This window comes from Prionailurus viverrinus, chromosome A2 (assembly GCF_022837055.1).
Source record: "Prionailurus viverrinus isolate Anna chromosome A2, UM_Priviv_1.0, whole genome shotgun sequence".
Taxonomy (NCBI): Eukaryota; Metazoa; Chordata; class Mammalia; order Carnivora; family Felidae; genus Prionailurus; species Prionailurus viverrinus.
In genome coordinates, this window is record NC_062562.1 from 155,742,004 (window position 1) to 156,030,361 (window position 288,358).

Consider the following 288,358-nt stretch of genomic DNA (forward strand, 5'->3'; position numbering starts at 1 on the left):
ACATTATATATGTTATATACTGTATTACAGTAAAGCTAGAGGAAAAAAAAGGCAGAAAATACATTTATAGTACTGTACTGTCTTTATCAAAAAGAATCATGTATAAGTGAACCATTATAGTTCAAACCCATGTTCAGGGGGGCAGCTGTACAGCTTATGGGAAAATAAAGTAGGAGAAGGTACCAAAGCGTGACGTACATGTGAGCGATGGCTATATAGTTAGAGAAAGCTTATGGCTTAACTATGGGTCAGGCACTGTGGCAAACACTTTGCACATGTTAAGTCCACATTTTATAGACGAGGACATTGAACTATAGATTGGTAACTTGCCCAAGCTCACACAATTGAGAGCTGAGGTTCAGATCCTGGCTCGCCAGCCTGGCTCTAGGCCGAGTCAGCTTGTGAGAGTACAGCATTGTGTAAGCCTTTTTGATCATGACCTACTCGCTAATTTTACACGGTGGCCTGGAATATATGCTCGTGTGTATAATCCAAAAGTTTTATGACACAGTACTTACCTGTGATACACACTACTTTCTCTTATTCTAAAATGGTTAACCGAGCCAGGTTCTACCACCCATGAGGGGGACTCCATTTGAAAAACTGGCACAGTGCTTCATGAATTCAGTCTGGGGTCAAACTTGCTGGGTCTGACTCATTGCTTTACCATTTACTTGATGTGACTTTGGGTGCATTCCTTATTTGATCTCTTCTTCAACTTCCACATTTGTAAAAGGGATTAGATTAAATGTGTTAGCACACGAAGCCTCTAGAACCACATCTGCTGTGAAGGAAATAATCTCTAAATGTAAGCAACTGTTATTTCTAGACCACTGGGTCCAAGCCAAGTTTATGGTGACGCTTGAATCCCAGTCCAATTTTATAGGAAAGCCTCAAACTTTCCTGTAACTCGTCAAACATTCCCGTATATGCATACTCCGAGTGTTAGGGTATGGCCTGCTAGATGGAGGGAAAAGATGGACCTTCACAAAAGGAAAGGCAGGTGGTGAAGAAATGACTGATGGCAACAGAGAGCGTCAAATTTTAACACAAATTTATAACGTTTCCCATGGAACCCTGAATACAAACACCACAAGGGAGGTACTGTGTGAGGACCCCTGGTTGTACGCATGTTACGGGAAGGTACAGAAGTCCTCTGGGTCCTGTGTGCCCCTAAAACTGTTCTGTGTGAGGTCGACCTGGCTGTCCGCCGCTGCCACCTCCTAGAAAGCACCAGTGGGTCCACAGCGTATGGTGCGGGGAAACAGGAACTGCCCATCCCAGCAGCCAGGCCTCCGCCTCTTGTCACGTACCTGAGCAGGGGCTTGACCGACTGGCAAAGACAGCAGGGGCAAGTGCAGTATGCCTGGCACAACATCCACTTCTTGCTACAAACTCACTGTCACGGAGTGAACACCCATTTCTGTCCAAATTTTGTTACAGCTATTAAACCATAACAAAATCGTACACACACACATACATGTAGAAAATGGCGCATGCTGCTGATGTTGAAAACAAAAGTCCGGAGTCTTGGCTGTGTCATCCTTGGGGATTCCTATGGAGTATCTGACAATGAGGGGACCTGGACCAGAATATCTTTTTTTTGTTGTTTATTTTGAGGAGGAGTGGGGGAGGGGCAGAGAGAAGAGAATCTCAAGCAGGCTCTGCACTGTCAGCACAGAGCCTGATGCTGGGCTTGAACTCATGAACTGAGATCATGACCTGAGCCAAAAGCAAGAATTGGATGCTCAAGCAACTGAGCCACCCAGGCGCCCCTGGACCAGAATTATCTTTAGGAGCTCCTTCTGCACTGGCATTTATCAGCCTAGGAGTATTACATAATCCAGACAGCAGGTCCAGTTATCACAGCCCCTGATAAAGTCTCAAAACTGGTGTGGTAGAGTGCTTTGTGATAGAATTTTATCACAATAATGAAAGCGTTCACGTTCTAGACTAAGTTTTAAGGAAAATTTCTAGTAGAGTAATATGTTCTTAAAACATAAGCCCCCAATCACTTTGTTGTAATCCTCTATGAAGTTTACTTTAAAATGAGTTTCTAAAAAAAAGTTTCGGGGCACCTGGGTGGATCAGTCGGTTGAGTGTCCGACTTCGGCTCAGGTCATGATCTCACAGTTCGTGAGTTCAAGCCCCGCATCGGGCTCTGTGCTGACAGCTCAGAGCCTGGAGCCTGCTTCGGATTCTATGTCTCCCTCTCTCTCTGCCCCTAAACCCACTCACATTCTGTCTCTGTCTCTCTCAAAAATAAATAAACATTAAAAAAGCAATTAAAAAAAAAAGTTTCTATAATATCTGTATTACAGAACTTTCTTTTTTTAAGATGAGAAAGCTATAGTTCAGAGAAAATAGTGGTCTCTGCAGAATTTTATGATTAGCTGGAGGGGCATGAAAAACAAACCAGGTTCCTCAAATAAGGTACCAACCTGAAGATATTTCTGTTCCTTCACATTATTCTCAGACATAGGGTTTCCAGGTGAAGTTTTAAAATGGTTGACTTCTCTTCTGGAAACTGCCCAGTTATCTGACATCACCTGAAGTTATTCTAGGAGTCATTCAGACTTCAGGTCGTGAAATCATGCACAAAATGAACTGTTTGGGGTAACTAGCATTTTTAAAAAACACAAGTGCATAGTTTCAAATACATGTCTATGAGTACATTCTGTGTTCCTAGGCAAAATGTTCTGGAAGTTGTGTCAGAAAAATTGGAAACCTATACAATTCAAGGGGAACTTCTCCATACTGATTCCTTCAATGACTCAGTTACTGCACACACTTCAGCTGAGCCACTGGAGGGCAGCAGTCAGCTCACAGCACCGTAACATACTTGAGGGTCACCACCAACACCAACACTGGACAAAAGGCTGTCCCCACCACCCTAGTGCAGTCGGTACAATGTACCAGGCATTCATCGCGACTACTTACTTTAAAAATATTTTTCATACAAGTAACTTCTACTCACCAAGCAGGGATTGACATGTATGAAACAAAACGCACACCTCCGGGTCTCCGCATTGCCTGGAAGTACTGTCAAGACCCCAACTACTTACGTTACTGGATGGGATAGTGCTAGAAAAAGAGTCTTGATAAAGACTTCTCCATGCAGTCAATCTTTATTATAGCAGTATTCGCATATTCACATCAAGTACATAGAACTTTTTGCCTTTTATATAATACAGAGTTTTTAAATAACTTTACACAGAAATAAATCTCTTCAATCTGAATTTCAGCTATTTTTTTTTTTAATTCTCCATGCTTTCTATCCAAACTGAACAATATTTTCCATTGTACAAATTTACATGAGAAAAACTCCAAAGTACAAATGAAGGGACCTGAGCAGGAAAGAACCAAAGTATCAAGGAGTGGGTATGGGGAAGATTAAAAAAAAAAAAAAAAAAAAAAAAAAATTCAAGCAAACACTGAGGATTGAGGGACAAGAGGGAGACATTATCCATTTGACTGAAAATAAATGTCTTTTTTATGAATTGAAAAATAAGCTTTAAAAATAGTTACTCCATTGTAATTTTTGCAAAGCAGGTATAAAGAGGTCTGTGGACAATTTAAAAGTCCCCATTTTTTTTCACTGGGCACACCCCAGACTCCATGAGAACCTTTTCAATGCTTGAGTGGAACCGAAGTGAACTAAAGCCAAACAAACCTTTGGCAGCAAGAGAGAGAGGAATGTGTGTGTGAATCGCCGTAAGGTCTGGAGTGGTAAACCAGGAGCCATTAATTCACTGCAGTTAAAACACGAAGGATTTCCCTTTCCTCTCCTTTCTAGAAGAATTGTCCTCAAACCAAGAAGTGAATGACAACGGGGTGATTTCCTTTTTCCTGGTTTAAACCAAAGAGCAATCCTAAGTACTGAACTAGAATTCAAAGGGACGTATGTTGAGGAATGGTCAAATTCAGTCCCCTCATCAGCTGTACGCTCCTAAGAAAGCTACTGCTGAGTGAGGAAAGGGTCAGCGTGTACAACTAACAAATGAGAACACCACAAAAATACAGCACTGTGATAGAGTCCTTCAAATCAGGCAATATCACGAAGGCCAAATCAAGAACATAACCTGTGGCGTGGCCATAGGAAGAACAGAGGACCCAATGAATGCATTTCCAAATGGAGGGAAATACAGCACATACACATACACACACACACACGCACGCATACGCACTCCTGTATGTAAACTATTAGAACATGAAGATAAATAAGACATAAAGGTTAGCCACTTATGTTGGTAATTAACATGAATAAAAAGGCATTATATGTTTACATAGCCGGTTTTAATCAGCTATGGAACATACACAAATGTTAGTAGGAAGGAATAATTTCTTTTAAAAAACTGTTCACAGCTTAGAATAAAAAGCACACTTATTGCACTCTTACGTTTTATTTCAGGTAATTATAGTTTATTTCCCACCATCACATCAATTTTTCCCTAGCCCCCAACTTACTCCCACACCCTCCCACCTCCCATTTTGGTCCATGTTCTCTACATCTGTGCCTACTCCGTGAGCTTTGCTGCTTATGCTAGTCTCAAGTTTCTTCCACCAAACTCCAAGTGGGTTAAAAAAGGCTTAACACACAAATGCAACACAGAATCATTTTCAACACAAAACTGGTACTGAAGCAACTTTTAACCCCATCTCGGCCCCTGTAAGCAGAAGCCCTCTGCTTCTCTTCGGTGAATTTCCCGCCCAGTTCCCCAGACTGATGACAGCCGGCTGCTCGTGGCGGACCATGTGCCCAGCCTGCCAGAGCAGCAGATGCTTGCCCAAGTCCTGTGTTTGGGACTAACACGAACAAACATTTCGGCTGCTTTCCAAGAGTACTTTGATCTATAGAATCCTTAAAACACAAACCCATCACACACACACACACACACACACACACACACACACACACACGGATACACTGGCTGTGTCCCCATGCACTACAATTAGAACAGAATTCTGTTAAATAAAATTATACATTTTAATAAAATTAAACATTTTAATAAAACTAATTTAGTAATTAACAAAACTAAATGAACAGTTGGGTAGAAGGGGTCAAAGGATAAAAAAATTAAATAAAAAAGGATTAAAAAATTAACAGCTGAAGTTGTGGATGTTGAAATTAAAGATCTACCTAATCACTTTTTTGAGGTGAGGACGAACAATCCCGATGCGTGTTAAAATAAAGCACTGCTGCCTTACTTTAAGACTGTGGGACTTAACGTTTCTGTCCTCCTCTACCTTAAAAATCCTGATAGAAACCATCAGTTACCCTTTCCGCCACTGGCAAAATTTAGGAGTCAATTTCAATTTCACTATCTTTACCCAAACAGAAGTGAAAATAAGTTATCTGAAAACAACAAAACAAAGCTTACTCTCTAGTGTGCTGATTAAACAAAATCTTCCCAGTATTTTCAATTTTATCAGAGCTAGCAATACACTGGCCACTTCCCTCTCCTCTGGTCAATGTACACATCAGGCAGAGATCCTACTGCACTCCTTGGGGCTCAACGGCCCATGGGCATCATAGTACATACGTACCAGAGTACAACAGCCTATGGGCATTTACAACCTAGTAAAACATCTAGAGAACCTGCTGGAGACAGTACAGTGCCTTTCCTGGGGGTGGCAAGAAATGAAAACAAGACACAAAATGCACACCATGGAGTGTGTCCAGTTCACAGCCATCGGCCACGTCCCCAACTGGTCCAATGCCCCCTCCAAGAGGGGCCCCCCGTGGCACCCCGAACAGCATGACCAGGACAGCCCCACTTAATTTGCAAACAAGTCCTGGGAGGCCAGTTTACATTTTAAACTCTGAAAAATCCCTGTTCAGGTTGGCAGTACTCTGGAAAGTGATAAAATCAAATTCCGTCCTCTACGTTACTAGCATCCTCCTTCTCACTCTTGAGAAGGGACTGCTGCCCAGCATATATTATTTCCAACCCCAAACGACAGCAACTCCTTAAAATGTCTGTCAAACGTTTCTGTTATATAAAAGTTCCATGCTTTGAAGAACCTATTGGAGTAGAAAAAGTTTCTCTAGAAATGTCACTGAACTATAATTTTCAACCTACTTGCTCTATGTGATAAATATATCTGACTCTACTAGGGATTACGTGCTTTAAAAAAATAATTTTGTTCACCGAAAATTTACCTGTGTGTTTTCTCATTTTTTAAATGTGATTTCGGCTATAAACCCGTGAGTGCACTGATCTTTGCGGTCTACGTTGCGCTCTACAAAATATTGACACAGCTGAGTTAGACCAGAGTGGCTGCTCTCTTCACATATCACTGATTTCTGCTAAAATTTTAGCTTTTTTATTGCATCGTGAAGGCACAGTAAAGATCATTTGGCAAATTGTCAAGGTATTTTTCTAGAGCCTCATCTACACCGTTTCAGTGTATGATCCCTAAGCTATCTGCTGTCATACTCACAGTAAACTTTCCATGTCTGGTTACTGGTTTTTGTTTTTGTTTTTGTTTTTTTATATAGCCTTAATGGTGGGAATCTGCTAGTCCCAAGGTGCTGATATTCTAGTGCTAACGATGCCAACTCAGACAAAGAAGAGGATCAGGGGGCATCATTCCACCCTCTTCGCTGGGCAGTCTCTCTACAGGAGGATCTGTGCATGTGATGAAGCTGCGGCTAACTCTTTATGAAGATGTACTGTCTTGCCAAGCCTACTGAAAATTAAGTGTATCACTGTTAGTGAACCGTCACCGTAACTATCTAATTTCATGCAACTGACTTAAGGTTAAGATTCTGAAGCGTACCCCTAAACAGATTCTGGCACCACCTGCAATAATAATCAGAAACTCTGAGCTACATTTTTCAGCATTACTGCTGAAATGCATAATGCCCTTTAGGACAAAATGAGAGTGCTCAAATACAAGTACACATAAAAGTTAAAATCTTAAATCATCTTCATGTTCTAGAGCTCCCGACTTTTCATATTTTAAAATAAATAACTATTCATTACCTCATTCTAAGGAGGTAGTTTTTTGAAGAGGTCACCTGAACCCTGCAATGTGCTTCAAACTAAAGCTAGACGGGGTCCACACAAGGCTGGGGAGTGAGTGCACAGGAGGGGCAGTGGGGGCCTGGGAGGGGATCCAGCAGCCCCAGCACTGCCTGGTGACTCAAAGAGAACATCGTGTGCTAAGAGAGCTGGGACTGCACCAAAGGAGAATCTAGGAAGTATTTACAGAGTTTCTGCTTGACAGTGTTGAAGCCTTGATTACCTCTTTAGAACTACATAATATGCTCTTTCTCTTCCAACACCAACATAAATGTAACATACATGCTTTACATGGCGTTTTATCTTCTAGGACGCTCCAGTACATCCTACAAGATCGTAAGTGCAATCAGGGACTGGATGTTCAGGAACCAGAATTTGACAGCTGGACAGAATCTTCTTTTAAGGTGCATATAAATACAAATGGTCACACTGGATTTTCTATTCACAAATCCCTTTTCTAAGTTTTTTGGTCAATGTTATTTCAGTGGCAAAAGTCTAAACTCTACACTCTAGTTTGATGACAAAAAAGTCCATCAAGAATACTACATATTTTGAAACAATCTTTTATGTTTGCTCTCAAATTTTTCAGAAGGCTTCACTTTTCCTTACCCAAAATAAAATACACTATAGAAGGCACCGCAGCCACTTTACGGAAAAGACAGGTTAACTACAACCTTACAAGACAGTCAGTGAAGCAGCCACACACTATCTGTACAAAATTATTCATAAAGTGCTTTGCACAAACAAGGAGTTCTTCCTTGTATCTTCTTAGGAGCTCAACAAGTCTATCTGTAGTCTAAGCATCAAAAAGTAAGAGGAAACCCCTTTATCATGTCATTTGTAAACTAGAGATGGAAAAAAGGGAACAGAAATATTAAAATTTTATTTTTACTTTTTAAGGGCGCTATAAAAATCTCCCAAGAACACCCTGAGCCTGGCTTCTGGGCACAGCTTCATCTGAGATCAAGTCTGTTTCCTCTTTTCAAGCGAGACAGCAACCTATTCTAAATAGGATGGAAAGACAAACGTGTATCACCTTGAATTTTATTTTGAAGATTCCAATGCTAAGCTTCCTCCATCACTAGTGCTGTGCTGGCTCCTGCCACCGGAGAGTCATGCGGCCAGGCCTCCTCCGGCGGGCTCTACCTGCTCAGCAGGACAGGCCTACTTTTCCAGCCCAGCTCTCTCCAATCTTGGCAAAGGGAACACACCAACCAGCTTAAGAGCATGGATGGGGACATATTTAAAAAGAAAAATAAACAATGCTTTTAGAAGAGAGGCAAAATTATGCACACAAGATGCTGTTCAGATCAACAAGAATCTTTGCCATTTCTGAATTCTGTAAGATATTGCTCTGCTCATGTAGGACTTAAGATAAACGCATTGCTTTTCAAACTCATCAATAACTCCAGGATACTTCCCATTTTACTAGGACAACCTTCTACCAGTCTGTGGAGTTTTCAGTAGGCCTTCCCCTGAATACAGGTATTTTAGCAAAAAGCATCGAATGGCAGTGAGCTTAACAGGCTGAAAGATAGATAGTGGAGTGAGTTACAATTTGAAATGTTTAAATACCAATTTCTAATTCCCTGATTTATTTCATAGGTCCTAATTTCCGTAAGGTCCTTGGCTTCATAGCTTGGTTGTGCTAAGTATGTCTGATTTGATTTACATTCCTAAATGCTGACAAGAGATTCTAGGCTGGATTTGTCATTAATTTGCCATTAATAAATATATCCAGAGTTACTTTCTTTGTTACTACTGCAATTATACCACCGTTTAGTAAAGGCCAAAGGAAGCTACGAGTAGATTATATTTTCCACTTATGCAAAGACAAAAGATGAGGTTCTTGGTACTACAGCAGCCCTTTCTATAATAACAACTGCTGTTAGGCCTCATGCATTCTCCCCTCAGTCCCAATACACCTAAAATTGCTCTATTCTCTACTAAGGGAACTCAGCTGCCAAATTACCCGACCTTTTGAAGACCAGGCTTGGGAAAAAAGGAAGAAGGAGAATGAATGGAGACACCACCATTTTTATTCTCGGTTGCATATTCCAGATAAAGACTGGAAAGAGGGCGGAGGATGTAGTGTAGGCATAAGTTGGAGGAAAACATGAGATATTAGCAAAGATGTTAGTGTGGATCCAGCAAGTACCATTAATTTAAAAATTATAAATATCTGTCATTACGCTAAGACTCCCCATATTTAGGTAGAGAAAAGGATAACGATCTTTCTTTAAAAGTTGTTTCTATAACAAAAATACAATTTTCCAGGAATATAATTCTGGCGGGAAGTATTATTTTATTCCGATTCAATTAAATCTGAAAATTATTTTCTTTTTAATAAAAATATAATAGAAGAAACTCAGAAATTAAAACTTGTACCTTACATTTAAATTACATAAATGTCTCACATTCAAAACCGTTATCAAGCAGTTTTGTAGGCTTTTAATTAGATAGATACCGCCATGGCATTTGTGCCCTGGACCAAGTAGCCACACAAGTACTTGATGACTGGAAGAGCTTAGGAGGAAGATATCAACTGTATTTTCCTGAGAATGTGCTACATTGTGGAGGAAAAAAAAAAATCCCCAACACTTGTCTTCATTGCTGGACCCAGTGAGAAAAGAAGGCAATGTGTGCCAGCACGTCCCAGCCTGCGCGGTTAGGCAGACACCCTCAGTGAGCAAGGAAACAAAGGCCAGAAACCCAGTAGGTCAGGAAAAAGATGCAGCATCCCCTTTTCCTCTACACCAACACGGATCTCGTCCTCACCTCTCGTTCTCCATTTAAATAAAACAGCTTCACTTGATAAAAATGCGTCAAAGACTGGACATGCACCACACAGAAAGGCCATGCTGCATTTTTGTTCCATCCCTCAGAAATGAACGGTGGTGGCTAGGGGAAAGAGCTCCGCGACAAAATCCCAGAACAGGAAAGAGAACGATGCTTGGCGATTGCAAACTGCCCCGTCAGGTGACCAGCCACACGCGGATCTGGCGGTTAGAAGGGCAGAGCCGATCGGCAGGCTCTCCACAGCCAATCTCCCAAGCTGTAGCAGCAGCTCCTTTCCATCATGCCTGACCACCAAAAGGTCAGAACTCAGGCTCTCTCCTCTTCCTTCCTGGGAGTGGACAGACTTGTATGCACGTGGTATTTGTGTTGAAGAAGAAACACTGGCAGCAGAGAATTCTGGTTCCTAAAACATTCTTCCCTCTTTTGTTGGATGGGAAATTCCATTCTGTTCCACACCAGCTTATGCATTGAAAATTCTGTATCTTTAAAAAAAGAGTTGAGGAACAGAAGAACTGTGTTTTGATGTTAACAAATTGTACGAACACAAGACTTAAGAAATAAGAGTAGATGTTGCCATGATGGTGTGGCTACTTGAAGGCTGCAAATTCTCCTGTAGAGGGAGGACAAGAGCTAATTTTAAAAAAGTTATCTCAAATAACCTAGAGACCCAGAAAAGCCTCACTGAAAGGTGACTAGCTATCTATTACAAATCTAGCATCATCATAACTAATTTAAAAGCAAAAATGGCTGAAACCCATAAAAGAAGATAATTTACAGTATAGAGAGTAGGGTTCAGTTACATCAATTACATATCAAGTCTGCAAGTAACTTCCCAGCGGGGATGTACATGTTATGGTTCTAGTCACGCTGAAAAGCGCTGCAACGAACAAAATTTCTCAGAAACTGATTGTAAAATAGTAAGTCTGATTTGTTGAATACTTTGCCCCCCAATTATCAACTCATTTCCACTTTTATAATGCCACTATTAGATTAGAAAGGAAGAAACAAGAATTCTCCCCATTTGGAAAAAGATAAAATTAAGAGGTCAGCTGATTTGTCCACATGACACATTTGATTGAAGGAAAGAAAATCTAGACTGTCCATTTTCTAGTTCATTTCCTTTTAAACTACCAAAATATTACACATAGGCACGTGTGACTGAACATTACTGTCAGCACAAGGAATTCTTTAAACCACAAAGTCCCTTTGAGGTCCTATATTCCGTTAGCTTACCAACTTTGAGGGTTCATGCCATTATTTTTCATCTATCGTTTTGTTCATAGCTTCTACTTGTAACTAGAGGCTGGTTCTTCTTATTATATAGACTGTAGTTAATTTTGGGGGGTTGGTTAATAACCGACAACTCTCGGAATTTAGCCAGCCTTAACATCGTTTCTCAGTAGTAACAGCTTGTGTGATGAGGATCCAAGCAATCACTCACATGAATACGCTATTTAATCTAGGAATAACCTATCCATCTTCTAATTGCTGTTAGATTCCAACTGGTTACTAGAGAACACTGGTATATCCCAACAGACTGCTAATGACTGGATGGCAGAACCCTCAGACTGTAGGCTAGTAATATTAGTCGATTAGACTAATACGAGACTGTTTGAATACCTGTTATATGCCAGGTGCATCAGTGAATACTTTACATACATTTGCATCTGAGCCTCACAATAATTATAAGGCAGGTGCTGTTCCTTCTCTTAGTTTGTAGAGAAGCAAGCTGGGGGTTTAGTTAAGTAGTTTGCCTGCTATCTCACAGCTAGAAAATGGCAGAGTTAAAATGCAAGTCTGGTGGAGGAGAAGAGTCTTCACTATTAACACACCCCTAAACAATTTTCAATAATTAATCATTTGTTTTCCCATTCTGAATATTATTACTAATTGGACTGCACATAGTGAAACTGTCTTTCTATCTAAGGATTCCTTTCACCAAGGAAGTAACCATGGCATTGTGAGTCAAAAGGTCAAGGAAGGGTAAAAGAATTATTACTTCATATTTAAAGTTAAAAAGATTAGGGAGTATGGCACTAGTGAAAAAATTAGCCAAATTACTAAGACTCTGGGGAGCCAAATATAGCATAACCACAGGAAGCTGTTAATAGCGACTCTAGAAATGTATAAACATTCACACTACCTTTGCTGATAGCTTGAGTGCATTATGGTTTTAAGGTTGCTATTTTTTCCAGTATTTTAATACATTTCTTCAAAGCGATTTCCAACATTCTAATTAGTAATCACTGTATCTGGCAGAATCTAAATCTCATCGAAGGAAGCCAATGTGAAAATAGGATTTACTTAGAAATTTTTATTTAAAAAAATGGCTAAATTTTAATCTATTAAGTGAGAGAGTATCAAAAGTGACAAAATTCTAAGTTAAATCTTATATACTGCATTAAAAAATAACTTGAAAAAATCTTGAGATGTTGTCCATTAATTATGATTAGGCACTCCACTTTGTTGAAGTGTTTTACTCTACAAACTTAAAAATGTGAGCCTTGAAAAAAAAAAAAATCACAAAACAACCGCCCAAGGACAAACTCTTACCAACAAACTGCAAATCATACGCCAGTAAAGGAAACAGTTAAGATCATTCTACCACTGTCTGCTGCTTCTAAAGGAATGCACTTCTTTACATCAACAGACTTCAGGTCCAGGAAAAAAAAAAAAAAAGACAAAAAGAACTCAAGAGTTTAGGGACCAATAAAACTCTTTCTATATATGACCCTGAAATCATGGAGAAATTTAAGAAAAATTGGGGGTAAGAGGCAATGGATCTGCTTTTGGGAAAAAAAAGCATATTCCTTCTTGTGTATCTGGAAATCTCTATTATCCCATCCCCTATCCTATTTTATTTGAGGTAATAACAATTATTTGAAGTGAAACACCCAGAATACTATGTGGCTTTTTGAAATCTTGGCTTATTAACTTAACTGTTGCCTGAAAAATCAGAGGCCAAAATGAAACTTTTTTTTCATCTCTTTTCTGGCTAAGAATAACCTAAGTTCTATTTTCCATGTGACTTTAGTTAAGATTAGGGGAGAGAACACTTGGGAAAGCCCTGTGATTTTAGATACTCTAAACATCAAGATTTGTTTATTTGAAAGCTAAGGATTTTATTAACTAGTTTTAAGATATTATGAAATAATTATCTTTTAGTCCAGAATTGAATGTATTTCAGAGGCTCTCATACATATAATTTGATGTATACTTCTTAAAGACAAAATATGCTATGAAAAATCTAGTATGTTATTTTGCACACAACTTGATCACTGCTTTAGATGTGGGGACAGTCATCTGAAACTAAAGCAAGTCCCATTCTTTCTCTGTGGTGACCTTTAAGGAAGTTTCAAAAGTATAACATTCTGGCACGGACACACTGGACTTGTTAAATTCTTAAGAGAAATTATCACAGGAGAGAGGAAGTATTTAATAAAATAAAAAGTGCTATAGAAATACTCAATAATTCTCAATTTAACAGACTGTAACTGATAAAATGTTTTAGCCATAAAGTACCCGTTTCATAATATTAAGCAACAAAGGCAGTTCATTTCCTTACATCGAGAGAGACTCACTTGAGTCAGAGGCCATTTAAGTTGCTGTGTTACATGGTCTCTATTTAAAGAGAATGATTTTTTAAGAAATATTTGTAATGTTTATTAATTTTTGAGAGAGAGAGAGAGATAGAGAGCAAGCAGGGGAGGGGCAGAGAGAGAGGGAGACACAGAATCCGAAGCAGGCTCCAGGCTCTGAGCCGTCAGCACAGAACCCAATGTGGGGCTCGAACCCACAAACTGTGAGAGCATGACGTGAGCTGAAGTGGGACCTTTAGCCAACTGAGCCACCCAGGCGCCCCCAAGAGGATGATTGTAACTAATGCTTTAGTATGTAAATGCCTAGTACAATATTAATGTCTGAAAATAAACAACCTAAAGTATTTGATTAAATGCTGTGATCCCTCAACTACTTAAAAATCAAGATGAAAAATCTTAGTCCTCACCACTTGACTAGTAAAATGCCTAACATGTAAAACAAATTTTATAAAAAGGCTGTCTGCTGAAAAAGGAAATCAACTTTAATAAAAATATCTGAGGGTTCAGGTTTTAAGAAAAAGAGCAGGTCATAAGAGAACGAATGTCCTTCTGTTTCAATTACCTAGTCAGAGAGGTGGACTCCACATATGGTTAGAAAAACGGTATTTTTCTTTATTTGGAGAAAGCATCTACAATACAGCATAAAAGAACAGAAAAGGAGACTACCATATGTCATTCTAATGCTCCCTACTCCTCTGCATCCACGCTTTCTAAACATCTCGCTCTGCCAGATTTTTCATGTTCTTCCACGACACGTCCAGGGGGCCGAGTTTGAAGACAAGAGAGCTATCAGGTGACCCTTTGGAGGCACAATGGAGAGTGTGAGACAGCGCTATGGCTGGAAGAGCTCAGCAATGCCCTCTGGCAGAGGAGACTGAATGGAGTCAAAGGCAGACAGTGGGGTTGCTGGGTAGTTTTCAGTGAAGGGGGTAGTCAGGGGAAAAAACGGTGAGCAAAGAAAAGAAAATATGAGTGAAGCAAGTATAGTGAAGAACTATAGAAAGAACTGTATCAATATAAAGATCATTTGACTCCTGTGCCTTAAAGTGCTTTCCAAAGCTTTGAGCATTGAGCATTCCACAGACCAATGTAAAAACTTTATCAGCTACATGCTTGCTATTCAATTTGTGATAAATAAAACCCCATTTAGTAATTACTACTAATCACATCTTTAAAATAATTTTTTTTAATGTTTATTCATTATTTTTGAGAGAGAGCGAGAGCGAGCGAGCAGGGGAGGGGCAGAGAGAGGAAGACACAGATTCTGAAGCAGGCTCCAGGCTCTGAGCTGTCAGCACAGAACCCAACGTGATCATGACCTGAGCCGAAGTCGGACGCTTAACCAACTGAGCCACCCAGGCGCCCCACTACTAATCACATCTTTAATGTCACTAGAGGATTTGGAAATCCCACACTTTAATGTTTTCCAACATGCTCTATTCTTTTATGCCTTTCTCCTTTTTATTTTTGAAAACATGAGAAATGTTCTTTTCCACTACTCTTGCCTAAATTGAAAGGCATGAATCCATTTTGAATAAGATGAATGGTATTACTTGTCTTAAACTGCCCAAATAAGGGGCCAAAGGTATGCCATGCTTCTCACTGGGTAGTTTTCCTGGACGAAATTTCATCCATTCAAATTAGAAAGTTATTTTATTTTAATTATTTATTTTGAGAGAGAGAGCGAGAGAGCACAAGTAGGGAAGGGGCAGAGAGAGGGGGGGAGAGAATCCCAAACAGGTTCCACACCGTCAGTGCAGAGCCTGACATGGGGCTCAAACTCCCGAACCGTGAGATCATGACCTGAGCCGAAATCAAGAGTCTGATGCTTAACTGACTGAGCTACTGAGGCGTCCCAAGAAGTATTTTAAAAACTTATTTGTGGTACCTAAAAACTAAAATATCATTAAAGTCTTCCCAATTTTCTTCTTTATTGGCTTCAAAGGGTGGTATTTACGCAGATGTTGTCTGTGTGCCTGCATAACCCTGAACTGTCCGTTATATTTAAAAATCATCACAGTTCCAAACCGAATAAATGAAAATGTATTTAAGAGGCTGGCTTTTGGCACTGACTCACAAGTAGAGATGGTCATCTCTTTGATAAGACGCCAGCAATACTGCCTCTTCCACTTTTGATTCCAGTAAGATTTTGGTTCACAATAAGAATATTAATGACTGCCACAATACAGCCATTTTTTACCTATGAAAATGTTAAGTATTAGCTCTAACAAATACTTCGTACCATGGGATTAAAAAAAGAATAGCATTCATTCATAAGAAGAAGAACCTTTCTGGGCACAGAACATATGGAACACAAATTTTATGAGACACATGGATAAGGGGATTGTTAAAATAGGCATCATGAGAGGGAAGTATAATCTGAAGTAACAATATTTAAGAAGTCTGTGACCTTGCTGTTTAGCAACTAAAGACATCTAAACAAACAAACCCAAAACTTTCACAGAATTCTGTTAAGCTTTTTTGGGGGAGGAGGAGGCAATGCATTTGTAAGGAAATTCACCTTCCATGTGTATATGACACCTTTAGTAATGAGGAAATACTACTTAAAAGGAACCTCAATTTATAACATTTGTCCACTAAAAATCCAAGCTTCAACCATAGTACTCATGTCAGACATCCACTCCTCAGCAATGTCTTTGGTTACCGGCACCCATAATTTATAAAAAGAAATTCAGTCTATTGCTAAGGTGTATAAAGGACATCCATATTTTCCAAGTTATAATAAAAAGTAGTTATAGAAAAAATACTAAGAATAAAAATAACTTATTCAACTCTCGTGGCTTCCTAAATGAGATCTGTTCGGACTGCCTTGCCTCACACAGGCGTTAAAACCTGTCATCCCCTTTCTACCTGCAAGCCCATACACGGGGGCAGTACTGCTCTTGCGAGTCCCTAAGGGACATGTGATAGCTCATAACAAAAGGTGCAGGAGAAAAGTTTAATTGAAGTTTAATAATTAGGATAAGCCAGTAAACAAAACCAATCTGTAACAGGAAGTAAAGCCTCCAGAAGAGGTACTGCAAATGTTCAGCAATGTCTGTGCATTTTGAAAACCCTTGGATATTGAAAATCCAAAGCTAAGTATACATTTTAGATCAGGAAATAATTATATCTAGTCTTTAAAAACATACACATTCTTTGGTTCATCTTTTTTTTAAAAAAGAAGATGCTATCCAACTTAGTACAGAAGCACGCACATTTCCACCTCCTTGGCCCCGGCCCCCTGCACTCGCGCACTCATCTAACTTATCTCAGTGGACGGGAAACGCACCATATCCCCCTGCCTGGATGGGTGTTTTTGGAGAAGCACAAGCATAGAGACTAAAATCCTCTGTCTGGAAGCCAGCCCGATTCAAGGAGGGTTCTGATGCACTGCGGTGAATTTTTGGCAATGAGCGGGCCAGCAGCTCAATAGAGGCAAGAATCTAAAAAAGGGGAAAAAAAAAAAGAAAAAAAGAAAAAAAGAAAAAAAGTAGAATGAAAATCTAGGTGGTGTTAATCTTTAATATCCGCATCATACTTAACAAGAAAGCACCTGAAATCTTACACTGTTTTGAGTATTATCCTAAACGCTTAAGAAATTGGTATTTTTTTTCCTTACAAAGAAAAGATTATTACCAAACTCCATTGGCTTTAATCTCTGTAAAATAAATGGGGAAAGTAACCTATAGTTAGCTTTTTATTTACATTTTAGATTATTTGCCAGCCTTGGAACAGTAAATAATACAAAATTTTAAACCAATTATATACCTATCCCACAGACCACAGTCCCTTTTGGGAAGAAGAAGGAGCATAAATCAGTAAAGCACTATATGGCTTCACAAACAGAATCATCAGAGCAACTCATTCTTTAAGAAACTCAGTAATAGGAAACGTCTTACACATACATGATTAAAAGGAGGGTCTCAATGACCCAGACTGCTAGTGGCACAGGAGTGAGAAGTGACAGGTGACAATCCAAGAGTGAAGGAGAAGACAGGAAAACAACAAATAGACACCAATCCACAAAATGTAGAAACTCAGCATATTTTAAGGTACAAAGAAACAGGTTATGACTTTGAAGGCATACAGTATAATAACAGATGTTCATAATCATGAGACATATGTGTAAAAGGCTTGGCACAATGCCTAGAATATATAGTAAGTACTCAATAAAACTTTAGCAGCCATCACTATTATTTTTCTGAGCCACCAAAACTTTTTTAAAAGTTAAACTATAATCTGTATAATGATTAGTATAAGGCAAAGAAGCAATGTTACAAAACATTTTAAATTACAAGCATAACACACAAATAAAAATTCAAATAATACAGAAAAAGTATAAGTCCTACCTTCCAGGGGTAACCACTGTTAAAGAGTCTATACTTTCTTCTGGACCTTTCCTATGCATAAACATGCACATATGAAAACAGAGCCCATCCCCACCCTCATCACCATTTAAAGTGGTTATCATTCTATACATATTTTTCTGCATTGCTTTCTTTTTTTCCCCCTCCCTAACATCCATGCCATCTAGAGAGCTACCTTGATTTTTAATTTTTCCTAATGGTAAGCATTTTTGTCTATATCTGAACACTTGTGGAAGCAGGCTCTGTAGTATACCTTTTCAGGAGTGGAATTATCAGAGCACAAAGTATATATATTTTAAGTTTATGAATTCTAGCAAGTCCTTTCAAAAGGCCAAACCAATTTACATTCCCAACAACACTGTTAAAAAATTTACAAGGAAGGCTCTTCCTTACTTCCCAACATCGTTCCCAATGCTGGATATTGTCAATCTGAGAGAGAAAATCAAAATGTATTTCACCGTTACTCTACATTTTACTGACCGCCCCAGAACTTTTAACATCCTAAGTTCATTCGCCATTTGTATTTCCTTATGATTCACCAGTTCGTATCCTTTGCTCATTTTCTAGTATCTTTTACTTACTGATTTGTAGGAGGCCTTTATATAATACCAGTATTTATACTTTATTATATACATGCTACAATTATTTTTCTATGTTTACCTTTCAATATTATTTTTATTATACAGAAGTATAAAAACTTTATTGTAGTCAGACATGCTCATGTTTTCCTTTATAATTTCTGGATTTTGTCTCTTGCTTATAAGGAAAGCCTTTTATCTCAAGGTTATAAAAAATGACTTCCTATTTTAAGGTTTTGTTTTCTACATATAAATCTTTAGCCATTTAAAATTTATGTTTTTGTATAGTGTGAAGAGATCCTGTAATGAAAAATTAAAAACAGTACTTAAGGTAGCCTTCAATAATCTGAAAAACTCAGATATGCATTTCATTTTCTGATATCATGCAAGGAATAAAATGTTACTTATATTTAGAAATATGAACATTTTGAAAGAAAAAAAAGAAATATGAACATTTTGTCCCTTTTAATACCACTCAGAAAGTGGGTCGGTCGCCTGGCTGGCTCAGTTGGTAGAGCATGCAACTTGATCTTGGGGTTGTTAAGTTCGAGCTCCATGTTGGGTGTAGAGATTACTTAAAAAAAGAAAATCTTAAAAAAAAGTGGTCCTATGGATATAATTTGCATTATTAATGTGCACCAAGCAGGTTAAACAGGAAGCTCTGGCACCTGGAATATGAAATGAGAACGTGGTACGGGGGGCCTGCTGACAATGGCCAACAGCACTGGTCCTTTTACTTTGATATCTTCAACCAGTGGTTTTCCGGGTTAAAAAAAAAAAAAACTCTTCCTCAAAATAGTAACTTAGAATTCCAATACGTAAAACCTAGATCTACCCACGCTGAGGCAGCCCCTGAGAGATTTGTTCAAATTATAAATTCTATCTTTAATTCTTTATTTAAAAAAAAATTTTTTTTTTTTTTTTAAATTTTAAGTAGGCTCCACGCCCAATGTGGGGCTTGAACTAATGACCCTGAGATCAAGAGTCGCACGTTCCACCGAGACAGCCAGGTGCCCTGGTCTTTAATTCTTTTTTTTTTTTTTTTTAATGTCTGTTTATTTTTGAGAGGGAGACAGAGTGTGAGTGGGGAAGGAGCAGAGAGAGAGGGAGGGAGACACAGAATCCAAAGCAGGCTTCAGGCTCTGAGCTGTCAGCACAGAGCCCAACGTGGGGCCTGAACCCACAAATTGCAAGATCATGATCCAAGCTGAAGTTGGGCACTCAACCAACTGAGTCACTCAGGTGCCCTGGGTCTTTAATTCTTTAGATGGGCATAAAAGATCCACTAGCTCCTGTAACAGTGACTTCTGTCTAAGAGACCCAGCTAGCGCTGTGCATTCAAGGGCAGAAGGTTCACAAAAGACCAACTCCGTGATTACAGTAGCTAGATAATTAAGGAAGTTAGCACTTCCCACTTGCAAACTGTATTGATTTATCAAGACCTATTTATGTGGTGCTATCAGGAACTTCCTAAGCATCATAAAAAACTCAATTTATATTATAATACCTAAACTTTCTAAGTTTGTTCAGGTACTTAGTTTCAGTTCATGAAGCTTAATGAAAGATTATGAACTTCAGGGCTGTAGCCTTATAACATGAAGAGACAAAAGTGATAGTCATTTTCCAAGAATCAGAGAAAGGCAGACAGTACCAACAGCTGCCTTTTCTTTTTGCTCCAGGTGGAAACGTTCCTCCAAAAGACCCGGTATGTAGGGAAGCTTGGAATGTGTTTATCTTACCAGGAAGAATTAAAGCAGTTCTCAAAGTGCAGTCTGTGGGAAAACTATTTTCGTAGTAACACTAAGGTATTATCTGCCTTTTTCACTGTCATTACTTTGCAAAAGTCAGTGGCGCTTTCAGAAGCTACACGGTGGAAGGTACTGCAGCATAATGGATGCAGAGAATCCACATGTCTTCTTTTTGTAGAGATTTGCAAAAAAGGTAAAACAATGCCACTCGTCTAATTTTGTTGGTGGGGAAAATGTAGTTCTTTTTAATTTCATAAAAATGTTATTTAGCATGTAATGGTTTTATTACGCTTAAATAAACTTATCAACATTTTTAAAACTTAGTTTTAATTTCTAAAATGGCAATTACTATTTATATAAACAAAAGCTCTTTGGGGGGCCTTCAATAATTTTTAAGTGTGTGAGACCAAAAATTTTTGTTTGAAAACTGCTAGACCAAAGTCAAGTCTTTCTGAATATTCTGTCCTGGGATTCCAGGTTTCTAGATGTACCACTGTTCAACCTTTATAAAATCATCTCTGTGCAATTACTTCTCTGCTGCCTGCACACGATCACAAGACATCCAAATCCATAAAACACAAAACTGTGTGCCCCTGAAAGTATTTAAAAATCTGCATCTGAGTATTAGTCTGTCCTCTTAGGTAACATCAAGCTTCTTCTTACTTGGGGAAACAGTGGCCTCTCATCTCTTTTCTTTTTTAGGCACTCTGCCATCAATCTCTTCATGGCTTTCGGACAGTTACTTCGTACCTTACTGAGATCTGGAGAAAGATATCCTCGTCCCACCATAAAAATTATCTGGGGAGGAATAAAAAAAAAAACAAATCAAACAACTTCACTTATAAATTGAAAAATACTCCAACACTGAGAATTCAACAAGCTGCACATTTATGTGTACTTTTCTGCGTGTACATTTTCCCTTAATAAAAAGTTAAGAAACACAACGCTAGTAATCTGATTCTCACACATCTTATCGTGGGGACCCGACACTGCACGGGCCGCCAACTGAAAACATCATGTCCCATGGACTGTTGTAAAGGTCTCCTAATCGCTCCCCAGGTCTCTGGTCTCTCCTTCCCCAATCCATTTCCCACTGCCAGGGTAATCAATCATGAGACACAGGTCAGGCTGTGCCTCTTTTCTACTTAAGTATTTTACTGAGTACTTGTTGGGCATCATACTGAGTCCTTTATATATATGTAGCTGGAACTAAAAATGTTAACCTTTTTAGCAGTTGTTTTGGCATCTGCGTTTTAAATTTGTTTGCTGAGGAAATGGGTGATATGGGGCATTTAGTTATGTAGATATGAGAATCACAGCCTCCTCCAAAGAAAAGAAGGTAAACCATCTGGGAACTGAGGTTTTCTGTTTAATAAAGTAAAAAGGCTTGTCTTCCCTGGGTGCAGAGATTTATAATTTTTCCAATTTCTTAACTTTCTAATTTTCAGCTCTTTTGATAATGGGCAGAGACAGACATCAGAAGTCTTGGAGAGAGGGGGGGTTTGATCTTAGAGGGAACAGTTCCAACGGACAGCCTAGTGGCTAGGTGGACAGCCAGCAAGAGATCCCTTGTTACAGGCCGGAGCTTATAAACTTTAGAACAGTCGAGCCTGGTCTCTTAACTTGCTCTTAGTCCCTGTTCAGTGCTGTAAGAACCGGTGCTGACCCAAGAGCAGATGTGCTCGAGGACCACGCGGTGCAAGTGTGCAGCTACCCTTCCATCTCCCCTGGCAGAACTGCCCTACTCCCGCTTTGTAAAAACCATACCTTTTTTACCCACATGAAATTTAACGATAGTACACATTGCACCAAGGTGTAAAACTGCTGGGGTACCAAAGGGACACTATTGGTACTTAACAGGGCTTTCATGAATGGGTAACAAATACCTTTGCAAGACAGCTAGTTTCCAAATCTTTGCTCTCAGTAAAATTAACTGAACCGTCAGCTGATTACAAAACTCAGTGACAAGCTATTATGCAATTTTTTGGTACATTATAGACATGAGTTTTAACTGAGTGATATGGTGTACGGTAAAGAATTTATCTTGCCCAGTAAAAGGGATGGCCTTTGCCTTTGGCTCCTAGGAGATAATCCCTAAAAGTTTGGAATGTCCTGCCTGATGAGAGTATTTCTGTTTACTTACCTGGGGGCTTACAGAAGGGACTTTGAGTCATATAGTACCAGTTTGACTTCCAGAGGGCTTGAGAACTAAGGCCAGCCACAGAGGTAGTCAACCATATCTACCTGACAGAGCCCCAGTGATAACTCTGGACTTAAGAGAGTCTCTGTGGTTGGCAGTGTTCTGCTGTCGGGAGAATTCAGTGCGGTCCACAGTTACACTGGGAGAAGACAACTGTGACCTCCACATGTGGAACTCTCCTGGATTCTGCCCTATGTGCCTCTTCCCTTGGCTGATTTTAATCTGTATCCTGCTGTTGCACTAAACCATAACTGTAAGCATTAACAACCTACAGCGAGTTCTCAAACTTAATGAGCAACTGAGTCTGAGTGTGGTCTTGGGGACCAGTGAACTGTGCATGTGGGTACAACAAATTCCTGACTTTCCCATCTTTGTATCTACCTGAACAATACTGCTCAGTGCTTAATTCTTTCTCATTTCAGCAAAAGCCTATTTATCCACAAATACATGAATGAACTGAAGAGAAAAGCCCCATATGTTCATTAAGACACACATTTCCAATAAAATTTTACCTTCTTTATTTCTATATACCAAAATTTACATTATTTTCATCAGTTATATATTAATACTCATTAATAGAAGCATAGTTCAGAATTTAAAAAATTAACCTTCAAAGACTAAAGTCACAGGAAAGATTTTTGTAATTCTAAATTTAAATACATATTTTTTGTTGCAGAGATGTTATTTGAATGATCAATAAAAGGCTTGAAAGTATAAAAGTATGTTTATTTTTTTATTTTTTTATTTTTTAAATTTTTTTTTTTCAACGTTTATTTATTTTTGGGACAGAGAGAGAAAGAGCATGAACGGGGGAGGGGCAGAGAGAGAGGGAGACACAGAATCGGAAACAGGCTCCAGGCTCTGAGCCATCAGCCCAGAGCCTGACGCGGGGCTCGAACTCCCGGACCGCGAGATCGTGACCTGGCTGAAGTCGGACGCTTAACCGACTGCGCCACCCAGGCGCCCCTAAAAGTATGTTTAAAAAAGAGCCATATCAAACTTTGAAAAAATATAATACAAAGGAAATCACATTCTTTGCAATTACTTAAACTTAAAGGGAAGACTCTCCAGGATATAATTCATGTACAGAAGATTTAAGTGGCACATAAAAGATAAAATCAGCAGTTCAATTTGAAATTCTGGAACTGACTGGTTATTTCCATTCTCAATCCACATTCAGCATTCCTGGCACCTCCACCCCTTGATTCATGCCTCTGTATTACTGGAGCACAATGTCTACTCATTCTCATCACCCCCTCCCCTTGCACTGCTTCAACAGATTGGTTAACTCCACCAAAAGCATGGCCTGTGTATTATTCATCTTTGTATTCCTTTATATCCCATAGTGCTTTGCATATAGGCCTTGAAAATTTCTTATTGAAATAATTTGTGTGTATTCATCATTTTGTATCTCTTGAGAGCTTGTGCTTGGAACCTAGCCACCAGGCTCTAACAAAGTCCACACTTTCTAGAAGACGTCCCCATAGAAAGGTCCATGTCGACAAGAACTAAAGCCCTTGGCCCTTCACCCTGACCAAGCTTCCAGCAGACAGCTAGCACCACACCTTGTCAGAGGTATGAATGAGCCATTTTGGAAGTGGATCCTTTAACACCCAAATGAATGTACCCTAGGCAACACAATGTGACACAGACATAAATCTTCCTCACTGAAAGCAGTCCAAACTGCAGATTCATAATTTGCTTAAGCCACTATGTTTTGGGTAGTTTGTTATACACCAACAGTAACTGAAATAACAGACTTAAATAACAGTACTTAAAATAACAGATAAAAATTAGTTGTTATTTTCTTCTAAGATGACACAGTACTTCTACTCCAAGAAAAGAAAACCATGAGGACAGAGAGTCAATACATGTAGCCTAAATGAGTGCATTATTAATCCCAACTCAGTAGAAAAGCTCACTGGAAGAGGAAAGAGCAGGGTGATTAGAGAGCAAAATGGAAGGATAAAGAGGGGGAAAAAAATGACAGCAATTTCTTAGATTTCAGCACTAGAGTAAGGAAAGCAAAAGGCATGCTATACGATGGCCATCCCTTAAAGCGCTAAGAGAACTGCTCTAGGAAAGAATCTGATCTTTACAACCAGAATGAATTCTTTAGTGCAATTTCTTATTTTTATAACTGAAAAAAAAAAGACACCTGAAGAGGTAAAGTGACCAGGTCATGAGTCCAAGGTCGGCTATTACACTGAGTTTCTTAACCAGAGTCCTGCTTTAAATTTACAGGCAAAACCTGCCACCCGAGACTATGTGGGGAAGAGTACACAGGAACAGTTCCTACAGTGCGTAGTAAAGAAGGAGATGTCCTATCTCCCATGAGAAAGAAGAATATTCCTAAATTTTCAAACAGAAGTCCAATCTGAGAGCCATGGTGATGAAAGTTCGAGAGAAAAAGAAAAATCAAATCAAGGGGACAGACGGAGCAATAGCTGGGGTTACGTCACTGAAGATGACTAGAATTGGCTATTCCCAAAAGGGACTTCCATGGAAAGTGCCATTTGAAGAAAGCAGACAAGAAGTAATGAAATAGAATAGGGGTAAGGGATAGTGCATATATCATTCTTTGACCCCCTTTTTCTTTCTTTCTTTAAAAGTTTATTTATTTATTTTGAGGTGGGGGGCAGAGAGAGACAGACAGACAGAGAATATCCCAAGGAAGCTCCCTGCTGTCAGCAAAGAGCCCCAAGTGGGGCTCGATCTCACAAACTGCGAGATCATGACCTGAGCCAAGATCAAGAGTCAGACACTTAACTGACTGAGCCACCCAGGCGCCCTCCTTTTTCTTTATCAAATATTCAACCTGGTTTCAGACTGGCAAATTCCAGAAGGTTCTTACTACCAGACAGAATTAACCAGTAAAGGCCTTACCCTTCTGTTGGTCACTCACTTACTTCTCTTATGGAGAGTAAGCCCTTGCCACATCATTTATTATACTCCTGTGGAAGACAAAGCACCTAAAATGCCAAGAAGTGGATGAGTGCAAAACTCTGGGTTGCTTTTTATCCATATTTTGGAGATAATAATACCCATTTCCATAATGTATTATTTTATTAAAACAGAAGTATTCACTGGATTTCATCCAGATCTTAGATTCATACATTTTTATTTGTGGTCTCTATGATAAATCAACTAAAACTAAAGTTCCCTTGTAAAGTTCCCTTTTCCCTTGTAGAAAAGTAATATGCAAAGGAAAAGTGAACATGGCACAGGGTATTATGTCTTATGGTTGAATGAATAGGACTGTAGGAGGCAGGGCACAGGAAGTGTGCAAATTAGAACCAACCTTGCTACTCAGATTGCCATCATCCAATCAATCATCTCAGTGATCTAGAATCTGTCACAAGTCCAATGAGTGCAATGGGTCAACTACGCTCCTTCGCTAGTAGTTTGGTCTATCTTGAATCTATGCTTCATGCAGGGCTTAAAATGTCAGGTAATTAGGAATCAGGTCACAGATTTTTTTTAACACTCAAAGGTAGTATTCAACGTTCAAAAGCTACGTAGTAGTTAGAAAGACCAAACAGCAACTAACCAATTAGCTCTGTGCTGACCTTGGTAGAAACAGTCATTTAAATCACTTTTTTCATCTACATAGAATCCAGAGCACTCTGGGTAAGGGGCCATCTGGTCACTCAGCAAGTATTCACAAAGTACAGGACAACTGAGACTACTTCTCTGAAATCACATACTAGCTGAAGTTCTTAGAGAGAAAGATACTCAGAGTTATTACCAAAAAGATGGAGAGTTGAACTGATGACCAACACACATACACACACACTACTTACATGAAGTTAACACATTTATAAATTAAAAACTATCATTTCATTAGATTGAGAGCTTATGATAAAACACATACCACATTCACACTGTTGGATTTTTTTTTATTCTTTGGAATGGGGATTCTCAACTTCGGTATGTATAAAAATCACCTGGCAAACTTATTAAAAATGCAAGTGCTTGGACTTCACTCCATGGAATCAGAATCTGCTCTAGTATCTCTATTTTTAAACAAATTACCCAGGTAATTCTTCTTCTTCTTTTCAATGTTTATTTACTTATTTTGAGAGAGAGAGAGAGGTGGAGGGGGGAGGGGAAGAGAATCCCAAGTAGCTCCAAGCTGTCAGTGCAGAGCCCAATGTGGGGCTCAATCTCATGAACTGTGAGATCATGACTTGAGCTGAAACCAAGAGTTGGGTATTTAATCAACTGAAATACCCAGGAGCCCTTACTCAAGTAATGCTGATGCAAACCACAGTACAAAGTATAAATATTATTTATAGTTTATATGGTCAACTATTGTTTTGTTTTTATTTTTTATTTTTTTAAAGGTTTATTTATTTTTGAGAGAGAGAGAGAGAGACAGAGCACGAGTGGGGGAGGGGCACAGAGAGAGGAAGACACAGAATCTGAAGCAGGCTCCAGGCTCTGAGTTGTCAGCACAGAGCCCGACGTGGGGCTTGAACTCACGGACCGTGAGATCATGACCTGAGCTAAAGTCGAACGCTTAACTGACTGAGCCCCTGTTTTTTAATATATTAATGGTGGAATTGCTGCAATCTCTCTCTCTCTCTCTACACACACACACACACACACACACACACACACACACACACACACACACTTTTTTACATACCGAGGTATACAAGATAATTTTAGTAAAGACAATTTCATTTTCTTGGTTAGTGTCAAAGTCCTGGTGAATTTCATGTGGCTGGGACAGAAAAGGCAAAGAGCTGCCTGAAGCTAAGTTGGGTACTGGGGGCAGGGGGGAGGTAAAGGACAGAGAACAGGAACTTAGGAAGAAATAAGTACAAAAATTTCCTATTAGAATTCTCCTTCTAGAAAAATGGAAAGCATGAAATAAGTCTTTCCATTTACCTAGTTAACAAAAGGGAGAAACCGTACTAATTTCACAAGAATCCGATATGAAGAACAGCACAGCCAGGCTGCTTAGCACAAGCCGTGACGGAACAGAGAGGCGGCATAAAGCCCAGTCGCTGCAGCGGCAGCGCCTCCTTCTAGCCGAGCTCGGTCAAGAGATGTGACCAACACCCACTGCTGCAGCTCTAGCTTCTAGTCAGAACATCAGGAGCTATACTCCATTACAACACTTAGCACTGAGCTTTCAAGGAGAGGCCTTACACACAGCTACTATTGCTGAGAATATACCAAAGGTTTCCAAAACTGGTAACAAAGATCAAGATATCTATTTTTCACGCCTACCCGGACTCAACGCTTCTTTTCTTGCAACAAACTGGAGTCTTTTTTTTTAATTAAAAAAATTTTTTTATTTAATTTTGAGAGAGACAGAGAGACAGAGAGAGAGAGAGAGAGAGAGAGAGAGACAGAGAGAGAGAGAGAGAGAAAGAAGGTGCACAATCAGGGAAGGGGCAGAGAGAGAGAGGAGGAGACACAGAATCTGAAGCAGGCAGGCTCCAGACTCCAAGCTGTCAGCACAGAGCCGGTTGCAGGGGTTGAACTCACAAACCTCCAGATCATGACCTGAGCCGAAGTCGGACACTTAACCGACTGAGCCACACAGTTGCTTCCAAACTGGACTCTTCATACATATAGTAAAATAAACCCCAAGAGATGGTAAAGATTTACCTGGTCCCTGTTGTTGATGTTTGAATAAGGTAACTGTCCAGTCATCAATTCATATAGAACAATCCCAAATGCATATACATCTGACTGAAAGCTATATGGGTTTTTATCTTGCATTCGAATTACTTCTGGTGCCTGTCAGAACACAAAAAGACAAATATTCTTGTTTACTCTTCAACTTCAACTGAATAGACTGAAAAGCAGATTAAAATTCCCAGAACAATGCTTTTGTCATTAAATAATTCATCTAATATGCAATCAATTCTCTTATTAATGGGCAAAGAAGTAGAACTGATCAAGAAGAAAAATGCTTGGTAAACTCTGAAAGAGGTGGTATTACCCGAGATTCCATGTGCATTACTAAGATTTTATAATTTTATCAGCCATCCTCTTTCAGCACAAAATCCTGTCATTGCTATTTGAATCCTTCCCAGGACTAGTCCTATCAAGAATCAGTTCCCATTTCCCATTCTTGATTCAGTAAAGAAATATTAGATCTGTGTTCATGTTTGGGAGTAGCACAACCACTATGGTAACTGCCTTAGAATTTTGGTTTTCCCCCTTGGTACAATGGTTTTCCTCGTCTCAGGGCACCTTAGAGAATACTGGTAGAACTCCTGCCTCCAAAAGCATTGTCAACATGCCATGGATGCTTTATTAACAAAAGCAAGAGACAGCAGGTTGACTTAGAAGATGGTATAAAGAATCTTGGCTGCTTGCTTCTTGGGAAAAGCTATAGACCAAAGCATATTTGCTACATTTTTACACATTTCACTCACTGTACTCTAATACTTAATTTCTTCTTGGCTGTTTACATAAAATACAACAGATGGTCAGTTAAATATTAGCTTAAAGGAATTACTTCACCTTGCATCTTCTGTTCTGTTTCATTTGGAAGAATTGTCTCATTAGAGAAATTGCAGAGTATAAATAAAAACTCTTGTGAAAGCGTTACTTTGATACCAAAACCTGGACTGACTGCAAAAATGGCTGGAAGACCTGGAACAAGATTCCTGGTCACAGGTCAGGGTAAGGCCAGTCAGACTCTCTCAAAAGGCAGGCAATGACATTCAGCCTCACCCGAAAATCACAATCACCTGTATAGACTTTAACCTCTCAATGTCCAGACTACAATCTAGAACAGAATCTGGGGAGGGGATCCAAGCGCTGTTGTTTTTTTAAGTTCCCCAGATGATTTTAATGTCTAACCAAGGTTGAGAACCACTGATAGATGTACGGAGGCCCTGATGGAAGGATGGGGGCGTACAAGAAGACTGTCTACTTACTTTGGTCAAACATCTTACTGCTTTTAGTAATATAGTACAAAATAAACCACATACAACTGTGCTATAGTGAACAAGCCAGAATACTGAGAGGCTGGTTATGATAGACACAATCTGAAAAGCCAGAACACAGTTTTGAGAGGAAGAGAGTAATAAATCAGTTGAGGAACTAAATGTCTTTTTAAAATTTAGTTTTACCTCACTGTTGTTGGTAGATGGCTTGATGTAAAGTTGTATGTCATCTATTTACAAGAAACGCATAATCAATCCTCAATTAATTTAGTGATTTAAGATCCTCAATTAATTTAATGATTTAATTTGTAAAAATTTTCACAAAGGTGTCTTTCCCCTCTAAGATAAATAAAACAAGGTTGAGAAGACTATTGTAAATAGTTCAGAGAATTACATAACCTTAGTCCTGACCCAACTCTTCTCTCTTGTCTACGGATGTTCCATATTTGTTTCTGAAGGCACTATCAACCCAAAAGGATTTATTCAATAATTAAGTGTACTATTGGCTACTCTCGTATTAGAACTCAGCTTGATGGAACAAAGGATGAACCAATCTACCTATACATCAACAAAAAAGAAATTAGAAGAAAATGTAACACTTTATGTATAATAATCTACTAACTGTATAAAACTATGGTTTTTGAAAAAAGGACAAACCTGGAGATTTAACTGAGCCTCTCTTCCACACTAGTTAAGATCAACACACCTTTAAAACATGTATTAATTGTTTCTTTTTAATATTAGGTTTTATAATTTCAGTACTTAATATCTGCCAGCCCACCCCTTCCTAGGATACACTGCCATCTTGTAACAAGGTGTATGACTTAAAGGTGCGTGAGATCCAGTTTACAATTATTAATTAGCCTCTGGTTTATAATGATTTATTAAACAATTAGAATAATCAAAGTCACAAACCTAGCTAGCTCTAATTACTGAATCTTAGACACAGAAAAGGTATTAGAAATCCACTAGTTCAACCAACATTAAAAACTGAGAGACGTGGTGGAGGTTAACAAACATGCAGGCTAAGAGTCAGAGCACTTAAGTACCAATCTCCTAATTCTAAGTCCAGTGAGCTCCTTCCACTTGCTACTTTGCCTTAACTGCAGTTATTATTACAAGAAATCACAGCCGAATTGAACCCTAAGTTTTCCTCACTGATTCAGACATCTATCTTGGAATTCCCTTCCTGGAGACTGCTATGGATAGTTCGGGGAATATACGCAAATGTGGCTTCAAGAGCCCTTGCAGCTTTTCTGTTTCCAGCATCGTGTCCCAAAGTCTTTGTGCAGATTCAATTATTTAAACCTTCAAATTGCACTAATGGTTTGGGGACATCCTATATTCAGCTGAGAGCAGCGGTTCTCAAACTTTTTTGTCTCAGGCCTCTTTTAGTCTTGAAAATTACTGAAGATCCCAAGGGCATACACAGGTATTTATCATTTTTAAAACTAACAGGGAAACTGTTAAAATATTTAGTAATTCCATAAATAATAAAACAACAAACATTAGATGTTAACACAGATGACCCATGTTTAATGAAAAGTGTATTTTCAAAACCAAAAACAGTTCAGCGAGAACAGTACTGCAATTCTCTTTGGTTTAACAGAGTCAGCTACAGACACATATTTGTTGCTGCATTCAATCTGTTGTGATGTGTCATTTCTGGCTGAAGAACATGAAACCAAATGTGGCTTTACACAGGGATGACCTTGAAGACCTCCAAAAGGGTCTCAGAGTCCCTTTTAAGAACGGCTAGCTTAGAGGTTGATTCCTATGCCTGCCCTTTTCAGAGCCTGCAGAAAGTAACTGAAGTTTTCATTCCCTTTTTTCCAACAAAGCAGAAATAGGAATAAAGCAAGAGCTATGCAGGGCAGCACATGGCTGACAGTGTTAAAAATCTACCTTTTTTTTTTTTTTTTTTTTTTTTGTCTTTCCTCTCCCAGCTGCCCCATAATTATAGGTTCTTTCTAGTCTAACGGAAGTACTTGCCAATTTAGGCTTAAATAAGATTGTGAAACAGCCTCTCTCTCAAAAAAGAGGAGTTCTCTTAGCAAAACCTTAATAACTGTTGCAGATCATACCTGCTTAAATGGCATACTTGTTTTTTTCTTTTTGCAACAGGGTACACAGAACATTTTGAACACAAGATATTTTAGAGAGCCAATTCTGGGTAAAATTTAAACAGTTTATAAAATACATACTTTTTGTTTGAAATGTACTGAAACTGGTATCATAATACTTTTTATAAAGATAAAGAAAAAGGTTAAAATCTATTTACATAAAAAATAAGATCAACATTGATTTTTGTGAATACTGGGCATTATGAAACCTTCAATGATTTTCTAGTAGTTCAGCAGCATCGCAGGGTCCACAAATTTCATTAATGGAGAAACAGCCTCAATTCTTACCATCCACAAAATGGATCCAGACAACTGTTCAAACTGATGGGACCCACTCCATCGAGATTTCACTGTGGCTAGACCAAAATCACCTATTTTTACTGTGAGGTCTTCATGAAGAAAAATATCTGAGGTGTAGTAAGTAAAGGAAAACAATAGATCTCATTTTCCTATCAAAGTAAGCATTATGAAAATTTTAGGCAAGAGATCTAATTTCTATAAGCCTGTAATATGATTTTCTTTCCTTGGTAATAATGATATTCCTTTAAAAAGTACAGTTCTTCCTATTTCCTCTTAAAGTTGACAAATATGTTTTAAAAAATAATTAGTTCTGTTTGGCCTATGTGACCTGCTTTTAAGATTTTTGGGGCTTGAAATGTGGCAGGGTGAGGTGAGATGCTTTCCTGAGTTTATGGGAAATCGTGAAAACTTTCCCATTAGATTTCAGTAACACAGATCCATTCTTTTGGCATTGCTGACAAAGACACAAAGGTTCTTCACTGGAATGAAGTTTAGTTGGCGGACAGGGTCTTGAGCTGGGTTTATGGAGGAAGAAGGAAAAATATGTCTTTCTCACCTCCTTGTTACGTAAGTTACAACTTTCAGTTACATCTGCACCACTGGGGGGCAGCGTCAGAGCACTGACAGAAATGAGCGGGCAGCTGCACAACTCTCTGTTTTATGGAGCTGACAGAATGGAAGCACGCAATCAAAAGAGGACTACTGTTAGAAAGACTTGATAGATTTTTTTGATAATGTTCAAAAGTTCAGAAACCAAAAGCAGGTGGTAGTATCCTGCTTCAGTATGCTCTCATGCAAACCCGTTTATTAATTCTCTTTACAATATATTGAACTTAGCATGAAAATTGTTTTTACATAATGTGAAGACAAAATGCAGAAGAAAAAGTCAGGATGTTTTCAAACTTCGCAGACAAATTTCAGGAAGGATACTATTACTCTTGAGGTCTCTGTGGATGATTGACTTGGCGTGTAAGTAACTGAAAAACAAAACATCATTTCAACCTGAGTAGGGGTAAAGACTCTGGCCTCCAAATCTATAGAACATATTTAGGGGTGTAAATAAAGACTTATTCAAAATTATGATACAACTGCAAACTATACATTATGATAACCTCTTTACATAAGAATATTAAAATAAACGGTCAATGAATTTAGGATTATAGGAACATATTACTATTACGGTACAGCCAAAACCCTGTATTGTGTTAAAAGACTTTGCTTTATCTTTTACTATTTACCAATACAAACCTTTCACTCCAGCCAAGCCTATTTATCCGTGTCTTTTCAACAGACATTGATATTTAATCCCACCTCTGTGATCAATGCTCCCCTCCCAAACCCATCCCCAAATGAACTTTCATTCTATTCTCCCCCATTCATTCCTATCCTTTAAGACTGAAACGCTCCCTCTAACTTCTGAATGAAGCTTTCCCATGATTAACTCAAGTGAAAGTGATCTTTCAGTGTTCACTTGTGTAGTAATTATTTAACAGCTTGATTCATGTATTTTTCCCTCTGTGCCTTTGGTTTTCTTTTCAGAATGTAAATTCCACCAGAATATGAAGATTTGATTGATAAAACCATTTTAAATGTAGTAGTATACATTACTAAAATACCTTCTTTTTTTTTTTTTTTTTGAAGATTTTATTTTTAAGTAATCTCCACACCCAACATGGGGCTTGAACTCATAACCCTGAGATTAAGAGCCGCATGCTCCACCAACTGAACCAGCCAGGCATCCCTAAAATACCTTCTTAAAAATACAGAGGAGCTTTACCAGACATGTTAATCTTAAATTAGCTACTAACGGCCACAGTAAATAATCCTATTGTTGATTAGTTTAAAATAGCATATAATAAGAGAAAATTAAGTAATACAGAATAAATTTTCAAAACAGACAAAAATAGTGAGGAGGAAACCTGCTATATAACGTCCACAGTGAGTCTATTTTAAAGTCGATGATAAATTTAAATTATCTGTTACCCCTAAAAACTGCTTGAGTTCACTGAGGGAAAGGGCTCTGCCTACTTTACTTCTGTTTAATCTCCAGGGCCTAGCACAGTGCCTGGCATATGGTAAGTATTCAACATGTCTGTTGAGTCAACTACAATGAAATGCATATAATATTCTAGTCAAAGTTATTTCTCTTTATTTGATACTACAGAGAAAAGATACAGGAGACTTCTGAAATTTGACAATGACCATTAGGAAACAAATTGTGCTTTAAAATGACACTTTAAAGTCTAAATGGTATAATCAAAATTATGTAATAAACAGTTAAAAATGGAAGATTTACAATGATTAAGCTTTATATATGCTTTTACATCTTCATTTAAACTTCCTCATTCTCCCAGAGATCAAGATTTTGAAACTTTCCTCTCAGACAACATTTTCATTTCAAACTACTGTTTATACAAAGTAACCCCTTCTCTTCCAATTCCTCTCTCATATCAGTTTATTTCCTGCATAGATTACTGCATTGTAAAGTTGTCTTGTGGGGCGCCTGGGTGGCGCAGTCGGTTCAGCGTCCGACTTCAGCCAGGTCACGATCTCGCGGTCCGTGAGTTCGAGCCCCGCGTCAGGCTCTGGGCTGATGGCTCGGAGCCTGGAGCCTGTTTCCGATTCTGAGTCTCCCTCTCTCTCTGCCCCTCCCCCGTTCATGCTCTGTCTCTCTCTGTCCCAAAAATAAATAAACGTTGAAAAAAAATTAAAAAAAAAAAATAAAGTTGTCTTGTCATGACTTCTTAAACTCAATCTCACTATATCACCCGCTCTCTCTTATGTTGAAGGAAAACATGATGTCATTTATGGGTCTCATTTGCTTAAAAAGTTCTGCAGTGACAGAGAGAGGTACAGATGGAGAAAAAGGGGCCTCAATCAAATGCTTTTTCAAGATGGGGAGACCATGTCTCCTCTTCAGAAAGAAAGGGGAACAAATGGTGATGGTGCTCAGTGGCGGAGCTTGGTGCTTTGGTCAGAGATCTGGTATTTAATGCACAGAAAAAGTGTTGGTCTTTGAAAAGAGATTGTTTTCTTTGAAATTAAACACAACAAATGGGTGGTAGAAATGAACTATATGGCAGCATGATTAAGTTATAAGAAGATAAAGGTGTTCCTGATGTTGTCAGTTTTTTCAACGAATCTGATACAAAGAAATATAGCAAGAATAAAGTAAATAGAAATGTAACCAGAGGGTTGAGGGGAGAAAAAAATTCTGACTGGGAAAGTACTAGATAATTAACAAGATATAAATACAAGTGCTGAGCTAGTGATATAACCCTAGTAGAAGGTGGACAATATAAATCTAACACAGGCCAAAGTCATATACAGCTGCAACCTGAAATAGCACTCCCTTATCCTTGGGTAATCCTTTACTGGTTGAGGGTAGGGAAGGGAACAAGAATAAATTAACTTTACTATAGATTATACAGAAGTCTATCCATTATTTAAAGCAGTCAAATTGGACTCCCTTCTTAACTTTTCAAAGATGTTAAAGAGAACCTTATAGGTTTATAACAGTAGCAAGAAAGAAAAAACATGCTATAAACTAAATGAGTATCACATCTTCTTGATAGGTTTCCCTTGGGAGTTTCCTTCCTTGAAGCAAAAGTATCCACCTACAGAATCATTTAATCTGAAAGCTGGGCAAATCACCTAGTAAAATTTGTTCTCTATGCTACTTCTTTCAAGCTATTATCCAAGATTCAGGTTTTTAACATTCTTTTAAGAGCTTAATATGATGCCTCAAGAGTAAATACAATACTCTAGATTTGATCCGATCAACACAAACTAGAGCGACTCTCATCTTAATTTTCTCCTTGAACATAAGACCTGAAACCATAAAACTCCTAGGGAAAACAAAATAGGTAGCAAGGTCCTTGACATCAGTCTTGATAATCATTTTTTTTTTTTTTTTGATTTGACACCAAAAACAAAGGCAACAAAAGCAAAAATAAACAACTGGGACTACGTCAAACGAAAAAGCTTCTGCACAGCAAACGGCACAGACCACCAACAAAATGAAAAGGCAACCTACCAAATGGGAGAAAATATTTGCAAGTCATATATCTAATAAGGGAATATCCAAAAAATATAAAGAACTTGTAGAACTCAATAGCAAAAATCCCAAAATGATTAAAAAACAGACATTTTCCCAAAGAAAACATACAGATGGCCAACAGGTACATGAAAAGGTGTCCAGCATCATTCATCATCAGGGAAATGCAAATCAAAACCACAATGAGCTATCACCTCATACCTGTTAGCATGGCTATTATCAAAAAAACAAGAAACAGCATGTAGCGACAAGAATGCAGAAAAAAGGGAACTCTTTCAAGGGTACACTGTTGAAGACAATGTAAACTGGTACAGCCACTATGGAAAACAGTATGCAAGTTCCTCAGAAAAACTTAAAAATAGGATTATCATATGATCTAGTAATCCCATTTCTGGGTATATACCTAAAAGAATTTAAACCAGGCTCTCAAAGAGACATCTGCACCCTCATGTTTACTGCAGTATTCTTCACAATAGCAAAGATACAGAAACAACTTAGTGTTCATGAGTGAATAAAGAAAATGTCACACATACACACTCACACATGAATATTATACAGCCACAAAAAAGGATATCCTGCTGTTTGCAACAACATGGATGGACCCTGAGGGCATTATCTGCAATGAAACAAGTCAGACAGGGCAATCCAAATACCATATGCTCTCACTTAGATGTGGAATCTAAAAAAACAAAACAAAATTTAATTCATCTTCATCTTCCTTATGTGGGCTAAAAAATTATATCAGCCATTATTGAGAGTATTATGGCAGCCACAGTCACTCTACAGACTTCTATTAAAATTATATTCAGTTCCAACCCTACAGGGTTGTTCTTGCATTGCTCCTACACAACAGTTTCCCCATCCTATATTTGTATGTGTATCTTTCTTTTCTGACCTTGGGTAAGATGTCTTATCTTGTAGACGTGGCCTATAATCTCAGGTGATTGAAATTTTAGTTTTCATTAAAAAATAAGTTTTAAAAGATCAGTGTGCTCTTGATGCCCTCACCTAAGTTATGTGTAAACATGCTAGTCACACTCAGGAGCAGAATGAAACAAAAATCTCCTTCAGCTTGATAGCTTCGGGGATGATGATCGTTATACACTTATGAACCTAGTCCAATTCTCCATGCATTTACATCTCTTGATCCTCTCCTCAACGCCATCATGAGAATTATCACTCAAATGCCTTGCTGAAATGCAATCACTAAGGCTACATTTGCTGTAGTATTTGCCTGATTTATCGGTGTTGCCTGTTTGTAACAGTCCCAAGTGTCTCTCACTGAAGTTCACTATTCTTTTCTTGTATTTTCAACTGTTTCTAAAACCAAAGAACTGGCTTCCAAGACATTAGCATTTGAATCCCGTTTCACCAAATGGTACACAATTTCGAAAATGTTCATTAGACTTCACGTAGCAAGCTGAATCTCTCCCCAGAAACCTACGGAGGGTGTGGCAGCTGACGGGACTAATATGCATGAGGGTGGTGACAATATTTGATCCAAACAATTTCAATTACAGTGTCCCTTCTACTTTGATGCTCTCCACTCTCCTCATAACCACACTGTGCAAAGTGAGTAAGACTGAAGGGAATGAGACTCTGCTACTCCTCTGCAGTCAACAATCATTTATACTTTAAAATAATTAAAATATCAGGCACCTGGGTGGCTCAGTCGGTTAAGCATCCAACTTTGGCTCAGGTGATGATCTCGTGTTTGTGAGTTCAAGCCCCAAGCTGGGGTCTGTGCTGACAGCTCAGAGCCTGGAGCCTGCTTCAGATTCTATGTCTCCCTCTCTCTCTGCCCCTTCCCCACTCATACTCTGTCTCTCAAAAATGAATAAATGTTAAAAAAAATTAATAAAAAAAAAAATAAAATAATTAAAATACGTAAGAAGTGAAGTTCACACCTTTTCCAGCTGTGTTGTGCTCTGAGTGGCCTAAAATCCATTTTTATGTAGTTTTTGGTTTCTATCGCACTAAAAAAAATCAAACTTATTAAGTTATAACTTGTCTACAACACAGGATGCACCCAATTTTATGTACGGTTTGAGTTTTGCCAAATATATATATATACTTGTATAATGACCAGCCACAATAAACATGAAGAATATCCATCACCCCCAAAACTTTCTTCATGTATTTCTGCAATTAATAACACCCTCTTCAGCTCAGGCAACCACTGATAATGATTTCTGTCACTAGAGATTAGTTTTGCCTTTTCTAGAACATCACATAAAAAAATCTATGGCTTCTTTTGCTCAGCATAATGATTCTAAGATTCACACGCTAGTTGCATGCAGTATTACAGAGTATGGACATACCACAACCTAACCATTTAGCCCTTGGACATTTGGGTTGTTCCTGATTTTTGACAATTATGAATAAGATACTATGAACATTCAAGTACAAGTCTCTGTTGTTGACTTATGCTTTCACTTCTTTTGGATAAATAACTAAGACTAGGATTGCTCATGTGGTTTTTTTAACTTTAAAAGAAACTGCCAAAGTGGTTGTCCCATTTAAGATCCTTACCAGCAACATGTAAGAGTTCTAGCTGCTCTGCAACCTTGCCGATAATCGGAATGGCTGGTTTTGATGGTAAGAATTCTAGTGGGTGTGTAGTGAGTGGTGTCTTGGAGTTTTAATTTACCTCCCCTAATGTCTACTGATGTTGGACATCTTTGCACATGTTCATTTGCCATTCTTATGCCTTTTAAATAAAGTACTCCAATCTTTTGCTCACTCTTTTTGTTGGATACTTTGTCTTAACTACTGAGTTGTAAGAGTTCTTGTATGGTTTAGATACAAGTCTTTTAATCAGATAATGTATGTTACAAACATTTTCTTAAAATCTGTGGCTTATCTTTTCATTTTTAACAGTGTCTTCAAAAAGCAAAGGTTTAAATTTTGATGAAGTCCGATTTATGAATTTTTTCTTGTATGATCCTTACTTTTTGTATCCTAAGAAATCTTTGTCTTTCTTTAGGCTATAAAGATTTTCCCCAATGTTTCTTCTAGAATGTCTAGATTTTCAACTTTTAGTCTTTAATCCATTTCAAGTTAATATTAATGTCTTGTGTTGCGTAAGGGTTAATAGTGTGTTTATTTGTTTATTTATTTATGGAAATCCATTTGTTCCAGCAATATTTGTTGACAGGACTACCTTTTCCACATGAATTACCTTGACATCTTGTTAAAAAAATCAACTGACCATAGACTTACGGATATATTTCTAGGCCTTCTATTCTGTTTTGTTGATTTATATGACCATTCTTATGCCAACATCACATGGCTTTGTGGCTTTATACAAAGTTCCGAAATCTGACACTAGAAGTCCTTCAACTTTGCAAAAATTGTCTTGACTATTCTAGCCATTGCATTTCCAAGTACATTTTATGATCAACTTGTTAATTTCTACAGAAAAGCCTGCTGATATTTTGACTGGGGTTAAAATGAAATCTACAGATCAATTTGGGAAGGAAGACATCTTAATAATATTAAATCTCCTAACCAATGAATATGATACTTCTATGTGTTTTTTGTTTCCTAGCTGGGACCTGCATTAGAGAGGGTATAATCCCCCTTGGAAAATCAAACCTTCTAAGTAAAACATTGGCCTAAAAATAGTAAGTGGGAATGTTTTATAAACATGGAATATCATGGTACTGATGGAATAGCAAAAACCCTATTATTCTTTTTAAAAGTTCATTTCAAACACAAGTCCAAAATCAGAAGCATATTTATTTTTTTTTTTATAAAAGCAAGGTAACTCAGTGGAGGAAAGGATAGTCATTTCAACAAATACTGCTGGGATATCCATAGGGAGAAAAAAAATCTTCAACCCTCATCTCATTCCAAACTCAAAAATCAATCTAAAGTAGATTTAAGACCTAAAACTAAAAGCAAAAACTGTAAAACTTCTATAAGAAAAAAATTTCTACCACCCTCATGTACACATACAGCCTTTTAAAGTTTTCAGGATATTTTTGCATCACTGCAAAAAAAACCACTTTTTTTTGCATCACTGCAAAAAAAAACAACACAACAAAAAAAAAACCCACTTCGTGTTTCTTTGGGAGGCAAGCAAAACAGCAATAATTGCACTTATACTAATGGGAAAACCAGGGCCAAGAAGACGTAAGCGACATAACCAGAGGGACAGAGTGGAAAGGGCATGGGTTTTGAATTCCAACTGCATCACTTACTAGCCATATGACCTTGGGTACATTTACATAATCCCTTTTAGCTTTAGATTCCTAACCTAAAAAATGGAGGTAATAATGATTACCTTGAAAGGGTTCCTTCTAAAAAAATTTTTTTTAATGTTTATCTATTTTTGAGAGAGGGAGTATCAGTGGGGGAGGGACAGAAGGAGAGAGAGACAGAGAGAGAGACAGAGAGAGAGAGTGAGAATCCAAAGCAGGCTCCATGCTGGCAGCACATAGTATGATGCGGGGCTTGAAACCAAGAACCGTGAGATCATGACCTGAGGCAAAGTAAGACACTTAACCAAGTGAGCCAGCCAGGCACCTGTGAAGGGGTTTCTTCTTTCTTTTAACACGTGTTTATTGAAAGCCCACTATGTGCTAAGCAACAACTGTTCTAAGTCTTGAAGATAAAGCGGAAAAGTCCTACCTCAAGGTGCTTACATTTTATTTTTATTTTTTATTTAAAAAAATTTTTTTTTCAACGTTTATTTATTTTTGGGACAGAGAGATACAGAGCATGAACGGGGGAGGGGCAGAGAAAGAGGGAGACACAGAATTGGAAACAGGCTCCAGGCTCTGAGCCATCAGCCCAGAGCCCGACGTGGGGCTCGAACTCACGGACCGCGAGATCATGACCTGGCTGAAGTCGGACGCGTAACCGACTGCGCCACCCAGGCGCCCCATGGTGCTTACATTTTAGTACAGAAGACGGAAAAGAAAAAAGATGTGTCAGTATTCTGTGAGTGGGGGGACAGGAAATGATGAGTTGGCAGGGGGTTGTGATTTTAGGGCAGGGAGGGCCTCTTTTCAAAGGACCTTTTGATGAAAGCCTGAAAGGAGGGGAGGGAGAGAGTCACGCAGATATGGGATAAGAGCATAGAAGGCAAAGGAACTAGCAAGGGCAAGGCCCTAAGGGAGGCATGTGCTTCCCAAATTCTAAGAGCAGCAAGAGGGCCAACTGGCTTGCAACAGAGGGAGCAAGAAGGAAGAGCAGTAAATGAATTGAGAGGTAATACGAAAGCAGAGAGATTGTGGTGGTGGTTACCTTGAGGAACTATTGTAAGGACTTTGGCTTTCTTTCTGAGTGAAATGTGAGACGCTGGGAGGCCAGAGGAGCAACATAACCTGAGTTAAGTCTCAAAAAAGACTCTGGGTGCTGAACAATAATAAACTGAAGGTAGGTAAGGGTGGAAGAAGAGCACTAAGCCAGCCAAGAGTTAATGGTGGCTTGAATCAGAGTGAACGGCAGAATAGGAGATGAGAATTTGTCAGATTCTAGGTATACGTTTTTCTTTTAATTTTTCAATGTTTACTTATTTTTAAATGTTTATTTTTGACAGAGAGAGAGCGAGCGAGTGAGTGCAACTGGGGGAGGGGCAGAGAGAGAGGGAGACACAGAATCCGAAGCAGGCTCCAGGCTCTGAGCTGTCAGCACAGAGCCCGACACGGGGCTTGAACTCACAGACCGCGAGATCATGACCTGAGCCAAAGTCAGACGCTCAACCGACTGAGCCACCCAGGCGCCCCTGTTTATTTTTGAGAGAGAGCACATGAGCAGGGAAGCACCAGAGAGAGAGGGAGACAGAGAATCCAAAACAGGCTCTGCGCTGTCAGTGCACAGCCCAACGTAGGTCTGAACCCATGAATCGTGAGATCATGACTCGAGCTGAAGTCAGACGCTCAAATGACTGAGCCCCCCAGCTGCCCCAAAAATGAAAACAGGATTTAAAAAAAAATTTTTTTTTAATGCTTATCTTTGAGAGAGAGAGAGTGTGAGCACATGTGCGAGTAGGGGAGGGGCAGAGAGAAAGGCAGACAGGAGAATCGAAGTGGGTTCTGCGCTGAGAGCCCAATGCAGGGTTTGAATTCACGAGCCATGATATCGAGACCTGAGCCAAAGCCAGACACTTAACTGACTAAGCCACCCAGGCACCCCTCTAGATATACTTTAAAGACAGAGTGAACAGGAGATAACAGGCTGGGTGTATGGCGTGCCAACAAGAGAGGAGTCAAAGATAACTACAAAATGTTGACATAAGCAGCTGACAGAACAGAGTTGCCAGTTACTAAGATGAAAGGACTGTAGGAAGAGCAGGCTTGAGGAAAAAAAGGTCAGGTCCTCAGTAGGAGACACGCTAAACATGAGATGTCCATTAGACAGTCAAGCAATGTGGAGAAGACAGCTGGATAGGACAGTTTGGAGTTTGGAGGAAGTGAGTTGGATGGTGATGGGCATATAAGTGGTAACTGAACAGTATTTTAAGCCATGAAACTGGATGAGATCACCAAGAGAATGGAGATTCCTGGAGAGTTCCAACATTCAGCGAGGTTCAAGTGTTGAGGAAGAACTAGCTACAAAGGAGAAGTAGAAGGAAAATCAGGAGAAGGGTGCTTCTCAAATTTTAATATGCATCCAAATCATTTAGGGACTTTGCTAAAATATAGTCTCTAATTCAGAAGATCTGGGGTAGCACCTAAAACTCAGCATTTCTTTTTTTAAATGTCATTTCGCGGGGCACCTGGGTGGCTCAGTCGGTTGAGCCTCCGACTTCGGCTCAGGTCATGATCTCGCGGTTCGTGAGTTCGGGCCCCGCATCGGGCTCTGTGCTGACCGCTCGGAGCCTGGAGCCTGGTTCGGATTCTGTGTCTCCCCCTCTCTCTGACCCTCGCTCGTTCATGCTCTGTCTCTGTCTCAAGAATAAATAAACACTAAAAAAATGTTTTTTAAATGTCATTTTCACTAATACTTCTTAATGTTTATTTATTTTTGAGAGACAGAGAGAGAGACAGCATGTGAGGGGCAGAGAGGGAGACAGAATCCCAAGCAGGCTCTGCTCTGTCAGCACAGAGACTCATGGTGGGGCTTGAACTCACAAACTGTGAGATCACGACCTGAGCCTAAATCAAGAATCAGATGCTTAACCGACTGAGCCACCCAGGCACCCCTAAAACTCAGCATTTCTAAAAGGCTCCCAAGTGGTACAGACGCTACTCAGACCAGATTCTGAGTAGCAAGGGGTTAAGGATGGGTTTCATCGGAGAAGGGTATGATCAACTGCAGAATATGTTTCTGACAGTACAAACAGATGGAGACTGTAAATCTAACCACTGGACCCACTAAGAAGTATTTCAGTGGAGTATTGGGACAAAATCCTGACCAGGTGGGATCCACAATAAAAGGGAAGAAGAGAAATTACAGAGTGAATATCAACAAGTCTTTTGTCAAGTTTTACTGTAAAGAATAGAAAAATGAGGTGATAACTTGAGGGGGAAGCAGAATCAAGGATGGGTTCTCCGTAACTTTTTATTAAGAAATTTTTAAGCATAAAGTTGAAAGAATAGTACAATAATCACCCTACAATCTCCACCTAGATTCAACAATTGTCAACATTCTGCCAAATGTGCATTATAAGGAAGATCTTCTAAATGAAAGAAAGTCCAGTAGAAAAGGAAAAGCTGAAGATGAATAGGGGAGATTTACTCCAAAGATGTCAGTGAGTAGGGGAAATAAGACGGGGATCTAGCATATGAAAAGGAAGGGTTGGCTTTCACTCCTAGTGATAAGGCAGAAAAATTGAGCATGAACATAGGCGGGTGGGCAGATGTGGTGGGTGCTTCTAATTTTCTCAATGAAATCACAGGCAAGGAAACCAGCTGACTGTTCTTGGAGGAGAGGTGTTGAAGGTTTGAGGATAGAGAAGGTAAGACACCCTCTAGGAGAAAGGAAGAACGAACAATCTTAAAAAAAAGTATGGCTGCTGTATTACATTAAGAGCCCACTTGAGGTGTTGAAAAGACTAAGCTGGAGAAGCAGCAACGTGTAAAGGAATATACTCTGACACCAAAGTGTCAGCGCCAGGTTACTTGATCTCTCTAAACCCTAGTTTCTTTATAAGTAAATGGGGATGATAATAGGATATACCTCACAGGGCTATTGAGGATTACATGAGGTAGCATATATAAGTACCCAGAACAAAGTCTGGCACATAGTAAGTACTTGCTAAACACATTACTGCATATATAAAAAACCAGAGAATGTAGCTGGTATAAAAAACAGAAGGAGTGGGTAAGTTACTAGTATGTAGCAGAGGTGGGGTCAAAACATAGTACTTACTGATCAAGAAAGATATTTAAAATAAGAATGAAAAAAGGTAAAACCAGTGCGAGTCCATACTTGGAACAACAACATAACTCACTGTGTATACTATTAAGTACCAAATTCTGAAAGGACACACAATACACATCAGAATATTAATGGTGATTATCTCTCGGCGGATTACTGGTGCTGATTGATGTTCACATTTCCTGGGTGTCCTCCAGTGACTATGTATTCCCTATAATAACTTTTATTTTGAAATTAAGAACTGCACCAAAGGCAATCACTGCAGCAATCACTCATATTTGTCACCATAATTAATTCTGTTAAAAATTTTCCACATTGGCCTCCCGGTTTTCACAGTTCATAAAACTTATGAAAGTAAAACACAACTATGGAGTCTTTTGTTTTAAATTAAAAGACAGAAATAATCAACGTGTTATAGATAAGACAACTGCTCTTCTCTCCCTGATAGCTGTCCCCATGCCAATCCCTTCCACCACTCTTGCAAACCACTACTCAATCTGGTGTGTGTCTGCTAATCCTTATTTTAATACTTTTGCATACTTATGTACACCTCTCTTAAAAAAAAAACCCACATATAAAAATGTTTTGTTTTTAAAATTTCAAGTGGTCTCGTGCTAATAGCTTTTCTCACCTGATACTGTATCTTAAAGCTAATGCTGATACGTAATTCATTTCTGCTGTGTATTATTCTCCTGCACAGAGGTGCCAATATTCTATTTATCCAAGTCCTCTGATGGACATTTAAATTTATAATTTTTCACTGTTATATATTTTCCTGCAATACATCTCTTCCCATATAAAACTTTTATGGAACAAAAGCTGGCATCTCTCGGGGCAGGTCAGGCCTCTCCATTTTATCAGACCTTCTGGAGCACACCAGGGGTGGCCGGTTGCATCAAGTGCCAGTAAGCAATTCCCCTCATCTTTCTCAACACGCAATTCTGTCTGAATTCAGGTATTCTGCTAATCCCAGTGGGTGAAAAATAGTACTTGTTTTAGTTTTTATTTTTCTGATTACCAGTACCCTCTTTTGTATCATTGTTCTTATCCACTGGAAAATCATGCTCACTATAATTAAATATTCTTTGATCAACTGGAATTATTTTCAGTCACTGATACACGTTCATCTCTTTTCAGCTTTAATTCATCCTTCCATCTTTTTTTTAACTAGGCTTATTATCTTTTTTTAATTTTATTTTTTTAAATTTACATCCAAATTGGTTAGCATATAGTACAACAGTGATTTCAGGAGCAGATGCCTTAGTGCCCCTCACCCATTTAGCCCATCCCCCCTCCCACAACCCCTCCAGTAACCCTGTTCGTTCTCCATATTTATGAGTCTCTTCTGTTTCGTCCCCCTCCCTGTTTTTATATTATTTTTGTTTCCCTTCCCTTATGTTTATCTGTTTTGTCTCTTAAAGTCCTCATATGAGTGAAGTCATATGATTTTTGTCTTTCTCTGACTAATTTCACTTAGCATAATCCCCTCCAGTTCCATCCATGTAGTTGCAAATGGCAAGATTTCATTCTTTTTGATTGCCGAGTAATACTCCGTTGTGCATATATATACCACATCTTCTTTATCCATCCATCCATCCACTGATGGACATTTGGGCTCTTGCCATACTTTGGCTATTGTTGAAAGTGGTGCTATAAACTTGGGGGTGCATGTGTCCCTTCGAAACAGCACACCTGTATCCCATGGGTAAATGCCTAGTAGTGCAATTGCTGGATCGTAGGGTAGTTCTATTTTTAGTTTCTTGAGGAACCTCCACACTGTTTTCCGGAGTGGCTGCACCAGCTTGCATTCCCAAAACTAGGTTTGTTTTTAAGTAAAGAGGCATACTTTTCATTATTTTTTAAAAAAGTAAATCGTGAGGATTTATCCCCAATTACTTTTAATTATCTTTATTCAGATTATAACACTTCTGTGGGTATAACAACAGACCACAACTTTCTCTTGATTTAACACCTAGTAAATTTTCTGATAAAGTTAAATGAAAAGTTATACAATAAATATTATACTGAAATTAAAAGTCCTGCAAGGAAATGGCATGACAGATTGATCATTCGTGAAATTTCTTTAGTAACAACATTTTTAAAATACCTTGGCCCTAAGGTCAATGACTGTCAGGTGAGAAGATGATAAACATACTATACTAGCCCTGATTCGGGAGGAATGAGACTCTCCTTATCTACCATTACAACAACTCTGCTCTCTTCAGGTAAACCTAAGCAATCAGAAATGATCCTTCACTGAGGAAAGGAGACAAAATCACACAGGAAAAATGTCACCCATCTGCTTATATTCTGTAATCCAATGAAGGGGACACATTTGAAAGTCCTAATGATTCATTTTCCTAATTACTAATGGTTTTATCCTATGAATGACTACAACCCCAGCACCTTGTATCCTTATTCTGCTTATACTCTCTGACTTCAAAATACATTTTGTGTGAGCAGTGGCTGACTGTATACTTTCAAATTGGGAAGGAGTTAGGGGAAAATAATACATTTCAGAAAGTATTCAGAAAAGATCAACAACATCTGGAAAACATTCAGGTGGCAGACTATTTTGAAACGGGGGCTTTGCAAAAGTACACTATTAGGTGGCTCTTTAAACAGACTATGGCCTTACAGGTTAGCTACATCTAGCTTGCTCTGTCCTTTGTGAAATGATGGTGGAGGACAGGGAAGGAGGAATCAGACGTTTAAAAGTTTAAATAAGTACAAAGCATATAATTTGTGCTGGGCTACAATAAATATCAACATTTTAACACTGCCGTTGTTGTTATTATCCAAATGTTCCTAACAAAGCCTCTATTCTTGCTTCACGAATAAAAAATCTTCTTTCATCTCTGAGGAAACTGGTAGGTATTCGGGGGAGAGAGGTGTCTCTTCTCCTTGCCTTGTGTTTGTTTGTTTATTCCTTGTTGCCTCTTTAACTCCGTTTGTTTTGGTCTCTGTCATTGGCATCCCACCCTTTACCTCTGACATTTGATGATCCAGAGACAATTTGTCTTACTCAGACTAAATGAAGCTTCAAAAAACTGTCTGGAAGGTTTGAGCATATGGATGGGCTTCTTGTTTTTTAACTTCCTTGTGTAGTGATCTAAGTGGAATCCCTGATGTCCCTACCTTTGGGTCTTTTCTCTCAGTTGATAAGATTCCTCAGAGAAGACTCTCCCATCTCCTGCCTAAAGGGGAAGGTTTGGCTGCCAGCGTTTGGCTGGGAATCTTTAAAAACAGAGTGCTGGGGAACTCTCCATTCATCCTTCCGGAAACAGTCACTCAACCCCCCTGTTTCTGACAAAATCTCCATGCCCATGTCCCCAGTCCAGATATAATTGATTTTCCTCTCTCCAGAGAATATAGAAGTCTACAGTAGGGCAGGGAGGGGGCAGTCACCCAGCGACCCAGAGCAGGACGCAGGATTTAGAGAAGATTTGCAGATACGCTCTCTCACGTATCTCCCCTCTTCTGAAGGCAGCCGGCACTGACAATTCCTGACACTTTTGAGGAACCTGTGGTGTCAGGTTGGCCATTATTTCCCCATTGCCAACTAAGGCTTTAGCTTTTTTTAGGTATATTAATTCCATTACCACTTCATCTGCTTTCTGGCTTTCAAAATGTTGTTATTGTTTCCTTCCTCTCTGTTATCTCTGTCCTTATATGTTCATGCTTAAAAAAAAAAATTCCTTGACTGTAGTTTTAGTGGCGTTTCAAAACACAGCAAAACTTTGTCACCTTAACTTGAAACCCACATCTGCCAAAGCCGTTAGAAACTAAAGATGTGTTAATACATTTAACCAGGTGCATGTTACTGTCTTATAAAGAACAGAAAGAAGAAATAGGAACTGTATCTTCTTTGGTTCATTTAAAGCTGGTAATAAACTCTTGCTAGAGGGCTTACAATTTACAGTTAAAAAAAAGTTTATTTATTTTGAGAGAGAGAGAATCTCAAGCAAGCTTTGGGCTGTCACCCCTGATATGGAGCTCGATTGAACGACCCTGGGATCGTGACCTAATCCAAAATCAAGAGTCGGATGCTCAACCAACCGAGCTACCCAGGCACCCCTAAAATTTACTATTAATACTTTTTTAGCTATTAAAATCTATGATAAATTTATAGAATGATCTGAATTCATAACTAGGTATACTCATTATATAGTCAGAGTTACCTAAAAATATAACCAAAGTGTTTTGGAATAGACAGATGCAAAGGTTTATGCTTACAGAACCCAAACTGCAAAGTGATGGGATCATATTGTGCCTCTTCACGGACTATTCTCCAGACTACAGAACTATTGCAATTTGATAATGTTCTCTCTATTGTACTTCTTGTCTTTATTGATAGTGGCATTCCACTGCCCCATCACTGTTCCTGTTTTTTTAATGTTTATTTATTTATTCTGAGAGAGAGAGAGAGAGCGAGGGAGAGAAAGACAGAGATAGAGCGCGCAGGCACGTATGCACACGAGTAGGGGAGGGACAGAGAGAGGGGGAGAAAGAGAATCCCAAGTAGGCTCTGCACCATCAGCACAATGCCTGATGCGGGACTCAAACTCACAAACCGTGAGACCATGACCTGAGCTGAAACCAAGAGTCAGATGCTTAACTGACTGAGACACCCAGATGCCCTACCCATCACTGTTTCTAAAAACAATTTTTAGTACTATTCTTTGCTGCCTCTGTTTATAGCAAAAGCATTTCCCCTTATTCTTTTGTTATTCTCTTTGACCATTTTCTCTTTCCTTGACACTTCTGTTTTGATATGCTTCTCTCTCTTCCAAAAGGTAAAACAGCAATAATATGCAGTTATGTGTAATCATTCTTTCATTTTGTGTGTGTGTATGTAACAGATATGTAGTGAGTACTTATCATAGGCCAGGCCCTGTTCTAGGCATTAGGGATAAAACAATGAATAAAATAAAGCCCCTCATCTCATACAGCTTATATTCTAGTGGGGGTGACAGACAATAAACAAATATGTCCGATACAGCTGAGTCTCAAAAACAAAAGGATAGGGATACAGAAAGTATCATCGGTGGGGTAGGAATCTTAGTTACATAAGATGATGAGTGAGAGAAGCCTTCTTTTTTTTTTTTTTTTTTTTCAACGTTTTTTATTTATTTTTGGGACAGAGCATGAACGGGGGAGGGGCAGAGAGAGAGAGGGAGACACAGAATCGGAAACAGGCTCCAGGCTCTGAGCCATCAGCCCAGAGCCCGACGCAGGGCTCGAACTCACGGACCGCGAGATCGTGACCTGGCTGAAGTCGGACGCTTAACCGACTGCGCCACCCAGGCGCCCCGAGAAGCCTTCTTTTAAAAGGTAACATTTAAACAGAGACCTAAGGGAGAAGCTCTATGGATATCTGCGGAATGAGTATCCCAAAGAGAAAAATAACCAGTACAAAGGCTGAGGAGGGAAGATGCTTGGCCTGAAGAAACAGCAAAGAGACTGGTGGGATGGGAGCAGAATAAGCTTTGTTTTCTTCTCAATGTTTACAACTTTTGCCACGGTTTACTCTTTCCAAGAGTTTAATATACCTTTCAGATTTGAACAGATTCAGATTCTAACTTATATGAAAGGCTGACACTGTTTGAAGTCTAGTGGATAAGTGGGAATGTTACTGAAGAGGTAATCATTTGCTGCAATAAGCATTCTGGCTGACCACAGGCTTGTAAACAATGTAAATTACTTAAATTACTTAGATATATTACTTAGTCTTGAGATAGGAAGGGTGATAGTTCAGTGGGAAGATTTAAGAGCCCGATCTGATTTTCAGTCCTGGTCTTACACTTACACACTAAGTGACCTTGAGTCAGAGCTCTAGGTACTGGTACTTATATACACTTTTACTCTTTTATTCTAATTTTAAAATGTAAAAGTAGCATAGTGAATATGGGGAAAGAATAATGGCTTGGGAGTCAGATTCTGAGTCAAACACCTCTGCTGCTATTTATTAAATGTGCAGCTATAGACATGACTTAAAAGCCTGAGTTTCCTGACCTTTAAAAGCAAAAAAAAAAAAAAAAAAAAAAAAAAATCTATAGCACTATAAAGATTAAATGACATAATAAAAGCCATTTGTATACTATAAAATATAAGATACATACATATTTTTAAACTACCCATAGAGCTTTTAAACTTGTATTCTACTAACTTAAAATTTTTCATCTAAGTACTTTCAAAATTCATTCTTAATTTTTACCTTTTGATTTCCTTCTTCATTTGTACTTAAGAGCTGCATGCAAAATTTATCCCTCCCAGTTGGTTCCCTATTTTGACCGATGATAAATTCTATTTAAGCAACATTTTATCTTTTAAATTACATAGCAAAATTCAACAGATATGAACAACTCAACTTGGAATCCTTAAAAAAGCATCAGAATGCAGATTTTCATTTTATTTTATTTCACTCAGATGACATTTTGTAATAAAAAATATGGGTGCATGGAGAAAATAATTTGAAAGGATAACTTAATTATTTTGTATACTTCAGTAACTGTTAAAGACTTTTTTGTAGACTTTCTTGGTTTTTTGGCCTATTTTGTTTTGTTAACCTTCAATACTAAATCATTGCATGCTAAACATAAAATTGCAGTCACGTATTTGTCATCAAATATTTGATACATGTTTTTGAAGACTATACTAAAGATATACTAGAGAGACATTTTATTTCTTAATATCATATTTTTAGCCATTAGTTAAAAGTGTTCCTATGTTACTAGACAGTAATTCAAAAGCAACCTAAAAGAATATTAGCTAAAACCTTTAAAATACCATCAGTGGTCTTCAAAAACAATTTACAAGAGATTTAACAGAATGGAACTTACTCCATGCCCTGTGCAGTCTGCCGAGCAATATCTATCAGCTTGATCATCTCGAATTTGGTCTCGATGATGTGGAGATGGTGGTATAAGCTGGAGCCCTCACACCACTGGGTGACAATAGCCAGCTGGGGCTTTGTTGAATAGCCCATGAAGAGCAGGATGTTCACATGCCGAGTTTTCCTGTAAAAGGAAGTATGTTAGTAAATAGTAAATGTCGATAAACTTCAGCAAATCTTAAAAAAGTGGACCAAAGCAGTCTGATTATCAGGAAGAACATAAGGAAGGATAAGTTTAGAAATTATTTTAGGAATTGTCTAGTGTAATATCCTACCCCTTGCAGAAAGATCTTAGGTTTTAATATACTTCACAACAGGCAACTGAAGTTGCTTAAATACCTTCAGTTGTGCAAAGCTCTTCACTGAGACTGCAGCTTCTTTTTTCACCCTTACCCCCCTTTTGAAAGTGGTTCTAGTATTAAAAAGTTCTTTGGGGTTGAGAAAAAACTATTTCCCTACAACTTCCGCCACTGGCCATCCTGTTCTGCTCTCTGGAATAAAACAAAGTCTGTACCTTCTTGAACATAATAGCCTTCTGTGGACCCAAATATACTCAGTTCTACCAACTGTTTTCCCCTTGTTACAGTTTCAGAACCCTCCTCATCTAAGTTGTCCCTGCCTGGATATTCTCTAGTTTGTTACTGTTCCTCAAGTCCCAGGGCTTGACACAATCTTTAAATGTGTTCTGATAAATTTAGAATTTTGAGAGTATTATTTCCATAAGTGGAAATAGGATTTTTCATGATCAGAACATTGTATTTCCATTAATTCACCTTAGGACTAATTTTCCTATCAGTTATACCATATAATATTGTACACCACTTAAACAATATGGTTAAAGACATAGTATACTCAAACTCTGTCTTATCCACTTTTAGTAAACCTGTAAAGCCAACAGTGGCTATCACTGGAAAATAGAAGATAAAGATAACTTCTCTGGAAAACAGTAATGCACACAGGCTCACCTGAGTACTCCTACTTCATTTTTGAAGGCCTGTAACTGCTGAGGTGTGGGTGCTGTCACATTCAACATTTTCACTGCCACATCACCTAAAAAAAAAAGTTGTCATTCCAAATGTCATTCCAATTTTTTAAACTTAAAAAAAAAAAAAAATATATATATATACATATATATATACATACATATATATATATATATATATACCTCTTGGATATTTTCACTAATTACCATGGCCTTAAATCCATACCATTATTAAATTGCAAATAAATGAGATCTTAACTTCTAAAATGTATTAATTTTCTAAAGATAAAAACTAAATGAACAATGACACTCCTATACTAGTATTTCAAAATACCACCTCCCCCCCAATAGCCAATGTTGTATTTCCCCTAGAAACGTAGTTTAACCAAGTAAGTACCCATGGTATTTTCCTGATTAATTAACAATACTAAACCAAATGCTTTTATTATCTGAATGTTAAAACAAACTATTGATGACAGGCCTAATGAAGCTTGGCTGAAATAGAAAACTGCAGAGCTTCTTTATCAGAGTAGTTAACATGGTTTTCAAATCCAAGGATCATTTGCTTTTGCTCAGGAAGATTAAAAAAATAATTTTATGTGAAACAGAATTCTTACACATCGCCAGTGGGTGTGTAAAATGGTGCAAGCACTTAAAACACTTTTGGCAGCATCTACTAAAACTGAACATATGTATATCCAGTGGTCCCACAATTCTTTCCTAAGTATATACCCAGCAAAAATGGAACATATGTTCTCCAAACAACATGTACTAAGAATATTCACAGCAGCAGCATTCGTAATAGCCCCAAACTGGACACTATTCAAATGTTCATCACACAGTAGAGATTGGAAAAGAAATCATGTTAGAGTCACACAATGAATACTATTCAGAGAATGAATGACCTATAACCACATCCAATAATACAGATGAATCTTGTACTTTTTTGCAGGTGTATTATACTTTGATATAATTATGGATTCTTCCTGATTATCGAAGTAATACAGTGCTCATAGTGAAAAACATTTTGAAAACAAAGAAAAAAAGTAAAATCTCCTATAATCATGTCACTCAGAAGTGATCATTAACACACTGATATATAAACTTATTAGGCTTTTATATGTATGCAGTGTGAATATTTACGAATACATATGGAAAAAAATCACCTAAAAAGATATATAGTAAAATGCTGACAGTCATTTAAAAAGTTTATGTTATATGTATATTTCTAGGCAGTACCATAGTATAGGATATTATACATGCTGTTCTGTAAAATTTAATATACCACACGTACCTTTCTGTATCAATAAATATAGATCTACCACACTATCTCATGTCTATATAATCACATATGAAGGTTATCAATTTATCCAGTCCTCTGTTAATGAACACGTAACTTTATTTCCATTTTCTCATTAAGTCTCTAATGAATATACTTGCACACACATCTGTTTGTTTCTGCCCAATGAGTTGTAGTTCTACAAATGGAATTGTTGGCTCAACACACATATTGACAAACTGCCCCCCAGAAAATCTGTAGCAATTTATTCTCCCTCCAGCAGTGTTACAATCACAGCTCTAAACATGGCCAATTAAAAAAACAAACAAACACAAAAACAATAAAAACCTATCTGTCCACTTGAGAGGCAAATAATGATTTGTAGCTTTTGAATTTGCAATTCTTTGATAATTAGTGAGGCTAAACATTTCTATATGCTCCCTGGTTGTTTCTTCCTTTGGTAAGTACAATTTTAATGTTTACCTGTGATTTATAACACAAATAAAACTATCAGCAAAAAGACTTCTAAAAGAAAAAAAATCTTGGGGCGTAACTCACCCGGGGAATTGTCATCTTTAAAAATTATTACTGTAATGACAGGAGTCCTCCTTGCTGTGAATTGTTTTTATTTCCCATAATTTTTGTTAACCCTTTCTTTGGAGGACTCTTTAATCTGACCTATTTGCTATGATGCTATTTGCTTAGTGATTCAAACAGTGCATATTCCCTTTGATTTTTTTAAATCACAGTTATGACACGTATCCTATTATAACTTGTATGTCACTGTATTACATACGTACCATGCCACTTTCCCTTGTAGACTGTCCCAAATGACCCGGATCCAATTCTCTGTCCCACTGTGATCTGCCCATCAGGAATCTCCCAATCATCACTTGAATCCCTTCTACCAAGTGTTTTCTTCATAAAAATAGCACAAAAGTCAAGCCAAAGCAAACAAAAAAGGAAGAGAGCAAAAATCAGTGTGTGGGAATGCTTTAAGCAAAAAACTATCAGCTTTTAAATTTACTTTGTTAAGGGAATTCTGTGTCACATACTGACATATCATACATCACCATATATCATATAATCTAAAAGGTGACATTACATTTAGCTAGCTCATAAAACAAAAGAGCTTAGAGGACAGAAGATCTCATATATTCTCACCATTCGATTCCTATCTTCTGAGGATGAAGAAGATTTCCTTTCCCGCTGAGGCCCTGGAGATTTCTGTAATGCTTTTACATTAGTGAGAGAGCCCGGCAATGAGGCAGGGGGGGTGGCAGACAAGCCTGTGGTTGATCCTAAATTAGTGAAATGAAAAATGTATCTATTAAAGGAGGATTGAGTATGTTAATTTACTGGGGGAAGAGGGTGGGGAGACATTTAGACTTCTTTTCAAAATGCAATGTATGTTTAAAGGCACATCTTTTGGAAATGATAGGACAAAAAAGGGCCTCATTTGGTGATCTGCACTGTAATTTCTTTTAGTTTTCTGGTCAATTTAATGACTTTTAAAACACCTGATTTCAGATACATACTTTGCTTATTGGTGTAGAGTCTGGAAGAAAAATAATCTTTCTAAAGTAAGAGGTCAATACTAAAACAATACTCCCAAGTCTTTGTTTGATTTAAAAAAGTAAAATCAATTTAAAAGCTTATAGAAAAAATAAACTTGTAACTATTTTATGTTACCTGAACAGCCAATCAATATAAAAACAGATGGAAACTCCCAAATGGGAACATATAATAATGGCCTTAATGTTAAAAATATCTGGCTCTATCATATTAGCCATGAGAACTTTAAAAATCCTATAGTGTTTAAGAGTTAGAAATATCGGTCAGTTCAGTGGTTCCTGGATTCCTGTTCTACCAAAGACTACTTGTTACCTGTATAACAAAGTTAATACAAACAAAGCCAAACAAGTTTCTCAAGACTTTCTGAAAAATCTCTACAGGTATAAAGTGAGAGAAAAGTTAAGTGCTGTGGCCTCCTGGCCAAGCTGCTACAAGTGGAAATATTCTATGAGTCAAGTGAGTCCAGTGGATACACTGAAAGTAGACTCAGTAGGCAGGGCTGCATACTTTTCTAAACACCGACTGAGCACAACTCCTAGATTCACCTAGCCGGTTTAGAGGGGTTCAGGGCAATGACTCCTAGTGGCGTCTGAATACAGTTAAGGAGAACTGAGATGTCCAGTAATATTTGCATATACAGAACAAAAAGACCTCGAAAGAATTTTTTCTTTTATAAGATTACTATTTGGGGGTAGGGAGAATAGCAATGTCTACCTTTAAATGTTCAAACTGTACAGAATTTTATCATTACCACATCACACATGTCATCACATGGAGAATGTACCTGATCTGATATGCAATTTTCTAAAAGGAAATGGGGCCTGGGATGCCTGTAACTAGAGCATAATCCATTTTCCACCTTCCAAGTGGTAATTTTCAACATCATAAAGCTTTAACTGCTTGCTCGGGCCTCATAGATTCTGATCTACTCAATAATGTACTGTATTACTTATTTCAGTGACACTACTCAGTACTGTAGGAATTCTAGCCCATCCTATGGATTTTATGAGAAACAGCTGGGCTGAGACAGCAAAAATCTGAACCACCACCATCACTTTCAGAGTAAATAAGAGACACTAGCAAAAGCCAGTAAATATAATTCTTTAAAAATATTTGTAGTAAGATACCTGTCTGAATTTTGAGTTAAAATGTTAAGAGACCAGTTTAACTACCAAACAGAGTGAGATGAACTGAGAGAGTGGAACCACACTGCTATAGTGCTTCTTTCATATTAGGGTGTAAGTGAGGGTAGCAATCCTCAAATTTTATGAAGTATGCTAAAAGTACCCCAAATATATTAAAAACCTTTAAGGCTCCCTACCTCTGATATAATATAAAACGTACGTGTCCTACATTAAAAAAAAGGACAGTGCTATTATAGAAAAATAAAGCCAAAAATCTGGCAAAATCTCCTAATTGGGGTTTCTGTTTTTACTTTATTAAAAACCACAAGAGTTGATCACAAATATTAATAGTCATGAAGGCTATTATGTAAATGGATTAAAATAAAAGTTATTCTGATTGAGGCACCCCCCCCCATATACATTATTTATTGCCACCCACCGAGTTTAAGAAATTATCAAGACCAAAAAGTAAGTAATAGAACAAAAAACAAGATGGATATCTTAGCTCAGAATTTTCTTGCTTTTAAAAATTTATGACAGACAGCATACAGAAAGCTTGTGGTAGTGAGTATGTGTGAGAAGCACATTCAGAGCATTCCAGCCAGGCCAAGCAGAAATTTAGTACTGAAAACTCTCACACTTACAAACACACGCTGTGAAGGTGAGGCACAAACAGTATCTGTAGTTTATATTGAGTTTGCTTTGGGTGAAAACAAGAAAGAAGAGCCCAACTACCTCTGAACACTGGGCCAGGCTCAAAATCAAACACTATTTCACTGGGGACAGAATGTAGGAGGGGACTGGGAGTCCGGGATTGGTATTTCCGAAGACCACGCATCAGCTGGTTCAAAGGGGCTGTTAGAAGAGAAAGAGAGGGGCAGGCAAACACAAGAAGACAGACACACAGAAGAAATGAAAGAAGTCATGGGAATAAATGAGTTGAAGCCTGCTTCACAAAATATTCTGGATGTCTAAAAAATCTGCTTGTTTTCATAAAATCCCAATGACTTTTTATAAAGTGACTCATAAAAAGGATAAGAAGTGCCATTTGATTTTTGGAACTAAGCAGGCAGTTTTTAAGATTAACTTAACTTTGTGATGCTAATATGATGGCAACACTTAAATGCTGGATGTACTGGGCAAAATTATCAGAAGCCACAGTTATTAAGACACATGAAAGTCAAACTGGCAGCAACATTAATTGGTGGATTCATGGAATAACAAATGGAAAACAACCACAACTTTTTAAACTACATGCTATAATGAATAGTAAGTCCAAGATACAATGCAGGGTTTTCATTGAGGCAGATTCACAGGTATAGAGAAACATAACACAAGATGACTTACACAATGTTTTTATTCAATATAAAATATCTTTAAAGTCTGGGTTTAGGTATTTTGAAGATAAAGCAGTTCACAGTGAGGAGACCGACTCTCAAAAAGGTAAACAGGTATTACAGGTCCTCTTTTTTAGAGAGAAAATACTTGAAAAAGTAAGCACTAAGGACCACCTGGAAGAAATCTTCAAGACAGTTTCAAATACCATTTCGTGGAAAACACTGTATAGGGATAAAATCTTACTTAAAAAGTAAGCAATGTTTTCTTATGTCCCCAATTTTTAGAGTGCTAGAGTGAACATCTGATGAAGCAATCTCCATTCAATTTCTCATTTACTTCTTTTATTTACTGGACTAATAAGAGGACAACATGCTTTCTTTCTATAAGGGTCCATTTTGTATAAGGTACATTCCAAACCCTTCCAGAATGCTGAAGAGGCTGACAATGTCCAACAAACGGAGATGTTGTGACAGGCAATCTAAGGGATTCTTCACAAGAATGACTTAGGAAAATCAAGTGTTAACTGACCCTAAGCTCAATCATTAAGTATGAGTGGTACTAGTTAGAGTTCCTTCCCAAAGGGAAGTTAGCACCTCTAGTTTTAGAGATAGTTAGGAATCAGTAAGGTGGGTAAGATAGTTGATGATCTGTCTTTGAGGATAACAACATTTTAAAATTGTAGATAGTACATTTAAGATTCCCTTTTATGTCTTCTCTTTTTATCTACTCATCTTATAAATCAGTTAAAATTTTACCAGAGATGAATGATAAATAATAAAGAAAACTAAAAAAAAATTGGGGGGTTTTCCCTACACATTTTTCTCTGTGTCTGTGTTTCATGAAAGAAGCAAATATAAAGGAGACAAGCAGCAAAGCAATTGCATTTTTCCCTGATTTTTTTTTTTTTAATTGAAATCACTACTTACCTCCATCACTACGAAACCCCTGGTCTCTAATCAAGTCCTACAAATAAACAGTAATGGATATTTATTCAAAGCATACGGTAAGAAAGTAATAACAACACTGAACTTTCCACTAACCATTAACAGAAAGGTTAATTCAACATAATACCTGTCATACAATTACTTCACAAAAGAATATGAAATTAGGGAACATAAGATAAACATTTTGAAGCACTTGTCAACCTAACCCCTATATTGAAGGGATTATTAGTCCTAATCAAATGTTGAAATCCCTTTCAGGCCATTCAAAACCAATGGCTACATCAATTCTTTTTTTTTAACGTTTATTTATTTTTGAGAGAGAGGGAGACACAGAATCTGAAGCAGGCTCCAGGCTCTAAGCTGTCAGCACAGAGCCCGATGCGGGGCTCGAACTCACGAACCATGAGATCATGACCTGAGCTGAAGTCAGATGCTTAACCGACTGAGCCACCCAGGTGCCCCTGGCTACATCAATCTTAAAAAAAAATTCTACTGGCACATATTAGCCATAAAATGTTCATACCCTTTGATCTTGTGATTCCACTTTTGGGAATTTTTCCTAAGAAAATAATTCAGAAGAAAAAAATGTATGCATAAAGATATTCAGTGCAGCATTATCCATCATACTAAAATATCAGAAATAATTATTTCCCTATTATAGACATATGACATTTTAGTTAAGTAAATTATGGTGCATCAGTTTAGTAAGTATTATGCAGCTACTGAAATAAGTGTGAATCTTGTATCGTGAAACATGTTTACAATATAAAAAAATATTAAATGTACACAAAATACGAATGTATTTTGATTACAATCAAAATACAGATGCGTAAGGAAACACTAGAGGGGGAGAAAAATCAAATGGCTCTAATAGGGTTTTGTTAAAGTTTGTCTTTATTATTAAAACATATCTTCCTACAACAGACAATACTGGGTGATGGGGACCGAAAAGTCTACTGGCAACGCGATGCACTTTGGATATTGATAGGTGGAACTTAGTATGTTTACCCAGTTTAAATAGGAGGGCCTGAACGGCCCCAAATGTCTCTAAACAGGCTCAAAGGCTCTTTGCAAACAGGCAGCCTTTTGTTTCTAGTCTAGAATAGATTCTTTACAAATGCATTTCCATCATGTGTAATGTATTATATAAAGCCTTTCCCATCTTCTACAGAATAACCAACAAATATACATCTGCCAACAATGTGCTAGGTGTTAGGGGCTGCATGGCTACCAGTAAATATAAAATCCTTGTGGTCTCACTAACTTTCTCTGTGTTCTTGAGGACTTGTAATCTAAGTGGAAGAAAGATGTACAAACATGGAAATGAAATGATAAAAGAATAATAACTTAAGAAAACCATAAAAGAGGTGCCAAAGTTGCTTAGTTAACTGCCAGACAAATAGTATGGGTGAAAAGACTCCTGGTGCCACACGAGTTCAAAGGATAAAGAACTGTAAGACCTCACTGTGGAAGCATTTCAAAAGAGCTAGGAGTTGGGGGTAGATAGGAATGCAGGGGTGGAAAGAAGCAGAGGACCACCTACATTTTTTTTTTTAAAGTAGGCTCCACACCCAGCTTGGAGCACAACTGCGGGGCTTGAATTCACGATCCCGAGGTCAAGACCTGAGCTGAGATCAAGAGTCTGACGCTTAAGCGACTGAGCCACCCAGGTGTCCCAGAGAGGAACTTCTAGACACAAAGAACCGCAAGACAAAGGCAAAAATGGCCACATCCCTTTCCTTTTTGCTTCACCAACCTTGTAACTCCCCACAACCAGGGATCAGCCACCTCTGGCTTTCTCCGCTCTTACTGCTAATTAACACCATAAACTTCTATTTTTCAATCTGTTCCTAAAGCTCTTTGACAATCTTTTCACTTATTCTAGGTTAAAGAGGATCTTCTAGTATCCCAATACTGGCTATTTCCAACTCTCCCTCATCTCCTGTAGCTCCTTTTGTTACTTATATCTCTTCCCTTTAGCATGATAGAGGAAACAGAAGCCTGTCCCTATATTAACAAGTATTTGCACAGTAGCGTTAGCTATAATTTCTGAATTCTTACTATGTGCATAATAAACATTTTCAAATCAACAAAAGAGGTAGATACAGCTAGCTTCAAGGTTAAGGCATTTGCCCAAGGTCATACAGCCTGTAAAGAGCTGCAGAGCGAGCTATGTCCATCTCTAATTCCTCACAGCCCCTGAGGAATATCGTTTCCACGTTTAGGAACTGGACTATATCAATTATTCCCTCTCTTGTTATTTTCAACCTCTCTCTTCACTTGCTTCTTCCCCTCAAGTTACAAACACGCTGAAGATTCTCACATTAAAAACAACTGTCCTTCAACCCTGTTTTAATCTATGGCCCTTACATTATTCCTTTAGAGCCAATCTTCTCAAAAGTGACACTTACCCCCACACCTTCATCAGCCTTGTGCTCCTCCACTGGCCCTCTAAAACAGCTCTCAGTGAAGTCAAAGTGACATTTTAATTGTTCAGTAGTCATTTTCAGTCCTTACCACATGTGAGTTTCAGTGGCAACTAACATCAACTACTTCAGCATTCTTCAATTCCCTTTCTGCCCTTTGGGGTGACACTACTCTCTCTTACTTATGTAAAGTTAGACTTGGGAAGAGGAGCCCATTAAAGGCACAGAAAAGGACAGTCTTTGCCCGAACCTCAAAATGTTAATAATATTCAGTGGGGTTGCATATTCTACCTTCTTTTCAATTTACATGTAGTCTTTGAGTAGTATCATTTACACCCATGGTTTTAATTGAGAAATATGCTAATAATTCCAAAATCTGTTATCTCTACTCAAGGTCCTTATATTCAACTGCCACTGGACTTCTAAACCAGTAAAGTCCCTCAGACAACTTAATGTCAGTATGTCCAAAATAAAAGTTACCATTTTCATTTCTATAAGACCTGTTCTTCTTCCTTTGGTATTTCCTATACTACTGAATGGAATGAATACTATTTACCCAAGCCAGAGAAGTGTGGACATTATCTTCTAGATCTCATCTCTTTCACTTCTTTCTACTACTCTACAGAACAGTAGTTAAACATAAGCAAGAAAGACCAGGTTTTACCCCATTTCAATCATTTATTAGCAATGTGATCTTGGGTAAGTTTCTTAACCTCTTCAAATAGAATTTTCTCAACAGTAAAATAAGGATAAAAATAGTACTTAATCCATGAGTGTTTATGAGGACAGACTAAGAAAATTTATGTAGGGAAGCCTGGGTAGCTCAGTCGGTTAAGCATCCGATTCTTTGTTTCAGCGCACGTCATAATCTTATGGTTCTGTGAGTTCAAGCCCTGCGTCAGGCCCTGCACTGACAGTGTGGAGCCAGCTTGGGATTCTCTGTCTCTGTCTCTCTCTCTCACTCTCTCTCTGCCCCTCCCCCACTCACACTAGCTCTGTCTCTCTCAAAATAAACAAACTTAAAAAAAGAAAAGAAAATTTATGTAAAGCACTCAGTATAGTACTTGGCATATAGTAAGCATTCATCAACAGTAGCCATTTTTGATACCATTCCTAACAATCTTGCCTTCTAAATCTCTCGTGAACTCAAAATATTCTTCCAAAATACAGAGCTGAGCACTTCCTCTCCCACTCAAAAGTTTTCCAGACTCCCTACTACCAGCAACGACAGAAACCTTAAAGACTTGACAATGCCTTTAAGTATGGACTCTACCTACCTAGTTTTGTCTTCTTTTCCCTACTCTTCTCCTGAACCAGAAACTCCTACAATGTGCATTATTAATTACATCCTAAGTAAAGGTACTACCATATTTTTTGCATGTACTATTTCCTTAACAAATGCCCTTTCTTCTTAAAACCCCCACCTAGTGAATTTAATGAACTCCTACGCATTCATCTTTTATAATGTGGCTTAAATGTTGTCCTTTCTCTGTTAACAGTGATAAACTCTACCCTGTGGCATATAGGACTATCACCCTCTTCTATAAACTACCGCTATATATTTTTGCATCTATTTATATGTCTGATTCATCCATTAGACTGTGACCTCTTTGCGATCACAGACTATGTGCTAATTCATCTTTAATTCCCAATTCTGACAGTGCCTATCCCGGAGTCAGCATTGCCAAGTATGTCAAAAACAAGTTAAAAAAAACTTATTTACTAGAATAAATGATAAATAATGATTGGATCTGAATGACTGAAATTGAATGAAAATGCTAAAGCATTTATATATTATCTTATAATCAATGGAAGTCAATGAAAGTTTTGGAACAAGGAAACAGATGATGGCAGAGGTATAAAAAAATTATTCGGACACTAACATAAAGAATGGAAATGGATAGAGAGAAACCAATGGCAGGAAATCCATTTAGGAGATTAATTAATTCAAATAAAGAAATATGGGCTCAGAGGGTGGTAGTAATGAGAACAAATTTGAGATGCATTACCAAAAGGAAAAGTTGATACCTTATGACTATTTGGTTAAAAGGAAGGAAGAAAAGTCAACATATAAAGATGATACCCCAAATATTCAAGCCTCAGAGAATAGAACAGTAACACTAAGAGGAAAAGTCTAGAGGGAAACAGTCTAAAATGATGTTAGTACTGAAAGGAAAACTGGATATAACTTTTTTTTTTAAATTATTTATTTTGGGGCACCTGGGTGGCTCAGTCGGTTAAGCATCCGACTTCAGCTCAGGACATGATCTTACACTTTGTGGGTTCGAGGCCAGTGTCGGGCTCTGTGCTGACAGCTCAGAGCCTGGAGCCTGCTTTGGATTCGGTGTCTCCCTCTCTCTCTCTGCCCCTCCCCTGTTCGTGCTCTGTCTCTCAAAAATAAACAAATGTTTAAAAAAATCGTTTAAAAAAATGTTTTTAATTTATTCTGAGAGAGGGTAGGGGCAGAGAGAGCGAAGGAGGGAGAAAGAATGCCAAGCAGGGTCCATGCCGACAGCAAGCACAGAGCCTGACAGGGGGCTTGAACTCACAAACTGTGAGATCATGACCTGAGCCAAAATCCAGAGTCAAAAGCTTAACTGGACTGAGCCACCCAGGTACCCCAAGATAGCTACGATTTTGAACACAATGAGAATAGACCTAATTTAGAAATAAGATTTGGTTTCTTATTTCACAATCTCATTATTCCCATATTTCCCTCTCCTACTATTTTCTTCCTTTGTATGCAGGCCTACCTAGACCTTATTAGTTGAGAAAAATTAATATTAGGCAAAGGCCACTTAAAATAAATCCAATAAAAATAGAGAAAAAAATCTCATAGTAAAAAGTGGGAAGGATGTCTGGAATTTGGAAGCTCATCTTGAAAAATGAAATTAAAATTTATAATAAAGATTTTCTTTTATATTTAATAAATTTTAAGTTACAATTTCAATATGCTAATTATCAGAACACAGGAATCACGTTTTTTGTTGTTCATAATACGAAAGCTATAGCACCAACTGAAATCCTCGTTTTCATATTCATCTTTTACATAGCAAGCATAACCATTTTTATAAAAATTTTAGAGGGTTTCATCAATTCCCTGAAGGGCTTCTAACAATCCTTTGATATTTAAATCATTTTCATTTGAAGAACCTATTATATTGTCATCTCTAAGGATCTTTTCTCTTCTATTGTTACCTGGACTAATTTAATTCTACTGTATCCTTATTTTTCAATGGCTTTTTGTAATTTCAGTAGTTCTCCAAAGTCATTTTTCACTATCTTTATAAAATCTTTAAATCTTTTCTTTCTTTCTTTTTTTTTTTGCCAGATTTGCAATCAATTTGCATTGTATTTTCATTGAAATGTTGGATAATGATGTATGGGGGTTGGAATGCAAACGGGTATTAGATGGGGAAGGATATCTGAGTGGGGACTAATACTAAAGTAGCCTGTTAATAAGTGAATATTTTCCTGTTAGGAAAATTTTTGCTTCTCTACTCAACTTTATATAACTAGGAAGACTCACATAAGGAACGCTTGTATAATGAGAACAACTCCTATCTTCTAACACACACACAAAACCACCTCACTAATTTTAGTACCCTGTTTATGTGGGGAAATAGTTTTTTAACTTCCGTTTTAAATATAATTAGTTTCCAAGGCAAACAAGGTTGGCAGCTTTTCTGTTTTGTTGCTTATTACAGAGATTAGGAATAACTTACACTCTTTATCTGAAAGCACAAATTCTGGGAGAAATGACACCTAATTCCAAGATCAGGACCCCCATCCCACCACAGCTCGGATAGTAAGAGCACATTATTCTCTTCTGTAACTCAATTACTGGATTATTTTGTAAATAAAGTTTTATGAGAATAAAGCCTCACCCATTTGTTTATAAGGTATTATCTCTGCTTTCACACTACAATGACAAAGTTCAACAGCTGTCATCAGAAATCATATGACCCACGAGCCTAAAATATTTACTTTAAGGAAAGTCTGTTGGGGCGCGTTGGTGGCTCAGTCGGTTGAGCGTCTGACTTCAGCTCAGGTTATGATCTCGTGGTTCACGAGTTCAGGTGTCTCACCGGTTTGAGCCCTGCATTGGGCTCTGTGCTAAAAGCTCGAAGTCTGATCCTGCTTCGGATTCTGTGTCTCCCTCTCTCTTTGCCCCCTCCCCTGCTCACACTCTGTCTCTTTCTGTCTCTCAAAAATAAATAAATGTTAAAAAAAAAAAAGAAAAGAAAAGAAAAGAAAAGAAAAGAAAAGAAAAGAAAAGTGAGTTCGAGCGCCACACTGGGCTCTGTGCTGACAGCATGGAGCCTGCTTAGATCCTCTGTCTCTATTTCTCTGCCCCTCCTCCACTTACCCTCTCTCTCAAAAATAAACATTTAAAAAAAAAGTAACGAAGGTAAAAAGTAGCTTTGCATATCTTGTACATAAAGTAATGATTAGTCCTAAAGGGTTATTTAACTTAAAACTGTACTTTTAGAAATTTAGATACAGATTTCAAATTGATCCAAATAGAAAATCTGCAATGGTACCCTTATTTCTTTACCATGAAATGGCCAAGGGATTATCTATTAAATAAATGAAGATAACACTTTTGCAGAAACAGTATCATAAGGCAACAAATCCGAACAACTCCACAATTTGGCATCAGTTAAGTATTAATACCATCAGAGAAGATGACAAGTTTTTTCTGATCACTAATTCACGAAGTCAATCACCTAATGACTGTGACACTTGAAAGATGGCACTTACTTCTGCTCTATATTATAAATGTAGCAGAAAAAGAAATATAATTGAATTTTTTTAGTTCTAATAATGCTGGATACTTACATCAATATTGACAGGTTCTATTGTATTTATATGCACATTTGGAGCTGATGAGGACCGGTCTCGCTGTCCAAATTGATTTCGATGATCTTCATCTGCTGGTCGGAAAGGCTGTGGAATTGGAATGGATTTTGAAGGAGACGGACTGGTGAGAATTTGGGGCCTGGAAAAATCAAGTCATTGAAAGATAAGATTCAGAGCAACTTTAAAGAGATAAAAACAAAAAATGGGTGATCTAAAGATTTCCTTGTTTTCGTATTCTCCAATAAAATCTTTAAAGCATTAAAAACCCAGCAGTAACGGTGTTTAAAAAACTAATATATGCCTATAATTAATACTGAAGAGCTGCTTTTGCTGAAGCAGACCCTCTAGGGACGATTAATGACAAGAACACTGATTCTTATCCAAGAACTCCAGGGAAATCTAAAAATGGCTAGAAATTACCTGTAGTTAATCAGCTAAAGAAACTCTTTAAAGTTACACAAAAATCTCTAAATACTAGAGATTGACTGAATAAAATCTATTTTTTTCTACCTTTGCCATTTCTAGATACTAAAATGGAATTTTTATGCAAAGTATTAGGAAATTATATTTTGAAAATACACCTGTGGATTCCAGGACCTGGAAGATGTATCTGTTGCTTTACACAGAGTTAAATTAAAATCTTGAACAATAGCAAAAGACCATTTGCATATCCAAAAGATGATCCTTATAGTGTCAGCCTCTCATATTTTATCATTCTTACCGTGTCCAATAATTAAGAGATGCAAGAGAACCAAGTAATAAGCATTAAAGCAAATCTTCTTTAAAATTGCTTTTGATGCATAAGAGACTGTTAAAAACTGAGAACAAACTGAGGGTTGATGGGGGGTGGGAGGGAGGAGAGGGTGGGTGATGGGTATTGAGGAGGGCACCTTTTGGGATGAGCACTGGGTGTTGTATGGAAACCAATTTGTCAATAAATTTCAGAAAAAAAAAATTATAAATAAAAATTAAAAAAAAAAATTGCTTTTGATGAAATCATCAAAATAGGTGGCAGTGATCTATTTTGTTACTGTAGATAAATAACAAATTCTACGATCTCTCATTGCGCTGAAATGAACCTCACACTCACAAAGCACACTCAAGTTTTGTGAATAGACTGTAAATACCTGTGAGTAGTCTAGGCTCCTCAGAATATCCAAGGGAGCTGGGAAGGGTAAGTATCATGTGAAAGAAAAGGTATGGCTGTCCTGATGAGCTCCATCAAGACCAATGAATGATGCAGTGCTCACAGCCTCTCTACAAAGACTGGTATCATTTCACCCCATTTATTTTATTTTTTATTTTTTTAAATGTTTGTTTATTTTTGAGACAGAGCATGAGTAGGGGAGAGGCAGAGAGAGAGGGAGACAGAGAATCCGAAGCAGGCTCCAGGCTCTGAGCTGTCGGCACAAAGTCCAATGCGGGGCTCGAACCCACATACTGCAAGATCATGACCTGAGACAAAGTCGGATGCTTAACCGACTGAGCCATCCAGGTGCCCTCATTCCACCCCATTTAATGCAAACTCTATAACTAATCATCATTTTTTATTGGTTTTTAAGACACAACCAAAATGAAAATGTGGAGGGAATAAAAAGACATTTTGTGAGGAGACAGGTTTAGGAAGGTACGGGAAGAAAAAAATAGTAGAAAAGGTTTGAAAAGCCAAAGAAGCCAAATAGTGACAAAAAGATTTTTTTTTTCCCTAAAGTTCCGAATAAAGCATTTTAACAAAATCTGAACCCCACCCATTTATTGTTTTACTCTTTGAAGTACGCTATCAAAGGTAGGGAAAGAAATTTTGAGCTTATTTGTTCAACTCAGTCCACTTATAACTGAAATAAAAATAATAAAATATTATGTAGTTTAAAGACTTGGTTATTACCCACTGAAAATTACAGGTTAAGACTGATGGACCTGGCCTTAAGAAAATTTTTATTGTCATTATTGAGCAATTTTTAATTTGTGACAGAGCTTTCTTTAATTTTGCCTTAGGCTGCCAATATATGGCTTTTGCTAAGGGATTTTGAGAACAGGTAAAAGAATGTAAAAATGACAAATGGTTTTTAAAAAAAGTTTTGGAAAGTGTACCTACTTTCAAAAAACTATAGTCTAATTTAAAGTCTCAAGGCAATTGCATACTTTAAGTTAGGACTTAAATGTAGAAAAAGCCTGAATTAACTACAGTTGTACAGGGCATTCTAATTAACCTAATATAATGGATCAATCTAATATAATTGATCTGATGCAGGCATTAAGTGACAGCAAGTCATTTTTGAAAGTTACTGAATTAAGACTATGACTGCAACATGTAGTCTATAACAAAGCAGAAACATGTATTCAAAGGGCATTGGTTCAGAAGTAGGAGAAACGAAGCAGGATGTAATCTGATAAATTTTATTATCTAAAAAAATGGATACATAAGAAAGTGACGATATCTGCCTATTCACAAAATGAGAAAGACTATATTTGGCAGCTGGTATCTAACATCACCCAGTGGAGGGCATATGGTGGTCCATGAAATCAATTTACCTAGCAATGATGCCCAGTGTATTATAATTTTGTGAGAAACTTCAAGTTATTATATCCTAATGTCATTAAACATCTGAGCCATGTCTTTTTTTTTTTTAAGTTTATTTGGAGCAAGAGAAAGAGAGCACAAATGGAGAATGGGCAAAGAGAGAGAATACCAAGCAGTCTTTGCTCTGTTAGTGCAGAGCCCCAAATGGGGCTTGATCTGACGAACTGCGAGACCGTGACCTGAGCCGAAATCAAGAGTTGGATGATTGATTAATCAACTGAGCCACCCAGGTGCCCCTGAGCCATGTGCTAATCCCATGCTTAACAAAAGCAATCTTTGGATTATAATGTGGTTTCTCAAAAATATCTTCCAACAGTGGAGTGCTGGTCCATCCAACACAAGAACTCTGGTCTATACAACAGCTATATTTCTCAAAGAAATGAATTACCTAGAATTTTGATTCAGTCTTTTCTAATTCTGGTTACTGTAAACGAGTGTATCTCTAACTCTCATCATTTCTGGGGACTGATAAAATTGAATTTCCACACTAGGACATCTTTACCCGGACCAACACAATTTATACCCAGTGAAGTATGTCGGCAGCCAGTAACTGGCTTTCTCCTAATGACACCTCTACCGATCTTGTTGCAAACCTCTTTAAAGCAGTATCAGATTAAAAATAAAAAATTTTTTACCTGTAACACCCTTCAGCAAATTACCACTTAGTTTAGATCTTATTTTCAATCTGGAATATTAAAAGTTGTGGGTCGGGGGGGGGGGGGGGGCGCCTGAGTGGCTCAGTGGGTTGAGCATCTGACTTCGGCTCAGATCATGATCTCACGGTTCACAAGTTTGAGCCCCATGTCGGGCTCTGTGCCGACGGTGCGGAGCCTTGACCTGCTTCAGATTCTGTCTCCCTCTCTCTGCCCCTCCCCTGCTCACACTCTGTCTCTCTCTCAAACATAAATAAACATTAAAAAAAAAAAAAAAGAATATTCAACGTTTTGGCGCCTGGGTGGCTCAGTTGGTTAAATGACTGACTTCAGCTCAGGTCATGATCTCACAGTTCCTGAGTTTGAATCCAGTATCAGGCTCTCTGCTGTCAGTATAGAACACACTTCGGATCCTCTGTCTCCTCCCTCTGCCTCCCCAACCCCTCTCAAAAACAAACAAACGGTTAAAAAAAAAAAAAAAAAAAAAAAAGAATATTAAAAGCTTTGAAGCAATGTGACTCCTTCTGTTCAGCAATATGTAAATTTTATTTTTTAAAGTTTATTTATTTATTTTAAGAGAGAAAGAGTACGACCAGGGGAGAAGCAGACAGAGAGAATCCCAAGCAGGCCTCATGCTGCCAGTGCAGAGCCTGATGTGGGGCTCGACCCCACAAATTGTGAGATCATGACCTGAGCCAAAACCAAGAGTTGGTCACTTAACTGACTGAGCCACCCAGGGGGCCCAGCAATATGTAAATTTTAAAATGCTGACTTTTTATACATTCACACATTCCATAACATTTTTAAAAAGCAGAAAAGGAGGTACCTCTAACTTTTAATTCAAAACTGGGCAATGTATCACTTCTCCAATATGTCTTGGTTACATCCATTATTCTATGTGCTTCATGACCACTAGAATTATTATAAAGACTATTAACATAATGCAAAGGAGCAGCAATACAGAACAGGATTGGCTTCTATCTTTTCACAGGCATACACAGACACTTGTGACATAAAAGCATCAGGGAAACAAAAGTTTGAATATCTTTTTTATCATTTGCTCAAGACCAGAAGGTACTACAGTTTAGTTATACATAAAATACTCATGGCATAAGCAAATGGTTTCTCAATTTTAAGACAGCATCCCTTCACTGAAAGGCACCTGCCCTGGATCATTACCATTATAAACCTTCAGAGAAACCAAGTTAATTTCATTATGGTGTTCTGTAACTCTGCTCATAGAACTAGGACCTGCCACTGGAAAGGCATCATGGTCTATAGAACTGTCAGGAGTAAATACCATAGCCAGAAGGTTAATTAAAAATCAAAACAAACGGGGCGCCTGGGTGGCGCAGTCGGTTAAGCGTCCGACTTCAGCCAGGTCACGATCTCGCGGCCCGTGAGTTCGAGCCCCGCGTCAGGCTCTGGGCTGATGGCTCAGAGCCTGGAGCCTGTTTCCGATTCTGTGTCTCCCTCTCTCTCTGCCCCTCCCCCGTTCATGCTCTGTCTCTCTCTGTCCCAAAAATAAATAAATGTTGAAAAAAAAAAATTAAAAAAAAAAAAATCAAAACAAACAATAACACTTAGATCTCCTAAGGAAGACACAGGTGCAAAGAACTAATGATAGAGACAGCAGGAATAAAATGACTCCACTAGAGCAGGTAACTGTTATGACCTGACTAAATAAATAAATGGTTGCATTTTCTAGTGTTTCTAAGTAGATAAAAATACAGTCCTTAATACAAATCTTTAGTAAATTTTCTAGCCTATGAAACCTCTAGAAAGGTTGGCTTTGTAAAATTACAGGTCTCTTGGGATTATCCACTTACTGTCTTCTGTCTCTAGGTAGAAAAAATAGCATTACCTTGTGAAGAGAGGAAGGAAGTAGGGTTCAAACTGACAATAAATATTTCTGATCTTAACTATCTCTGGAATATTATAAGAGAGAATGCCATGTGAGGACTTTATTTTTTTTTTAACCATATGCTCCAAATATAGCAAAATTTATTCTGCCTCAAACCCAACAGAGAAAGAGTATGCAGACATATATAAGAAATTCTCCAACAAAATACTAATATCTATTAAACTCATCATCTTTTTTCTTTTTTTTCCTACTATGAAGCTTGAATATATGATGCCTTTATATTATCTTTAAAGTCAGTTTTCTCATTTATCCTCCACAACTAACAATACTATTAATTTTTTTCCTTACACTTTGTGCATATCCATCCCTTCTCCATACAGCCCACTTCAAGTCTTTATTGCCACTCATTGTCTCCACTATGAACAGCATCTGAGTTGGCCTTCTTCACCCTAGACATTTCTCCATCAATCTATCTCTCATTGCTACGTGGTGATCCTTTCCTTAAAATCATTTTGACCAGCCAGTTCTCTGCTCAAAAACTACCTCTTTCCCCTCTTGTGTTAAGTCTTAAGCCTAAATTCTAGTCTGAATTTCAACACTCTTCACTATTTGGGTTTACACATGTTACTTATCAACTTAGATTAGCCTCTGTTCACTGTCTCTCAAATCTACCATCCCACCACCCATCATCATGCTTTTTATTCCCTGGGCTCATCCACATTCTAGAATTCATATCCCATTTCTTCACTAAATGTTCTTGACTATACTCACTATTCTCTCTTCTATGGTAAACATGGTAATATTTATGTCCTCACATCATTTAAAATATTATGTCATAAATTGCAGACTATTTTTAAATTGTTTGCCATTGTCTCATTGGTTTAATGCTGCTTTTCTAAATGGGAATCACAGACTTCTATATTTGATATTACCTAGTAAAGTGATGAGCACAAGGCAGGAACTCTAAATGATCTGCTGCTTGATTTTTTTCAAAGGTTGGTCCTGAAAGAGTCTAAGTCAGTTTTAATCCCATGTACCTTTACCGAATTCATGTGCATTTGCCTGATGTGATAAAATTGTGTACATCTGCCTGTGTGATCATTCATCTGTCTGATGTGATAAAATAAGTTACTTGGAGAAAAATCCTTGATTTAATAGTCCAAGTGTTGGAAAGGTTCATAATTAACCAAAAGATCCAAAAGAAACCAGCTCAAGTAGCATTGTTATTGAACAGCAGGAGTCAAGTCATACCCAGTAGAATCGGAGGGGGGGGCAGAAGGGGACGATCCAGACGTTAGGGCAGTCTCTGCTATGGAGGCCTCCTCCTGTGGTATTGGGTGGTGTTCAAAGAACTTGGAGACAAACAGCAAACTGTGAGGCAAAAACAAAAACAAAACAAAACAAACCTAACTTGTGCAAAACCCAGAAGCTTCACACACCAGAATACATTATAGAGTTAACAGAAATATTTGAGATCAAATTCCACTTTCAGAAATGACTGTTATATTCAATTAGTCGTTTTTTGCCTAAAGGCTTATTTATAAAAAATTATATTGCACTTTGAAAGGCAAGCTTATAATCTAGAACTAATTGTCCTATCTAGCAAATTTCTATATATTAGAGGAGAAAAATCATGCTTTATGGTTAAAGAATTAGAAGAAAATGTATCAACTGCTAAGTTAGATTACATCAAATGTACTTTAAAGTACAGAGTTGAATTCTCTTTGCTCAAGTGATCAAGCAAAGTAATAAGACCTTAACGGTAGTAGCAGCAGCAACAACAACAAAAAAGATTACAATAGACTCAGTCTAATCTATTAGAGAAACTGTGGCATAAAGCAAATAGAAGTTTTAGAAAGATACGCTGGGTACAAAGATTTTATATCTTACTTTCAAATAAACTGGGCGGGGGAGGTTGAAGGAGAGAGAGAGAGAGACCAAAAGAGAGAAAGAGAGAGAGAACACACATAATTTACAAAATAGTGATAGGATCAGAATCTCTGATCTGTGATCCAAAAATATAATGGTTAACTTAGTTTAAATCACACCACTCTCCTCCCAAAAACCATCTATCAGTGATGTCTATGGGCAAGGGAACTTTATTCATTAGAAGAGAATATAACACATAAATGAAATGTACAGCTGAATCAGAATTAAATTTGGGGGAGCAGTACTGGCTACGCTACATTGTATTCCCTAGCCACCCTTTTTTAATTCCCTGTAACTCTACTGGAAAGAAAATTCCCAGATTCTAAGATACTCTAGTTTCACATTAAGAAAAGTTAAATGTAAAATGGTAGATAGAAAAGAGACTTTTTTTTTTTTATTACTTACTCAAGTTGGTCATAATTAACACACATCAGTGGAACCTCTGTACTACAACGCTGGTGAAATTTATAACCACACGTTTGACAGCGAAAACCTTGGAAAAGCAGCTTTCGACAAAAGTCACAAAATGCTAAGGTGAAAAACGTTTTCCGTACCTGCAAAGTAAAAACATCAGAGAGCATTTTAAAAACTTGCAAGAATCTTTTTAGAAATCAACTTATTCACTCTCTTGCTTAAAATAACAAATCTTTAATATGTTCATATCATGAGAACTGCCTTACACACAAAGATATTAAAATGAAGACCAGGGGGTTCAAGGCAATAGATGAACCATATGTACTTATCTCCCACTCAATATCCAATTTAGAAAACTCAGAAGTCAAGAAGATGGAAAGTGAATAAAAGACTGGAAACTATTTTCAACCTGACTCCATGAAAGTAAAAGTAGAGATAACAAGTAGAAAGAGGGAACAGGCATGAAAGGAAGGGTGAGGACACACTGTAACAACTGTCCCACGAAAGGAGTTAAGTGATGCTTGCTGCTGCTGACAGAACAAGAAACAATGGCATTTTATTTATTTATTTATTTGTTTGTTTGTTTGTTTGTTTATTTTTACATGGTGGGGTGGGATGGTATATTATTTAAAGGGGAAGAAAAAGGTAAGGTTGTAACACTACAAATGAGCTAATTCCCTATAAAATCAGTGATCAGTAAATGATGGCCGAGGTTGATAAAGCAAGGAACTCTGGCTTAAAGTTACTACTTAGTAATAGGAAAAAAAACCCAAAACACCCAAAGAGCTTTAAAACAGAAACGGACTAGGATAAGGGATAGGAAAATCACCTAAAAGACAGTAAGAACCACTTTTAACAAATTATCAGTTAGAGGATTAGAACACCTAAATGGGTTTGTGAACATTCCTCTATGGGAAACTTAAGAACTCCATGTCAGAAGGCAAATGATCTACAACATGGGTCACATAATAAGAACTGCGTCAGGGAGGCTCTATCCTGGTAACTACTGAAGCCAGAAATTATTTTTAGAGTATTTGTTTTACATATAGAATAAGCAGAAAATATAAGAAAGATAAATACCGAAATGTTAACAGAGGCTATTTCAGAGTGGTGAAAGCATAGGTGACTCTATTTTGTCCTTTGTCTTTCCTATATACCCTTAATTCATCTCAGTGTCTCAGACAGTTTTAATCACAAACAATAGTAACAAGTATATTTTACATCATGACCCAGGACATACCTATATTCATATAACAGTATTTATCCTGACCATATATAATGTACATTAGAACTTTCTATTCCATGCAAATGCCTTTCATGAGCCAGTAAGTTTATTTCAATACCCACAGTTTACCAAACTCTTTTCAATAAACATACATTTAGCAGGATAAAAAGATATTTAAAAATAATGTCTCATCAGGAAAATGATATCTTGGCACATGATACATTCCAGCTTTTTGAGAACATTCAAATGATTTCAAGAGTGGCTCTTGTTTTCTTCACCTAAAAAGGTCTACGTATCACTTTCTAGAGAATATAAAAGGCAACTACTTGTTTTTAGCTTTGTTACTTTTCCATTTGTCTCTGGATATACAAGAAATTAGAAAACCTTTAACATTTATGTGGCCATTACTCTCCAACGTGAGGACTTTTTGTATTTCTCGCAGGATCTCAGAAGATAGAGCACAGAAAAATACGTGTTCACAGTAATTATTTTATAGTCACCTGATCCTCTTTGCTAATCTCACTCATCTGATAATCTGTTCAGTTTCATGAAGCCCTAATTTCTTTTTTCATTCATCTACTCACTTGCAGTTTTTCTTCCTGTTACTGACTTCTACTTGAAACCTACGTGTACCAGGCTGTTTGTGTATGTACAGAAGAAAAAAACACACAAGGCAAGAGGGGAGGAGGAAGGGAAGCAGAGAGGAATGGAAATGAGAAGCAAACGTGGGTACGCAGGAGTATAAATTGTGACATGCACTTGAATATGAGTATACTCTTGTCAATAAAAGTGGGCACGGGAAAGCAGATTTTCTACCTTTCCTGCCACTTCCACCCTGTCAGTTCCCAGGGATTTCTGGAACCCAGGCAAATACCAAAGGAACTGCTTTTACAATGGATTCTATGGAACCAGGAGGCATAAACAGCTATCCTCCAGTAGCCAGCAAGATCCAGCAAAGAGAAGCAAAGAGAGGAACTCTTTCCCTTTCTTAAACGGAACGCAGGCTTTCCCTCTGCCTCTACATGGCATCACAGCAACTGTTCTAAAACACAAATCCATTCCCAGGTCTCCCCTGTTTACAAGCATTCAATTTCCAATTATTTTGGAGAGAAGTCCAAGTCTTTAACATGCCTTACAAAGACTCCCACGGGCTGGACTCTTCTTACTCTAGCCCTAACTCTTGCTGCACTGTAACCACCCCCTCTCCAATTTGATTCCATACCCCCTGAACTTCTTTCAGAGCTTGTAAGTACCATGCTTTTACACTGTTCCTTCTGTTGAGAGTATTCTTCCCTCATCCACTGGGCCTTAGCTTAGATAGTTCTTCCTTTGGGAAACTTTCCTGATCCTCCAAGGCCTGGTTAGGAGTCTCTACTCTGTGCATCTACTGTACTTTATACATACACGGTAATTAAGAGTGTTTATGAAATGTTCTTATCGAATCATCTGTCTCTCTACTGTAAGGCAAGGATATTGTTTTTCTCATTCATTGTTATATCCCCAGATCAGAAACAGTGGTGGTAAGTGGAAAGTTCTCAATAAATATTTACTGGCAAGTCTCCAACTGTGTTGTGAGGATTTTTATACTCTGCAGTTTGTTTTCATTATTCTCTTGTGGCAAGGACCTTCCCGAGGCACTACTTTAACATTAGATTTTTCACCTCCTCTTAACTGATTTCTAGCTAAGAAGAATAATTAAGAAAAAGAGTAGTAATCATTGTGAAATGTAAGCTCTACTGTTTTGGGATCCTAAAAACTTAAAATTATCTTCAGATTTATCCACTCCAAATTCTACAAATTAAAAAAATAATAAATAGTAATGAACTTGCTAGGTCATCATTACAAAACTACTTGCTACATAGTAAATCTGACTGACAACATTCATCAAAAAGATGCCTTATTTATTGGGGCACCTGGGTGGTTTAGTGGGTTAAGCCTCTGACTTCAGCTCAGGTCATGATCTCGTGGTCCATGAGTTCAAGCCCCACGTTGGGCTCTGAGTTGACAGCTTAGAGCCTGGAGCCTACTTCAGATTCTGTCTCTCTCTCTCTGCCCCTTCCCTGCTCACTGTCTGTCTGTCTCTCTCTCTCTCAAAAATAAGTAAACATTTGGGGTGCTTGGGTGGCTCAGTCAGTTAAGCATCTGACTTCGGCTCTGATCATGTTCTCACGGTTTGTGAGTTCAAGCCCCACGTCAGGCTCTGTGCTTACAGCTCAGAGCCTGGAGCCTGCTTCACATCTTGTGTCTCCCTTTCTCTCTGTCCCTCCTCCACTTGTGCACTGTCACTCTCTCTCTCTCTCTCTCAAGAATAAACAAGCATAAAAAAATTTTTTAAATAAACATAAAAAAAAAGAAGTCTTATTTACTGAAGCACAAATTATTCACCACTAATGGAGCCCAGAAAGCACAAACCCCCAAGGAAATCAGCTCATCATTCATCTGCTTTAGGAGTCCAGCTGTACTGATCACCAAAGCACACGAGAGAGCACTGGATGCCCAAAGATTAGCAATAACTTTCCATCTAGAAAAATTAAACTACTGTCAAAATTCCATATATAATAGAAAGTAAGAAGTGCATTCCTGCCTTACAGATCATTCTACTCTAGGCTTCTGCCTATCCTTTAGAGGGTAAGTTCTCAAACTCTGGGCACTATACCCTCATCACTAAGGTGGACATGTCCCACATTCCAGGTCTCATGCTGGTGACACTTAGCTTAGGCTAGGTTCCAGCAAATGCAAACCCCAGATAAAGGGAGAGGTCCTCAAGAAGCGCTACTCCACTTCCATTAACTCATCCTTCAGAAACATTTACACAAGTGTATCAAGCTGTATGCAAAAATTCTGTTTAGTCCTGTACAAAATAGATTTTAAAACCCCTTATATGTCTATTAATAGAGGATGGTTAAATATGGGCTATTATGCAATCACTATAAACACAAACCTAGGTGTACTGACGTGGCAAGAGATCTATGATACACTGTTGAATTTTTTTTTTCTTTAAGGTGAAGAATATCATACAGAATATGACTCCATATTTCATTTAAGGAAAGAATGGGAAGGGAAGGAAGGAAAAAAGAGAAAGGAAAAAACTTTGGGCTCACAGGTATAAGCACACATTTGTATATACAGGAAGAGTTTAGAAGAATACAAGATAACAAATGTTTACCCTCTTATTTTCATTTTTTTACTTGATATACTTCTGTACCATTCAAATTTTCTTTTTAGTTCTTTTTTAAAAAAAAAAAATTTTTTTTTTTTGAGAGAAAGAACATGCACGCGGGGGATGGGCAGAGAGAGAGAAAGCACATCTTAAGCAGGCTCTACCTCACGACTGTGACATCATGACTGAGCTGAAATCAAGAGGTGGACGCTTAACGTACAGAGTCACCCAGGTGCCCCTTCTTTTTAGTTCCTTTTAATGAAAGTCATCTATTGCTTTTTCAAGTTAAAAAGAAAGTATATGATGAAAATAAAACTCTAGTTTAAATACGAAGTTTTTAAAGAACTGATTTTAACCTAGGTCAATTATCAATCCCTAAATTACTCATCCATATTGCATATTCCTTAAATAAAAACTCATGCACAAGAACCTGAACGTTTTTGACACTGAGAAAAAATGTACAAGTACATACAAAGTTGTGAGTTGTAAGTGGAACATTTTCCAACACTTCTACATGCAATTCCTCTCCGGTGAGCCAGGAGATATCAGTGTCCCAGCCAATTGGTTTCTTCTCTCTGAAAAGTGTAGACACAGCCTTTCTTGGTTAGCGTACCTAAAAATCTTCACATACCTCATGCTGAAGATACGAAAATTGGTTATTGAGGGGCTAGTAATGGTGAGGGAGGTTTGGCTCCCTGGTCTTCCATCGTTAGAAATTTAAATGGCAATAAATTAATTTTTAAGTTTACCCCAAATAAATGTATCACTCTTGGACAAACAGCAGGGTAAAGAGATGTACTCTTTTCTTCAAGTCAGCTCCAGAAAAGACCTACAACAGCAGAAAATTGATTGTTCCTAGGGTCCCCCCTCCAAAAAAAAAAAAAAAAAAAAAATCACAGGTACGGATTTATCTATCCATTAAAAAAAAAGTAAAAACTAAAAAAATAAAAACAGCACTCAAGGGACAACATGCCCCAAAAAGGATATTTTTTAAAAAACAGGATTCAAAATTTGGGGGGTCTTGGCACAATTTTAGACACTTTTTTGAAAGAAAAACAGTTTAATGTAAAATGTTAATTCTGATAAGCCTTTTGTGAAACTATGAATTTATATTAAAAATGGGCGTGGGGTAGAGTCCGTTATTCAAGTAAGTCACACTCTAAATGGTTCAAAAATTTTAAGAATCTCCAACTCCAAATAAAGTCATTTGATCAGAATAACAAAATACTATAATCACACAAAACTGTCTAATGTTAACTCCTCAAAAGCCTGGCAAATTTTCTCTAGGCTTTTTTTTTTTTTCCTAAACTTAAATTTTAACACCCTAGGTTTGGGTAAAGATGCTACAGAACACCCCAAAGTTCAATGTCTGAGGTTTTTTTGCCTTTTTAAACAAAATTTCACATCACATACAAACCATACCCATCCTGAATTCTGTAAACAGCACAGCACTCAGGGATTAGACCTCTCATCATCAGAGCTTTCTTTAGACTGTCCCGGACTGTAACTCCACATCTTGCAGGTACCTATAGTATCAGAAATATATAGTATGAGGTAAAAGGAATAAATTATATATTTTTTCACATCATTTCATAAAGCTCAACAGCTTACCTTTATAATACCTTTAAAATGTCATATGGATTACTATGTTAGATACAACATCATTTATAGAGCTAACTTAATATTAAAGGAAAATCATGACTCAAGTATCTATTATTCACCAACTGAAAGCAAAACTGATTTCGTTTTTTATTAAGATTACGAAATATTTTGTACATACAGAAACAGAAAGTATAACAGATTCCTATATACCCACCACTGAGAAACAAGTCAACATTAAAGCAAAATCAATTAAAAACATTTTTTTAATTTGAATATAGCTGACACACATTACCTCAGTCTCAAGTGTACAACATAGTGATTCAACTTCTCTATACATTATGCTGTGCTCACAAGTATAGCTTACTATCTCTCACCATACAACATCAGAATAGTAATATTCCCTATGTCTTTCACCCCCATGACTTACTAATTCCATCAACTGGAAGTATCTCCCCCCACTTCCCTTCACCCATTTTGCCTATCCCTCTATTCTCTGGCCCTCTGGCAGCCATCAGTGTGTTCTTTGTAGTTACCGGTCTGATTATGCTTTGTGTTTATTCCTGTTTTATTTTGTAGATTCCACATGCAAGTAAAATCATATGGTATATGTCTTTCTCGGTCTGATTTATTTCACTTAGCATAATACCCTCTTTGGCAAGAGCTCATCCTTTTTTTTTTTCAATGTTTATTTATTTTTGAGAGAGAGAAAAACAGACTGCGAGCGGTAAAGGGGCAGAGAGAGAGGGAAACACAGAATCTGAAGCTGGCTCCAGGCTCTGAGCTGTCAGCACAGAGCCTGATGCAGCGCTTGAACTCAGGGACTGCAAGCTTATGACACGAGCTGAAATCAGATGCTTAACCGACTGAGTCACCCAGGCACCTCAGCTTATCCATTTTTATGGTTTTGTAATATTCCTCTGTGTGTGTGTGTGTGTGTGTGTGTGTGTGTGTGTGTGTGTGTGTCTGCTGTGTCTATGACTTCTACTACTACGTTGAATAAAACATGTTGTTCATTCTTTCTTTCCCTTTCTTTTTTGCTTTCTTTCTTCCTTTCTTTTTTTGATAACAGCCATTCTAATGGGTGTGAGGTGGTAGCTCCTTGTAGCTTTGATTTGTATATTCCTAATGATTACTGTTGAGCATCTCTTCCCGTGTTTGTTGGCTATTTGTATATCTTCTTTGGAGAAATGTCTATTTAAGTCCTTTCCCCTTTTCTTAATCGGGTTGCTTATAGGTTTTTTGTTGTTGAGTTGTAGGAGTTTTTAAAAATACGTTCTGAATATTAACCCCTTATCATATATATGATTTGTAAATATGAAAAGAAGTTGTCTTATTCCATAAGTTGTCTTTTCACTTAGATGACTGTGTTCTGATTCACATAGTTTTGTAGGTTTTTTTTTAATTTAAATTCATGTTAGTTAACAGTGTAGTATTTGTTTCAGGAGTAGAATTTAGTGATTTATCACTTACATGTAACACCCAGTGCTCATCCCAATAAGTGCCCTCCTTAATGCCCATCACCTATCTAGCCCACCCCCCTCACCGACCTCCCCTCAACCTTCAGTTTGTTCTCTATAGTTAAGAGTCTCTTATGGTTTGCCTCCTTCTCTGTTATTTTTCCTTCCCTTCCCCTATGTTCACCTGTTTTGTTTCTTAAATTCCACACGAGTAAAATAATATTTGTCCTTCTCTGATTGACTCATTTCATATAGCCTAATAATCTAGTTCCATCCACATTGTTGCAAAATGGCAAGACTTCATTCTTTCTGAATGCCAAGTAATATTGAATTGTATATAAATACATCTTCTTTATCCATTCATCAGTTGACAGACATTTGGGCTCTTTCCATAATTTGGCTATTGTTGATATTACTGCTATAAACATTGGCCCCTTCAAATCAGCATTTTTGTATTCTTCAGCTAAAAATGTAGTAGTACAATTGCTGGGTCATAGGGTAGTTCTATTTTCAACTTTTGGAGAAACCTCCATACTATTTTCCAGAGTGGCTGCATCAAAGCTTCTGATTCATATAGTTTTTAATTTTGATATAGTCCTATTTCTCTATTTTTACATGTTGCCTGTACTTTTGGTGTCTTACCTAAAAAACTACTGCCAAGTCCAGTATTGTGAAGCTTTTCCTGTATGTTTTCTTCTATGGGGTTTTATAGTTGCAGCTCTTATGTTTATGCCTTTGATCTATTTGGAGATACTCTGCATATAGTGTAAGGTAAGGATCCAACCTCATTGTTTTGCACGTGCATATCCAGTTTTCCCAGTACCATTGTGGAAGGGTTTTTCCTCCCCGCCTCCCCCCCAGAGGGGGCCGTGGCACCCTTGTCAAAGATCCTTTGACCACATACATGATCATTTATTTCTGGACTCTTTATTTCCTTGATCTATATGTCTGATGTCTATGCCACTCAGTAGGCATGTAAAAAGTTTAAAGATCAGGAAGTGTGAGACCTCCAACTTTGCTCTTTCTCAAGAATGCTTGGTTATTCAGGATTCATTGAGCCTCCACATGAATTTCAGGATGGATTTTTCTTATGTCTGCAAAAAACACTGTTGGGATTTTAAAGGAACTGAATTAAATAAAACTGCCAAATTGTTTTCCAAGGTGACTGTACCATTATACATTGCCACCAGCAGTGTATAAAAATTTGTTATTCCACATAATAGCTGCCAATAGTCGGTATGACCACTCTTTCATTCCAGCCATTCTAGTAGGCGTGTAGTGACATCTTGTGCCTTTAGTTTGCATTCCCCCAATGACCAATGATGTTGAGTATCTTTGCATGTGTTTATTTACTGTCTACATATCTTCTTTTGTGAAGCATCTGCTCAAATCTTTTGTCTATTTTTTGAGTTGTCTGCTTTCTTACTATTGAGTTCAAAGAGCTCTTTCTAATGCTGTGGATACATGTCTTTGATCAAATAGATGTTCTGCAAAGATTAGTCTGTGTGGTTTGTCTTTTTACTCTCTTAACACTGTGTTTCAAAGAGCAATAGGTTTTTAATTTTGATGAAGTCCAGTTTATGAATATGTTCATTATGGATTTTTCTTTTGGTGTCATATTTATGCAATCATTGCCACAAATTCGAGGTCACTAAGATTTTCTCCTATGTTTTCTTCTATAAATTTGATAGTTTTAGGTTTAATTTTTACTTTTCATTCCTTCATCTGTATTCAACTTTCTAAAGTAATTTTTGAGTAGTTCCCTTAAGCAGAGCATGGGAAAGGTAAATTCCCCATCTGGAAAGGCCTTTATTAGTGAATGTACCTTCAACTCATACTTCAGCTAAGCAACTTAACAGGCACCTCTCAGCATTCTTGGTACAATATTCTATTGTCTTCTGGCTTCTCCAGCTGCTACAATCAATATTTTTTAATAATCCAATTGTAGTTTTTTATTATAGATAATTCTTTCCCTGAATCGTTTTAAAATAGTATTCTTTCATTTTGTTATGTTTAATAATTATGGACCAAAATTTACTTATACAATTCAGGGCCTGTTTTCCCCAAATCTTTAGATTCATGTGTTCCACAAACATTAGCCATCATTTCTTTGAATTCTGCTCTACTCCTTTATTTCTACTTTCACTTTCTGGAACTCCTCTCAGGCATATAATGAAACTGTTCATTTCATCTTTCATACCTCTTATCCCCTCTTTTATATTTTCTTTGACTCTCTTTCCTTGCTTTCCACAGTTTACTAATTTTCCCTCCCTTCAGTTGGATTTAATCTACTTTTAATCTCATCCATTTAGTTTTTTTTTTTTTTTAATTTTTTTTTTTTCAACGTTTTTATTTATTTTTTGGGACAGAGAGAGACAGAGCATGAACGGGGGAGGGGCAGAGAGAGAGGGAGACACAGAATAGGAAACAGGCTCCAGGCTCTGAGCCATCAGCCCAGAGCCCGACGCGGGGCTCGAACTCACGGACCGCGAGATCGTGACCTGGCTGAAGTCGGACGCTTAACCGACTGCGCCACCCAGGCGCCCCCATTTAGTTTCTTAAAACAAATATTCTAATTTTTATTTAGCATTTGACAGCTGTTCTGTAATACGCTGTAACTACTAGAGATACTGAAATTATAGTTCAAGTTGCCTTGCTACTTCATCAAATCAAATGTTCATTATTTCTTTTTTTCCTTAGTGACAACTGTTTCTTTTGAACTTTCTATTTTTCCTTTGGTATATGTTTTTGCATTTTTCCAACTCTATAATGAAAATTTTCAAACATGGAAAATGAGAATGATACAATTAACATCCAAATTCTCTCTACATAGATTCTAACATTTAATATTTATTTTCTCTGACATTTGTTTTCGATCTTATCATTTGAAACTATGTTCTAAATTGATTGATTGAGATAGAAGTCAGAATAGTGGTTACTCTGGAAAATGATGACCGAATTGCAGGGGGCTTGGGAGAACCTCTTTCCAAGCATTAGAAATGGCCTGTATCTTCATCTGCATGGCAGTTACATATGCACAAAGTTACATATACATACTCAGCTGTACACCTGAGATTTGTTTACTTTACTGTGCCTAAGTTTTATTTAAAAAAAGAAGGTGGACAAAGTTGTAGGTGTCATGACGATTTACCCCTAAATATTAAAAAATGTATTTCCTAAGAATAAAGACATTCTCCTACGTAACTACATTCCTATTATCACACATAGGAAAATTAATAACTCCATAATAACATATTTAATCAACATTCACCATTTCCCATCGCAAGAATGCCTTTGATAGCTCTTCCCCATCCTAGTCCCAAACTAGGATCACACACTGCAATTGTTTACATCTCTTTAGTTTTGTTTAGTTGTAGAATAATCCCTAATCTTTTTTATCTTCTGTGACATTGAATCCAGGCCATTTGTCTTATACAATGTCCACATTCTGAATTTATCACTTCCTCATGGCACTTAACTTTTTCTTCTATTCCTTGTGTTTCTTGTAAAATGGAAGGTGTGGAAGCTTAACATTCAATAAAATCATCTTTAGCAAGAATACTTCATAGATGGGAACTGTCATCCACTGAGTTTAAAATATTAAGACCACCTAGAAGTCCTATTTGGTTCCTTCTTAGGAATCGTGCTGTTTTTAAGTCTTCTAATGTGCTGATAGGCTCTTTCCTTGTGTATTTTATGACATGGGATTTTGAACTTGTCAGTGGGCATTATCTATATGAATTTCATGAGACCTAGATCGGCCAAAGAGGGTTTGCATTTGCTTCTACCCAGTGCCTGAGCGCTATTATCTCTCTAGGACCATTTGTTGCGTTGAAAGTTCCTGGACAGGACCCATAAGTACAAATATGAATCCCACACCATGATGAGAATAGGCCCATAATTAGGAATTCACAAGGGAAGCTTTAAACTTTATCTGGACCACTGGTGAAGACAGACAAGTTTCATTGTTATTTATGTATGCTGAGTAAGTAGATTTTCTTCTAGTTCACCCTTTTGCTGAAGATAAAGCTCCTCAAAGACTCAGCTTTATGCAAGGACCTGAGTTCCAACTACCTTTGTGACACTGGCTGAAGGCCTAGTCTTGCATCCCCACACACTGACACTCACATCTCTTTGTTGCACAAGGTGACAAATTAACCTCACTGGAGGCCACCATAGCCTCCAGGCTATAGCCTCCAAGCAACAGCCTAGTCATCAAACTTTTTCTATGAAAATCTAGCATTACTACTAATGCTGTGTGAGGGAAAAAAAACTACTTTGACTTCAGTTGTATTTGGAAATGAAAAGGTTTTTTATTAACCTCAAAAGTAACCACATGCATTTTTAAAAAGTCGCAATGCATATAGATGCATTATTTAAGGCAATGACAGTACTTGTACTCAAGGATTATAGACCATCCATAAAATTGTGCAGATTTCCATTCTTTAAATGTTACTTACAGAATACTTGTTCCAATGGTAATGCTAATGATCAACAAAAGTTACATAGACAGAGGAAAAATATCAAGCACACTAAAAATCCAACATTTGATAAGTCCAAATAGGGATTTCTCAAGGGCAAAGAACAAAGCTTACCTGACATATGTTAGACAACAAACAAGCTCAAGTCTGGAAATTCTTTTTGATTCTGAACTAGTACTTAGGCTTGAGTCTGGTTCAAGTTTGGCAGATAGGTTAAAATGTCAAATCGGACACTAAACACAATACAATTTGTTCCAGTTAAGGGACACAGACATTGGCACCAATTAATATGTCTTTTCCACTCCTTTTTGAAATGGATGCTTCCATTTGCATGACCACAGAATATGGAGTGATAACGTATTTCATTTTCAACAACTACTCTTTCTGAAAAACACAAAGAAAAAGCAATGATGATATTAAAAGTTGACTCACCACTGTCCTCTGTTTATTAGGCAGGAAGACTCTAACGATAGGTTTCTGTGGTGACTTGGGATTGCTCCGTGATACATCTGTGGGGTTTTGAAAAACTGAAAGAGATGAAGGTAGCACTGAAAGGCTAGAAGAGGAGGAAGATGTAACGGTGTCCGTTGATGCAGAGCTAGAAACAGAAAAATCAGTTCCATTCCCCAGGGATTCCAATAACTGTTGTTCTCTCTGTTGGAGGGCATCTAGCTTGCTGGTGTATTCTTCATAGGCCTATAAAATAAAGTAAACATACACTGAATCTGGACTTTTTCCTGACAGTAACAAAAGGAAATATGAAATTTAAATCTTTGATTGTAATCTCTTTATAATCTAGCTAATAGTGTTTTAAGTACAAGTTACAAAATAAGTGCTGAAAGTACTGTAAATTAATACTTCTACTTTTAAATTGATCATTTTTTTGTGTATGTGATGAGACAGTACATTGCACTGAGAAATCAACAAACATATAAATGTCTAGAATAACCCATGAATGTTAATTTTAAAATGTATTTACAATGTTCTGGTCATACTGCAATTTAAAAACAAAAATCTTTTTTAATGTTTACTTATTTTAGAGACAGAGTGCAAGCAAGGGAGGGGCAGAGAGAGAGGGAGACACAGAATCTGAAGCAGGCTCCAGGTTCTGAGCTGTCAGCTCAGAGCCCAATGCAAGGCTTGAACCCACGAACCGTGAAATCATGACCTGAGCTGAAGTCGGATGCTTAACCTACTGAGCCACCCAGGCACCCCTGGTCATATTGCAATTTAACTTCCAAACTGCATATCCAACATAAGATAAAATACTATACTATACTAAATCAAGGATAAGTACCCTCTCTATTAAAAAAAATTTTTTTTGAGGAAATTGTAGGCATATAAAGTTTCATACCTTTCTGCCCTCCAAAGAACAGAAAGAGAAGTTGAAAAGGAGATGCGGGGTTAAAAGAGATTTGCCAAAAAATAAGACTCAGGTACAGGGTCAGATCTCGCCATTACCACCAAAATCTTCTCAATAGGGCTTAGAAGTTACATAACTGCCACCTTCTTTCTGAAACAGGTATTAGTTAAAATACTTCATTCTCTTCACTATGGATCTCTGACGATCCCATCAAATACTGCTTAAAGAATAAAATTTTATTTGAAAAGGTGGTTTATGCCCTGCAGTCAAGAAATTCTGGTGCCATTATCCACTAGGGTGGAAACTTCTAGAAGTTTCATTTGATTAAAGCTATAAAGTCAAATGACCACATAAGATATCATATTCTAAAAATAACAAGAATTTTGAAAACAGAGTGATATTGAGAGTAAAGGGATGGAATAAATTGGAATATATATGTCCATGGTTCTTTAGGGCAATGGAAATCACCCTCCCCCACACTATGGTCCACCATTTCTCTCTACTATCATACATAGATGTAATACCACAAACATTTATAAAAGGCTACAAGGGAGAATCAAAGATTTTAAAACTTCTCATCACTCAAGGAGTTTATTATTGGGCTGCAGAGAAGCAGGTGGATGTATTTTAGTATGCTTAAGTGTTATACATGAGAAATAAAAGACATTCTTGATATAAGGTGAGAATGAGGTAGGATTATGTTAGCATTTAGATAGACGGAGTTAAGTGGGGGAGAAGAGAGAGCTGTGTACAGGAGAAATTCTGCAACAAATAGAGAGGTAGGAAACTTTAAGGCATAGAGGGAAAACTACAGACTAGTATAGCTGCATGCAATTCAGTATCTGGGACACAACAAGGGATCAATATATGTTTGCGGAATTAAATGAAGAATAGCAATACAGGGAAACAAGTAATGCAACTGGAAAAGTGGGTAAGGCACCAGCTTGTAGAGGGTGTCTATACCATACTATGAAGCCTGAACTTCATTCTATAAGCAAAGGAGAATGATCAAAGATAGAGGAGAATGAAGAAGAAATTTCATTTCAGTAAAGACCACTGACTGCACTTGCTATGCTGGTTGTTAAAATATAATTTTGAAGATGAAAAAAAAGGAAAAATAGTAAATTGAGCCATTGGGGTAAAGGGCATAAACTGCACCTAAAAGCCCTCTCCTGGGGTGCCTGGGCAGCTCCATCGGTTAAGTGTCCAACTTTGGCTCGGGTCATGATTTCATGGTTCGTGGGCTTGAGCCCCGCATCAGGCTTTGTGCTGACAGCTCAGAGCCTGGAGCCTGCTTCAGATTCTGTGTCTCCCTCTCTCTCTGTCCCTTCCCCGTTCTCGCTCTGTCTCTCTCTTTCAAAAGTAAATAAATATTTTAAAAAAATTTTTAAAAAGCCCTCTCCTTTATAACCTAGTAGCTACCCTACCCTGATTCTGGAAATGCTTCATAACATTTTGAGGCATTATAATCAAATCACTTCAAAATTATATGAACTGTGTTTTGTGTTAGCTTTCAGTTCCAAGAGCTAATTACTTACGGGCATCTCTTTCAATATGATCCATTTATCCAGCCTTTAATCCGTCAATTAGTATATACTGAGCATACATGTGTCTGGCACTGTTTGGGACTCAAACTAAAAAAATAAAGACTGACGCAATTCCTACCCTAGGAAGATCACATACATGCAAGTCTGGGAGATAAAAATTCCCCCTTGCATATATCAAATCTTATTTACTATCATCTGGGCAAGTACACAAAGTAAGCCTTAGGGAAATGGAATGCACTGAAACAATAAATTTTCAGAATGTTATTTCTTTATCAAAATGTTAGTCTTAATTTTTGAAAATATACTGCTCCCTCCATTGTGGATTACAAGCTATTATTTCACTGCACTTATCAATAGCTCTTTCCTTTTATTAAGTTATTCCACCTCTCTCCATCCTCACAGCTGCAATCAAGGCTCTTGCCTGCCTTTTGTCCCTGGATTGACTCATTTCATCCCACCATCCTTGATGCATTCAGTGTGGATTACTCTTTTAACATTCCTGCCATAAAGTTCTCTAAACTTATTTCTAAAGGTATTGATTTTCATTCTACCTTCAAGATCCAGGAGTTCCAAATGATGACAAGACCTCAATGTGGAGCTTCCCCTGTCCCTGAACACACCTTCTCAAGTTTCCATCTTACTACATTAATCTGCTTATGATATCAACATTAATCCCTTGAAGTTTCTTAGATTTGGGCCTTGACTGTCTTATTGCCCCTACTTTGTGGCTCACCATTTCAACAATACCACTAGTAACATCTCTGATTCTCTAATTCTTATTCTTTTACCAACTTGTTTGTCAAATACAAATCTGGAGTAAATTCTAACCACTCAATTATTCCATTCTTTCTCTCAGGTTACCATACACTGCTGGAGAAGATAGTAAGGTAGGTCAATTAGTTAAGGTCAGTTAATTAAGTCAAGAAGATAGAAGGAGGTCAATGAGTCCCATTATCAATTCGTGGAAATTAGTCCTTTAGGGTACTACCCGAAAATTTTTAACATCATATTACATTTTTCACAATACCTACACTCCAACCTTTTCTATGCTTCTCTGCCTCCTTACCTTCATCACCCAATCTTTAATTCACTCAGAAAACAGCATTACATTACCTTCAAATTTACTCTGGAGGTCAAAGCCATCAAATAAAAGCTTCCTCTTCTTTCTTTGTCTAAGCAATTCTCCATGCCTTTCCCTATCTCTCTTTTCTTTTAATTTATTTTAGAGAGAGAGTGAGAGAGCACACACGAGTGGGGGAAAGGGGCAGATGGAGAGACAAAATCTTAACCAGACTCCATGCTCAGTATGGAGCCCAATGTGGGGCTTGATCCCACGAACCCAGTATCATGACCTGCACCAAAATCAACAGTGGGATGCTCAACTGACTGAGCCACCCAGGGGCCCGCCCCATCTCTCTTCTGTTCTCAATTTAGTAATGGTATTGAATGTTTAGGGCCTCTACAGAGGCCTTGGTACACTGTTATCCTCAATTTCTCTTATATCTTCCAACTTTTCCTCTGTTTCCTTACTCAGCAAATATGGACAAGTCCTCCCACAAAAATGCACACCTCAGCCACCACCAGTATCATCAACAAAATTCTTGTGGTTCATTCTTCCAGATACTACAGATACCAGATACTTCTTCAGGATGAAGCTTTCCCAAAACCTTATTCTTTCGCATCAAAATCCTACTTATTTTTCAAAGTCCAATTCAAAGCTCTGCTTGATAAAACCCCAAAGAAGTATTCTTTCTCTTCACCTCCTTTAGACTATTATCATGTTCTTCTTTATAGGACTATGTTTTTCTCATTATGAAAAAATTTTGTGAGGATTAAATGAGATAATACAAGTAAAAGAAGTTATTACAGAGGCTACCACATAGCAAAAACCCAATAAATATTCTTACTAGCAGGAATAAGTAGTACTAGCAATTCTTGTTATGTTTATTACTGTCATCCCTGTATTACTTAGCTGAGTTCTTAATATGACTCTACTAAACTGTAAACTAGTTGAAGGCACAGATCATGTCGGATGTTTTTGAATTAAATAATACAAGGGGCACCTGGGTGGCGCAGTCGGTTAAGCGTCCGACTTCAGCCAGGTCACGATCTCGCGGTCCGTGAGTTCGAGCCCCGCGTCGGGCTCTGGGCTGATGGCTTGGAGCCTGGAGCCTGTTTCCGATTCTGTGTCTCCCTCTCTCTCTGCCCCTCCCCCGTTCATGCTCTGTCTCTCTCTGTCCCAAAAATAAATAAACGTTGAAAAAAAAATTTTTAAATAATACAAAAACACTTAATATTATTAAGATGACAACTTTCCCTAAATTGACCTACAAATTCACTACAATCCTTATCAAAATCCCAATGGCTTTTTTTTTTAAATTTTTTTTTTTCAACGTTTATTTATTTTTGGGACAGAGAGAGACAGAGCATGAACGGGGGAGGGGCAGAGAGAGAGGGAGACACAGAATCGGAAACAGGCTCCAGGCTCCAAGCCATCAGCCCAGAGCCCGACGCGGGGCTCGAACTCCCGGACCGTGAGATCGTGACCTGGCTGAAGTCGGACGCTTAACCGACTGCGCCACCCAGGCGCCCCACCAATGGCTTTTTTATAGAAATGGGCAAGCTGATGTTAAAATTCATATGGAAGTGTAATGTACTCAGAAAACCAAAATAATCTTGAACAAAGTTGGAGGCTTCACATTTCTTCATTTCAAAAATTACTATAAAGGTACAGTAATCAAGACATTGGAATAAGGATACATACATAGAACACCACAGAAGACTTGAGAATCCAGAAATAAAGCCTTACATTTACAGCCAACTGGTTTTTGACAATGGTGCTGGTACCACTGAATATCTACAAGCAGAAGAATGAAGTTGGAGTACTACCTAAGATTACAATAAAAAAGTAACTCAAAATGGATCATACACCTAAAACTAAGAGCTTAAACTACACAGTTCTTAGCAGAGGGGTGCCTGGGTAGCTCAGTTAACCACTTAACCAGTGTCTGACTTTGGCTCAGGTCATGATATTGCGGTTGGTGGGTTCAAGTCCCGCGTTGGGCTCTGTGCTGACGGCTCACAGCCTTGAGTCTGCTTCAGATTCTGTGTCTCCCTCTCTCTCTCTGTCCCTACTCCGCTCATGCTCTGTCTCTCTCAAAAATAAACATTAAAAAAAATTTTTAAATTCAAAGTTCTTAGAAGAAAACATAGGAGTAAATCATCATGAACCTAGATTAGGCAGTAATTTCTTAGGTATGACACGCTAAATCACACCAACCAAAGAAAAAAACAGATAAACTGCACTTCTCAAAATTAAAACTTTTATACTTCAAAAGACACTACTGAGGCGCCTGGGTGGCTCAGTCAGTTGAGCGGCCAACTTCGGCTCAGGTCATGATCTCACAGCCTGTGAGTTCGAGCCCCGCGTCGGGCTCTGTGCTGACAGCTCAGAGCCTGGAGCCTGTTTCGGATTCTGTGTCTCCCTCTCTCTGACCCTCCCCCGTTCATGCTCTGTCTCCCTCTGTCTCAAAAATAAATAAACGTTAAAAAAAAAAATTCAAAAGACACTACCAAAAGAATGAAAAATAAATCCCACAGAATAGGAGAAAATACTTAAAAAAAAAAAAAAATATATATATATATATATATCTCATAAGGATCTACTATCTAGAATATGCAAAGAATTCTCACAACTGAACAATAACCCAGTTTAAAATGTGGGCAAAAGATTTGAATTGGTATTTTTCCCCAAGAAGATAAACAGTTAATAAGCACATCAAAAAGATGCTTTACCATTTTTAGGTCAAAACTATAAGCATGACTGTTTAAAAAACAAGAGAGTAAGTGTTGGTAACGATGTGGAGAAATGAAAACCCTCATGCATTTCTGGTGGGAATTTAAAATGGAGCAGCTAACATTGGAAAACAGTCTGGTAGTTCCTCAAAAAGTTAAAACATAAAGTTACCATACATAGGACACAGCAATTCCATCCCAAGGCATAGAACCCAGACAAGTGAAAACGTATGTTACACAGAAACTTGCATATGAATGTTCATAATAGCTTTATTCATGATTGTCAAAAAGTGGAAACCCAAACGTCAACTGATAAATTGGCAAACAAAATTTGATATATCTACATGAGGGAATAAAAAGGAATGAACGCTACATGCTACAACATGGATGAATTTTGAAAACATTACGCCAAGTGAAAGCAGCCCGTCACAAAATGCCGTATCATGTACGATTCCATTCACACAGAGTGCCCCAAAAGGCAAATGTATAGAAATACAAAGCAGATCAGTGGTTGCCAAGGGCTTATGGGAATGACTGTTAATGAGTAAAGGGTTTCTCTTTAGGGTGATGAAAATGTTTTGGAATTAAGATAGTGGTGATGACTGCACAACTTTGTGCATATACTTAAAAAACCCCACTGAATAGCACACTTTAAAAAAGTGAATCTTACAGTATGTGAATCATTTCTCAAGTAAAAGTGGGAGGGATGTCTGGCTGGCTGGGTCAGCGGGGTGTGCAACTCCATCTCAGGGTTGTGGGTTCAAGCCCCACAATGGGTGGAGAGATTACTTAAAAATAAAATTTTGGGGAAAAATGGGAGGAAAATTATCTAAGGATCTACTTTAAAAAAAAATTTTTTTTTTCAACGTTTATTTATTTTTCGGACAGAGAGAGACAGAGCATGAACGGGGGAGGGGCAGAGAGAGAGGGAGACACAGAATCGGAAACAGGCTCCAGGCTCTGAGCCATCAGCCCAGAGCCCGACGCGGGGCTCGAACTCACGGACCGCGAGATCGTGACCTGGCTGAAGTCGGACGCTTAACCGACTGCGCCACCCAGGCGCCCCTCTAGGGATCTACTTTAAACAAATGGGAAAAAGCAGTGAAATAAACATTTTTTTATCATTAGTCCATTAAACTTATTGTTAAACTTCATTTCACAAGATACAATGAAATTTTACAGATTGCCCCAAGATGGTATCTAATGGACTGCTCTGTATTCCACAAGAAGGACCTTGCTGCTAGTATTCTTTTCACTTGTTTTAATAAAATATCTCTGCATCATCCTGGGTTCTACACAGATTAAAGACCAAAAAGGCTGTCAGTATCATAATAATGATATAGCAGTTAAGAGCAGATGCTGAATTCAGAATGTGTGGATTCAAACTTTGGCTACATTATTGACTAATTTTGTAGCATTAGCCATGTTATTATTATACTCCTCTGTGCCTTAGTTTTTTCATCTATAAAATGAAAATGAGAATAGGAAGTGTAACTCAAAGGATAGGTTGAGGATTAAATGACCGACTATCTGCTTGGAACAGTGCCTGGTAGATAGCAAATAATAAATGTCAGGAGCTACTACCGTTACCATGCCTCTGTCTGCAGGGCACTCTGGCATACATGTCAATTCTATGGTAGCTAGGACTCCGTGTGTAACACCAGTGTGTATCACCAGCACAGTGATTCCAGAAACACTATTCCTTCTCTTCTGGAATCTAATATGTCAGGTCCAAAAAGAAGAACCTACTACTAGAGAAGCAACTGGCATTTTATCTTACACACAGAAGGCATTCAAATAACTTGTTGGATGTATGGAGGGAGAAAAATTGGGTAAAAAAAAGATTTCCTGGGAAATGACTCTTCAAGGCAAACTTATCTTTTCCTCCTTTGGATGAAGATTTATGGGGCGCCTGGGTGGCTCAGGCAGTTAAGCATCGGACTTCAGCTCAGGTCATGATCTCACGGTTCATGGGTTCGAGCCCCACATCGGGCTCTGTGCTGACAGCTCAGAGCCTGGAGGAGTCTGCTTTGGATTCTGTCCCTCCCTCTCTCTCTGCCCCTCCCCCTTGTGCTCTATCTCTGTCTCTCAAAAATAAATAAATGTTAAAATAATAATAATAAATAAAAAGGGAACCAAAGACTAAAAAGCCAAATTTGAAATTCCTTAAGAGTACTATAGGTCATTTCACTGAAGTTATCATCAAGAGAATCAATATAATTTTAATTATTATTCACGTCAGTAGGAAAAAATCTAGAACAACTTAAAAGCTAGTTTTTAAATAAATTAGTATAAGGACATAAGATTTTGATGGTGACAGAACTGATTTCACCCTGTTCTGCTACAAGGAAGAGATGCGGGGATAGGTAAAGTTTTATCTTCCTGTGGAAATATCAAAAATATCAAACATAGAAAACATTATTTCCTATCTTGAAATGTTTGGAACGAAATAACTATAGCATAACTTCTAGTCGCCAATGCTCAAGCTTATCTTAAAGCCAAACTGTGAACACTGGAAAAACTTCACTTTTTAGCCTCTTACTTCAAGAAATATAAACATAGTCCCGGTGTAGGGATACATGTGACCCCATTCTGGTCAATGAGATATAAAGGACAAGACGTGTAGGGGATTTGAAGGGGAAAATTTCCTCCTTGAAAGCGCATAGGACACAAGAGAGCGTCTGTGATCCCAGCTTCCTGCTTTGAAGTGTCCTATGATGGCATACAGATCTGTGGCACTCATGACAGAAAGGCCTAAAGGACTGTAGAGATCCACCCCAGCATCTGACAACTCTGAGCTGTGGAATCAATCTTAAAATAATTTACCTCCACACTTCTTGTTACAGGAGGGGAAAATAAAACTCCTATTTGTTTGGGCAACTTGTGATTAGGTGTTTTTGTTTTTCTGTACCTAAAAGCATTTGGTATTTTTATAGCTCTCCTAGATTTATTCTCTAATTCTTATCTTTCTTCTAATACTTTCCATCTTTATTTTTATTCTGCTTTCTAGAAATTTCCTTAACTTTATCTTACAACAATTGTTTATGTATATGCACACAGACACACATACACATATGTATTTACATTTTCTGCTTACTATTTTAATTATTTTAATACCAAGAGCTCTTTCTTGTTCTCTATTAAGACTTTTGTTTCGGGGCGCCTGGGTGGCGCAGTCGGTTAAGCGTCCGACTTCAGCCAGGTCACGATCTCGCGGCCCGTGAGTTCGAGCCCCGCGTCAGGCTCTGGGCTGATGGCTCAGAGCCTGGAGCCTGTTTCCGATTCTGTGTCTCCCTCTCTCTCTGCCCCTCCCCTGTTCATGCTCTGTCTCTCTCTGTCCCAAAAATAAATAAACATTGAAAAAAAAATTAAAAAAAAAAAAAAAAAGACTTGTTTCTTTAGTACAGCCATGAAATAAGAACAGATTGTCTTCTCTTATCTCTGATGTTAATTATAGTTATTTTCAGGTTCTCATCTGTTCTGTGCACTATTTCTGAGTTGCTTTGACCATTTTTGCTATTGTTTTCCTGCTACAAGCTTTCTTCCAATATTTGGTTATTCTTAGCTGTCCATTCATATTTAAGACTTATGAGCTCTAAAGATGTCAATACTACACAAAGCAATCTATGGATTCAATGCAATCCCTACCAAAATCCACATGTGTTTCAGAAATAGCAAAATCCACCCTCAAATTCATATGAAATCTCAAAAGATAGTGAAATGCCAAAGCAATCCTTAAAAGGAAAACAAAGTTGGACATCTCATGCTTCCTGACTTTAAAATCCTTACACGGCTACAGTAATCAAACCAGTACAGTGTAAACTGGCATAAAGTTGGACTATAAATACCAACGGAAAACAAAAGAGAGCCCGCAAATAAATTCTCACATACATGGTCAAATGATTTTTGACAAGGGCATGTGTCAAAGTTTCTATTCAATGGGAAAGGACAACCTTTTCAATAAATGGGGCTGGGAAAACTGGATATACACATGCAAAAGAATGAAGTTGAACGAACCCTTAGCTTACATCATACAGAAAAATTAACTGAAAATGGATCAAGGACCTCAACGTTAGGGCTAAAACTGTAATTACAAATCTTAGAAGAAAACAGAAAAAAAAGGTTCATGACACTGGGTCTGGTAATGATTTCTTGGATGTGACACCAAAGGCACAGGCAACATGAGGAAAACAGGTAAATGAGACATCATCAAAATAAAAAAAAACTTTCGCACAAAGGATATAATCAACAGAGAGAAAAGGGAACCCATGGAATGGAAGAAAATATCTGCAAATCATTTATCTAATTAGGAATGATACTCAGAATATATAAAGAACTCCTACAACTCAACAAAAAACCAAGCCAATTAAAAAATGTGTAGAGGACTTGAACAGACATTTCTCCACAGAACAATGAATGTCCAATCAACGCATGAAAAGATGTTCAACATCATAAGTCATCAGGGAAATGCAAATCAAAACCATGAGATACCATGTCACACTCATTAGGATGGCTATCAGAAACACACACACACACACACACACACACACACACACACACACACACAGTAAGTGTTGGCAAGGATATGGAGTAACTGGAACTCCTGTATATTACTAACAGAAATGTAAAAGGCAGCTAATGTGGAAAACAGTATGTCATTTCCTTAAAAAATTAAATACACTTTCTTAAACTATTCACAAAAATAAACTCAAAATGTATGAAAGACCTAAATGTAAGACAGGAAGTCATCAAGAGCCTAGAGGAGAAAGCAGGCAAAAACCTCTTTGACCTCGGCCACAGCAACTTCTTACTCAACACGGCTCCAGAGGCAAGCAAAATAAAAGCAAAAATGAACTATTGGGACCTCATCAAAATAAAAAGCTTCTGCACAGCGAAGGAAACGATCAGCAAAACTAAAAGGCAACCGACAGAAGGGGAGAAAATATTTGCAAATGACATATCAGATAAAGGGTAGGTATCCAAAATCTATAAAGAGCTTATCAAACTCAACACCCAAAAAAACAAATAATCCAGTGAAGAAATGGGCAAGACATGAATAGACACTTCTCCTAAGAAGACGACCAGATGGCTAACAGACACATGAAAAAATGCTCAACATCACTCATCATCAGGAATGAAAACCACGATGAGATACCACCTCACACCAGTCAGAATGGCTAAAATTAACAACTCAGCCAACAGATGCTGGCAAGGATGCGGAGAAAGAGGATCTCTTTTGCACTGCTGGTGGAAATGTAAACTGGTGCAGCCACTCTGGAAAACAGTATGGAGGCTCCTCAAAATATTAAAAATAGAACTACCCTACGACCTAGCAATTGCACGAGTAGGTATTTATCCAAGGGATACAGGTGTGCTGTTTCGAGGGGCACATGCCCCCCAATGTTTCTAGCAGCGCTATCGACAATAGCCAAAGTATGGAAAGAGCCCAAAAGCCCACCAACAGATGAATGGGTAAAGAAGATGTGGTGTGTGTGTGTGTATGTGTGTGTATGTATATATATATATATATATATATATATATATATATATATACATACACACACACATATATATACATACATACACACACACACATATATGTATGTATATATATGTATGTATATGGGTGTGTGTATGTGTATATGTGTACATATATATGTGTACATACACACACACACAATGGAGTATTACTTGGGGATCAAAAAGAATGAAATCTTGCCATCTGCAACTACGTGGGTGGAACTAGAAGGGATTATGCTAGTGGATCCTGAGAAACTTAACAGAAACCCATTGGGGAGGGGAAGGGAAAAAAAAAAAGAGGTTAGAGTGGGAGAGAGCCAAAGCATAAGAGACTCTGAAAAACTGAGAACAAACTGAGGGTTGATGGGGGGTGGGAGGGAGGGGAGGGTGGGTGATGGGTATTGAGGAGGGCACCTTTTGGGATGAGCACTGGGTGTTGTATGGAAACCAATTTGACAATAAATTTCTATATTGAAAAAAAAGAAAAAAATATTTAGAAAAAATTAAAAAACTTTTATAAATAAATAAATTAATTAATTAAAAAAAAAAGAAGGGATTATGCTAGGCAACATCAGTTAGAGAAAGACAAATACCACATGACTTCACTCATATGAGGACTTTAAGATACAAAACAGATGAACATAAGGGAAGGAAAGCAAAAATAATATAAAAACAGGGAGGGGGACAAAACATAAGAGACTCTTAAACATAAAAGAACAAACAGAGGGTTGTTGGAGGGGTTGTGGGAGGGGGAATGGGCTAAATGGGTAAGGGGCATTAAGGAATCTACTCTTGAAATCATTGTTGCACTATGTGCTAACTTGGATGTAAATTAAAGAGTCATTAGTTAATTAAAAAAAATTAAATGCAGAATTACCACATAATTCAGTAATTCCACTTCTGGTATACAGTCAGAAGGAGTAAAATCAGCATTATTCGTGGTAATGAAAAGATAGAAATGACCAACCATCAATGGTATCCACTGATAGATGAATGGATAAACAAAATGTGGAAACATTATTCAGCCTTAATTAGCAAGGAAATTTTGACCCATGATGGACCTTGAAGACATTATGCTAAATGATATGAGCTGTCACAAAAGGCCAAATATTGTACAATTCCATTTGTTTGAGGTTCCTAGAGTAGTCAAATACGTAGGGACAGAAAGCAGAATGATGGGTCTCAGTGGCTAACCAACAAACTTGGTTTTTCACTGAAGAGCCTTCAAATATCAGTACCCAAAGGTCTTCCCACTGACCCTCATCAACTTTCCCCAGGGAAGAATACTGTCATCTCCAGGTAGGCTCCTCTTCATAGTTTATCCAATGTTTATGTAGGTTTATTGTTTATTGCCTGTAATTCCCTCCTCTGATAAAACTATAAGCTGCTTAAAGGCACAGTTGTGTGGTGGTTTTTTTTTTTTTTTTTTTTTTTGTGCTATATCCCCAGAGCCTAGAAAAGCATAAATGTATAAACAGGCACTTAATAAATATGTGCTGAATGAATGAATCAAAAATATGTGTGAAGAATGATGCTATTTCCTAATTATAAACTTAAACCTTAAATTACTACATGTGTGACAGTATTCTCATTTTACCAATAAGGTCAGGTATAATGAGATTAGGTAACCTATTTGCAGAAGCTAAGTCACAGCTAAGATTCAAACTTAGGGCCTATGTGACTTCAAAGTTCATCTTAATCACTATATTGTATCGCCTTCTACAGAGAAATTCTGTAATGTGTCCCTGAGAATACGAATCTACCTCCATGGGGTGCCTGGGTGGATTAGCTGGTTAAGTGTCAGACTTCAGCTCAGGTCATGATCTCGTGGTTCGTGAATTTGAGCCCCACGTCGGGCTCTGTGCGGACAGCTCAGAACCCGGAGCCTGTTTCACACTCTGTGTCTCCCTCTCTCTCTCTCTCTCTCTGCCTCTCCTCTGCTCACACTGTCTCTCTTTCTCTCTCTCTCTCAAAAATTAATAAACATTAAAAAAAATTTTTAAAAAAAGAATCTACATGCTAATGATACAATCTATGAGGTATGGTCTGCTTTATATTGTCCTAGTTAGATGTAATATGAACAGTGAAGAGCGTGAAGAATGTGAGTGTGTGGAGGGGGCACTGAATCCCCGCTATAGTCAAAAACGGTTATTGATGCAAATGTATTACGACTAAGGGTGGGGGAGAGTCTCACAAGACACAGAAATGGTTGGCAAAAACTGTTGGTTAAACTGTCTAATTCTAATTAATAAAGAATCACCATTTTCACCAGGACTCTTTGCCTCCTATGACTCCTGCACTCGTCCTCCTCAGACAGAAAAGTAAAACAGCATGGGATATTGGAAAGTATACTAACTAGTATTCAGAGGTATGAACTGTGGTCCTACTACTGGTATCTGGCAGTGTGCTCTGAGGGAAGCCATATGAAGAAGCCAACAGTTTATCAGTGGTTATTTCCAAACTTCCAAATTTATTTTAGAAATGCAAACTTACTTTCTCATGAAAATACTTGAAAGATTTAACACGTCCTTTAAGTGCAACCAGATTACTAAACTAGAAATTTAGTTTAGGAGTCTACCAATCCATGCCTAAAAATGTAAGACGTTTGAAGGCAAATGATCATTTGTAATTTATGGTTATATTTCTATATGATTAGTGATTACAGCTGGACCAGCTTTTACAGCGACAGGCAGTGTAGTGCAGCGGGAAGCAGTGTGGACCGTGAAGCCTGACTGCCTGGATCCCCTAACAGGTTGCTCGTCATGGAACCCGAGTGACTTACATCAGGAAACCAATATCAAGAAAGGTTATCTGTGATTACAACAGAAACTACTACCCCACAGGATTAAGAACAATGACTATAAATTTATGATGCTCAAGTCTTGATACAAAAGCCTCAAACACTAAAGCTAAGCAATTCTGAGCTATTTAAATATTATAAATTTTACCTATTAAGAAAGCAAACACCTGGGGCGCCTGGGTGGCTCAGTCGGTTAAGCGTCCGACTTCAGCCAGGTCACGATCTCGCGGTCCGGGAGTTCGAGCCCCGCGTCAGGCTCTGGGCTGATGGCCCGGAGCCTGGAGCCTGTTTCCGATTCTGTGTCTCCCTCTCTCTCTGCCCCTCCCCTGTTCATGCTCTGTCTCTCTCTGTCCCAAAAATAAATAAAAAATGTTGAAAAAAAAAACAAACAAAAAAAAAAGAAAGCAAACACCAATTTGGGGGGATTTGCTGGAAAAAAGATATTTCACAAGGAAAAAACATACTTCACAAAATTTGACCCCACTTTCTAACACAGTAACTAGTTTCCTAACCTCCACAGCTGAATGTTTTCTCTTTCTCTTTTTTAAATAAGTTTTTTAACAGAGTAATATTTTGAGGTTTATACATGGCTTCTCCTTTTCCAAACTACAAAATACTCTATGTTATTGTAACAAATGAAGTAAGATTAAGAAGTATAATATAATAAAGACGAAGGTAATCCACCTTCCCATATCTATTTCTCATCTTATCCCCTAGGGTAAACATTATTACTAGTACAAATGCTTTTTGTAAGTTCATGTTTTTATTTTCCAAATCACTACAGGTGCACCTGGTGGCTCAGTCGGTTGAGCATCCAATTCTCGGTTTCAGCTAGGGTCATGATCCCAGGGTCATGGGATCGAGACCTGCACGGGGCTCCGTGCTAAGTGTGAAGCCTGCTTAAGATTCTCTCTCTCTCCTTTCTCCCCCTCTGTCCCTTTCCCCCACTTGTGTTCTCTCGCTGTCTCTAAAATAACAAAAATCAAAAATCAAAAATCACTACAGATATGATACTCAAAAGCTTACCTCTAGATATATTGATGGTGGATTATGCTCCCCACCAAATTTGTCCAATAGGGCCTCTATATGTTCCTGTGTCAACTTAATCATTTGTTTGATATTCCACACCTGAAAAATAATTTAAAAGAATGTAAATAAGAATCATTTAGGATATGAATTAGAGATATTTTAAAATTTGAAATTTAGAGCTGAGACCTGTGAGACCATTTAGCATAGCAATTTTTCCCATCTTTTATTAAACACCTAAAAACTCTTTTCTACACTAGTAGTACAAATATTCTCAACTGTGAAAGATTCAAATAATACATGAGTATTCAGAATAAATGACAGGGGCGCCTGAGTGGCTCAGTAGGTTAAGCGTCCGACTTCTGCTCAGATCATGATCTCACGGTTTGTGAGTTCGAGCCCCGTGTTGGGCTCTGGGCTGACCGCTCAGAGCCTGGACCCTGCTTCAGATTCTGTGTCTCCCTGTCTCTCTGCCCTTCCCCTGCTCACACTCTGTCTCTCAAAAATTGTCTCAAAACTAAATAAACATTAAAAAAAATTAAAATAAAAAAGAATGACGAAAGTCTCTTTTCACACTTCCCCACATTCCTGGACCCTTTGCCCAAAACTCAACTGCCGTTTACAATTTGTTATACATCCTTTCCACATCTCCTTTTTATTAAAGTAAATATAATAATACATATACAAAGTATACAAATACATATAAATATTATATTTAAAAAACATTTTTAATACTTGTTTTTATCCCTGAACAACATTCCTCAAAGTTGTTTCCATATCAATACATACGTATTTTACTGTTTTTAAATGGTGGTGTTAAGGATAGAGACATTTATTTCATAATATTGTTATGACACTGCTTATCGTCAATGGTCTTCAAACTTCAAGAGCAACCTAACAGTGGATGGTCACAGATAATTTTAGGACAATTTTCAGCTCCTTGATGTTTTCGTGTACTCCTAATTGAACTGCTTGAGAACTAGTCTCCTTTCCTCCTCTCCCTTTAAAATCACCACATTGTAATTCTCCGTTCTATACAAGAAAGGCAAAATTCTTCTCCATCTCAGATCCTACTAATGTGCACTGTTCTGAGATGTATAAATTTTAAAGTACGGAGTCAACACGAGGGAAAAACCCCTTGAGAGAAAAGGGGTAGGGGTTAAAACCAAGACCTTATTTTATCAGTGAAATAAATTCTTGGCAGGGTTCCAAGCCTCATTCATTTATCCAGCTGGCCAGCCTAGAATTCACAAGTTGGGTGGTTATAGTACAGGCATATATTATGTGTTTATTTTTTAAAAAGTCATTTTTTCCTTGATGAAGAATGAGTCCAATTTATCTGAGTGGTTAGAGAATGTGCTTGCAAATTACACTGTACACTAGATACTCCATAAACTGCATGATCTAAACCTGGAATTCTAAGGTGTGACCAAAAATGAACAGCATAAATATAATACACACTAGAGATTAAGACCTTTTAAACTACCGAAAGTTATAATTTAAAAATGTGAGGTAATTAAAAAATGTACAAGGGGGTATAGATAGATGAACAAGGAGGGGGCTTCAGGACCCTTGGTTTATTTAATAATTCTCTTCCTAGAGGATATTCAGATTATTCCATTTTTCTCAACTTCAAACAATGCTTCAATGAATAGTTCTGAACTGCCTTTCTGGGCACAGGTTTAAGTTTCCCTTTTAGATATCAATGCATAGAATTCCTGAATTGAATGTTATGTGCATTTAAAAATTTAATAAATGTGTCAAATGGTTTTCCAATAGAAAAAAAGTCCCAAGTCATATTCCTACTGGAGGGTATGAGTCCATGCTTTTCCCTATAATCCCACCAACACTGGGTCTTATCAAACTTTGAAACGTTTGCCAATCTGAAGGGGGAAAGGTGATCTTGTTGTTTCAATCTGTATTTCCCAGAAAACCATTTTTCATGTTTATTGGACATTTACATTTCTTTTTGGAAAATTCCCTATCCATATTCTTTCTTTCATTCTATTTTTTTCTTGTTGATTTATAGATGTCCTATGTTCTAGATATTTTATATATTAACCTTATTCTCCTCCAAATGTTGTGGTTTTTTCATGTTTTTCACATTATGCCTCATTTGTCATACAAAGTCCTGCTACTCAAAAGTGGTCCATAGACTAGCAGCAGCATAATCTTCCAGAAGCATGTTATACATGCAAAATCTCAGAATTTGAGAAGCAATGACAGAAGTTTCCTTTTCTTTCTATTGTCAGATATCGTATTATTTCCCTTTACGACTCCTTGGCTAATTTTTCATATCCCCCAAAAAGCATTGGATGTCTTTTTTCTCTAGCTATACTTATTCTCCAGGTGATCTTATCCAATCTTGTGGCTTTATATGCCAAATATGGACTGATGAAGCCCAAATTTTAAAATCCAGCTCTGTCCTCTCAACTCCAGACTTTTTGTCCAACTGCCTACTGAACATCTCCACTAAAATAACTAATAGACATTGCAAACTTAACATGTTCAAAGATTTAACTTCTGGTCTAGCCCACAATCCCCCCCAAAACTTCTTTTTCCTATAGTCTCTTCATCTCAGAAAATGATAACCTCCCTCTATGTTGACTTCATTGACCACTCAGGCAGAAGTGCTTTATAGTCAGAATTTGATATCCTAAAATTGATTATGTTTTTCATGTCTATTAGCTGCTCTGAGATCAGAAACATGTTTTATTTATCTTTCGTTTCCCCATCACTTATCTTGGTGTCTTAGTCATAACAGGTATTCAATCAGCGCTGAAACTAAGATTCAGGCTGTCTTTAGGGGAAGAGAGGAAAAATTAGGCCTAGTTCGGGGATTCTTTCCACTTCAGTAAATAAATGAAGATGTTATTATCCAAAGCCTTTTTTGTTGTTGTTGTTTTGTTTTGTTTTTTTTAAAGCTCCATAGATAAAACTCATGTACAGTTAGGGTAAAGAACCACCCCCCAAGGAATGAGAGAGAGAAAGGAAAAAATTAGACTAGAAAAGGAAAATGAACATGAGGGAAATTACGGAACTGAGCTGAGTAAAACTGATTAGAATAAAATTTTTGTACTGGGGAGCAGAAAATGACAGGTTTGGTTAGGTAGGGCAGGGCCAGACCATGAATGTTCTGGAATAAGATTTCTTAATTCCCGAAACAAAAGTAATTTTATATCCAAAGAATGAAGAAAAATCACTATGAGCCATCACTGAAATTAGGGAAGATGAGTCTGGTAGAAAAAATTTGCTCACATTTCCCAGAAGAGTAAGAGAAAGAACTTTGATGATAATTATTAAATATAAATATATTAAAAAATAGAATAAGATATTGTAAAACTAAGAGAAGATATATAGTTTTGACCTTAAAATGCCTTCTTGGAAAAAATGAAGAAAATCTGTTTCAACAATCCTGAAAGGGAAATGAAAGAATTACAAACAGAAGCAAAAAAATTCAAGAAAGGTACTAGATTTCCTGTCCTGTTTTGATCTCTTCAGTGGACCACAGCAATTAAAATCAGGCAATCTTAGTAAACAATCGATCATTTCTAGTGACTTTACAGATGGCAAAATTCCCTCCCCCACAAAAATGAATTTTTTTAACGCCCACCTCAGAAGACGCCTATGTTAAAATATAAATTAATAAAATATAAATTCAGACCAACTGCTATGGAAGAACTGCAGGGCAGTAATGGCACAGAAAACTACAGCCACTGCCTCCCTTCCTCCCAATAAAAAGGCATCAGGTCCGGATTATTATAGGATTGGCTTCTATCACACCTTTAAAGAAAATACAGTAAGTTATTAATATGTGAAAGCATATAAAAAAGGAAAATCTTCCAAGTTCATTTCATAAAATTAGCAAAATCCAGATATCCAAACTTGACAAAGAGAATACAAAATGAAAAAAAACAAAACACACAGACACACACAAATAATCCAAGCTGTGAGATAGAAAACCTCTTAAATTCCATTTTCCCTCTCCCTTTCGGTTCCCTCTCCCTCTCTCACTCTTGTTCTTTCCCTCAAATTAATGTTAGTCATTCATCAGGAATCCAGTAAAATAATACTTAACAGGTCAAAGGAGAAAATTACACGCTAGTCTAACAGATGCCCAAACAACAAATAACTATTACCAAAGGTAAAACAAATTTATTTAAACAAATTTATTTAAAATAAATAATTCAAAAAGAGAGACATGGTCCTAAAATTTCAGAAGAATTGCTAAAAGAATCATGGCAGTGGAAGCATGAAGGCTAGACAATCAGTCAGTGGAAAAGATTCTGAAAAACTCCTCTAAAATAAAAAACAAATACAATCAGCTTGAGAAAGAAATCAAAGTTTATAAATTGCCGACCAAAATATCAAAGTTTCTATTGAGATAATTCTAGAATATCTCCAAGCTTAAAGACAACACATATAAAAGGGGAGCATGAGAAAATGATAAATCACAGTCATTAAAATAAAACCTCAGCTGAAGTAAACAGATTAGAGCTAAAGAAAGAATTAAAGAACTAGAAGAGGATTCAGAGAAAACTGGCCAAAAGGCAGAGAAAAATGAATGGAAAACAGGAAAGGCAAAGAATGGAATTAGTAAATTCAGAAGGTAAACAGACAATAGGAGACATATTTGAACAGAAGATGGGTGTAATTTTCTAAAACAATTGAAAATAAAAAATTCTCGGGGCGCCTGGGTGGCGCAGTCGGTTAAGCGTCCGACTTCAGCCAGGTCACGATCTCGCGGTCCGTGAGTTCGAGCCCCGCGTCAGGCTCTGGGCTGATGGCTCAGAGCCTGGAGCCTGTTTCCGATTCTGTGTCTCCCTCCCTCTCTGCCCCTCCCCCGTTCATGCTCTGTCTCTCTCTGTCCCAAAAATAAATAAACGTTGAAAAAAAAATTAAAAAAAAAAAAAAAATCTCAAGAGTAGCACAATGAGTCCTGTGTCCTGTCCATGACAGATAAAACTAAATCCACAACTATATAGGTCGAAGTACAAGTTCATAAAAGTTCTTAAAGTCAACCAGAGAGAAAAGAAAAATAAATTACACTGACAGCATATTTCTTAACAACAGTATAAGAAGCCAGAGGATAATGAAATGACTTCAAGAAACAAAAGAAAATAGCTAACAACCTAAAAGGAAACAGAACCCAGAATAATGTAAAAGACAGAGCAGCATGGCAGGCTGATTAACAGCCCCCAAAATATCTACACTGTAAACCCCAGAACCTATGTTACCTTATATGACAAAAAGAATTTTGCAGATGTAATTAAGTATTTTGAATTAAGGAGATTATCTTGGATGGGCCCAAAATGTTATTCCAAGCATCCTTATAAAATGGGGACATTTTATCACAGAGGATTAGGTAAGTGAAGACCTACCAGAGAGATCTGAAGATGCTACACTGCTGGCCTGGGTAGCTGAAAGAAGGGACCATGAATCAAGGAATCCAAGGAATGCAGTTCTGCAAGCTGGGAAAGGCAAGGCAATGTGTTCTAGAGGGAGAACAGTCTTTCTGACACCTCGATTGCCCTACTGTGAACCCCATTTTGGACCTCAGACCTTCAGAATTATTAAGGGAATACATTTGCGGTAAAACACCAGGTTTGTGGTAATTTGATACAGCAGCCACAGGAAACTAATACAAATGGGGAACCTGGAAACTAATAAACACAAGGGTAAATCTAAATAAGCGGACTATACAAAATAACAACAAAAACAGTGACAACAGTTGCTGGGGGCAAATGGGCAGCAGTAAAGCATTCTAAGACCCACTTATTATTCAAGAGGGATCCTGGAACATCTTCATGTGCCAGACAGATGTCAAAACAACACAGGAGCCAGCTTGAAGGGACTTCTACTAGCCAAATTTGGGAGATTTTCAGCAAAAAGAGTAAAAACTATAATTAATTACAACAGGTGGCATACATAAAAGATAAATAAATAAAAACTCACTAGTCCATAAAAGTAAGAAGTTTGTTGGGAGACACTTGCCACCACTGTAGGTGACTGTTACATCTTTAGAAAATTAAACATTAGTGGAAAAGAATTATGTATTTTATATTCTACCTTCTTGGAAAAAATTCTAGTTATTCCTATTTGATGTGGGAAGCTCTTTCTAAAAGAATGCCAGCTAATATAAAATCACTGGTTCAAGAAAGGATCACAGGAGGCTGAAGCTGTTAGGTGAAAAGCTGATGAAGAACAGAATACTCCTATAGTGTCCAAGCATTTCCACACAGATTAAAGACACAGGGAAAAACACACATCTTTATAAGGATATGTAGCTTAGAATCATTAATAGAGGGACAACCGGACAAGTACCTCTTAATGTGATACAACATAAATGACACATTATCTATCACCCATGAGGTTTACCTGCAAAACATTAATACAGAATCTAATCATTTTTTTAATTTTTTAAAGTTTATTCATTTGTGTGGGGGGGTGGGGTGGTGGTGGTGGTGGTGGAGAAAGAGACACCAGAGGACAATTGGAGGAGGGCACAGAGAGAGAGCAAGACACAGAATCTGCAGTCGGCTCCGGACTCTGAGCTGTCAGCCCAGAGCCCAATGTGGGGTTTGAACCCATGAACCATGAAATCATGACCTGAGTCAAAAGTCGGGCACTTAACTGACTGAGCCACCTGGGCACCCTCTAATCAAACTTTTACACTTAGCTTCAAGTTGAGAAGAAATATACAAGGTAAAAAAAAATAATGAAATAATCAGACATATACAGAATATGGGACATTCTATAAGACATTTATCTTTCTCTTTAAAAGTCAAAGCCATGACAATCCAAAATGTGGGACATTCCAGGACAAGTATCCTAGTCTCTTTAATAAATCATGTCATGGGAAACAAAATGGTGGGTGGTCTGTTCAAGACTCTAAGACAAGAACTATTAAAAGACAACAACTAATTCAACACATGCACACAAAGAAGATCTTAGTTTAAGGATGGAGAACAGCTATAAAAGACATTCTTAGGATAACTGTGGAAATTTAAACATGTACTACACATATGATTATGGAATTGTTAATCTCCCTAGATATAATTTTAGACAAGTGAAATAATTTTTCAGGACCTATAAATCTAGCAAAATGTTAACAATTGTTGAAGCTATGTGGTGTAAGTGATACCAATGCAAACGTTTGTTGTACTGTTACTTCAACTTCTATGTAGGATTGAGTTTTTCTCCAAACTTTTTATCTTTTTCCTTTAATTCTCCCCAACAATGCTTTTTCTCTTAAAGTCTATTTTATGATACAAACCTACCTACACCAGCATTTGCCTGATATGTCTTTTCTCATCTTTGTGTTGCCTATAAATGAACTATGCAAAGTTTTTTTTTCTTTTGCTAGCATGTTTTGTTTTAAACATATTTATCTGTTTTAATCAGAGAATTTAGTTCATTTACATTTTTGTACCTGATTTATTTCTAGTCTTATTGTGTGCTTTCTACTTACACTGCTTTTTTCTTGATTTTCTGACTTCTACGGAACTGATCAAGTTTTGTTATTGTTCCTTTTTTCCTCTATGTACCAGTCACATTCTAGGCCACAAAACATGTTTCATAAACACAGAAAACTGTTGTGATACAAACCCTATTTCTTTATCATGATGCAATTAATTTAAAAATCAATAACAAAATTCGAGTGTATTTTGAAAAATTCAACATTTACTTATTTTAAAAATCTTGGAATATTAGAAATAGTGATCTTTTAACTTAATAAAAGTATATCTACAGAAACCTGCAGCAAAATATCACAGTGAAAGGTCAGGCATAAGACAAGGGTGCCTGTTACCACTGATATTATATACAGGAGGTTATAGTATGGAAGGGTTATAGCATGGAGGGGTGCCTGGGTGGTTCAGTCGGTTGAGCATCTGACTGCAGCTCAGGTCGTGATCTTACAGTTTGTGAGTTTGAGGCCTGCATCTGGCTTGCAGCAGTCAGCCTGTAAGCAAGGTGCCCGCTTCAGATCCTCTATCCTCCTCTCTTGTGCCCACCCCCCACATTCCCACTCTCTCAAAAAATAAATACAACATTAAAACAAAAATTTTTTAAGAGTATGAAAATATAAAAACAGACATAAATAAATAATGCAAGATGGGTGGATAGAATAGTAATCCAGTGCATCAGCCAGAGCCAATTTTAAAAAGATGCCCTTCATAATAGCAACAAAAACTATAAAGAATCTAGAAAAAGATCTTTAAGATTTTAAATTTATTTTTTTTTTAATTTTTTTTTTCAACGTTTATTTATTTTTGGGACAGAGAGAGACAGAGCATGAACGGGGGAGGGGCAGAGAGAGAGGGAGACACAGAATCGGAAACAGGCTCCAGGCTCTGAGCCATCAGCCCAGAGCCCGACGCGGGGCTCGAACTCACGGACCACGAGATCGTGACCTGGCTGAAGTCGGACGCTTAACCGACTGCGCCACCCAGGCGCCCCTAAGATTTTAAATTTATTTTTAAGTAATCTCTACACTCAACATGGAGCTCGAACTCACAACCCTGAGATCAAGAGTCGCATGCTCTACTTACTGAGCCAGCCAGGCGCCCCTAGGAATAAATCTAATAAAAGATTTGCAAGATCTTTGTGAAGGGAACAAAATAATATGCAAAGGCATAAAGGAAGACTGAGAAGAGAAACTCAAATGACTCTGGAGGTTTATTTCCTCCTCTCTTTTAGTAGCCCATCAACAAGCTGACTTAGGAGGTCTGAGTTTGCTCAATGCAAGAAAAGGCTGATGACAGCCACAGGGCTCTCCGTTCTAATAAGGCCATTCCATCAACCTCAAAGTTCCAATTATTACTTAGGAGCCCCTTCTCTGGTATATTAGTTCTAGTTAGGTCTACCCTAAGTATATATCTATGTGAAGATAACAGAACTCAGGGGATTCTGTGTGCTCTGGTACTTACTGTTTTCCACTAAATCTTACTTCACATTTATGCCATGTGATGCATGTGTGTATGTGCATGTTCCACCCCTTCACTTGACAAAGACTAACATAAATGCTCTTTTATGTGAAGATTCAATATTGTAATAATCTCAAATTTTCCCCAAATTAATTCAGTGTAGTACAATAAACAAAATCCTGAGATTTTTTTTTTCCCCATGGATTTGGCAAACTGATTCTAAAATTCTTACAAAAGTACTATAAAATGATACAGTCTTTTAGCTATTTTAAATAATGAGAGTAAGACTGTTATCACTAGAGAGCAAGATTTATAAAGCAATAGGACAGCACAGCAATAAACAAAGAGAATGGATACAGTTTGTGTTGGCATTATAATTTAGTGGGGGACATCATGGACCATATAATAAATAATGCTAGGGTGCCTGGGTGGCTCAGTCAGTTAAGCAGCTGACTTCAGCTCAGGTCAGATCTCACAGTTCGTGGGTTTGAGCCTTGGATCGGGCTCTCTGCTGTCAGTTCGTAGCCTGCTTTGGATTCTGTGTCTCTTGCTCTCTGTGCCCCTCCCCTGATTGCTCGCGCGCGCATGCGCGCTCTCTCTCTCTCTCAAAAATAAACATTAAAAAAATAAATAAATAATGCTGGGGTAACTGGCTATCCTTTTGGAAAATGTCAAATAATCCAAAAGATACACGGGCAAAGGATTTATGAACAAGTAGTAGATTTAAAGAGAATTCAGACTATCCGACAGATACATGATAACATAAATGACCTCATTAGCAATCAAAGAAATGCAAATTAAAATGGGAAATCATTTCACACCCATGAGACTGGCAAAACCTTTAGGTCTAACTATGTACGGCAATAGGTGCTTTTCTATTCTACATGTGGGTATGATACAGATGCATAAGAGTAAACTGAAAATACCTAGCAAAGCTGATGGTGGGCATTATACTAACATGCAGCTATTACAACATTAACATATGTACAAGAAGTATTCATTGCAGCAATGGTTTAATAGCAAAATACTAGAACTAACTAAATACTCCCTAAGAGAAAAGGGGCAAAAAAAAAAACAAAAAAAAAAAAACAATTGTAAAATGGAATACTATATATAAGTCAAAATGAAGAACTAGAGCTACATTTATCATTGAGGATACGTCTCCAACACACAATATTGAATGAAACAACCAAGTTCTAAGATATATACAGCTTTAAAACATTCCATTGATATTGTTTATAGATATACACTCATGTCAAAAGTTTAGAAGCATGAATGGTATGATGAACACTAAATTCAGGATAATGGGTACCTCTGAAGATGAACAGAACAGGGAACAGATACAAAGGATACACTCTGATTATCTTTGATGAGCTAGAAGGTGCTTTATCTGTGTAATGTTTTGTTTAAAATATCTGAAGCAAATATGATAAAAGACATGATTCAACAACACAGGGTTATAGGTGCATGGATGATCAATGATATTATTCTCTGTACTTTTTTATATGCTTGGGAAAGGAAGGAAGGAGAGAATGAAGAAGGAAATGGAGGTTGTGAGTTGGTTAACTCCCTCCATACTAAAAGCTGCCCTTACATTTATAATTAGGGTGGCCCTAAACCTGCCTCCTCCAATCCCTGTGCCCTAGAAAAAAACAACCAATGAATACACAAAGTTCAAGAGAACCCACAATCAGACTTCCCATTGAGAACAAAGGTCTATATTTGTATAACTGCAAAGCTCTCTACCATAATCAACTTGGTCCTTTATTCATGAATATCAATCAAATACGAGGGTAAATGAAAACTTTTGTGGACATGTGAAATCTCAAAAACTCACCTCAATAGGACTCATAGGTCTGAAAACTTTCCTATCATTTGACTTAGCAATTCCACTTCTAAGAATTTTATAAATCTCCCACAAAACTGGAAAAACACAGTAGAACCCTGGTCCTAGCACTTAAAAAGATAAGTCACCAGGTAAAAAAAAAAAACATCAAATAATTTTTTTTTTAATGGCACTATCTTTATATACAACAAAACAAACACAAAACAAGAATGTTAATAAACTGGTCTAGAAAGCAAGCAAACAAGCAAGCAAGCAAGCAAGCATACCCCACCAAAAGCTATGTTTGCAAGTAAAGAGTTAAAAGATAACTAAGTGTGAGTTTAGTAAGGTAACCGAGGAGAACATGAAAACAAGAGGTCAGGAACATTAAGTAAGAAGCCACGGTAAGTAGTTTGGATTTTATTCTTAGTGCAGTGAGAATCCAAACTTTCAAAACCAGGTGTGTGCGTGTGTGTGACATAATCTGATTGATATTTTATTATTACTGACAATTACCATCCCATTTTCTAGATGAGAATATCTGTGGCACAGAGGTTGTATTTCGCTCAAAGCCACAGAACTGGCAAACAACAGAGTCAGGATTTAACTCTAGATAATGGAAATCCAGAGCATTCAATTACATGATCAAGGAGGGAAGCTGGTTATAAACTCAGGAGGAGAGAGAAGGCAGGATACATTTAGGTGTCACAGCATACTAATGAGCCGACCTCCAAGGGAGTGTAGGCAAAGACTCAACCTTAAGGCCCACCAACATTTAGAGGACTAGTAAAACAAAACAAGACAAAACAAAAACCAGAGTCCACAAAAATGGTTGAGAAGAAACAGACACTAGGGTAAGAGAAAAACTACTCAGAGAGGAAAATTCATTGGTTAAAAAGTGGGAAAAGAATAGCAGACAGAAGACACTAAGAAGGATGTGTCTTCTATATATCTGGTTATGATATTTGCATATATTTTGTATATACAGCAGGGCTGGGAGATAACAGCATGTTTGGAGGCTAAAAGGAAAATCCAAAAGAGAGGGAGAAATTGAGGATGTGGAAGAGAGACACAAACTGCAGGAAAGAAGCCCTAGAGACAGTAAAAAGAAGATGGAACCTGAGTCACAAGAAGAGAATGAGACCGCCAGGGAAGGTCTCTGATAATGAGTGAAAGGAAGGTAGAGAACACCAAGACCAACGCAGACAGGTTTGTAGATTCGGTGGTGAGATCAGAGCTGCATCTAACTTCTCAATAAAGACTTTGAGGTGAAGTCCAGAGATGAAAGCGGGAGGTGTGAGAAGTTCGCAGTGAGTGGACAGTCTTCACCGGAAGACAGAAGGAGCAGCACTGCCAGCAGCCAATGCTGAAGACAGAGATGGAAGAGAGATGGTGTGCAGTTGCTATTTTGTGAGACTCACAAAATGAAAGGGGAGAGAGACTCAAGAGTCAAGGAAATTAGTAACTGTTACAGTCATTCCTTGGTCCTGGAGTCCACGGGTTGTGAAATGAGTTTCTCTCGAGAAGGCTGAAGAAGCACAATGATCAGGGGCCAGACAGGTGTCTGGAATCTTTTTAAGGTTAAAAAAGAGGTTGAGGATTTAAGAGTTTGTTGATCATAGCTTCACAATTACTTCGTTCGAGGAGAGAGTGCGATGTTCGAGGAGAGAGTGCGATATACAAATAGGGAAGTGGTGTTCATGAAATCAATATGTGACAAATATCCTGACTTTTGAGTCAAACTTGGAAATTAATTTAAAATTATCCAAAATGGAAGTAAGAGGAAGAAAAGACTTTTTTCTGGCTGACAGCAGGTAAACCTTATCATTTCACGGATCCTGGAAAAACAAAACAGCATCAAAAATGAACTATTTTAGGGGCGCCTGGGTGGCGCAGTCGGTTAAGCGTCCGACTTCAGCTCAGGTCACGATCTCACGGTCCGTGAGTTCGAGTCCTGCGTCAAGCTCTGGGCTGATGGCTCGGAGCCTGGAGCCTGTTTCCGATTCTGTGTCTCCCTCTCTCTCTGCCCTTCCCCCGTTCATACTCTGTCTCTCTCTGTCCCAAAAAAAATAAATAAACGTTGAAAAAAAAAAAAAAGAACTATTTTAAATTGTCCATAAGATCATCCACTAAGTTTATGTAACTTTATTTTTTAATTTTTTAAAATGTTTTATTATTTATTTTTTTGAGAGAGAGACAGAACAGAGCATGAGCAGGGTAGGGGCAGAGAGAAAGGGACACACAGAATCCGAAGCAGGCTCCAGGCTCTGAGCTGTTAGCATAGAGCCCAAGAGGGGGGCTCGAACCCACGAACCACGAGATCATGACCTGAACCGAGGTCGGAGGCTTAACTGATTGAGCCACCCAGGCGCCCCTATGTAACTTTAAAAACAAGCCACCCTCAGTTCTCCAAAGCCCTGGCACACCATTCCAGAGCACGTGTCCCACGACTCTAAAATAAAAGATGTGTGGGAAACAGAAATAAATAACTGGGGTATAATGGCCTATTAGGGCTGTAAACTCAGTGAAGTTAAGATCTATAGCACACTGATCACTGCTTTATTCCTAGCACCTAACTAAGTACACTAGTATGAAGTAGGTAGTTTACCAGTCAATGAAGCAGGAGCCACCCTAGTCAAGGTATTTTTTTCCTTCTTTTTCAAATGGAGTTCCAGGACAGAATTGAACCCTAATGCACCCAGTGTGAGTCAAAGGCATTCTCTCTGATGTATCGAGAATGATGCTTATATGACTCTCAAAAGAGAGTTAAAATATGTGCTCACTAATTTAGGTATTTTTCTTTTTTATTTATATTTTAAAAAGTGTATTTATTTTAAGAGAGACAGAGACAGTGTGAGTGGGGAAGGGACACAGAAAGAGGAAGAGACAGAATCCTAAGCAGGCTCCATGCTTCCAGCACAGAGCCCGACATGGGGCTCAAACCCACAAAACCGAGAGATCATGACAGAAGGCAAAACCAAGAGTCGGATGCTCAACTGACTGAGCCACCCAAGTGCCCCAATTTTAGGTATTTTTAGTAAATTCTAAAATAAAGAATATTTTGTAAAGAGCACTTCATGGTATGTGAATGTTTTCAGAACACAATGTTCCTATATACACACTGGAAAAACATCACCTATTTCCTTTGCTTTGTGGGCTTTTCCTCTTCCAAAAAAGTATAGTCAAGTTTTCAACAATTTTCTCCATCAGTATAAGACCTCTCTAGCTTCTAATTCCATTTACCCTGTGCCATGTACTCTAATAACAAGTGGGTGATAGAAATATTAGACAGTAATTGTACCAATCTTTTATAGTGCTTACTTTGTACCAGGCATTGTTTTCACACTTTATACATATTAAACTTGTTCAATTCTCCCAACAGCTCAAGCAGTTTGGAGCTATTATTATCCTTACTTTATAGAACAGGAAACAGGTGAAAAAATAAACTTGGCCCAGGTCAGAGAGTTAATGAGTGGCAGAACGATTCTTATACACCACATGGTCTGTGTGTCTGTAAGAAGCACAGTAGTTCCCCTGATCTACCATTTCACTTTCCACAGTTTCAGTTACCTGTGGTCAACCACAGTCTGGAATCCTAGATAATCCTCCTTCTGATATATTGTTGGAAAGTCAATAGTAGCCTAATGTTACATCACGGTGCCTACATCATCATTCACCCCACTTCATCTCACATGTAGGCATTTTATCATCTCCCATCAGCACAAGGATAAGTACAGTACAATAAGATATTCGGGGGGGGGGGGGAGGAAAAAACACATTTACAAAATTTTTATTACAGTATGTTGTTATAATTGAACAATTTTTATTATTATATTGTTATATCTCTTCCTGTACCTATAAACTAAACTTTATCACAGGTATATATGCACAGGAAAAAAAACAGTATATCTAGGGTTCAGTACTACCTACAGTTCCAGGCATGCACTGGGTGTCTTGGAATGTATCCCCCAGAGAGTAGGGGTGGGGTGGGGGGTACTATTACTGAAGAAAAAAAATCATCACATATTCTAACCAAGAGCAGCTGACACTTTACACAGTCCACAATGTAACACAGGTGAGAACTTTGAGATAATCAGAATTTAAGAAAAAATGGATCAATGTAGATTCGTTCCTTCATTTAACAACTATTTAATGAGAGTCCTGTGCCAGGGTTCTAGGCATTGACAGTGCATTTAACCAAAATCCTTGACCTCACAGAAGCTGAGGAAGTCAAGCATAAAACAAAATACATATGTCAGACGGAGATAAAAAGTTATAAAGAAGGCGCACTTGGGTGGCTCAGTTGGTTGAGCATCCAACTTCAGCTTGGGTCATCATCTCACAGTCTGTGAGTCTGAGCCCCATGTCAGGCTGGCTGCTATTGGTGTGGAGCCCACTTTGGATCCTCTGTCTCACTCTCTCCGCCCCTCCCCGACTTGGGCGCACACGCGTGTACTCTCTCAAGAAAATGATAAATAATCTCTTAAAACAAAGTTATAAAGAAAAATCTAGCTGTAAAGCAGGAAGGAGGGGGGTGGCTATTAATTCTGTAAAGTAGTCAGAGTTGAAGGGCTCACTGATGAGATGATAAATGAACAGAGACCTGAGGGAGTGAAGGAGCAAACTCACCATGCAGGTATATAAAAAGAAAACCAGATGGAAAACAAATACAAGGTATTAAGATACAAGAAGAAAGGAGGTGGTAACAGGCTGGCTGCATTCATGACCCCAATTAATGGCTTCCCTGTAGGCATACCTTCTGTTTTCTAATTTGTAGTCCCTTTCCATTCTAATCCTAGGCTTCTCCTAGTGACTTGCTTTAGGCAACAGGATATTAGCAAATATGACCCAAGGAGAAGCTTAAAATGCAAACACAAGCTTCTTCTTGCTTTCCTGCACAACTGAACTTGACTGCTAATATACTTGTGCCTTGCTAAAACACATGTTTGGGCTAGCCTCCTAGAACCAAGTTGTGTCATTCAAGGCCATCCGAGACCAGATAGCCTACCTAGAACCACCAGTTTGGTTACAGAAAAATAAGAAAGCCTAGCCAAGGCGAGCTCAGTCCAGAATAGGCTGTTCACAGACTCGCAATGGTTGTTTTAAGCACTAAGCTTTGGGGTGGTTTGTTACACCATAGATAATTAATACACTGTGTTAGAAGAACAGCACAACAACATACAACAGAACATCCAAAAACTTGTACATAAGTCTTCATAGATGCATTACGCACAATAACCAAGAAGGGGAAACAATCCCAACCATTCATCAGCTAATGAATAAATAAAATGTGGTATATCCATATTCAATGGAATGTTACTTGGCAATAAAAAGAAATACTGATATATGCTAAAACATGAATAAACTTTGAAATCATACTTCGTGAAGGAAGACTGTCACAAAGGACCACATATTGCATGATTCCACTTACAGGAAATGTCCAAATTAGTGAAATCTATAGAGACAGAAATTACTGGTTGCCTGGGACTGAGGAGAATTAAGTGAATAAAGAGACTGAGGGCTGATGGCTACAGGGTGTGGGGTTTCTTTCTTGGAGTGATGAAGATATTCTAAAATTGATTTTGGTGATGATTGTTGCACAACTCTGAACCTAGGAAAAGCCAATGAATTGCACACTTTAAATGGGTAGTTTGTATGGTATGTGGACTCTATCTTAATAATGATTAAAAAAAATTTTTTTTAATGTTAATTTTTGAGAGAGACAGAGTGTGAGCGGGGGTGGTGCAGAAAGAGAGGGAGACACAGAATCCGAAGCAGGCTCCAGGCTCCGAGCTGTCAGCACAGAGCCTGACACGGGGCTTGAACCCACGAATCGTGAGATCATGACCTGAGCTGAAGTCGGACGCTCAACCGACTGAGCCACTCAGGTGCCCCAATAATGATTTTTTTTTTTTTAAAGTAACATGTTCACTCAGATTTTTTTAATAGCTGCTATACCGAAAATGAACCATAGTGGGAACAAGAGTTGATGCCAAGAACCAAGTGGGAAATGACTGCCAAATGAAATAAGATGCTGCCTTTTACCACACTGACACAGGCAAAGGTGGTAAGATTCATCAGAGCCTGGATATACTACAGAGTCAATAGGTTTGCTGATGAAATGAATGCAGGGTATGATAGAGGGGAGTCATCTTGGACTCTACAGTTTTTAACCTAAGTCAATTGAAGACGAAAGAGCCCCAAATCCAAAAGACTGCAGAAGAAATACTGGAGGTGGGACTGAGAGACACAGCATAAAGAAATAAAAAATTTCTATTTTAAATATCCTGAGAGGCCTTTAAACAGAGTAGAGAGCTGAAATAGGAGCTACATATCTTTATCTGGAATTAAATTAAGAGGTCTATGTTGGAGATATAAATTTGGAAGTTGAAAAGCAACATGTTTTTCACTCATTCTAAAAGACACCTAATTTCTTTTGCATTGTAACAGAATTTTTTTCCTTCTGGTTGATTTCTAGTTTCATAGCGTTGTGGTCAGAAAAGATGCGTGGTATAACTTCAATCTTTTCGAATTTGTTGGGACTTGTTTGGTGGCCAAAATGTGATCTATTCTGAGAATATTCTGTGTGCACCCAAAAAGATTAAGTATACCTTTGTTTAAGGATAGAATGTTCTGAGTATGTTTGTTAAACCCATCTGGTCCAGTGTGTCATTCAAAGCTTCCGTTTTCTGGCTGATTTTCTGTTTGGATGATCTGCCCATTGATGTACTCAGGATGTTAACGTCCTCTATTATTATTGTATTACTATCAATTACTTCCTTCATGTTTGTTACTAGCTGCTCTTTGTATTTGGACGCTCTCATGCTGGGTACGTAAACATTTACAATTGTTATCTTTTTGTTGGATTATCCCCTTTATTATTATGCAGTACCCCTTCTTTGTCTCTTGTTACAGTCTTGGTTTTAATGTCTATTTTGTCTAATACAAATATTGCCACCCTGGTTTTCATTTGACACCCATTTGCACGATAAATGTTTCTCCATCCCTTCAATCTGTATGTGTCTTTAGGTCTGAAATGAGTCTCTTGCAGGCAGCATATAGAAGGATCTTGTTTTTTATTCATTCTATCACCCTATGACTTTTGGTGGGAGCTTTTAGTCCATTTACATTCAAAGTAATTATTGATAGATATGTACTTATTGCCATTTTTATACTTGTTTTGTGGTTGTTTTTGTTGTTCTTCTCTTGCCCTCTTTCACAGTTTGCTGGCTTTCTTTAGTGATAACTTTAGATTCCTTTCTCTTTACTTTTTGCACATATATTACTAGTTTTTGATTTGTGATCACCATTCGGTTTATATATAACACCTTCTGCATATAGCAGTCTATATTAAATTGACGTTTGCCTAACTTTGAATCCATAATTTACTCTTCATCCTCGCCCTCCACCACCACACACACACCTTTTAGGTATATGGTGTCTTATTTTACATCCTTTTACTTTGTGAATCCCTTGACTGATTTTTTATTTTTACACATATACTTATTTTTACTGCTTTTGCATTCTTAGTGTTCTTACTCTCACTCATAGTCTTTCCTTTCTACTCAAAGAGTCCCCTTTATTGTTTCTTATAGGGCTGGTTTAGTCGTCATGACTACTTTAGCTTTTGTTGTCTGCGAAACACTCTCTCTCCTCCTATTCTGAATGAAAGCCTTACTGGGTACAGTATTCTTGGCTTCAGATTTTTTTTCCTTTCAACACTTTGAATATATCAGGCTACTCCCCTGTGCCCTGCAGAGTTTCTGCTGAAAAGTCCAGGGATACCCTTATGGTGTTTCTCTTACATGTAACTGTCTTTTCTCCTGCTGCTTTTAAAATTCTCTTTATCACTGTTTTTTGTCATTTTAATTACTATGCATCTTGGTGTGGACATCCCTGGAATGACTTTGTTGGGGGAACCTCTGTGCCCCCCTGGATCTGGATATCCATTTTTGCTCCCACATTAGATAAGTTTTCAGCATTATTTCTTCAAGTAAATTTTCTGACCCTTTTCTCTCTCTCCTTCTTCTTCTTCTGCGATCCCTATAATGTGAATGTTATTACACTTGATGGAGTAGCTCAGTTCCTTAAGTCTATCTGCATTTTGCATATTTTTTTCTCTCACCTGCTCAGCTTGATTACTTTCCATTACTCTGTTTTTTGGTCGCTAATTTGCTCCTCTGTTTCCTCTAGCTTGTTATTTATTCCATCTGGTGTATTTTTTATTTCATTGTGTTCTTCATCTCTGCCTAGTTCTTTTTTGATCTCTGTTAAGGTTCTTACTGATGTCCTCCACTCTTTTCTCAAGTCTAGTACCTTTATGATCATTACTTCAAATTCTTTATTAGGCATATTACTTATATCTGTTTTGTTTATTAGCTCTTTTGTTTTGATTTTGCCCTATTCTTTCATCTGGGACACAGTCTACTGTCTCCTCACTTCATCTAACTCTCTGTGTCTGTCTCTGTGTGTTAGAAAATCAGCTGTGTCTCCTGCTCTTGAAAGTAATGGCCTTATGAAGAAGAGATCCTCTAGTGCCCTGCAGTACAATGTCGCCCGTTCATCAGAAACTGGCACTTCAGGGGGTGTCCTATGTGTGTTGCCCAGGCCCTTTTATGCTGGCCACTTTTTTCTTCAGTTGTCGGCAGATGTTCTCTTTGCCTGCTGCGAGCAGTGTCTGAGCCCCAGCTGAGGTGGTGAGTAGTGTTAACAAGGTGTGCACTGGTGTGTGTGGAATGAGACCTGCTGTGGCTGCCGCCTCCACCAGGACCAGGGGCTGGCCAGGGCAGATATGCAAAGCATGCCAAGCAGGTAGGGGCACAATTTTAACAAGGCGCACCCGGGGCTTCTGCATGGCCCACCACCACCACCTGCCGAGACCGAGGCCCCACAAGACACGTGGGATGGAAGACATGGTGTTGGCAAGGTCTGGGGGAAGGGACCCGCAGTGCCAGGAATGAGGTAAGGGGACTGACATAAGCATGACTGAAAAGGGCAGATCCACTGAAAGCATGGGGTGGAGCCTGGTGTAAGCATGTTAAGTAGTGAATGTGGAGGCAATGCTGGTTCCCACAGGTGGCTGTGTGTTTATGCTGGGGGTGAGGGGAAGGAGATGGCGCCCACCAGCTCCTCTCTCCCTAGAGAGGTCCCTCAGTGATCTTTGCCCCTTGGGGACACACTCCAAGATGAGTAGCGTACTTTCCCTCCCAGTACGTCCTAGGTGTTTTTCGAACTGCTGCTTCTATGCTGTAAGTCTGTGGGCTCTTTGTCTTGCTATCTCTTTAAGAGCAGGGACTCAGCTTCCAATCACCCTCTAGGCTCCCGGAGAGCCAAGCCTACTGATATTAACATTTCAGGCTTTAAGTCCTGCTGGTTTTAAGAACTCATTAATTCAGCCCCTGGTTTTCAGCACCAAATATTATGGGCATTCGTCCTCCCTCTGCAGGCTCACTGATATTCTGCTTCTCTCCATTCCCTTAGCTGTCAGCTCCCCGGCCCTGTGGGTGGTCCAAGTTCATTTAGCTCCCCATTGCATCTCCACCCTTCCTACCCTCTTCAATGTGGCCTGTTCTCTACTTACAGTTGAGGAGATTGTTCTACTCCTCCTCAGGTCACTTTCTGGGTTATTGATGTTGATGTGTTATCTAGTTGTATCCCTGGCACAAGGTGAGCTTAGGGCCCTCTTACTCTTCCACTCTCCCAGCCATCTCTGCATACTGTAGACTTTCTTCTTGTAAGTTTTTATTTCAATTCCAGTTAGTTAGTTCCAGTTATTTAAATTCCAGTTAGACAGTGTAATATTAGTTTCAAGTGTACAATATAGTGATTCAACATAAACTTTTAAGATAACTTTCTTTGATTAAAAAATTAATAATTCTTTCCTCTACATACCTAAAGTATCTATTGTGATATTCAAAAAATAACATGCTCTGTGCTCACTTCAGTAGCACATATACTACTAAAAAAACAATATGCCCTTTTCTGTGAGCTACAACATGAGAATATAAATCTTTATATTAACTTTTAAGAAAATTTAAAATAGAAACAGATTTCAAAAATACCATTCAAAACTACATTTCAAAATTGTATGTTAAATCCTTAAGGAAAAAAGCAATTCTATACTGTCTCATTAATGTTACTAATTTTAGTTTATTTTTGAGAGTCTTTAACTTTTCTTAATACTAAAAAGGCCTACCTGAAGAGAATGCACAGCTCTAAGGTTCCAGATAATCTTAACACTGTAAGTCCTTACAGGCAGCTCTCTTTACTTCTGAGTCTCTGGTGAGCTCATCCTTCTGACTTGGATAACTAAAGACTTTGGCCTATTTTTCAACTGGCCTGCTCTAAGTTTCTGCTTTCCTGAACACAGCCAAAACAAAAAAAGGAGAGATAACTGCAAAGAGCATTTCTATGCCTCAGTATGAACCTGTAAGTCTCATGTCTTAGATTAATTCTCTTAACACAATATTAAAAACATCAGGAAACAATTCAAAATTACTCTGCACAAAGAACCAGGAAAGTCCCCAACCTGCATGGAAAAGACAACCAAATGATACTAACCCCAAGATGACCCAGATGTCAAAGTCATCTAACAACTGTAATAAATATGCTTCAACAAGTGATCAAAAAATATTCTTGGGGCACTTGCTGCTCAGTTGGTACAGCAAAGACTCTTGATCTCAAGGTTGTAAGTCTGAGCCCCATACTGGGTATAGAGATTACTTAAAAATAAAATCTTAAAAGAAATAAGACTAGAGAGCCTCCACACAGTGAAGACAGAAGAATCAACAGAAACTTTACAACTGAACATTTAAATAACAGAAAATTTGAAAACTCATGGTTGGATTCCACACCAGAATGAAAATAGAAGAGTCAGTGAACATGAAGATAGATCAACAGAAATTATCCAATCTTAACAGCAGAGGGGAAAAAAAGAATTGAAAATTAAAAAAACAGAACTTCAAAGTTCTGTGAGACAACAGTAAGATCTAACAGATGTGTCACTGAACTCCAAATGGAGAGGAAAGTGAAGCAAAAACAAAAACAAAAAAAATTGAAGAAATAATGGTTGAAATCTTCCCAAATTTGACAAAACGTGTAAGATTCTGAAATGATAGTAAATCCCAAAATGGATAAATACACAGAAATAAACATATACTTCATTAAATGTTGAAAACCAAGACAAATTATCTTGCAAGCAGACAAATAAAAATTACCCATAAACTATAAGAAAACAACATTTCATGGGGCGCCTGGATGGCTCAGTCGGTTAAGCCTCTAACTTCAGCTCAGGTCACAATCTTGTGGTTTGTGAGTTCAAGCCCTGTATCGTGCTCTGTGCTGACAACTCAGAGCCTGGAGCCTGCTTCAGATTCTGTGTCTCCCTCTCACTTTGCCCCTCCCCAGCTCATGCTCTGTCTCTATGTCTTTCTCAAAAATAAAATAAAACATCAACAAAAAATTTTTAAAAAACAACAACAGAAAACAACATTTCAGATGACTACAGATTTCTCATCAGAAGTAAGTAGCATAACATTTTCAAGGGCTGAAAGAAAAGAACTGACAACCTAGAATTCTATATCTGGTAAAAATATCTTTCAGGATTAAGTAAAACAAAGATATTTTCAGATAAATGAAAACTAAGAGTATTTGTTGTCAACAGACCTGCTCTATAAGAATTGCTACCAGAAATGGCAAATGTCTAGGTAAATATAATACATGGGGACACCTGTGTGGCTCAGTCAGTTAAGCGTCTGACTTCAGCTCAGGTCATGATCGCACAGTTCATGGGTTCGAGCCCCATGTCGGACTCTGCGCTGACAGCTCAGAGGCTGGAGCCTGCTTCAGATTCTGTCTCCCCCTCTCTCTGCCACTCCCCCACTCATGCTCTCTCTCATAAATAAACATTAATATATATATATACATATATATGTGGATTATATATATATATATATAAATATAAATACACGAATCGTCTAGTCTTACATTGTTTTTTTTTTTAAGTTTATTTACTTATTTTGAGAGAGAGAGAGAGAGAGACAGAGAGACAGAGAGACTCCCAAGCAGGCTTTGTGCTGTCAGCACAGAGCCTGATGTGGGGCTTGAACCCACAAAACCGTGAGATCATGACCTGAACCGAAACCAAGAGTCAGACACTTAACCGAGTGAGTCACCCAGGCACCCCGTCTTACATTCTTTAAATATGTTTAATAGTTGAAAGGAAAATTGATAACATTGCCTAATGGGGCTTTGTATGAAAACAAAGGTAACATGCAAGTTGACAGTAACAAAAGGGGGGCAGAAGGATAAAAACAGCTATATAGTGGTAACATTTCCATAATCCATCTAAGGGGATACAAAATTTATTCTAAGCAGACACTGAAAACTTTAGTATGTATATTATAATCTCCAGAGTAATCACTAAAGAAAAACTATATAAACACAGGATTACCACACTAAGGAAATTTAAAATAGAATACTAAAAAATATACACAGAATCCAAAAGAAAGCAGGAGAGGAAAAAGAATAATTAAAAACAGAGAAAACTAACATAAAACAAATTACTAAACTGGTAAACCTAGATCCAAACATATCAATAATTACATTAAATGTAAATGGGTCTACAGATACAAATTAAGAGATAATGATTGTCAGAAGAGATTACAAAATATCCAACTATATGATGTCTACAAACAACTCAGGGAGGATAAAAGGATGGGGAAATATATATATCATACAAACTATTATCAAAAGAAAGCTTGGGATGTCCACTCTCGCCACTGTTATTCAACATAGTATTGGAAGTCTTAGCCTCTGCAATCAGACAACACAAAGAAATAAAAGGCATCCAAATCGGCCAGGAGGCGGTCAAACTTTCACTCTTCACAGATGACATGATACTCTATATGGAAAACCCAAAAGATTCTACCAAAAAACTGCTAGAACTTATTCATGAATTCTACTTGCAAAGTTGCAGGATATAAAATCAATGCACAGAAATCGTTTGCATTCCTATACACCACCAATGAAGCGACAGAAAGAGAAATCAAGGGATCAACCTCATTTACAATTGCACCAAAAACCATAAAATACCTAGGAATAAATCTAACCAAAGAGGTGAAAAATCTATACACTGAAAACTATAGAAAGCTGATGAAAGAAATTGAAGAAGACATAAAGAAATGGAAAAAGATTCCATGCTCCTGGATAGGAAGAACAAATATTGTTAAAATGTTGATACTACCCAAAGCAATCTCCATATTCAATGCGATCCCTATCAAAGTAACACCAGCATTCTTCACACAGCTAGAACAAATAATCCTAAAATTTGTATGCAACCAGAAAAGACCCCGAATAGCCAAAGCAATCTTGAAAAAGAAAACCAAAGCAGGAGGCATCACAATCCTGGACTTCAAGCTATACTACAAAGCTGTAATCATCAAGACAGTATGGTACTGGCAGAACAGACACTCAGATCAAGGGAATAGAATAGAGAACCCAGAAATGGACCCACAAACATGTGGCCAACTAATCTTTGACAAAGCAGGAAAGAATATCCAATGGAATAAAGACAGTTTCTTCAGCAAGTGGTGCTGGGAAAACTGGACAGCGACATGCAGAAGAACGAACCTGGACCACTTTCTTACACCATACACAAAAATAAACTCAAAGTGGATGAAAGACCTCAATGTAAGACAGGAAGCCATCAAAATCCTTGGGGACAAAGCAGGCAAAAACCTCTTTGATCTTGCCCGCAGCAATTTCTTACTCAACACGTCTCCGGAGGCAAGGGAAGTAAAAGCAAAAATGAACTACTGGGACCTCATCAAAATAAAAAGCTTCTGCACAGCAAGGGAAACAATCAGCAAAACTAAAAGGCAACCAACAGAATGGGAGAAGATATTTGGAAATGACATATCAGATAAAGGGTTAGTATACAAAATCTACAAAGAACTTATCAAACTCAACACCCAGAAAACAAATAATCCAGTGAAGAAATGGCAAAAGACATGAATGGACACTTCTCCAAAGAAGACATCCAGATGGCCAACCAACACATGAAAAAATGCTCAACATCACTCATCATCAGGGAAATACAAATCAAAACCACAATAACATACCACCTTACACCTGTCAGAATGGCTAACAACTCAGGCAACAACAGATGTTGGCAAAGATGCGGAGAAAGAGGATCTCTTGTGCACTGTTGGTGGGAATGCAAGCTGGTACAGCCACTCTGGAAAACAGTATGGAGGTTCCTCAAAAAACTAAAAATAGAACTACCCTACGACCCAGAAATTGCAATACTAGGCATTTATCCAAGGGATAGAGGTGTGCTGTTTCAAAGGGACACATGCACCCCCATGTTTATAGCAGCACTATCAACAATAGCCAAAGTATGGAAAGAGCCCAAATGTCCATCGATGGATGAATGGATAAAGAAGATGTGGTGTATATATATACGATGGAGTATTACTCAGCAATCAAAAAGAATGAAATCTTGCCATTTACAACCACATGGATGGAACTGCAGGGTATTATGCTAAGTAAAATTAGAGAAAGACAACAATCATATGACTTCACTCATATGAGGACTTTAAGAGACAAAAGAGATGAACATAAGGGAAGGGAAACAAAAATAATATAAAAACAGGGAGGGGGAAAAACAAAAGAGACTCATAAATATGGAGAACAAACAGGATTGCTGGAGGGGTTGTGGGAGGGGGGATGGGCTAAATGGGTAAGGGGCATTAAGGAATCTACTGACATCACTGTTTCACTATATACTAATTTGGATGTAAATTTTAAAAAATAAAGTTAAATCAAAAAAAAGAAAGCTTTACTATGTTAATATCAGATAAAATAGACTACAAGGAAAAAAAAAAGGAGAAAAAGTGACACCACATAGTGATAAAAGGGTCAATTCACTAAGAGACAAGTATTCCCACTAACAAAGCCTTAAAAAACATAGGGGTGCTCGGTGGCTTAGTCAGTTAAGCATCTGACTTCAGCTCGGGTCATGATCTCACAGTCCGTGAGTTCAAGTCCTGCATCGGGCTCTGTGCTGACAGCTCAAAGCCTGGAGCCTGCTTCAGGTGCTGTGTCTCCCTCTCTCTCTGCCCCTCCTCCACCCATGCTCGCTCTCTCTCTCTCTCAAAAATAAACATTAAAAAAATTTTTTTTAAACATTAAATACTTAGAACATGAAAGGAAAACAGACAAATTCACAATTGTACTTGACTTCAACACTCCTCTTTCAGCAACAGAACTAGCAGAAAGATCAGTAAGGATATAGAAAAAAATAAACAACTTCTTCAGCCCACTGGATCAAATTATCTTAAAAACATAACACTCGACTTAACAATAGCAGAATACAAATTTTTGTTAAATGCACACAGAATATTTACCAAGATACATGATACTATCCTAAATCATAAAACAAACCTTCAAAGTTTTAAAAAATACAAACTATATCTCTAACCATAACAGAATTAAACTAGAAACATAAAGATAATCAGAAAATCTCTCCAAACACTTGGAAATAAAACAACACACTTCTTTTTTTTTTTTTTAATTTTTTTTTTTTCAACGTTTATTTATTTTTGGGACAGAGAGAGACAGAGCATGAACGGGGGAGGGGCAGAGAGAGAGGGAGACACAGAATCGGAAACAGGCTCCAGGCTCCGAGCCATCAGCCCAGAGCCTGACGCGGGGCTCGAACTCCCGGACCGCGAGATCGTGACCTGGCTGAAGTCGGACGCTTAACCGACTGCGCCACCCAGGCGCCCCAGAACAACACACTTCTTAACAATGCCTGGGTCAAAGAGAAGGCCTCAAAACCACAAAGCAACAGCCTTCAAAAGCACAGACGCAAAAATCATTAACAATATTTTGATGAACAATCCAGTAATTATAAAAAGAAGTAAAAATGAAAATGCAACATATTGAATTTGTAAATTGCAGCTAAAGTATGACTTAAAGGTGACTTTATGCCATTAAAATTATATCATTTATTAGAAAATAAAAATGGTCTCAAATTCACCTCAAGGAACTAGAGAAAAAGCAAAATAAACCCAAAGAAAAGGAAGACAGATACAGAGGAGAAATCAGTTAAATTGTAAACAGGGAAGGAAATACTTTTAACAAATTACACTGTTAAATAAGACAACAGGCTAAAAATGGAGTCCCTTGTGCTAAGCCCACATCCCCAAACCAAGACTTAATATCTGACATAACTGTAGTTTTGGTCTTTCCCAGGAATGTAACCTTACCCAGTCAGCCTGGAATACCCAGTTAGTAATTTGTAGACCCCTGCTGTCTCCCACAAAGAAAGTGACCTTGCCTGGAAAATATTAGCTCTTTGCTAGAATAGCTTCTTTGTCCTACCTCCTTCCGCCTATAAAAGTCTTCCATTGTGCATAGCTCTTTGTAGCTCCTTTCTATCTGCTAGATGCAACGCTGCCCAATTCATGAATTGTTGAATAAGGCTAATAAAATATTTATTTATTTATTTACTTAGAGAAAGTAAGCAAGCATAAGCAGGGGAGAAGGAGTTGGGGGTGGGGGATGGAGGGGAGGAGGGAGGAGGGAATCTTAAGCAGGCTCCAGGCTCAGTGTGGAATCTGACACAGGGCTTGATACCAAAACCCTGGGATCCTCACCTGAGCTGAAATCAAGAGTCGAACACTCAACCAAGCTACCCAGATGCCCTGGCTAATAAAATCTTTAAAATTTACTCAATTGGTTTTTGTTTTTTAACAAACCAAAGCTAGTTCTTTGAAAACATAAATTTATAGATCTCTAATGAGAATGAAAAAGCAAAAGGAGAAGATATAAATTACCGGCATTAGTAATGAAAGAAAAATAAACTATAGACCCTCAAAGATATTTAGACATTGATAATAAGAGAATACTATGCAAAATTCAAGATGTACATAAATTCCAAATCTTAGAAGAAGTCAACCAATTCCTCAAAAACCATACACACACACACACACACACACACACACACACACACACACACACAATATCTCCCACAAGGTGGAAGAGATCATCTTAATGTTCCTCAAACCACGAAGGAAACTAAAAAAATATTTTATAAACCTTCCTAAAAAGAAATTTCTAGATCCAAATGATTTCAGTGACAAACCCTACAAAATGTTTTAAAAAATAAAAAATGAGACTAATTCTATACAATGTTCTTTAAAAATAGGAGGAAACCTTTTCCAACTCACTTTTTGAGGCCAGCATTACCCTTATACCATCATGAAAGACCATACTAAAAAAAAAAAAAAAAATTAACTACACACCCATATCCCTTTTGAATATAGATGTAAAGTCAAAGAAATCACAAGGCATATTAGAAAATACTTTCAGATGGGGAGCCTGGGTGGCTCAGTCGGTTAAGCATCGACTTCAGCTCAGGTCATGATCTCACAGTTTGTGAGTTCGAGCCCCACATCGGGCTCTGTGCTGTCAGCTCAGAGCCTGGAGACTGCTTCGGATTCTGTGTCTCCCTCTCTCTCTGCCTTTCCCCTGCTCGCACTCTGTCTCTCTCTCTCTCTCTCAAAAATAAATAAAAAACATTTAAAAAAACTCTTAAAAAAAAAGAAAATACTTTCAGAGAAATGAAAATGAAAACATAACATATTAATAAACCTGATGGGATACAGCAAAAGCAGTGCCTCGTAGCAAATTTATATTATAAATGCCGATGCCTACCTCACATGATAGATGAAAATTAACTCAAAACGGATAAATAACCTAAACATGAGAGCTAAAACTATAAATTCTTAGAATAAAACAGGGGTAAATCTTAATGACCTTGGATTTGACAATGGATTCTTATGACACCAAAGCACAAAGGAAAAAAACTGGATTTCAACAAAATAAAAAATATTTGTGTAGAGGACATTATCCAGAAAGTAAAAAGACAATCTACAGAAGGGAAGAAGATATTTGCACATCTTGTATCTGATAAAGGTCTGGTATCCAGAAGATAGAAAGAACTCAAAAACAAAGACTACTCAATTAAAAAATGGGGAAACTACTTTAACAGATATTTCTTCAAAGATATACAAAAAAAAGCCAACAAATACATAAAAAGATGGTCAAAATCATGAATCAACAGGGAAATGCAAATCAAAATCACAATGTGTTTTCATCTCACATCTACTAGAATGGTTATTATTTAAAAGCACACACACATAAAACAACAAGTGTTGGTGAGAATATGAAGAAACTGGAACCCTCATGCACTGCTGATGGGAATGTAAAATGATGCAGCTGCTGTACCAAGTTTGCTGGTTCCTCAAAACAACAACAAAAAAACAACACAGAATTACCGTGTGACCCAGCAATTCCACTCCTAGGTATACACCTAAAATAAGTGAAAACAGGTACCCAAATACAAGTACACCAATATTCATAGCAGCACTATTCACGATAGCCAAAAGTTGTAAGTAATCCCCAAACATCCATCAATGGATGAATGGATAAACAAATTGTGGTATAGGACAATGGAATGTTATTCACCCATAAAAAGGAAAGTACAATGTAGATAATCCTGGAAAACATTATGCTAAGTGAAAGAAACCAGACACAAAAGGTCATATATTTTATGATTCTATTTGTATAAAATATTAAGAATAGATACATCCATGGTAACATAAAGCAAACTGGTGACCTTTGGAGGTTGGAAGAGAGAAGAATGGAGAAAAATTGCTTAGTTGGTACATGGTTTTATTTTAGAGTGATAAATGTATTTTGAACTAGACATCAGTGGTGGTTGTACAACATGGTGAATATACTAAATGCCACTGAATTTTTCACTTTAAAGTGGCTTATGTTATGTGTATTTCACCTCAATTTACAAAAAAAAAAAAAGGAATGGAGGACTGACACATGCGACAACATAAATGAACTTTCAAAGTATTATGTTAAGTAAATGAAGACAGACATTAAAGGGCACATATTGTATGATTCCTTTTATAGGAAATACCCAGAACAGGCAAATCTATAGACACAGAAAGAATGGTGGATGCCAGGGGACTGAAAAAGAGAGAGAACTGGATCTGACAGCTAATGGGAATAGGGGCTTTTTCTGGAGTAACAAAAATGTTCTGGACTTAGATACTGATGATGGTTACACAACCTTGTGAGTATACTAAAATCTACTGACTTGTATACTTTAGAAGGACAATTTTTATGGCATGTGAATTATATCTCACTTAAAATAACTTTAGAATGGGGGAGGGGAGAAAGCTAAGGATCAGTATTTAGAAAACTAATTATGTATTAGAACATACAGGAAATCTCAGGAATGTCAATATGTAGATACTTATAGCCTTCTTCTCTAACCATAAGATAGCCAAACTGTAAATTAAGAATAAAATTACAGCAGGGGCACCTGGCTGGTTCAGTCAATAGAGCATCTGACTCTTGATCCCAGAGTCGTGAATTCAAGGCCCGTGTTGGGTGTGGAGCCTACTTGAAAAAAAAAAAAAAGACTGAAATTATAGCTAAAAAATAAAAATCAATCAGTCAGTCAAACAAACCTATGAATCCAGGCACTGGGAAGTTTTTTAAAAACTCAACTTCCAGGGGCGCCTGAGTGGCTCTGTCAGTTGAGCGTGAGACTTTGGCTTAGGTCATGATCTCATGGCTCATGAGTTCGAGTCCTGCATTGGGCTCTGTGCTGACAGCTCAGAGCCTGAAGCCTACTTCAGATTCTGTCTCCCTCTCTCTCTGCCCATGCCCACTTGCGGGCACGCACGCTCTCTCTCTCTCTCTGTCAAATATAAACATTAAAAATAAATAAAAAACAATATAAAACAACCAAGAAAAAACATTCAACTTCCAAATACTTCCTGACTTAAAGAAAAATCCACAACTGAAAGTACAATATTCAGAACTGATTGATAATTACACACTGCATATCAACACTTATGGGAGGGAGCCAAAGCAATATTTAAAAGAGAAAATCAATAGCCTCAAATGTACTTATTAGGGGGAAAAATCAATCTGAAAATAAACTGATGTAAGATAGAACAATAATCACAACAAAAAACCCTGAGAAAAAATAAATATAGTAAGAGGAATTAAAAAAAGAGCAAACAAAAATTAAGTGCATTAAGTTAAATAAACTAAGGATTAATTAGTTGAAGAAATTAATAATATTGACCAATACCCTGAAAATCTCAAAAAGAAAATAAAATACATTAAGAATCAGAAAGGTAAAACACATGGAGATAAAGATTAAAGACACTGAGGGCAGTATTACACACAATCTCAATAAATTGAAAATTTGGTTGAAATAGACATTTATATAAAAATCTAAATTGCCAAAATCAACTCAAAAAGCTTTATAAAACCTAATTAGGACAGTAAGCCCGTAGAGAATATAAAAGGCTGTCAAAGTTCTATCCAAAAGAAATACCAGGGCGCAAAGATGACAGGTGCCATCGTAACTTCCTCCAAGGTCTGCAGGTGCCAAGCAACTGGAGTTCTCTAACTTTAGTAAACAGTTGGCACATATATTCAGGTAGTTTTGTACCAAACTCAGACTTAAATCCCTCTTTTGACTAAGGGAGTTAGTAAAATACCTGTATTCAGGTATTTCCTATCATACATACACACAATAACACAGAAAACAATAAACAGATGAACAGATTGAGATGCCACATTTATGATTATGCCAGACTGAAAACCGTCCAACAACTTTCTCTTACTACCTGATAGAAGAGGACAAGTGTCAATTTCTCTAATAATTCAAAATATTGAAAGGAAAGGTAAATTTTTTGCTTTTTCTACTATTTATCTAGTTATTATTAAAAGTTAAAGTCAAGTGGGAATGCAAGCTGGTGCAGCCACTCTGGAAACAGTATGGAGGTTCCTCAAAAAACTAAAAATAGAACTACCCTACGACCCAGCAATTGCACTACTAGGTATTTATCCAAGGGATACAGGTGTGCTGTTTCGAAGGGACACATGCACCCCCATGTTTATAGAAGCACTATCAACAATAGCCAAAGTATGGAGATATATATATAGAGAGAGAGAGCCAAAGTGTGTGTGTGTGTGTGTGTGTGTGTGTGTGTGTATACACTTTATACTATATATATATATAATATAGCCAAAGTGTGTGTATACACACACACACACACACACACACACACACACACACACACACACAATGGAGTATTACTCAGCAATCAAAAAGAATGAAATCTTACCATTTGCAACTACGTGGATGGAACTGGAGGGGATCATGCTAAGTGAAATTAGTCAGAGAAAGACAAAAATCATATGACTTCACTCATATGAGGGCTTTAAGAGACAAAACAGATGAACATAAGGGAAGGGCAACAAAAAGAATATAAAAACAGGGAGGGGGACAAAACATAAGAGACTCATAAACATGGAGAACATCTGAGGGTTACTAGAGGGGGTATGGGAGGGGGGATGGGCTAAATGGGTAAGGGGCACTAAGGAATCTACTCCTGAAATCATTGTTGCACTATATGCTAATTTGAGTGTAAATTAAAAAAAAATTAAATTAAAAAAATTAAAAAAGTTTTTAAAAAGTTAAAGTCAAGGGTGCGTGGGTGGCTCAGTTGGTTAAGCATCCAACTCTTGGCTTTGGTTGAGGTCATGATCTCATGGTTCATGAGTTCAAGCCCCACATCAGGCTCTCTGCTGTCAGCACAGAGCCTGCTTCTGATCCTCTGTTCCCCCCGTCTGCCCCTCCCACATTTGAGCTGTCTCTCTCAAAATGAATAAACTTAAAAAAAAATAAGTTAAATTCAAAAATTTTCCCTAGATCAAAAATATTCTGGGCATTGATTACATAAATGTTCTTTATTTTTTTCCAATATAAAGAATATATAATTTACATAATCAGTATAGCAAAAATATATACAATTTAAAAAGTTGACAGCAGGGTGCTTGGGTGGCTCAGTAGAGTAAGCAGCTGACTCTTGGTTTCGGCTCAGGTCATGATTTCACAGTTTATGAATTCAAGCCCCACACTGGGCTCTGTGCTGACAGTGCAGAGCCTGCTTTGGATTCTCTCTCTCCCTCTGTCTCTGCCCCTCTCCTGCTCTTTCTCTCTCAAAAAAAAAAAAAAAAAAAAAAACAACTAAAAAAGGGGGCAGCAACAGGAGGTGTCTGGGGGCTCAGTTGGTTGTGCATTCGACTCTTGATTTTTGGCTCAAGGGGTCCCAAGGGATCAAGCCCGAGCTAGGCTCCATGCTCAGCATTGAGCTTGCTTAAGATTCTCTCCCCCTCTCTCCCTCTAACTCTCACATACATGCACTCTCTCTAAAATCATCATCATCATCATCATCATCATCATCATCATCATCAAAGTCCACCAACAGTTGGCTTTATACAGACAAACTCAGAAATAACACACAGATACTACTGACAGTGGTTACATGTGAGAGATAAGACTCTGTCAGAATGGAAGTTAAAGTTGCCCTTCGGTGCATATGCTTTTGTATTTTTTTTTTTTTTTGGCAATTTTCAATAAAATACTAGCTACAAAATTTTTAAAGCCATGATGAATCAGTGCAGTCAACTCTATTAACAGTTTTTGTGGGTTTTCTTTTTGTGTTTTGCATTTCAAGACCAAGTTTTAAACTGATAAGAACAGATACTACACTTGATCTTAGCCAAAAAGCTGAGAAGCAATCAAGACCAAGTTTTAATCAGGTAATGAATTTATCTAATTAAAGCTAAGTTTAAAATATATTCAAATGTAAAGGTTAATGATAAAATCTGCTTAACTACTGAAATTTAGTTAATTAAATAAGTAAAATTTCTAAAGTAATATTCACACATCAGATAAATCTGATTCTTACAGAACATTTTGGGGTTATTTTTGGTGGGTCCAGTGTATGTCATCCTACTTTAACATTTAAGGAGAACTTTCATTCTTTTTTTAAACTTTTACTATTTTTTAAAAATTTTTATTTATTTATTTTTATTTTTGAGTGTGAGCAACCAAGCGGGGGCAGGGGGGAAGGGCGAGAGGGAAGGAGGGAGAGAGAATGAATCTTAAGCAGCGTCCATGCTCTCGGCACAGAGCCTGACACAGGGCTCCATCTCATGACCTGAGATGAAATCAAGAGTCAGATGCTCAACCAACAGAGTCACCCAGGTGCCCCTAAGGAGAATTTTCAATACTAATACACATTCACGAGTATTTTATGATCTTACACATATTTTAGAAATAAGCCACCTAGCTATGGATCACACAACAAAAAAGTAGTCCGAAACGAAGACATTTTGACATTTCTAAAGATACATCCATCAGTCTACATCTAACATTCTAAACTGGAAAGTTTTTATATTTGGCAAGCAAAACACCAATCCATTCCCATTTCGTCTACAGACTTAACAGACAGACACACAGACACACACACCCCTTGTTCCACAAAAATCAAATAAGGACATTAAAAAAAAACCAGTTTGTAATTTTCCCTTCCACCTTCACCCCAATCCTATGACTCTGAAGTAATCAATGTTAACACTTTGAGTCATACTCTTCCATATTTTTCTCTCTGCCTTTCTTCTGTTCTTTTTAAAAACAAAACCAAGATTATACTTTATATATTATTACTTGGCAACTATCATTGTTCTGGTAATTTTGTGTTCAAGTTTACTCAACCATGTATTGAGACATTCACATTCTGGTTGTTGGCACATTTTGCTGAATAATGCTGCAATACACAATAGTTATACAGTTATCCATTTGCCAGGGCTTTTATTTCTGTGGGATAGATTCCCTAAAGGGCAATTAATTGCTGGATCAAAGGATGGACACACATGCACACAGCTTTTCAAATCTGTAACAGACATTAACATGTACTTTTGCAAAAGGTTTTAGAAATTCTCAATCCTTATCAGTACCCGTATCTCAATCCTATCAGCACCTCAGCCCTATCATACCCAAACAGGTGCTGATAGGATGCTGAGAGATACTGAAAGGATTTTCCTATATTCCAGCTAGTACCTGATGTCATTTTTTTTTTTTTTGCTACCACACAGATGGAAAAACAATAATCTTGCTGTTAATACCAACTTCCTTTTCTACTACTAATGAGATTTGAGTATCTACTCAGATATTATGAAATCTGCATGTCTTCTTTTATGAATTATATAGGTTTGTATCTTTTGTCCATTTTTTTTTTAATTTTTTTTCAACATTTATTTATTTTTTGGGACAGAGAGAGACAGAGCATGAACGGGGGAGGGGCAGAGAGAAAGGGAGACACAGAATCGGAAACAGGCTCCAGGCTCTGAGCCATCAGCCCAGAGCCCGACGCGGGGCTCGAACTCCCGGACCGCGAGATCGTGACCTGGCTGAAGTCGGACGCTTAGCCGACTGCGCCACCCAGGCGCCCCTCTTTTGTCCATTTTTAATGTAGTCATTTTCTTAACAATTTGTGAGAGCTCTCTGTATAGCAGAACTGTTAATCCTGTGTTATGTGTCAGTTTTGCCATTGTATATCCATCTTTTTCTTTTATGTGCATACTATTTTCTTATAAAAACCCTAAATTTTTATGTATTCAGGTGTGTCAATCTTCTCCTTTATACTTCTTGGATTTCCTAACTTGCTTAGTTCTGCTCCATCCCCCAAATTGAAGAAAGCACTAGGGCTCTGTAGCGGCTAAAAGCATGGGCTTTGTAGTCATAATACTTTGATTTAAATCTTAATTCACCACTGGGGCACCTGAGTGGATCAGTTGGTTAAGCATCTGACTTCAACTCAGGTCATGATTTCATGGTTCGTGGGTTCGAGCCCCACATCGGGCTTTGCGCGGACAGTGTGGAGCCTGTTTGGGATTCTTGCTCTCTCCTCTCTCTCTCTGTCCCTCCCCTGCTTGTGCTTTTTCTCTCTCAAAATAATTTTTTAAAAAGAGATAATTATCTCTTAAAAAAAAATCTTAATTCACCACTAACCAGTCCTGAATACCTGGCCAAGTTTCTAAATTTCTCAACTACAAAATGGAAATGATGAGAGTACCTACTTCATAAGATAGTTAGGGGAGAAATTAAATTAATATATGTCAAAACCTTAGAGTAAAACATACAGAATTACTTAAAATGCTTGTGTTTATTATTTTAAGTTGGATCTAGGATTAACAATGGTCTTCAAAGTCTACCATGTACAAAATCACTAAAACAGCTGGTTAGAATATAGCTTGCAGAGCCTCATGCCCAGAGTTTCTGTTTCAGTAGGTCTGCAATAGGGCCTACATTTTTTTAAAAAGACATTTCCAGGTAATGCTGCTGCCACTGGTATAGGCACGTCACTTTCAGAATCACTTATTTAGAATTAAAATAATATTTTTTAATTTCTAAAAAGTTAACATTACAGTATAGGGGATCAACATCTATAGATGTTGATTTCCACTTTTAATCATGTCTCTTTAGTGTACAGATAGTGTATATGGGGGATGTATATACTTTGGTTCCATTCTTGTCTGAAAATACCTTGGCCAGATATGGGATTCTTAAACACACTTTCTTCTCTCAGTGTTGCCAATGTTGACTTATCTTCCCTTTCTGTTCTGTCTACAAGCTTATGATCATCTCTTTTCCTGATATTCAGGAATTTCAACTGGAAATGTAACTTTTGCTTGTTATTCTATCTTTCGACATACAGATTCAAGTCTTTCTACAGCTCAGAGATACAGTCTTCTATTATTTAACTAATTTTTACTTCTCTTTTTTCCTTCTAGAAATCCTTTAATTCATGTATTAGATTTCCAGAGTATGTATTCTATATTACTCACATTTTTACTCATGGATTCTGTTTCTGTGTATTTTTACTTTTTTCATTGTCAAAAACCGATTAATCACTCATGTACCCAACACTGTTCAAGGCTCTCGCCTCATAGCAGTGAACAAAATCCCCACCCTCACAGAGTATATATTCAGGCAGGAGACCAAAACAGGAAAACAAACATATCACTTAATTTCCAACAGTGACAAGTGCTTGGAGGAAAATTCAGTCTAAGTAAGGGACAGAGGGTAGGGAAGAAGCTCTTAGAAAGAGCAGTTTGCTGTTAAGAAAGGTCTCATCAAAGAGGTGATGACATTTGAACATTTGAATGAAGTGAGGAAGCTTGGAAGAATACCCTTCGGCCATAGGAAAAAATACCAGCTGCTGAAAAAAGCCCTAGGTTAGAAGGGTGCTTGGAGATTACAAAGAACAAGAAAGCCAATGTAGCTGGTGTTAAGAAAATGCTGATAGTGCAAAACAACAGTTCTCAAACTTTTTGGTCTCAGGATTGCTTTAAACTTTTTTTTTTTCAAGTTTATGTATTTATTTTTTGAGAGTGAGAGTGAGCAGAGGAGGGGCAGAGACAGAGGGAAAGAGGGAGAATCCCAAGCAGGCCCCATACTGTCAGCGCAGAGCCTGATGTGGGGCTCAAACTCATGAACCGTGAGATCATGACCTGAACCAAAACCAAGAGTCAGATGCTTAACCGATAAGCCCCACCCAGGCACCCCAGGATCGCTTTACACCCTTAACAATTATTGAGGATCTCTAAAAGCTTTGGTTATGTGGGCTATACCTATTAATATTTGCCACACTGGAAAATAAGACTGAGAAATTGTAAAAATATTAATTTAGTAGGAAATCCATCATGTAACACAAATTATTTTTAAAGTCCAAAACAAAAAAGATTTAGTGAGAAGGATGTCAGTGTTTTACATCTTTGCAATTCTTTTTAATGACTAGCTTAATAAAAGATACCTGGATTCTCATAAGACTTTGCATTAATCTGTAGCAATAAAACACATTAATGAACAACTGGAAACTCTGAAAAATTAACGTATTAGTATTTTTATAAAAAGTTTTTACAAAATATCATAATTATTTTATAAAAATAGTTTTGGCCTTGTGGATCCTCCAAAAGAGCCTCGGCGGCCTCTAACTGTCCCTGGACTACATTTTGAGAATCACTAGTTATTTTATTTTATTAATGATATTTTTAATGTTTATTTTTGAGACAGAGAGAGAGAGCAGGGGAGGGACACAGAGAGGAGAGAGAGTATCCAAAGCAGGTTCTGCGCTGACAACACAGAACACCATGTGGGGCTCGAACTCACAAACCATGACCTGAGCTGATGTTGGATGTTTAACCAACTGAGCCACCCAGGCGCCCTGAGAATCACTAGTTTAGAAGATGAAGTGACAGAGGCTGGCAAGAGTCAGATTATATAGATCTTGAAAACCATACAAAGTCTAGGTTCCATTTTAAGTGTGGTTTTGTGAGCAAAGAAATAACATAAATTACGTTTTAAGTGATCACTCCCATTGCCATGTAGAGACCACAACGTAAGGGGGCAAGACCATATATATACAGGTTATTGTTAATTGGACAGAGGAAAGTAGCTAAGACTGAAAGGGCAAGACCATATATATACAGGTTATTGTTAATTGGACAGAGGAAAGTAGCTAAGACTAAGGGGGCAAGACCATATATATACAGGTTATTGTTAATTGGACAGAGGAAAGTAGCTAAGACTGACATGGTAGCAACGAAAGCAGTGAGAAATGGTATGGTTCAAGATATATTTCAAAAGTAGTGCCAATGGAATTCACTAGAAGATTGGATCCTGGATATGAAGAAAAAAATATCTTACTCAATCTTGTAGAACAAAAATTTGGTTCTTAGCAGTGATTTCTCTTTTTCAGTTTGTCTCTGAAGTTTATGCACTTGGAAATTAGTTCAAGAGAAAATTCTCTTGGATCTATGGCTGAAATATATCATGTATCAGATTACTTTGTATCACTTCCCCTGTTATCACTCTAGTCTAAGTCATCTTCATCCTTTTCCTAGAATCTCTCATGATTTGTTCACTCAACTCACAGATGATTAGAGTAAAAAGAAAACAGGTGGTTATGGATAATGCATTATAAGTATTGTTGAGACATGAAAAAACACATGGAACTCCACTCAGAGCACATTAATCAAACATTATATCAAAATATAGGTATAGGAGAATACATTTATATGTTTTAAATTAAAATGTGGTGTTAATATTTTAATATCCTTAAAATTTTTCCAGTTAAACTATCTTCAATTAACACCCAACTGCTGGCACTGATTGCATAATATAAGCATCTACTTAAATACCAAGTGTGAACAGCAACATACTTTTCACTTGCTCTTACTACAAATGACATCTCAATTTAGTCGCCTATAAATTCAAAGATCACAGCTATCGAGATAATACACATTAATAATCTATGAAAATTCAAACCTTAAGTTGATAAAAATCTTCAAACGAGAAAGAAGTTTTATGAGATAATTACACAGGTAGTTTCTGTAAAGCTTTCTAGCTGTAAAAAGAACAGAAAGTCTACAGCCCTTTCTGTTTAAAATGTAAGCAAATTTGGGGCCCCTGGGTGGCTCAGTCAGTTGAGTGTCCGACTCTTGGTTTCGGCTCAGGTCACGACCTCACAGTTTTGAGGGGTCGAGCCCCACATTGGGCCCTCCGCTAGCAACACAGAACCTGCTCGGCATTCTCTTTTTCCCTCTGTCTCTCTGCCCCTCTCCTGCTCACACGTTATCTCTGTCTCTCTCAAAAAATAAGTAAATAAACTTAAAAATTTTTTTTGAAATGTAAGCAAGCTCTAGATCCAGACCTCTGTGTTGCTCTAGCCAACTTTTGATTTAAAAAAAAATTTTTTTTTTCATGTTTATTCATTTTTGAGAGAGAGACAGAGCGTTAGCAGGGGAGGGGCAGAGATAGAGGGAGACACAGAATCTGAAGCAGGCTCCAGGCTCTGAGCTGTCAGCAGAGCCTGACACAGGGCTTGAACTCACGGACCGTGAGATCATAACCTGAGCCGAAGTCGGACGCTTAACCGACTGAGTCACTCAGGCGCCCCCAATTTTTGTTGATTTTTAATCTCAAATAAGGAATAACAGTATTACTTTTTCTTTAATTTTTGTATTTGAGTATAGTTGACACACAATGTTACATTAGTTGCCAAGTGTACAACATAGCCATTTGACAATTTATACATTATGCTATATTCACAAGTGTAGCTACCATCTGTCACCACACTTTTTTCTTTCTTTTCAGCACAACTGAACTACCTGCTTCAAAAGAGAATATATAAAAGGATAATTTTCCTATAGCTCTCTGCCATGAAAAGCAAAGCAAAGCAGTCACTTGATCTTCCTAGCTATTTTCTTGTCATCCCTTGGCAAACATTCTGCACTGTGATCTCAAGGAGTCTACCTCTAATATAGTTAAGATTTTAACTGCTAAATTTGGAATCCACCACAAGATGCCCTACTCTGTCCTATCTTATTAGATCCCGTTTAGTCACACTTTATAACACTTCATGTTATCCCCCAGGGCAATTCTGTTTTTCTTCCAGGTTCCTTTATTTACTTCTCCAGTTAGCCATGTGGGATATTTTGAGACCTGACCTTTAAACTATAGTACACATTTTTGCAAGGTTTATAAAAATGTTTTTTAGTATTTCTAGCTATTTAACATTGTTTAAATATAGTACACATTTTTGCAAGGTTTATAAAAATGTTTTTTAGTATTTCTAGCTATTTAACATTGTTTAAATATTCAGTAAATGTGAGGCACTGTTGGGGTACCAGACATATAAAACTCTGTCCCTATCCTTACAACGTACTTGGAGTTATTTTTATTTCAACTATTCTAAGCCTACATTTTGTTTCAGTTCCCTCTTCTAAAGATGAGTAACCATGCAATGGATTATTTTGGCTTTCTCTCCTTTCCTAATAAACTATTAGATGTACTCAAATGATGATTATTTAATTATATACTAATTCACCCACAGACCTCTCTGCCCACTAACTAGAACTAAGCTCAATATGTTATGTATATAAAATTAAAAGTTACCATTTTATTGCATGTTCTGTGCCTGTCAGGTTATATACATTGGCTCATTTAATCATTACAATACAGTAATATGTATTCTATCTTACAGATGAGTGGCAAGGTTCATCAAGGTTAAGCAACTTCACACCAAGAAGGATCTGAACTCAGATCTATCTCCCACAGTAATCAGAAATAAAGATGGTATCTTCAATAAAGGCTTCAAACCAAATTCAAGAAATGAGGACCATGTACAGTAGACCTTGGCAATAAAACATTATTTAACCAACATACCCATTATATGCAAAGAAGTACAGGCTTTGGAGATATGGAGATAACCAGACTTTACTTTTTAGGTAAGAGCTTAAAATGAGACATAAGCGATCTTTTAATTCTCTAGAAGACCCCAATTTAAGTCAGGTCCCCACCACAGAGGTTCTTAAGCTTGCTAGTTTCTTTTTTTGTTTTTTAAAGATTTTATTTTTATGTAATCTCTACACCCAACATAGGACTCAAACCTGTAAATGCAAGATCCAGTCGCATGCTCCACCGACCCAGCCAGTCAGGTGCCCCTTAAGCTTCCAGGTTTCAGAATCTCTTTATAATCTTAAAAATTATTGAGGACCCCTCATAGCTCTTATTCATGCAGGTTGGAGCTTTCAATGTTTACCATATTAAAAATTATAACCAAGAAATCTGTATATTTAATTCATTTAAAAATTACACTAACCTAATTTTTATGAAAAAACAACTACATTTTCCAAAACAAAAATAATGAAAAGAGAAAGTAATATTTTTTACAGTATCATTAACATCCACCTTAACAGAAGACATCCGGATTTTCATATCATCTTCTACAATTCAATCTGCTACACTATCACACATTATATCACTGAATCCTCATGAGAGAATGAGAGTGAAAGGCAAACAATGTCTTAGTATTATTACAAAAATAGTTTTGAACTCAAGGCCCCTCCAAGGCAATCAACCCTGTACTATTTACTAAGAACCCACAGGCATCCTTTACTATTCCTTCAGAGCACTTTTCAAGATTTATAATTACATTTGTATGCACAGATTCTGTTTACAGGGTCTGTGTTGTCTCTAGACTATAGGTTCCATAGTGACACTCTATTTTTGTACATGAATATATCCACAATGTCTACACAAAGTGCCCAACACATATCTATTGAATTAACATACCATGACATAAAGAAACTACTGTGGTTAAAAGAGGGAAAATGGACAATGTGTGTCTGGACACAAAGTTGGAAGGCTTCCTCTTTGATATGGATCCTAATGTTAACTATGTAAGAGTATTCCAGCCACAGTAAACAATCATTAGTGGCATCTAGGTACAAGTTAGGTTCATAATAACTATTGTCATAGTATGGTTTAGCTACAGCATAGGTAAATAAGAGTTTAGGAGGAGATAAAGGTAATAAAGGTAGGCTAAAAAATCTTCACTGAAGTTTGTTTTTTGTTTCAGAGACAAAAGCCGAATGGTCAACATCCATGGTTTCAATCCCTTATACCACTATTTACTGGATGGGCTTGGATATGTTCATTCCAAATCTTATTCTGCTCATACTTCACAAGGCTATGATAATGGTTTTTTGAGATAATAATTTTATGTGTTAACTTGTTTACTGTCATTACTCTAAACTATTATCCTTTCTCCTTGAATTACTACTTACAAAGGTATCTTAACTGTTTTTCCCGTTTCTTTTGCCCTACTCCCACTCCTCTCTGATCCATTCTCCATAATCAGAGTGAATCCCTAAAACACAAATCTGATCACATCACTCTCCCTGCTTAAACCCTTTACTGGCTCCCCAGTGACTCAAAAATAAAACCTAAACTTCTTAGCACAGATTACAAGATCCTAAATGATTTATCCCAGCCAACCTCTTGCCTTATCAGGCACTATTTATTCTGTCTATCCCTTACTCAATAAACTCAACCACCAATGACCTTCCAGCAGGAAAGCCTTTACCCAACCTATTTTTTCTTCTTGTAAAACTCTGCCCAGTGCTTTTCCAAACAAGCACAGCTTCTCCAGATAGAAGAGATCTTTAGGTCTCGCTTCAGTGAGGCCTTTCTTGATCACTCTCCCCCAGTCTATACTAGACTCACATTCAACTCCACAGTACCTGTTATTTTTTCCTTTGGGCACATACTCACAATTCAGAATTTATGTGTGTAATGTATTTTTTTAAATAATTTGTTTAATGGACATCTCCTGATTATAGAGACCACATCTAAGCCAGCATATACAGTAATTTTTTAAAAATTGCAGTTCTTATTGTTATAAATGGCTTTTGATCTGTTTAGACATATATTTTAGATGTTTACTCTGGCAACAATGTTCAGGTTAACTAACAAGCCAGAGAGGCACTAAAGGCCAAGAGTACCATTAAAAGCATGCCACAATTATAGGCAAGAAGTAATGAGAGTCTGAACGACTGTTGATAGATTTAATATCCTCACAATAATCCTGTAAATTAGCAAGAAGGAAGCCAGAGTTGTTTTGAGAGAGCAAATAGCCATTCCAGAAGACAAAGTTTGAAGACTTTTTGTATAATAACGCAGCTGTGAGTTTAGATGACGAGAGAAGTAGGGTGCTGAGAGAAACTGTAATCCCAACTCCACAAAGTAAATCATCACAATTGTAATACCGAAGTGGGTGCAAAAGAAAGCCCTTTATTCAGTGTAATAAAGTCTGGTGGTTGGTTAAGAGAAAAGGTTCACTAAATCAGGGAATCATAAGCAACGGTAAAACCATAAAGATTTTATTTTACCTTAAAACTGTAACATGAACACTCATTCTCCAAACCTTGATGTAGGGTGAGGAATCTTCCTTTAAATAGAACCCACATCTAATCGGACAGCATATATTTTTTTAAGTTTATTATTTTGAGAGAGAGTATACACGTGTGCAAGTTGGGGAGGGGCAGAGACAAAGGGAAAGAGAATATCCCAAGCAGTCTCAGCACTATCAGCATAGAGCCCAATGCAGGGCTCGAATTCACGAACCACAGACCGTGACCTGAGCCAAAGCCAGATGCTTTAACCAACTGAGCCACCCAGGTGCCCTTGACAGCAAATATTTTTTTTAACAGGAACTATCAGTTAACCTGATGAGTTGGGTAGGTAGAAGTCAGTTAAGAGAACTTAAATTGTTTTCCCCTTTTGAGTTCTATAGTTGAAATGATGCAAACTCTACAGCAGTTAACAATGTGATGGCCAAACACATGATTTACACCTATAAAGGGCAAGCAGGAGACTCTTTATTAGGGCTATAGGCAGACATTATTTAGTCATATATTCATCTAGAAAACTAAGAAAACTTCAGATTTTTCACTTACAGATTTTTCAGATTTACTATTTACAAAGCCACCCTCACTCAGGATTAATAGACAGGTATGTCACACGTGGTTAAGAGGTATGCCAAAGCCCTGGCATTCCACACTGCAGAGCGCTTAACTAAGGGAGGAGTTCTCCCTCTTCTTTGCACATCTGTCTTACTGTGACATGCTACAGCTTAAATATACTGAGTGAAGTGAATGTATGGTTATTATCCAGCTTTACTAAATAAACCTCACAAAATAGACATGAGGCTTGAAAGGAACTCATACCAAAAAATCTCAAACCTCATACTGAAGGTAACACTACTGCTGCTAGAGAAAAAGGCAAAGCTGACACATTGCCTGCTCCTCGCACAAGCTGTTTGGCAGGCACAATACAGGATTAAAACAATGATCTAACCCAGTGGTTCTCAACCAGGGGTGATTCTGCCCCCAGGAGATACTTGGCAGTGTCTTAAGATATTCTGATTGTTAGAACTGAGGGGAGGATACCTTGGCACCTAGTGCGTAGAGACCAGGGATGCTGCTTAACGTCCTACAACGGAAAAGACAACATCCCCCTCCCCCCGCCAAGCCAAGAATTATCCAGGCCAAAATGCAGATGGTGTCCAATTTGAGAAATCCTGACCTAATCAGATCTGATAAGAAACTAGCCAGTTTTTAAGAATTATCCAGATTGTTCAAAATATAGATTTGTACCCACTATCATTAATGATGAACCTTGCCATAAGGGTGTAATGGCCTGAGATATTAGCTGCAAAGAAAACCATCACAAGTTGTTTCATTTTTGGCTTAGCTTTTAAAAATTTATTTTCGTACAGCAGTACACACGTAATTTACAAATAAAACAGACGTGCAGTGACGTTAATAAACTCAAATTTTACTGGTAAGAGTACAGAATTTTTTAAAGGCTGAAGATTCAGACAATGAAAGCTAATAGATATCAGTACACTGACATAAGCAGAGTTTATCAAAATTCTAACTTAAATTCCTAGGTAAAAGGACACAACTAAGTAAAGAAATGTTTTATTCTCTAGCACAAGCAAACTCAGAGTACTAAACAGATTCAAGATAATAATCCAGGCTGAAAAACATCAGTAGAAAGCCAGTGAAGGTGCCAAAAGGTGTAACATGAGCTATCAATTGTGGTTAACAAACTCGCAAAAAGTGTAACTGATTGTGATACAACAGTAAGTGGGGAGGCTCCAAGAGCAAGGTGGTTAAGAGCCTCTGGAGTCACAAGGTCTGTCCAAATCCCCAGATCTTCTACTTAGGCAATGTATCCCTAGGCAAGTTGCATAACTTTTCTAAACCTACTTCTTCATCTACAAAATGGGGATTACAGTATCTAATTCTTACAACTCTTGTAAAAATTTATGGTACAGAATAGTAGAGCACAAGCTTTAAAATCAGAAAGAATTTCAGCCGACACTTATTTGCTCTATAATCTTGGGCAAAGTATTTACCCTCCAAGTGTCAGTTTCTTCATCTATAAAATATCTCTTTATATTAAAGTAAATTTTATTATAGACGTATGTAGAGAAGAGTTTATAAAATATATCTACAGTTTAAAATATAACGGTAAAGTTAAGAAACAGCATTGCCAGTACCTTAAAACCTTCCCACACGTCCCTCCTCAATTCCATCCACTGTTTGCCATCCCTGGGGCAAACACATCACTCTTCACCTTTGTGATAATTATTCTTTTTTTTTTTAAATTTTTTTTAAACATTTATTTATTTTTGAGAGACAGAGAGAGCACAAGCAGGGGAGGAGCAGAGAGAGAGGGAGACACAGAATCCAAAGCAGGCTCTCGGCTCTGAGCTGCCAGCACAGAGCCTGACACGGGGCTTGAACTCGTGGACCCGAGCCGAAGTGGGCCACTCAACCAACTGAGCCACCCAGGCACCCCTGTGATAATTATTCTCTTGATTTTCCTTTAATTCTGTACTTCTGTTTGCATTCCTGAACAATATAGTTAACCCCATGTTTGGAACTTTTTATAAATAGCATCACGTTGCATTGAATTTTTTTGTGACTTATCTAATGTTTGACTAATATTAAGTTTATGGGACCACACATATTGGTGCAGGAGCTGTGAGTTTTTTTCCTGGTCCATTTAAACTAAGTTTTTATCAAACTGGTAAGAACAAATTTTAGCCATAAGACCGAGAAGCGATAAACTAAGTTTTTATTCCATAAGTGAATATACCATAATTTACCTATCTAATCCACTGCTGATGGACATTTGAATTTTTTTCTTTGTAGTTTGGAGTTAAAATAAATAATAGTGCTATGAACAGTCTTATATTCATACGCTGCCTATTCCCCATATTCACAAATTTCTCTAGGGCAATGGTTGGTTCTCAAATTATGATTCTTGGACTAGCAGCACCAACATCACCTGGGAACTTGTTAGACACACAACCTGTCAGGCTCCACCCCATTCCTACTGAATCAGAAACTTTGAGGGTGGGGCCCAGCAGTCTGTTTTAACAACCCCTCAGGGGATTTTGATGCACAATCAAGTTCGACAACCACCAGTCTAGGTTAAATGCCCAGGAGTGGTACTGCAGGTTGTACAACACACTATTATTTTCCAAAGTGGTTCTTCTAATTTATACTCCCACCAGCAGTGGAAGAGCATATCCCTCACCAATGCTGGGTGCTGTTCAAATGTTTCGTTTCTGCCAATTTAGTTTGTATAAAATGGACTCCTATGGTTTTCATTTCTATTCCTAATTGTTGATGAGGTTAATGACCTTTGCATATGTTTATTGGTCTTTTTTTTTTTTTTTTTAAACTCAAATGCCTGCTTTTTCTATTTGGTGTTCTGTCTTTGTCCTAGTGATTCATACCTGTTCTTTTTAATGTTTATTTTTGAGACAGAAAGAGAGAGAGGGCACGCATACACATGTACACAGGAATAAGCGGGGGCAGGGGCAGAAAGAAAGAGGGAGACAGAATCTGAAGCAGGCTCCAGGCTCTGAACTGTCAGCACAGAGCCGGACATGAGGCTTGAACCCACAAACCATGAGATCATGACCTGAGCCAAAGTCAGACGCTTAACCCCCAGGAGCCCCTGTGATTCATACTTCTTTACATATACACTTTGTACTAGTTGTCCATTCATTGTGATAGGTTACAAGATTAAGTTATTTGTGGCCTACATGCTGTGAACTCTCTCTCACTCTCTCCTGGATCTTTCACTCTGGAAAAAGCCAGTTGCCATTCCGTGAGGTAAGTCCTGTAAAGAGGCCCAAGTGGCTGAATTTGGAAGTGGATCTTCTGAGGCCCCTGCCACAACCCATGGGGAAGCACAAAAGGACATCTTCTCTCAGTCCAACCTTGAGATAACTACAGGCCAGGCTGACACTTGACTTCAACCTCATGAGAGACCATGAGCCAGTCACCCAGCTAAGCTGCTCTCAGATTTCTGACCCACAGAAACTGTAAAATAAATGTTTACTGTTTTCAGCTGCTAAATTTTGGGATAACTTATTACACAGCAATAGGTAACTAATACACGTACATTACAAACATCTACTATTCTGCACTTTGGTCTTTTCAGTCTCTTAAAGGGGTCTTAATAAATCGAAGTTCCTATTTTTAGTGTAGTCAAATTTATCAATTTTTTAAAAAATGTTTATTTATTTTGAGAGAGAGAAAGAGAGAGCACATGCAAGCAGGGGAGGAGCAGAGAGAATCCCACGCAGGCTCGGCACAGAGCCCAACGCAGAGCTCAATCTCATGGAGATCATGACCTAAGGGGAAATCAAGAGTTGGATGTTTAACCTACTGAGCCACCCAGGCATCCCAAATTTGTCAATTTTTATGATGTTTTCAGTCTTCAGAAATCATTCCCTGCTTTGAGCTCATAAAAGTATGCTGCTTTTTAGAAAAAGCTGAGTTTGTCTTTTTGTATTTAACCTTCAATCTACCAGGAATTGATTTCTGTGCACAGTAGGAGGGGGTTCAACTTTATTTAACAGGGTAAGCAAGGGGCCGCTGGGTGACCCAGTTGGTGAGGCATCAACTTTTGGTTTCGGCTCAGGTCATGATCTCATGGTTCATGAGAGCAAGCCCCGTTTTGGGCTCTGTGCTAACAGTACTGAACCTGCTTGGGATTCTCTCTCTCCCTCTCTCTCTCTCTGCTCCTCTCCCATGTGCATGCACTCTCTCTCAAAATAAATAAATAAACATTAAAAAAATAATATTACAGGGGCGCCTGGGTGGCTCGGTTGGTTGAATATCCGACTTTGGCTCAGGTCATGATTTCAGCTCGTGGGTTCGAGCCCTACATTCGAGCCTGCTTCACATTCTGTGTCTCCCTTTTTCTCTGCTCCTCCCCTGCTCACACTCTTTCAACAATAAATAAATGTTAAAAAAAATAATAAATAATAATAATAATAATAATACAGTAAGCAAGTGTTCCAAACAAGTGTATCCTTTCCCAACTAATTTAGCAGCATGTATTCACCCATGCACTTCCATACAGGCATATAAAATTCATTAGCAACCTCTACCTACTTAAGTTCACCTGTCATTTTGTTATTCATCTTGCCTTTTCTTTTGTAAGTTCTCCAGACACCTGACACACAGGCTAGGCCTCGAAACCTATGCGTGTGGGACCCTCAAAGTCACCCTCCCTCGCTAACTCCCCAAGGTCGCATAATTGCTTGATACATCATTCAGCAGCAGAACCTTCCTCCCTTTCTAACAAGGCTGTAATCCAATTGACATTCTTAAGGATCTATTTAAGGTAAAACCTGCCTACTTCTGGCATCCTACAGTTAAAAGAAATTAAAACTAATAAAATGTAAAGAAAAATCTTACACAACCAGGAAAAATTTTAAATATAAAAACCATGTAATAAAATTACAGTGATAAGTTTGTTGGTAGTCCTGGCACTCACCTGATATTTCATGAAGTGGTTTATTTAAAAACCTCAGATATCACCAGAAGTGAATCTGAATGTGATTTGGGTAGGAGACATGTCTCGTGTTCACTAAGGTAATAACAAGGGTCTCACATGTAGCAAGCATTCAAATTTGTTGACTGAAAAAACAGATTAAGGAAGTCTTTTCTTACTGTTCTTTAATAGTAACTTGTCAATTCTTGCCTCTTTTTACTTCCATAGAAACTGTTAATCAAGTTGTCAAGTTCCACAGAAAAACCTACAGGCATTTGGATTTAAATACATCTACTAGTCAATGTGCAAAAAACTGACATCTTTACCATACTCAGTCTTCAACTCATTCTCAGTACACAGTATGTACCTCCATTTATTAAGGTCTTCTTTTATGTGTCTAAATAAAGCGTAATTATCCTTCTTTAAAAAGGTTTGTACATCTTAAATATTTAAAATTCACTTCATCTCCTTTAGGAAATCTTTCATCCTCCCTCCCTTAAACCCATGTTGCATTATGTGCTCCTCTTCTGTGATTTCTCTGCACCTGGAGCACACTCTGCACATAGTACACTGTCCTTAATTCTTGATTTATTTGGTCCTACCACTAGACTGTAACCTCCTTGAGGACAGAGATAATCATGTCTCTATCAAAGCACCTAGCTAACACACAACCAGCACAGAGGAGTTCAGTATTTATTCTTAAACTTTAAGCCAATGAATGAATAAATGTAATCAGTGAATGTAAAGTACAAACTATTTTATAAGGAAAAGGACTACCATTTATGTGTACCTTGTATGTGTTGGGCACAATGCTACACTGAATGCTTACATGCTATATCAAATCCTAAAAGTAAATCATCCTTTTGACACATATTTTATAAAAGCCTAGTATTAGTATCACATGATGTACTAGGCATTAGAAATACTGTAGTGATAGTCCTTACTGACCGGGAGGTCAGAGTCTCATAAACCTCAGTAAGAACAGCAGCTGTCTTCATTTGTGTGGGCTGTTGTAAAAATAATACCATGTGGGTGTGTGGATGACTCAGTTGGTTAAACGTTCTACTCTTGATTTTGGCTCAGGTCATAATCTCATGGTCATGAGATGGAGCCTCATGTCAGGCTCCGCACCGGGTATAGAGCCTGCTTAAGCTTTCTCTTCCCCTCTCCATCTGTCCCTCCCCTGCTCATGCCCCTTCTCTCTCTCAAAAACAAAACAAAAAACTGGGTGGCTTACAAACAAAAGAATTTTGTCACAGTTCTGGAAACTGGCAAGTCCAAGATCAAGGTGCCAGCAGATATGGTGTCTGGACCCATTTTGTGGTTCACAGACGGTGTTTCTAGCTGTAATCTTATATGCAGGAAGGGAGGAGTTGGCTCTTTGAGGTCTCGTATAAGAGCACACAAATCCCAATCATGAGGGCTTTGCTGACTGCACAGGAAAAATAAGGAGACAGGAGAAATGAAAGATGCTCTGGGGTTTCAAGAATAAACTATAATAAGTAGAGAATATTACAAGAGGGGAAGAAGTAATTTAAAGGGAAAGAGAACTGATTCAGTTTAGGACTTGCTGACTTCGTGATGTCAGTGAGACATTAAAACATAAAATACTCAAGACACCACTGGAAATGCAGGACTGATACACTAAATCAGAGGGTAACTTGATTGTTAAGGTTACAGAGTAGCCTCGGAAAGAATACATTTAGTTGTGCAGTAAGAAATGAAAGACGGACTTTCAAGAGGTTAGGTTTAAGTGAGTACTAACACAGCCAGTGACCAGAAAGAAAAACAAATGCTCAAGGGGGTACCAGAGTCGGGGAAGGTATTTTTGGTTTTGGATAGGATGACCCGGATACAAGAGAAAGCACAGAGCAAGTAACCAGTGTCAAAGAAACGTCTAAAGGAGGGTGTATGTGCATATCAAATAGTGAGAGGGTGGGGACGTGAGATAAAAGAGACAGCTTGTCCTGTGCTTTTCCAAAGGACTAAACTAGGATGATGTTACAACTTAGAGACAAAAGTTCAAGAAGGTATATTTGAGATTCACATTATTAGATATCTTTATTAACAATAAAGATATTTAGGGAGCCTGGGTGGCCTAGTCAGTTGAGTGTCCAACTCTTCATTTTGGCTCAGGTCATGATCCCAGAGTCATGGGATTGAACCCCATGTTGAGCTCCACACTGAGCGTGGAGCCTGCTTAAGATTCTCTCTCTTTCCCTCTGCCCCTCTTCCCTATTAATTCGCTCTCTCTTTAAAAATAAAAATAATAAAGATGTTTAACAAAGGAAAAAACTGCCTTACTATTATGGATATTCAATTAAATGCTTAATCATTTGTCAGGGATGCTAAAGAACAAATTTTGTATTATATGAGAGTTAAGCCTAGGTTCCATCTGATACTAAATTCTCACCTTTCTCATATTAAGCAGTAACTTCCGTTCCCTCTCCTCCCAGCCCCTGTTAAGCTCTATTCTACTTCCTGTCTCTATGTATTTGCCTCTTCTAGATATTTTATATAATGACACAATAGTTGCCCTTTTGTGTCTGGCTTATTTCACTTAACATAAGGTTTCCACATGTTATATCATGTATCAGAACTTCTTTCCTTTTTCAAAAATTTTATTTTAGGTGGGCTCCCTGCCCAACTTGGGGCTTGAACTCACAACCCAGAGATCAAGAGGAGCATGCTCTACCGACTGAGCCAGCCAGACACCCCAGAACATCTTTCCTTTTTATGACTAATATTCCATCGTATGTATATACTACATTTTATCTATTCATCTGTCGATGGACACTTAGGATGTTTCCACCTTTTGTTTATCATAAATAATGCTGCAATGAACATCAGTGTACGAGTATCTATTCAAGTTTGTTTTCAATTCTTATGGGTATGTACACTTGGAAGAGGAATTGTTGGGTCATCTGGTAATTTTATGTTTAGATTCTTGAGAAAACTCCACTAAGAATTACATAACACAAAGTCACAATGGATACCAATTCATGCCCATTAGGATAGCTAAAATCCAAAAAAAGGAAGAAAAAGAACAATAACAAGTGTTGGCAAGGATGTGAAGAAACTGGAATCCTCATGATCGCTGGAGGGAATGTAGATGGAATACTCGTGAGAAAACAGTTTGGCAGTTATTTTGATATATGTCACTTTTGATATATGTACTTTGAAAACATAGCTTAGTGAAATAAGGTACAGAATGACAAATATTATACCATTTCACTTATTCAATGTACCTAAGAATAGGCAAATTCATAAAGACAGAAAGTAGAATAAAAATCACCAGGGGTTGGGAAAAGGAGAAAGAAGGAATTATTTTTTAATGGGTAGAGTTTTTGCAGGAGAGGTCAAAAAAATTAGGGATACAGATAGTAGTAATGGTTATGCAACATTCTGAATGTATTTAATGCCACTGAATTATACACTTAATAAATGGTTAAAACATGAATATAGTTTACCACAATGTTTAAAATTTTTTTTTTAAATGCCAAATGATTCCTTGAGCCAATAAAAATTTATTTATCAGGACCCAATGCAGAAAAGAAAATGATATATATCACATATTTAAACCAGAAAGGTATTTAATACAAGGACTAAGATGGGGGTACCTGGGCGGCTCAGCTGGCTAAGCATCAGTCTTTGGCTCAGGTCATGATTTCACGGCTTGTGGGTTCGAGCCCCTAGTCAGGCTCTGTGCTGACAGCTCAATGCCTGGAGCCTGTTTCAGATTCTGTGTCTCCCTCTCTCTCTCTCTTTGTCCCTTCCCTGCTTTATTTATTTTTCAGAGAGACTGAGCACAAGCAAGGGAGGGGTAGAAAGAAAGGGCAACACAGAATCCGAAGCAGACTCCAGGCTCTGAGCTGTCAGCACAGAGCCCGACATGGGGCTTGAACCCACAAGCCGTGAGATCATGACCTGAGCTGAAGTCAGATGTCCAACCAACTGAGCCACCCAGGCGCCCTGAAAAAAAAAAAAAAAAAAAAAATTTTTTTTTTTTGATTCTCCAAATTTTATTGCCTGTCACAAAACGTACTTGTGCAACACCATGGGAGTGTCTCAGGATCACACCGATTTGTGAGGGAGACAGGCCCTTCTTGGCCAGTTTGTAGATCTGCTCCTTCACGTCGTCGGACATCAACTTCAGCCAGGTGGGCACGCTGCGGCAGTAAGGCAGAGCCGACTGGGACTGGCCCTTCCCGGGAGCGTGTATGCGACCCATGATGGCGGCGGTAAGAAAAAACTTTTTTAAATACAAGGACTAAGATGGTTATCATTCAAAATGTGTAAGGATTAAGAATCAGGAGTAGCTACTGGAATGAGGAGATAAAGGCTACATTGCAAACCAGAGGTCTAAAAGCTACTGCCACTCCTGCCTGGAGTGGTATTAAACTGGTATTAAACACTGGAATCTCAGTCCAGACACCTCAACTGCTTCTATTCATTCAAATCCCACAACTGTGCTAACCACCCAAAGCAGCGGCAAAAACAAGTTTCCTTGTCCTCTTTGCCTTCCAAATTTTGGGAATTCATCCAGTGGAGAGAACCTAAGCTGCATCCACATTTGATGGAAGGAAGTTCAGGAAGTGCACTGTATTTCATCACTCGTAAGATTAAAACAGTGAAAACTGAGTGCATTTATTTTACAGTCAATAGCATATCATGGTTATCTGGCAATATTTTATTTTAGAAATATAAAGTAATGGTGAATCTTAGAATTCATGGCATCTTAAATTTAACAAAAAATGTTAATTTTCACTAATAAATTCTAAAAGCTCTCTAAATAAAAATATGTTTTCATATTGTCTTCTAAAAGCTTTATATTTTTGCATTTCACACCCAGACATTTAATGTAGCCAGAATTTGTGATCACTGTGAGGTTAAGGTCCAAATTAATTTTTCCAGCCATTTATTGAAAAGGGCACACTTCTCACTGATTACCCAGCATGTATCTGTCATATATTAAGTAACCTATATCTGTCATTCATCAAGTAACCCATAATTATAGACCTTCTTCTGTTCCACTGGTCCATGCATCTATCACTAGACTACTTATGACAATGTCTTAATTATTATTCTTTACAGTAAGTCTCAATAACTGGTAAAGTAAATCCTCCCCTACTGTCCTCTTTGAGAACATCTTAACTACTTCGGCCCTTTATTTGTTTTCCAGAGAATTTCAGAATCTGCTTTTTAAGTTCCACCTAAACAACAAAACCAAAAAAAAAAAAAAAAAATTAAAAAAACAACTAATGCTTTGATTGGAATTATATTAAATATCTGTAACTATAAAATACTGATAGAATTATATCTACATAATATTGAGTGTTTCAATCCATGTACATGGTATTTTGCCCCATTAGGTCTTCTTTAATTTACTTCAACAAGGCTCTTTACTCTTCATTTTACCTCATACCTCAGACCTTTACCTGGAATTTTCTGCCTGAAGTACATCCTTCATAATTTCCTTTATAAAGGACTGATGCAGTTTGTTAAACTAAACTTTTATTTTACCCTCATCCTTAAGAGTTACTTTTGCTAAGTGTAGAATTTATAAATATAAATTAGCAATTATTTTGAAAATACATATGCTGTTCTGTTGAGAAGTTAGCAGTCAGTCAATAGCTGCTCCTTTGAAAGAAATCTTTTTTTTCCTCCGGCTGATCTTAAGATTTTTCTCTTTGTATTTGGGTTTATGCCATTTCACTGATTTGCCTGGGTGCAAATTTCTTTTCACTTTTACTACTTGAAATTTACTGAGCTTCTGAAAGTCTATCAACTGGTTTCTCATTAAAACTGGAAAATGTGCAGTCAGAAATATCTTTTCAAATATTACCTCTGCATCATTCTCTCTTTCCTCTTTTTGGAGCTCTGATTAAATTTTCTTCCTCATCATGTAAGCTTCCTTCTTCCTCATCATGTAAGCTCTCTTCAATATTTTCACTGTTTTCACTCTCTAGTAGTGCAGCTGGGAAAGTTTCTCCCACCTTATCCTCCAGGTAACTAATTCTTCTTCAGTTAGGTACGATATGTTCAATCTCTCCCTTAGGTATATTTGGCATAGTTTCATTTCTGCATTTTCCGTGTGTGTATGTGTGTGTGTGTGTTCAAGTCTACTAAGTGTCATAGTCTCTTGTTCTCTGCTTGTCTTCAAATATGTCTTTCATTCTCGGGGTACCTGGGTGGCTCAGTTGGTTGAGGGTCCGACTTCGGCTCAGCTCATGATCTCAGTTCGTGAGTTCAAGCCCCACATCAGGCTCTCTGTGGACAGCTTGGAGCCTGGAGACTGCTTCAAGTTCTGTGTCTCCCTCTCTCTCTGCCCCTCCCCACTCACACTCTGTGTCTGTCTCTCAAAAACGAATAAGTATTTTTAAAAAAATTAAAAATATATATGTCTTTCATTAAGAAACAGCAATTGTTTTAAATCCATCTGATATTTGAGAATTATGTGGATCTGTTTCTTATTCACAGTGCCATTTCCAAGTAGGTTATATATTTTTTTAAAAACTTATTTTGAGGTATATGTATATAAAGCAAACTACACAGTTGTCAATTATATCTCAATAAAAAAACTACACAAATCTTAAATTATATTGCTTAAAGAATTTTACATACATATATCATGTAATTTTATGTGTGGGTGTGTATATTTTTACTATGCTTGGTTACTTGTGATAGTGTACTATTAACTGCTCTTGAAAAATTATTGGTGGCAATCCTCTTCAGAATGAAGGGCCTCTCTCCAACGATAATTTGCCTTTCCTTCTGCCAAGCCTTCTGAGTACTACCAGTCTGAAACCAGGAACTAAGATAAATGGCTTGAGGGTCCCTGGACCACCCAGGCAAGAGAAATCTAAACTGCTAATTAGTGTGAGAGCTAAAACTGTGGTCACAACTTGAAGGATTTATTTTTCTTAATTTCTTTTCTCTTCCCCTGCTCCAATCAAATCCACAATCCCCTAGATATGGGAATGGGTAGACAGTCTAGTTCTGTTTCACTCTTAACCTAATGATGGAGTCCTTGGGATATCATCTTAAAAGGGAGTTATTCTTCTTTTTGACTGTCACTTTGGAAGAACTCCAGGCTTTGACTTCGAACTTCTTCATCCCATGAAGTACCCCAAAACCAAAGCTCAAATCTGAATAGGTTGGCAATTGCCCTTAGAGCAAAAGCTACTTCATTCTCCACTTTATTTTTTGGGGTTCCTATTTTTTCCCTAGTATTTGGCCTTGTAGCTCTCTACTAGCTCTTCAGCTCTTTAATTCCTAAAAAAAATGTTGAAATATTGTTTCCAAGTTTTTAGTTGTTTTCATCAAAAGGGCTGGTCTGAAATAACTCAATCCACCATTAATGAAAACAGAAATCAATTTCCTCCTTTTATGACCACTATTTTGTAACACCCCCTGTACTATCCTAAAATTAAATTCAGAGATAGCCTAAGTGAAATTTTAAAAGTCAACAATACTCTAATTGTATTTTCAAGCATATGAAAGAAATAAATTTGTAATAATATTACAAAATGTGCAGGCAATTATTAAAATAAACATAATGAGAGTATCTGATGCTTAGATCTATATGGAGAATCACTCCAACTGTGGTGGTTACAACTGTAGACTGAAAGGAAAAGTATCTGAGTCACCCAATACTGTGCAGGTGGCACTGCTATCAATCATGTGATTTTCTGAAGTAGTGAACTCCCGATAAAGTTCTGATCAAAATTTTTAATATTCAGGGGCGCCTGGGTGGCTCAGTCAGCTGAGTGTCTAACTTTGGCTCAGGTCATGATCTCAGGGTTCATGAATTTGAGCCCCGCATCAGGTTCTCTACTGTCAGTGCAGAGCCTGCTTCAGATCCTGTCTCCCTCTCTCTCTGCCCCTCCCATGTTCTCTCTCTCTCAAAAATAAACTTAAAAAAAATTTTAACATTGCTCCGATTTATGTGGTAACTAAATTCTTGAAACTTTTGGTGTATATTAATACAATGCCTCATACCTAAAACAAAGTTAGTTTCTAAGCTCAGATTATCATTACCACTTTTTCACCTACAACGTCCAACAACAACCATTCAAAGTCATGTAGTAACTCAAACAGTTCTTAAACGTGCAGACTGTCCTGAACACTGTGAGAGGGCTGACTTTCCCTCTCCTTGCTCATTAAAGGCTAATACCACCCTCTTCCCCGACGTTTGAAAAACCAAAATACCTCCAACTATTTCAAAACTGCCCTCTGGGGAAGAAGTGCGCACACTCAGACCCACGGTCTATGGAAGACATAGAGATGTGCAACCAAGCTCCCCCTTCATGGAAGGAACTGCTGACCAGCTATGAGAACAGCCAGAAGACAGAGCTTCCAAATGTCACCTCCCTCAAAGTCTGCTTCAACTTCGGGCCACATCCAGTGACCAAGCAAGGAGGGGTACAAAGGCCCAGCCATTTAGCTCAACTCCCTCTGACAGGCAATCCTCACTCCGGAGCCCCGCGCTAAAATAAAAGGCAAGGAAGGGTTTTATGAGGCCCGCATCCCCATACAACTTCATCCTGTGCCCAGTCTTCCTTTCACGGGTGTTAATTCCTAATAAATACCGCACACTACACACTACAGTGTCTCAGTATCTACTGTCAATGAATGCAACCTTCAACAGTGACAGGAACAACACCTTACAGCTTTTGTCTCTAAATATTTAATGTTTGACCTCTTCCCATCTGAAATCCACCGTACAAACCCTTATCAATTCAATCATCCTGAAACACTGCTTTTATCATTTTAAATCCCCACTTTCGTCCCGCTGCATATAATATAAAGTTAAAAAATTTTCCATTTGTAACTATGCAGTCCTGCCTAATGTAGCCAAATTTTATTTCATGCAATTCAACTCAACTATTATCATGGTGATCCTGTTCCTTAAACAAAACTACCATATGTATTTCTAACTCTAGTTCTTTGCAAAGTCTAAACCCACCACCTATTACATCTTTTTTTCCTTCCTTCTTCCTGCCTAGGTTAAACACTAACTTCCATCAAGACCTCATTAGCCTATAATAACCTTCCATTTCTGAACTCCTCCATCATCCACTCTGGCACTTAATCACATACTGCCATGTGCATGCCCTGTTTCCTCCAACAAGAGTGTTCTCTTTTAGAAGCGTTTTTTCCCTCCAAGTGAAATCTCAAGCACAATTCCAATACAGTAACTTACAAAGTGGAGCTACTTTGGTTGAAGCGGAAATTGCCTCCCTACCCTCCACAAGCCCACTAAATCTCTTCCTTGCCGCTCCTGAACCCTCAGAAATTCCTTGAGGTAACCTCCCAGTACCCAGTTTTTCAGTCCAAAAGAGAAAAACAACAGCAACACAACAACAAAAACCCTAGCTTCACAGGATGGAAGAACTTACCGCTGCATAAATCAACGGAATCTAAAAACAAACTGGAAAGCTAAGGTTAAGAATGGAAGTAGAGAAGAAAACTGCCATGTTCCAGGTGAGTGACAACTATCTGGACTAAGATTATTGAGGAAGAATGCAGTAATTTAAGTAGCAGTAAGTATTGCTAAGCAATGAAAAATAAATATGAATCCCACACAAGCCTTGACTTTAAAAGGCTCTAGAGTGGCACTGATCAAAGTACTGGTCAGCAGCCACATGTGACTATTTAAATTTAATCAGATAAAATTTAAAATCCAACTCTTCAGTCCTACTATACGCGTTTTGAGTGCACGATAGCCACATGTGGACATACAAGACAGCAGAGAACATTTCCATCATGACAGAAAGTTTGACTGAACGACATTGGTCTGGAGGGAAGGGATGGATATCAACAAAAACTATAATATAGTAAGTCAAATGATACAAGTATACCCTGAGATACACTATGAAAGCACAAAGTAGAAGCACCTGAGCAGGCCTTGGAAAGAGGTTAAGGAATGCTTCCTGAGATAAGTGAGCTAAGTCTAAAAGGTATGGATGGGTTGAGGACAAGGGAAAGAATTCAGGCAGCAGGAAAAGAATGAGCAAAAAGACAAGTCAAACTTGGAAAATGTTTGAAAGAAAGTAACAGGACAGCAACTGCTTCACTGTACAGTATAAAAAATTAGACTACAACGATGAGGATGCTATTCTACACAGACAAAATAAATATTCAATAAAACTTCAATACAGAAAGAATGAATTCTTTTTAAAAACAACCTTAGTAACCAGACCTCTCCAAATTTAGCTTAAATTCCACAGGATAATGGCATATACTTCACGAAGAAGTAATAATTCATGTTCTATTTCACAACGATTCCATGTCTGAGTCAAAATGAGAATGACTCATATCAATTATTAAATTGCCTTCAGCAAGTTACATTTAACTTTGATCTGAGGACCTGCACCAAAAAGCCAGAAGTCACAATGCTGTTTGGACAACTGGTAAAATAATTTAATATTGCTTATCAATTTTATATTTGCCCCTTATCCATTCACCCTCATGTGTTCCCAAACAACTTTAAGACATTCACCTCTCTCCTTAATGCACCTATCCCTAAGATTCACTCTTAGCTTATAACCTTATCACATGGACCTATCAACATTTGCATTTATATACTCTGCCTTACCACCTATTACCATAGAATATCCATGCTCCTATTGAGAGCCGATCCTTCCACATATAACTAAATCTCTTTCCCTCTTGCCTCTTCAGAGGCAATGTCCCTCTCTCTCTCTCTCTCTCCTTCTCCCTCCCTCTTCCTCCTCCTCTCCCTGTCTCTCTCCAGAAACCGTTAATGATTTACTAAGGATTCATTCCTATCACCATATGTCCTTATAATTTTTTTTAATCACTAAAAAAAAATTCTTTGACCCCACTTCCCAATCACTACCTACCTATTGCCCCATTTCTCTGTTCCCCTTTATAGGAAAATTCTTCACTATCCCCACTTCTTCTATTCTCCCTTAAAATCACTCCATCAGAATATCTCCATTGGAATCTCATCTCAATGCTCTATTCTTGTCTATATCACAATAGCTCTACTTTGTTAACTCCAATGATAAATTGTTAGTCTTTATGTTTCTTGACCTAGCAGTATACACAACTGACCACTCTCTATTAAATTTTCTTCAAAAAAAATAATAAATAAAACAAAAATAAATAAAAAATAAACTTTCTTCATCTGATTTCCTACCCCACTGGTTGCTCCTTCTCAGGCTCCTCCTCTTTTCTCCAACCTTGGCTCACTGTTTTCCTATCTACACTCATTCCCTTGATGACCACATCAGTTTCATAGCTTCAAATACCATCCAAATCCCAAATTCAGGGCTGGGTAACTGCTATAATAAATACACCCAAAAGGTATAAGAACTCAAATACAATGTAAACTTATTTCTTATCCATCTAATAATACTAGGTTGTTGAACAGGTTAGCAAAGTGGTCCTTATCCATACAGTATTCAGACACCTAGGCTAATGGACAACCTACCATTTACAATATATGGCTTCCAACTTACCTTTAGGATCATCTCAGTGCAGCCAACCAGAAGGGAAAAAACAGGATGGAGGGTGTTTGTATGGACCAGACCTAGAATTAGTGTATATCACATGTGTTCATATTACATTAGCCAGAACTTAATCATATAACCACACCTAACTACAAGGGAGAAATGTCTAAGTACATACTCAAGAAGAAAGTAAGACATAGATACGGTGAACAGTCTCTGTCACTGGGCCTCACTCCCAAACTCGACTCATAACTGCATACTCAACATCTTTGACATCTAATAGGTATTTCAAACATGCCCCAAACTGAATTTTTATTTATTTATTATTTTTATTTTTAGGAGAGAGAGAGTACACGAGCAGGGGAGAAAGGGAGGAGAGAGAGAATCCCAAGCAGGCTCCATGTTCAGCACAGAGCCCGAGACCGGGCTCCATCCCATGACCCCAGGATCATGACCGGAACTGAAATCAAGAGTCGAATGCTCAACCAACTGAGCCACCGAGGCACCCCTGGGTGGCTGAATTCTTAATTTGTGCCCTCCCCTTCCCCCTTGACACCTCTCTTGCACACCTCACATTCAACCTGTCAATAAATCCTGTTGGCTCTACTTTAAAAACATCTAAAATTTGGGGCACCTGGGTGGCTCAGTCAGTTAAGCATCCAACTTCTGCTCAGGTCATGATGTCACGGTTTGTGAGTTTGAGCCTCATGTCAGGCTCTGTGTTGACAGCTCAGAGCCTGGAACCTGCTTGGGATTCTGTGTCTCCCTCTCTGTCTGCCCCTCCCCCACTCTCACACTCTGTTCTCAAAAGTGAATAAATGTTAAAAAAATTTTTTTTAATAAATAAAAATAAAAACATCTAAAATCTGATCATTTCTATATACCTTTACTGCTACCATTCTGGTCTAGACCACTGTCTAGATAATTCCAAGAGCCTCCTCTCTGGTCTCCCTACATCTACCCTTGCCTCTTTACAGTCTATTCTCTACATAGCAACCAGAACCTTTTTGTTAAAAACATGTGGCTCAGTTTTGACTGCTTAAACTTTGAATGGCTACCCATTTCACCTAAAGCAAAAATCAATGGCCTTTGGTCATGCTTCTGTTCCCACTCTTACCCCAACACCTCTTAGATTCCACCTTTTACTACTTGCCTCCCTTCTTTAAATTTAAAAAATTTCTTTAGAGATAGATCACATGGGCAAACAGTAGAGATGGGGAGAGGGAAGAGGAAAAGAGAAAGAATCTCAAGCAGGCTTCACACCTAGTGTGCAGCCCCATATGGGGTTCAATCCCACGAGCCTGGGATCACTACCTGAGCCGAAATGAAGAGTCCAACGCTCAACTGACTGCGCTACCCAGGCACCCCTCAGCTCCCTTCTTTAAGCCACTCCAGCAACTTTGACCCTCTTGCTATTTCTCGAATAGGCAAGGCACATCCTGACTCAGAACCTTTGAATTTGGTTCTTCTGTCTGAAATGCTCTTCTTTTACCTCTTGAAATCTTTGCTCAATGTCAGCCCTCTCAACTAAGGCCCTAACCTAATTTCCCTATTTGATTTTTATTTTTTTAAGATATTTATTTATTTATTTTGAGAGAGAATGCAAAACAGAGTAAGAAAGAAAGAGACAGAGAGAGAGTGAACGGGACAGGGGCAGAGAAGGAGGGAGAGAGAACCCCAAGCAGGCTCCCCACCATCAGTGCAGAGCCCAATATGGGGCTCAAACTCACAAACCATGAGATCGTGACATGAGCTGAAGCTGGACGCTTACTCAACTGAGCCATCCAGGTGCCCCTAATTTGTCTATTTTAAATTGCAACCTACCCCCCAAAATTTGCCCTGTTCTGTTTTGATTTTTCCACACAACTTATTACCTTCAAACATACTATGTAATTTTCTTTTTGTGTGTCTATCTGTCCCTCCCCCACTATATACACATACCTCTACCAGAATGTAAGCTAGATGAGGGCAGAGATCTTTGTTTTGTTTTCTAATGTACTCCTAAGCACCGAGATTACTACCCAGCATATTGTAGGCACTCAAATATTTATTTACTGAATACTTGAATAATGGCCTATGAAACGACTTACTACCAGTCATCAATGTAATTTTAAAAAGATGACAAGTAAGGTGCACCTGGGTGGCTCAGTCAGATAAGCGTCCGACTTCGGCTCAGGTCATGATCTCACAGTTCACGGGGTTGAGCCCCAAACTGGGCTCTGACAGCTCAGAGCCCTGGAGCCTGCTTCGAATTCTGTCTGTCTGTCTCTCTCTCTCTCTCTCTCTCTGCCCCTCCCCAACTTGCACCCTGTCTCTCAAAAATAAATAAGCGTTAAAAAATTTGTTTTTAGGGGCGCCTGGGTGGCTCAGTTGGTTGGGCGTCCGACTTCGGCTCAGGTCATGATCTCGCGGTCCGTGAGTTCGAGCCCCGCGTCGGGCTCTGTGCTGACAGCTCAGAGCCTGGAGCCTGTTTCAGATTCTGTGTCTCCCTCTCTCTGTCTGACCTTCCCCCATTCATGCTCTCTCTCTCTCTCGGTCTCAAAAATAAATAAACGTTAAAAAAATTTTTTTTTAAATAATAGTTTTTAAAAGAAAGAGGACAAGGAATATGGTGGACCATAGCTTTAAAAATGTTAAAACACAAGTCTTAATGCTTACCATTTTTCCAATAGTCATGAGACACAGTCTGTGTACTATCATATTAACACATTTTACCTCTTTCCTAAGACATGCTTACCAAAAAATATAAGTATTTTGTCACTGTGTGTTTCTTTAACTCAGTAGTGGTTTAAAGATAACACTGAATGTAATCAACATTGAAACAGTCCTATTAGGTCAATCAACAACCTTATATTAAGAATTGCCAGGGGCGCCTGGGTGGCTCAGTTGGTTAAGCAGCCGACTTCGGCTCAGGTCATGATCTCACGGTCCGTGAGTTCGAGCCCCGCGTTGGGCTTGTGCTGACAGCTCAGAGCCTGGGGCCTGTTTCAGATTCTGTGTCTCCCTCTCTCTGACCCTCCCCTGTTCATGCTCTGTCTCTCTCTGTCTCAAAAATAAATAAATGTTAAAAAAAAAAAAATTAAAAAAAAAAAAAAAGAATTGCCAAAAGTCTGTAACATCTAAAGCCCTGAGCTAACTGTGTCACTGAACATCCTAAAAAATGCCATAAGTATTTCTGAAAGGAAAAATCTGAATATATTTATTTTTAATCTTGAAAATGAGCAGAAAAATAACATGACTATAATTTTGTGAGGGGTTTTACATGTCCACAATCTCATTTTATTCTCATACCACTATGATCCACTTACAAGTTCAGTGGCTATCACAGGGGACGGAGGGAAAAAGCAAATGCCGCCATTGATAAGCAAGCTGCATAGGAATGGGTAGGACACAGAACAGTTGCTAGAACATTTAAACCTTTCTCTCAAAGAGTCATCCATGATAACCAATAACCAAAGTTTCCTTCATAAATATATACAGAAGCTTAAGTGTCAAACTCAAAGGCAGAAAAATCCTCTGCAACAGAGTTATCACAAAGTTACACTGAACTAAATGTTCATGCATAGTGAAACTAACTTCATATTGTGTAACTTAATATTAATATGAGAAGACACCTGCAGAAAGAAAATATGGGTGGAATATTTCAAATGTTAAAAACGTTAAAAGCGTACAAAAACTAAGGGGAAATGAACACTTTCAGTGGTTGTACAATAGGAACGTAACGACTACAATGAATTGTAACCTCTTCCCTGTCTGAAGTTCTGACACCATTCCCATGGACATACAGTTATACAATTGTGTAAAAATGCAATTTTGAGGTATTTAGGAATAATTAATAGTACTTTACCTTTTTATTTATTTTTTTTATTTTTTAAGATTTTTTTTTTTTAACGTTTATTTATTTTGGGGACAGAGAGAGACAGAGCATGAATGGGGGAGGGGCAGAGAGAGAGGGAGACACAGAGTTGGAAACAGGCTCCAGGCTCTGAGCCATCAGCCCAGAGCCCGACGCGGGGCTCGAACTCACGGACCGCAAGATGGTGACCTGGCTGAAGCCAGACGCTTAACCGACTGCGCCACCCAGGCGCCCCAGTACTTTACCTTTTTATATTAAAAAATTATAAAGGCAATAATTGTTTGGTATTGATAGGATACTTTTATGATGAATGGGAATGAAATTACCTTCATATAACATTACCAGAAATTATGCTAATAAGAACTCTAAAAATACAATACCTACATAAGACTCTTAAATTACAGGGGCACCTGGATGGCTCAGTGAGTTAAGTGTCCACCCTTGGTTCAGGTCATGATCTCACGGTTCATGAGTTCAAGCCCTGCATCAGGCTCTGTGCTGACAGGTCAGAGCCTGGAGCCTGCTTCAGAATCTGTGTCTCCTGTCTCTGCCCCTCTCCCACTCACACTCTGACTCTCTCTCTCTCTCTCTCAAAAATAAATATTAAAAAAAATTTAAGACTCTTACATTAGTAATTGTTATGTTTTTCTTCCTTTAAGTTACAGAGAGATTTCTAAGTAGATGGTATAACTTTAAAAACAGAGAAAAAGGGGGCGCCTGGGTGGCTCAGTCAGTTAAACATCTGACTCTTGGTTTAGGCTTAGATCATGATCTCATGGTTCGTGAAATTGAGCCCCGCATCGAGATCTGTACTGACTGAGCATGGAGCCTGCTTGAGATTCTTGCTCTCTCTCTTTATGTGCCGCCACCCCACTGTCTTCTCTCAAAATAAATAAACTTCTCTGGTCTCTGTCTTCTCTCAAAATAAATAAACTTTTTAAAAAGAAAATAAAAATAAAAAAATAAAACAGAGGAAAAGAGATTAGACCCAGGCTGAGAATACAAAAAATTCAGGTTCTAATAAATATTTACAATATTACTGCTGGAGCTATTAATCCCCTTTAATGTTAAAAGTCCATCTATGAGACCAAACAAATTTATTTTGCAAAATAAATGTGATAATATAGAAAATGCAGTTTAGAAATTCTAACAGAGGAACGAACAAACCTAAGCAGCATTTTTAACTATTTATTTTTGGGGTCGCCTGGGTCGCTCCAGTCAGTTAGGTGTCTGACTTTGGCTCAGGTCATGATCTCACAGTTTAGTCAGTTTCAGCTCCCAGTTGGGTTCCGTGCTGACAGACTGGAGCCTGGAGTCTACTTAGGATTCTCTATCTCCCTCTCTCTCTCTCTGCCCTTCCTCTGCCCTTGCTCTCTCTCTCTCTCTCTCTCTCTCTCTCTCTCTCTCTAAGATAAAAAAATAAACATTTTTAGAAAATAAACTATTTCTTTTAAAAAAATTTTTTTTAATGTTTATTTTTTGAAAGAGAGAGACAGACAGAGAGAGCATGAGTAGGTAAGGGGCAGAAAGAGATGGAGAATCTGAAGCAGGCTCCAGGCTCTGAGCTGTCAGCACAGAGCTGGATGCGGGTCTCGAATTTGCAAGCATTGAGATCGTGACCTGAGCCAAAGTCAGACACTTAACCAACTGAGCCACCCAGGCACCCCTTAAACTATTTCAAAATTAAAAGCATCCTAAAATTTCATTTAAGCTATTCTAAAAATAGAAAGTCTTTTTTTTTGATGTTATTAATTTAATGGTTATATATTTAAAAATATAAAATATAAAACATGAGTAGAGTATTTCTCAATGTAAACACAAAGTATCTTTTACAAAGGAAAAGCATTTTTTAAACACGCTAATTTTGAAACAACAGTTGAAAATGGTCTGCCAAAATGTTGAGCTTCTCTCTCCCTAGAAGAGCATTTTCCAAATTTGCAAGGTAGCCAAATACATCTGGAATAACACTCCTTACAATGTGAACAAAAGCCTGGGTACTATCTACCTTCCCACACAGCCCTGTACGAGTCAGGTATTCAAGACTTATGCTCTATGAACATGTTTGCTGATTTTTTGTTTAATACCTAGATGAAAAACACGACCAGAAATAGTTTATCTTGTAGGGACTTCCCCTAAGCTAAGCAATCACCAGTGTAATTAAAAAAAGATGAAGGATCATATGAGCCACAACGAGAAAGGTAGAAATATGACCAACAATCACCAAATGCTTATCCTTAGTAAAAACAATTTAATGATGCCTTGAAGATTAATAAAGGTGCTAATTCTGGAACATCACAGAACATGACATAGGTTTCAAATAGAAGAACTATTACAATGAAGATGGAGAATAACATAGTAGAAACTAATATCTTCCACCAGCTGACATTTTCAGTGACTTTTGTAGTGAATAAACATCTTAATATATTTTCACCCACACATATCTTCTTTACAGTTAATATTTTTGCAATATGGTAAAAAGGACATTATTGACTGCTTGTGCAACCCACTGAAACATCTCCTTCATTTCTTATAAAGAAATGAACTTTGAATGAAAGTTTTTCTTTACCTGCCATTTTTCATGAACCTCACCACCAAATAATTCAAGATAGGGGTGCACTAATTATAAATAGCAGTGAGTCTTTGGCTTTTGGGGGTAGAAAATACTGTTCAGAATAAGAAAATTATGGACCTTTTCCTTCTAAAAGTATAGTTAACACAGGAAATTCAAAAATCAAATTTTAAAGTTCTAAAAATCCAAAGAATTGGTTCTACCTAATTTTAAGACTTAACTATAAAGCTACAGTCATCAAGATAGTGTGATATTGGCCAAAGAAAAGACATATAGGTCAATAAAACAGAGTTCAAAACTCACATATATGATCAATTGATTTCAATAAAGATGCTAAAGTAACTTGACAGAAAAAAGTTTCTTCAACAACTATGAAACAGGACATCCATATGAAAAAGAATGAACTTTAACCTCTACTTCACAACATACACAAAAATTAACTCCAAATGGATCACAGACCTATGATGTGTAACAGGTGAAACTGTAACATTTCTAGAACAAAAACATAGGAGAAAGTATCATGATCTTAAATTAGGCAAAAATTGACTAAACAGGGGTTCCTGGGTGGCTCAGCGAGTTAAGCATCAGACTTTGGCTCAGGTCATGATCTCACGGTTTGTGAATTCGAGCCCTGCACTAACGTTGCAGAGCCGGCTTGGGATTCTCTCTCTCTCCCTCTCCCCACTCGCATGTGTGTGCACGCACTCTCTCTCTCTCTCCAAATAGATAAACTTTAAAAAAAAAAGTATTTACTGAATAGGACACAAAAAGCAGAAATCATAATAAGAAAAGATGATAAACTGAACTTCGTCAAAAATAAAACCTCTACTCTTCAAAAGACAATTAGGAAAATATAAAGAGAAGCCAGACTGGGAGGCATGTGCGAAACAGATATCTGATATAAAGGACTTGAATCCAGAATATAAATATAGCACTCTTACAACTCCACAAGAAGATAACTAAATAGAAAGATTTAAATGGGAGACTTCACTAAATATGTGGATAGTAAATAAGCACATAAACAGATATCCAACAACATTAGTTATTAGGAAAATACAAATTAAAATCACAATGAGCAACTACTATATATCTATCAGAATGGCTAAAACTAAGAAGACTGATAATACCAAATGCTGACAAGGATACAGAATAACTGGAATGCTCATTCACTGTGGGTAGCAATACAAAACGGTATGGCTAGTTTAGAAAATTTTGGCAGTTTCCTTTCTTTTGTTTTAATTCCAGTGTAGTTAACATACATTGTTGTTATTAGTTTCCAGTGTACAATATAGTGATTCAACAGTTCCATATATCACCCAGTGCTCATCAACATAAGTGTACTCTTAATCCCCTTCACCTAATTTCACCCATCCCCCTACCTCCCTCCCTCCTGATAACCATTTTATCTGTAGTTACAAGTCTATCTTTTGGTCTCTTTTTTCCCCTCCTTTGTTCATTTGTTTTATTTCTTAAATGCCACATAAGAGTGAAATCATATGGTGTTTGTCTTTGACTTATTTCATTTAGCACTATACTGTCTAGATCCATACATCATTGCAAATGGCAAGCTTTCATTCTTTTTATGGCTGAATAATGTTCCATTTTACACACACACACACACACACACACACACACACACACACACACACCACTTCTTTATCCATTCATCAGTGTATGGACACTTGGGCTGCTTCCATAATTTGGCTATTGTAAATAATATTGCAATAAACACAGGGGTGTATATATCCCTTCAAATTAGTGTTTTTATATTCTTTGGGTAAATACCAGTAGTGTGATTACTGGATCATAGGGTAGTTCTATTTTTAATTTTTTGAGAAACCTCTATACTGTTTTCCATCAGTGGCTGCACCAGTTTGCATTCCCACCAGCAGTGCACATCCTCACCAACACCTGGTTTTTCTTGAGTTTTTGGTTTTAGCCATTCTGACAGGTGTGATATGATACCTGATTGGCTTCGATTTGCATTTCCCTGATGATGAGTGACATTGAGCATCTTTTCATGTGTCTGTTGGCCATCTGGATGTCTTCTTTGGAGATATGTCTGTTCATGTCCTCTGCCCATTTTTTAATTGAATTGGTAGTTTCTTACAAAGTTAAATATATACTTACCATACAACCCATCAACCCTGCTTCTAGGTCCTTACTCAAGAAAAATGAAAACCCACGTCCACACAAAAACCTGAACCCAAATATTTATGGCAACCTTTACTGCAATTGCTGAAAACCAAAAACAACCCTACTACCCCATCAACTGGTAAATGCAGAAGTTGTGGCATATCCACACAATAGACTACTACTAAATAATAAGCAAAAACTAATTGCTGATACATACAACCTGGGTGAATCTCAGATGTATCAAACTAAATCACAGAAGCCAAATACATAAAACCACATACTTTATCATTTCATTTATATAACTTTCCGGGAAAGTATATAGTTTTCTGGGAAAATAAGACTAGAGACCAGACCAGTGTCTGCCAGGAACTGAGGGTCAGCGAAGGGGACTGAATACAGAGGAACTAGGGAGCTTTTTGAGATGATGGAAATGTTCCGTATCTTGATTGTGGCAGTGGTTACATGACTATATACATTTGTCAAAACTCATCAAACTATATAGTTAAAATGGTACATTACAGTATAGTAAACTATATCCCAATAAACCCGACATTTTTTCAAAAAGCAATGATCAACTTTCTATAGACCTCTAACCCACACCTTCATTTCAGAACTTTTAATATGATATAGTCAGTCTCCCCTAGACCAGTAATTTGAAAACTCTGGCCCATGAACTAAATCTGGGCTATCACCTATTTTAATACATCCCACAAGAATAGTTTTTACATTTTTAAATGTTGAAAAAACTTACAAGAATATTTCATGACACATGAAAATTATATGAAATTCAAATTCCATTGTCCGTAAGTTTTATTGGAACACAGGCTAATTCACTTACAGAGTCTATTAGCTGCTTTTGTGCTACAATGCCACTGTTGAATCTGTTGAGTTGTTTTGACAGAGACAGAGTAGTTAGGCCCACAGTGCATAAAATTTTACCATTTGACTTTTTACAAAAAATGTTTGCTGACCACTATCTTAGATACAAGTTGTTAAAATTTTCTACACAGATTATTACAGTTGGGAAGATTTATGCCAGTACACATCTCTAAAATTTTCACAGCCATAAAAGCCTCTTTTTCAAGGAAACCAACATGCAAAGCAGATAACTGAAGAACTTCAAGAGTTAAAGTGTACAACTAAACAGAGCCTTTTCGTAACTGCTGAAGAAGTTACACCACCCTTCAAAATGCCTGTTACAACCAATTTGTTATCAATCTAGTAAACTGATTTATGCATAGCATAAAAAAAGAGAACTGAGGGACGCCTGGGTGGCTTGACTGGATAAGCATCCGACTTCAGCTCAGGTCATGATCTCGTGGTTCCTGGGTTCAAGCCCTGTGTCAGGCTCTGTGCTGACAGCTCAGAGCCTGGATCCTACTTCGGATTCTGTGTGTGTGTGTGTGTGTGTGTGTGTGTGTGTGTCTGCCTCTCTCTCACCTGTACTCTGTCCCTCTCTTTCAAAAACAAACATTAAGAACAATTTTAAAAAAAGGAGAACTGAAAAGTACAGAAAAACAGAGTGCATCATATCTAATAAGGTTCCATTCACTATTTCTTTCACGAAGTATTTGAGTACTTCTGTGCCACATATTGTTGCAAAACGCAAAGATTAAAAAAAAACTGTACAAAACAGGGATACCTAGGTGGCTCAGTCAGTTAAGCATCTTGATTTCAGCTCAGGTCACGATCTCAGGGTTGTAAGATCAAGCCTCATGTTGGGCTCCACACTGGGCATGGATCCTGCTTGAAATTCTCTCTGTCTCCCTCTCTCTGCCCCTCCCCCACGCATTCTTTCTCTTTAAAAAAAAAAGTTTAAAAAATGTACAAAACAGACAAAAACTGCTTCTCTCCTATGTATGTATTAGGGTAACTGAAAACTTGAATTTCTTACAGTGGTAGTTTTTTAAAAATTGTCTAGTGCTCTACAGTAATTTAAAAACTACCATCCTATGGTATATTTTTCCCAAAAGTGCTGTCAGTAACTGCAGCTATATTACAAGAATGAAAATGATGTTTCATTTGATGTTACAGAGCTTCCCAAAGACATAAAGTTAATTGAGTTCAGAGTAATTTTTATACTCTGTATCAAGTACATTCCCAGGATCCCGAAAGGAATGTTAAGTTACTGGGCATCAATTTCCCTTCATATGCATAGTCTTGATAGAAGAAACAAGACTAATAGTTTTTTAAGCCCAAGAGAAAACATGGAAACCAAAATAATCTCAGAGGGTAGAGGGTAGAAAAAAAAATAATTGCTTAATGTTAGGGTGTAGGCTGTATTAAGAGTTTCTTTCTTCTACCATGCTAATTATGTATGATAGTAAATTAGGTTGGTAGCCAAAAGAAACTAAAAAATAAAAACTACCTCCCAGAACACATCAATGCCGCCAGCAAATATTTAACGAAGGAACGATACAAATGAGACTACCTTTTTGGTTCTTTTATTATCTGTAACATTATGTCTACAAAAGCAGTAGACATAATTGAGAAGTCAGTTCTCTATTGCTGATCCTGACCTCACAGAATAACCAATGTAGAACAGATGAAGGGAATGAGTAAAGGACTTAATTCAACTTCCGAGGAAGATGAAATCCAGTAAGAGCTACTGACAATAAAAGCTTATTTAAAAAAAAAAATTTAATGTTTATTTTATTCATTTCTGAGACAGAGACAGAGCATGAGCGGGGGAGGGGCAGAGAGACAGGGAGACACAGAATCTGAAGCAGGCCCCAGGCTCTGAGCTGTCCGCACAGAGCCTAATGCAGGGCCTGAACTCACGAACCGTGAGATCATGACCTGAGCCTAAGTCGGTCGCTCAACCGACTGAGCCACCCAGGTGTGCCAATAAAAGCTTATTTTAATGACAATTTGAGGCAGAAATATAGGAAGCATAGCAACATACTGCATTTCCTAGAACAAGGGAATTGTGACACAAAATGTTCACACTAAGAACTCAGCTAAATTAATACCAAGATGTCAAAGGAAATATGCACTTTTCAATTCTAAAGGAGAATACAACTTTATGATTGGGAGAAAAGGAAAAAGGAAGAATTCTAAGCAGCTGCCACATTTAACAAAGTAAGCATCAGGTCACAGAAAAGCCTAAAAAAAACAATATAGCCTGCTCCTTCCCTCTCTCCCCCACCACTCAGAGAACATAGGTTTCCAGGTGTTAGATCAGCTTCCTATTCATCCTTATCAGGAAAGCAAAGGACAGGCAACTGAAAAAAAGTCAAACCTCTCTCTAGCTTGTTATCCTAATATAATTTTTCTGGCCTATTATCCAAACAAGATTAAATCAAGTTTGCTTCGAGTTTACTACATTCAAAGATTCAAGCATCAGGAACCAACATTCCTTTCTTATCGGTTTACTGACAAATGATTCCTTTAACAGCCAGCATATGTAAGTGACTGATTATCAGATAGTTTTCTAAATAAAAGTAGATGCCTAAAGGAGGGAAGGAGAGAAAGAGTACAGAAAGGGACCACTAGAAATATTAAAGACAAAAACAGCTATCTTATAGTTATGCCTAACAGGCATGTTTTGGCCACCTTCAAAAACACCTAGACAAGTATTAGCAGCAATACCAGAACTATACAAGGACGCAGTACCCTGATGGGACTATCTCTGGTTTTTCGTGGTTTATAAATATGTGTTTTAATACAGTGAACCACATTATAAAGATTCTATCCCAGAATACTGCTTAGTCAATGCATTATTATAATTACATAGCTTAACTAAGGCAGGCAATAAGTAATCATGAAAACAATATAATTTTAATTGTAATGAATTATAAGAAGCTCCTTCTACAGAAACACTACAGAAGAACTGTTAACAAATATCATACCCTAATATAACACATTTTTCAAATAAATGTATTCATTATACTATTTAGTCACAATATCCCAATATTATACCATATAGTCATAGAAAGAAACATCAGGGAAATATAAATGGTCAGAAATAAAGGTTTAATACCACAAGTAGAAGCACATTCATTTCATAAATATTTAATAAGATCCTGTTATTTCTAGAATATTCTACCTTGAGGTCTACAAATACAAATACAGGACAAAAAAATTTGTTCACTTCCCAACATACATCAAAAACTAAAATCTACATTCTATGTTCAAGATGTTTGATAACAAGTAGTAAAAAAAATCTTTAATATCCAAAAAAAATTAGTTTTTTTTAAAAAATCATAGTATTACCTAATGAAACGTAAAACATTTTGCTACATTAAGTTTAAAATATTAAAACCACATATACTATATCATACAAGCATTAAAAAAGTTCTGGATATAACCAAAATGTTTACACTTTTATATCCTAGTGACATAATTAGATTTTTTTTTTTTTTACTTACAGCTTTGTAATTTTTCAATAACGAATGTGTTTTCCCTCTGTAGTCAGAAATTTTTTAATACACCTGAAAGCTGAAATTTCCCTCTAAGAAACTTTAAAAAAAAAAAAAACCCCTCTATTTTAATGTCAGGCAAGGGAATTCTTTAGAATGTGTCATTTTACACAAGCACAACTTTTCATTTCTTTCCATGCACTTGGCAAGTCTACCTCTTTAAGTGCACATAAGGAAGATAGTTCAATTAAAAGACCACACACGGTACATTTCGGTTTTCACTGAATTAACAATACCAACTTCAAATTTTAAAGTATTTCTTAGGGGAATTTATTCTGCCATCCATAACATTGATATCTATATTCAAAAGAGATTCACTTTCAATCATTTATTCTCCATTCAAACACCTTTTATATCAGCTCTTATAAGAAATTACAGAGATAAAACTATTCATCAGTAAACATTAAAACCTGAGTGGAGGACGCAGCACACAACACTTCTAACTAATTAAATTTAGTTACAAGAGTCAGAGGAGTATCCTTGTAGTTTTAGGAGATACCAATACGTTTTCTAATTATTGGCAATTTAAACTTAAATTCATTAGCCTAGTGATTCTCAATCATTAACACATGAGAACGGCACAGGAAGTGTGCCAAATACAGAAACTTATGGCGCTAGCTCTCACCTACAGAATCAGAATCTTCAGAGGGTTGAGCTCAAACAATCCGGCCCTTTCCAATTAGATAGCGGAGATTATACATAACAAAAGACTTCTCTATATCATTGCAAACTGTTCTACTAAGTCTTAAAGTTCTCAGTATAAACAATGTTATGGTCAGAGAATTACAATTTCATGACCCATACCCAATAATTTGTCCATTCTTCCATTCTGTAATAGTCTTCAAAGTTAGAATTCAACAAAACCACACATACACTACAGAGTAAAGGGAGCCTGGAGGCACCTGTGCCTGGTAAGACAAAGGCATATCCGATTCATGGAAAAAATAGACAGCAGATGTGACCCCTAGTATTTATCCATTAAAAACAATGTATCCTAAAAATAAATTTCCATGTCAACGGAACAAAGCTGTTTATAAATAAGAAGGAATGTGGAGGTGCAGGGAAGACAAGAGGAAGCTTCAGAGAGTTAAGAACCAAAAGTCAGGAAACAAAGCCGAATGAATGGTTAACTGGGGACAAGGAAATCAGAATAAACTAGGAAATGGAAGAAGGAAAAGAGCTACCCTTAGAATACAAGAAGTTGGTGAAAATGAACAGATGTTAGAGGAAACTGATCTGAGCAAAAATGCAAAGTAAAAATTAAGTGGAAAGTGGTGCAATTTAATGAAGAAGAAAACATATGAGAACTTTAGACCAGATGATGGCATAGAACACATCATGGGCATAGATGGATGTGGTAGAGGAGACTGAAAAACAATTATAATTGTGAACAAACTAATACTAGAGCAAGCATATGGGGTGAATTTCCAAAGTAAAGATGATGAAGCAGGAAAGAAGCATTGCATACATAGAAGAAAGAGTGAGACATTATGAGAATTGGGAAACAAAATGTAAACAGTACGGAAGGAAAGAGAACTTTGAGCAAAGTCAACAGAATTAAATCACATAATCTAATCAATAACTACAAAGCACAGTTATTATACTAATATCTCATTATCTGCAAAGTATAATAAAGTGTATTACTCTATATAATACAATACCAGATAGTAAATGGAGTAAGTTTTCCTTGAAAACCAAATGTAAATAATCTGACAAGGTGATAATAGGCTAAATAATGCAAAAAAAAAAAAAAAAAAAAAAAACAGGCTGAGAGAAGCAGAAGCCAAGCAGGAAAAAAATGAAAGGAAAAAACTGGGACAAAAAGGAGGACAACAGAAAGAAATCAATCAAATCTATTTAAAAACGGGTAGGAAAAAATAAAGAGGTATGAACGCACAATGGAAGACTAGCCAAAAAGTGCCAGTAGTTCAAGTGAAACCTGATGGAATCCTGACAGCTTCAGGATTCAGAAGGGAAGGAGCTCCAAAGCGTCCAAACGGATTTATGAAGATAATAGATAACAATGCTAGGGAGCAGTAGAATGATCCAGAGGGCCTAAACAGAACTAGGGTAAGAGAAGTGCAAAAATGGTCTTAAGTAGATACTGAGGCTACAAGGCTGGCAGGTCCGACAACCGGCAAAAGAGCGGAGCGGCCGATGGGAATGGGATGGGGGGTGGAAGGGTTACCACTCAGCGACAGAGCACAGGCAAACATAAGAACTGGGGCCCTGACACCGGGATGGAGAGGAGAGCGGAAACAGTGGGATTTAAGATTGAAAAAAGTAAAAATTAAATCAAAACCATCTGCTGGGTAAAACAGGTGAAAAGAAATCCCCAAACAAGTAGAAAAGTGGAGGCGAGGGCAGAGGCCTGAAAAGGGAGACATCAGGGAGAGTGGAGGGGAACGATGCGCCCCATCACCACCCCACCCCCCCCCCCGCCACGACCATGTAGTAATTACAATGGTAACTCAGGCTGGGGTCCCGGCCCGGCTACTAACCTACATCTATCCACCTGGATGCCGCCCCCCTTCGCCGCCTCCCCCCCACCCCAAAATAACGAAAACATCGAAGAGATGAGAGCCTGGCTACCTTCAGCCAGCCGTGACCTTCTCAGACCAACCCTGAGTCTCGCCCCCTACTGATAGCCTTCCGCTCAGCCAATGCCGCCTGAATCCCCCAGACTGAGGTGCGAGCCAGGGAAACCCCCCCCCTGGGCCACTGTGTGTGTTTACGTAGCGAGGAGCTGCATGACGGAGAGGGACACGGCGGGGATGCCCATCTCCCACCCCGCAGAACCCAAAGGAGAAGGTGGCTCAGGGCACCAGAGCCCCCACCGTCACCTCTTTCCCCCCAAAAACACCAGCCAGCCGAGCCCAGAGACCTGAGGGGTGTAGGGTGCGCCGGCACTCACCTCCTCGGGAATGGCAGGGTCCGCAGCCGAAGAGGCCGCGGCGCCGGCTTCGGGCTCCATGTCCCCGTTGAACAGAGCCTGGCCCTGCTCCGCGCCACCGCCGCCGCCGCCGCCGCTCAGCGCCGCCATCTTATAACCGAGAGCCGGGGCCCGAGCGACCGCTGCTGGGCGGGGAGGGGGAAGAGAGGCGGAGGGCGGGGGGAGGCGGAGGCGGAGGGCGGGGGGCGGCGGGGAGGGACGGCCCGGGCGGCGCCGGCGGCGGGAGGGCCCCTGGGCCACCTCAGGAACCGGCCCGCGGCCCCCGGCGCAGCCGAGCCTGAGGGGATTGGGGGAAGGATGCTAGGCGGGGGGCGGGGGAAGGGGGCGGAGACGACTAGAAGTCGCCGCGGCAACGGCGTCACCCGCGTCACCCGCGTGTCACGGCCGTGACGTCACCGGGGTGCGTGACGTAATCCTAGGAGCGCCCTCGCGCAGTCTTCTGGGGAGGGTTCTTTCCTTTCGTGCCCACCCTCGCGCGTGCACGTTTCCTCCGCTCTGCCGTTTCCATGGCTCCGATTTCCTACTTCGTTCTCTTCCCTGTGCTAAACCTGTGCCGTAATGTGGGATTTACTAGAAGAGCATGGGTGGTGTTCGAGAAGTTGAAATCCTAGAGGGAGAAAGATGGGGAAGCCCATACTGCTTGTGTTTTTTCCATTACAGCGAGTGTCTCTGTCGTTAAAATAAGACTTGAAACCTCCAGGGGGAAACATCTGAGCGAATTTGATAGAAATATATTTAGGAACAGCTAAATTATCAGAATGATTTTTGTATCCGTTTCATTAAAGGATCTGGCCTGTTAAAGTAGGTCTAAATGGAAGTCTAAAAGCTTTTCCCCATTATTGAGGAATAAAACGTTTTCTTTAAGTGTGTTTTTCGTTTTGCAGATTCATTCAGCAAATGTAAGTGGAAAACTTGTCGTGTGCAAGGGCCTGCACAAGGCACAGCATTCCAGTCATCTGAAGCATCAAAACTTAAATGATTTTTATTTTCAAGAAAATCATTGAGAACATTTTAAATACTTCGTGCCTTTCGTGAATAGAATATTCTAAGACATTATCTGTAAAAAGTATGCATGAAAATAAGAGTTAAATTCCCTTTGTGAGGCCCAATTACAGAATGAAATTAAAGACACCCAATTCGTTACTAAAAGTACATTTATTTTAAAGGAAAGGGAATATGCCCTGGGGGGGTGGGGTGCGGAATAAGGAATGGAGAAATAGGAGTGAGAAACACAGTGGAAGATACTGTGGCCTACTGATGGTGTACAGTTTTAATCACCAAAGTAACCAAGCCATCAAGTCATGAGAAGCATTGAGTGAACTATATTTCTTTACTTCCCATGAGGAGGAAATTCACCAGTGACCTCCTTATAGTATTCACCATGATTAAAGAGATGGAAAGCTGTCCTACTGACTTCTGAAGCTGAATGTCTGCATACCGATAGAGTCACTATGAGCCCAGGAACTGATCCTTAGTCCAAAGGTAAGGCGTTGTGTGTGAGGCTGCTTGATTAATCAGAATACTAATATTCCTTTACAATGCAAAATGCAGCCTATCAAGTGAGTGTGGTAGGTTTGTTAGCTTCCTTGTGCTTTCCCTTCCAAGTGGAAAAGTCTGTTTGAGGAACTAAATAAATCAAAAGTGGCTTGGCAAAAGTAGAGTAAATGAAGACTGTCCTAAGAGATTATGTCATCAAGCTATACTAGTCTGAAGTGCCCTTCTGTACTCCAAGGACATACTTCTAAACAGACTAAAATTGCACCATTAGCCAGTCATGGCACCTTTTACCCTTAGTTTTATCAAAAACACAACTTGCAACATTATTTATTCTTTAACAGTCCTATTTCATTTTCTAATCAGACCCTTAAAAAATTATATCATTATAACACTTCCTCATAACATTCAAAGTTCTAAGATTTGTTTTCCTTGGTTCTATTTTAAATTATAGCCTTCTTTATCAGCAACAACCTGTAGATCATCTCTTACATAGTTATTTCTTCACAGGATGATTGATCTCGTCCATTTAATATTGATTCTTGTTAGCCTCTATTCACTCAACATTTTCTGACTTTGTCTTTAAATCTGGATATATCTTATTTGATTTCCCTAGGCCATTCTAAAGCCCCACAGGATCCAGATGGGAGAATATAGAGGAAACATAAACTTTGTAGAGTACAAAGATCAGTATCAGCATGCCATATCTTAACTATATATAATCCTAAAGAAGGTAAGCTCGCTCGATCCCCTATTGTTATTTTAATGTGTAAAATGACGGTGGTAATAATGCCAACCCAACCCGCCTAACTGTATCATTGTGAGGATCAAACATAGTTTTGCCCTTAACAAAATGTAAAGTTACCTCCTCAGTCATAATGCAGACAAGGCACAGCAGAGATGGCTTGCCTCTGCCCCATGATATCTGGGACCCTCAGGTGGGAAGACTCAATACCTAGAAGTGTCTCAATGGGTGGGGACTGGAATAATCTGGAGGCATGTTTCCTCATATACTTGGTGATTGAAGCTGGTACCTCAGCTGGGGGCAATCAGCCAGAATACCCAAACATACTTTCCTCATGTGGCGTGAGCTTCCTCCTAGCATGGCTGTTTCAGGGTAGTCAGCCTTCTTACAAGGTGGCTGGGGGCTCCAAATGCTAGGCTTCCTATAAGCAAGGTGAAACCTGTATTGTATTTTATGATCTAGCCTCCGGAGTCACACAGTGTCACTTCTGTTGGATTTTTATTTTATTTTATTTTATTTTATTTTATTTTATTTATTTTCTTCTACCGCATTTTATTGGATATAGGTAAGTCATTAAGTCTAGCCCAAATTCAAGGAAAGGGCATATAGATCGTACCTCTCAGTGGAAAAAGTGTCAAAGAATTTACAGTTATCTTAATTTACAGACAAGTTGTGTTTAGAATAATGAGCTATAGGGGCACCCGGGTGGCTCAGTGGGTTAGGTGTCCGACTTTGGCAGGTCACGATCTCCCGGTTTGTGGGTTCAAGCCCCACATTGGGCTCTGCGCTGACAGCTTAGAGCCTGGAGCCTGCTTCAAATTCTGTGTCCCTCTCTTGTTCTGCCCTTCCCCCGCTCATGTCCTGTCTCTCTCTCTCAAGAATAAATAAACATTAAGAGAAAAAAATTTAGAATACTGAGCCAGCTTTTCTAGAAATGGTTACTTACCTTCACTTTCTCCCCAGGGGACTCTATACTCGAATCCTCCCCCTTTTATTACTGGGAATCACCAAGACATATCTCAGTATACTAATGAAGAAACCCTTACCTTCTTTCTTTAGCTTCTTACCACTGCATGCAAAAATAAATGCAGGTCCTTGGCCGTAGGACACAGCCTAACTGTCTCCTCTTGGGCACTTCCCCTGGCCAAATCTGGATACTGCCATAGACACTATGCTGTGTTGAAACTTTCTGCCCAAAACTATGGCACTGTGTTCTTGGAGCCTGCAATAAATCAAGCCAGTTTGTGTTCTGGACAGAAACAGAAAGACACCTCCCTCCTGTGCTGTGGTATGTCATATGGGCATCAAAACAGTATTATCTTGCATTTGGTCAATGCAGTTCTTTTAGGTGTTGTTCCCAGTCCCCCTTTCCCCTAAGGCATTTGTGTATTCACAGGAAGTTGGAAAACACATCCAGGTGAGGAGCATTCCTCAGATCTTTGCTCTAGTTCGTGTCTGAGACACTAAGAAGCCTTGCTGATATATCTGACCCTCTCTTCCAGTTAATTTTCAACTGGAAATTCTATCTTGAATCCTGAATTCTAATAGACACTGTATAGTCTCACCCATAAGCTGGACCTGACCAGCTGGGTCTGATCCGTGTTAATGTAGTCAACTACTGGAAAACAAGTAAGCAGTTTCTAGGAAGCTTCTACAGCTCCAACAAGATTCAATGATGTATAGCTGATTACAGTTTAATATTTTCTTTATGAATCAACGTCATCATTGTGAATAACACATCTTGTATTAATAGAAAGCTCCTCTCTTGGGGTGCCTGAATGGCTTGGTCAATTAGGTGTCTGACTTTAGATTTTGGCTCTGGTCATGATCTCACTTGATCATGAGATCAAGCCCTGTGTTGGGCTCTGCACTGACAGTGTGGAACCTGCTTGGGATTCTTTCTCTCCCTCGCTCTCTGCCCCTCCCCCACTCATGCTCTCTCTGAAAATAAATAAATAAACATCAAAATAAAAAGTAGAAATCTACTCTCAGAAGCTATTTAGGTGTGGATAGAAGATAGAATCATAGAGTTGATTCAGGGCAGCCTTCCTGTAGAGAGATACTTGGAATCTTCACAGTGGAATCCCAGACTCTATACAAATGTGATGGGGACCTCACTAATACAGTGCCTTCAAGGAGAACTTCTTTGTTTTCTGAAGTTGAATTAAAACCCTCCTCTTTATGACATCTATGTTGTGGTCTGTTTTGCCTTCTAGAGGAACACAGGATGAGTCTATATGTTATTCTGTCAAGTGCGTTCAAGTATTTGAAGGGAGTTCTGTTTCCTCTAGTTCTCTCCTTGAAGTATTTTCCCATCTTTCTGCTATTCTTTTCAATTTTCCTCTTAGAACATGGTCCAGTTGAACACTTTTCCAGATTTCGTGCAACTAACAAAGAATAGAACTGCTGATTGCAATAACCTAGGATTCGTGCTTTTGGTAATACAGTAAAAAATCAGGGGTGCCTGGGTGGCTCAGTTGGTTAAGCATCTGACTTTGGCTTAGGTCATGATCTCGCAGTTCATGAGTTCGAGCCCCATGCTGGGCTCTGTGTGGACAGCTCAGAGCCTGGAGCCTGCTATGGATGCTATGTCTCCCTCTCTCTCTGCCCTCCCCCGCTCACACTCTCTTTCTCTCTCAAAAATAAATAAACATTAAAAAAAAGAGAGAAAACTAAATATTAAAAAAAATACAATCAAAAATCATATAAGCAACCCCACCCCATTACTGGTACCTATGAAACTGGAAGTCAATAAAAACTTTTGTTTTTTGTTTCTTGTTTTTTTAAAAAACTCATATCAAGTCTAGGTTTTCTGTCTTTTCAGCACAGTTGTCATCTCCTCTACTGAACTCACATTTCTCAGGCTTTTAATTCTTGAAGGAAGACTTTGCTTTTAGATTGATGAAACGTATTAGAAGGTGGCTCAGTCAGTTGAGCATCTGACTTAGGCTCGGGTCATGATCTCATGGTTTGTGAGTTCGAGCCCCACATCGGGCTCTGTGCTGACAGCTCAGAGCCTGGAGCCTGCTTCAGATTCTGTGTCTCCCTCTCTCTCTGCCCCTCCCCCGCTTGTGCTCTGTCTCTCTCTCTCTCTCTCTCTCTCTCTCTCTCAAAAATAAACATTAAAAAAACCAAAATATAATTTTAAAAAATGTATTAGATATTATATTTCTTTTTTTGAGTTTTTAAAATAACAGCTTTATTGAAATATAATCCATATATCATATAACTCACCTTTTTAAAGTATACAATTTGGGGTGCGTGGGTGGCTCAGTTAGTTAAGCCTCTGACTCTTCTTCCAGCTCAGATCACGATCTCAGGGTTTGTAGGATCGAGCCCCACATCAGTGCAGAGCCTGCTTGGGAATCTCTCTCACCCTCTTTCTCTGCCCCTCCCCTGCTCATGCTCTCTCTCTCAAAATAAATAAATAAACATTTTAAAAAGATAATAAAGTATACAAGTCAGTGATTTTTAATATATCCATAGAGTCCGGCAGCCATCATCACAGTCAGTTCCAGAACATCTTCAACACTCTAAAAAGTGATTTTTCAACATTTTTTAACATTTACCAAAGGATATTTATATGATTATGTTATTTCATTTTGTACCATCTTGCTTATACTAACCCTTTGGTGTGTTAATAAGATACACTGTTCTTTTCACTATTCTTTGCGAATTTGGTAATTTGGAGCATTCAATTTTTTTTTAATGTTTATTTATTTTGAGAGAGAGAAAGAAAGCATTAGCAGGGGAGGGGAAGAGAGAGAGGGAGAATTCCATGCAGGTTTCATGCGGTCAGCAGAGATCCCATGTGGCGCTCGAACTCATGAAACTGTGAGATCATGACCTAAATGGAAATCAAGAGTCAGACACTTAACCTACTGAGCCACCCAGGTGCCCATGAAGTGTTCAATTATTTTTAAATTTGTTTGTATTTCATGGTGCAGTAGACTATATATAGTATGCTACCTTTTTGGCAAGAAGTGAGGGGAAACTATATATGTATATATACATAATGAAAATGGCACCTGGTAAGGGAGGAATAAGAACGGGGTGAAGGGGATAGGGTAAGAGTGAGACTTCTCTGAGTATATCTTTTAATATACTTTTACTTTATGGATGTAAATAAATGAAAAAGAGTAAAATCTAACCAAATGAACCTAATCATATATCAAATTCATAGCATAATCACACAGAGAGATTAATCACACAGTGATTAATTCCAGTAGCTTTTGCATGTCGCTTTCTGACTGTAGACTATAGTGGACTTACAGTGTGTTAAATTAGCTAAACTGGAACTATTTCCCAGAATCCTCTTCCATCATTTAAGACCTGCTCACCCACTCCTGAAATATATCCCCTGAGAGTGTCCAGAGCAAACTCTTTCCACCAAGGCTGTGAGAAATGCATTTGTGAGCATAATTCTTAGAGTTCTTTGCTGGCTCTCTTCTGAGAGAAGAAATGACAAGTGCTACATTTGTATGGGAGGCATGTCTAACTCTGTGATGATGGGCTTCTCCCGCAGGAGCCCCATCACTGGCATTGTCACAAGAGCCCAAGGTAGTGACAATCTGACTTGTATTACAGTCTTTCCTCCTAGCTTCCAGCTCAGCCTCATAGATTTCATTTTTTCCTGCTTTTCCCACTTCACCTCTGACTTTTATTCCTGACTGTCTGGCTGAGGATTTTAGGTTCCAGCAGCAGACCCAGAAGCACCATCCCCACCTAGACTGTTTAACCAGCTCGACAGTTGCCTAAGACCAAATCTCTGCAGTACATTCCTGTTATTTACGTTTCTTAAGTACTGACTGGATTACATTCAAAGAACAAAATGAACTATGAATAAATCTTTAACTTTTCTTAGAAGTCTTATTATGGGTAGTGATATTGACTTTGTAATTCCAAAACAATTTGTATTTATTGTGGATAGAGAAATGAGTACATATGATGATGTTGGGAATCAAGAGTCTTACTGTGGAAAAAGTAAGAAACATGTTACGAACAGGAGAAGTTGAAGAAGAACCCCGTGATACGGGATTTGAATTGGAATAACTGTATTAATGTAGGACTTAGACAAAAATAATGTGTCTGTGAACACGTATGTATGTATAATTTTAGAAGAATATATGCTAGTTATTACACAGAGAAGAAATGATAGAATTAGGAAAGTACATACACTGTGTAATATTTGTATTATATAGTATATGTATAATATGTAATGTATGTATTATACAATATATGTACACTTATAAATCCTTATATAATTCTTATCCGTATGTACATTTATATGTACATATAGTGTACATAAGTATTTATATGTGTATATACCTATATATAGTATGTGTGCATATGTATATATATAAATGTATAAGTATAGACGTACACGTGGATTCGTGTATTCTTAGCTCTGGGCACTGAAAGGAGTGCCGAGGTATACCTGTTACCTGATACCTGAATCTTGATTTTGAAATACCATTCTCCCCTAAAAGTCACGAGGGCTCCTTTGAGAAACGGCTGATTCCAGATCTAGGACAGCAATGTATAAATTGAGCTTGCACTGGATGCACTTTGGTATACTCCAGAGCAAGGGCATGATAGAATTAGAAAAATCACCATTTTGCAACTGCCAGTGTGATAATTACTCCAGGTCAGGACCATTAATAGTTGCTGAAATTCTTATTTGGGTAAAAGACTGTTGGGGGCGAGGGCAGTCCTTTGGCTTCTTATTGCCACCACACAGACCTCTCACTAATTATAAAGGGGGAAGTATACATTTACAATAGCAATTTAATAGCCATGCTAGTAAACTCAGCATCCCCAAGAGGGGGATAAATCGACATTACGTAATGAGTCCTGATGTGGTACATCATCTATGTAGTATTGGGTCCAAAAAATGTTTAACCTGAACACAACCATGAGGAAGCTATCAAATCCAGAATGTGGACGATTATAAGACGAACAACCCAGGGGCGCCTGGGTGGCTCAGTTGGTTAAGCGTCCAACTTCAGCCAGGTCACGATCTCGCGGTCTGCGGGTTCGAGCCCCGCGTCGGGCTCTGAGCTGATGGCTCGGAGCCTGGGGCCTGCTTCCGATTCTGTGTCTCCCTCTCTCCCTGCCCCTCCCCCGTTCATGCTGTGTCTCTCTCTGTCTCAAAAATAAATAAACGTTAAAAAAAAAAATTACTCTTTAAAAAAAAAAAAAAGACAAACAACCCTAACTCCTCAAAAATTCAATATTACGAATAACAAAAAAAAGTCGAGGACAGAAAGTTTAAGAGACTATTCTACATTAAAGAAGTTAAAGAGCTTTAACAACCAAATGTAATACATGAAATTTCACTGAACCCTAGATAGGAAAATAAACTATAAGACACATTCTTGGGACAACTGGGGAAACTTAAAGGAGAGCTATATATTAAGTAGTAATTGTGAATTAATGTTAATATCTGTATTTTCGTAAGGTGATTGATGAAGTGTTTAAGGTGAGATACCATTATGTCTGCAACTTACTCTAAAATGGCTCAGGAAAAAATGGAGATAGAGATGAAGAAGTAACAATTTATTAGAATCTAGATAAAGGATATATGGTAATTTGTTTGTAGTACTATTTCAACTTTGTTGTATATTTGAGATTTTTCAAAAAATGTTGGAGGGGGATGCCTGGCTGTCTCAGTCAGTGGGGCATGCAGCTTTTGATCTCAGGGTTGTGGGTTCAAGCCCTGTTTGGGTATGGAGATTACTTAAAAATAAAATCTTTAAAAAAATGTTGGAGAACATTTTTCTTTCATTGTATACAAAGAGCACATACTTATGATAATAAGACATTGTCATAAGTTTCTGAAGGAAAGTGTTTTCAGGCACTTAAAAACTTGCTAGTCGGGGCCCTTGGGTGGCTCAGTTGGTTAAACGTCTGACTTTGGCTCAGATCATGATCTTGTGGTTCCTGGGTTCGTGCCCTGCTTCAGGCTCTGTGCTGACAGCTCAGACCCTGGAGCCTATTTCAGATTCTGTGTCTCCCTCTCTCTCTGCCCCTCCCCTGCTTGTGCTTTGTCTCTCTCTGTCTCAAACAAAATAAAACAAAACAAAACTTGCAGTCACCCACTATTAATATTGCATTAAGTTTTACCTTCTTACATAGGATCAATTTCTAGATAAAACTAGATAAATCTAGTTTTATGATGCTTTTTATTTTTTGGTATATTGGATTTACACCTTTTGTCATGGACATTAAGAGTCTGTGAGACAAAGTTTTTGTTGTGTTGCACTCAGGTTTTAATAAGACCCTGTAATGTATCTCTACATGTTAAATAGGGATCTTCTCTTAAATGTTGTTGTGTTATTCTAAGTATGTATTTGTAATGCACTTTTATTATAAACATTTGTAGCAACACCTGTCCTGGTTATCTTTTTGTTCTTAAGATAGATTTATGAGGTCTCATGGTTCATTTCTTTCATTCATTCAACAAATATTTATTGCATATCTACTGAGTGCCAGGAACTGTGCTAGGCTTTTATGTAATCTGAACAATAATGACAGTCTTGGGTTTTTTGTTTTTTTGTTTTAACATGTACCATTGCTCCGGGAGAGCCTGTCAAAGAGCAAATATCTAATAGTACCCAACTTTTATACACATCACAACTACTGCTGTGCTTCATGTTTAATGTCTCTAAATGCTGATTTTTACATCTGTGTTTTGCTTCTGTCTTTTTCCGAGATACAGAAACCTTTCTGTGAGATCTTGCTTCCTACGTCACCGAGAAAATAAAGGCTTTAAGACAGGAACTTTCTGGCTTCTAACTCCCCCAAGTACAAATTTCTATGCATTTTTTAAAATTTATTTTTATTAAAAAAATTTTTTTTAATATTTATTCATTTTTGAGAGAGAGAGAGAGAGAGCAGGGAGGGGCAGAGAGAGAGGGAGACACAGAATCCAAAGCAGGTTCCAGGCTCCGAGCTGTCAGCACACAGCCCGATGTGGGGCTTGCACCCATGAACTGGACCCAGGAACTGAGATCATGACCTGAGCTGAAGTCAAATGCTTAAGGGACTGAGCCACCCAGTGCCCCATGCATTTTTTTTTTTTTAACCATTCTTATTTCCTTGCCTACCTCACAGTATGGGGTCTTGCTCCTCTTTTTGTGTTTGTAACAACTGTTAGCTGTTTTCTTTTTCTTGAAAATCTCTTATTACCTTAGATTTCATGATTCCACACACTACTGGTCTTCTCAAAAAAAAGGTCCGTTCTTTCTTGGCTTCCTTTTTGGGGTCAGTTTTCACCATTGGCAGTTTAACCGTCAATATAACCCAGAGAAAGAGGACTCCACCCTTTCCCTGTTTCTTCCCTACTGGAACTCCTTTCACCCTTGTACTCATCTCATAGGTTTTGTTTACAATGATGGCTTCTAAATGTGTATCACAGTGTAGATATCTCCACCTGGACTCAGACTCAGCCTTTAGTATCCAACTCCTGCTACATGTCTGTACCTGAATGTGTCACAGACACTGCCAACTCCCCAAGTCCAAACTGAGCTCTACATTCCCTACTTGATGCTATAACAGCTGTTCAACCTGTATTTGTTTTTTAATTAACTGATGTTATTGCATTTTGACCCTCTTTTGTAAAGATAAATACTAGTTCCCCTCAAAAAGCAAGAGGACAAGAAATCTTTTGGAGGTGGTGGATATGTTTATTACTTTGTTTGCAGTGATGGCATCACAGGTATATGCCTATGTCCAAATTCATCAAAATGTACATATTAAATACATGCACCTTCTTTTGTATATTAAGTTTACTTCAATAAACTTTTTTTAAGTTTATTTATTTTGAGAGAGTGTGAGGGAGCAGGGAAGGGACAGAGGGAGAAAGAGAGAGGAGAGGGAGAGAGAGGGAGAGAGAGAGAGAGAGGAGAGAGAGAGAGAGAGAAAGAGAGAGAGAGAATCCCAAGCAGGCTCCACTTGCTGACAGTGTGGAGCCCAACGCAGGGCTCAATCCCACAACAACCCTGGCTGGGATCACAACTTGAGCCAAAGTCAAGAGTTGGATGCTTAACTAACTGAGCCACCCCAGTGCCCCTACTTCAATAAACTTTTTTAAAAAATTAAAGATATATGCTAATTCCTTATTCTCTGTTACTGATGTAACAAAAATCTTTGAGTTAATCCCTGGAATCTTTTTTAATATTTGAATTCAGTTAGTTTAGAAGTTTTTCAACAACAGATTGGTAAATGTATGTCTTTCCACCTTCCTCCTATGAAGGAAAATCTGGATTTTTCCCTTTTAAAACCCTTTTATTTATTATTTTGATATGTCTTTTTTTCTTCTGAATCTGAGTTTCTGGTTTTGGCATCTGCCGGGATCACTTCCCGGCTCTATTCTTATAATGACTCAATATTGGGCCTAACCAAATGTTAATTTCATGGTGTTATAAATATGTTTGACTTAGATTGCTAGTATATTTATTGATCACAGTTTATGTATTTAAAAAAGTTTTTTTTTTTTAAGTTTATTTATTTTGAGAGAGACAGAGACAGCGTGAGTAGGGGAGGGGCAGAGAGAGAGGGAGAGAGAGAGAATCCCAACCAGACCGCACGGTCAGTGCACAGCCTGATGTGGGGCTTGAACCCACAAAACCGCGAGATTGTGACCTGAGCCAAAACCGAGAGTTGGACACTTAACCAAGTGAGCCACCCAGGCTCCCCACAGTTTATGTATTTTATATTTTAAACTAACAATAGCTTTGGCAGGCAAATATGCTAATTATGCAGATCCTTCAGTCTCTGTATTAGCATCTCTCTTACACCATTTAAAATTAGCATGGTTTTCTGGGTGGCGCTTTTCACATAAGAACTTTTCTTACATGAATATAAACATATTTTCCCTCATTCTGTACAGGACAGTAATTCACTCTCTAGGAAATGTTATTAGTTGTTAGAATGATAAAAGAAGTTAGATGTTGGGAAATTAAGGGGCCAAAAACTGTTATTTTAATGAGAAGATTGAACATTTTATCATGTTTACATTTCATATTACTTAATACATTCCAAACATAAGTGCAATGGATTGTTTTGGATGAGAGTAGGACCAAAGATTTTTGAAATGCTGAAGAGAAGCTGTAGCTAACACTGCCACTTAAAAGTTATAAGCAGAAGATTGTGGGTGAGAGCAGGGCTATAGTGGTGGCAGACAGCCAGGCTGGACTCAACCAGAAGCTGAATATTATTGCTACTAATTTACAGAAGACTGATAAACGCAGAGGCAGCTTCATAATATTACTGTACCTTTAGAAGTTTTTCAATATATAGATCAAGACTGAAACTCAGTCTTGGTGACTCAGTTTGCTGAGCGTTCTACTTCAGCTCAGGTTATGATCACTCGGTTTGGGAGTTCAAGCCCCTCATTGGGCTTGCTGCTTTCCGCACAGAGCCCACTTCAGATCTTCTGTCCCCCTCTTTCTCTGCCCCTCCCCTGTGCTCTCTCTCAAAAATAAATAGACATTAAAAAAAAAAAGACTGAAACTCCCAACCTTATATGGAAATGTGCTTAGAGACATCTCTAGCCAAAAATGAGCAAGTTAAAGGCAAAATTGACACAATGAAAAAATGTAAAACCCTTTTGCTTTAAGAACTGGTGGCTTGGGGCACCTGGGTGGCACAGTCGGTTAAGCGTCCGACTTCAGCCAGGTCACGATCTCTCGCTCCATGAGTTCGAGCCCCGCGTCGGGCTCTGGGCTGATGGCTCGGAGCCTGTTTCCGATTCTGTGTCTCCCTCTCTCTCTGCCCCTCCCCCGTTCATGCTCTGTCTCTCTCTGTCCCAAAAATAAATAAATGTTGAAAAAAAATTAAAAAAAAAAAAAAAAAAAAAAGAACTGGTGGCTAAGCATTGAAGTATACAAGGTGAGGATCACCGTCTTCTTAACTAGCTTATTTTTACTGAGTCTGAAGGTAACTATTCCCTTCATTGAATTGACATGCCTATTACAAGGTGTTAGGGAGCAATAAACAATATTAAAGGTTTCTTAATAATGTAGAGCTGGAACAATTACTCCAAGGCCATTATAATTTCCTCAAGACACTTGCCCTTGTAATTTGACCTTGCAGGATGTTGGAAACTTGAAGTTATCGGAGGTATAAAACCAGTGTTCCCTTCTTTTCCTGAAGATTTATTTCATTGTCAAGTTTACAGCATATAGCTAATCGCACATCTTTGGGCCCGAGCCCAAGTTGGATGCTTAACCGACTGAGCCACCCAGACACCCTTCCATACATACATATATAAAGTTACAATTAAAATAACCACATGTGTTAAGTGTTCTGGTTTAGATATATGCTTCTTTGTCCTTTTGGATGGAGGTTGGAGAAAACATATGGAGATGTTGGTACATTATGCATTGAGACAAGTTATACCTACCAGTTACTTATTTCTATGGCAAAAAAAGGTTTTGTTGGTGGGGGATAGTGTTGAGAGTTGCTTTCAGGAGATGAAGAATGAATGGAAAGTAGCCGCTGATGGAACACTTAAGTGAGAGACTTTGTAAGGTCCTGGGCTTGAGTACTTGGGAAGCAAATTGCCGTAGAAAGCACACCTTTCTCCCCAGTCTGCACAGAATGTAGCCTGTTTTGCCAATGTGCAGACAGTGGCTCTGGGATTATCAGGGGGCTGCATCTTTGGTATGAGTAGTGGAGAGCCTGCAAAGGTCACCTTCAACATTAGCATCAGTGGTTCTCCTTCAGGCAATGTCAAGGACAGTGGACAATGGCCAAGGCAACTGAAACAGAAGAGGAAGAACAGTAGATCTGGAGTGGGAATTGGTTTGTGAACACCTGAAAGGTGCAGGGTCAATGTTACATTATTCCAGGGACACCACTCACATTTTATGCAGTGTGAATCTCAGGTGTGCGCCAGGGAGTGACATTCACCTGGGACACAATATCAGTCACACACCCTGGAATCGGGCAAAGTGGCTGCCTGGTCCTGGGAAGCCACAGGAGACTCTAAGAAATAATTATAGCCTGCTTTACGTGGGCTTTTGAGGTTCAAACTATCAAATTGGTAGGGACTTAAGCCATTGTGATTTTGAGTTTTCAGTTAATATATCTTCATTTTATTCATATGGTCTGATAACATCTGGGAACCCTGGCTGCTTAGTTTTATACTATTCTTGTCAGATGTTGTTGTGTTCTCTTATAATAGGGGCCCAGCTGGAGTCTAAACTGTGTTCCAGATTTAAGTGTATTTGGAAGCCTGGTGGCACATGCCTGCCAGCAGCCCATTTATATGACAGCTTGGAATGCCTTGTAGGTGGGTCAAGGACCAGTGTTGAATACAGTGATTCTCATAATAATATATTATCTATTATTTAGATTATTCTCCATTCTTGCAGCTCTCACTCACACCTGAGTTTTGAGGTAAATCTACAAAAAGGTCATATGTAATTTAAATCTGTTCAGTAAGGGGACACCTGGGTGGCTCAGTTGGTTAAGCGGCTGACGATAGCTCAGGTCACGATCTCATGGTTCGTGAGTTCGAGGCCTGCATCGGGCTCTGTGCTGACAGCTCAGAGCCTAGAGCCTGCTTCAGATTCTGTGTCTCCCTCTCTCTTTGCCCCTAACCCACTTGTGCTCTGTCTCTCTCTCTCTCTCAAAAATGAATAAACATTTTTTTTTTAATCTTCAATCTGTTCAGTATGGAGTTGATAGCAAACTCCAGTGGGAGAATCACACAGTGCAGACCATTCTCTGTGCGGCCATGCCATCTGAAGAAGAGAATCAGACACCTTTGAGAAACATTTCTTGGTACGTTACTGGGCCATGATGGAGACAGAATATTTGACCACGAAGAACCAAGGGACTGTGAGTCCAGATGCTCATTAAGGATTTTGTCCGTCTTTGCGAACTTATAAAGTCAGACAGGCCCAGCAGCAGTCAAAAGACTGAAATGGTATATTTGGTATCAGGCTTAAACAGGAAGACCCTCCTGACAACCACCACAATTGCACAGTACCTCCCTCGCTCGCTCATGCCTCTGGCTATGTCGTGAGAGGAGGTCCTGTAAAACCAGCTAAGGGAGGAGGGAAAAGCCCAAATTTGAGTCATAGATGGGTCAGCTAAGTACATGAGCGAAAACTAAATATGTGTATGGCTGCATAATATCCACATTTAGGGATGGCCTTAAACAGTTGTCGGCATGGAAAATCTTCCCAAAAGGTAGTACCTGCTTTGTGGAGAAGGAGACGTGGGCCAAGATGAAAATACATGCATATTCCCGGGCAGTGGTCAGTGATCAGGGCCCTGGAAGGGACAGGCTTACAGATTGGATATGAGGAAATCTAAGGGCGGGCCTTATGAATAGACCTAGGAGAGTTGGCACAAAGTGTACAGATCGGCATATCACGTGTTCGTGTCTACCAGAGAGCACGCACCACGGATGAGGCATTAACAACCGCAGGGACCAAATGATTAGGCCGGTTGATGTCAGCCAGTCTACATCACAAAATATCCCAGTGCCGACACAGCGGGCACATGAGCAAATTGGCCGTGGTGGCAGAGACTGAGGTTAGGCATAGCCCCAAAACCTGGCCCCCCACTTGCCAACGTTGCTCCAGCTACTGCTGCCAACCTGCCAGCCACAGAAACCAGCACTGAGCCCCTGATAAGGCGTCATTTATTGAGGAGACCAAACGGTTACTTGGTGGCAAATTGACCATCTTGCACACCTTGCTTTCTCAAGAATACCAACAATACATGGTAATCCCTCAAATCTCTCAACTAACCGAGTTCTACTTTATTTTATTTTGTTTACTATGAAGAAAGCTGAAGAAAACATCCCTTTATGTGTCATCTTACCACTTGATGCTTTTACTACTATGGGATATAAAGCTGCTATGGCATTGCTTGAAAAAGGTACAAATAACTGTAATTTAAATAGATATCGCCAATTGTTTATAAAAAAGGCTCCAACGCTTCCTATTTCCACCAACAGTATATGAGACCGTCCTTCTCTGCACATTCTTGCTAACAATAGGCATTTTCACTTTACAAAAATTTTGACAAATAGATTTGAAGCGATAACTTCTTGTTATTTTAATGTACATTTCCCTGACTACTGGTGAATTTCGTGTATTTTTATGTGCTTATTGGTCATTAGGTTTTTTTTCTCTTCTATGAATTGTCTTCATATCTTTTCTCAGTTTGTAAGAGCTCATTATTGATTATTGTTATTGAATATCTCTCCTCTTTATTATAAATATTTTCTCTGAATCTACTATCTATTAGCTTAAATTATAATATCTCTTCCACATTTATTCGTACAAAAGTTGAGGGGCACCTGGTTGGCTCAGTTGGTTAAGCGTCCAACTGTGGATCTCCACTCAGGTCATGATCTCATGGTTCATGACATCGAGCCCTGCATCAGGCTGTTGACAGCGCGGAGCCTGCTTGGGATTCTCTCTCTGCCCCTCCCCCACTCGTGTGAGAGCTCTCTCCCTCTCTCTCAAAATCAATAAATAAACTTTTTTTAAAAAGTTGATAGTATCTATAGAGTCATATATGTCTTGTGTTTTATATGTTCTGGATTTCCAATGTCTTTTACCTGTTGGTAAAATACATTATTTTCCTATATTCCCCCCAAGGATTTTGTTTATTTGTTTGCTTTTTAAGTAGTTTATCCATTTCTTTTTATATCTGGCACAAGATAGAGATCTAAATGTAGTTTCTTTCAAATACACAGCTAGTTGTGCTAGCCCCATTTATTAAATAATTCGTCTTTCCCACAATGACTTCAACCACCACATTTATCACATATTACTTGTATATATCTGCTGAGATCCCTTTGTGGATTCCTATTCCATTTCACCAATATAAAAGGTTTGTCTAACCTTTTAGAATTCTGTAATCATTTGATAGCAGTGACTTTCTAATCTGTTCTAATATCTGCTATGTCTCCCTTCACTGTTTATGTTGCTATACTCGTCATTTATTTTTCCATGTAACTTTTAAAAGTATTTTACCCAGGGGCGCCTGGGTGGCTCAGTCCGTTAAGCGTCCGACTTCAGCTCAGCTCAGGTCATGATCTTGCAGTCTGTGAGTTCGAGACCCTGGGCTCTGTGCTGACAGCTCAGAGCCTGGAACCTGCTTTGGATTCTGTGTCTCCCTGTCTCTCTGCCCCTCCCCTGCTCATGCTCTGTTTCTCTCTGTCGCAAAAATAAATAAAAACATTAAAAGATATTTTTTTGTTAAAATAAATAAAAGTATTTTATCCAATTCCAACCTGTATCCATACTCTATTAATTAATTGGAATTTTACTAAATGTATACATTGTTTTGGGAAAATTGACTTTTTAAAAAATGTTTATCTGTTTTTGAGAGAGAGGGAGAGAGACAGAAACAAAGACAGAGCACAAGCAGGGGAGGGGCAGAGAGAGAGGGAGACAGAATCCAAAGCAGGCTCCAGGCTCTGAGCTGTCAGCACAAGAGCCCGACTCAGGACTCAAACTCACGGACTGAGATCATGACCTGAGGTGAAGTCAGATGCTTAACCAAGTGAGCCACCCAGGCACCCCGAAAAATTGCCTTTTTAATATTAATGTTCTCATATAACGACATGAATGCTTTTCCTTTTGTCCAAAACTTGTTTTATATTCTGAATAAAGACATTATTATGTTTCTCATTTAAGTTCTGTGCTTTTCCTGTCAAATTTAACTTTGGGTGATTTGGATGTTTTTCTCTTATTGTTAGTGGAGTATTTTCCCTCACTACCTTTTCTAAATGTTTATTAAAAGAATAGAGAATAACTCTTAAATACTGAGAACAAACTGAGGGTTGATGGGGGTTGGGGAAGAGGGGAAAGTGGGTGATGGGCATTGAGGAGGGAACCTGTTAGGATGAGCACTGGGTGTTGTATGGAAACCAATCTGACAATAAATTATATTTAATATAAAAAAAGAATAGAGAATAGCCATTAACTCCAATATATTTATATTGTCTTCAATCATCTTACCAAATTCTCTTAAATAATTCTAGTCTTTTTTTACCTGAATTTCTTCAATTTTATCTGCTTTTTCCTTAAAATTTATGCCATTTTTCCTATCTTACTGAATGTACTACACTGTCCAAGGCACTGTTAAATAATACTGATATAGCATCCCTGACTAGTTATCAATTTTCATGAAATGGTTTTGGTGTTTTGCTACATAGGATATTTCCTGTTGGCTTTTGGTAAGCGGTCCTATTAAGAGGTTCCTTCTGTTTTATGTAGAGTTTTTAAAATTAGGAATGGCCAGTGGATTTTATCAAACGTCTTTTCAGCACTTATTGACATGATGATATAGTTTTTCTCCTTAAATTTGTTGATATAATGGATTATATTGATAGAATTCCTATTATTGAACCATCTAAAAAAAAAAAAGCCTGATTACATTACTGTATTTTTTAAATCTTTTTTTCATGTTTATTCATTTTTGAGAGAGAGAGCATTAGCAGGGGAGATGTAGAATGAGGGAGACACAGAATCTGAAGCAGGCTCCAGCCTCTGAGCTGTCAGCACAGAGCCCACAGACGTGGGGCTTGAACTCACAAACCGTGAGATCATGACCTGAGCCAAAGTCAGATGCTTAACCAACTGAGCCATCCAAGTGCCCCTATTACATTACTGTATCAAATGTAACTGTTTTGGTCATGCATCTATATTCATAAGCTAGGAAATGTGTATCTATACTCACAAATGAGACTGGTCTACAATATTCTGCTGTTTGTATGGTCTTTATTTAGTTTTAATGTTAAAGTTGGCTGACTTCATAAAATGAATTAGTGGCTTTTCTATCTTTTCATTAATAGCCTGAAATCACTTAACGCACACTGAAATTTTATGCTTTTTAAAGAACAAATGGGGGCACTTGAGTGGCTCAGTCAGTTAAGTATCTGACTTAGGCTCAAGTCATGGTCTCATGGTTTGTGGGTTTGAGCCACGTGTTGGGCTCTGTGCTGACAGCTCAGAGCCTGGAGCCTGTTTCGGATTCTGTGTCTCCCTCTTCTCTCCACCCCTTCTTCCCTCTCAAAAATAAATAAAACATTAAAAAAATTTTAAGAACAAATAAAAATCATGGGGCACCTGGCTGGCACTGTCGGTAGAACATGCAACTTTTTTTTTCTTTAATTTTTTTTAATGTTTATTTATTATTGAGAGACAGAGCATGAGCATGGGAGGGACAGAGAGAGGAGGAGACACAGAATACAAAACAGGCTCCAGGCTATGAGCCGTCAGCACAGAGCCCGATGCGGGGCTCAAACTCACAAAGCCACGAAATCATGACTCGAGTCGAAGTCGGATGCTTAGCCGACTGAGCCACCCAGGGGCCCCTAGAGCATGCTCTTGATCTTGGGGTCATGAGTTCGAGTTTCACGTTGGGTATAGAGTTTACCAAAATAAAGAGAGAAAGGAAGGAAGGAAAGAAGGAAGGGAGGGAGGAAGGAAGCAAAGAAGGAAGGAAGGATGAAGAGATAAAAATTAGGTAAATAAGTTTGGTGCATTTTACAAGGTTAGAGTTTAGTACTTTCTCAGTTCCATCCTACAATGACTATAGATGGAGCTATTTATGCTTACCATCTTTCATGGGTCAGTTTTGTTTATAAAGGAGATCATCTATTTATCTTAGTTTTCAAATTGATTGACATAAAGCTGCATGTAGTATTCTCTTAGAATTCTTTTAATCACTCTATCTGTGAGACATCTCCTTTTTCATTCTAAATCCTGTATATTTTTATCCCCCCTATTTCTCCCTAATTGAACTAATGAAGTTTTATTATTCTTTTTTTTTAAATCTAAGTTAGTTAAGATTTATTATTCTTTTTTAAAAAAAATTTTTAATGTTTATTTATTTTTGAGAGACAGAGACAGAGCACAAGCAGGGGAGGGGCACAGAGAGGGAGACACAGAATCTGAAGCAGGCTCCAGGCTCTGAGCTGTCAGCACAGAGACCGAGTCGGGGCTTGAACTCATGAACTGAGAGATCATGATCTGAGCTGAAGTTGGACACTTAACCGACTGAGCCATCCAGGTGTCCCAAGGTTTATTATTCTTTATGAAGAATGTGTTTTATGTTATTAAAGAGAATAATTGAAGTTATAAGACCTCATATATTTCTCAGTTGTTTTTGATGATGAAGAGAGGTGATGTATTTCCCCAGAAAAAAATATTAAAGAATTTTTTTTAAGATTTTATTTTTTTATTTTTTATTAAAAAATAAATTTTTTTAATGTTTATTTATTTCTGAGACAGAGCATGAGCAGGGGAGGGGCAGAGAGAGAGGGAGACACAGAATCCAAAGCAGGCTCCAGGCTCTGAGCTGTCAGCATAGAGCCTGACGCAGGGCTCAAACTCACAAACCACGTGAGATCATGACCTGAGCTGAAGTCAGTCGCTCAACCGACTGAGCCACCCAGGCGCCCCATTTTTAAGATTTTGTTTTTAAGTAATCTTTACAAACAACATGGGGCTAGAACTCATGATCCCGAGATCGTGTGGCATGTTTCACCAACTGAGCCAGGCAGGTACCCCTTAAAGAAATTTTTTTTTTTTAACGTTTATTTATTTTTGAGACAGAGCATGAACAGGGGAGGAGCAGAGAGAGAGGGCGACACAGAATCTGAAACAGGCTCCAGGCTCTGAGCTGTCAGCACAGAGCCCGACGCGGGGCTCGAACTCACGGACCGTGAGATCATGACCTGAGCCGAAGTCCGACGCTTAACTGACCAAGCCACCCAGGCGCCCCAAAGAAACTTTTTTAAAAAGCCACAAAATAGGGGTGCCTGGGTGGTTCAGTTGGTTGAGCATCTGACTTTGGCTCAGGTCATGATCTCACAGTTTGTGAGTTCGAGCCCTACATCCCGCTCTGTGCTGACAGCTCAGAGCCTGGAGCCTGCTTCGGATTCTCCCTCTCTGCCCCTGCCTGGCTGGCGCTTGCTCTCTCTCTCTCTCTCTCTCTTTCTCAAAAATAAACATAACAAAAGCCACAAAATAAGCAAGGTAGACATTTATATGGTAGACAGAAAATAATGGGGAGAAAAGTGAGAAATGAATATAAATTAAGTATAATTATCTTCATTGTCATTAACGAACTCAAAGTAAACCTTTAGAAGTAAATGCCTGTCCCCTTTAACAAGGAGATGTGTACATTTAAGCATGTGCACCTTGTGAGGAGTACTCTTTCCCATGGGGGAAATGTGCAGCCAAGCTTCTACTGAGAAAGAAAATGTTCCCTCAGTTATCAAGGTGTCTTGTCTCCATGTATTGTGGGGAGTAGCGTTTGGTTCTTATTTTGCTGTCAAAGACTGTTTTTAAATTGAAATACTTCTTATCAGCAGGTAAGTAGATTGCCTTCGTTAATACCTTTGTTTGAAACCAAGTAACAAATCTATAAAATTTCTAATAAGGTTGAAAACATCAAAAAGAAGAAAGAATGGGGGCACCTGGATGGCTCAGTTGGTTAAGCATCGACTCTTTTTTTTTTCAAATTTTTTTTTTTTTACTGTTTATTAATTTTTGAGGGAGAGACAGCATGAACAGGGGAGGAGGCAGAGAGCAAGGGAGACACAGAATCCAAAGCAGGCTCCAGGCTCTGAGCTGTCAGCACTGAGCCCGATGCAGGGCTTGAACTCAGAAACCTTGAGATCAGGACCTGAACAGAAGTCGGATGCTTAACCAACTGAGCCACCCAGGCGTCCCTAGCATCGACTCTTAATGATCTCGTGGTTGGAAATCAAACCCTGTGTTGGGCTTTGTGCTGACAGTGCAGAGCCTGCTTGGGATTTTCTCTCTCTCTCTTTCTTTCTTCCCCTCCTTGGCTTGCGTGCTCTCTCTCTCTCTCTCTCAAAATAAATAAATAAATAAATATTTTTTTAAAAAACAAGAAAGAATGTAGAAGAAATGGAAACCAGGAGTAGTTCAGTTGAAGGCAATGCTTGTTTGGCGTCCTTAGGGTTTATCTTGTTTTTTATTTTGTTTTTGTTTCTGTCTCTGTTAATTGAAGAGTATTAAAAAGTATTATGTATGACAGTTCCTATAATAATTATGTTTGGGATACTAAAATTTAAAGTATCACTGATTAAAATAATTCCATTTTGGGGCACCTGGCTGGCTTAGTAGGTGGAGTATGCCACTCCTGCTCTTGATGTTGTGAGTTCAAGCCCCGCATGGAGTATGGAGATTATTTGAAAAATAAAATAAAATCTTAAAATAAGTCCATTTCATTTAACTACCGTTTTCTTATAAATAACACCACAAGCTGCTAGTCTTTAAGGAATCCGGCATTATTCATTGCTGCAAGCTTGTGAGATAAAAGTAAGAAGAATGCAAGGAAAAAACATCACATATATACACACAATAAACTAAAATTATATTTGTGTGTGTGTAGAAAGTACCAATTTTGTAGAAAAGGAACTGAGAGAACAGAATTTCAAAATAACTAAGTGCACCTCCTAACATATTGCTGTCATCACCATTGTTTATGCTAATTCTGATCTGGTATTTTTGACATTTAATAATATTATTATCACTTATTAATAGATTAACTATATGCCAAACAGTAAAATACATGATTATAATCTTATTTAATCTTCCCACCAACACTTTAAGTATGTTTTCTAAGCATTTATTTATATCATTAATTAGAATACCTATAATGTTTCTCAGGACTCACTGGATTAGTAGAACAAATTTAGTGTCTCTTCCCATTCAAAATGTATCATTTGTTCCTGAAGAGTAGCTTAATTATGCAATGCACCAATGAGCTTTCACAGTATCCCTAATGCAGAATTGAAAAGTACATAATTCTTTCTATATATACACACATAGCATACCACCTCCTCTACCTTTGACACATCCTCCCTGCCCCTCAGCTCCTGCCCCCCCCCCCCAACTTGTCCACCTCCTCTTTTTCTCCCAACCCTAGAAGGCTTTCTCTCATCCTTGAAGTTATCCTTTGTTTACCTTCTCAGCGTGAGAGTCACGTATCTTGTTTATCAACATACAAGACACATCTGAACACATTCAACTTAATTACAACTATGATGACTTCTCCTGTGCAGTTCAGGGTCTAGGCCTGTTCTCCCCATGAATTAATTTCCAGTAAGCTCACCCAACTCCCCAAACTGGTTCCTCTCCTCTCCTAGCTTTAAACATCTCAGCAAAGGAAGGGATGTAATTGAGCAATCATCCACTCAGTTTTTCTAAACATAACTTAAGACATCATCCTCGATCCCTCTTTTTACTTCTCCACAGCACCCCAACCATTACATTTACCTTCATATCTGTATCCCCAAAATATATCCTGAATTTACCTTTCCCCTTTGTCACTTGGGCCATACTTGTCTAAATGATCATCATCTCTTACTTAGATCCTAATAACATTCTAAAAATCTTCCTGCTTCTACTCTTGCCGCTTTATGCTCCAGAGTTTACCTGGCATTCAGATGATCTTCTAAAAATGTAAATTATTTGATCTCACTTTCCTGCTCAAAACTATCCAGTAGCTTCTTAACACATTTAGAATAAAACCCAAATGATATACCCTGGCCTCAAAGGCCGTATATGGACCAGATCTGCATCTATCTCCAATCTCATCTTCTCCTCTTCTATTCTATTCTCTAGTGTGTTTTCTCAATAGCTTTTTTTCCCACTTGTTTGCTTGTGCTAATGTGCGTGGGCTTTATGATCTGTATACCTTCTAATGAACCAGACCAGTACATATCTATTTCAGAGAGGGAAACCTCTTTGGACAGTTGACATGTTAAAAATCGAGAGGAAACCCATCCATCTGTAGTCAGCTCATTTTGGACAAAGATATCAAGACCATTCAGTTGGGAAAGAATAGTCTTTTCAACAAATGGTGCTGAGACAGCTAGATATCTACATGCAAAAGTATGAATTTGAGGGGCGCCAGGGGCGCCTGGGTGGTTAAGCGGCCGACTTTGGCTCAGGTCATGATCTCACGGTCTGTGAGTTCGAGCCCTGCGTCGGGCTCTGTGCTGACAGCTCAGAGCCTGGAGCCTGTTTCAGATTCTGTGTCTCCCTCTCTCTGACCCTCCCCTGTTCATGCTCTGTCTCTCCCTGTCTCAAAAATAAAAAAATAAAACATTAAAAAAAAAAAAAGTATGAGTTTGGACCCCTAAGTGCATGGGTTCAAGCCCCACATTGGGCTCTGCTCTCATAGCTCAGAGCCTGCTTGGGATTCTCTTTCCCTCTCTCTCTGTCCCTCCCTGCTCTCTCTCTCAAAATAAATAAATAAATGAACTTAAAAAAATTAAATGCTTTAAACAAAAAAGCAAAATCCGTAAAGCATCTGAAAAGATAGGAAAATATCTTTGTGACTTGTAGGTAAGCAAAATTAAAACACAGGCCCACCCAACCATAGAAGAATAGATTATAAAAGGAGAGATATTGAACAAAGGGTACAAACTTTTAGTTATAAAATGAATAAGTTTTGGAGATGTAATGTAGAGCATGCTGACTATGGTTAATTATCATGTGTAAGTAGAAATTCTGGAGATGAAAAACACACTAACTGAAATGGAAATTTGAAATCTGAGGTTGAGCTCCTCAGATTTGAGTGAACAGAAGAAAGAACAATGAACTTTAAAGTTAGCTAAATTGATGGGGCGCCTGGGTGGCTCCGTCGGTTGAGCGGCCGACTTCGGCTCAGGTCACGATCTTGCGGTCCGTGAGTTCGAGCCCCGCGTCGGGCTCTGTGTTGACAGCTCAGAGCCTGGAGCCTGTTTCAGATTCTGTGTCTCCCTCTCTCTGACCCTCCCCTGTTCATGCTCTGTCTCTCTCTGTCTCAAAAATAAATAAACGTTAAAAAAAAAATTAAAAAAAAAAGAAACATTAAAAAAAAAATAAAGTTAGCTAAATTGAGATTATTCAATTCAGTATGAGGAATAGGAAAAAAAAATGAACAGAGCCTCAGAAACTACTCCACTGAACAAACAGGAGTGTGTGAAACTGAATTGAACGTGTCAATGAAATTTTTTGCTTGTAGGTCTGTGGAGTCCTGTACTCTCAGATCTAACGATGCCTGGTACATTGCAAGGTGGTTAAGAATGAGGCCTCTTCTGGGTGCCCAGGTAGCTCGGTCAGTTAAGCGACTGACTTCAGCTCAAGTCATGATCTCGTGGTTCATGAGTTCGAGCCCCACATCGGGCTCTGTGGCCCGTGGAAGCACCTACTTAGGTTCACATCATAGCCCCACCACACTCTAGCCTGTGACTAGCCTTGGTTTCCTCATTTGTAATATAGGGGATGATACTACTGCCTACCACATAGGGGTGTTAAGAGTGCAATGAGATAAACCATATAAAGTTCTGAACATAGTACCTGGAACATAGTAAGCACAAAGTAAATGTTAGTTATTATCAAGTTTGTTGAATGAAAACTTGCATCTGAAAATCTTCCCCTGGGTATATTCATACCCCAAGTACTCTGGGGCTCAAGCAAGTTCAGCATCAAAAGGCCTTTCTTCTTCTCTCTGACCTGGCAAATCACAGAAATAGATGGGAATAATTAAGTGGACTGCAAGCAGTGGTTTGCAGCACTTGTACAGCATTCGAAGCAACAGCATTTGAAATCTGATTGTTCTTTTCCCAACCAGTGTGTTTCTCTCCATCTGCCTCCCTGTGATCTATTTTTCTTTTTGAGGATACCTTGCTCTTGTTCTGGTATTTGCCTTGACTCTCTTTCTTTTCCTTTCTCTCCCCAACCCCACCTTTTAAAATCGTGAAATACTACCAACACAGAGAAAAATAGAATAATAAATCATGAGGGCACCCATGACCAAGTTTTATCAAATATTGTGATTTTTACCCATTTGCTTCAAATTTACATTAAAAAAAAAAAGGCAGAGCTGAACCCTTGAACCCCTTAGGCTGCTACCCTCCTTCCTCCAGAGGTGACCACTGTCCTGAATTCATTTTTATTCTCATGGATTCTTTTAATACCCATTTATTTATTTTGAGAGGGTTGAGAGGCAGAGAGAGAATCCCAAGTAGGGTTCACACTGTCAGCACAGAGCCCAACACAGGGCTCAGTCTCACGAATCACGATCTCATGACCTGAGCTGAAATCAAGAGTCAGACACTCAACTGACTTGAGCCACCCAGGCACCCCTCTCATGCATTTTTATACTTGTATTATATATATGTTACATATATGTGTATATATATATATATTATATATATATATATACACACACACACACACGCACACACACGCCTGTACATATATACACATATATACATACACACATATATCTCTATGAATAAGATAATTATTTTGTGGATTAAAAAATTTATATAAATGATATCATACGGCACTTATTTTGTAACTTGCTTTTTTAGGTCAACATTATGTTTTGAGATTTATACTTGTTGATTTATGAAACTCTAGTTCATCCATTTTCATTCTCATATGTATATAATAACATTTATCTATTTATCCTTTTGTTGATGAGCATTTAAGTCTCCCCTCTCCTTTTTTTCTTCTATTGCAAACAAAGTTGCAGTGAATACCGTTATCTACATGTCCTATGCACAAGTACAAGGGATTCTTGGACTACACGAACCATACATTAAATAGCAAGGGTCAGGGCACCTGGGTGGCTCAGGCAGTTAAGTGTCCAACTTTGGTTCAGGTCGTGATCTCACAGCTTGTGAGTTCGAGCCCCACGTCGGGCTCTGTGCTGACAGCTCAGAGCTGGAGCCTGCTTTGGATTCTGTGTCTCCCTCTCTCTCTCTCTACCTCTCCCCTGCTCATGCTCTGACTCTCTCTCTCTCTCAAAAATAAATAAACATTAAAAAAATTTTAAATAGCAAGGGTCAAGCATTTGCATCTAGAAGTGGAATTGTTATGTCCATCTTCACCTACCCTAGCAGTTTCCAAGTTGCTCTTCCAAGTGGTTGCACCAATTCACCCTTCACCAGCAGTGTATAAAAATACATGTTTTTCTGCCTCCTTGACAATAATTCATAAGGTCAGGTGTTATAATTTCTGCCCATTTGATGAGCATAGAAGGGCAACTCACAATTTTCATGTACATTTCCTTGTTATTAGTGTTAAACATATAGATTTACTAGGCTTAAACATGTAGATTTATTGTTGTGTTTTCATACAACAAATTCCAGGGTAAGTTTTCCTGGGCTGGTGCTTAATAGCTACTTAATAATTCCATCTAGGACTCCGGTTTAGCTTGCCCTTTTTCTTTTCTTTCTTTCTTCCTTTCTCTTTCTTCTTTCTTTCTCTCTTTCTTTTTTCTTCCTTTCTCTTTCCTCTTTTTCTTTCTTTCTCTCTTTCTTCCTTTTTCTTCCTTTCTTTCTTCTTTCTTTCTTTCTCCCTTTCTCTCCCCCTTCCCTCCCTCCCTTCCTTGCTTTTTCTCTTGCGTTTCCTCCCCCCCCCCCCCCCCCCCCCCCCCCCCCGTTCCTTCTCCACCATTGCTGGTCTGTTGGCTTTTATCCTCACCTGGTTGCACTTGTTGGGAGACAGCTTCTCCACCTCCAGCTTCAAGTCTGGGCTCCAAGGTGGAGGAAAGAGGAACAGGAAGCATGTATCAAAAAGCAAAATCTTTTCTCAAGTTGTCAGCAGATTTCTGCTTATATCTTAGTCAGATCTTGGTTACATGTTATAGGGGTTCAGAATATGACACCCCAAAGTATGGGACTTTGGCATATTGACTATTTTGAATTAAAGGCACTTGAAAAACAGTTGTTGCAGGAAGGTGACTCTGACCCTCCTCTGTCTCCTTGAAAGTAGGAGACAAAGCTTCCATGTGAAAGGTACCATCCTTGTGCCAGGATGGTTCAAAGCAACCTGTCATTGGAGACAGGGAATTTAGGGCCAAAAGACTGTATAAGAAATCAAAATAGGGGCGCCTGGGTGGCTCAGTGGGTTAAGCATCCGACTTCAGCTCAGGTCATGATCTCACAGTCTGTGAGTTCGAGCCCCACGTTGGTCTCTGTGCTGACAGCTCAGAGCCTGGAGCCTGCTTCACATTCTGTGTCTCCCTCTCTCTCTGCCCCTCCCCTGCTCATGCTTTGTCTCTCTCTGTCTCAAAAATAAATAAAAACATTAAAAACAAAACAAAAAATGAACTTGTTACTTCTTCACCATTTTACTATCCCTAGCCCAAACTCCTTTGTCTTGTCAATTTGTCACAAATTTCTTGTTTCTTTATCTAAAAAATATAAAAGCTTCATGCTTCTGATGAAACTTCTTTGAGTCTCATCTTTGTGGGGCTCCTGTATGTATGTACATAATTCGATTTGTTTTTTATCGTGCTAATCTTCTTTTACAGGGGTTTATGAGAACCTAGAAGGGTAAAGGGAAAATTATTTTCCTCCCCTGCAATGGTCACCTTAGTATCAAAGATGATCAGAAATAGCTTTACAACTTCTGTAGTACAACCGGCAAAAGATAAAGTGGTCAGCGGCACCTGGGTGGCTCAGTCGGTTAAGCATCCAGTTTCAGCTCAGGTCATGATCTTGCAGTTCATGAGTTCGAGCCCCGCATCGAGCTCCGAGCTGTCAGTACAGAGGGAGCCTGCTTCGGATTCTGTGTCTCCCTCTCTCTCCCTCCCCTGCTTGCGCTCTATCTCTCTCTCTCAAAAATAAAATAAAATATTAAAAAAAAAAAAAAGATGAAGTGGTTAGAGGTTGAGACTGGGTCACACTACCTGCCATTGCTACTGACATCATTCTGTACACTCCCTTCTTTCCTTTACATGAAGCACATCTGCCTCATCTAAGAGACAACCACCAAGTTTTATCCACAGACCTTGCCCAGCTTGACATCCCAGACAGGTACTCTGGAGGAGTACCACCCTCTCCGTTAGGTATGAACTTGGCTTATACTCCTGCAACTCATAAGCTTAATTTTTTCTTTTTCAGAGAGAAGGTGCAAATGAGTGAGGGACAGAGAGAGGGAGAGGGAGAGGGAGAGAGAGAGAGAGAGAGAGAGAGAGAGAATCTCAGGAGGGGCAGAGGGAGAAAGAGAAAGAGGGGGAAAAGTGGGGCTTACCTGAAGTGGGCCTCGTGCTCACAGATGTAGGACTCAAACTCATGAACTGTGAGATCATGACCTGAGTTGAAGTCAGATGCTTAACAACTGAGCCACCCAGGCACCCCCAACCCATAAGCTTAAAGACAACTTGCTAGTGATCCAAATACCTAATATACAATGGTGGGGAAGACCAGGAGAACTACATCAAAAAATCCTGCTCAGAAAAGCAGGAGAATGGAAAATTACAGCAGTTACTGATCTTTAGAAATTGTTAAATCCTCCTAGACAATTACTAAGGCAGGAACAGCAAGAACTCCTGCCCTGGTAGGAAAAAAAAAGTTTCCTGAGGAGCCAATCTGCAGCCACCAGTCTTCTCCGTGGGATAAAACTGTGCTCAGTATCCCTCCCATCATTGGAGATTAAACCCTTCTATTCTTGCTAGTACTCTCTGGGAGCCCAGAGATTGCTTTAGGGTTTAATAGCCACAGGCTGTGGCTAACAGCCTGTGGGTTTTGCTTGGTTTTTGTTTGTTTTGTTTTCTGTTTTTCAATAAACACAGTTGTCTCTTAAACCTAGTAGTGGTTTGGTTTTTTGGGTTTTGTTTTTGGATTATTTTTTTCCAGTTAATTCTGCGTGCAAGTAAACAAGGCCAATATTTTTTCTAGTCTTTGAATCTGAGAATTTTTGGCTCTTGGACTGGCCTTAGTGCTCTGCCAATCCCCCACTCCCAGAAATTAATGGCCCCAGCCTCGAGGCAATTTTTAAGAATAGGCAGGAAGACAACACCCTTAATCCCATCTTCTTCCACTGCATTCCTTCTGTGTCAGGCAAAGAATTCTAAAAGTGAAGGTATTGACTAAAGTTCTGGACAACTGGTCTTCTGTTTCGTTGGGTGTATTGCTTCACAGACCCCTTGCTGGACCTCAGGGTGGGGATCAGATGGAAGCAGTTGACTTTCAGGCTCACCAGGCTCCCTAGTCAGGACTCCAGGCTTCTGCAGAGAGAGCCTGTCCTGGTCCTGCAGTCGTGCACATTCCCTTCCCTTTCTGCATGCCTTCTGGCTTGCCTGAGTCTCAGATTGCATTTCTTTTGTTGACCTCTACTCCAAGTGGCAAGACCTAGGGCTTCCCAGCACAGAGTAAAACCCTGGTCTTTACAGTGCCCCAAAGGCCCGCAGGCACTCGTTCCCCTCCTCAACACACATTTTTCTGTCACTTTTTACAATCCTCCTCTTTTTGTCTCCTTATTCTTTCATGGATCCTCCAAGGATGCTCCTGCTTGGGCAGTGTTATTCAAGTAGCCTCATGGTTCCCTCTCTCACTTCCTTTGGGTCCTTGCTTACCTGTCACGTTTGTTATCAGAGTAGCCTTTCTGACTGCCTCATATAAAAGCAAAGCCCAGGGTGCCCGGGGGGGCTTCGGTCTGTTAGGTCTCCGACCCTTGGTTTTAGCTCAGGTCATGATATCACGGTTGGTGGGTTTGAGCCTTGCATCGAACCCCGCATGGGGCTCTGCATTGACTCAACTTGCGTGTATACACACATGCTCTCTCTCTCTCTCTCAATACAAATAAAAGTAAAATAATAAAGCACGAGTGAAGAAGTACCTTTTCTTTTTTTTTTTTTTTAATTTTTTTTTTTCAACGTTTATTTATTTTTGGGACAGAGAGAGACAGAGCATGAACGGGGGAGGGGCAGAGAGAGAAGGAGACACAGAATCGGAAACAGGCTCCAGGCTCTGAGCCATCAGCCCAGAGCCCGACGCGGGGCTCGAACTCCCGGACCGCGAGATCGTGACCTGGCTGAAGTCAGACGCTTAACCGACTGCGCCACCCAGGCGCCCCTTCTTTTCTTTTTTTAAAAAAGCAATACCTATCCTTGGAAATCCCTGTCTCTCTTACTCCTACTCTTACTCTCTTAAACTTGCTATTTTGCTCCCATAGTCCTTTATAGGTCATGCATTGTATATTTACTCACTTATTATGTTTCCCCTACTAGAATACAAATTACTTGAAGGCAGTAATTCACTTTTACTCACATGTTTCTAGAATAAAACCTGGCATGTAGTAGTGGTAGCACATGATAGAAACTCAAATACTAACCTAAAAAAAAACCAAAAACCCAAACAAAACCCCAAGGAAAAACTTCAACGTGGCTGTTCGTTAGATGGAGATTATTTGTCTCAAGCCACGAGAAGTTTGGAGATAGGTGGGTAATCCAGGTCTGCTACAATGGATTCTCTGGGTCCAGGCTTCTTCCATGTTCCCACACTTTTCTCAGTATTTAGACCAGTTCAGCGTCCACATTATTGCGCTACCATCAACACCACCCATCCGTGGAACTCCTTCAGTCTTGCAAAATGGAAGCTTGGTACCTATTAAACAGTAACTCTCCATGAATTCATCATTCATTAAAAAAAAAAAAATTAATGTTTATTTTTGGGAGACAGAGGGAGACAGAGTGCAAGCAGAGGAGGGGCAGAAAGAGAGGGAGATACAGAATCCAAAGCAGGCTTCCAGCTCTGGGCTGTCAGCACAGAGCCCTACGTGGGGTTCACACTCATGAGCTGTGAGATCATGACCTGAGCCGAAGTCAGACACTTAACCAACTGAGCCATCCAAGCCCCCCTATCATTCATTCTTACATTCATTCACTGGAATTAGAAAGCTGTTTGTTACCACAGCACCGCATAGCCTATCCTGACTAACATGAGTGGCAAGAGTAAAAGCAAAGAGACCAGATAGAAAGCTGTATTAATAGTTGAGACGATGGCTGGAAGAAGCTAGAAAAATGGGATTTATGGTAAGTCCTGAGCTCCTCAGAGATTGGATCTGGGGTTCACTGATGGTGACTCACAGGACTTTGGCTTGAACAACTGGCGGTATCATTAGCTGAGAGAGGACACAATAACTGTGGAGGAGACTCTTGGTTGCCTGACCCAAGGAGAAAGGATTCTTTCTCCTTAGTAACTGAATCCTGTGTTTTCACCAGGTGTGTGACTGTCCAGAATAAAAGATTGCAGTAGGTCAGCCTTCCATGCAACTAGTCACATGTGACTAAGGCCAATGAAAGCTAAGTGAATATATTTTGTGGAATTTCTAGTTCTCTAAATGGAGGGGAACATGACCCTCTCATGTCCTTTCTTCTTCCTGCTTTGTAAACCTTGAGCAGTCATCTTGGACCAAGGGACCATGCATACAAACAGCAAAACACCAAGAGAGAAGGGGCTGTGGAACCAGGATACGAGTGAGAAATAAACCTCAGTGTTGCTTCAACCACTTGCATAGCTGAAAGTTTGTGCCCCTTGCCCAGCCTCTCCCCATTCTCCTCCTCCCCTACCCCTGGCAACCACCGTTGGTTCTATGAGTTTGGCTGTTTTAGATTCCATTCTCCTCCTGCTTTCACCACAGTTCCCTCTGGCTGAAGCATTCTTTTACTGCAGCTTCACATGACTCAACTCTATTATTTCCTGCCCCCACTTAGGTCTGCTGTCACCTTCCTAAGCTTCGTACTTGAGGGGGTTGCTTTCCTCCTGGGCTCCGTGGCAGTAACACCCTGCAGATATTTCTACCGTAAGTCTTATTGGCTGTTTGCCTCTGTCTCCCCCTAAATATGTAATCATGTTTTCCTAGCATATTGGAAGTATTCAGTAATATTCCCTGAGTTTATGGATGAGGTACTGAGGCTAACAGAGTATTCTCACAAGCATAGTGTGTGGAGAAGCCAGGAGTAGAACCCTGGCCTTCGACCTCCAATCCCAAATTCTTTCACTAGATATTATGCTGGAGGTTTCTGTCTATCCCCAGCGAAAGTCCCCACTGCCAGGCCTTTGTGTGATTTTGTTTTGAAGCTCTTGTGTAACTTCAGGTGGCCAGTACATTGAACGAGCAACCCTTATGGGAATGTGACTGGAGAAGGCATCTTTATTTTTGCTTCCCACTGTCCCTGTTCTCCAGCTGAGACCACCTGCAGATGCGAAAAACTTTCTTCACCTTAAACTTCCACCTCTCCCCTCCGTCTTGCTAACCAAGGGTCCTGGGTTCTCTGACTTTGAAGGTAGTGAAAAATGAAGGAGAAACTGAGCTGAAAAGCAGGGCTGGCAGGAAGGCACTTGCCTCAAGTGCTAAAGTGAAAGGGGCTCAGTAAACAAGATCCATATTAATGCAGTATTTTTTTTAAGTCTCATGCAAAAAATTCAGGATGAACAACACAACAAAAATGTAAATAAAGACAGGCTGTCATATTTTGTTTGTTTTATGACCTTGAGGTATTGTGCAACGGGAACAGTATTTCTAATCAGCCTGTAGTTCAAGGGCCACCGGGTCATTGTGTCCCTCGATGGGTGTGTTTATGAGGCTTTACAATGGTGTGAGAAACAGATTGGGAAACACGGGACTTCATATGTAATCATGTTTTTTGATTGTAGAGCTTTTATTAACTTTTCCACTCGTTAACATAGGAGAAGGTATGTATTTTTTAAATGTTTACTTATTTATTTTGAGAGGATCCCAAGCAGGCTCCTTGCACAGAGCCGGACGCAGGGCTCAAAGTCACAAACTGTGGGCTCATGGCCTGAGTGCTCAGGAGTAAGATGCTTAACCCGCTGAACGACCCAGGCGCCCCTAGGAGAAGATATTTTGACAAGTGTATGTGGGGGTACAGATTTTTTCCTGTGGCCTCAGGCTCCAGTATGGCCTGGCACAGCCCTGCAGGAAATTCTTAATTTACTGGTGCACTTGGAAGAGGGCTTTACGATTCTGGGTCTGCCAGGTGTTTAAAGGTGCCTTTTTAAAATTTTTTCACCGACTCTTCTGGGGTTCCTCGGAGGCAGCCCCTGGGCATGTTTGGCTGCACTTCCTGTGATATGGGACAGGTGTCTTCCATGGGCTGGCCGCTGTTTTCTCTGGTTTTTCTGCGTTGGTTCTACACAGATTCTTGCCTTCTGCTGTTGTTCATTCCTTCGTGTGGTCCTCTGGGCAGGATTTTATTTTATTTTATTTTATTTTTAATTTTTTTTTACATTTATTTATTTTTGAGAAACAGAGTGAGACAAAGCGTGAGCAGGGGAGGGGCAGAGAGAGAAGGAGACACAGAATCTGAAGCAGGCTCCAGGCTCTGAGCAGGCGGTCAGCACAGAGCCTGATGTGGGGCTCAAACCCATGAACTGTGAGATCATGACCTGAACCGAAGTCGGACACTCAACCGACTGAGCCACCCAGGCGCCCCATGGGCAGGATTTTAAAAAGCTCCAGGCTGGCTCTCCACTGAGAGGGCCACCGTGGGCTTAAAAATGCTCACACAGGGGCGAGCCAGCCTGGCTGGCTCAGTCTGTGGAGCATGTGACTCTTGATCTCGGGGTCATGAGTCCACGCCCCACACTGGATGTGGAGTCCAATAAATAAAATAAAAATTAAAAATTAAAAAATGCTCAAGCATCTTTTCCTTTGACACACTCCGGGAACACAGGCCACCCAGAGTGGCCACCCTGTCTTCGCTCCCACCCCCTTTATCCAGTTTCTGGATCTAATGCCAACCTGTCTCTGGCTTTGGGACTTTCCAGGTGGGAGTCAGGCACTAGTGCATCATGTGCCTTCTTTCCTCACCTGATACAAAACGAGAAGAACCTTCCACCATTGCCCCGAGAGGGCAGGAGACTCACAGCACCGTTTCCTGCCAGTTAATTTTGGCACAAATTCTTTTCATTTCTCAACAAGTTGCTCCCTTTATATTCCTGACGTGGGCAAAGAGATTTTAAGAGCCATGCCACCGACTTTGAGACATCTGAAAAACTCCGTCAGGGTAGTCTATCTTGAAACTGCCTTTGGTGTCAGATACCTATGGCCTTGGGGGCTCGGCTGAAAATTCCATTGAACATTCTGCTACTCTTCTAACGAAAAGGCATTCTCTCTGGAGACTTAGACCTGGTGACAGAAAAGAAGTGGTAAATCAAGATTCCACAGCTCTACTCTTTCACACAGGAGTCTGCATTAAAAACAAAACAAAACAACACATCACGTTTCAAACTGGACCCCGTGGAGTCCTTGCAAATGTTGTGACAATGGAGTCAACACCTGGACCATCACCTGAAGTTCGCTTGACGCATGGCCCAATTGTTCATTTCAGATAGGAGAGTGAGTCATCAAACCTCGTTTCCTCTCGTACATCCTACTGAGAATGGCTACGATCCAACAGGTAAAGATCCCGAAAGTAGAAGTAGCTACAGTCTCATTATCAGATCAGATGTTATATATGAAAGGCTTAAAAATTTTGAAGAGCTATTTAAAGGCTTGTTGTTATTATTAATTCTCTCTGGAAATCTAATTCTCTGTATGCAGTGTCAACGTAGAGGCCAGCCAAGTTTCTAAGTGAGTAATTCACAGATTCAAAATTAGCAGAATTCAATTAAATGAGGTTTGGCTGTGACTGTCTTTATTCTATAAAATGAATAGAATGCCAGTCTTTTTAGGTGTTGCTATGGAAGTTAGCAGCCAGGCTCAGGCCAATTTGTCTGTGTTGTCTCTGGTAGCACTCCTTAGAAAATTTAGCTTAGCTGAGAAAACCCTAATCCTTGTGTTTGTCCTTGAGTCTATTATACATTGAGGTGGGACAATGCTGCAGAATAGGAAGTTATTTATATTATGTCCGACCAATCTGACACTCATTCATCATGTTAAATATCATTTCTTCCAAGAAGCTTTTGGAGTGTCAACGTGCCTTAATATAATATAAAATTCGTGAAGGCGGGGACCACGTGAAGCTCATCCACTGCTGTGTCTCCATGACCTAGCATAGTGCTAGAAGTAAGTAGATCCTCAGAAATCAGTCATTTGATGAAGGGTTTCTTGACGCAATAGTATGTGACCGGCCCACTGTTTGGTAGTGGGATATAAAGAAGAAAAATGAGGTCCCTGTCCTCAAACAGCTTATGGTCCCTGTAGGGGGACTGACCATTGCCGCGCAGTATGAAAAACACTTTGCTAGAGTATGTCTAAGTTGTGTGGTCGCACAGGGGTGGGGGGATGTAGCCTAGTCTGGGTGAGGGCAGAGAGAAGGTGGGAGGGCTCAGAGAAAGCATCCCAAAGTGGTGTGGTTTGAGTGTTTAAGGACAAGGAAAATTTAGCCAGATCAGAATAATAAAGAAGAAATTGCACATTCAAAAGGAAAGAGGCCAAAGTATGTGTTTGTGTATCAGCACTGCACTAAGGCAGAGTCTAAGAGGTGCCCTGATGTATGTGTGTGTGTGTGTGTGTGTGTGTGTGTGTGTGTGCGCGCGCGCGTGTGCATGTGAGTCAGTCTGTCTGTGAGTCTGTGGTGAAAAGGCTAACTGGTTCTCACTCACTTCCCTCCCCAGGGTTCTTCCAAAGACCCATGATCCTATTTCCAAATAATGCATAGGGCTGAAACAGTTTTTGTTTTTGTTTTTAATATTTATTTATTTTGAGAGAGAGCAAACGGGGAGGGGCAGAGAGAGAGGAGAAAAAGAATCCTAAGCAGGCTCCGCACTGACATGGGTCTCAATCCTGTGAACGGTGAGATCATGACCAACTGAAATCAAGACTGGACACTTAACCAACTGTGCCACCCAGGAGCACCTGAAACACTTCTTTTTACATCTGCTTATCCTTTGCCTTGCACCCACTTCCATCCTTCTCTCCCAAGCTATTTGATTGTCCTTGAGGACTAGTCTACCTGGCCAAGGCTCTTTCTCTTTCTTGCCCCTGTGTAGGTGTAAAGCTCCTCATTTCAATGGCGAGCAGTACTTGGCACAAAAACCATCTTTGAGTCAGCCCCAAGATGGTCATCCCAGGACAGCGAGACTCTCTGACATCGCAAGGGGTGATGATTTTACCCCCTGCAGAATTATTTAATTAATTGTCTTAATCTTGTATTTTTCTTTGCATTCAAAGATGAAGTCTTGATATGCAAATCTTAGTTTTCTTTCTGGGAAAATCAGTTGAGGATATCATACTGCTGAAGCAATGGAACAATAACAACGGAATACAAGTTCAGAGAACTGGGCTCCCGTAAACACCAGTACCACTAATTAGCTGTATAACCTTGGAAAAGTGGGTTTCTTGTGCTTAAAACAGTAGATGGGCTAGTACTAGATGCACCCTAAGACAGTCCCATTTGGATTCCTGTCAAGCAGAGAAAAAATATTTGGCCTTACAAAGAAGACGAGCAGAAGCATGCTATTGATATTGTTGAGCAGAAACAGTAGTAATTGCAACTCTTTCTCTTTCTCTCTCTCTCTCACACACACACACACACACTCTCTCTCTCTCTCTCTCTCTCTCGATGGGAACATTTCAGTTAAAGGAAATCAGTTTAACAGAAACCCAGCAGTGGGTGTAAGGTTAGCGTTCTCCATAAATGTTTTGATGATTGTACAGTTGTAATTAAGTTCTGCTTGAGAAAATTGGTTCTCACGGTGCAACTTGAGAACTTCCTTCATTGCATATTCAACTCCAAAACTGTGGGTCTGTAACATCTTACAGGCCACCAATTTACGTTGTTGTCCTAAGGTCCAAAGCACTATGATACCGCTGATAGATGGGATCATCTACCTGACTTTAACTAATTTGTGGTGGAGATTGGTGATCTATATTTTTTAAGAAAAAAAAAAGTACAATCTGTTTATATTTAGATTTTGAAGACTATCTTCCCATCTAAAGGAGACCTAATTACTCTGTTTTTCTCCAAGAGGGTAGTTGTTTCTGAATTTCCAGCATTGTGCGTGCGTGCATATGTGTGTGTGCCTGCCTCGGATAAAGTAATAATTCCAGTTTGGCCACCCCCTAATTGCAGGGATTGCTAAAAAGATTATTATGCATGTTATTGCAGAGAACTCAGCACCCTATAAAGTCATGTGGCAGGAACTAGGCCGTTTCTCAATTGACCACATTAACACTGCAATAAACCAACTCCTCTCTGTAAACATCAGGTTAAGAGCACTACCTGGAGGGTGGGTTTTCAGGGTCTTCTCAGGAGACTTTTTTGTTGCTGTGAGAGGGTGGGGAAATCATAGTCATTTTGTTAATTAATCTTGTGCTTTAGGTTTTCTCCTTTTATGTCTCTTTTTTTCTTATTAGAAAAGTAATCCATGCTGAATGTAGAACGTTTGTAAAACACATAGAAGTATAAAGAAGCAGAAATAAAATGAACCGAGATCCCATCTCTTAGTTACAACCACTGGTGACCTTTCTCCCTTCCACTCTTTATACTCCCGCGTTAAAACAACAGTTATGCCTCGCCTTTTACACTTACTATTACAGGCATTTTTCTTGTTAAAAAAAATTATTTCTGGGGCACCTGGGTGGCTTAGTTGGTCAAGCATCCGACTCTGGATTTCAGCTCAGGTCACCATCTCACGGATTGCGAGATTGAGCCCCTCTCGTCAGGCTCTGTGCTGGCAGTGTGGAGCCTGCTTGGGATTCTCTCTCTCCCCCTCTCTCTCGGCCCCTCCCCCACTTGCACTCGCTCAAAATAAATAAAAGAAAAATTTAAAAATTAAAAAAAAATATTTCTCCCACTCTAACCTCTTTTTTTTTTTTCCTTCCCCTCCCCCATGGGTTAGGGTTAGCCAAAGGATAAGAGACTGTTAAAAACTGAGAACAAACTGAGGGTTGATGGGGGGTGGGAGGGAGGGGAGGGTGGGTGATGGGTATTGAGGAGGGCACCTTTTGGGATGAGAACTGGGTGTTGTATGGAAACCAATTTGACAATAAATTTCATATATTAAAAAAAAATAAAAAAAAATATTTCTAACCATAGTTCTTAATGGCTGCCTAGTATGCTATTTATGGAATTTGCCATAACAGACCTCTATCATTAGATTTTAAGTGTCAATTTTTCACTTGCATACAAAATGCTGCAATGATCTTCTTAATTTCAAAATATTTGTGCATATTTTGGATTACTTCTTTAATACAAGTCACTAGAAGTGGAATTACAGGGTCAAAACTTAGAACATTTTAAAGCCTCTTTAAATTCATGGTGAAATTGCTATTCAGAAGATGTGTATTAGTTTTTATCCTTACTGCCAGCAGTATGTGAAAGGACCCATTTCACCACAACTGTATCAGTTGGGACATTCATACTTCAATACATCTTTGCTAAGTTGTTAGGTAGGCAATATATCATGTTTGTAGTTTTAATTCTGTTATTTGATTTCAGTGAAGTTGATCATATTACCAAATGTTTATCATCCAACTGCATGTGCCTTGTCTATTCATGTTCTGTGTCCATTGTTTACTGGAAATTTAGAGGGATTTTGTTTTCCCTATTTGTAGGAGCTGATTTAATTCTTAGTTCATAATATTGCAGTTCTTCTCTTAAATGATTAGCTTGTATTTCAAACCTACTCGTAACTTTCTGATGTACAGAGGTTTAAATATTTGATGCACTTCACCTTTTTAATCTTTTATTTTTTTAAGTTTATTTATTTTGAGATCGTGTGTACACATGCACGTGTGCATGCACACACGCACGCACACACGCACGCACGTGCGGCCAGGGGAAGGGCAGAGAGAGAGGCAGAGATAGAGAATCCCAAGCAGGCTCAGCACTGCCAGCACAGAGCCCGACGTGGGGCTTGAACTCACAAACCTCAAGATCATCTGAGGCAAAACCGAGAGTCAGACGCTCAACCAACTGAGTCACCCAGGTGCCTTTTCTTTTCTTTTTAAACTTAGAAAGTTATCTCCAGTCCAAGGATTTGATAAAGTTTTCCTTCTCTTTTATTGTATGTACATAAACTTTTTTTTTTTAAGTTTTTTTTTTTTTTTTTTTTTTTTTTAAGTAGGCTGCATGCCCATCATGGAGCCCAATGCGGGGCTTGAACCAACCACCCTGAGATCAAGACCTGAGCTGAGATCAAAAGTCAGACGCTTAACTGACTGAGCCACCCAGGCACCCCAAGATTTTTCATTTTTGAGTAATCTCTATATCCAACATGGGGCTCAAACTCACAACCCTGAGATTAAGGGTCCTATGTTCCACCGACAGAACCAGCCAGGCGCCCCTACATAAACTATTTTGAATGCAAAACACATGCACACCCCAAAGTCTGGGATATATCCAACAGCTCAAAGAAAGCATAATTAATAATTCAGTACGAAGTTAAAGCTGGCCTCTGTTGGGCACCTGGGACTGTCCCTGAGCTGCTGACCATGAAGAGTGGAAGTGCATGGGAGGAAGCTGAGGAAACTTCTCACTGGAAAGATGGGCTTTCACACTGATCTTAAGGTCTCTTCATGTTCTCCATTCACTTCTTTTTCTGACTTTCTAGAAGAAATTTGTAGCAGTCGTGGATTCAAGGAACAGACTTGAGACCTTTCCTAAGGCTGACAGATAGCTGTGGGTTGCAGAACGCACAGTTCCTCATTTTCAAAGGAACTGACAGCAATGACAGAGTTAGACAACTAGAGGAGAGCTGAGTGGGAGTGCCCGGGAGTCTCCCCAGCCTCCCTGTGACACACAGAAGTGGATAAACGTAAAACCTGAGTCCCAGGGCACCCAAGGTGAGCTATGCAGCAACGTGAAGCCTAAGTAAGAGGAAGCTGGGAGGTCCCCTTTTGAAATAAGGAAGATCAGAATTAGGTTAGCATTCATACAATTTGAAATCATATGTGTGAGAAAGGCAGATATTTGTACTTCATAAACTTTTTAAAAGTTTTTTTTTTTTAAGTTTATTTATTGAAAAAGAGAGTGCGCATGAGAGCAGGGGAGGGGCAGAGAGAGAAGGAGAGAGAGAATCCCAAGCAGGGATTTCAAGACAGGTTTCGTGCTGTCAGCACAGAGCCCAGCACGGGATTCCATCTCCTGAGCTGTGAGATCCTGACCTGAGCCAAAATTGAGAATTGGATGCTTGACCAACTGAGCCACCCAGGTGCCCCTGTGCTTCATAAAATTTTAGTCTACACTGTAAACCCGCTTTTCTTACTGTTGTGGAGTAAATGTTTGTATTGGTTAGCAATTCCGCAAGCACATTTATTTTTTAGTTGTCGTTATAATGTCTGTCTTCATAATCCTTCCTACTTGCAAAAAACCTAAGTGACTGGTCTAACAGCTGGTAACTGGAGTGTGTTCTTTAACCTGTCTGAACTGCAAGAATAGTGACTAAGAGGAACTACTTGGTCTATACAGAGCTAGCTTGGGGGCGCCTGACTGGCGCAGTTAGAGGAGCATACGACTCTTGATCTCAGGGTTGGAAGTTCAAGCCCTGAGTTGGGGTGTAGAGATTACTTACACAAATAAAAAAATAATAATAATAATAAAAAAGAACTGGCTTGGTATGGGCACCTGGCTGGCTCAATCTATATAGTGTCTGACTCTTGATCTCAGGGAAGTGGGTTCAAGCCCCATGTTGGGCATGGAAACTATTTAAAATTAAAAAAAAATATATATATATATTTTTTTATTTTATTTTTTTAAAACATTTATTTATTTTTGAGACAGAGAGAGACACAGCATGAATGGGGGAGGGTCAGAGAGAGAGGGAGACACAGAATCCAAAACAGGCTCCAGGCTCTGAGCTGTCAGCACTGTGAGTCAAACTCATAGACTGTGAGATCATGACCTGAGCCGAAGTCAGACGTTTAACCGACTGAGCCACCCAGGCACCCCCAACAATTTTTTTTTTTAAACTGGGTTGGTGAACCTAGCCTTATAAAGTGACTGTATATTTCACAAATTGACATTCGTATCCTGTTTGAGCACATTTGTCAAGGGTCCCTATGTAACCTGGGATCTAGTTCTGTGTCTCCAAAGGATCTTGGGTAAAACATCTGCCTCTTGAGATGCCAATTTCTTCCCCTGTAAAATGTGGGCTTTCCCTAAATTTCTAAGGTGGCTCCCTGCTCAAAAAGTGGGATTTTTAAAAATCCTGCAGTTAGGGTAAATCTAACAAGGATTGCTTTTCTTTCTGTTCTTTTGTAGCAATATGAAAAAGACATTTCAGGAGAGTCATAGGAAGCAGCCCAGAACTTTCTAGGTGATTAGGAATACTAGAAAGACAGACTAATATTAATCTTTTATGTAACTCTGATTGTCTAAGCAGTGTGACTGGGCTGTCTCTTTTACTGGAATGTTTCTTTTTTTCTTTTAATCTTTCTTTTTTTCTGTTTTATTTTCTTTCTAATCTTGATATAAAAGAAATATCTAGTATATTCAATTAAATTCAAATATTTTAATGAAGAATTAAAACATTACAAAGTATAAAACCATACATCTCTCAACATATTATAACACCTTGCGGCAAAATCCTTACTCTTCAGATAATGAGGCCATGAGTGAGGCACTACTGCCACCTGGTGGCGTATCATCTAATTACAGGAAAAATATCTAAAGAAGAGAAATTTTTTGAATGAGTGAGATTAAAGTGACAACAGGGGTGCCTGGGGGCTCAGTCAGTTAAGCATTGGACTCTTGATTTTGGCTCAGGTCATGATTGGGCTCCAAGTCCCACCCCGCACCGGGGTCTGCGCTAACAGTGTGGAGCCTGCTTGGGATTCTGTCCCACTCTCTCTCTCTTTCTCTCTCTCACAATAAATAAATACACTAAAAAAAATAATAATAAAATGATAAAAAGTGATAACAAATATTATAAACAAGCCTCTGAAGTTTATATTTAATAAAGCAATCACTACATAAATACATTATAATGTACTAGTGACCGGGTCAGTTCTATTGAACCTAAAGTCATACATCACTGACTATTAAATTTTTGCATTTGTGCCCTTGGGAAGGAAAAACCCACATTTTTTTTCAGTTGTTCCAGTAACATTCATTTATTATTCTTTAAAAATGTTTAGGGGCACCTGGGTGGCTCAGTGAGTTAAGCATCCGACTCTTAATTGCAGCTTTGGTCATGATCTCAGGGTTTGTGAGATCCAGCCCCAAGTTGCACTCTGCACTCTCAGTGCGGATTCTCTTTCTTCCTCTCTTTCTGTCCCTCCCACATGCATGCTCTCTCTCTCTTTCTCTCAAAATAAATAAACTTTAAAACAACAATAACAAAAATCCAGTGAAAATGTTTGTGCATTTGTATCTGTATTTCTTTCTTTTTTAAAAAAAATATTTATTTTGAGAGGGGGGAGGGGCAGAGAGAGAGAGGGAGAGAGAGAATCCCAAGCAGGCTTCACCCTGTCAGCGCAGACCCTGATGCAGGGCTAGATCTCACAATCGTGAGATCATGACCTGCGTCAAAATCAAGAGTCATTCGCTCAACCGCCTGAGCCACCCAGGCACCCCTGTATCTGTATTTCTGTGCTCTAGACCTGCGGGACACTGGAGTCAAAGGTTGATATTTAATCTCTTGATAAATATTGCATGGGCCACTTTAGAAAGCGAAAGTTCACCTAAATAGTGTCTCTTATTTACCACTGCCAGAACCATACATTCAGAAATAAACGTGAACAATGACTAAGACCATCTGGATGAATCTTATGGGTGATGAGCAGTTTATAGCTGGGCACTGCTGACTAGCACTGAGCAGTGATAATTGCTCATTGTATATTCCCAGTGAACATCTCAGGCTGTGTGTTATCTCATGCAGGCTGGTGCATGACTACATACAGCCTTTCAAGAGTTCATTGTTAACCTGAGGGGTTATGCCAACTCTGTAAATGCCCCATAATTACCTGCATGTTTTCTGGTGTGTTTGTCTTAACACAGCTATTAATTATTGGGACTCTTGGATCACTACTTATTTTCTACTTTCTTTACTGTTTTCTTGCCTTTCACTCACAACTGATTTATTTAATATTATCAGTTATATATTTGCAAGAAAATATTAGAGCTACCAAGACAGGCTTAATAGAAATGAGGAAATAAAATAATTCCTTTTACTATACTACCTCCCATCCCCACTAAAAATATCTGCTCTAAGTTGGTTTTTCAACAACGGATATGTTACCTTGTGGGAGAGGGGTGTGTGCAAGGGAAAGGGGGCAGAAATCATTGTCCCAATGAAATGTAGGCTCAGAGGTTGTTTCCAGGCCAATGGAAATGTTTTTGAATAGTCACTGTAAATCAGCTATCAAAGATATAAGAAAGGTTTTTATTTTTTTATTTTATTTTATTTTTTTAATTTTTTTTTTCAACGTTTATTTATTTTTGGGACAGAGAGAGACAGAGCATGAACGGGGGAGGGGCAGAGAGAGAGGGAGACACAGAATCGGAAACAGGCTCCAGGCTCTGAGCCATCAGCCCAGAGCCCGACGCGGGGCTCGAACTCACGGACCTCGAGATCGTGACCTGGCTGAAGTCGGACGCTTAACCGACTGCGCCACCCAGGCGCCCCAAGAAAGGTTTTTAAAGGATACAAAATTATAATGGGAAAATTTTCAAGTAGCAGAGTTAAGATTTTACTATTACCTGACTCAAACAATGAAAGAAAAGATCAAACAGTAGTGTGTGTGTTTTTTTTAATTTGGCAGTTAGAGCTATTTTTCTTTTCTTTTTTAAAATTTGTTTTGAGAGAATGGGGGGCAGGCAGAGAGGGAGATAGAGAATCCTGAGCAGGCCTTTGCTGTCAGCCAGAGCCCGATGCAGGGCTCGATCTCATGAACCATAAGATCATGACTTGAGCCAAGACCAAGTGTCGGATGCTCAACCATCTGAGCCACGCAGATGCCCCCAAAGGTAGTTTTCATGACACCTTTACTGAGACTCTGTTTCAAGCCCTCGGCTGGGTGCTAGGGAACATAGATGAATAAAGTGTGTTCTTTGTCCTTGAGTAACTCACATTCTTATGGGGGACACGGACATGTGAGCATATAAATATAATATGGCATGAAAATTCTATAATATTAGTATACACTGAATATAATAGATGTAATATATCAAGGAAACACAGAAGAGGGAATGATTAGTTTTGACTCCCTCCGGGTATCAGGAGGGTTTCAATGGGGATGTGATCTTTGGGTTGGGCCTTGAAAAATGAGTAGGAGTTGGCCAGGATGATGAACTGCTATGGAAGACATTTCCAGGCAGAGAGGATGGACTGCATGAGTAAAGGCAGGAAGACTGTATTTGGGTCCCTGGGACCGCTGAAAACTCTGAAAGTTAATACAAGTCTAAACCTTAAAGCTTCTCCAGCTTTCAGGTGCATAGAAACCACCTGGGGATCTTGTTAACATGCAGATCCTGATTCAGAAGGTTTGGGGAGGGCCTGCAGTTGTGCATTTCTAACAAGCTCCCAGGGGGTCCTGGCGGCACACTTCCAGTAAAAAGGCTCAGACACTGTAAACTGTTGTCTATTTCGGCTGAGCCCGCCAGTTGGCACAACCTTAGAGCAAGCTGGCAAGCACAAATTTGTCTCTTGCCAGGAGCAGTTAATAAAAAGTATTAGAAGCCTCTCTTTTTGAGACTTTGGCATTTCAGAAACAGATTCTTCATTGTACCTGAACCAGCCAGGGGTGTAAATGAGGGTGACTCATCCTGGAGGTCACCTGTTCAGGTGACGCAGGAGCAAGCACTGCAGGAAAGGGAAGAGAGGGGTTCAGGCAGGCCTGGTCAGTTGCTGTGGATCAAGGCAGCAGGGCCGTGGGGAACTCCTTAGTCTGAGGGTCTTTGGTGGGAGATAAACAGGAAGGCAGGACTCATGGGGTTTGCACACATTTTTCAATTGATTTGGGTTCCTGAAGAATAATAACAATTAGAAAAACATAACTCAAATGACCATTTTGAGTTAGTTTGATGCTTTCTCAGGTGCTTCCTTTTTGGTAAGAAAATAGCTGCATCAGTTGGCAAGCTGTTAGGATCTCATGACAATGTTCTTTCTAAAAAATAACGTGGTTTTTTTTTGTCATTGAAATAATACTTGTTCTTTGCAAAACACTTGGCAATGAATCGTGTTTTAGGGTGGTCTTAATTTTCTTTTTTTCCTATTTCGCATCACCCAGTCACCCTTCCCTCCTTGGGGAGCTGGTGCCTGCCTGGTTTTGCGATGTGGCAAAAACACTGGAGGCCCACCTGTTGTGCTAACTAGACAGACTGTGATCTCCAAATGAGATCACTGAGCTTCTCTTTGCTTTAATCTTCCCTGCTCTTTATGCTGGTTGTGAAATGCAGTGGGAGACTTTATAAGACCTATAAAAGAGGAGGAAAGATCAAGTGATTATTTTTCACAAGAAGAATAATTCTGATTATGCTTTCCTTTCTGCGATGAAGTTTACAACCTGCACAGATGGTCTGGAACAGCCCACAAGCCTGGAATTGAGCATCCAGGGATTGCAGTATCCTTGCTACCTCTGTAACCTTGAACATGCCCCCACAAAGACCACTGTAGAGATAAGATCATCCTAGATCATTATAGAATGATAAGCAATTATTAGCACCAAGGACTCACTAAGAATAAAATCAGACATGTGAGCTTGCTGGAGAGAATTATAAAATCAGAAGCTGAAGGAGGTTGGTGATGAGGATATCACAATTCACGGTTGACTCAAGACATGTGTTGCTACATTGACAAGCACAGGGTCATCTGGATGCCTCCATCTTGTGGCTCAGTAGGTTGTCGTGGAACCAGCGTTTATCTTCTGGTTTTCAAGGGTTCCATCAGAATTTAGATTGCATATTAATCACCTGGAAGGACTTGTTGGAAATGCAGATGCCTAGGCTGCATCCCTGCCTGCTGACTCAGAGAAGTCTCTGGTGATGATTCAGCTGCAGGCCGGTTGAGCCCATCCTCTGAGCCTTACTGTCTTAATGGAGTCACACTGACTGACAAGTGTAGGTCTTGTGTCACTGGGAAAGACAGTCGTGTATTTACTCCCGCTAGTCTCCTACCAAAAGCTAAGAGTAAAGGCTAAAGAAAGGGAAAGCGTGCAAAGAAAACATTGAATAGACAATCCCAATTTTTACATTCTACGTGTATTTCTAAATGGCTGCGTACAGAGTTACGTGAGTTAATTTTTACTTCCCCTTTACTGAATCCTAACAGGTTGTATCTACTTTTCATTTTCACATGGCAGTGACTTTGCCACCCTGACTTTATTTTCAGCTCCATCATCTAGCCTTTCCACCAAGAATGTGTGCGATAAGCAAGGGTTGTTACCTGGCCTCTGTAGCCACAGAACTCATTCCCCTGGAGCTCCCCTCACCGCACTGACGCACTGACGGCTGCTGTCGGCCTTTCTCTCTCAGGGGGTCACATTGCTCCTGGTTTCCTGCACACCGTGTGGTACCTGCTCTCTGCCTGAGGACTTGGTTTTCCCTGCACTATGCCCACCAGCCCCCCTCAGTGGTCCCTGGCTGACCTATCAAGTGGCCGAAGTCCCAGGGTGACCTAGCCCTTCCTACTCCTTCAGGACTCACCACCTGTCAAACCAGTTGCCCAGGCCCCCAGTCTGGCTCCATTCTGGGTCAGTACCACCTACTGACCAGAGGACCCAGAAGTCATTCCTGGCTGGAGCTCATGCTAAGCAGCCAGCAATTTCCACCTGTGTTTGCTACTAGAGTAGGCAAAATGCACACACGAAGAAAGAGACCACTTTAAACGAATGGTTCTCAAAGCGTGGCCCTAGACCAGTAGCACCTGGGAACTTATTACAAATGCAAATTCTTGGGCCCCACTGAGGCCTCCTGAATAAGGAACTCTGTGGGTGGGGCCCAGCCATCCGTGTTTAACAAGCCCTCTGGATTACTGCTAAATACCAAAGCTTGAGAAACACTGCTCTAAACCAGGGATTCTTAACCTCCATCGTACAGTAGAGCCACCTGAGGAGCTTTTCAAAATTATCAAAGCTGAACTTACTTTTCTCCCTCCCCCGCCTTAGGTTGGTCTGGAGTGGAACCAGGCACAGCGTTCTAACCTCCCCCAGGTGATTCGGATGCACAGCCACAGTTGAGAACCTCGGTGCTAAACTTAAGTTCACCTACAAAACGGGAAAGGTAATACTTCCCTCAAAGGGTTGTTGGAGGAATTAAGTGGTATAGCTTACAGAGCTACGCACAGTTCCCAGCAAATAAGGAAGCGCTGGACAAATGGTAGTTATTGTTACAATACCGTTCAGACTCAGAGAGGTCAGTGCTGCATTGTCGGGTCATAAAAGGACACGGGGAACTTCAGGGCTCATGAAGTCATGGCTCTGAAGTTGCAAGGCCACGCTCATTATAGCTCTTGCCCACCAGAGTTCTGTCTGTGGGTCTTTGCACAGGCTATTTGCCGTAACCCCCTCTCTGCGTGGGATGATCCTACTTGTAACAGTGTGGTGATTGGTGGTATAGGCTTTGAAGTCAGGTGGCTTGGATTTAAACCTCAGTCTAGACACTTAGAACTGTGTGATCCTGGGCACAAGATCTAAGCCTCAGTTTCCTCAGCTGTAAAATGGGACTACTTATGCTGGAGTTACATAAGGCCTATAAAATGCAAAGCCAGGTGTGGGGTAAGTGCTCCAAAAATGTTGACATAACTTGCATTCATTGCTTTCACTGCTTGTGAAGTCGTTCTGGATGATTGGACTTCATTGATCTCTATCTTTAACTTTATTAGCAATTTATATTTAATTTGTTTGGTGCTTAATGAACTGGTCAGTTCTCATGCTAGATATACTCAGTCTTTTAGATTTGACATGTGTCCTAAGACTTTTAATTTGTTTAGAATGTTGTTTTTATGCTAAACTCAGTGGGTCGGTTAGTAGTTTTGTGGCTCTTTTGGGAAGATATTTTGCACTTAGCACCAGTTTAGATTGTCAATAAGGAGCTCATATTTTCTGTAATAGACACAGAGGGTTCTCCAAAAATGAATCTATTCTCTGTCTCAAAAAACACGTTTAAGTAGAATGAAAAAGGCCTTAGGATCTACGCTGGTTTAGTTTTGGTTTCTACTTTGACATGAACTTATAATATCGCCAGACGTCCAATTAAGTTAAAAAACTGCATCCGGGTAGTTTCTTTGACAAGTACTCACCCTAGTTTCATGATCCTCCTCTTTTGCTGTCATGGTATCATTTAAAAAACATTTCAGGGGCACCTGGATGGTTCGGTTGGTTAAGCATCTGACTCTTGATTTTTAGCTCAGGTCATGATCTCACAGTCATGAGATCGAGCCCTGCATTGGGCTCATCGTGAACCCTGCTTGCAATTCTTTCTCTCTCTCCCTCCCTCTCTTCCTGCCCCTCCCCTACTTGTGTTCTTTCTCTCTCTCTCAAAAAAGAAAAAAGCCAAAGAAAAACATTTCAGTTTTAAGTTCAGCATGATGTTTTACTGGTTTCTAGTTCTTAATACCCAGGGCTTTACTGTATTTCCCTGTTTTTCTAAGTCTTCTTGAATGTTTTACTGTTTGTTTTATTGATTCTTTTTTTTTTTTAAATGCTTTCTTTTGAACTTAAAATGAGTACTTAAGAAAAAGGACAATGAAGACAGAGTTGGCAGTTTAAGAGACATTTCCCTCTATTTCCTTTGAAGTTTGTTCCTGCCTGTAAATCTCTAAAATTAGGCACTTAGAAGCTTTGGGGGAAATGTGTGAGGAAAAAAGGAAAGGGTGAACAGGGCGGAATTTTTAATTTTGACTTACTCTTTTTCAGAAGGTGCTTAACAAGTAAAAGCATCCTGTTTATACGCTTATGCACATTTAGATATACATACACACATCTACATGATGCTTTTTAAAAAATGAGTTTCATGATCACATAAATAATAAAATGCATCTCGTACCTACTGCTTCCCGAACCTGTCGTGTTGCATGTAAATGTAGAGAATTTTATATTTTTAGCATATATTTGTCAACACTACCTCGGAAAAATTTATTGGTAAGATGTAATAATTCTCACTAGTCACACAAAGAGCTGTATGCGAAAACATTGGATTCCTCTTTTACAACTCACATGGTACTTTTCACAAATCTTAATATTTCATGAATCTAGTGAAGCATCACTATGATTTTAGAGATGGAAGGAGGTTCAGAGAATGTGACTTAAGGTCACAAAGCCTGTAAGGAGGACTGCATCCACAATCCATGACTTCTGAATCCCAAGCCCAGTCTGGTTTACTGTGCCATAGTGAAATCAAGGGCAAAATCCTCCATGCACACAGAATACCAAACATTGGAGGGAAAACACAAAAGTCTTGGTCTTGGCCAGAGAGGTCCAGTTAAACATCTGTCTAGCCTACACCTGCAGTTAAAGAGTTTTTTCTGACTGTACTTTGTCCTTGTCTTAAACCACAGTCGCCGGTGTCCTGAAATGTGTTGTTTTTATGGCACCAAGAATTACCCCTTCCCTTTTATCCTCTACGTCCTACCTGTCCACCATGTTCAGTACGGGCTGTTTTAAGTCAGGTAGCATTTACTGTGTCAGATGGGTTTCAGGGTACAGCTTATGTACAAGTAAATTTTAGGTATAGTTTTGGATTTTCAGCATGGAGCAGTGGCATACCAGCCTACTGCTGAGTCACTTACAAACCTATCAACCACTGCTAAGGCTCTTTGTAGGTTCAGGGGCCATCAGCAAACCAACACCCAGATCCTCTGCTTGTTTCCGACTCAGGTCAGCTATTGGTATCTGATGTGGTCTCTCTTAAAATACCATGCTAATTCTTTTAAGCTCCTCTTACATTCAGGCCTTCTCCACAAGTTGGAGATGGCCTCATTCGAAACATCCACTGGGTTGTTCTACACCGTGTTCAGACTGAGAGCCTGTTTCTCAGCCCGACATCCTGGGGTAATCTTCCACCCACCTGGCTCAGCTGCACTGGCCAAGAATAACAGAAAGTGTACACTTTTCTGAGCAAATCCCTGGGATCACACAACTGTCATTCATACAACCTTAGGGACTGAGTCTGTCCTCCACAACTAGCACGTGGCAGGCACAGGGCAAGTGCTCAGAGAATTCTAAATGAATAGACTCTCAGTCCCCTGATGAAATGAGACACAAATTACCCAACTTTAAGTAGTTTTTAAAGCTATAATATGGGCCCCAGCCATACCATCTGGATCACGTATCTTTAAAAGTATAATTTATCTGAGACATGGGATGGGATTCTTACTGATTCAGGAATTATTTGCAGGGCAGTTATTGCCAGGACTTCTGATGCTGCAGGGAAAGAAAGTCATAGCTTCAGTAGCTGCTATATGTACTCTTGCGGGTACTTTGCTCTTTTCCAGAGAGAGGCAGAAACGCCCTTAAAAAGTCTTTTAGCTGGACAGTGTGCATCTAGTTAAAGCTACTGTATTGTATACTTAAAAGTGGTTAATATGGGGGGGTGCCTGGGTGGCTCAGTCGGTTAGGCTTCCAACTTTGGCTCAGGTCATGATCTCACAGTTCGTGAGTTCAAGCCCCGTGTCGGGCTCTGTGCTGACAGCTCGGAGCCTGGAGCCTGCTTCAGATTCTGTGTCTCCCTCTCTCTGCCCCTCCTCCACTCACACTCTGTCTCTGTCATTCAAAAATAAACATTAAAACAAATTTTAAAGAAGTGGTTAATATGGTAAATTTTACAACAGAAAAGAAAAAGTACTTCAAAAAATTTACTAGACGTTAGATTTTTGGAACTTGAAAAAAAAATCAGGGGCCTCACACCTCTTTGGAACCTCACTGCTAGAATACAGTAAAATGAGCAGCTAGCTACTCCTTTCTCAAAGAAATAACACCTTACACACTCACTGCATTGGTTAACTCCAAGCTTTTGTACAGAACTTGCAAAGCCCTTCATGGTCTGGCCTCTTGTTTCCTTATGAAACCTATACAGTCTGTGTTCTTTTTTCCACTCCATGAACAGGACACTCTCTTCCTACCTTAGGGATTTGCAATAGGGTTCTCTGTGCCTCACACACTTTTCCCATCATTTTTTCTTTTTAGATTAAAAAAGATTTTTTTGTAGTGTTTATTCATTTTTGAGAGAGAGAGAGAGACAGAGCATGAGTGGGGGAGGGACAGAGAGAGAGTGAGGCACAGAATCTGAAGCAGGCTCCAGGCCCTGAGCTGTCAGCATAGAGCTTGAACCACAGGGCTTGAACCACAAACCGTGAGATCATGACCTGAGCCAAAGTCGGATGCTCAACCGAGCCACCCAGGCGCCCCATAAAAATTTTTAATTTTAGAGTGAGGCATAGCATGCAGGGAGGGGCAGAGAGAAAAAGGGAGAGAGAGAATCTTAAAAAGGCTCCATGGTCAGCACAGAGCCCAACATGGGGCTTGATCCCATGACCCTGGAATCATGACCTAAGCCAAAATCAAGAGTCGGACATTCAACCGAGCCACCCAGGCATCCCCCCATTTTTTTTTAATTTTTAATTTTAAGTAAACTCTACACCACACGTGGGGCTTGAACTCATGACCCCGAGATCAAGGCCTCTTTAAGGAGGCCTTTTTTTTTGTTTTGTTTTAAGTTTATTTATTTATTTTGAGAGACAGATGGGGGGAGGGGCAGAGAGAATCTCAAGCAGGCTCTGTACTGTCAGCATGGAGCCCGATGTGGGGCTCAAACTCATGAACCATAACCCGAGCCGAAATCAGGAGTTAGATGCTTGATCAACTGAGCCACCCAGGAGTGCCTAGAGAGGCCTTCTTGAAACTACCTGAAGTTTGGGCCTCTTGCTATTTCTGGATTGAGCCATCCATTGATCCACACTGTCGCAGAAGTCTGGATTTTTCTTTGTAGCGTTTAATACAATTTCATTTGTGTAATGATACAATATTTAGTCTTCCCCACAAGCCTGAAAGTTCCACAAGGTAGGGACAGTTTTCTATTGCTAACCATAGTATTACCAGGGCCCCAGTACATTGTATACAGCAGGTACTCAGTACTCTCTCAGCAGGTACAGCCGTGTCCCACAAATCTATCTTATTAGATAGTCTCCAAGGAATAGGTGGAGAGGTACCTAAAGTTGATGAGCTTGGTGGTGGAGACGGTGGCTGAGCGGTCAGAGGGGTGGAGGAGTTCAGGGCTGGTGCAGTGGGGGAAGCAAGAAGGGATACTGAGGACACTAAAGGATGCTCATCGAATGAGTTTGTCCCCGTGCTCTCAACATCCCATTTCCACCCCAAATGAGTCCTTCTTTAATCATTTCTTTAGAGAAAGAGGTAAATATCTGAGTAAAAAACCAAGGCCAAAACAGCTTTGCAGAATTATAACATGTCCCAGAAACCAGTCACAATTCAACTGGATTGGACTTCAACACAGAAATGATTGTGTTCCTCCAAATAATCTTCAGTTTAGGAAGCTCCCACTCCTCCAAGATGTGGAAAGATGAATACACCTTCTTCTGCTGCCAGTTGCTAAGAAAGAAGTTTTTTCTCCTGATGGACCAACACTATTTCTTTTTTGCTGCTCTTTTCCCTTCTCCTTTCCTTGGTTTCCCTTTGCCACGAAGCTTCTTTAGACGCATCTGCTCTTCCTTGAAGTCCTGATGCTCATCTCTGAGTGGAGAAAGAAAAAGAGCCAGTATTTGTACCCGAGTGGAAAAGCACACCAATGTAGCACTCTTCCCTTAGGCTGTTGTGGTTATCGGTCCTTGACTTCTACAGGGCATGTGCTCAGCCTGGTGAACAGAAAGGACAGGGAGTCCCCAGTGTATACATGAGTTGTGTTCCAGAAGTTCACTTCTGAGTCACAGTGTCCCCATGAGCGACAGTTAAATTCCCAGGCCAGCCCATATAAACCTATGCAACTATGATACAGTGCTAATAATTACCCCAAATTTCCCTGTAACACTAAGACTGAACAGAGGGAAGCAGAAAGTGGGTATGAGCTTCAATAGCTACACAGAGACCCTGAGAGCTGCAGGAACCAGTACGTCCTACAAGGAGAAGAGGTCTGGAGGAAGCTGCCTTCATGGCCGTGGATGATTCACACGAAAAGGCTGCTGGGGAAAGGCTCAGGCAGAAGGAAGCCAAGTCAACAGACAGATTTAGAGACCAAGAAGCCAGGGCTGTTTGGACATGTGGATGGGGTGTAAGACGGCCTATACTCTAGAAAAATGTCTGCATTCTAAGATCAAATACCTTTTAATATGTAAGTTCTAGAACCCATTTCTTTTCTTTTCTTTATAAAGTTTATTTATTGAGAGAGAGAGCATGCGTGAGCTTGTGCGCCTAAGTTGGAAAGGGGTTGAGAGAGAGGAGAGAGAGAATCCCAAGCAGCTGGATCCCATGAACTGTGGGATCATGACATGAGCCAAAATCAAGAGTTGGACAATCAACTGACTGAGTCACCCAGGTGCCCCTGGAATCCATTTCAACCTGGGTTTAAATCACGGCTCCATCTAACATTTAGTAGCTGTATGCCTTTGGATAAGTGACTTTTCCCTCTCTGTACCACATCTGTAAAGAGTGGATAATAATGGCATATGAATTAAATATGGGGGGGAGAGGTTGCTGGGCCCAATTTTTCACTCCTTAGGGTGGTTTTAAAATAGACTGGTTTTCTAGGGTACACAGTTTCATTCCATGAACAGGATGGACACAACTGAGCTATTTGGAATTCACTATGATTGCCCTCAAATAATCTATTCTCAATAGAGCAGCCAGAGTAATTCTTCAAAACTCTAAAACTCAAAAGTCTTCTTCACTTTTCTTAAAACTCCATTCCTCTGTTCATAGGCCTATGAACGGTTCCCCATTTCACCCAGAGTAAAAGCCAAGACCTTGTCATGGCCCTCAGAACCCTTCATGATCTGCCTGTGGCCCTACCGCTCTCTCCATAGCCCATGCTACCCCTGGAACATACCAGGTACACGTCAACCTCAGGGCCTTTGCTCTGCCTGGAAAGTTCTTTCCTAGGTCCCACTTGACTTACTCACTACCTTTAAGTCTCTGCTTAGACCTCATCTTCTCAAAGAGGCTGACCTTGACTGTCCTAATACCGTGACCCATCCTTTCCCCACCCACCACGTGCCCTGTCAGCATTCTTGATCCTGCTCAGGCGGCTTTACTATTTTTTCCCCCACGGCACACTCAGCTGTGTAGCATATCCGCTACATCTGTTCTCCTCTTCTTCCCTCCCTGCTCCACTCCCGCCAGCCCTCAGCCAGAAGGAAGGCTCCAAAGGCAGGGGTCTTTGTCTCTGTGATGATACAGCCCAAGCACCTGTGTCACTGAATGAGTCAGTGTTTATGAGAACCTGTGCGGCCCTCCCTCGTTTGTAGGCCTTTGAGCAATATTTTCTTTATTGAAGATCGTCTAGTTTCATCCTGCCCGATGCCACAGGAGGTCTTCCATTAGAGGCACCATTTACCATAACCAGTGACCAAATACATGAAAAGAATTGTGCTTTTCCACGGATAACTAACCACTAAGTATTTTTTCCCTATACCCAAAGATAGTCAAGGTTTTATTTTTCAAACAAATGTACAGTGGCACCAAACAGGTAAATTAAAATAGCTGAATATGACTTTGTTATGGGTTGTAATTTTCTACTCAGGAGATCTGCCTTCCAGTGATATTTTATTTTGGGTCACAATACAATTTTTATTTTCTGAGCCCAGACTAATAGCAAGGGAGAAAAGTCCCAGAGCAATTCCAGAAATTCAGAATGTGTCATGGATTATAATCTCTCTTAATATATTAACTAAGAAAATCTATTCTGTTTTGTTCACTGCTATTCCTCTAGTGCCCATCTTAGTGTCTATACATGGAAGATACTTAAAAATATTTCTGTTGTATAGATGAGTGTACCAATTTTTAGTTACCTGGAATGAATTATTAATTTTATTGTATTAAATAGTCCCAAATTAACTTTTGTACTGCTGCCCTAAGACATGTGCAATTAAAACATATTAAATTTTCTTAAAGAGTAGATTTATTTATTAAAAAAAAATTTTTTTTTTCAACGTTTTTTTATTTTATTTTTGGGACAGAGAGAGACAGAGCATGAATGAGGGAGGGGCAGAGAGAGAGGGAGACACAGAATCGGAAACAGGCTCCAGGCTCTGAGCCATCAGCCCAGAGCCCGACGCGGGGCTCAAACTCACGGACCGTGAGATCGTGACCTGGCTGAAATCGGACGCTTAACCGACTGCGCCACCCAGGCGCCCCGATTTATTTATTTTTAAAAGATTTTACTTTTAGGTAATCTCTACACCCAACATGGGGCTCAAACTTATGACCCCCAAGATCAAGAATCACATGCTCTGACTGAGCCAGCCAGGCACTCCAAAAAGTAGATTTATTTTACATTAAAAAAAAAGGTGGGGGGGGGGGCCTGGGTGACTTAGTTAAGCATCTGACTCTTGATTTCAGCTTAGGTCATGATCTCACGATTCATGAGATCAAGCTCCGAGTAGGGCTCTGTGCTAACAGCACAGAGCCTGCTTGGGATTCATATTCTCTCTCTCTCTCTCTCTCTCTCTCTCTCTCTCTCTCTCCCCCCCCTCCCTCTCTCTCTCCCTCCCTCTCTCTCTTCCCCCCCCCTCTGCCCCTCCCCTGCTCCCTGTCTCTCAAAATAAATAAATAAGCATGAAAAAAAGGTAGATTTTAACTTTACACAATTACACACTGTTTGAATTCTTTTATAATGAGCATGTATTAACTTGGTAATTAAGGCTCTCTTTTAAAGAAAATGATCACATAGGCATTTGATCTCTTTTCTTTCTAGAGCAATACATAGTCCCAAGTACCTATACATACACAAATATGAAACACATGGTATTAAGAGCCTGTGCAATCCGCACATTACTCTTAAAGGTGAACTACAACTTTTTTTAAGATCAAATTAATATATAAAAAAGTGTACAAACTAAAAATGCCAAAAATAAATAAACATTAGAAAAGGGGGCACCTGGGTGGCTCTGTCACTTAAGCCTCTGACATCAGCTTAGGTCATGATCTTGCAGTTTGTGGGTTCGAGCCCTACATCGGGCTCTGTGGTCCAAAGAAGCCCGCTTTGGATCCTGTCTCCCTCTCCCTGCCCTTCCCTCACTCATGCGTGCTCTCTCCCTCTCTCAAAAATAAACACTAAAAAAATTTTTTTAAATGCCAGAAGAAGGTAGAAGGAAATAAGAACTGCAAAAAAACTGTCACTAGGAAAGAAAGAAGGCTCCCATAAACTCGCTAGGAAGGGGATCGGCTGCAGGCAGGGCCTCTCTTCATCTGACCAATTAGAACCTGCAGCTCTGGCGTCCTGCGGGGACGGGGGGGGGGGGGGGGGGGTTCTTCTGCAGAATTTGCATCAGTTTTCCTCCGCATCCCTTTAAAGTGCTCTTAAATTAATAATTAAACATTTCTGTAGCTCAATATCCAGTCAGTTTATCCAGGTTTAGACATAATTAAAATATGTCTTCCACTAAGTGCATGTTTCCTTTTTTTTTTTTTTCTGGTGTGACCATTGTTGAGTATTTTAAAATCCTTTCCCCCCAAAACTGTGCCTTTTGAACAACCTGAGCACTTTTATAAGAGCCAAAAAACTATTAGGATAAAAAAACTAACTTTTTCCTTTTCTGATCTCCTAGAATAATCTCTTACAAGTTACTCTTTGTGCTTTTTTGCCATTACCTATAGAGGCCAAGAAAACGTAGCGTCCCCATGAGTGCGAAGTAAGTGTTGTGATTTGGATACCAGTCGTAAGTCTCCTTCCTCTTGGCTAACGGTTGCTCACTGAAGAGCTTCACCACTTTCATGGATTTGGAATCAGTGGGCCTGGCAACTTCACCGAAGAGCCGGGCACTGAGACGACTCATGCGCAAGGCATATTCTGAAAGTGAAGACATTTCCTGAGCAGCAAGGAGCAAGGGTCCCTACAGAAAATGAGAAGAAACATCAACAGGTTAGTGTATGAAATTCTAAGATTAACCAGTGAGCACTTTAGAAAATGAAACCAGCAGGCCACAGGTGCATGTCATGTGGCCGACAGGACATGCCTTGGAGTTGGGAAATGTCCACAGTCCGAATGGTTGTTTCCTTTGCATGCTTTATTTACATTTCTAATTTTTACATTTGGGATTTCCATTCTATTACCTTGCTCTAGTGAACTTTTTACAGTGAACTGTTTTGTTATTTACTGACAGCTTACCTGTTTGTAGGCTAGATGAGGACAGGCAAATGAGTTATCCTACCACAGCATTGTTATTATACCTTCAGAAAACACCCACCTCAGCAATCTGCAGAATAAAAATGCTGACTGCTTGCCATCTAAAGGTTTAATCATGGCAGAGAAATAATTATCCTGTTGTCTTTATTATCAGCCCTTTGAACACTGTTCTCCTCAAGGGCTCCAGATGGCTCTGAGAACTGCTAATGAGTTATGAGGTCATTTAGCCTCTAGGTTGCTGGATTGAATTCTGCCTAGAGACTGAGAGCCATTCGGGGAAAAAAACAAAACAGAGACAGTAGTCTTATAGAAATAAACCCAACGGCTCTTAAGATTCATTTTATTCCTGAAAGGAAGGACTTACGGGTTATAAGGTTATCTGTCTTATCTTCCGTCTTATATACTCTGCCTCAGTGCACACCAGCTAACTTCTTATTAACTGAAAACAGTACATCGAATGTTGAAAGAGGTAGAAAGATGCTATCCGTAATATGAAGAAATTTCAGCTAATATATGTCAAAAATTAATAGGCGATACCTAAGAATCAAGAACATTGCTGGTAGAATAGCCATCCCATCCCATCCTAGGCCAGATGCAGAGCTTCCTGGTGGCTGATGGTGCTAGTTACTGTGAAATTTGGAGAGAGAGGAGAATCTTTGCTAAGAAACTGTCCTGGGGGACAGTCTGGTGGGGGTGAAAAGGAGTTGATATCCAAACAGAAAAAAGGCATAAACCTATCTTGAAAAACCAATTGGGAAAAAATATAGAAAACAGAAATATTTCCTAGAGGGCCTGGCTGGCTCAGTCAATGAAGCATGTGGAGTTTACTCAAAATATAAAGTAAAATCTTAAAAAAAAAAAAAAAAAAACACCCTCTAAACAAGAATAGTGCCCAGTAAATTTCAAAATAACTTGCAAGAAAAGAAAAAAAACCCAAAACCAGTTTAAATTAAGGAATTTTTCTTGTCCATTTCAAGACCCATTGAAAGAGCAGAGGCTGACCTCAGAACAATTGCAGAATGTGGATCTCAAACCAGTTACCAATCGTTTAACACCAACCAAGCAAACCTGGGCCAATAGTGCCATCTGAAGGCCAGCAATGGGAGAACCATTGGATCTAGGGTCTCTTCTCTGCCCCTCCAACCTGGGGATCCCATGCAAACCTTGCTTTTTCCATTTCCTGTCACTTCTCTCTCAACTCTTAGAGTTGTGTGAATGGGAGTGGGTTGGGTTGGGTTGGCTTGTTAGGGGTAAAGTTATATTTTCATCAGTGAGAAAAAAAGGCATTAACAGTTCAATGTATAAATATGAAATCGTAATAAATCAGTGCTGTAAACCTCTAACGGCCTTGCAGACTCCATAGTGGTCTTCAGAGGCTACAAAGTTTCTTTGCATGCTTTACCTTTCCTCTTTAAAGTTATCTTTTTCTGAACATCAGATTTAAAAAAAAAACTAAAACAAACGGTTTCTTAATCACCTTTGCTTTGTTTTGCTTAACTGCTATTATGGCATTAGAATAAATTTCTTCTGCAAGTGCACAGTATTTCCACAACCAATTATTTGATGGCCAGGGAACTATTGTTTTGTTACAATGTTTTCAGACAGATAATGTTCCGAATTCCATTGCTTTTTTTCTTTTTTTAATGTTTATTTTGGAGACAGGGTGAGCGGGGGAGGGGCAGAGTGGGAAACAGAGAATCCCAAGCAAGCTCCACACTGTCAGCAAACAGCCCTATGTGGAGCTCAATCTCACCAACCACCCGATCATGACCTGAGCCTAAATCAAGAGTCTGGTATGTAACCGACAGCTGTCCAGGCGCCCCCCCCCCCCCCCCCCATCGCTTTATTTTTAAATGAAGATGCAGCATGGAGTCCTGAGGCCTAGGTTTGCATCCTGGCTCTACCATTTATTAGCTGGGTCATTTTAACAGTTACTTATTTTCTAAATCTGAGTTTCCTTTTTGGAAAACAAAGCTTGCGGGGCTACTGTGAGAAATAACTAAGACTGTGACAGTAAATAGTTACTTAAAAAAAGAAAAAAAAAATCTAAATGTGTTTTTAAGTTTGGTGCTCGTATGATCTAATCAGACACAATTATTTATTCTTTGTCCTTATTTAATGCTTATCTTTGAAACACTGTGCGTGAACAGGGGAGGGGCAGAGAGAGAGAGAAGGGGGGAGAGGGAGAGGGGAGGGAGGGAGAGGGAGAGGGAGAAGGAGAGGGAGAGGGAGGGAGGGAGAGAGAGAGAGAGAGAGAGAGAGAGAGAGAGAGAGAGAGAGAGAATATCCTAAGCAGGCTTCTCGCTGTCAGTGCAGCGCCCCATGTGGGGCTGGAATTCACCAACCGTGAGATCATGACCTGAGCTGAAGTTGGATGCTTAACCAACTGAGCCACCCAGGTGCCCCTATTTATTTTTTAAGATTTTATTTTTAGGTAATCTTTACACCTGATGTGGGACTCATGCTCATGACGCCAAGACCAAGAGTCACATGGTCTGACTGAGCCAGCCAGGTGCTCCTATTCCTTGTCCTCATTTAACCATGCAAAAAGGAGATACCTTAAAAAAAGAGCTACACACTTCATGCAGTTAAACTGCTATCTCCCTGGAATGACATCCTCACTTACAAAAACTGACAGCCAGAGACATGCAGGGGAGGGGACCAGCAGCTCAGTAACTTGAAAGGCAGCAAGGAGGAAGGGACCCCTAAGGAGAGTGATCACTGAAGCCATCATAGGATGCTAAGTTATCTCCAGGCCCACTTTGTAATGTAGGAAATTACTGGGAGACATAAATGGCAAAGAAGTCTCATTAGAATCCATTGGGACACGGCTATACCACAAAATCCAAGTCCTAAAACTTTTATGATGGAGAAAGGGAATAAGCCTCTTCCAACCTGAATCCCTTACTAGAAATAAAGATCCATTTGCTGAAAAGAAGAAAACGGAAAATGATTATAACAATTATCAATTACTGCTCTGTAGTCTCCTTCCACAGAGCAGACATATGTCTCTGATGAAGAATGGCATAGGAGCTTGGTACGCTCTGTTTTGTTTTAACTTTATTTATTTATGGGCGCCTGGTGGCTCAGTCCTTAAGCATCAGACTTCGGCTCAGGTCATGATCTCATGGTTCATGGGTTAGAGTTCCACAATGGGTGAGCTCGAGACCCACTCTGGGTAAAAACAAAACAAAACAACACAAGCCTTGCTTTGGGTGAGCCCCGCTTCTCTCTCCTCAACCCCCCTCTTTGCCCCTCATGGGATTCTATCTGCCCCTCACTCACTTGTGCCCTCTCTCTCTCAAAAAAGTTTATTTATTTACTTTGACCGTGAAAGCGAGCGAGCCGGGGGGCGGGTGAGAAGCAGAGAGAGGGAGAGAGAATCCCAAGTAGGCTCCATATTGTCAGCACAGAACCCAATGTGGGGTTCGAACTCCTGAACCATGAGATCATGACCTGAGCCAAAATAGTCAGAGGCTTAACTGACTGAGCCACCCAGGTGACCTGGTATGCTGTTCTTTTTTTTAACATAGGCTAAAACAGCTACACAGTTCTGTTGTCCATAAATACTGGTTCTAGGACTGGTAAATTGTCACTTTTTACTGGCTTTAAATTTTTTCTTTTTTTTTTTTTTTTAACTGGAAAGCCTTACTTAGGATTTTTTTAGGATCCTAGTATGCCTCCTTACAGAATCTTTCAATTTTATGTTACAAATAAAAATATTATTTTAAAGACAATAAAGGAAAAGGCAAATAACTTACAGGTCAAGATTTTTATTTGCATGAAGCCATTCCAGCAAGTATAAAATAGTCACTTAAAAACTTAAAAACATCATTTTTCCTTAAATGAAATCTAAAGTAAACAGTACCATGAAGAAAAATTAACTGGAGTGGAAAATGCTAAGGAAAAAAAAATATATACATATATATGTTCAAATGTACTGGAGCAAGACATGTTAAGCCCACACAAGAAAATTCCTATATTTTTACTCTAGCATAAAGGGGCAAGTCTCACTGATCTTTTTGATAGGTTTGATGCATTTAAGAGTTCAGGTTTTGGGGGCACCCTGGGTGGCTCAGTAGGTTAAGCGTCCCACTTCAGCTCAGGTTGCAATCTCAGGGCTAGTGGGTTCGAGCCCCACATCAGGCTCTGTGCTACTAACAGAGCCTGGAGCCTGCTTCAGATTCAGTCTCCTCTCTCTGCCCCTCCCCTGACTGCGTACGGTCTCTCTCAAATATAAATAAACACTAAAAAAATTTTATAAAAAAATAAATTAAGGTCAGTAACTGGCTTGGGATTAGGTTTGCTTTTTTTTTTTTTTTTTCTTTGAAAAGGGCAGATGAAGTACAGGAGTTCTTAACCTGGGTATCCCTTAGCGGGATGAATCCCGTCGAACTTTAAAAGTGTATGTTGAATGTGTGTGCGTAAATTCTGCTGGGGAGAGTTTTCATCATTTTCTCAAAACCACTGGTTACTGGAGAGCACCAGCTTTGCAGTAGAAAAGCCATTTGGAATCTTGCCTCTGAGCTTTGATGGCCGTTTCGTGTCTGCAGTAGTAGGTATCCTTTGCCTCCGTTTTCTCATCTACCACTTAAGTTACTACCTCATGTGTTTCGAGGCTGACACGCATACTCGTGGCACAGTGGTGGCCCTAATAATCATCAGGTCTCAGGGAACCCACATACGTTCTTCACACGTGTTTCACAAAACTAAATACGATGCTTTATTATTTTTAAAACCTGGTACAGACTGTCACTGGGTCGTAGGGACACGAACGCTCTGAACGTCAGTCCGCTTTATTCAGTTCAACAAAAACGCCACCAACCCCCTGCAAATGACTGGATCACGCCTGCTTGTGATGGAAGCAGGTGTCAAGTCAGCGGACGCTTGTATCCTTAGAGTATTCCCCAATTTTTTTTTGTTTTTTTGTTTTTTTTTTTAATAATTTCCATACCCAAGGTGGGGCTGGAACTCAAGACGCCCAAGGTCAAGAGTCGCATGCTCTTCGGAATGAGCCAGCCAGGCGTCCCGCAAATATTTTTCTTTCAACTGGCAACAAAATTAATCTGCATCCCCACACAAAGTGACGGTACAGAATACCGCCGGATGAGCTGACAAACCGAGCCTTGCACGCTACCTAATCAGAAAGACAGTAACTGTGTCAGAGAGGCAACTACGCTAGAGTCCTTCGTTTGGTAAATTCCCCCATTTACGCAGGAAAAGGCCAACTTGTCTGTTGGACGGTGTGAAACCACCGAGCTGGTTAATAATGAAATCGAATCGTCTTATTCTTGGCAACTCTACAAGGCTGGAGACCCTCGCAGAACCTCTCCCACGATCGCCGGAATCGCACACTTACGGAACCCCCCCTAAAGCTCCCAGACATCCTTACCTACGCGCGACCTTCCTCTCCCGCGGGCCCCTCTCCCGGAAGGCCCGCCCTTCTCCCGGAAGGCCCGCCCCCGGCCGGGCTCTAAGCTCGGACGCCACTCTACAACGGAGAGCAGTGGAGAAACAGAAGCTTGCGGCTAGAGGGGAGCCCTAGTGAAACCCGGAACTACTAGCGCTCTCTCTTGGAGGCTTCAGAGGTCCTACTTGGCACCTGCGCAGTGAGGGCAGTGCCTCGGGTGTGTGGACTGGAGGTGGTGGTTTAGGGAGGAAGATGGGCTTTGCTGAAAAGTCTTGCAGGGTTCGCTAACCGTATTTTGTTGGACAAGAGCTACAAACCCTCCAAACCTCTAAAGTAATGGTCGTGCGCGTGCCGCGTGGTGGAGGATAAAATGCACTTTCTTTTTTCCGTTCCTCTTTTTTTTCATCCAGCCTAGGCCTTGATGTGCTCCAAGGGCATTGCTTGACTAGGGGCTGAAGGGTTTTCTGGCCCATCGGCGATGCCATTTCCCTCTCCTTGCACTTACCTACTCATTTTCTAATAGCGGATTAGTAACACCTCTAAGAGGGCCGTTCTTGATACCTTTTGCTGGATCAGGGCGCCATTTGGAGCTGCCTGTTTATCTCCCCCAGTGGCCCTTCAGGCAGGAGGGATGGGATATTTGTCTGACTTTTTAGTAGTTACCTAGATAGGCTTGGGAGATAGTGGAAATACTGTATTTCCCTCCATGCTAAATCTGCTCTCAAGCACGGCACACCTCAGGCATTGTATGAAGTCTTTATTGACTGATAGTAAGGCTCAAGACATTATTTTCTAAGCATTATTCAAAGCCATTCACAAACACTCCAAAATGTATCCCGGAAATAAGGTGCATCAGCAGTATGCCATATACCGGGAAGGTATTCTGTGGACACTCTCTTCCCATCTATAGAATCATGTTATTTTTTGACGTTGTTTTAAAAAGGGAAAAAGCCCCCAGTGGAATCCTTCCTCTCCACCCATACCCACCACAGCAAACCAAAACTTAATCACAGTTTCAGCCTCTCTCAAGAACTTAACAGTCAATCTGAAATTTCTTGATCTGCACTAGTGAGGTAATCTGCATGATAAAAACCCCCGTCTTCCCACCCCCACACAAAAAATGTCCTGACTTGAAACAATTCTTTCCTTTATTTTGCTAATAATTTTCTTGTGCCACCCTACTACCATTTTGTACAACTCAGCTCGTTTTTACTTGCTAGATGGGATGCTTTCTGATTCATAACTCGCTTAATAAAGCCTAATGGATCTTTAATTTTATTCTGTTAAATTTTGGTTTTTAGCAACATCTTATCAATCTAATCTATAGAATTTGCTCTTATCAAGTTAAGTTTTGACATTTTATCAATCTATGATATTTACCATATCAGCCTTAGAAACTTGGTCTGGTGTGAGTTCACTGCAGTTACATTTACACACAATGTAATGAGCATCCCTCATCCTTTTTGCCTAGCTCAGTCCAAAAATAATGGTCCGGGTAGAATTTTCACCTTGTCTTTTGTGTTTTTGTGTAGTTGCCTGTTTTTATCTAATGGCCACTGAATCATGTAAACAAGAAGGCTCCCTTTGCATGTTGGGCTGTTGGAAAGTTTAAGGCTAAATTTGCAGTAGACTCATGGCAATGAATATTATGATGTATATTTGCATAAACCTTGTCGTTGGCTCCATTTATATATCTATTTTTGGCATTTCCCTTTTCACCTATCACTTGTGTTATCAGTATGTTTTGTGAATATCTCTATAAGATACCATGACTCTCGAAACTACCAAGGTGTAAAGAGTTATAAATGGCTATTACTCTTGAAACTGCCTCTGTCCTTAAGCCTTAGCAACCACCCATAGCCCAGTACATATACAAACCTTTTTGAGAGATCATGCATTCTTTCCAAGAAAAGAATAGAGCCCTTCTGCACATCTCGAAACAGAAACCAGACCCTCTTACACATACCCCCGCCCCTAATGCCTAGGACTAAGGAACCAGACTCCCTTGCACAATCTTTGAGCACTGTGAAAACGTCTGTAGCTGGCACTATTAAGTCTGCACAGTAATCAATAAATATTACAGACCACTGCACTCCCTTTACTGATTAACTGCCCTAAACTCCTTTAAAAATCTGTGAGCAAGGCAGAAAGCTCAGAGTTGGCCTTTGGTCAAGAGTCTGTTTCCTCCAGGTGGCTGGCCTCCTGAATAAAGCTCATATTCCTTTCCAATCAAAACTTTGGGGCACCTCAGTGGCTCAGTTGGTTGGGCATCTAACTCTGTTTTAGCTCATGTCATGATCTCATAGTTTGTGGGATTGAGCCCTGCATGGGGGGGTGGGGGGGGGTCTGTGCTGATAGTACATTCTTTCCCTCTCAAAAATGAATAAACTTAAAAAAAACTTAAACCCCACACCTCATCTCTTCAGTATTGGCTTTTCAATGGGGTGCTTGGGCGGCTCAGTCAGTAAGTGTCCAACTTCAGCTCAGGTCATGATCTCACGGTCCGTGAGTTTGAGCCCCTCGTTGGGCTCTGTGCTGACAGTTCAGAGCCTGGAGCCTGCTTCAGATTCTATGTCTCCTTCTCTCTCTGCCCCTCCCCTTCTCATGCTGTGTTTCTCTCTGTCTCAAAAATTAAATAAAAACAGGGGCGCCTGGGTGGCGCAGTCGGTTAAGCGTCCGACTTCAGCCAGGTCACGATCTCGCGGTCCGTGAGTTCGAGCCCCGCGTCGGGCTCTGGGCTGATGGCTCAGAGCCTGGAGCCTGTTTCCGATTCTGTGTCTCCTTCTCTCTCTGCCCCTCCCCCGTTCATGCTCTGTCTCTCTCTGTCCCAAAAATAAATAAACGTTAAAAAAAAAAATTAAAAAAAAAAAAATTAAATAAAAACATTAAAAAAATTTTTTTTAAATATTGGCTTTTCAAGCTATAAGTAGCTGAACTTGGGTCTTAGTAACATTCTAGGCACTTTACAATATGACTCTTGTTAAGTCAAGCTTATGGGGTTCCTATTAATTTCCTGAGCCTGCTATAACAAAATACTACAAATTTGGTGGCTTAGAACATCAAAACTTTATTCTCTCACAGTTCCGGAGGCCAGAAGTCTGAAGTCAGTATCACTGGGCCAAAATCAAAGTGGGGACAGAGCCACACTCCCTCCAGAGGCTCTATCTAGATTGGAATCCGTTTTTTGACTCTCCCAACTTCTGGTGGTCACTGGCATTCATTGACTTGCGGCCACATCAATCTTCAAGGCCAGTATCTTCAACTGTCTCTCTGCCTCTTCTTCACATCACCTCTTTCTCTATGTGTATCAGATCTCCTAATGCCTCCTTCTCACAGGGATACATGTAATTGCATTTAGGGTACACTTAGATAATTCAGAATAATGTCCCCACCTCAGGGTCAACATTTAACCTCTCACAGACATTGACTTCCAGGCTTTGGTTTTCCCACTTGCACTTTCAAGTTAAGGCTTCTTTAGAGACACTTCTTATAATCAGAGATTGCGTTACCAATTTCCATCTCTGTAGCTCAGTGTTTCAAAATTGTGGGCTATGAATCATAAGTTAGTTGTGAAATCAATTTAGCAGGTTGTGACCAGCATTAAAAGACATTAGTATAGGGAATATCAGAGCGCTTCACATATAATGAGGGTAATTACTGTTTCATGAAACAATATGTGTATATTGGATCATAATGTAAAATCTATGTCTTACTCTAAGTTGTGGTGAAGTGGAAAGCCTCTGCTGTACGGTTTCATTACTGATCATACTCTGTGGCAAATATTCCTTGTTGTTAGAGAAAGAATTAAAGCTCACATCAGTTTCAGGTTCTTCCTGTGTGGCATAGTCCAAGAGGCAGGTGGATACTTATTCCTTTAAGTAAATTAACGTGCAGATGCCCTATTTCCGTAAGTACTCATTGCTAGCATTATACAGGTTCTTCTCTCCTGCCTCTGCATTTACAGTAGTTCTTTTTCACTTTCTGAAACAAAGGTATATCCCTCACCCAGGGTATAAAACCCACCGGCAATTTAACACGTTTTGGGGGAAGCTTCCTTTAATGAGCGATCGAGGCACCCTAAACCCACCCTTATGCTTCCTGTCTTTTCCTGTGTGACATATATTCTAGGTGAGGGTGAAGTGAGGCTGTTAGGAATAAGGTAACTGGGGGGCGCCTGGGTGGCTCAGTTGGCTGAGTGTCTGGCTTCGGCTCAGGTCGTGATCTCACGGTTCGGGAGTTTGAACCCCGCATCAGGCTCTGTGCTCACAGCTCAGAGCCTGGAGCCTGCTTGGGATTCTGTGTCTCCCTCTCTCTGCACCTCCCCCACTCATGCTCTGTCTCTCTCTGTCTCAAAAATAAATTTAAAAAACATTAAAAAAAAAAAGAAATAAGGTAATTGGATACTTGTGATTTTCTGAAGCCAGATACACTGTGTGAGTGTGAGTGAGTGGTAAGGGTGATAGTAAATCTCCTTTAATCATAATGTGTCTCCCATCTTCTGCACCTAAGAAGTGCATTGTTATTGAAACAGAGTCCGGTGAAAGCCAGGCCAAGCCAGCGCCGAATATGTCTTCCCACATATTTAAACATAAGCAGTTCTTTTCAGCTCTTCTTAATACTTATCCGTAGGATGTGTCATTACCTGGAAAGGAAAGCAAACTTAGAAGCTGAAGTAATAGAGGTTAGAGACATTGATTATTTTATTGCTTATTTTAAATAAAAAATGGATTATTTTAAGGGACCTTCGTATTTTTCACATTACTCTGGAATAGTCTGCAAAAAAGTCATACATAATTTTATTTTAGATTTGGTATGTGTTATTCAATAAAGGTGAAAACATACTGAGAGGGCGCCTGGCTGGTTCAGCTGGTGGAGCTTGCAACTCTTGATCTCAGGGTTGTGAGTTCAAGCCGGGTGTTGCCCTAGAGCTTACTTAAAACAAATAAACGTACTATGCAATCACTGATACAATGTACCCAAATATTTACCATTCTTCCCCTTTCCAGGCCTAAGGTTGGAGTGCATTTCATGGCAGTTTGGGGATTAGGTAAAGCCGTATGTCTCTTTCTGGCCAATGCGTTGTTAACAGAAGTGAAGCATTACCTTCACCCATATGAAACTCTCCAGAGCTCTTTTCCCCCTGGCAGAGGGTCACTGCTCTGCCGGTCTAAGCCCCTGAATGGGTATAAGGAGAGGATCCTGCTCTGTCAGTCAGTGTGCACAAAGCTTAGGTGAGTTTGGTGTTTTAAGTCACATGTCTTTGTTGTTTTTAGTCATACAATTTCGTTATTTGTTACTGCACCCTGACCTAGCCTAGCCTATCTGATACACTTATGCTGTAAAACTCTATCATGGAAGTGAGGTGGGGGCTGATAGAATGGTCAAGAAAGAATTCTTGATACATTTTCAGTGCAAAGAATGCTTTTCTTATAGCACGGGGACAGGACCCTTGGGCAGAAAGAGCTCCCCTTTTGCCGTATGAGGCTGGTGGTTATATGCTTAGTGTTCAAGGGGGGAAGGGATGTGCAGGGAGTTTAGATCCGAAGTATCTTCTTCAAATTTCTATGGGTAAAAACTACTTTTGAAAGATTTCTCTGGTCCTTGTCATCCAGCTCGATATTAACTATTGGTGAGATGTACAGGCAGTCAGGAGACCCTTTAAGAATGTGGCAACCAGTATGTATTTGATCCTTATCAGAACTATGCAGGTTCTATAGGTCAAACTTCTGGGCTAAAGGTGAACATTTTTCTGCTTCTATCTCTCATCAGACATATATAAATACTTCAATCTTGACCTTTTGTCACCAGTTAACATGTTTAATATTGTCGGCCTCCTGTTAACAAAAAATGAAATTATGCGATAGTTGCTGGAGTAATTTTTGACAGCATATACTTTTATTTTTCATTAAATACATAGGAAAACATTTTTATTGTGATTTCAAAGGAACTGATTATGAAACAGGACTTCGGGGCACCTGGGTGGCTCAGTCGGTTAATCATCTGACTCCTGATTTTGGCTCAGGTCATGGTGTCGAGGTATGTGAGCAAGCCCCACATGAAGCCCTGTACTGATGGCTCAGAGCCTGCTTCGGATTCTGTCTCTCCCTCTCTTTCTGCCCCTCCCCAACTCTCACTCTGTCTCTCTCTCAAAAATAAATAAGCATTAAAAAAAAAAAAAAGGAAAGAAAGAGGACTTCAACTACCTACTTCAAGTACCTACAGTCTTGTACTTTTTAAAAAAAAAATTTTTTTTTTCAACGTTTATTTATTTTTGGGACAGAGAGAGACAGAGCATGAACGGGGGAGGGGCAGAGAGAGAGGGAGACACAGAATCGGAAACAGGCTCCAGGCTCTGAGCCATCAGCCCAGAGCCTGACGCGGGGCTCGAACTCATGGACCGTGAGATCGTGACCTGGCTGAAGTCAGACGCTTAACCGACTGCGCCACCCAGGCGCCCCATGTACTTTTTTAAAAAAAGTATTTATTTAAGTAATCTCCACATCCAACGTGGGGCTCAAATGTATAGCCTGAGATCAAAAGTCGCATGGTCCTCTGATCGAGCCAGCCAGGTGCCCCAGTCTGTACTTTCTTTTTTTTAATTAACTTTTTAATAAATTTTTTATAAATTTAACAAAATTCTTTTTTTTATGAATTAAAAAAATTTTTTTACATTTATTTATTTTTGAGAGAGAGAGACAGAGCACAAGCAGGGGAGGGGCAGAAAGAGAAGGAGACACAGAATCAGAAGCAGGTTCCAGGCTTTGAGCTGTCAGCACAGAGCCCGATGCGGGACTTGAACCCATAAGCCGTGATATGACCTGAGCTGAAGTCAGACGCTCAACTGACTGAGCCAGCCAGGCACCCCCCCATCTGTACTCTCTAAGTGATTAAGTTCTTAAGTGATTAAGTTCTTCTTTCCAGCATGTGACTGTTGATCTCAGGGTCTTGAGTTCAAGCCCCACTTTGGGTATAGAGCTTACTTAATTTAAAAACAAAAAACAGGGGCCCCTGGGTGGCTCAGTCAGTTACGTGTCAGACTCTTGGTTTTGGCTCAGCTCATGATCTCACGGTTGGTGAGTTTGAGCCATGGAGTTGGGCTCCATGCTGACAGCCTGGTAGCCTGCCTGGGATTTTCTCTGTCTCTCTCTCTCTGCCCCTCCTCGCCCTAAAAAAAAAAAAAAAAAAAAAAAAAAAAAAAGACCCTGCAGGCAAAGCATCCCCTATGGGAACCAAAACCACCCCCTCAAGCAACAAGAACCGCCCCGAGCCGGCAAGACCATGTGCGATTGACCTAGACACTGATGGACCTGACCTGTCCTGCCCACCTGCCTGTACCCAGCGACCTTTGTCCCACATTTTCCTTACATAAACCTGCACGTATTTTTGTTACTTTGGAGACAGTCTTTGAAATGCTAGTCTGCTGTCTGCCTGATGTCAGTCTCACAGAAATAAACCCCTTTCTTCTTTTACCACCCCTCATCTCTCTGCCTTTGGATTCTGTCTGTGGCGAGGGGCCGAGCCTGGCCTGTTTGGGACACCGGAGCCAGGTGCTCGTACATCCCTATGCCCTGATTACAATTTGAGCTGTTACAGAATTTTTATCTGTGATTCTTACTTAGTTATTTCCGAAAGGTGAAAACCAAAGTTCAGTACACCTAGATACACTCATTAAAGGAATACTATGCGTTTTGTCATACTCTAATTCATGAATAATATTTATTTATTATGTTTTACTCTTATGAATTAAGGACTGAGAAAAACCCTATAGCTTTATTCTTGGTTTTATGACATTATACAAATGTATAAGCTGATTTTATTAGTTCCTACAAAATTTTAAGCTTTTTCAAAAAAAATGTTTTAATGTTTCGTTTTGAGAGAGAGAGAGACAGAAAGAGAGCAGGGGAGGGGCAGAGTGAGAGAGAGAGAGACACAGGATCCAAAGTACACTTCAGGGTGTGCGCTGTCAGCACAGAGCCCCATGCGGGGCTCAAACTCGTGAGTCGTGAGATTATGACATGAGCCGAAGTCGGGCGCTTTAACCGACTGAGCCACCCAGGCGCCCCTCTTAGTTTTTAGAAAATACACATCAAAGTATATATGTTAACACACTTATTTGAATTGAAAATTGTCAGACTTTTTGTTAAAGTTAATTTTATTTAGATGACTGGTTTGACAATGAGGATTGACTTTTATTAGATTATTAGACTTTTATTAGGCGTAATTAGATTATGTGGCCAACAGCACATTTTCTATAAATTGAGTATGTTATATCTGTAGCTCCAAGGTTTGCCAAAAATATAGAAAGCACATGATGAAATAAAAGTGTTTCATCAAAAATGTTTTGTATTAAATTAACAATGTTTCCATTTTGCTAATCCTTTAAAAGTCATTTCAGGTAAAGCAAGGTGCTTCTAAATGAAAACAAAATACAGATTTGGTAAATCTTAGTATTGCTGTTTTGGTATATTTTGCAACCATTCTGAAAATAATAAGTAGCAGAATAATAATGATACTTTTTGAACTTTTTTTTTTTTTTTGAGATTTGGGGAGGGGCAGAGAGAGAGAAGAAGAGAGAGAATCCTAAGCAGGCTGCATGCTCAGTGTAGCACCCAACTTGGGGCTCAATCTCATGAGCTGGAGATCATGACCTGAGCTGAAATTAAGAGGCAGGTGTCTGGGGCGCTTGGGTGGCACAGTTGATTAAGCGTCTGGCTTGGGTTCAGGTCATGATCTCACAGCTCATGGGTTTGAACCCCGTGTCAGGCTCTGTTTTGACAGCTCAGAGCCTCCAGCCTGCTTCAGATGCGGTCTCCCACTTGCAGTCTGCCTCTCTCTCTCTTTTACAAATAAATAAACATAAAAAAAAATAGTGAGGGGCGCCTGGGTGGCTCAGTCTGTTGAGTATCCGACTTTGGCTCAGGTCATGATCTCACAGCTCGTGAGTTTGAGCCCCTCGTTGGGCTCTGTGTTGACAGCTAGGAGCCTGGAGCCTGCTTCCGATTCTGTGTCCCTCTCTCTCTCTTCCCCTCCCCTGCTCATGCTTTGTCTCTCTCTCTCTCTCAAGAATAAATAAAACATTAAAAAAAATAAGTGAGTCAGACGCTTAATTGACTGAGCCACCTAGGTGCCCCAATAATGACAATTTTTTTGAACTCAAATTTTAGATGAATTTTTTGGAATAAAGCTGCCTCTTCACAGTTTACAGGATTATTTTTGAGTTGCAAAAATTCTGTTTTCCCTGTTTTGTTTTGTTTTTTTCTCCTATACTCCCCCATCCAATCTTGGCTACTGCAATCATACAGACAGAAGGCATGAGGACACTTTCTTCTTGCGTCGGGAGACTGAAGGGGCGTGGGTGGCGTAGTCAGTTAAATGTCCAACTCTTGATTTTGGTTCAGGTCATGATATCACCATTTGTGGGATCAAGTCCTGCATCTGGGCTGCGCTGACAGTGTGGAGTCTGCTTGGGATTCTCCCTCCCTCTCTCTCTCTCTCTCTGCCCTTCCCTCACATTCTGTCTCTCTCTCTCACCCCCCAAATGAATAAACATTAAAAGAAATAAAAGTCAGGTTGAAAACAATTGAATGTTTTCAGAAAAGTTGAAGATGAAACCAGTGAAGGTATCAGCTGATACAGCATTACAAGTCATTTTTTTGATAGATTTCTATGTAATTTTTTTTTTAAGATTTTAGTTTTAAGTAATCTCCACACCCAACGTGAAGGCTTCCATTTACAATCCCGAGATCAAGATTTGCATGCTCCTCCCATGGAGCTGTCCAGAGACCCCACTATTTTTTTTTAATGTTTATTTATTTTTGAGAGAGCACGAGAGAGAGACAGAGCACGAGTGGGGGAGGGGCAGAGAGAGAGAGGGAGACACAGAATGAGAAGCAGGCTCCAGGCTCTGAGCTGTCAGCACAGAGCCCAACTTGGGGCTCGAACTCACAGACTGTGAGATCACGACCTGAGCTGAAGTTACACGCCTAACCGACTGAGCCACCCAGGTGCCCCAAGATCTCACTATTTTTTGCTTAAAAACTACATAGATGGGGGGCCTGAGTGGCTCAGTTAGTTGAGTGTCTGACTGTTGATTTTAGCTCAGGTTATGGTCTCAGGGTAATGAGATCGAACCCCACATCTGGCTCTGTGCTGGGCGTGGAGCCTGCTTGGGATTCTCTCTCTCTCTCTCTCTCTCTCTCTCTCTCTCTCTGCCTCTCTCTCTCTCTCTCATTCCCTCTGCCCCTTTCCCCTGCTTGGGTGTGTTCTCTCACTCTCTCTCTAAAATTAAAAAAAGAAAAAATTACATGGTAATTACATGGTAAAAAATTAGATAGTATTATTCTGTGTGTATCTTTTGCAGCTTGCTTTATCACTTGGAATTGTGTTTTTGAGATTTATCCTTGTTAATATATACACATCTAATTCATTCATTTAAATTTATATAACGTATTGCTCTGTATGAAGAAATTATAGTTACCTAACCATTTTACACTAAGGGACAGTTGTTTCAAGTTTTTTATTTTTTGTTATCAGAAACAATGATCCAGTGAATATCCTTGTACAGGTCACCTTCAGCACATGTACAAGAATCTCTTTAAATGAAGCACCTGGGGGGCCCCTGGGTGGCTCAGTGGGTTGAGCGTCTGACCTCGGCTCCGGTCACAATCTCACGGTGTATGAGTTTGGGCCCCGTGTCGGGCTCTGTGCTGACAGCTCAGAGCCTGGAGCCTGCTTCGGATTCTGTGTCTCCCTCTCTCTTTACCCCTCCCCGCTCATGCTCTGTCTCTCTCTGTCTCTCAAAAAATGAATAAATGTTAGAAAAAATTAAAAAATAAATAAAATAAATGAGGCACCCAGAGATGTTATTGCTGGTTTGCAGGGTTTGGCTTTCAACTTTATCAGGCATCATTAAACTGATCTTGAAAAATGCTTGTATCAATTGTATTCCACTAGGAATATAGAAATGGTCCTATTTCCCCGGATCTACTATTTCATATAATCAAATTTATTAATCTGGGGAGAAATAACATGTACCGCACGTACATTACATCACTAGTAAGGTTGTGCCTCACTTACCTCTATAACTCTTCTCCCCTTTTTCACCCTAAGCCGTTCCTTCTTCCATATTATTTACCTGAGTAAATGACACCGTTATTATTCCAGACGTTCAAGCCAGAAATCTGGATGGCATCACTGATTTTTCATCCCTCTTCTCCCACACCCACTCTCTAAGTCCCCTTTGCCTTTATTTCTTGCCCACAATATTATGACCTCCTAACTAGCCTCCCTTCCTCCAGGGTACCCCTTTCCAGTTGGTTCTCCTCACTGAGGCAAGAAGCATCTTTCTGAAGCACAAATCTGATGGTGTCACTGTCCACCCCCTCCCTAGCACCCCGCTACAGTTTCCGGTTGACCAGACTGTGGCAGGCTTCCAAGTCTCTCAGCTGGCCTCTGTGCCTGTGGCCTCACACCCTTCGGCTCCTGGCCTTACAGTCCCTATTCCTGTCTCCCCGAGCTGCTTCTGATTGCAGGCGTCTCTTTGCTCTGAAAACTCTTTCTCCTCGAGTTAATTCCACCTTGTCTTCAGCAGAGATACCATTTCCTTCAGGGAAGCCTTTCCTGATGCTCTCGGGCTGTGTTTGGTGACTTGTGTGTGTGTGTGTGTGTGTGTGTGTGTGTGTGTGTGTGTACGTAAGGACAGTGTAGCTTAAAGGGAACGACTGTGTGCTCTGGAGTCAGAGGTCCTGGGTTAGAATCCTGGCTCTGCCGTTTCTGTAACTCTGTCATTCTGGGCAAGCTTATATCTTCGTGACTCCGTTTTGTTACCTGGAAAATGGCAATAATAATAGTACTTCCCTCACAGAGATTGCTGTGAGAATCGAATAGTTAATATGCATGACAGCATAGTACAGGGACTGGCACGGAGTAAGCACTTAATGAACAGTAGCTATATACAAAACAGCACTCTTTCCTTTATATTACGATCATTTGTTACTTGTTTATATTCTGCACTTTAGGCTCCATAGGGGAGAACTTGTGTGCATTTTATTTGTCACTGTATCCTTTAAGGCTAGTAGGCTAGCCTTAGAAACTGTAGTAAAAATTTGATTTTATAAATATAAAAATGTATAAATTCTTTATATATTTTGGATACTGACCCTTTATTGGATAAGTTATTTGCATATAACGTCTCTCATTTAGGAGGCTGTCTTTTAGTTTTGTTGCTTGTTTCTTTTGCTGTGCAGAAGCTTTTTGTTTTGATGTGGTCCCAATAGTTTATTTTGGCTTTTGTTGCCTTTGCCTCAGGAGATGTATCTAGAAAAACGTTGCTATGGCCAATGTCAGAGAAATTACTGCCTGTACTCTCTTCTAGGATTTTTATGGTTTCAGATCTCGCATTTAGGTCCTTGTATTTTTTGCTCTTAATGATGTCCCTTCCCTCTACATTCATATGGTACATGTAATGTGACCCACATTATTTAACCCAACTAGGTATTAAAGCCTGTTAGCCTCCCCCTCCCCCAGCTGCTGAGTAACTTCTCTGAGAGCAGGAAGTGTGTCTTGTCTGAGTTCTCTTTGAGTCCCAGTCTCATGTCTTTAGGGGGAATTTCTGCTTGAGTGTCCTACCACTGCCTCCGAGACCATGTGCTGGGCATTCCTGTTTGCGCCTCTCTATGCACCATCCATGCTTCTCCACCCTGCTCTGTGCTCTAGGAGGTTGACCTCCTTGGAGTGTATTTCATTGGGCCCAGGCATTGGGAGACACCAGCAAGAGATTGGAGGGTGGAGGGGAGAGGGCTTGCAGTATTTATCCCCTGGGCTCCCTCCAGCCTGGGTGACTGCATCCCTCCCCACGAAGCCACAGCTGCTGGGCCTTGCTCTCCTACAGACATAACTCTTACTGAGTTCTGATAACTCCTGTACCCCCCCATCTGCAGCCTCCACGTCAAGGGGGTGATAACAGCTTTGTGCTTTGTCATTTGGGGTGCTTCATCACCCCTTGTGAGTTTCCTTCATAGCCTGTACTTTTGTGTCTTCATTTACACCTCTTTCAGTTCTCTTCAGTTCTCTCCATTGGTAAAACCTGAACCCAGTTTCTTCTCCTATAATTCTCTAATTTCTGTCAGTGATATTAGCATCGCCTTCCTTATGTAGGCATGAAATTTTATTTTATTTTATTTTATTTTATTTTATTTTATTTATTTAAGGCTTTTTTTTTTTTTTTTTGAGAGAGAGCGAGAGAGAGAGCGCATGTGTATGCATGCACATGCAAGCAGGGCAGAGGCAGGGGGAGAGACTCTTAAGCAGGCTCCACGTTCAGCATGGACACCTACACGGGGCTTGATCTCAGGACTGTGAGATCATGACCTGAGCTGAAATCAAGAGTCAGATGCTTAACCGACTGAGCCACCCCAGGTGCCCCTTTTTCTGACTTATTAATGTGGATGCTTCCCACATTGATTTTCCAGCCTTTTTTTTCTTTTCCAATATGTTTTTTAAATAAATGATGACTTTGGGTGCACTTGGCTGGCTCAGCTGGTGGAGTATGTAACTCTTGATCTCAGGGTTGTGAGTTCAAGCCCCACATTGGGTGAAGAAATTACTTAAAAATAAAATCTTTAAAGTAAAGAAAGAAATGATGATTTTTTTTTTTTTTTTTTTTTTTTGGGACAGAGAGAGACAGAGCATGAACGGGGGAGGGGCAGAGAGAGAGGGAGACACAGAATCGGAAACAGGCTCCAGGCTCTGAGCCATCAGCCCAGAGCCTGACGCGGGGCTCGAACTCACGGACTGCGAGATCATGACCTGGCTGGAGTCGGACGCTTAACTGACTGCGCCACCCAGGCGCCCCAAGAAATGATGATTTTTGAGGAAGGTGAGGATACCTGTGGGCTGGAGTAGCTAGAGAAAGAATCACAGAGAAGATGGGAAACTGAATTTTCAAAATGAAAAAGTGTAGTCCATAGCAGGCTGATAGAACATTATAAACAAAAACTTAGTGGCAAAAATATACTTAAAATGTTATTGTAGAAAATTTCAAACATATACACAAATAGAGAGAGTGATATAATAAACCTGTATGTATTTCCACCCCACCCCGTTTCAACTAATATTGCCTGATGGCCCATCTTTCCCTCCAATATTCTTTTGAATCAAATCATTGACATCACATAATTCATGTGCAAATATTTCAGTATATATGTCTAAAAGATTGGGACTCATTTTTATTTGTTTAAAATAAAACTAGCCTGTTTGGGACTTTGCACGAGGTGCTAATAAGCAGTGACAGCATCTTGGTAGTTTGGCTGGAGGATTCATGAATGTCTAAATCTGTGGTGACATGGCTTTCTTACTCCTAAATCCAAACTCAAATCTTGGAATTTATACTCCAATAGAACAAAAGAGTCACAGTTGTCAATGACGCAGAAAAGGATCCAGATATGTTGAGGTCATTGAAACGATGTCCTCATCAATGTCCAGCAATCTTATTTAGATAGTTGGGTAGGAGGCCATACTCCAGAAATCAGCATAGCCTAGCATAGCCACCAGACCATTTAGAAGGGCTTTATTTTTTTAATGTTTATTTATTTTTGAGAGAGAGACACAAAGCACGAGCAGGGGAGGGGCAGAGAGAGAGGGAGACACAGAATTTGAAGCAGGCTCCAGGCTCTGAGCTGTCAGCACACAGCCCAGTGCGGGGCTCAAACTCAAGAACTGCGAGATCATCACTTCAGGAAGTCGGATGCTTAACGGAGCCACCCAGGTGCCCCTAGAAGGGCTCTTTTTAAGGTGCATGATGCCTGGGGCTCCTGGGTGGCTCAGTCAGTTAAGCATCTGATTTTGGCACAGGTCATGATCTCACAGTTTATGAGTTTGAGCCCCATGTCGAGGTGTCTGCTGTCAGCACCTGTTTTGGATCCTCTGTCTCTCTCTCGTGAGCTCGTTCTCTCTCTCTCAAAAATAATTTTTTTCTTTTTAGAAAGAACATTAAAAACAAAAAAAAGGTGGGACACGATGCCTTGTGTAGATTATGGATACACACTCTCGCGGTAGGCTGGCCCAGTCTCTTCTGTCTTAACTGATTCCTTCTTTCACCCTGGCTTTTGGTAGTTCATCTTTGTATCCCACAATTGGTGTAGGTTTTGTGATCCCAAGAGAGGCAAGCTGTTTTTCTGCTTTGGGGGTAAGCATGGTTAAAAAAAAGAGGGGCTCCTGGGTGGCTCAGTGGGTTAAGCATCTGACTTTGGCTCAGGTCATGATCTCACAGTCTGTGGGTTGGCTCAGGTCATGATCTCACGGTCTGTGAGTTCAAGCCCCGCGTCAGGCTCTGTGCTGACAGCTCAGAGCCTGGAGCCTGCTTCGGATTTTGTGTCGCCTTCTGTCTCTGCCCCTCCCCCGCTGTGCTCTCTTTCTCTCTCTCTCTCTCTGTCTCTGTCTCTCTAAAATAAACATAAAAAAAAAAAACCTAAAAAAAACCCCCGTGGTCTTTGGAGTCACATAGAACTAGGTGTGAATCCTATCCCTGTTACTCTTGTAGCCGTTTTCCTCGATGGTAAAACAGGTTGGTAATGGCTACTTAGCAGGGCAATTGTGAAAACTAACAATTAGAATATGTCCACTCCATGGAGTTTGCTATTAGTCAGTCCTATCAGGTTGAGGTCAAATGTATCCTCTTTGGAGTTACCTTAACCTTAATATCACTGGACTTGGTGACTAGGAATTCCACAAATTAACCTCTGTTTTAGACAATGATTACCATTAGATCAGGCTCCCTGAGTTGTCTACTCTTAAAATGTTTTCTGTATTTTATTTTTATTTGTTTATTTTATTAAAAAAATTTTTAATGTTTATTTATTTCAAGAGAGAGAGAGAGAGAGCATGTGCACAAGTGGGGTAGGGGCAGAGAGAGAGGGAGACACAAAATCCAAAGCAGGCTCCAGGCTCCGAGCTGTCAGCACAGAGTTGGACGTGGGGCTCAAACTCACAGACTGCGAGATCATGACTTGAGCCAAAGTGGGACACTTAACTGACTGAGCCACCCAGGTGCCCCCAATTTTTATTTATTTATTTATTTAAAAATATTTATTTATTTTTGAGAGCGAGTGAGCGAGAGAGAGAGAGAGAGAGGAAGAGAGCACAAGCGAGGGAGGGACAGAGAGAGAGGGTCAGAGGATCTGAAGGAGGCTCAGCTGACAGCAGCAAGCCTGACATGGGACTCGAACTCATGAACTGGAAGATCATGACTTGAACCAAAGTGGGACACCCAACTGACTGAGCCAGGCAGGCGCCCCTATTTTTATTTATTTTTTTATGATTTTTTAAAAGTCCTCTCCAGGGGCGCCTGGGTGGCTCAGTTGGTTGAGTGTCCGACTTCAACTCAGGTCATGATCTTGTGGTCCGTGAGTTCGAGCCCTGCGTCAGGCTCTGGGATGACCCAGAGCCTGGAGCCTGCTTCCGATTCTGTGTCTCCCTCTCTCTCTGCCCCTCCCCCATTCATGCTCTGTCTCTCTCTGTCTCAAAAATAAATAAATGTTAAAAAAATTTTTTTTTAAAGTCCTCTCCACACCCAGTGTAGAGCTTGAACTCACAACCCTGAGATCAAGAGTCATGTGCTCCACTGACTGAGCCAGCCAGGTGCCCCAAAATGTTTTCTATATTTTAAAATTTCTGGATCCAAAAGTTCTCTCAAAGTTCCAGTTTCTCTTCTGCTCTGGGTGGCAGGAGTTCATCCTCGGCTCCACATCAGAACGTTGGAAATTCTTATTTAACTGAAACGTCCTGCCTTTGATCTGCCTACCGCCAGCATTAGCATTCTTAGAACTCCACATTTATTTTTCATCATATCCTCTCCAACCCATTTTGAGTTTTTAACTGAGTTGTGATCATTTGGAGAGAATATATTATTTTCCAATAGCACCATGGGGAATCTGCGTTACTAGGATGAGAGAAAAGCGTTTGCAAGAGAGTCTGGAAACCCCAAAGGAAGTATGCATTTGCTTCACAAATTCGCCTGTAGTTAGCTTTCCCAGTAAGTACACCGAGCCTCTTCACCGGGGCAGCCTAGGACCTATTTGGTCTGTGGCTTCATTTTCCCATCTTCAAAGTGATAGGTAATGGTATCAGTGGTCAGTATCCACTGAATGGATTTTGAATAAATATGTATATGATTTATTAATAATAATAGCAACATAATGCCTGTGCCACAGAGTTAGGGAGATTGGAAAGTATTGTGGTTAAACACAAGTGTTTTAGAGTCAGGCAACCTGAGTTGGAAGCCCAGCTTCCCCACTTACTACCCACACGAGATTTGGCAAGTTACTTAAGCTTTTAAAACATCACTTCCTCCATCTGTAAAATGGCAATAATAGTAGCATCTACTTTGTAGGGCTGCTAGGGGACTAAATGAAGTAATTTCTGGTATTCATTTGCTCTATAAAAATCTTTTTATGATTGTTCTTCAAAAGTACTAATGGTGATTAAAGTATTGAGATAAGTATGCGTGAAAGCCCCAGCACAGTAGGTGTTTAATAAATGTGAGAAGTTGATAATTATTTTTCTCTTTTTTATTTTTTTTAATTTTTTAAATTTTTTTTTAAATTTATTTTTGGGACAGAGAGAGACAGAGCATGGACGGGGGAGGGGCAGAGAGAGAGGGAGACACAGAATCGGAAACAGGCTCCAGGCTCTGAGCCATCAGCCCAGAGCCTGACGCGGGGCTCGAACTCACGGGCCGCGAGATCGTGACCTGGCTGAAGTCGGACGCTTAACTGACTGCGCCACCCAGGTGCCCCTATTTTTCTCTTTTTTAACATGTCCTTCTCTATCAACCGAACAGCAAAGATGGACATCGAACGGCAGGGGCACCTGGCTGATGCACTCAGTAGAGCGTAAGACTCTTAATCTTGGGGTCCTGAGTTTGAGCCCCATGTTGGGGGTAGAGTTTCCTAAAAAAAATCAAATGGTAAAGTGGTGAAGGGCTTGGATCCTAGAATCAGACTCTCAGGATTCAAACCCTAAATCTAATATTTACTAACTGTACAACCTTAGGCGAGTTCCTGAACTTCTCTGTGCCTCCCTTTCTTCTTCTATGACGTTAGGATAATGATAGAACCTACCTCATAAAATTATCATGAGGATAATTTAAAGGAGTTGGTATTAGTAAAGTTAGTAAATTGTAAATAGTAAATTAGTAAATCCTTTAAAGGGGTTGGTATTAGTAAAGTTATTTAATAACAACCTCCATTCACAAGGCCATATACATTGTATTAAATAAAAGATCTTTTGCTAATTTTTAATCCCAAGTTCCAGGTGCATAAGTCCTCATGATGTCAAAACATAGGGTGGGTGATTGACACATTGGGGCTGGGTGAGCTGTGGTTTAGTTATATTTTAACAACTAGAGTTTGAAAACTAAGGAAGGAGAAACATAGAAACCAAGTATGTACAGACTTTCTCTGACTTATGACTTACAATTTTTTGATTTTATGATAGTGGGAAAGTGACACCCATTTAGTGGAAACTGTCTTGAAATTTTGAATTTGGGTCTTTTTCTGGGTTGCTGATATGTGGGATGATCCTCTTGGATGCTGGGCACGTGTAGCTCCCAGTTAGCCTCGTCATCACAAGGGTCAACAACTGATAGACTCAAAACCATCCCATACCCATACAGCCTTTCTGTTTTTTACTTTCAGCATAGTACTCAATAAATTATATGACACATTAAACAATTTTATTATAAACTAGGCTGTGTTAAACTAAAAGGCAACCTATGGAATGGGAGAAGATATTTGCAAATGACATATCTGATAAAGAGTTAATATCCAAAATATATCAAGACACAACTCAACACCCCCAAAATGAATAATCCAATTAAGAAATGGGCAGATGACATGAAATAGACAATTTTTTCCAGAGAAGGCATACAGATGGCTAACAGGCACACAAAAAGATGCTCAACATCATTCATCATTAGGGAAGTGCAAATCGACACTGCAATGAGATACCACATCGCACCTGTCAGAATGGCTAAAATCAACAACACAAGAAACAACAGGTGTTGGTGAGGATGTGGAGAAAGGGGAACCCTATTACATTGTTGGGAATGCAAACTGGTGCAGCCAACGTGGAAGACGGTATGGATATTCCTCAAAAAGTCAAAAATAGAACTACCCTGTGATCCAGCAATTACACTATTAGGTATTTTTCCAAAGGATAGAAAAATACTAATTCAAAGGGACATAGAGACGCCCAGTGTTTATAGCACTATTATCTACAATAGCCAAATAATGGAAACAGCCTAAGTGTCCATCGACGGATGAATGGGTAAAGAAGAAGTGGTATATATATACAATGAAATGTTATTCAGCCATAAAAAAATATGAAAATCTAGTCATTTGCGGTGACATGGCTGGAGCTAGAGAGTATTATGCTAAGTGAAACAAGTCAACCAGAGAAAGAAAAATACCATGTGATTTAACTCATATGTGGAACTTAAGAAACAAAACAAACAAACGAAGGGTAAAAGAGAGAGAGAGGCAAACCAAGAAACAGACTCTTGACGATAGAAAGCAAAGTGATGGTTGCTAGAAAGGGAGGTGGGCAGGGGGATGGGTGAAAGAGATGATAGGGATTAAGGAATGCACTTGTGATGAGCACCTGATGACGTATGGAAGTGTTGAACCAGTGTGTTGGATGCCTGAAACTAATATGACACTGTATGTTAACTGGGATTTTTAAATTTTAAAAAATAGTCTTGAGTTTGATGATTTTGCCCAACTGTAGGCTAATGTAAGTGTTCTGAGCATGTTTGAGGCAGGCTAGGCTAAGCGGTGATGTTCAGTAGGGTTTATAGGGATGTAACACCACCCTAAACTGAAGATCTGTACAGGTATAATATTAATAAGTATTCAACACTTACTACACACGTCACTGATTTATATACTTGACATGAATGATCTTGTTTAACTGTTTCCACAGTCCTTTGAGGTAGTGGTTATTTTATCCCTATGAGATGAGAGAAATGAGGCACAGAGAAAGTATGTAACTTGCCGAAAGTCACAGAGTAGAGCCGGGTTACTTCTGAGTCTGTATCCACAGCCCTTGCGTATCACCAGCTTGCACTGTGACCTTTCCAGTGAAATGGGTAACATGGTTCCCTGGAGCCCATGGGGTTAGGCCGGCGGGTCTTCACACTTTGAGTCACTGACCCCTCTGAGATACAAATGGACTCCCAGAAAAACACGCATACACCGGGTTAAGTTTTCCCGGCCAAGGAAGGGACGTTGAAAGCATAGTGCCAGGCTTCTACATAGTCTAAGGCTAGTTTTCAATTCAAATAATACAAAACAGTTTTTCCCCCTAAAATTTATTTGGCTGTTTATAGAGCATAGAAATAAACACATAATAAACATAGGCACTCCTGGGTCTTGCTATTAATACAAAAGTAAGTGCATTAATGAATAAATTTGGAAGCACTTAAGGCTGGCAGTCATCACTTCAGACACACAATGCTGGACTGGCAGTAATTACAATAATAGTTAAGTCTCTGCACAGAGAGAGGCAACAGAGACCGAGGAGCATTAGGACGTTTTTCCCGAGGAAGTCATGGAACAAATACACTTGGCCACAGTACCCAGAACACCCGCCTTTGCACCCAGAGCACTCCGCCCTCCCTTGCTTTCCAGATAGAGTTTCGACCGAAACTACAGTTGTTTAGGACCCAGCTGTCACACACGGAAGCCACAGGGGACTTCAGTTTTATCTTAAACATCTACTGTTTTGGTCACGCTTCGTACATCTACCCTTCTGGGTCAGAGCTCCCTGACTTTCCTTTGGTGAACCATTTTTCCTTGACTCAACCCGTGTGGATTATGGACAGAGAGGGGGTGCTCCTTTCTTTCTCCAGAGGTGGAACATGTGACCCAGGCCTGACGAAGCAGGAGCGGGCGGTGACCCAAATTGATTCAATCAGTGTGGGTCTGGGGACTCCTATGGAGGTGTTAGAAAAAGGTGCTTTCTTCTGTGCTGGAACTCTCTGTGGGAGAATGAGGGCTCAGAGAGCCTCCGAGGGGCTGGTGAGAGCAGAGCTTAGGGAGGGAGGGGAAGGAACCGTGCCCTGATAACATCACCTGGGCTCTTGGATCAAGTCATGCCTGAAAATCATCCTGAGACTTTTCTTTCTTTTTCAAAAATTTTATTTGAGAGAGAGGGGTGGACAGAGGGAGAGAGAGAGTGAGTCTCCAGAAGCTCCACACTCGGCATGGAGCTGGACGCGGGGCTCTATCCCATGACTCAGATCATGACTTGAGTGGAAATCAAGAGTCGGACTCTCAACCAACTGAGCCACCCAGGCGCCCCCTGAGATTTTTCAATGACAAACCAAAACCCTTGTCTGATGCCAGTTTGAATTGGGTTTCTGTCAGTTGGCACGGGGAGTCTTAACTGACGTTGCATCTAACAGACTGTAGAACTTTGTATTATCTATGGTAGCTCGTGCAACTGTTTTTAAACATTCCTTTTTATCTTAAAAAAAATCTAGTTCTTCTTTTCAAAAATACAGTAAATATTTTTTAATGGGTTTCTGAAATTTTGTTTAAATTTTAAGTAGGCTTCATACCCAACATGGAGCTTCAACTCATGACCCTGAGACTAAGTCACATGTTCTACCAACTGGGCCAGCTAGGTGCCTCTAAAATATAGTAAATCTTAATGATTTTTGAGCACTTCGAGAGACCTCCACAGATCCCTAGCTGTTAATTGCCATAGTTGCATATATTGCTTTCCAAAATACAGCACAGTGCTTATGAGTGCGCACATGTCCATAGCAACCAGGCAAAGACAGAAGAAGGTGCCATAGAATTTAGATGCCAGGATCATGCACCAGCCGCCTGGGGCATCGGATTCTGAAAATGAATGTTTTAGCAAAATTATCTGTTATTACACGATGCAGACTTCAGAATCGTTGAAAAGTAGACAGAACCTTGAATGCTAAATCCCCAATACCAAGGACTAATTATATTACCTGACTGTGTTAATTTGTCCAACAGCCATTTATTTCATTCTCCTTCCATCTCATCAAGTCAGATTTTTTTTCTTCAAAAGCCTTCATATCTAATATCCATGCTCCTGAGTGAATTTTGGGTCCAAATACATTTGGTAGCCACCAAAGAAAAATGAAGATATTGGAAACATTTCAGCTCCTTGTTGACTTTGAAAGAAACACTTAATCTTTCCTTAAAGTCCACAGTTTATTGAGCTTGACATTTTATAATTTTTGTACTTTACTGAAACGGGAAAAGCAGAGACATTTAAATGGGTTTCGCTTTAAGAGAAGTTGGTATTTGAGAAGCAAGATTTATGAAATGACTATTTGAGGGAGTGATTATGTATGTTTAAAAAAGATTTTTCACTTTAAACAAAGCTTCTTCTATGTTTCCTAATTAATAGTCACCCTACCAAGTAAGCTACTTGACTTAATGTATAAAACTTTACTTAGAATTCTAGAATTTCAGAGCAGGAATAATGCTTGAAGATGATTTCACATTTGTATAAACCAAGGAAAGGTTGGGTTAAATAATTTGTCCCATCAGTGGTTGGTTGGTTAGTAGCAGTTGGAAATTTGTTGCCAATAGATCCATCCTGTTGCCAGTAGAAGACTTCTTCTTCTTTTTTTAATTAAAACGTTTTTTAAAATGTTTATTTATTTTTTGAGAGAGAGAAACAGAGCATGAGCAGGGGGAGGGAGACAGAATCAGAAGCAGGCTCCAGGCTCTGAGATGTCAGCACAGAGCCCGATGCGGGGCTCCAACCCACGAACTGTGAGATCATGACCTCAGCTGAAGTCGGATGCTTAGCCGACTGAGCCACCCAGGTGCCCCCAACTTCTTCTTTTTTTTAATGTTTATTTTTTAGTTTTGAGAGCTGAGAGAGAGAGAGTGCACTAGTTGGGGAGGGACAGAGTGAGAGGGAAACACAAAACGGAAGCAGTCTCCAGGCTCTGAGCTCTCAGCACAGAGTCTGATGTGGGGCTTGAACCCACAAACCGTAATATCATGACAAGCCAAAGTCGGATGCTTAACCAACTGAGCCATCCAGGTGCCCCCATCCCACCTTCTTTTTGAAAGAAGTTCTTCATGGGTTGCCTGGCTTGGTCAGTCAGTGGGGCATGTGACTCTTGATCTCTGGGTTGTGAGTTCGAGTTCCATGTTCAGTGTAGAGATTACTTAAGAATATAAGTAATCTATTTTTGGGGGGGTGCCTGGGTGGCTCAGTTGGTTGACCATTGGACTCTTGATCTGAACTCAGGTCATGATCCCAGGATTGTGGGATCGAGCCCCATGTCAGTCTCTGCCCTGAGCATGGAACCTGCTTGGGATTCTCTTTCTCTCTCCCTCTGCCCCTCCTCTGCTTGCATGTGTGCGAGTGCGGGCTCTCTTTCTCTCTCTCTCTTCCTCTCTCTCTCTCTCTCAAATTAAAAGAATCCTTTAAAAAAAAAAAGAAAATAAAAGAGGTTCTTCAGGAACTACCCCCCAAAAGAAGTTCTTTTTTAAAATTATTTTCAAAAAGTAATCTCTGCAGTCATTGTGGAGTTCAAACTTAGGACCCTGAGATCAAGAGTCACATGCTGTTTTGATGGAGCCAGCCAGATACCCCAAAAAGTTCTTTAGAAGAAGAAAAATGATATAGGTTAGAAACTCAGGTCTACATGAAGAAAGAAAGAGCATTAGAGAAGGAATAAATAGGGATAAAGTATATCCTTTATTTTCTTATTCTTTAAAAAACAATTTTTTTACATTTATTTATTTTTGAGAAACGGAGTGAGACAAAGCGTGAGCGGGGGAGGGGCAGAGAGAGAAGGAGACACAGAATCTGAAGCAGGCTCCAGGCTCTGAGCAAGCGGTCAACACAGAGCCCAATGTGGGGCTCGAACTCATAAACCACAAGATCATGACCTGAGCTGAAGTCGGCACTCAACCGACGGAGCCACCCAGGCACCCCCTTATTTTCTTATTCTTAATCAACCTATCAGATAACAGTTACTCAAAATAATAATTAGAAACAATGCATTAGTTGATTATAATTTATGGCTAAGAAAATGAATGCCAGTAATATCGTATGGAATGGGAAGGAGGGATTGTGAGTACCCTATTATAATGCCTGCATTAGGGATATCTGGGTGGCTCAGTAGGTAGAGCATCCAAGTCCTGATTTTGGCTCAGCTCATGATCTCATGTTTCATGAGTTCAAGCCCTGAGTTGGGCTCTGTGCTGACAGTGCGGAGCCTGCTTGGGATTCTTTCTCTCTCCCTCTCTTTCTGCCCCTCCCCTGCTTGTGCTCACTCTCTCTGACAAAATAAATGAATAAACATTAAAAAAAATGCCTGCATTACCCATGCAGTAGGATAGTGTAATTTGGAAGGGGGACCTGGATTAGTTATAAATATTTATGATATACTCTAGGACAACCACTAAAAACAAAAGTTAAAAAAAAATGTATAATTGATATGCTAAGTAACTGGAGAAAATGGAATCATAAAATGCTCAGATAAAAACACAAAAGACTGAAAAGAGTGGAAGAAAAAAAAGAAACAAAGAATAAGGGCAATGAGCAGAACACAGTAACAAATATGGTAAATATTAATCTGATTATATCAATAATCACTTTATTTTTTGAGAGGGAGATATGGGGTCACAAATAGAGGGAGAGAGAGAATCTTAAGCAGAAGCCATGCCCAACATGGAGCCCCATGCAAGCTCGATCTTGTTACCATGAATGAGATCATGACCTGAGCTGAAATCAAGAATCAGATCCTTAACTGGCTGAGCCACCCAGGCACCCCCAATAATCACTTTAGATGTCAGTGGTCTAAAGGCACCAATTAAAAAACAGAGATAGTCTGAGTAGATCAGAAAAACCAAACTAAACCAAACCCAAGACCCAACTATATGTTGTTTGTAAGAAACCCACTTTAAATATTAAGTGGATAGAGGAAAAGATACACTAAAAGGAAAGACAGATTAAAAGAGATGGAAAAAGATATACCATACTAACACTAATCAAAAGAAAGTTGGAATAGTAATATTGATTTCACACAAGTAGGCTTCAGAACAAGGAAAATTAACGGGGATAATAAGAGACATACCCCAAAACAGAGCATCAAAATATGTGCAGCAAAAACGGACAGAGCTGCAAAAGTAGAACCAGATGAATATACTGTTATGCTTGGAGATTACAACACCCGTCTATCAGTAATTGGCAGAAAATCAGTCAGGACGTCATTGCAATGAATAGCATAATCAATCAATATGATATAATTGACATTTATAGACTACTTCATCTAACCACGGAAGAATACACTTTTTTCTCAAGGTCACACAGAACATTCACAACGATAGACCACGTTCTGGGCCACAGAACACGTGTTAACACATTAAAAAACCAGACATCAGAGTGTCTGCTCTCAGTCCACAAAGGAATTAAACTAGAAATCAATAATAGAAAGAGAGCTGGAAAATCCTGAAATGCTTGGAGGTTAAATGACACACTTCTCAATAAGACATGGGTTAAAGAGGAAGTCTTACAAAAAATTAAAAAATCTTTTGAACGAAATGAAACTGAAAATAAAACTTTTCGAAATTTGTGGCATGTAGTAGAAGCATGACTTAGAAGAAAATTTATAGTATTGAATGCTTATGTTAGAAAAGCAAAGTAATCTAAAATCAACAATCTAAGCTTCTATTTTAGGAAACTAAGAAAAAAGGAAGGACAAAGTAAATCTCAAGTAAGCAGAAGAAAAATAAAATTAGAGCAGAAATCAGTGAAATTGAAAACAGGAAATGAATGAAGTAAAAAAAATAGTTTTTTGGAAAGATCAATACAAATGAAAAAAATTTTGTTTTTAATTTATTTTTGAGAGAGGGAGACAGAGCACGAGCTGGGGAGAGGCAGAGAGAGAGGGAGACAGAATCCCAAGCAGGTTCCAGGCTCTGAGCTGTCAGCACAGAGCCCGACGTGGGGCTCCAACTCATGAACCATGAGATCATGACGCGAGCAGAAGTCAGACGTACAACTGACTGAGCCAGCCAGGTGTTCACCGTTTTTTTTTTTTTTAAGGATCAATAAAAGTTGATAAGCTTCTATCCAAGCTAACTAAGAGAAAAAGAGAGAAGACAGAAATTACTAGTATCGAAAATCAAAGAGGGGCCATCACTACTCATCCTTTGCATATTAAAAGGAGAATAAAGGAATATTTCGAGTAACTTCATGTTTATAAATTTGATAATCTAGATGAAGTGGACCGCATCCTCGAATCTATCAAAACTCATACAAGAAGAGATAATCTGATTTTGCTTTTATCTATGAAAGAAATTGAATCAGTAATATATAACCTTCCAAATTAAAAAGCACCAGACGGATTCACTGGTGAATTCTCCCAAACATTTAAGAAAGGGATGATGTCAATTCTCTACAATTTCTTTGAGACAGTAGAGGCAGAGGGAACACTTGCTAATTAATTCTGAGGCCAATATTACCCTAATACCAAGACCAGGGAAAGACTTTTGAGACAAGAAAACTACAGACCAATATCTCTCTTGAACATTGATACAAAAATCCTCAACAAAATATTAACAAATCAAATCTGACAATGTATAAAACAAAGTGCACACCACAGTCAAGTGGGATTTATTCTGTGTGAATAATCATCTGATTATATCAAGTAAGATGTAGAGAAAGCATTTGACAACATAGTGCATTGAGAATGATTTTTGTATATATGTATTTGTAAGTGTCTATTTTTGTACATCTATCTAAAGTCTATACAGCAAAATTCTGACAGATGAGTTTTATTTTCTTCTTTTTGCTTTGAATTTTCTAAGTTTTCTGTAAAATTTTCTAGAAAAGAGTACTAGACATGACTTTAAAAACCTTTATTGGTTTGGCTAGGGTCCACTACTAGAAATGCTTGTTAAAGGATCACAGCTAAAGGGGATAAGGTCACAAGTCTTCTAGTGCCCTGTTGATGGGGGCGAAATTGGGAAGTGGGAGGAGCTTCCCCTGGTAGAGTGCTCAAGTGGCCGATTGTGGACAGGCAAAATGCAGACAACAGAGCAACACAGAAACGGGTCCCCATCTCTTCCCTCTAGTCTCATTTTGTATAAACCTTGGTAATTGCTGTTATCAATGGAGAGAGATCAGTTTCTCTCTTTTTTAAAAAAAATTTTTAATGCTTATTTTTGAGAGGGGGTGGGGGGGGGGAGCAGGGGAGGGGCAGAGAGAGAGAGGGAGACATAATATCTGAAGCAGGCTCCAGGCTCTGAGCTGTTAGCATAGAGCCTGATGGGGTGGGGCGGGGTGGCTCAAACTCACGAACCTTGAGATCATGACCTGAGTCAAAGTCAGAAGCTTAACTGACTGAGCCACCCAGTCCCCAAGATCAGTTTCATTTTGAGATCAATCTCTAATGTCAGCCTAAGCAAGTGAATCTGTACAAGTTAGTCATAAACATGAGCACATGCAAACACACACACACACACACACACACACACACACACAATCTTTACTACAATGCCGAAAATTCAAAATATAGGTGTTTGTAGTATTGACTCTTATCAATCTAGATTTTTTTCAAATTTACAAACAGTGCTTGCTGTATGGTTTTGTGAAAGCCTAAACCAGCTTCATTTTCAGTGAGCTCTCTGTCAACCCCGTCTGGTCTCTGGAAAGGTGTTTTTCAATTTGGGTTCTAAACTAACTACTTTCACTTCAGATAGACTCATTGTCATATTCTGTACACAGTCATACATCTTACCTCAGATTATTTCCTCTTGGGGTTGGTTGACCTTCAGGGATATTATAGGCACACTCACCATGTATCTCCACCTCTGACCCTAGGAAGTCACCTTTCTTTCCATTGTCTCTTCTAGGGTCTGTGGCAGATTCACAGTGCCAAGAGGTGGCATTTAGAGTTAGCTATATCTAGACTTAAATCCCTGCCCCAATATTTACCACCTGGATGAACTTTGGCAAATCACTCTCTGAGTGGGTCCCTTCACCTAATAAATGTGGATAGTATTGGTTTATAAAATTCTCATGATGATTAAGTCAAAAGTCATCTATGCAATGCCCGGACTGAGTAGGCAACCAACAAATGGGGGCCTGATGCTCATAGCCTTCCCTTCCAGTTATCTGAGTTTATTCTAGAGGTTTTCCTGACAGGATTATCCTGGCCCTGGTCCACAATCCTTGCTTCTTCTCTGGCTCTTGGTCCTCTCTCATTTTGTGGACACTTTGGGTCCCGTTATCTTGATTTTACATTCTGTTGTTGTGATTCTAGTTCTGGTGGGTGACTCACCCTATCCCTACCATTCCTGCTCAGCTCAGGTTAGAGCCCCACCTGTTAGGTCCTCTCATAGCCAGCCTTGTGAACTTGGCAAAACCATTTAAGGTCCTGAACCACACCTGTGCTTCTTTATAGCCCATGCCTGTCAGATCAAAACATAATGATCCAGTTGAGGGAAGAGATGGCGTTTTGCTTGCACATGTCATAAAAAGATGGAAAATTTAAAGCAATGAACAGAGAAACCTGGGAAAGCCATGACTTTTTTTTTTCTCCCAAAAAGAATCTTCACTGTCAAAAAGAGTAAGGCAAAAATATACAATTCAAAGCCCTGACAGACAGAATTATCTCTAAGGAGAACACTTTTAATTTTGGATGTCAGTGATTCTTTCATAGATTTTGGGCTTTTGAATGAATTTGTTCAGTTGGAACCTAGGGAAACCTGGCTGCATGAGAAATTAATTATACATATAAAAGTTCGAATATGAGTAACTTTATTATCTTAATATAGCTATTGTTTTTAGACAATTAAGTAATACATGTTTATTGTACAAAATGTAGAAAATATCGGGGCACCTGGCTGGCTCAATTGGTAGAGACACTTGATCTCATGGTCGTGAGTTTGAGCCCCATGTTGGGTGTAGAGATTACTTACAAATAAAATCTTTAAAAAAATCTAGAAAATATAAACCCTCTAAAGAGAAAAAATCCAGGAAAAATCCTAAGATTTTGATGTATTTCCTTGTGATTGATTTTTCTTTATAAAATTTAGACCATATTTCATCCACAGTTTTATATTCTACTCTTTGCACCTAACAGCATCTCTTGAGTGTTTTTCTACATCCTAAAGACTCCTTTGTTTTTTCCTTTATTTATTTAAAAAAATTTTTTTTCAACGTTTATTTATTTTTGGGACAGAGAGAGACAGAGCATGAATGGGGGAGGGGCAGAGAGAGAGGGAGACACAGAATCGGAAACAGGCTCCAGGCTCCGAGCCATCAGCCCAGAGCCCGACGCGGGGCTCGAACTCACGGACCGCGAGATCGTGACCTGGCTGAAGTCGGACGCTTAACCGACTGCACCACCCAGGCGCCCCTATTTTTTTAAAGTTTCATTTATTTAGGTAATTTCTGCACCCTATGTGGGGTTTGAACTCGTGATCCTGAGGTCAAGTGTCGCATGTTCTTCTGGCTGAGCTAGCCAGGCATCCCTAAAATTTTATCTATCATCTACCCATCTGTCTGTCTGTCTATCTACCTCTGTATCTATCTGTCATCTATCTAATGTCTACATCCAGTGTGTGTCTCGAACTCACTACCCTGAGGTCAAAAGTCACATGCTCTTCCTACTGACCAGCCAGGCACCCCCTTAAATACTCCTTTAAAATGTTATTTTAATGACTTCTTATCATTCCATTGAATGACTATGTTATGATTTATTCATTTAACCCCTGTTGTTGGACATTTGTGAATCCCGTTACAAATAGTACTTCAATGTAAATATTTGAACCTTCATTTTTAAGCATGGATCCAATTAGATTCTCTTTTGAGCATGTTACATTCCCAAGGTCCTCTGGCTACTTGTGGAGCTCTGATTGCTGTTCATGCTGCACCACTGGGGTCGACTGCAGTGGGGCTAAATGACCACAGATGCTTTGGGTGGATGGTTCTCCCTGGCAGAACTATTTTTATTCCCTTCTAGGAGGGGGCGCCTCCCAGGGAGTTTAACTGCTTGGCACACGTGAAATGGTAACTTGACAAAGGCTTGCTGCTTGTTATGAATGAGCTTCTTTCTGTGTGTCAGCTCCTGCAGGCTGTGGCTGTGGGAGCTCCCTATAATGAAGTGCCCCGGGGCAGTGCCCCCAAGTCCCACGTAGGTCTTTGTTGGCAAGTAATTCCCTTTCTGAGGCGAGGTGCTTGCAAGGCCTGTGGGAAATGGAGGAGGAGTGGAAATTGGCACACCCAAGGCTCTCTCTGGTGAGACTGCTCTGCGATGCCAAGTTGGAGTCTGGGGTTGGCTGGGTGAGCCCTGGCCATGCTGTGGGGAGCCAGGGTGTGTGTGTGTGTGTGTGTGTGTGTGTGTGTGTGTGTGAGAGAGAGAGAGAGAGAGAGAGAGAGAGAGAGAGAGATGGGTAAATAAGGCCTTCAACCCCTGAAATTCTCTGGTGCTTTCCAAAGATTATATACATTTTTCTTTTTAATGCGATGATTCCTCTTTGCAGTAGTCTGCTCAGGTGCCAGAGCAAAATACCACAGACTGGGGGGCTTCAACAACAAAAGTCTATTTTCTCACTGTTCTGGAGGCCGGAAGTCCCAGATCAAAGTGCTGGTCATTTAGGTTCCTGATAAGGGCTCTCTTCCTTGTTTATAGATGGCTTTGTCCTCCAATGGCTTTTCCTCTGGGCCAAGAGAAAAGAGAGATCAAGAGAAAGATTAAGACATTGAGAGAGAGAGAGAGGGAGGGAGGGAGACAGAGACCTCTTCCTTTTTATTTTTTTAATTATTATTTTTTTTATGAAGCTACCAGTTCTACCAGGCCTAATCCTTATGACTTTATTTAAACTCTGTTACCTCCTGGGGCGCCTGGGTGGCTCAGTCGGTTAAGCGACTGACTTCGGCTCAGGTCGTGATCTCGTGGTCCATGAGTTCGAGCCCCGCTTCGGGCTCTGTGCTGACAGCTCAGAGCCTGGAGCCTGTTTCGGATTCTGTGTCTCCCTCTCTCTGACCCTCCCCCGTTCATGCTCTGTCTCTCTCTGTCTCAAAAATGAATAAATATTAAAAAAAAAAAAGATAATCCTTTAAAAAAAAAAAAACTCTGTTACCTCCTGAAGACCCTATCTATAAATACAGTCACATTGAAGGTTAGGGTTTCAACTTATGAATTTTGGGGGTGTGCAAACATTCAGTCCATAACATTGTTACCCACTGCTCTATTTTTTTCCTATAACATTTATCATCTTCTACAATACTACATGACTTATTTATTTATTTTTTTTTAATTTTTTTTTTCAACGTTTATTTATTTTTGGGACAGAGAGAGACAGAGCATGAACAGGGGAGGGGCAGAGAGAGAGGGAGACACAGAATCGGAAACTGGCTCCAGGCTCTGAGCCATCAGCCCAGAGCCTGACGCGGGGCTCGAACTCCCGGGCTGCGAGATCGTGACCTGGCTGAAGTCGGATGCTCAACCGACTGCGCCACCCAGGCGCCCCATGACTTATTTTTTTATTAAGTTGGTTATTATTTGTCTCTCACTACTAGAATATAAGCTCTATGAGGTCAGGGATCTTTCCTGGTTTTTCACTTATGTTTCTTCAAGAACCTAGGAGAGTGCTTGCACATGCAAATGTGGAAGAAATGAATGAGGTCAGCAACCATAGCTGTCAAGGTGAGAAGAGAGAGAGAGAGCTAGAACTACTGGTAATAAACAGAAAGTTCCAGGAAATAGCAATATCTAGGAAGGGAAATTGGGGCCTGTCCTGTCCTATCCCAGAACTACTAATGCCCTGTCCAGCAACATGTGGATAATTGCACTTGATCAGGAAGATGGGGAGGAGACACTCCACATCATGGTCCAAACTTGGGTTCTGTTAAATTGTTACGGGGATTGTGCTGTCTTAATCTGCTTGGGCTGCCACCCAAAATCCCATCAACTGTGTGGCTTAAAAAAATAGAAATTTAATTTCTCACAGTTCTGTAGGCAAAGTCCAAGATCATTGTGCTGGAATGATTGAGTTCTGATGAGAACTATCTTCCTGGCTTAAGGGTGACCACTTTCTCTTTGTCCTCATGTGGCAGAGACAGAGAGAGGAAGGCGAGCTTTGTGATGTCTAATCCCATCATGGGGACACCACCCTTATGACCTCATCTAAACCTAAATACCTCTCCAAGGCCCGTCTCCAAATACTATCACATTGGGTTTAGAACTTCAACATGTGAATTTTGAGGGGACATAAACAGTCCCTAACAGATGATGGGACTGGTGATCAAACACTCACAGGATCCAGAGATGAGATGTCAGGTCAGGGAGTAGAACAAGATACTGTCCACATAGACCATGACTCCTCAGTCCAGGAGGTGAACATCTAGAAAGCATCAGAGTATCACATTAGCCAGATGCCATCACAGTGCACCCATATTGGTCAAATCCTACTGGCATTATAGTGCACCCAGAATGGTCAAAGCCTGCCTGGGAGGCTGTTAGTCACTCATGGTATTTCCAGATCTTGTGGAATTGTAGTCCTTAAGAGGTCTAAATTGATACAATTACGTGTGCCACGATTTTGGGTGAATGATTAGATTGGGTTTCCTTTTCTTTTCATTTATGAAAATATCCGGGAGCTTTTGGAGAACAAGTGCAGAGTCTGAGAAGTGGATATCATGCTGTTTAAAATGTTGTGGCTTTAAAAAGTAGTTTAATACTTATGAGAGAGAAATTATCACGTAAAAATATCTTCGCTATTCCCACTAGTAGCTTTTTGCAGATGCGCTTTGGAATTATTTTCCAGGGGCACCTGGGTGGCTCAGTCGGTTGAACATCCGACTTCGGCTCAGGTCATGACCTTGTGGTAAGTTCGAGCCCTGTGTCAGGCTCTGTGCTAACAGCTCAGAGCCTGGAGCCTGCTTCGGATTCTGTGCCTCCCTCTCTCTCTGCCCCTCCCCTGCTCATGCTCTGTCTCTCTCTCTCTGTCAAAACTAAATAAGCATCAAAAAAATTATAAAAAAAAAAGAATTATTTTCCAAGTTGCAATGAAAGATTTAGATTTTGGTAGGAACTGTTTTAAATCTATGAATGACTTTGTGAAGCATTGGCATTTTTATAGAATTGAATTGTTTCATTCAGGAATATGGTGGGTTTCTATATCTTCTCAGGTCATTTGTGTCTCCCGATAAAGTTTTGTAGTTTTCTTCATATAAAGCCTTCACTTTCTTTGTAACTAATCTGTTAATTGCTATTCTATCAGAATGTATTGATTCTTATCTATTTTTAGTTTATTAAGTTTTCAGTCCTACTATCCACATATAATATTCATTTTGCATTCTCCTTTGCAATTGTAACTTAAAAATTTTTTTTTTTATTTTTAAAGTTTATTTATTTTGAGAGAGACAGAGACAGAGTAAGTGGGGGAGGGGCAGAGAGAGAGAGACGGGGTGGGGGGGGAGAGGGAATCCAGGCAGGCTCTGTGCTGCCGGCGCTGAGCCCGACATGGGGCTCAAACCCATGAAACTGCGAGATCGTGACCTGAGCTGAAACCAAGAGTCGGGTGCTTAACCAACTGAGCCAGCCAGGCACCCCTGCACTTGCTGTGACTCTTAATTTCTGGTGCCTACTCTACTCTTGCCCCTCAATGTATTAACCGGTGGTGGTAGAGAGAGCACATTTGTTTTGGTCCTGACTTTATGAGAATATGTATTGTGTGCCAGTCCATCCTGGCCTGTTTGCCCTCAGATTTGTGCTTTGACTTTCCTTGCTCTGTTGTGCTGCTGGGGACTGACATTTGCAGGCTGCGTATCCCCAGGCCCCTGTGTCAGCTGGTGTCCATCTGGGTTCCACCAGTGGGAGTTTCTAGCAAAAGACTGGTGAGCCAAAGACAGGGTATTTCTCCTGTGTTCTCTGCCATGGGTAGCAACTCCAGCAGCAGTGACGTCTGGTTTCATGGCTCCAGCTCTGGCCAGAAAGATGTCTCCATAGTTTCAGCTTCTGCTGGGTGAACCTGGTCCCCAGGCTCAGGAAATACTCTTTGCTCTTTTTATTCTACCAAGGAGGCTGCCCTCCGTCCGCAGTAGGAGGGCCCCTGTCCTAGACCCTATGTTTTTTAGGGCCCACGTATCACAAACACAAAAAGTAACTGTCCTGGAGAACGCATGGTTGCCCTTCTGTCTTGGGATCTGGCGGCCATCAGTACTGGCACAGCGTGGCCCAAACAGCTGCTCTTCTGGTTAACACAGTTCAGGCCCCAAGGACACGCTTTTCTGAAACTCTTGCCCTCAGAACAAAAAACATCTGCATCTAAATGCCTTTAAGTTTTGTGGGTTGTGTTGCTGCTGATATGGTGTTAGCTACTGCTTTGGAGCACAGAAAGGGTGTGAGGGTGGAGGCACTTTGATAAAAGAAAAGATGAAATGATTAACTTGTCAGATCCTTCCTCCCAGGTAGCATGCACGCAGTAGATTTTTGAATAAGGAAGCGTCACTTCCCAGCAGCGATAGGCATCCATTTTCCTGCTTCCTTCTGTGTTCCAGTTCATGGTTCTGGAGTTACATATGAATTAGGGTGGTATTTTGAACAGTTGCACACAGTAACTGAGGCACGTTTTGCAAGATTATGTTCTTGCAATTCATATTCCTCTTAAACCATAAGTGTATTTCTAGACCTAACCTAGATTTTGGCCTAAAATCCAGAAACATTCTTTATAGCCTGCTATAAACATAGTTTGAATTTGTTGCTAGAGATGTGGCCTCAACTGAGCCAATAGTCATGAAGTTCTTTGGAGGAATTGAAAGATTATTTATATATCTTGAATCTATCCATAGACAAGACACATTTAAATTTGGCCTTATAGCCACTTAAGACACACAACGTGGGGCGTCTGGTGGCTCAGTCAGCTAAGCTTCTGACTCTTGATTGTGGCTCGGATCATGATCTCACAGTTCATGAGTTCAGACCCCATGTCACCACAGAGCCTGCTTGGGATTCTCTCTCTCTCGTCTCTCTCTGCCCTTCCCTAGCTCTCGTGTGCACGTTCTCTCTCTCTTTCTCTCAAAATAAATAAATAAACGTTAAAAAAAGACACACAATGGAAATGCTGACTAAAGCCATTAAATTTAATTTAGAAAGGATGTAAGATATGTTAGGAAAGCTAAATGAAACAATAGAATGTCCTCAAATCTAGAGCAAGAATGTGGTCTTTGTGGAAGATAAAATTAATTTAGGACTTGTGCTGTCCACAATTTTTTCATGCAAACTGTTACTTGCTATTAATGGTATAAGCAAAAGAAAACCCAAGTTTGGTGATTTCTCACTTAAAGGAATTAAAAATACTTTTAAATTTTAAAGAAAATAGTTTTCTAAATAAAAATAGAGTGCACATGCAATCAAATGTGATATCCTAATAAAATATAAGAGAATTAGAACAAGGAAATGCAAATGTTTTCATGACTTTAAAGAAGAGGCTTCATGTACAAATAAGCCAAAGTAATGTCTGTAGTAACTATTTTCCGACTGTTATAGATCAAGATATGGTCTTGACTATGGAGAGATTTGAACAAATTAATCAATGGACTGCAATTTTTGGTATTTTTCATTCTAGCACTGGAATATTTGAAAGAAAACTGAATAGGTATTGTGGATCTACATATTACTTTGACAGTAAAAATCATGACATATATGATAATGTTTACATGATAAAAGTAATATTTTTTGCATTTTTTGCATTAACAATAACTTGTCATAGGTGATCGTTACAATGCTTGAATATAAGATACAAAATCCCAAATATAAGTATTGTTTTAAGAATTTGTGGGGCGCCTGGGTGGCTCAGTTGGTTGAGCTTCCGACTTTGGCTCAGGTCATGATCTCATGGTCCGTGAGTTCAAGCCCCGCGTCGGGCTCCTTCCTGACAGCTTGGAGCTTGGAACCTGCTTCGGATTCTGTGTCTTCCTCTCTCTCTGCCCCTCCCCTGTTCATGCTCTGCCTCTCTCTGTCTCAAAAATAAATAAACATTAAAAAAATTAAAAAAAAAAAAGAATTTTATTGACATTCCAATAGAAGTGTTACTGCTTCAGTAGGGTGAAGTTTCTCCAAATTGGAAATAATTTAAAAAACAAACAAACCCAAAACTATCCTGGGTGGCTCAGTTGGTTAAGTGTCCGACTTCAGCTCAGGTCACGATCTTGCCTTTTGTGAGTTTGAGCCCCATATCAGGCTCTCTGCTGTCAGCATGGAGCCCACTTCAGATCTCCTCTCTCCCTCTCTCTCTGCCCCTTCCTCACTGGTTTTCTCTCTCTCTCTCCAAGTAAATAAATAAGCTAAAAAAAAAAAAAGAACTATTTAAAAACTACAAGGAATCAAAAGCAGTTGTCAAAAACATTTGACATTACCATCAATAGAATATAAAGTTATGTGAAAATCTTGATTATAACAACAGAATGATTTTTCTGAAATAAAAGTCAAGAAAAATAACTCTTATGATACGTGTTTTGTTGTAAATTATAAGTGCCTCTATTTTATTACTCACCTGTGCATTGCTGATCCATCAACACATGAGCAGTCATAATTTGGTTGTCTTTGATATTTTGCCAAATTGCATTCATACTCAAATATAACTTTACACATATTTGAAAATTGGTCATCACAAAGGGATGTGTAAGGTAGGAGGTTGGAACATCGTTATTTAACAGTTCATCATTTGACTTACACCTATAAACATTCAGGTACATGAGATGCGGGCTGCGTTTGTAAGCTTGCCCTGGGCTCTTTGTTGGGGCCAAGCCTGCCTCGTGGTGGTAGTGGCTTCCCGCTGCCAGCTTCCTGTTGTCTGCTTGGCTCCTTGGTTCTTCTATTACTCTTTAATTTTGCACAAATAAACAGATACATATATATTGGTTTATGACCCCCTTTTTTCCTGTATTTTTTTCAAGATTTTATTTTTATTTTTTTATTAAAAAAATCTTAAAATCTTTATTTTTGAGAGAGAGAGAGAGAGAGAGAGAGAGAGAGAGAGAGAGAGACAGAGTGTGAGTGGGGGAGAGCCGAGAGAGAGGGAGACACAGAATCCGAAGCAGCCTCCAGGCTCTGAGGGTCCTCGTAGAGCCCGATATGGGGCTTGAACTCGCGAACCATGAGATCATGACCTGAGCTGAACTTGGACGCTTAGCCAACTGAGCTACCCAGGCGCCCCAAGATTTTATTTTTAAGTAATTTCTGCACCCACCGTGGGGCCCCAACCCATGACCCTGAGATCAAGAGCCACTCACTCCATTGACTAGCTAGGTGCCCCTGTCCCCTTCTATTTTACATGAAAGGTAGAATTGTAGGTTGAAGAGTGTCCTCCTAGAACCTCTGTTGAAGTCCTAACCCCTATGACTTTGAAATGTGACCTTATTTAGAAATAGTGTCATAGTAGAGGTAATTGATTCAGATGAGGTCAGGCTGGAATAGGGTAGGCTTATGTTCCAGTATGACTGGTGTTCTTATAAGAAGAGAGACATTTGGCAACAGAGGAAGGATGTTGTGAGAAAAGACAGTCATGTGATGACAGAGGCAGAGATCAGAGTAAGCCAAGGAATGTCAGGGATTTCTAGCAGATACTAGAAGCTAGAAGCTTCTTCTAGAAGCTAGAAGAGGCAAGGAAGGATTCTCCCCTCCAGGTTTCAAAGGGAGCATGGTCCTGACAACACCTTGATGTACTCCCAGTCTCTAGAAATGCGTGACAATAAATTTCTGACATTTTAGGATACCTGATTTGCGGTGCTTTGTCATAGAAGCCCTAGGATATGGGCAGCATACCAAAACTGCTCTTTGCCCCATGTGCCAGTGTTTCTACAGGCTAGATACCTACAAGTAGAGCTGCTGGATGGAAACAAACATCTCTCGTCTTCACAGCTACTCCAAATTGCCCTCCTGAGTGGCGGTATCGGTTTATGCTCCCACCAGCAGAGCACGAGAGCTTGTTTCCTTATGCCCTGGCCAACACTTGACATTAACAGACACATAAACACTTTTTCCAATGGATGGGTAAAAAAGAAGCACTTAAAAAAATTGTATTCTCTGATTAGTAGAGGGGTTGAGTGTTTTTTTTTGTATGTTAATATTCCATTTGAATTTTTCTTCTGTAAATTTTCTTAAAAAAATCTTTTTTAACGTTTATTCATTTTTGAGAGACAGAGACAGCATGAACGGGGGAGGGGCAGAGAGAGAGGGAGACATAGAATCTGAAGCAGTCTCCAGGCTCTGAGCTGTCAGCCCAGAGCCCAACGCAGGGCTTGAACTCGTGAATGGCGAGATCATGACCTGAGCCTAAGTCAGACGCTTAACCGACTGAGCCACCCAGGTGCCCCTATAAATTTTCTTTTTAAGACCTTTGATCATTTTTCTGTTGTGTCATTTAAAACAGTTTTTTTTTAATGTTTATTCATTTTCAAGAGGCAGAGACAGAGCATGAGTGGGGAAGGGGCAGGGAGAGAGGGGGAGACACAGAATCCGAAGCAGGCTCCAGGCTCTGAGCTGTTAGCACAGAGCCTGAGGTGGGGGCTGAACCTACCACCTGTGAGATCATGACCTGAGCTGAAACCAAGAGTCAGTCACTTAACTGACTAAGCCACCGAGGCGCCCCTAGGAAGAGGTTTTAAATATCCAGAATGTTTGTTGGCTTTACCTGGTTGTCTTTTTAGCTTCTAGTGAGAGGATCAAATGACATTTATTTGACCTATTGATATGAGGCACCTGTAATTGTATGGACTTTCAAAAGCAGAGCAGTTAAGTATTTTATGGACAAGAGGAAGAATGCCAATGGGGAGAGGGGCTTTTTAAAACAAGTTTAGAGGGCTGCTTGGTTAGAACAGAGGGCCTAAGGGAGTGTAATGGCCAGTTTTAGAAAATAGGCTGAAGGGCACCTGGGTGGCTCAGTCTGTTGAGGATCTGACTCACTTTTGGCTCAGGTTATGATCCCAGGGTTGTGGGATTGAGACCCACAATGGGCTCTGCACTGAGTGTGGAGCCTCCTTAAGACTTTCTCTCTCTCTCTCTCTCTCTCTCTCCCTCTCTCCCTGCCCTTAACTCCCCACCCTGAACTCCCTCCCCTCTCTCAGTGTGCACATACTCTCTCTCTTAAAAAAAAAAGGTGTGCCTGGGTGACAGTCAGTTGTGTCTGACTTTGGCTCAGGTCATGATCTCATGGCTTGTGGGTTTGAGCCCCATGTCGGGCTCTGTGCTGACAGCTCAGAGCCTGGAACCTGCTTCAGATTCTGTGTCTCCCTCTCTCTCTGCCCCTTCCCTGCTTGCACTCTGTCTCTCTGTTTCTCTCTCAAAAATAAACATTAAAAAAATAAATAAAATAAAAAATGAAAAAAAAAATAGGTTGAAGCCTTTGTGACACCTTGTATGGGGGTGTAACTCTTTACACCTCGTAAAGAGTTTGAGCTTCACTGTACAGGCAAGATGAAATTCCTGCAGGGGCACCTGGGTGGCTCAGTTGGTTAAGTGTCTGACTTCAGCTCAGGTCATGATCTCATGGTTCATGGGTTCAAGCCCTGAGTCGGGCTCTATGATGACAGCTCAGAGCCTGCAGCCTGTTTCAGATTCTGTCTCCGGCTCTCTGCCCCTCCCCCGCTTGTACTCTGTCTCTCTGTCTCTAAAATAAATAAACATTAAACAAAAATAAAGAAACATGAAATTCATGCAGAATTTTGGGTAAAGGATAACTGTGGAATATAAGAAGATCAACATGGTGGTGTGGTGGAGGAAGAAGACTATAAAGTCAGGAGAGGACTTAGATGGCTAGGGGTGAGACGAAAATGGCCTTTTGCTATAATGACTCTACTAAGGAAGAAAAGAAGGAAAGTTGCTAAACACACAAATGTGGCTCTGTGATGAGTGGAGATATAGGGAGAAGAGCAGCTATTCAAGCATAAATACTAGCATGTCACACACTGGAGGAATTGTGTCAGGGGCGAAAGTGGAAGATAACTCGTGGGTTTCAAGTAATGTCCAAGTTGTGCAAAGTTAATTAGGAAAACAGGAGTAAGTGTATACAGCAAATGATGGCATATTGATAGATGGCATGAGAAAGCACACCTCATCAACTTTTATTTTGCTTCCAATAGACAAGGTCAAGGAGAGTGATTTTTAGACTGAAGGTAGGGTGTAGGGTAGATCAAATATGATAACTAAAGATAGCTCCCAATGGGTGAAGAAATTATAGGAAAGCATCTATCTGCTTTGGGTGAACTGTAACCCAGGAAAGAGAACTTTAAAAAAAAAATTTTTTTTAACGTTTATTTTTTAATTTTTGAGACAGAGAGAGACAGAGCATGAACGGGGGAGGGGCAGAGAGAGAGGGAGACACAGAATCGGAAGCAGGCTCCAGGCTCTGAGCCATCAGCCCAGAGCCCGACGCGGGGCTCGAACTCACGGACCGCGAGATCGTGACCTGAGCTGAAGTTGGATGCTTAACCGACTGAGCCACCCAGGCGCCCCAAGAGAACTTTTAGTGATATCTCTGTATCTCTGTTGTTGACCTTAGAGAAAGCTTGGAGAATGTGAACGCTGGTTAGCGAAAGGGGGGAGGTTGTGTGTGAGCAAATGAAATTCCAAATTTCAACAATGTGGATTTCACAAACTGCAAACCAATGATTTTAATGTTATTTTGGGGCAAGATCCTAGAAGAGCATTCAGAAAGGATGAGTTGTAGAAGAGATCCTGGAAGAGAAAGTGAGGATTATTAGAACTTTATATGGGTCATGTGGAAACATGACTGACCGTGTTTTTTCTTTATCGGTTGACTTAATGGTTAGATCAAGGAGCCTGTTGGATACAAGAAGCACTAATAATCAGGAAGCATCAGAAAGCCTGGAGCAGCGAGCTCAAGGAGAAAAAAAAAAACTCAAGGGGGTATTTAGTCTGGAGGGAAGAAGGCTTAGGGAGAACATGATGGCCGAGGTCAAGTATGAGAAGGACCATTAAATGGGAGAGGAATCAGGTATCCGTGGGCTTCTCAAAGGCCAATGGGTAGGATTACAGGGATCTAGGATGAGACTCAGTATAAGGAAGGACTGTCTAACCATTTATACCATCTGAGAGTGGAACAGGGTACTTGCCAAGAGAGTGATTTCCCTATCACTGCAAGTATGCAAGCAGAAGCTGGCCAATTACTTTTTTGGGAAATGTTCTAGGAGAGATTCATGCATTTTTGTGTGGTAAACTCTAAAGTCCCTTCCAATTTTGGGATTCTCTGATCCTAGGACAGTGTAGGTTCAAATCGGAAGGACTAGGTTGGAAACAGTGATGCCACAGCTAACGGGGTGGAAGGAACTGGAAGAAGGCAGAGGGAAGAAACATAGATCACTCAATTAAGAAAAGAAGGTCAAGTGGTTATATAGTCTGGAGGAGGAATCCTCCCTCCTTTTAGCACCAAAGACCAGGCTCTTCCCCAAATGGAGTAGTGCTGTCCAGGAAAACCGCATTTCAAAGGAGGCCTGAAAACAACATCTTTAAAAGGCTGTGGGGATGTCACCAAGGCCAAAGTTTTCAAGATAGAATTTTAATGATGTTGGGAAAAGAGGAGGACAATGTTCCATTTAGGGCCCTTCCCACAGCAGGGCCCTAATCACAGGACGGCCCAGGAGGGCCATGGGAGAAGGGACAAGGCACATCAATGGAAGCAGGCCTAAGGCACAGGCCTGGAGAAAAGTTGCAAAAGGAAGAACAAGAAAGGGACGGAATAATGGAAGAAGGAGGACAGATACAGATAAAAGGAACAGGTACCTTCATTGCCAGATGGGTAACCTCCTGGGTTTCCAGGGGGCTCCAGGGCACCTCTTGGAAGTGGTTCTCGGGGGAGGGGAGAGCTGGTAATCAGGAGAGTGAGGCTCTAATGTGGATGTGCCCCTACTTGCTGAGTGACCTTGTAGGTATCATTTCACCTTTCTGCCTCTTCCCTGTGGTCAGACACAGACATCCTGTTAGGCTGGAAGTGCTCTGGGCTTTCCAGAATAAAGTAGCTCCGGGAATTTCAGACTGCAAGTCTGCAAGTGTGCGAAGTGTTTGCGCTTGTTTCCAGATTTTCATGGCTGGGGGAGAGGGAACGGGTGAGGGTAGACAGGAAAGGAGAGACCACATTGTGGCCAAGTCGCTGGGCTCCGCCTCACCGTCCTAGGGAACCCAGGGGACCGGGAGGCGGCCAACGGCATGTGCCTGATAGCCCCTCGGCCAGCCGGGCCCCCTAGAACGCGGCGGACATCCTCAGGCTCTGCTGTCCCTTTCAGCAAAACCCATTGCCGCATCCAGGGACCGAAGGCGAGGCACGCCCCTCCCCCACTAGATGGCACTGAAACGCCTCGTTCCCGATTTTCAAACTGCAGGGAGGATGAAAAAAGACAAAAAGAATATGGTGGAGGTGCGCTCTTTCTGGCTCACAGGCCGCGTTGTGCAAAGCAGGGTGCCGGACACTTTTCCCCCCCGCAGGGCAGCTCTTCACCCCACGGTGCGGGCCCCCAGCTTTGGAGTAAGGGTGAAAATGAGGGGCGAGCATTGCAAAGAAAAAACCAGGCTTTCAACCTGGGAGGGAGGCTCCCAGCCTTTGCGGCGCGGTCTCACGTGAGCCGGGCGGTGGGGGTGGCGGGCGTTTCTGGGATGAACTGGGGCTCCCTTGGGGCCCACCCGCCCACGGTCTGGGGTCCCGCACTGCTTCCCAGCGCCCCCGCTAAGCCTAAATCCAGCAGCCACCCAGATGAGGACAGACCCGCACCGAGGTTTCATTTAACCCCACCTCCCCTCCTCAAAGCGCGAGCCCCCCCGGCGTTTTCAAAATATCTATTAAGCACCCCCCCCCCCCCCACTACACACCCATTAAAATTCTCTTCCTCTGGCCTTGAAAGGATCAGTCAGTTTCCTTTTTTTCTTTCCTGCTGGGGAGGGAGGTGGTGGCAGGTGGAGGTGGGTGTGTGTCGGGGGGTCTGGCGCAGGCGTGGGGCTAGACTCGGGTTGGCCGTGGCAACCCCAGCGACGCGCCCGGCCCCGGGGGGGAAACGGCTGGAGCTAGCAAGGTAGCGCCTGTGGCTTTCTGGGGGAAAACAAAGATCTAACGTGATCCTAGATTCCAGCGACAAAACTGGGGACGCAGGAACTTCCTCAGCCCCTCTGAACGCCGACTCCGCAATAAGCAGTCTTTAAAGAACTGGGGTCGATGTGAGGGAATTTTCCACCACCAAAAAGAGATAAACAGGAGAAGGGGGCAACATCCCTAAATTTATAATAATGCACGGAAACATGCTACATGCCACATGTATGTATATGTGCATAAATATGGATATGGTTGGGCACATACCTATCCAGACACCATTGACTTGCCTGGTCAGAGACTCAGGCTTAGACATCTCGTGCCTGGGAAATGGTGCAGTTTATCTTTAAGGATGCTAGAAAAATAAGAGATGAGGCTCACGTTGCACGGATGACATCACTAGCTTTTGGCTGCGCGCTCAGTGTTCTCGCCTGTGGGTTTTAGCCAAAGCTGCAGCGCCCGGCGCCCGAGCGAGCGAGCGCGGCAGCGGCTTCCTCCGGAGCCCGCACCCGGGCGATGCGATTTCCCGAGCACCGCGGGCGCAGCCTGGGCTCTGGCTCCCCACCACCCGCCGAGCCCGCGAGGCCCCGGAGCCGCCGCGGCTAGAGGAGGAGGCAGGGAGGGGAAGCCCAGCGCCCCAGCCTCCCTCCCCCACCCTCGCCCCATTCACCTCGGCGGCCGCCGCGCGCTGGGAGCCTGATCGCGGGACGCCGAGGCCCGGACGCGATTCTCCGCTCGCCGCCAAGTGAGCCGGCGCCTCGGCTCCTGGGTGGGCTGCGAAGAAAATGGTGCAGTCTGAGAGCGGCTGACCCCAGTTGGGCAGAGCAGACATCTCCAGTGCCGGGCTGTGGCAGGAGAAGGGGGCGGATTGTTTTGAAGGGCCGGGACCGCTGTTTTCCTCGGTGCCTGCAGCATTTTCTTTGCACCTGAGCAGCAGGTTCCTGGGGCTACTTGGGAGCCAGATGAAGTGAGGCAGAGGCATCGCGGGAGAGGCGGGTCTGGAACCTCTCGGGTGGATACTCAGGAAGGAGACTGTGCTGGGGAGACCGGCATGACGCCCCCGGGGCTGGCTGCAGGGCTGGTGGTGAGCCCAGATCGCGCGACCTGTCCATGGTGTTGAAGGCACCGCGAGCCGAGCTCCGCGCGCGCCGCGCCGTGCGCCCTGCCGGGTGCATCCTCCTCGGCGCATCCTGTCTTTCGAGCCCGCCGGCTGCCGCCCATTCACCTCTAACCGCGGGCCGAGGCTCGTCCAGTTACGCCGTCCGGGTGACCGCGCCGTCGGCCCGAGGGGCCTCCTGAATGGCGAGGCCAGAAGCAGAACACCCGGGAGCTCGCGCGGGAAGGTTGGCCGCGACCGTGCGCCCACGGGAAGCCCGCCTCTGAGCACAGCGCGCTGGCCAGACAGCAAAGGACCTACTGGTGACCAGAGGACGGAGCTTTTCCAAAGAGCCGACCCAGAGAGGAAGAACATTTCTTGGTTTGCAGATCGGAAGGGGGGCAGTCGCTGAGTGGGAGACCCAGGCGGGACTCAGGGCAGCCGGCCCTGGCATCTGGAGGTTTTCCTTCGTTGGCCGGTCTCGTCGCGGGTGCTGGAGTTCATTCTGTCGTCGCGCAGCAACTCGTGATAGCCCCCAGCCCCTCACCCCAAGAAAAGGCCAGGCGAGTGGGTCCCGTCGCCACCCTGCACAAAGAAAGCCCAACAGTCTCACTGCAGCCGAGAGCACTGGGTGTTTAGTTTCTGGCCCGAGGGCAGCGGCGCCTGAAGTCCGGCTGTGTGCCGACGCGGCCGGTTCGGGGCAGTAGCTTCCTGCTGGGCAGGGAGGGGGCGGGAGGCGGTCTTGTCCGCTCGCCGCCGCCGGAGGCTGCACCTGCCCCCCCGGAGGATGCCCAGAAGCCAGCCGGAGCCTCCCCGGATCAGAACTTTTTAGGCTGTCCGCCCCCATCCCCGCAGTCCCTGGGCCGCGCACCGGCAGGCGGGGGCGAGGGGGCGCCGCCGCGCGAGTCCCCCTCCGGTCCCCCCTCCCCCTTGGCTCGGCCGCCCGCCCGCCGCTTTGTTCCGGGCGCGCGGAGGGAAGGCGAGGCTGCGGCGGATCATGCCCATGGTGTAGCCGCCAAGCGGAGGCATGGCTGCCGGAAGGTTACTGCTCTATACGGGCCTCTCGCTAGCGCTCTGCGCCCTCGGCATGCTGGCCGTGGCCATCTGCTCGGACCACTGGTACGAGACGGACGCCAGGAAGCACAGGGACAGGTGCAAGGCCTTCAACACCCGCCGGGTCGACCCCGGCTTCATTTACAACAACAACAACAACTTGCCGCTCCGGGCGAGCCGCTCCCGCCTGGACCGCTGGGAGGGCAAACTCCTCCGGGCCCGGAATCGCCGGCAGCTCTTCGCCATGAGCCCGGTTGACGAGTGCAGCCGGCAGTACAACTCCACCAACATGGGCCTCTGGAGGAAATGCCACCGGCAGGGCTTCGACCCCGAGATCGCAGCCCTCATTCGGAAAGGTAAGCGCGAGGCGCGAGGCGTGGCGCTGCGGAGAGCCCGGCGCCTCTAGGCCCGGCAGCCCTCTCCTCCCTTCGCCCGGCAGCCCTCTGCCCCCTTCGCCTGGCCACGGTCTCTCCGGCCTCCTGCGAACGGGAGGTCAGGTTGTCCAGGCCCTGCTGAGCCTTGGAGCGGCCAGAACGTGCCTCCCGATAGCCGGTAATGGAGGCTTACCTCTCTCTGCCCGGCCTCTTGTCTTGCGTTTGTGTGATGGGATTCCCGTGGAATATCGTGGTCCAGGGTTTTTATCCAGGATAATGCTTCATCAGTCCCTGAAAAGGGAGGGAATCCGTCGCGTTGTGTTCTTTGCAGAGGAAGCCCCTTTGAGAATGATGTGTCCGGCAGACAGCCTCCTAGTTTTAATCTTTGTTTTAGATGTTGAACCGATTCAGGAGAGACATCTCACTGAGAAGGCCATATTCACGCCACAAACGTTTGCTAAGTGCTAGTCTATACCCGGCGTGGTGCAGGCATTGGTCATATAAACATGGATAAATCACAGCCCCTGCCCCATTGTAGCTCCAGGCCTGTTGACCAGATTGTTGGTTTCTCCTTTTGGGGAAATGGTTGACAAAAGTGACTTGTGTGCTTTGAATTTTAACAGGGCCTAATAAACACATAAAAAGTAGTTCCTCACTTTAGAGAAAAAAAATTACCATTTTCAGAAGATTTATATCAAAAATACCTAAAGTACTCCAAAACATAAAACAGACCATATTTACTAATGATAAAAATTTCTTTCATACTTTCTTTCGTATGATCACATACATTTTTAAAAGTCTGTTCATCTCATGCCATTTGTAAATCTTGTGTGATTTATACTTTGGGGACCACCCTGTTCTATTAGTCCACTGAACTGTTGTTTGGATGTATTATTAATATTGCTCTGAAGAAGAGAATACGTTCTCTCCTATGGTAGTTGCCTTCTGGAAGATGTGGTGTGATTTTATGAGTGTTGTTCTTTTTTTTCCCCCTTGCTGTGTTTCATTCTCTTCAACTATTAAATGCTGATGCCAAGGTGAAAATGATGTTGTTACCTGCAAAGTCTTTGAGTCAAAGATAGAAAACAGTTCTTTGTGTCTCTTAATATTATAACACAGGTTTGCTTCTGTTTTAAAATATTATTTGTGAGAGCTGATGTTCTTTGATTTATAAAAATATTGAAATTGATCAGAAAAAAGTGGTAATTTGAAAAAAGCCAATTGTTGAAGAATGACAAGCAGTGGGTATGATCTAGGTGGCAAGTCAGATTTAGAAAAGTCCAGAAAGAGAATCCTTCTGAATGTTTATTTTGTAGTTTCTGTAGAATGACTAGGGATTTTAGCCGATCCAGTTATTAGTGTCTTAATATTACAAACATCACAACTGCTTCGTGGTTAGTCTCCTATATGAAGCAGGTGGACCCATTCGGAGCTCTACAACTTTGTAAAGATGTACAGAATATTAGAGAATTCCAGAAGAGAGTAACTTGGCTTGGATTTAAAAGTAGGAAAACAAGAGAAACCAGACTCCTTTTTGACAATGGGTGACTTCGTAACAGTTTGCAGGTTCTCAGATTCGTGAAGTGTTATTTCGTTCGTTGTTTTCCACTTTCATCAAAATTGAGATGGTAGGAAGTTGGCTGAAACGGGAGGGAGAATTCATGTTAATAATAATGCCTGATAAGCAGTGGTAGGGCTTGCTGAAGGACATTCTTGAATTTCCTTTCTTAAATGTCTCTTGCAACAAGATGGGTATCCTTCTGTCTGGTATTGGTTAACCCCACTTAGAAAAAGGGGGATGGAGTCCGTATCTTCTGGTGGTTCTATAGAGGGCTTTGATTCCATG

General features: G+C 39.7%; 4 protein-coding genes and 1 pseudogene across 9 annotated transcripts in view; 1 reads left to right on the top strand and 4 right to left on the bottom strand.

The window, feature by feature from the left end:
* Positions 1–10,257: 10,257 nt before the first annotated feature.
* BRAF (B-Raf proto-oncogene, serine/threonine kinase) lies at positions 10,258–177,527 on the bottom strand. Of its 4 annotated transcripts, XM_047835481.1 has the most exons (20): positions 177,192–177,527; positions 100,894–100,995; positions 85,275–85,538; positions 78,725–78,828; positions 77,775–77,877; positions 72,909–73,057; positions 71,826–71,945; positions 65,456–65,615; positions 58,170–58,206; positions 54,371–54,507; positions 54,007–54,124; positions 51,911–51,995; positions 50,893–51,069; positions 32,593–32,639; positions 31,651–31,769; positions 27,948–28,079; positions 20,786–20,920; positions 17,779–17,829; positions 16,719–16,872; positions 10,258–10,437 (listed from the first exon to the last, which is right to left on the bottom strand). In XM_047835481.1, the coding sequence occupies exons 1-20, from the start codon at positions 177,318–177,320 to the stop codon at positions 10,415–10,417; spliced, it is 2,346 nt and encodes a 781-aa protein (XP_047691437.1). In that variant the 5' UTR covers positions 177,321–177,527; the 3' UTR covers positions 10,258–10,414. The 4 variants fall into 4 exon arrangements, with proteins under 4 accessions (XP_047691437.1, XP_047691458.1, XP_047691447.1 ...); XM_047835502.1 differs by lacking the exon at positions 17,779–17,829; XM_047835491.1 differs by lacking the exon at positions 10,258–10,437 and having other exon boundaries at positions 16,380–16,872.
* Positions 134,241–134,338, bottom strand: LOC125161421 (uncharacterized; annotated as a pseudogene).
* A 52,559-nt stretch (positions 177,528–230,086) lies between the features above and the next one.
* Positions 230,087–240,980, bottom strand: MRPS33 (mitochondrial ribosomal protein S33). Its single transcript, XM_047851055.1, has 3 exons — positions 240,860–240,980; positions 234,933–235,174; positions 230,087–230,861 (listed from the first exon to the last, which is right to left on the bottom strand). Exons 2-3 carry the CDS (start codon positions 235,145–235,147, stop codon positions 230,756–230,758), a joined length of 321 nt encoding a protein of 106 aa, XP_047707011.1. The 5' UTR covers positions 235,148–235,174; positions 240,860–240,980; the 3' UTR covers positions 230,087–230,755.
* A 40,821-nt stretch (positions 240,981–281,801) lies between these two features.
* On the bottom strand, positions 281,802–285,460 carry LOC125151579 (uncharacterized). Of its 2 annotated transcripts, none has more exons than XR_007146872.1 (2): positions 283,776–285,460; positions 281,802–283,285 (listed from the first exon to the last, which is right to left on the bottom strand). XR_007146872.1 is itself a non-coding variant. In XM_047832819.1 (2 exons), exons 1-2 carry the CDS (start codon positions 285,458–285,460, stop codon positions 282,995–282,997), a joined length of 1,092 nt encoding a protein of 363 aa, XP_047688775.1. In that variant the 3' UTR covers positions 281,802–282,994. The 2 variants fall into 2 exon arrangements, 1 of the variants encoding a protein (XP_047688775.1); XM_047832819.1 differs by having other exon boundaries at positions 284,660–285,460.
* A 625-nt stretch (positions 285,461–286,085) lies between these two features.
* TMEM178B (transmembrane protein 178B) overlaps positions 286,086–288,358 on the top strand; it is a 360,015-nt gene continuing 357,742 nt past the window's right edge. For both annotated transcript variants that reach the window (XR_007146876.1, XM_047832837.1), the window contains exon 1: positions 286,086–286,494. Coding sequence is in view for 1 of the 2 variants with exons in the window: in XM_047832837.1 (XP_047688793.1) it covers positions 286,113–286,494 (382 nt within the window). In the remaining variant the exon portion in view is untranslated. The remainder of the gene's footprint in view (positions 286,495–288,358) is intronic.

Coding starts and splice junctions, on each gene's coding strand:
- BRAF (XM_047835481.1), bottom strand. CDS start 177,320: ATGGCGGCGCTGAGCGGCGGCGGCGGCGGCGGTGGCGCGGAGCAGGGC. Junction 28,080..31,650: donor CTGGATCCATTTTGTGGATG/GTAAGAATTGAG, acceptor GTGTTCTGACAG/GCACCAGAAGTAATTCGAAT. Junction 17,830..20,785: donor AGAGGCCACTGTTTCCCCAA/GTAAGAAGAAGC, acceptor GTTTATGCATAG/GAAAGGTCCAGAAGAAAGTA.
- MRPS33 (XM_047851055.1), bottom strand. CDS start 235,147: ATGTCTTCACTTTCAGAATATGCCTTGCGCATGAGTCGTCTCAGTGCC. Junction 230,862..234,932: donor CGTTTTCTTGGCCTCTATAG/GTAATGGCAAAA, acceptor TTCTCCACTCAG/AGATGAGCATCAGGACTTCA.
- LOC125151579 (XM_047832819.1), bottom strand. CDS start 285,460: ATGTTCTTCCTCTCTGGGTCGGCTCTTTGGAAAAGCTCCGTCCTCTGG. Junction 283,286..284,659: donor AGCGCGCGGCGGCCGCCGAG/GTGAATGGGGCG, acceptor TCCTCCCTGCAG/TTTGAAAATCGGGAACGAGG.